Source organism: Amia ocellicauda, chromosome 6 (genome assembly GCF_036373705.1).
Source record: "Amia ocellicauda isolate fAmiCal2 chromosome 6, fAmiCal2.hap1, whole genome shotgun sequence".
Classification (NCBI taxonomy): Eukaryota; Metazoa; Chordata; class Actinopteri; order Amiiformes; family Amiidae; genus Amia; species Amia ocellicauda.
Genome location: NC_089855.1, coordinates 11,813,301 through 12,101,658, shown reverse-complemented (window position 1 = coordinate 12,101,658; position 288,358 = coordinate 11,813,301). Strand labels below are relative to the sequence as shown.

Genomic DNA, 288,358 nt, shown 5'->3' with positions numbered 1-288,358 from the left:
CTCAGTCCAGCCTCTCTCAGCCTATTACGGACAGTCTGAGCACTGATGGAGGGATTGTGCGTTCCTGGAGTAACTCGGGCAGTTGTTGTTGCCATCCTGTACCTGTCCCGCAGGTGTGATATTCGGATGTACCGATCCTGTGCAGGTGTTGTTACACGTGGTCTGCCACTGCGAGGATGACCAGCTGTCCTTCCCGTCTCCCTGTAGCGCTGTCTTAGGTGTCTCACAGTACAGACATTGCCCTGGCCACATCTGCAGTCCTCATGCCTCCTTGCAGCATGCCTAAGGCACGTTCACGCAGATGAGCAGGGACCCAGGGCATCTTTCTTTTGGTGTTTTTCAGAGTCAGTAGAAAGGTCTCTTTAGTGTCCTAACTTTTTATAACTATGACCTTAATTACCTACTGTCTGTAAGCTGTTAGTGTCTTAACGACCGTTCCACAGGTGCATGTTCATTAATTGTTTATGGTTGATTGAACAAGCATGGAAAACTTTGTTTAAACCCTTTACAATAAAGATCTGTAAAGTTATTTGGATTTTTACAAATGTATCTTTAAAATACAGTGTCCTGAAAAAGGGACGTTTCATTTTTTGCTGTGTATATTTATTTTGCTAACTCCACATTTAACATTTCTATTTATATGTAACATTTATATTTATATTTAGAATTTATATTCATATTTAGCGTTTATATTTAGGCTAATATTGACTGCCAAATTATTTACATTTCTACCATCCCCCTGCTAGAAGCTGTGAACTTACCTTGCAAGCCCTCAACAAACATGGTGTGATGAGGAAGTTGCATCTTTTGGGGGAAAGCTCTGGTTAAATCAGGCGTGTATGTATTGCAATGAGCCGGTACTTAGAAATACTGATCGCTGATTGGTGTGTGGTTTATTGTGTGGCTTACGTCAGCACATAAAAGTGGACATGTTTCCTATACATCAACCAGTTCATAATCCATCTACTTACATTACCCTGAATGCCTACAGCTTCCAATTTGGGGATCGGTCTTTGGTGTGGAACCTTGTCAAAAGCTTTTTGAAAATCAAAGTATATCATATCATATGTTTTCACATGATCTACAGCTGTAGTTGCGTGTTAAAAAAACTCCAATAAATTAGTAAGACATGATCTGCCTCGTCTAAACCCATGTTGACTATCTCCAAGAATATGGTTTTCATTAAGATGCTCCTCTATTTTCTGTCTAATATTTTTTTCCAACATTTTACAGGTGATGCAGGTGAGACTGATTGGTCTGTAATTTCCTGGCTCATATTTGTCCCCTTTCTTGTGGATTGGTGTGACATTTGCTGTCTTCCAGTCAGTTGGCGCATCCCCTGTTCTAAGTGTCATTTGGAATATTTGAGTTAGCGGCCTATATATAATTTCCCTCATTTCTTTAACTTGAGTTCTGTTGGCCCAGGTGATTAGTTTGTTTTTAATTCTTCTAGTCCCTTTAGTACCTCCTCCTGATATTTTCTGATCTCTCTTAGGGTTGCCTGGACTGGCTGTTAACCTGTGGCATGTTATCCATTTTTTGTTTGTAAAAACCTCTGTGAAATACTCATTTAGAACATTTGCCACATCTTGTCCGTTTTCCAAGATACTTCCATTTTTGCCCTTTATCTGTTTCACTTCCTCCTTTATTGACCTCTTAGTGTTGTAGTATTGAGAAAAGCTCTTTGGATTAGTTTTAGCTCCTAGAGCTATGTTTCTTTCTATTTCCCTCTTTGCTTTCCTGATCTCTTTCTTAAGATCTCTTTGCAGCTCAACGTATTCTTTGTATTTTATTTCGTCTCTATCCCTTTTGTATGCGCTATACACCATTTTCTTTCTCTTGATGTTTTTTGCATACCTGTATTAAACCATTTTGGCCAATGTTTTTTGGTCCTCAATTAGCTAAGTTTTGGTACAAATTTCTCCTAAGTCTCAAGTAGTATATTCTTAAAATATAACGATCCATTTTCAACTGAATCTGTATCCAGTGTGCTCCAGTCTAACTCTTCTCCACCTCATACCTTCAAGGTTTGCTTTTCTAAAATTGTAGTTCATTGTTTTAGACTTGGTCCTTGATTTTTGAAAGAATGCTTCAAAGATAACCATATTGTGATCACAGTTTGCATTGGTTCTCTAACTAGTGTCCCTCTGACTCTATCTTGCCATTTGAAAATATCAAGTCAATGCATGAACTTTCCCTGGTTGTTCCCTTACAAATTGAGTTAGAAAGCAGTCATTTACCATGTCAACCATTTCTATTTCTGCTTCTGTAGTTCCAACCGGGCTTTCCCAGTCTATGTTTGGGAAATTGAAATCTCCTATGATAAAAGCCACATCCTTGCTACAGGCAGTCCTGATTACATTGTACAATGCAACATCTTTCTGAATATCTGAGTTGGGTGGTGTGTAACACACTCCTACCACTAATCCTCTAGATCTTTTATTCATAAGTTTAACCCACAAAGATTCTGTTTCGTTACTTGGATCTAATTAATCTCAATGTAATTTCTGACATATAATGCTACCCCACCACCTCTTTGATTTTGCATGTCCCTCCTAAACTGTGTGTATCCTTTCAACTTGTATTCATCCCCATAATTTTCTGTAAGCCATGTTTTTGTCACTCCTACAACACCATATGTCCAACATCTTGTTCCTTATACTTCTGGTTTCTCAATTACTCTGCACATATGCTCTCCCAATGCATTAGCCCCCCTTCTGTTTAGATGTAGACCATCTGGTTTGTTTAGGTCCCATCTATTCCAGAAGAAAGACCAATGCTACATTAATCTAAAACCGTCTTCAACCACGTGTTCCTTGGCCAGGGACGTGGTACCGGTAGTATTTCAGAGGAAACTACCGTGGAGGTTCTGTTGTTTAATTTCTTTAGTAACTCTTTAAATTTGTCTTGCAGAACCTCTGTCCTACCTTTTCCTATGTCATTGGTTCCAATGTGGACCATGACTAGTGGATTCCCCCCGGCTTTGACCAGTAGACCGTCTACTAGTTTAGGGAGATCTGCAACCTGAGCACCAGGCAGGCAAGATACCATGTGGGTCTCCTTATCACTAGAACACACTGTGTGATCTACACCTCTAAGAATTGAGTCTCCTACTATAACTACCTCCCTCTTCTGGGGGGGTAGAGTGAGCACCATGGTGCTCTGGTACTCAACTGCCCACCCATCACCCTCTGAGTTGTCACTGTCCAACTCGGAGTCCAGCAGTTGGAACCAGTTGTGCATTTCTAGCTCTTGGGATGTCTCTAAAGGTTGTGTGAAAGAGGAACACATCTTTTTTAGTCCTTCTGGAAAGAGTCGGACATCGGCCTTGTGCCGAAAACAAAGTGCTTGAAAATAAGCATTGACAAAGAAAATGGCAAGTTAACGGTCAAATGTAAAATGACTGTTATATTACTCAAAACAAAATTGTTAATATCTGCAAAGCTGAAATTATGTAATTCAGAACCTTGAAACCTGTTTAGTGCCTCTTTCCACTGGTGAAGCAATCCGTATTGGTGAACTTATTTCTTAGGAGTGTAGTGATGACTGACCACTAGAGGGTACACCAGTGTAACTAGAGATCAATGTTTTCAATGGCGGAACCCACAAACATTTACTTTCACCAGTGAATTACTAATTCTGCTCCTTCTACCAGACACTACAACTTACCACAAGGCCATTTAGATGTAATATATAATAGAAACAAATCAATTTGTTGGTCTTTTGTTGTGTCCTTTTTGTCTTTTTGGGTACCTTACAGTGTATGTTTTTGTTTCTGTTTGGAAAAACAATAAGCAAAATTGTTCGACCAGCAATAATTATGATCATTATGGTTTTTTTTTAGGTGGTGCAATCCATTGCAGGCTGGAGTGCTGGAACTGCATTTATTTTTAAACTACCTGTTATACAAAAGCCAGGTCAATATTTACCTTGCAAAGGACATTTGATTCGCAAAATCACACACTGTAAAATACATTACTGCATTAACCTATTTATAGATACCAGCGTGGTCAAGTGGCATGATTCTAGTGATGCAAATGTGATGCGATCAGAGTTGGCTGGTTTTGTCTTCTAAGTCTTTGCCGCAGTCGTGGACTCAGCAACACTGTCTATCAAGGAGTAAGAATATGGAGTGAGAAACACTAACACTCAGACTTGATTACAATGACTGGAGTGGTCACTGGAAGAGTGGTATATATCACAGTTTTAACCATTGTTATCATTTAATAATACAAGTAATAATTTATATAATAATAATAGCAACTTAAAAACATAGTCATAACAGAGATTAGTGCCGTCCCCACTGGTGCTGTAACTGGTGAATCCAAAAAACTACAATCAATTTTGCAAATGCTTGCTTTTAGTAAATGTAATACAATAATCAGTTAGGAAATAGAGGAATCCATGTAAACATTTAGATAGACTCATAATAAGCTTCCTCAGATGGTGCCTCGGAAAACCGTCCAGACTGACTTCTCTGGATTGAGGAATTTCTCTGAAAAGAAAGAACATATGAATGAACACATGAATTGAGAGAAAGAAAGAAAGTTTTAATATTTGCCGAATGCAATCAGAGTACTTAGGCCTAGAACCAAAAGTCATATCTTTGACCTACTCAAGAAATAGAAATTATAAACTTGTCCCTATTGTGTTTTTATTTATGAATAGTAGCCTCTGACAGAAAACGAAACTGTGACTGGGAAGAAGTCTGTCATTAGCAATTAGGTGGGAAGTCAAAGTTTTAATTTGAACTCTTAGTCAGAGAAAAGGGGGTGTTTATGCTTCATATTATACACCCTCCAAATGTATTCATATGCTAAATAAACTAAATATTGACTTAGCAACTCAGAGCAGATTCAGTATACTCAGTATTCCATACTAATCATCATAAAGTAATTAATTTTAGGACTTTCCAAAAATAAGTGGATGTTTTATCGAAAACGCCTCCTGTTGGTTTAATCAAGGATATCCAAACAAGGCCACTGTGCTCTATAATTTACAGACATGGGTGATTGCAGGGAATGTACGCCTGTGATTTTCTCCTGTGTTTATGTGATCAAAATATTCTGGCTCCCTGATTGGTTGACAGGTGCAGTGAAGCGTCAGGATGCGTGGTAAGTGGAAATTACCATTCAGGAAATTTGGACACCAGCGCTATTTCCTGAGAAATTCATGATATTATTTTCAAAAACAGAAAGATTACAGTACCCTTTTCTGTCCATTATTGATGTCTTGCGATATTCTTTTTTCTAAAAGGAAAGGGGGAACATATAACACCTGTTATAAATGTATTTCTGGTTTGCTTGATTTATTACCAAGCAATTGGTGTATTCATGCTTAACAATAGCGCTATACTGAAGAATGGAGCAGGCTGGGTAAAGATTTTGTTTCTCAACACTTGTATTATGCTGAGAAAAAAATCCTTCCCCAAACCAGTCTCTTTCTTCAATGTATTGCCTGATTGTGTATCTTTATTATATTCCTTGTTTATATGTAGTTTACATTTCTTAATTGTCTGTTAGTAATATTTTCAATAAGATTGACTGTCAGTGTATGCAGAATGTTCATATTTGAGTACATATACATATAAGAATATATACACACAGATCCCAACTACAGGAAGATAAGCATTAACAAAGTAATGTAGAAGTATGCAGGGTTCACAGATTACATTTGAAATTAATATGACTTCTTACCTTTAGATTTTAGTATGCAGTCTGCGAATGAAACGCCCACAAAGACCACCAATAATACTGCAAGGAGACCATAGCGACCAATGGACCATATGAAGAAAATTATTTCTGGGGTTAAAACAAGAAGCAGGAAACTTAATTATATATTTGCCCCCTCTGTAGTGGAGATATTTGTCATCTCCAGGGCTGAAATGTAATTTGTTATGTTTAACTAAATATATTCTGATTTTGAAAACTTAGCAAAATACAATATGAGTTATCTGTTCTCTTCCCAGTAATCCTCACATTAGATATTTCAATTGGAAATTTTGAATTGTATTTAATTTTAATAATGCTGAATCCTGATGGGACCAGGGTCTAATTTGTTTATTAATATTTATTAATTAATGGGTGTACTTTATAATGTGCTAAATTAGCACATTTATTGCCAGAAACCCAGCATCTGGTGATGTCTATGGGTCCCAGACTTCAGGCAGTCATTGACTGCAAAGGATTTGCAACCAATTATTGAAACTCACAATTTAATTCATGATTATGTTAGTTTGTCCAAATACTTTTGAGCCCCTAAAATTGGGGAACACATATAAAAATGGGTGTAATTCCTACACTGTTCACCCAATTTGGATGTAACTAATTAAAGATGAAAGTCTACCCTTAAAGCACATATTGACCGTTTCCTTTCAAATCCATTGTGGTGGCGTACAGAGCCAAAATGATGACAGTTGTGTCACTGTCCAAATATTTATGGACCTAACTGTATATGGTAACACCAGGTGCTCGGAGACAATTGAGAAGTCTGAACTTCAACTAACCACAGTGATTGTGTGAACTCGCTGAATGCACACATTTACAGAAACAAGCACAACCCTGCCTCCCACTTTGTTTTCTCAATATTTTACCTTTTGTATGTTCAGATGAACCTCTGTTTGTTACAGTTTCATTTGTGTATTGACTTACAGTTCCTGCAATGAATTTAGAAATAAGAGTTAGTAACTTCGTTTTCTTGTAGAATATGCAGCATAATATTTTTCTTATATTTATGAATGTCACCCTTCTCTATCAACATTCTCAGAATCATCAAAATTATTTGTGTCACTTAATTTTCAATTAATGTATTTAACATTTAATTACTTAAGGCAGAACCAATGTAGTATAAGATATGTCAAGATATGTATAGAGAGAAAAAAATATATTTTATAGCTGCACATTCAGTTATTTGGTTTTTAGACCAAATAAAAATAAATAGTATAATTAAAAAAAATAGTTTTATTGAATCACATCACAACGCATTTTGACAAGGTATATATTGACAGAACAATATTCTGGATAATCTTTCTCACAAGTGTATTGTATTGTACTGAAATAGGTAATTTATATATATATATATATATATAGACCTTAATCTCTTAATTTTTTTCCAGAGTTGTATATATATATATAAAATTACCTGTTTCAGTACAATACAATACACTTGTGAGAGATTATCCAGAATATTGTTCTGTCAATATATACCTTCATTCCTTCACTTTCGTAGATTTAAATGTCTATAAAAATGTCATTAATTAAAAATGAATGTAATGATTGTTTAGATCAAGATATACATTGATATAATAAATAAAAAAAGTGATTCCCTTACCTTTTATGCTAGTCACACAATGCAGGAATGTCAGGCAATAAACAACTTGTTGCTTTGACATCTTTGGTAAGATGTTTAGTATTTTGTTTTATTTAGTTGTGTTTGTCGCTGTTTAGAAAATGCAAGTGATGCTTGTATGATTTCCCTTTGATTTGTTTGGAATGAGTTACTTCTGCTTTGTGCTGAGTTTTGGTCAATACAAAGGTTTATTATTGGTCTCTAAAGGAGAACAAATTCAAAAACAATTTTACAAAAAAAATAATCTCTTGTGGTCCACTTGTATGTGTTTTTTTTTTTAAATAAATAAATATATGATTAGAACAATGACTATTAAAACAGACATATGATATAGATTATTTTAGATGAATACTTCCTGTACAGATTAATCAATTTCATTGGTAAACCAACACCAGCAGTACAAGCTAATAAATGTTTGTTTCGGTCTCATTATGAGTATGAAAAGTAGAATTACATTAAAATGTAAGATATAACAGGTAAATATTCCTAATGAATTTAAGTAATTTAGGTAATGTCGGCATTATATATGTGTATATATGTGATGAATACAATGTGTAATTTTAAATGTAATGAGTTACATGTAGTCAATGTACACCATGTGGATTAGTATATTGAATATTGAATATATTTAAGCCATCCTTCTAAAATGTGTACACTTATAATATGTACAGTATTAATATTTATATATTGATTATGTTCCAGTCGCTTTGGGCACCTGAAAGCACTGCCACGTCACTTAACTCACCAAAAACTCTTCCTGGCATATTTCACTTTATTTCATCTTTAGTCGGCATACAATCATGTGAAAATATTACGTGTTTTCCTTCCTCATCTATAAGGGTAATTCCACCCATTTAAAGAGGAAATGAAGATCCTAGTGCAGCTGGTAACATATTTGTGTTGCAAATATAACAATTTACAATAGTGGACATACATTTATAATTTGTATTAATGAACTGATGTTTGAATATCATAGGAATAACACATGAATACCGTATGCAGTTCATCTGAGTTCTGCCTATTAATCACATTATCACAATGTTTGATTCGGTGTTAGGGATAGGGTTATCAATGTGAGTGGAAGTGCATGAGGCATTCATGTGTTATTCCTTTGGGTTTCACACTAAGAATTGGTGCTCATTATTGTAAAATGTGACCCACATATAAAAGAGAAAGATTTCAGTGATTGGATGACAAAAAAAGATTGACTGACATCGACTATTTCCATTTTATGTTAAGGCACATTTTATATAACAACATTTTAATTTTATATATAAATAAATAGTATAGGCTAGGAACAAATTAATTGTTGTGGCGCTGCAGTTGTAGTATGCTGACAATGACTGTGTGAAGCTGAATCAGCAATGCTCTCTTTTATGCACTTCTGTGATAAATGCTAATTAACCATGGGACCTTAATTTATAAGTGTTTTTCAGTGCATTTATAGATATGAACCTGATTGAAGGCAGAATAAGCTTGAGTATAATAGTGTAAATCATGTGCTTGATTGAATTTCTCACTGTACTATTGTCTCTACAGATGGAATATCGATTTCTGATGCAGTAAACATATCCTAGATGAGGAACTGCTTAATTTCACTTTCATTCCTTAATTATATACTATGGTTCCTTCAATGTGTGTCAGTCCTATGTAATGAAGTCTTGAAAATACCAAACTAGACGTGTGTAAGATTGTGTAGGAGTTGCAGCTGATTTTAAAATAACAAAAAAGATTGAGGTTAAATGTACAACTTTTTAATAAAGGTATAACAAATATAAAGGAAATGTAAGGTTTTGTGCTGAAGAGTTCTTGTAGAGTTCGTAGTCATAATTAACAGAGGTTTAGCACTTTAGCGCCTGGATCACTCCTTGATTCCTACTGTAATAATTAACTTGCGCACTTTTGAAATGCAGTGTCTAAGGTTTGAAACGGGCTCCTTTCTATTGACAGTCAATCTCAAACCAAGCTGTAAGTCCTTCTTCACTGACCATGAAAGATCCTCTGATAAGTTACTATTGACATTAATCTGATACAGCAATAATGGAAATCAATTTCAATGAGACAACAAAAAAGTGGAGTATCGCCTTAATGGAACAAGACAGCTGATAAGAAGTCTCCATTTGTGAAAACCTGCAAGACAATAGCAAGCATAATCAAAACGATTGTTCCACAAAGATGAGAGTCATGAAAATGTGAAATCAATGAGAGAATCCCTTTGACTTGGACCTCACTGCACTGGTAATGGAAAATGAAACCAGCAACAAACATGCAGTGGGAGATGATTAAAATGTTGGGCTGCAAATGCAACCTTGGTTATCTAAAATGAGGAAACAGTTCCCAAGCGATTATCGGACCCCACCTTCACTAGGAAGCTCTTGAACAGCTTTATAGCAAAGCTGCTGATAGGCCCCTGCATGTTGTGAGTCACTTGGCCCCCCAATCCTGTTTTGAAATTAAAGGATTCAATTATGGCGAAGTGTTTCCTGAATGGTTAATAAGCCCAGTCCTGGATCTGCAGATCACCGAGGAACCAATGAGAAATTCCTTTTGTTATTTACATCCTTCCCCTGCTTTCCATGTTCTCTCTTGTTCAAAAGTCCCATCACCTTAGTTACAGGTAGGTCATTCGTAGGTTGCCAAATCATTTTATGATCCTTACATGTTAATCTCAGGCCTAGACCAAATCAAAATTTTGACCAACCCACAATATTCAAATTACAAACTTGTACCCTATCATGTTTTATTAGCAGTAAGAAGCGGCAATAAATTTACTGCAATAGGGTACAGGTCTATGTTCAATCTGTGGGAAGGTCAAAGTTTTGATTTAGCACTTTATTTGAAGAATTGATATGCAGTTTAATGTCAGAAGTTTGGGAAATAAAATAAAACTGTACATAATCAAGTTGGAGATGTATATTTTTAGGCTTACCTGTATGGGTGCTTAATTGATTAGAACATCTAAAATAAATATGGAACAAAACATTAAATGAATAATGTCTGTTTTAATCATTCCACAGCTGCTTGGAGATTTGATCTTAGTATTGAGATCATCTTCTGCTTTAAATTAAAAAAAAAGTTAAATTAGTAAATATTCTGTATGCATTCAGGGGACACAGAATCCAAAAATAACATAACAGACATCTTATTCTCCTACTCTCATTTTGTATGCTCCACTTGCAAACTGTCCCTGCTCTGTACCTATTTGAAAACACATTTTCTTGTTTTTCATTCTCTTCCCTGTCTCCTCTTTGCTTTCTCTGTTCTCTCATCTGTCCCTAAATTACTTTAATTCTCTTAGTTACTCTTCTACCACAATGGTCATGCTTTATATATACTCTTAAAGTATGCGACCAGCTATACTTAACAACCTAATTTCTCAAGAAGTTTGTAATATTTATCTTACTACTACTACTACTAATAATAATAATAATAATAATTTTCCATTGTATTGCTTACCATGTATTATAACCCCAGACACATATCAAGTCCCAGATCAAATCAGTGAGTGGTGACTGCAGCTCAGTTATTTGAAACCTGTCTGGATACCTTGTACTTTGTCAACAAGTTTAAAGTGCACATTGTCAGAAATGTCTTTACCAATAGTAGTTTGGATATTTAAACTTTTAATAATGTCTGAGAAGACTTACCCATCACAGTCAAATTTATAAAATGTCCCCTGGCATTGATGTCAGAACATTTTGCAGTACATTGATATAGCCCACTGTCATTCAGATAAAGATTCTGTATTTCAGTAGTTATCAGTCTAGATTTGCCAACTTCCATATCCTGTTCAGATAACTGTGTGAGGAATTTACTGGGATTGGTAAGTTTGATGCATGTGTTGGAAGCAGATATTCTACACCACATGGCATCAGGGATATCACAGTCACTTTTATTGTACTGTATAGTGCATTTGAGAACCACAGAGTCCTGTTCTTCTTTAAGGACTGTCAACCTTGGATATTTAACTTGCAATGCTGTAAAAGATAGGAAAACAGAGTTTGTTTGTTTGTTTTGTTTGTTTCTTGTCTGTTTGTTTTTGGTGGATAATCTTCCTGGGTAAGGACAGACACCTTTTGAAGTTCAAAACATTGACTCGTGTGAGAAAAAACAAGAAAAGAAAAAGGAATTTCGCTGCAATGGTAGTCCTAACAATTTATCTGGTGTGCTCACCTCCATCCCCAACTACCTGAACTTACACACTCGTATTAATTTGTGAAATATTTAATACGTAAGCTGATACCACTAACTGGTATGTAATGGCAGCTTTCAGTATAAAGGAAATTGTTGACTATATAGTGAAAGTAAAATCCAAACATGATTTAAGTGAAGTTCAAAAATCTTTTTTCAACTTTTTAAATTACTGATAACTTAAAAGGCACTTGATAGGAAGTGGTTATAGACATGGTTATAGATAATCAACAATAATTGTTTTTTAACTGTAAAATGGAATTCAGTTATTCAAAATTGCAGTGAAAGTTCATTTAAACATTGAAATAAAAATGTTCTTAGCCCAAACTATTGGACTTAGAAGTGTACTCTTGCTTATTAAACAGAAATAGTTTTCATATAGCAACCATCATTAAGCATTTTGCTTTCCAACTATAACTATATAGGAAAATATAATAATACAAATAAATTGTATAACTTACCTTTCAGCTGTGCCATGCAAAACATGAATATCACTGATGCGAAGACTAGTTTAATGCTAGCCATAGTAGTCATACTGACATCGTGTTCAGGAAATAAAGAGCTAAAAAAAGTTAAATATATATATATATATATATATATATATATATACAAAAATCTAAATAGTGTGTGAAACTTCCTTCTCACTGTTGGGTCTTTTCAAAGACATACTTTTATGTAAAGGCACACTAACAAGCTAACTGTGAGGCATCTTTAGATCTGAATGCATCTGAAGATGAAACCTAAATGATAAAAACACCAAGACTGCATCAGAGAAAAGGAGGTCATTGACAGACAAAGGAAAGGAAACCTCGTTTCTGCAATCTGAAGAACTATTAATAGCATACACACACAATTCATATATATTATTCACTTGTCCATCTATTTTACAAAATAAAACAAAAAAATGCATATATATATATATATATATATATATATTTTTTTTTTTTTTAAGTCTAATGGCAGAATTTGTTTCTTGCTTTCTCAGTGGCCTAACAGGCACATGACATATGACAGGAAAGAGACCGCTTGCGACACTCACTTATCTTGTAGAAGTGTGAAAACAGCCTCAGATAATTTGTCACAAACAGTGCAACACTTCCTTTAGAGGGGTGGGTGGTTTCAATCAGAAATGGTTTGTATGTTTGAAGGAAATGATGCGATGTGGTGTGGTGTGGCTTTAAAATACCAATTAGTTTACAGTGTGGGGCCCAGTTCTGGTCCTGCAGGGCTGCAGTCCAGCCTGGTTTATACATCTCTTTAAATTACCAACACTCTAAAACTAGGCACATGGGATAATGTGACTCAAATTCGCACATAATTAGTTCAATTATGCAATTGAGAGCTTAGATGGAATGAAAACTAAAAGGACTTTAATCTAAGGGTACCGTAGTGAAATATTGACCCTTTCAAAATACTCCAAAGTAGGTCGTTGGTACAAGCTGCTGCTTAATTGAATAGATAATAAGCTGATTGCACCAAAGGCAACTTCATGGATTTACAATTTGATTAGCTATGCAGTAACTGTTCTAGCGCCACCACAGCAGAAATCTATTTAGCCAAATATATTACTAATCACCCCAGCTTGTGACAATAGCTGGGGAATTGTATAAAGTATAAATCTGAGTGAAAATGCAGCACTTTTTAAAAGTCTAACAGAGAAACACTGATATTTAGTTAATTTATAAACTATGACACTTCGTATATTATCTGCTAGTAACCTGCGCATCAAGGTTTTTAAGTGTTAACAAGCAAAGCCTAGGCCTGGCTATTGTTGAGTGCTTGATGAAAAATACCAAACCATTAGCAGTGTTTTTTTTTTTTTTTTCTCTCTTCCTTTGTTAGATTCACTTCACAAAACAGAAGGCTCTGGTGAATGAAACTGCAGATATTAATACAAAATCCATATGTCATGGTAAAGCTGCAAGGGTAAGCATTTCAGAAATAAAGTTAAATGTGGAATCATCGTGTAAATAGTAAATAGGCGTTATCAAATATGAACATGGAGAAAGGCAAATGACTGAGCATAGCAACTCTGATTACACCTTTTGCGATATCATCCATCATACCAGAATGCAAATGATGAATCTCTCACAACTGACTGAATAAATTGGTGTGTGTATTTGTGTATTCATTCAAGGTGAAAATCATATTTATCTGGAATTATGTTTTGTTTGTGTTTGTTTGTTTTAATTTAGGGTGCTACAGTTCACATCCATTTCACTGGATTGTTTACTGTGTTTAAATGCCCCCTAAAACATACCTATCTCACCTTCCTTTTGGGATACAGAGAATGTATCTTATGACATCCAACCATTAATTGCATTTGTTTACATTAAGTCAATTTTAGTGAAGGATACAGCATTTGTTATCACTGATTTACTATCACACTTTTAGTTAACTTTATCAAGTTAATATGTTTCCTAAAAGGGAGAGTATAGTCACTGAAAGTTAGGCAAGATTCATAACTCAAGACTCAGTTAAATAACTAAGCCTTTAATTCAACCTTTGTTCTCTCAAAGTTCAGCAATCCACATAACATCTGAAGGAGGGCAGGTGAGCACTTTCTTTGGACTATACCTCCAGGGTGACGGTGAGTAAATCTCCTTTAAATGTCTTGAAAGTTACATTTAGAGATCATGTACTCTTGCAAGAAAAATTGATCTATCAATCAATATAATATTTTACCATTAACATTTTGAAATAAGTATCACAATGTAGAACATTATATACAGAAAAACAATTGTATAGTACTGGGGTTTGCTTAGATAAAGATAAGATAGGAGGCACAGTGCTGGATTTATTATATAATGATGATGTCAAGCAAACCAAATAAAGCATTATTGAAGAAATGTGTAAATGTTAAATGAAGAACTATACAGGACTTTTATAGACAGACTTGGGGGGGTTGTGTGGGGTTTTTCTAATTTTGTTTAGAAAAAAACAGAATACAATACAAACTACAATAGTTCAGAAAATCTAATTTACACTTCTTGTTATAGATGTCCTATCTATTATAGATACTGTATATACTTATCATTGCTGCTAAATTTGAAATGTAAATATTAGTAATAAAAATACTTATATTTAATCCAGTCAAGTACATCTGAAAACCGTAAATCCAGAAATGGACCATTCGCTTTTTTTAACACAGCTATGGAGAGCAAACCATTAACCTTTGACTGATGAATATATTTCAACACTGACATGCATATCATTTATAATGTATTTATTGTGCATTTATTCTATGATACTGATCACAATCAGGGTTATATCACTGGTGTTTAGATTGGACTATCTGCCCTTTGAGTCCACAATAAACAATCACACTGCTCCTTTACACTGTAACTTTAACACTCCTAAGTTAATGATGTACTGGGCAAGACATTCAGTGTCTGTGAATCATGCAATTGTGATCCATCAGCACTTTTTTTTTTTTACTCTGTTCTGAAATATATGTTTTCACAGAGCAGTAAACTATCAGTTTTTACTTCACCATAATTGTGCCTGTATGTGTCCTATAAATGTACTTGGATAACTCGCCCTGGCAAAAGGCATTTGCTCATAAATAATTGGCACAGAAAGATAGCTACCATGTATTACCCCTTTAATTCCTCTTTCAATCAGTCGTCACAGTGGTTTCTCTATAGACACAAAATGTTATGACCATCCAGGTATGGCAGAATGGAAAATTATTGCTACAGTATTTTTGTGTCTGCTGGTTACTGAGCCAAATATAGTCTATGAAGCGATAAATACAAATAAACTGAAACATACCAGCATGATATAAATTGCACATTACACTCAACTTGTGCTCTTAAGAACAAGAGATGCATTATATATTATTCATATAACTGATGATATGTGTTTTTCACAGGATATAATACTAGATTATGACTGAGAAGTATTTATTGTCAGAATGTGCAAGATTTGTACTTTTTCAAATGTGAAAAATAATTGAGAAAAAGGGGGAAATAATGCATGCTTAATATTGAATGTACAGGAATGGCTTAAAGCAGTGGTTCTCAATCCTGTCCTGGAGGACCTGCTGGATTTTATTCCAACTAAGTGTTCAATTAAGTAATTGAGAGATCAATTGAACTAATAAATTCCAATATTAGAGCCTTTTAATTATTTTTAACATTAGGGGTTTTAAGATAAGTATAGCAGTCAAATGTAATCTAATTTCTTCAATTAAGGGTTCAATTAAGCAATTGAGAGCTCAGTTGGATCCAAAACCAGCAGGGTAGGGGCTCCTCCAGGACCAGGATTGAGAATCACTGGCTAAAGCAATTAAAGCACATTCACCACAATGATTTTTGTGCCATGCATTGATAAAATAGTCATTGTTCCCTTTACATATGTTTTACATAATTTAGACAAATTAGCAATTACTGAGCCAAAAATGCAGGAATTAATTTAAAATAAAACAACAAGCAAGAGCTCCATTTCCCTGACCCTAATTCTCACTGTTGGCAGAGATGGCCTCTTTCCAGCCCACAGTCATCAAGCTGAGCAAGCAGGAGGGCCAGAGCTATGGCTTCTTCCTGCGTGTGGAGATGGGGACGGAAGGGCACCTCATCCGCTGCATCGAAAAAGGCGGATTGGCTGAGCTGGCAGGCCTGAAGGATGGTGACCGAGTCCTGAGAGTCAATGGGGTCTTTGTGGACGATCAGGAACACGCACGGGTATGCCCATCCGGGGGACTGAGAGTTCAAAGAGCAGGCTGGTAAAATGGACTAAAACTGGAAGATGTATTAATTGCTTTCCTATCCAAAACCGTGAGCCCCATGGAAGGTCTTGGAGATGTATTCAGAAGTCATTTTTATAATTAATTTTAATCTTTCTGTGGTTGTCATAGAACACATTGCTATGAGAGAGGGCTTCATAGTTACCAATAAAATGTTTGAGGGCAGTTTCACATCTGCAAATGCAATAAATCTCATCCTCACTGTCTTATTGAAATTATAGTTCTTTTAAATGTTTCCTCCATATTTTCTTTCTTCCCATCTCCGGATGATTGCTACTGCCCTTCAATTATTTCTAGGACAATGAAAACTTGACACAAGAATGCAGTATTGTCACTTTTCAATTTGAAACCTATCAGTGCGAATGAATGAGGTGATTATTCCTGCTAGGTGGTTCAGCTGGTTAAAGAGAGTGGACAATCAGTTACCTTTCACATGCTGGATGAGGCCACCTATGAAAAAGCAAAGAAAAGTGGCATCAACCTGTCTGGAGTGGATGAGTCCAGGCCAGCCCAGCCGCCATTGATGAATGGGGTGGCAGGGTCAGCTCTGAAACCAAAACTGTGCTATCTGGTCAATGTGAAGGAGGGGTTTGGATTTTCACTTAAATCAACAAAAGGTGAGGAGAAGCTGGAATAATTACTTTTTTATAGTCTACTATTATTCAAAAAGTAATCTTCTATTAATATGCTACTTGATTGTGCTTCATTTTATTTATAAATGGTTTAAAATCGTCTTTACCAGTGTTGAGAAGGGGATGATATAATTTTTAATGTTTTGGAAAATCAGTTACTTAAAAAATAAATAAAGGGGAGGCTCTGAATTACTTTTTCTTGTCATTTAAGTATTTTTAATTCACTCTGTTCATTTGTTTATCTAAAGGGTACCAAGGGATGTTCTTTACTGATGTGAAACCCTCTGGAGCTGCTGCAAAAGCTGGAGTTCGAAACAATGATCGGCTCATTGAGATTAATGGTGAAAATGTAGAGAAGTCCACTCATGATCAGATTGTAGCTAAGGTAAATAGACTGCCTTATGAATACACTAGCCCTGTTAATTTACACCATGGTGGAAGAAACCTCCAGAATATGTACATCTGATAGGATTTAATATTGTCCTCACATCAGCCAATTTTCTTCTGCATGAAACAGGTTTAACTTTCTTCACACAGGGCACATATTGCCCAAGGTTAGAATTCTAGGATCCTGTAACAGTTAGATTTGTAGCATGAAGATCCATGGAATAATATCCTGATTTCAACAGTCTGCTTTGAATGCGACTTTTATCAGGTGAAGGCCTCTGGCAAGAGTGTCACTTTCCTAGTTGTGGATGAAGAAACAAACACACATTTCAGAAACAAAAATCTGAAACTGGGGGCAAGCCTTGCCACTGTGAAGCATCTTCCACATAAACCACGCATTGCTGAGATGACCCGGGGACCAGAAGGATACGGTTATTACCTGAGGGCTGAGAAAAAACGACCAGGTAGGTAAATTGGTAGTATTTATCTTCTCACACTGATTTAATTTGAAAATAAAGTCCCTCTAGTTGAGAGAATGTTAACACACATTTTAAGAGTCTTTTCAATGACTGCCTTCATTATTCCCTAGGTCACTTTATTAAAGATATCGATGCAGGAAGCCCAGCAGAGAAAGCTGGTTTGAAGGACATGGACCGACTGGTGGCCGTGAATGGAGAGGCAGTAGATTCTCTTGTACATGATAAAGTTGTAGAGAAGATAAGAGAGTGTGGCAACAAGTGTACCCTGTTGATTGTGGACGAGGAAACGGACAACATTTATAGAATGGTAGTTGATGATTATTTCTACCCATTCCATTTGAATAAGAAGCAGCTGGGTTGTTTCTTACTCCAAGAAAATTATTCAAGCATTTATTTATGTTTTACTTAAAGATGCAGGCATAAATACTCTGCATATGGACATTTTTATTCAGGCCTAGTATAACATTAAGCACTGGCCTTGTATTACACCGTGCAACAGTGATATTTTGCAATGTAAATACAGTATAATCGTAAATCTCGAAAAACTACTCACTTCTAAATCTTTTATAGTCATTTTGAATTACTTTAGTATAAATACATGTTAATTTGGATTCATATGTTGTTTTTTTCTGGCTTTATGTGAACGAGAAGACACAAAGTCAGCTGTTTTCTCATTGGAAATAGTTACATTCCAAAATATCACTGTCCTGGTCACAAAAGCAAAGTTTATGGGGAATAATAGACCTTTTCTATATTTATGAGGCATAAGCAATTAGGAAATAACGCTTACTACCCAGGAACACAAATTGTGTTACATGGTGTTATTTAAGTTCCTAAATACTGCTAAAAGCTTTATGAAATGTACGCAGATCCAGTTTCTTAATGTAAGTAGTAAATTGGATGAAGTTCTGAAGGTTACTATTATGAAACAATAGTTTTCTATAGTAAAGGTGCTCTATTAACAGTTATCTCTCAAAAAATACTTTCAATAGGCAGGTGCTTCTCCTCTTCTATTCTGGGAGGAAATGAAGGATTGCTTCGATTCTGCACCCGAGAAAGTCCGCCCCACCCATCAACAGGAAGCCCAGCAGAGTTCAGCCGTTCCTGTCCAGCTTCCCTCACCAACACCTCCCCCTCCCAGCGAAGAGCAGAAAGACTACAAACCCAAACTCTGCAAGCTGAGGAAGACCACCGGGGGCTTTGGTTTCCACCTCAATGCAATTCAAGGCATACAGGGACAGTTTGTCAAGGAGGTAAAATGTTTTTGTTTATTCTGTGGAGTTTAAAGTACATGTGAGATGGAAACTACTCACTTCTACTATCACTCACACAAGTACTTGTTTAGAGTGGGTCCATAGAATGATGGATTTTGACTTTCTCTTCCTCCTCCTGTTTGAAATCATTCTATTGCATTTTAATGTATTGTCTCCGCATGCAACCATTTGAAGTTATTTTGTTTCATAGCAGTAACAACTCTGCTGTGGTCGAAATTATTTTGTTTTGTAAATCTCTCTGCTCCACAAGATATCATCGATCTTGGTCATGGGGGTACATTGTCCCATTTAACTTGATTCAACTTGACCGTGTTTAGGTGTTGAAGGGAGGCCCGGCTGATGAAGCGGGCCTGAAGGACAACGATATCCTGATCGAGGTGAATGGGGTCAACATCGAAAACTGCAGCCACGATGATGTGGTGGGGATGATCAAGAGCAGCGGGAACAGCCTGGTGATGTTGGTGGTGGAGAAGGAGGCCTATGACTACTTCAAGGCCAAGCAGATTCCCATCACCACTCTCCTGTTAGGGATGTCTTTGAGGGAAGTGACCCCTACTCCCCCCAAGCCAGCTGAGCCCCAGAAGGAAGAGAAGGAAGAAGAGGAGAAACAAGAAGAGGAAAAAGAGGAGAAACAAGAGGAGGAAGAAGAGGAGAAAGAAAAGGAAGAGGAAGAGGAAGAAGACGAACCTGCACGACCAGCTACCCCCCCAGAGACCAGGGATAGAGTGAGTGCTTCTACTGTGGTGATAGCAAACACAACTAAGCTGACAATGTTTACACAAAAATCAATATAAGCATTTGTAATTATATTTCTTAGTAGACAACAGTGAAGTGAACAGTCAAGGGCATACACTGTACGGCCACGTAATTTGAAGGGAAATTTCTGTATGCCCACGTAACGTTGGAAGATTTTTGGTAAACCCTCCTATAATTCCTATAACAAATTCTGTCATTCGTCCGCCATTCCCTAGTCGAGGAATCGTCAGCTAGGCCTTCCACTCAGGAATTCAGAGCTCTAACCACTGCTGCCCGTATTATAATACCTAGGATGATGTTATGACTTTTTACTACTTACTCCATATCATTATTATTATTACTTACTCCATAGTAACAAAATGGCAGGAAAGACCATTATATTACAATATGGACATTTTTTGATGTTAATTTTTATTTGTAATATATTATGTATTTGGAAAGGAAAGTGTTGTAAGCATGTTGACATGGTGTTCAAATTCAGCTTAAGGTCCAGAAAATCTTATTTTTAAGTAAGAAGTTTCTCTTATCTTATTTTTAAGATGTATGGTTTTAAGCCCAAGGGGAACAGGGGAGTTGTCTTCAAGTAGACTTCATCCTTTATGATCAATTACGGACACTTAAAATAACAAACAGTGTAATCATACTATGTATAGGACTTACATCGTATGGTTATGTTTTGGACCTTGCTAGTTATTTATTACAAACTTTCTGACTGATATTTCAACCCTTATTTTTAAAAACTGGTAAAATATATGAAAGCATCTAAAGGGGACTCACTACAAAACATTGTTACTGGCTGTCAATGGAAGCATAATGTAGGCTTGGTATTTTGTATCATTTTATGTTGAGATTAATTTCAACATTGCATATTCAATATATCAGGTATATCTCCTGGGAATATAAAGGCTCAGTATTACTGATTGATGTAATTTAGGTGAACAGTATATCAATATACTAGGGAGTATGATTTATGTTGTCTGTAGTTTAGTTTGTGTTTTCAAATTTGCCTGATAATTCATTTTATTTTTTACAGTCGGACTCATCCTCCTCATCCTCCACGGATGAGGATGAAAGGTTCTGAAGAGGAACACCTTCAAAACTATCTCAGATTAGTATGCCGACTTTGTCTTAATGTTAGCTGAAGTTTATCTGGTCTCTCTAAGCTGTGAACAAATCAAAGCAGAGACTTAAACAATTTCTTATATGGCTCAGTGCAGAGTTGTGGAATATTTAAATTAACCTTTACACTTTGGTACACCTGTAAAAACACTGTGGATGTATTTTTAAAAAGCCATTGTGTGATAAGATAATGCATATATACATATACACTCTGCTTCACAGTCCACTAAAGCACCTATTGCGTGTTTATGTATATGAGTACGTGTATATGTAAATACCCCAATTCAATCGCACTGTATGTACATTGCATTGTAAACTGCTTCACAGGATTAAGTATCTGGAGTTTCTGTATTTAAACCATAAACTTGTAATGCTTCATGACATTTCAAACTATCAGCTATAATGTCATGATCTTTACAAACCCTCTGTGGGCAGATTATCTATACCAGGACATGAGGCTGATTTTGTCATTTAGATTTTACCTTAACTTCAAGAGATGTTTAATTGCCTAAATAGTATTAAAATAAGCCAATTCAGAAATGGTGCAATTAAACCTCCATTTTGAATACTCCAGCTAGTCTGGACAAATTCTTGGCTTTCCAATGTTAACAAACTCTCTCCTATACAAGAATCACCTGCAGGTGTATCCAGTTGTATTCATGTTGAGTTGAGCTGCATTTACCATATTAAATGTTACTCTACAAACATTTATATTGTTATGTATTGACATCTTGTATTGACAAATACAAAGCATATTAGGGCCACGTAGGGAGTGTTTTTTTTTTCCTCTCTCAAAAATGGGGTGCACAGGAGGAGGATATATTCTGAGATAAAAGTCCCTACATGGCCCTAATACACTTTGGTAGAAATTAACCTTTGTGATGTGCACAATAGCTTAGGTTATTCAGAATTCACATTTCAGCTGTATCAGTACATCTGCAACAGCAGGGGTCAAAGAGCAAAGTACTACATTCTCAGATAATGCATTCTCTGAATTGTTGCTGTAGCATTTATTGTTTAAATTGCTCAACAGCATATTGCAACAGCCAGTCAGTGTCAAGTCAGCTGCAATACATCCGCTCACAGAACAGATGGAGAAAAAAGTACAACCCTTATATCTGAGAAGGTCATATGTTTGTATTATAGCAAACCTGCTTTAATATTTTTTTGTAAATTCTTGAATGTGCTGGATTGGGCATTTTGTCTCTTCTGTACTGACAATTTACAAACGCATAACCCCCCCACCAATACATTGTCGTAGCCTTGTTATCCATTTACAGGATCATGGATAACACAGAAAAGGAAACCTAACTGCTTTTATATATGCGCATGCAGACTTGTAGTCGAGTCACGATGATCTGAGTCCTTGATTTGAGACTCAAGTCTAAAGTTGAATTTAATTTATGAACAACACTTCAGAGAAAGCCCAGACTACAAAGATTAGTTGGCCTGTTTCTCCTTGATTTAAATTTAACATTATCAACATGAAGGAAAACAGAAATCTAAAGAGACCATTTCCACTGTCAAGTTTCCTAATGATGTAAATAACACTAGTTAATGAAAGTAATCAAAATTACATTGTTCTATACAAATGCAAAATTCTTGTAGTTGCCCTGCACAATGTTGTATATTATACAATCATAGCTCTCATTGGGTGAGTCTTACACATTGAGCCTCCATCTCACGCCTTGTTAAAATCTAATTCATTTTCAAATAAATAAGCTTTGTGCACACCCCTCCACCAACATATTACATTGCATTTTAGTGCTTGAAAACCCAGTAAGCCTTAGACAATGACTTCAGCCAAATAATAAATAATAATAACCGTGCATTTCTTTCATTAACTCCTGTTGCCGGACTCGAGTACAACAAGTCTGATATGCACACAAAGTTTTTCATCAATTACAAATTTAAAGATTAAAAAGTTAGTTAAAAATCACATTTCCCGATATTATATAAAAGTCTCACCTCCTTTGAACAAGATTTCTCATTGCAAGAACCGTAGAAGGTGAAGAAATAGTGCAAAAGTCTTCTACACATTCAGGAGTTACGTGCATGAATCTTATGAGTATGACCAATACACTCCATCGTTACTACACTTGTGTTGTTTACTACTGTGAAAACTGACTGTTATTAAGATGAAAATGGTTAAATAGCTCACATCATTATAGAACTCCCAGGAGGCTCTGGTGGCATCAGCCTTTCATGAACAGTACAAAGGTTATCTGGATCACGCTGAAGAAAGTCTGTGAAATGATGAACAATTGCAACTTCTAAAGAGTCGAGCTAGAAGACAACAGTTAAGTATAGAGGAGGTCTGAAGGTGTTGGAAAATTGCTGAAATGTGATGGTTTAGTGACTGCAGCAAGGTACATAGACATGGATAGTTTAATCCATGGTATTAATTTATTTCAATAAGGCTCTATTTATTCTGGTGTTTTTGCATTTAACACAAAGTTTTAGTTTTCTTACTCATCACAACAGAAAACTGCCTAACACTTTTGTACAGCAGTGCATATCATACTACCTGTTTTCTGTGGCTTCTGGAAAGGTTATGAATAGCAAAAGGCCATAAGGCCTGCTGCTTGAAAACAAAGAAAGGTATTTGTGTGGCATAAGATACATTATGATCTTTAATTTTGAGCATGTTAGTTCTCATGCTCGTGTAACTTCTCAGTTTGCTAAAACACCTATTGTGAGATTACAAGACATTTCTCTCCTCCATTACAGATAACAAATGTTTGAACAATTGATGAAATACATATTACAGCCAGACAATAATGCAAAAATGCAGTTGTGTTATCTGAATCGAAAACAAAACCCCTATTCCAGTTTAATATAGTTGTTGTTCCTTGGTCGGAATTACCCCAACAGACGCCACAAAGAACAGAAAGATCAAATGCATGAAATCACTTCATTTATTTAGTTCCCCCCAATGATATATAAAAAAGAGCTCCAAGCCCACATGGGATTTAAAAGTTGCATTTAAGAAAGGGTGCATTTAGGTACCATATTTTTCTGGTTCCCAGTCCTTTAAAGACCTCAAAAAAAAATAAAAAAATGCACTAATGCATTCTGTACTGGACAGTTGAATTTTTTTTTTTTAATCATAAAACTTAATTGTCAGCTACCAAATCAAGTTACTACACTGATTTCCTAACTTGTGATATACCAGATATGTATGGATCTCATTAAACACATAGCATACAAAAATACATTTAAGATAGTTAATAAACTGTAGGGTTTGAAATATTTTAATGTTAGATTGTGTTCCTATATATTTATTGTATTTTTCTTCCACTTCTGAACTATTCAGATAAATATATTAAACATATAATTACATACATGTTACAGATAGGATCACCTCTTCACATTGGGATGACATACACACACTAAATCAAATAAGCTAAACTCTCTACCCGGCCACTTTACGATGCACTGCACTATCAACTGCAATTTAAATGCTAGGTATGTGAATTTTAACAGGCTTTGTCATCACGTTGTAAACATGCTTATAACTTACATCAATTGTCTTGCTTAAGATATGTAATTTAAGAAAACAATACTGGATAACAAAGGTTTCAAATACATTAAGTGCATACATTTAATTGCCATTACACACAGGCTGAAAGGGCAGTATATTATAATGGAGAGCATTATTTATTCCAACAGGGCAAATACAGTTAATTAAGAAACAAACAACAATATAAAAATGAAATCCCTTATAATAAATGTATATCTCCCTCGTCTTACACAACATGAAAAAAACAATAACTGATTGCAAAAGGCTATTCCTGATTCAGGAACAGCTCATGGTGTGTTTGTGTGTATATTATAATATATACACACCTGAGTTCTTCTCTCAGTTGCTCTACTGTTGAGATACTCACAGTATCACAACGCCATGTGCTTTTCTGGCGCTTGCTTGTGTGCGAGATATAAGAACAAGATACTGGACAGAGCACTGACCAGGAAGATGACATCAAACCAGCGATGATAGAAACTGAACTGCAGCTCCCCCAGCACCTCAGTCACGATGGTCCGATACTCCAAGGGCATGCTCATGCGCATCAGCAGCACCGACGACACAAAATACATCCCCTGCACGTGAGAGCGGGGCGCAAACACCACAGAATCAGGTTAATGTCTAACAGGGACTTCATTTGCACACTCATTAAACAACACTGGAATGGATTTTACTGCAAATAAACTGCTTCGTATTTTTCTAAACTCAAAACAACATAAATACACAACTCAATCACTATTATATAATATAACTGTATGCTTTTCCAGTTACAATTACTGAAGTCGTTAATAAATAAATAAAGACTGTTTACATGGAATTTTGTAAACTCACCATTATTTGTGCAAGAACCAGTACTATGACATTGGAAGATTTACTGCTTGAAATGGCATAGAAGAACTGAGGAGAAAACAAACACATAGAACATTGTTGTGTTTACTTTCCTTGGCATGGATTCAATTCAGTATCCTGGTTATGAATTTTCAAGTGAAAATACTAATTGCCTACCTTGGTAAGTGTTATCAATAAGCCTCTGATAGAAGTCACAATAATAATTCCAACTAGGATGAAGGATATATGTTGCGACCAAAATTTCACCTGTGGAAGAAATACAACTTTTTAGAGGGGGCAACACATGAAACAAATATGAAGCTGCTGAATTCTGTGTAACGACTCAGATTTGTGTAATATGTTTCACAACTTCACTTGACTCAGTATTCCTGTCTTCCATTCCACTTACATCAAACTGTATGCCCAGGTAGTTGACCGTGATCTCAATTCCTCTGGTCACTGGGTCTGTTTTACCAACACGATCAAAAACAATGTTGATTGTGGCCTAGAATCAAATCAGGATAACATACTGGTCATAATGTAGCCTCTTTCAAGAAACATTTTCCTCTTCCTTTAAAAAAAGACAAGTGTACACTACTGATGGATAAACTGTTCCAGATGTATAATTTATAGAAAGGAAACAAAAGGCATCATAATGTAATCGCCCTTATTCAGTTGTCTTAAATAAATATTGCAACAATTACATTAACTAATATCTACAACCTAAACATGCAAGTAAGAGAGAGAAGTAATGAAGAGATCCTTACCATAAAGATTTTCCAGACACAGTATATGGAGAAGAAGTAACCTAAGAAGTTGAAGTACTTCCCCTGAAATGTTTTGGAGTACTCAATCCTCTCCTAAAGGCAAGAAAAGAGTTTCATGGTTCTACAATATGAAATAATAATTGAAGGTTTAGTGAGGTCTGCCAACTGTTAACTGTATTTACTTTTAAACTTAGTGCATTGGTCCTCATTACATACATTTATTTCATGAATCCAGCTAGGAGACAAAGGGACACATTTATAAAAGTTGTCATGTTAAAATATGAAAAACAAACATCCGATAGTACCAAATAAAAATAAACATTTCATTTGCTTTTCCTTTACTGACACTTCTCCATTTCTTATAGGTTTTCTCCTCATAAGGAAAACAGGCATTACCGTAGCACAACAGTAAAAGTTAAATTGGGTATGCAAAAACACAACCAAACGGAAACAAAAAGTTGGCGTTCACCTGCCAGGTTCAATACGCATTTATATAGAAATAGATTAAATAAATAGACTTTGGAATTTTTTTACAAGGAGTCACTGCAGTACAAAGGCTAACTTGATGTGCCTGCTTACAAGTACAGTGGGGGAAAAAAGTATTTCATCCCCTGCTGATTTTGTATGTTTGCCCACTGACAAAGAAATGATCAGTCTATAATTTTAATGGTAGGTGTATTTTAACAGTGAGAGACAGAATAACAACAAAAAAATCCAGAAAAACGCATTTCAAAAAAGTTATACATTGATTTGCATGTTAATGAGGGAAATAAGTATTTGACCCCTTCGACTTAGTACTTGGTGGCAAAACCCTTGTTGGCAATCACAGAGGTCAGACGTTTCTTGTAGTTGGCCACCAGGTTTGCACACATCTCAGGAGGGATTTTGTCCCACTCCTCTTTGCAGATCCTCTCCAAGTCATTAAGGTTTCGAGGCTGACGTTTGGCAACTCAAACCTTCAGCTCCCTCCACAGATTTTCTATGGGATTAAGGTCTGGAGACTGGCTAGGCCACTCCAGGACCTTAATGTGCTTCTTCTTGAGCCACTCCTTTGTTGCCTTGGCTGTGTGTTTTGGGTCATTGTCATGCTGGAATACCCATCCACGACCCATTTTCAATGCCCTGGCTGAGGGAAGGTGGTTCTCACCCAAGATTTGACGATACATGGCCCCGTCCATCGTCCCTTTGATGCGGTGCAGTTGTCCTGTCCCCTTAGCAGAAAAACAACCCCAAAGCATAATGTTTCCACCTCCATGTTTGACGGTGGGGATGTTGTTCTTGGGGTCATTCCTCCTCCTCCAAACACAGTGAGTTGAGTTGATGCCAAAGAGCTCGAGTTTGGTCTCATCTGACACAACACTTTCACCCAGTTCTCCTCTGAATCATTCAGATGTTCATTGTCAAACTTCAGACGGGCCTGTACATGTGCTTTCTTGAGCAGGGGGACCTTGCGGGCGCTGCAGGATTTCAGTCCTTCACGGCGTAGTGTGTTACCAATTGTTTTCTTGGTGACTATGGTCCCAGATGCCTTGAGATCATTAACAAGATCCTCCCGTGTAGTTCTGGGCTGATTCCTCACCATTCTCATGATCATTGAAACTCCACGAGGTGAGAACTTGCATGGAGCCCCAGACCGAGGGAGACTGACAGTTATTTTGTGTTTCTTCCATTTGCGAATAATCGCACAAACTGTTGTCACCTTCTCACCAAGCTGCTTGGCGATGGTCTTGTAGCCCATTCCAGCCTTGTGTAGGTCTACAATCTTGTCCCTGACATCCTTGGACAGCTCTTTGGTCTTGGCCATGGTGGAGAGTTTGGAATCTGATTGATTGATTGCTTCTGTGGACAGGTGTCTTTTATACAGGTAACGAGCTGAGATTAGGAGCATTCCCTTTAAGAGAGTGCTCCTAATCTCAGCTCCTTACCTGTATAAAAGACACCTGGGAGCCAGAAATCTTGCTGATTGATAGGGGATCAAATACTTATTTCCCTCATTAACATGCAAATCAATTTATAACTTTTTTGAAATGTGTTTTTCTGGATTGTTTTGTTGTTATTCTGTCTCTCACTGTTAAAATACACCTACCATTAAAATTATAGACTGATCATTTCTTTGTCAGTGGGAAAACGTACAAAATCAGCAGGGGATCAAATACTTTTTTCCCTCACTGTATATCATTCACCCAGAGCAAAGTTGCACTTGCTTCTAATTGTGTATTTTAGACAATGCTAAATAAAGCCTGGCCACTTCCACCCTAATTCCTGACTCATAGCTTCCTTAAAAATAACAATAATAATAGAACACTCTGGTCTCATCCAGACAGACCACCTTCAAAGTGGCAAAATGAGAAATTGGCCGGGACAGTAAAAAGTAGCTCACTGACTTTCAAGAACCCTTCACAGGACAACACAATCAATCACTTCACTCTCAATTTGGATACATCGCTTTCCCACTGAAGGTACTACTCAGACTGAGCCCACTTGTTTGTTTGGCTTGACTATGACTGTGTGTTCAACACCCACAGCAATAGAAACGAGCGCACCTTGGTAGCCTGTAGATCAACAGTTTCCAAAAAGAGCTGTCGACTGAGCTCCTCCAAGGCATCGACCTCCTGCTGAATCAGAGTCAGATCTGACCACCCAGTCAAGGCTTCGTAACAACATGCAACACACACAGCCGAAATAGAGCATGCCTTCACACACTCTGCCTAAAGCTCTGTGCTGGAAAATACTCACAGGAAATTAAGTCAACTTCTTTTTTTTCCCCTCTCTCTGTTCATAGCTAAACATTTAACATATTTAGGGAAATTTATGTTCTGGGAGGTGGCTCTTTGGGGGAAATATTTTAAATGGCAGAAAGTCAGATGGTTGAGAAGTATAGCACCATATGGCTGTAGTGTTTGTATGTCATAATGTTGAGTCAAAAAAATGTTTAACATGGGATGCAAAACTTTGAAAATTTACATTTTTCTATGACCAATTAATTAATCAGACCAAAGAGCTTAAAAGTATGACTCAAATGCATCCCTGTTACTTAAAAACTCTGAGTCACGTTCAAATAAAATGTAGAATTGGTTTCTGAGAGATTGTGTCCTGCACTTCCCAAAGTGCACACTGCCCCAGATAATTGTGTTCAAAAGCTTCAGAAACTTTCAAGAATTGAGAGGATTGAAAGGATACTTTCACTGCCTGGAGGTGAGGATGTGACACTCTTTATCCTTGCCCAGAAGCCTGTCTGTTTGTTCTGGTCTTCTCCCCTCTGGTACATCATCCTTCGTGTCACAGCGATTCTATGTTGTAGATAAACATGCAATGGATATTAGCAAGACCAGGGAAAGGACCACAATACTTTTCAGAACACGGCACATTTCTCAATATCCCACATGTGTAGATATATATTCTTTGTATCATACAACACTACTGGTCAAAAGTTTTAGAACACTTGCATTTGTCCAGTTTTTATTGAAATGTAAGCAGTTCAAGTCCAGTCAATAACCTGAAATGGTACAAAGGTAAGCGGTAAACTGCCAGAGGTTAAAAAACAAAGTTTAGGTTACCAAAAACTGAAAAATAATACAGACATTGAGACATTAAACTGCGTAAATAAAATAAAAAAAACTGGAAAAATTGAGGTTCTAAAACTTTTCACCTGTAGTGTATGTTCTGGGTTTTTGTAAGTACTGTGGTAAAAGTGGAATACATAATTCAAACATAATAGTGCATTATAATATATGTAACTATACATTGTTACAGATCAACCTGCTAGCTGCCCCCATATCCTTTTCAACACATAAATAGCCATATCCTGTTTCAAGAGCAGTCTGCCATATCTGCTCTTTTTTTTTTTTTTTTTACAGAAATAGATCATAATACACACAGGGTTTCAGAATGCTGAATGTTTTTTTTTTGTATGTGGATTATTCGTGTACTGACTCTTTTTCTGCTTCATTCCAATGTACAGTACAAAGGCATGCAGTCCATTTCATTAAATTTAAGGGAAGACCATGTTTTTTGTTCATTTTATTTATTGCTATTTAACAACATTACAAACGTGTTTGTATTTGCAAGATGTGTTTCCCCTTCATCAAACACTTAACTTTCCTTAACTATTCATTAAATTGATTCATTATTAGGTAAACTGTGGATTTGTTATGACAATGTACATTTCTCATTTCAGTTGTTTCTTAATAAGTGAAGAAAGTGGCTAAAATATATTTACATACATATATACATATATATATATATATATATATATATATATATATATATATATATATATATATATATAAAGCAGTCCTAAAGGACATATTAAATAGATTAATTACCTTTTCTTTTTGCTTACTATCATGTCCATTGTCTGGAGCAGCCTTCTCTCCAAGGCCAGTATGTCACTGTCTGTCACGTTCCTTTGAAAGTGTGAGATTTAATTAGGTTTTACTTCACTTCAGATACAGAGATTTCAATCAAAACATACAGAAGGACATTTAAATACATAGCAACCTAAACTGAAATAGAGCTGACACAAAACTATTTGCTGAAAAGCTGGAAGCAGAGGCAGAGGCTACATGCCACAGAAACACACAGATTCTTACCATTAAGACATGCTTTTTAGTCCAAGCCAGTCATGTTCACAATGGATTTAACTGCAGAGTAATAAAAGCCTACCTCAAGAAATATGACATGTAAGTGTAAGGGCAGTTAACAGCACCAAAGCCAGAGAGTAGAGCCATGAGAGTCACTCCTATGACACCAACACGACTGATGAGTTGTTCTATAGACAGGATCCCTAAAAAAAGAGACATGGTACATCAACATAAAATCTGCAGCTTCAGAAAATGGTCCAAAACTGAGGGAAAAAATATCAAAATGATCAATGTTTACTCAAAGAATCCAAACTTCTCTAATACTTAAGATCCTTGTTTGGAAGAGATTGGTCAACAATGTAACATTACTTGTCTGGCTAAATAAAATAAGATTTTTAATTATACATTAAGGTATGAAATAGCATGGCAAAACATTGGAATAATTATATATTTCAGTATGCAGGTCTTTATATAGAAGATTCTCCTTAATCCAAGCTTAATTTATGGTCTTCTATCCTTGTTGATTAATTTCGCAGTTAAAAAAACATTACCAAAACACATAAACCCACAGCTGCCATCTACTGCCTGCAGCTAGAATTGCAGCCAACTTTCTATCAGCCCCCAATCAAAAGATAAGGAAAGATATTATAATTTTATAATTAACCAATGTTGCATGCTATATAGGAATTTCACATGAAAATATAGACAGATAGATAGACAGATTCTATTTTGATTGTAAGATGTGCATCGTCAAGTTCGACACTCACCATGCTTTGGACTAAGAATGGGAAATGGGTCACCGAGCTTCCAGAAGAAATACATGAAGGTAAACCACACCACACAGGCAAACAGAAGCTTCTGTCTCTGCACTGAATTGAAGAAAAATAAAGATCAACTGAAGTGAACCATCAATGGCTCCTGTTCAAACCAAACAACAAAGTCTTTGATACTTGTTCCAAACTAGGGTCTTACCTAAACGTCCAAAATGACAAACAACAAAAAAATAAATAAACGTAATATCATATTATGTTGCTCCAAAAATTTGTGTGAACAAATACTTATTGAATCCACTGTAAAAAAGATGTAAATAATAAAATGGAAAACATAGTGTAACTTAGTAGAAAGTACTTACATAATCTAATGTTGCTGACCACAAAGTATCCAATGTAGAAAGGTACCACAAATATAAGGACCAACAAAATGACATACAGATTCAATTTCCAGTGAAAATACCTAGAACTAAGAAAAGATTAAGAAATCACAAGAGTATCTTATGAATCAGGGGTGTCCTGCCAAGAAGAAGTGGGTGATGCATTTTAACATTTAAAAAGAACAACATGTATAATGGTTTCTCTAGGATAACGACATCAGACAAACAGTGAAATGCACAGGCCCTCCAACATGAAATCCAACATGAAATCACAAATATGGTTTTCATGTGCACACACTACTGCCTGAGGACTTTTAACAATAAATTATATGCAAGATGTTTAAACTAGTGGCTGAAACTGGTGATGTTTAACTATATTGTAACAGGCTATTTGCAATTTAAGATAAATGTTGTGTAGGCCTAAATAAAATTAAAAAATTTAAAAAAAAAACTTAAAACTGATTGTGAGATGATGCATTTAAAAGTACAACACAACAACTATAGTGATTCCAGTATTTGGGAACTGTAGGTCATTTCAAGTCACAAACAATGGTGATATTGTGATACTTACGTGCTACTTAAAACACCCAGTATCTCAAAGATAATGAGTTCAAACATAGTGCAAGAAAATGCAAAGGTCACAGAGAACACTACTTGCACAATATACTGGCGAACCTATAAGGGTGAAAAGGGGCGAGAGAGAAAGAGAGAAAATGATGCAACTTCTGATAAAAGATGCAAACTCTTTTCAAATGGGATGATCTCATTATTTTAATGTATTCAGTAGTATATATTTGTTGTTTTGTGTTTTTAGAATGACATTAGAGAGGTAGACAATGGCCATTCCGGATAAAATAAGGGGAAAGTATTTTTTTATGATCTTTGTGCTTGACCATAAGTAGTTTAAGTAGTAACATAAAAGGACTGTAAATGGTTACATCCTCATTCTCAGCAACATTGCAAAAATCCTTTACACTGTTACACTTTCCAAACCGACCCAATGCTACACTGGCTCTATATGCACTTTCAAACCTGACAATATGAATCACACATCCTTCAGGATACCTAAAACTATATCGTTAAATGAAAAGATGTTACCTCATAGTCCTTGAATAACTGCCTCATAAAGAAGAGCCACCCAAAGCCAAAGAATAGCACCTGTAAACAAGCATAATCATTGATCGATTGAGTGGTTTGTATTACTTCTATTTCCTTTATATTCGTATTGATAAATTGCAAATGAGTGACAAATGCAATAACAAAATAAAAATGAAAAACAGATTAATAAAAATGAAAAAGCCTCACAAAGTTGTCGGCTGAGGACATTTAGCCTAAGTTTCCTCGATAAATGACAGTAACCCCATTGTTAGCTATAAGCTTCATGTGTGCTCCCTTTAATCTGGTTTACACGTATGTACATTATTTCGATGTCTGATATGAGATTGAGTGTATCTACCTGGGAAGTGATCATTATTATGGAGTCAACGAGAAAAGACATCTTGACCAGTGCAGTACAAAATCCACGTCGAGACTGAGGGGTGATCTTTTAAAAAATGAGATAGCCGTGTGTTTATAGAAGTGAATTACTGAAAAATAAAAACACTTCTAACTCCGGCTTCTCCCATTGTAAATACACGCAAGTTGAAGGTGCGCGCATATGTCATTAGTTGAAGCCTAACATCTATCGTCGCAGAATATGACGTACAGCTCATGTTTACATTGGTCCCGTACTTGTAACGTAGATTTCCGCAGTTCTGCGCAGATCTCATTGGTGGAGAAACGCAGATCTGCGCAGAACTGCCGAAATCGGCGCAGTTGCGCACATCAGACCACTTCTTCATGGATATTCTGTGCAGAGATGTTCTGTGAAAGTCGATGAGATGGGAAAGGTCCAGAATAGGCAGTTTCAAGATTACATTTCGTTTTAGCTCGTGAAATCTTGAATATCTCACTTAATAATGCTGCAGTTTTTTTTGTTGATCCTTTTTTGCCATTGTTTTGTATTAATTTCGGACATTATATATATATATATATATATATATATATATATATATATATATATATATATATATATATATATATATATATATATATATATACTATTAGGCTCAGGAGCAGAAAAGAAACCTTAAAGTTTGTTGATAGTATAAGGTTAGGAAAAAATAACAACTACAGTTTACAGAACCATGGATTTGAAAAGACTGCTACTGAAACTGAGCAAGTCCTCTTTAAAAGGGCACAGGAAACTTGACTTCCATATAAATGTCTCCAGATGCATGCTTGAGATCTAAAAGTTGCCTTGGGCAATGGCTGTGTGTTCTGCTGTTAAGGGCTTTAGAAATGTATCCTTGCTAACCAATGTGTAGAGGTCAAATATACTTTTGTGTATGTCAATTTCTGTACATATATCCATACACTTATTCACAATATTGTGTTCTAATGTGCTGTTAGAAAGGACTTATGAATATGCAGATGTAGCTGTCTCAACAATAATCTTTCAGAACTCGACAACAGAGCAGGGTTGATCCTAAGGTCTGAGGGGAAACTCTTCCAGTTATTATCACAATGAAATATGGGCTGTTAATCAGGTGATGTTGTTCTTTTCACTTTGTAATAAAAATAGCATTTCTTAGATTAATTAATTTCAGGATGTACTGATTTGTAGAGCTAAGTGGATGTATTTTCTGGAATTTTAATGAGACTCCTCTCTGGCAAAATCTTGTTTCATAGAACTTTAATTGAAGAAGATAGAAATACTTAAATCATAAACATATTTTTCTGTAAATTTGTACTGGTTTGATTTATGTCTACACGTGTAACTATATAAAACCCTTTGACCCTTTAAATATAGATACAAAATTACCTTACAAAATGTTGAGGCTGAACAAAGACATATTTTATTCATAGTATATCGTGTTTAATAACATTCCTTAGATAGTCAATGTATATCGTATTGTATTTATGTAGTTTGACAAATAAAAACAAATGAATATAGATCTGATTTCATATATTCTCCTGAAGAGGGCAATAAAGTGTAGTAATTGTAGGGTACTTTACTCCTAACTTCTTAATTTTTTGCTTCATCCCTAAAAAGGATAATACTTAGATCAAAATCGCTGTGTTAAGTGGGGAGGTGGCAAAGAGCAGGTAAGACAGATTCGAAGCAAAATGATTCTTGCAAAATGCATTAAACAAAATTAGCTTAATAGCCAGAACAAACAGGACAGCTCTTTTGTAAAAATGTACAAGTTGAGCCCATGTCTTAGCTCTCCCCTATTTATTTATTAATTTATTTATTAATTTGAGTATATAAATTCAATTAATACAAATAACACTAGCAAGAACAAGCACCTTGCATGGCCAAGCATGGCCTAATCACAACAGTAATCATTGTTATGAACAGAATCTGTAATTAGGATTGACAGCCCAAGATTGGATCTTGTCTGAACATTTTGACTGGCCTACGTTTCAGACATTCAAAGTCTGAGTTCCAACTACGGCAACTGAAGGGAACACAGACAAGAGAAAGTCACTCGTGGCAGCTGTGTTACATATACATTGAATGGGCTGTCTTCCAACATTATTATTAAATGGTTTTAAAGTAGTAATTATATAAGACACATAAGCGCTCAGTATTTGTCAAGAAAGTTTAAAAATATCTAACTCTAGATATATCTCCTTGGCTAGTGTCTCTACTGTACAGGATCTACCATGGAGATCAAAATGTTGAACAAGAAAATGATTAAGGCTTAATGGTAATGGTATAGTTTAAGAGGTTTCTTGAGTTAAAATAAAGCATCTCTCAAGTGAGCTGTTTCATTGGGAAAACACACCAGTCTCGCAACACTGTTTAAAATCTTAGCCTGGATATTTCATTGTGTCAGTTTCAAATTTAATGTGGCATGCAGTTATTTATAGCGCTTTCGAAAAATGATTTCAGATTGTTTAGCTCAAGGTAAGGTATGAGTTTTTATAGCATTTGTATTCCCTATTGATTCCCCAATCAATAGATAATACAATTCCCCAATGAGGCATACTTTCAAAAAACAAGGACCAAGTCTAAAACAATGATCTACAATTTTAGAAACGCAAACCTTGAAGGTATGAGGCGGCACTTAGAAGAGTTAGACTGGAGCACACTGGATACAGAGTCAGTTGAAAATGGATCGTTATATTTTAAGAATATACTACCTGAGGCTCAGGAGAAATTTGTACCAAAACTTAGTAAATTGATGATCAAAAAACATTTCCCAAAATGGTTTAACAGAAGTATGCAAAAAAATATCAAGAGAAATAAAATGTTGTATAGCGCATACAAAAGGGATAGATTAAACAAAATACAAAGAATATGTTGAGCTGCAAAGAGATCTTAAGAAGGGGATCAGGAAAGCAAAGAGGGAAATAGAAAGAAACAGCTCTAGGAGCTAAAACTAACACAGAGCTTTTTTTCAATAATACAACAGCAAGAGGTCAATAAAGGAGGAAGTGAAATGGGTAAAGGCTAAAAACTGAAGTATCTTAGAAACCGAACAAGATGTGGCAAATGCTCTAAATGAGTATTTCACAGAGGTTTTTACAAAAGACAAAATGGATAACATGCCACAGGGTAACAACCAGTCCAGTCAAACCCTAAGAGAGATCAGGATAAATGAGGAGGAGGTACTAAAGGGACTAGAAGAATTAAAAACAAACAAATCACCTGGGCCAGATGGTATCTCTCCAACAGTACTTAAAGAAATGAGGGAAATGATTTATAGGCCGCTAACTCAAATATTCCAAATGACACTTAGAACAGGGGATGCGCCAACTGACTGGAAGACAGCAAATGTCAAACCAATCCACAAGAAAGGGGACAAATATGAGCCAGGAAATTACAGACCAATCAGTCTCACCTGCATCACCTGTAAAATGTTGGAAAAAAATATTAGACAGAAAATAGAGGAGCATCTTAATGAAAACCATATTCTTGGAGATAGTCAGCATGGGTTTAGACGAGGCAGATCATGTCTTACTAACTTATTAGAATTTTTTGAACATATACAGTGAGGGAAAAAAGTATTTGATCCCCTGCTGATTTTGTACATTTGCCCACTGACAAAGAAATGATCAGTCTATAATTTTAATGGTAGGAGTATTTTAACAGTGAGAGACAGAATAACAACAAAAAAATCCAGAGAAACACATTTCAAAAAAGTTATAAATTGATTTGCATGTTAATGAGGGAAATAAGTATTTGACCCCTTCGACTTAGTACTTGGTGGCAAAACCCTTGTTGGCAATCACAGAGGTCAGACGTTTCTTGTAGTTGGCCACCAGGTTTGCACACATCTCAGGAGGGATTTTGTCCCACTCCTCTTTTCAAGTCATTAAGGTTTCGAGGCTGACGTTTGGCAACTCGAACCTTCAGCTCCCTCCACAGATTTTCTATGGGATTAAGGTCTGGAGACTGGCTAGGCCACTCCAGGACATTAATGTGCTTCTTCTTGAGCCACTCCTTTGTTGCCTTGGCTGTGTGTTTTGGGTCATTGTCATGCTGGAATACCCATCCACAACCCATTTTCAATGCCCTGGCTGAGGGAAGGAGGTTCTCACCCAAGATTTGGCGGTACATGGCCCCGTCCATCGTCCTTTTGATGCGGTGCAGTTGTCCTGTCCCCTTAGCAGAAAAACAACCCCAAAGCATAATGTTTCCACCTCCATGTTGGACGGTGGGGATGGTGTTCTTGGGGTCATTCCTCCTCCTCCAAACACGGCGAGTTGAGTTGATGCCAAAGAGCTTGATTTTGGTCTCATCTGACACAACACTTTCACCCAGTTCTCCTCTGAATCATTCAGATGTTCATTGTCAAACTTCAGACGGGCCTGTACATGTGCTTTCTTGAGCAGGGGGACCTTGCAGGCGCTGCAGGATTTCAGTCCTTCACGGCGTAGTGTGTTACCAATTGTTTTCTTGGTGACTATGGTCCCAGATGCCTTGAGATCATTAACAAGATCCTCCCGTGTAGTTCTGGGCTGATTCCTCACCGTTCTCATGATCATTGAAACTCCACGAGGTGAGATCTTGCATGGAGCCCCAGACCGAGGGAGACTGACAGTTATTTTGTGTTTCTTTCATTTGCGAATAATCGCACCAACTGTTGTCACCTTCTCACCAAGCTGCTTGGCGATGGTCTTGTAGCCCATTCCAGCCTTGTGTAGGTCTACAGTCTTGTCCCTGACATCCTTGGACAGCTCTTTGGTCTTGGCCATGGTGGAGAGTTTGGAATCTGATTGATTGATTGCTTCTGTGGACAGGTGTCTTTTATACAGGTAACAAGCTGAGATTAGGAGCACTCCCTTTAAGAGGGAGCCAGAAATCTTGCTGATTGATAGGGGATCAAATACTTATTTCCCTCATTAACATGCAAATCAATTTATAACTTTTTTGAAATGTGTTTTTCTGGATTGTTTTGTTGTTATTCTGTCTCTCACTGTTAAAATACACCTACCATTAAAATTATAGACTGATCATTTCTTTGTCAGTGGGCAAACGTACAAAATCAGCAGGGGATCAAATACTTTTTTCCCTCACTGTAACTTCAGCTGTGGATCATGTGAAAGCATATGATATGATATACTTAGATTTTCAAAAAGCTTTTGATAAGGTTTCACACCAAAGACTGATCCCAAAATTGGAAGCTGTAGGCATTCAGGTTAATGTAAGTAGATGGATTATGAACTGGTTGATGTATAGGAAACAGAGGGTATCGAATAGAGGAGTCGCTTCTAACTGGAGTGAGGTTCTTAGTGGAGTTCCACAGGGATCAGTATTAGGGCCTTTGTTTTTTCTAATCTATATTAATGATCTGGACCCTGGGATAGTTAGCAAACTTGTAAAATTTGCAGATGATATTAAAATAGGTGGCTCAGCAGATACAATCTTGACAGCACAGGTTATTCAAAGGGACTTAGATAATATTCAGTTCAGTGGGCCAACACCTGGCAGATGAAATTCAATGTGGACAAGTGCAAGATATTACATGCAGGTAAAAAAATGTCCACATTAATTACACTATGGGAGGAATAGAACTAGATGAAGTAACGTATGAGAAAGACCTGTGGACTTCTCACTTTCCCCATCCAAACAATGTGGGGAAGCAATAAAAAAGGCAAACAGAATGTGAGGGTATATTGTCAAAAGTGTAGAATTTAAGGTAAGTAATGTTAAGACTGAACAATGCACTAATTAGAGCTCATCTGAATACTGTGTGCAGTTCTGGGCTCCACACTTCAAGAAAGATATCGCTGCTCTAGAGGCAGTTCAGAGGAGAGCAACCAGACTTATTCCAGGTCTGAAGGGAATGTCCTTCTGAGAGACTGAGGAACTGAACCTTTTCACCCTGGAACAGAGGAGACTACGTGGGGACTTGATTCAAGTCTTCAAAATCATGAAAGGCATCGACCACATCAAACCAGAGGAGCTTTTCCTGATCAGCAGGGACACATGGACCCGGGGACACAAATGGAAATTGGGCTTCAAGACATTCAAGACAGAAAACAGGAGACACTTCTTCACACAGAGACTCATCACAATCTGGAACAAACTCCCCAGCGATGTGGTTGAAGCTGAAAATTTGGGAACATTTAAAAATAGACTGGATAGGATCCTTGGATCACTCAGTTATTAATGGACACCAAACAAGCATGATGGGTCAAATGGCCTCCTCTTGTTTGTACACTTTCTTAAGTTCTTATTAGGGCTGTCGTCGTTAACGCGTTAACGCATGCGATTAATTCAAAATCCTTAACGCATTAAAATAATTTAACGCAAATAAGGCAAATAAATTACTGAAGCACGCGAAATTGCGTCATTAACATAATTACGTCACACAGTTAGATGATCTTGGGAGTGGGAGTTAATAACACTGAGCATCTGCAATGGCGCAAGCACCTGTAACCCTGGTAGGCGGAAATTTCAATTTTAAAAGAAAATCAGATGGCACTCTGGATAAAAGTAAAGTTGTGTCCTTACACTGCAATGATGAACTGGCCTACCATCGAAGTTCATCGAGTTTGAAATACCATTTAAGTGCAAAACACACCACAGTTTCTACTAGCAAACCGACGAGAAGTATGCAACAACCCACACTGGATCAGTGTATATGGCTACGGGGTGTGAGTAGTCAAACTTCAGCTAGGCTTACTACTGCCGTAGCAAAGTGGATTGCCAAGGACTGTTGTCCAATCAACATCGTTGCAGACCAGGGCCTGAAAGAAGTGATCAGGATTGCCACTTCCGACCCTTCGTTCGAGTTACCGTCAAGATCAACAATCATGTCCAGGATCCACGAACTGTACATTAACGAAAAGAAATGCAAAGCGAAGCTGCTATCACAAACAGTGAGTGTTGCATTGACTGGGGACCACTGGACATTGGTAAGCGTTCATAATTCCTAGGTACAACTGCACATCTCATCGACAGAGACATTGCATTCATTTGCATTAACTGTGCTGAAAACCGAAGAAAGGCATTTTGCTGATGCCTGCGCTGAACAGTTCATGAAAGTGGCGAAGGAGTGGGAGATAGAGAGCAGGATCACTACTCTTAGTACGGACAGCGCGAGAAACATGATTGCTGCATCTAGGTTGCTTCCTTTCGAGCACATGCCTTGTATAGCACACAGTATACACAGGGTGATCGTCACGGCTCTTCGTGAAGGCGGCTTTGATGGCGTTTTAGTGAAATGTCGTAAATTAGTCGGACATTGCAAGCATAGCCCCTCTAATGTGACAGAGCTGAAAGCACAGCAAGTTGCTCATGGCCTGGGCGACGAGTCGCTAGTGCAAGATGTTCCCACAAGGTGGCATTCCACCCTCGAGATGGTTAGCCGGCTATTACGCAACAAAGACCCCCTGATGGCAACATTGGCGCAGCAAAACCACAAGCTATCCATTCCAACATCTGCAGAGTTTGATAAACTTGCCAGGCTGGAGAAACTACTGGAACCCTGCAGGTTGGTACTTCAGTTTATTTGGTGATATTGAGCATTGTTCATAATGTAGTTAACTAATGTTAACAGATGGAACATTGTGTAAAGTGTTACTGTAGAGAAAATGTGTTTTCTGGCTTGTGTGTACTGTAGGGACTTGATTAAGTAAAGCAAATGCAATCTATTAATTGGATGTGTGTGTGTGTGTTTATTATGCAGATATGTCATGGAACTTCTTGGGGGTGAAAAATATGTTTCCTGTTCTGTTGTGCTACCTGCACTTTGCCACTTGTCCCAGAAGATGGCTGTTTCAGAAGATGACCCTGCTTACGTTGTGCGCTTTAAAGGATGCATTCAAAGGGGATTTGACAAAGCGCATGGAAAATACAAACATTGCTTGGCTCAAAAAAGCAACAGCTCTTGATCCCAGATTCAAAAACTTGAAATGCATTCCTAAAGCAGAAAGAGCTGAAGTTTGGGAAACATTAGACAAGATTCTAAAAGAGGCTCCACATCAATCAGATGCTGAATCAGAGCCACCAAAAAAGAAAATCGGTCTCCTCTTGTTGGGCTCTGATACAGAGTCAGATGATGAAACATCACTGGAATCCAGCCCTCTTGCTAGATACAGAGCAGTGCCCAGCATAAGCCTTGAACAATGCCCTCTACAATGGTGGTCTGCACACAGCAGAGGTCATGACAAGCTGGCGACTCTTGCACAGAAATATCTAGCAACTCCTGCTTCAACTGTGCCATTTGAGAGACTATTTTCACTCACAGGACACATAGTGAACAAGAAGAGGGATGTTCTGACACCTGAAAATGTTAACAAACTTGTATGCCTTAGCAGCAGGTTAAATGTTGACTAGAAAAATAAGCTGATCTTACATGTCAGAATAAGCTGTGCTGTGTCTTAGTTTTGGAAATCAAAGGAAATGAGTGAAATTGTTCAATCTGATGGTTTACTTTGCTTGGTATAGCAAATGATGACAAAATAAACATGTTAAACAAGATAAATTGTGTATTTGTTAATTTCACGTTAAGTGTGCGATTAATCGCAATTAATTTTTTTAATCTATTGACAGCCCTAGCTCTTATTTATTATATAATATAAATAGCAGTATCGGGGATACATATGAAATAATGTATTTAGAGTCTGGTGAATAAATACAAATACACCAATATACACATTTAAAAATGTAGTGCAGGACAGTGTCAGATAAAATAGAACTTTTGAGACCTTATTGAGTTTTACTGTGATTTTGCAATAATTTTAAAAAAAGGAAAATATTAAGTCTTAGTCATAAACTACTTTACTCATTAACTTGATTGTGGAAATAAAGAAGGATACATTTGCATTTACCCAAAAAGTTTTAATGAGAAATGTCAGATTTCTCATTCCCATTATTTGAAAGGAGTCACGAATGTTAAATTATTTATGGGTAAAGAAAAAAAAGTTATATATTATCCATGAATTATTCAACCTGATTTCACCTCACTTCCTAATTGGTTTTATAGATTGAGAAAAATCATAAATATTTTACTTATAACATGTGAAATTGATTTGATATGTTTTAGCCTGAGAATAAGAAGTATGACCTTCACAGCATGTGGGCAAATAAAAGAGTGCTAAGTCTCAGCTAATTAGTTGGCTTTGAAAGACTTCCATCAAACCTTTACAGTCTAGGGAGGCATAATCTTATTAAACTAAAAAGGTGTAAATGGCTGAGAAAAGAATAGACAGTTTTGCTATCCAAGCAATTCAGTAATTGCAAAATTATCTATCTATCTATCTATCTATCTATCTATCTATCTATCTATCGACTATCGACTGTTGCTGTCTGCCGCTGTGATTGTTGGGAGTGAGTGTGGAGGTGCAGGTGTGCATGTTTGCTGCTGCCAGGTTTGTTTGTGGTTTTTCTCCTTTACTTTTTCCTTTCTTTCTTTCTTTCTTTCTGAATGTGTTTTTGACAGTTTTGTAAAAGGTTTTTCTGAAGAGTTTCCCCATGCTGAGCTGACTCCTGCAGTCAACGAAGCGATCGGGATGTCTGGGGCTGGGTCGGGGAGGGGGGGGGATCTGAGTTTTTCATTCGAGACTTTAACACGAAGGCATGGCGTTAAAGTGACTCTGATGAGTTTTTGCCGCTGGAGGAGTGTGTTCTGGCGATCGGGCAAGTTGTCGGTTGTGAAAATATAAAGTCGGCAGCTCGTATGAGCGGGTCTGTTGTGCTGTTTCTGAGCAGCATTGAGTTAGTCTCGCATATCGTTGAGACCGGTATAGTGATCGGTGGTGTTTTGATCAATGTTACCCCCCTAGCAGCTCCGGCCAGGAGAGTTACTTTGTCTAATGTTCCTCCTTTTCTGTCAAACGACCTATTAGAGAGGGAACTGGCGAGAGATGGGCAGATAACGTCGGGCTTGAAACGTATACCGCTTGGGTGTAAGTCACAGCAGTTGAAACATGTTGTTTCGTTCAGAAGGCAGGTATTTATGATTTTGAATGACATAAATGGGGATCTGAACATTGTGCTTAAGTTCAAGGTTGATGGCAATGATTATGTTGTCTTTGTCACATCTGATTCTATGAAGTGCTTCAACTGCGGTAATGAAGGCCACACTGTTAGGCATTGCCCTGAGAAGGATCAGGATGAGGGTGCTGGTCCCAGTCCCAGAGGTCAGCCCAAGCAGGCCAGGTCGGGGAGTGGTGAGCAGCCCGACCGCCCTACTAGCGGAACAGCCGAGGAGGCAGAGGAGGCGAGAAGAGGGGCTGCGGGGGAGGCTGTTGAAGAGAGTGAGGGTCTGGAGGTCCAGGTACAGGAGAGTGTGGGCGGTGAGAGTACTTCTGACCGCGGTGGTACCAAGTGGAGGTCCCAGGTATTAGCGGTGTGTCAGCTAATGTTTGTGGAGCATCAGACAGTACGGATGACAGCCGTTTAACTGGACTGGATGGCAGTATACAGCAGCAGGACGGGGCATCAGGTAGTGGAGTGGGGGTGAGCAGCGAGAGGGCTGGTGACCAGACTGAAAAGATGGAGACTGTGAAGACAACACTGAGCAGTGTGTGGGACATGGGAATGGAAGTGGGGACGGATCCTGGTCAGGACAGCAGGGTTTTTAAATTCCCTGGAAGAAACGCACTCGCAAATCTGTGGACGGTGCTTCTGCTAAAAAATGGAGTCAAGCTCCTGAGCCGGATGAGGCAGTGTGTTCCCAGCCGGGCTCAGATCCCCGTACGCCGTGGAGTGTGCAGGCTGTGGCGGCAGTGGGTGACGGCTCGGAGTCTGACAGTGAGGGGGAGGGCAGTCTCACCGACTCCTCCATCGCCTCGGAAGCCTCTGACGTACAGAGAGTCCGAGGCGGTTACAGCGCGCAGCTTATTAAGGAATTTCTTGATGAAACAAAGGGTAGGAGACGGATTAGTGTTGAAGGCTATTTCCCTGATGTATGTCTGTTTCTGAGCTCGGTGCGGTCTCTGAAAAGCACTGCTGTTGGGCAAGAGCTGTTCTGTACGCAAGAGTTTGTTCGTTTAAAGAATATCTCCAGCAAACTCCGTAAAAAGTTGAAAACGAAAAAAGACTGCAATGTATAGTAACACTGGTGTTTGCTTTCTTATTGTGGTCACCTGTTTTTTTGCGTCTCTGTTTTTGTTTTCTTCTTCCTCTTTCTTATCAATGTATAATAATTTACATATTGGGAGCTTAAATATTAATGGTGGTAGGAATGCTGTAAAGAGAGCCACGGTTCTCTCTTATATCATTCAGAAAGGCCTGGGTGTTACTTTCTTACAGGAGACCCACATAGACAGTGTGAATCAAGTAGATTGGGAGAAGGAGTGGGCAGTAATCTTTAGTAATGGGACTAATGTCAGTGCAGGGGTGGCGGTTTTGTTTAGTAGAGGGTTTTTGCCCTCTACTGTCATTCTGAACGAGGTGGTCAAAGGACGTTTGATGAGCGTTCGGGCAGTGGTGGAAAAACACGCTTTTCATTTTATAAACGTTTAGGCACCCAGTGAGGGAAGAGAGAGAGTGTGTTTCCTCCAAGTGTTGGAAACACTGCTTTTGGAGTGCACACCTGAGGAGACGGTGGTTATAGGGGGGGATTTTAATTGTACAGTTGATCCTCTGAAGGATAGGAATCATTTAGAACCTCATCCTCAGTCCAGCAAAGAGCTTTTAAGGATTATTAAACGTTTTCAATTGGCTGATGTTTGGAAAGTTTTTAACAACACCAGACAGTATACTTGGACGAAGATCACAGAGAAGGATGTCTCTCTGGCTAGATTGGATTGCTTTTATACCTTTCAGCACAATGTAAATATTTTAAAAGCTGGTTTTATCACCCCTAGTGGTTTTTCAGATCACAGTTTGGTTACAGCAACTGTGATGTTTCCATCAGTAAAGCCACGTAGCTCCCATTGGCATTTCAATGCAGTTCTGGGTGCTGACATGCACTTTAGGAGAGTATTTACCTTCTTTTGGGAGAGGTGGAGGGCGCAGAAATCCGGTTTCTCTTCTGTACGGCAATGGTGGGATGTGGGGAAAGTACAGATTCGGGCTTTTTGTCAGCAGTACACCATGAATGTCACCAGAGGCTTAACTGAAGCCATGAAAGTTTTAGAGGTGGAGATTCTGGAGCTCCAGAGAGCCGTAGACTCCTGCCCAACAGCTGGACTGATTGAGAGTCTGCAGAAGAAAAGGAGGGGATTGTCAGATCTGTTGGGAATGAAAGTACAGGGAGCCCTGGTGAGGGCACGTTTTCAGAGTTGTGTGGAGATGGATGCTCCCACTCATTATTTTTTCGGGCTAGAGAAAAAGAGGGCACAGAGTAAGCTAATACACTGCTTGACGACCTCAGCAGGACAGGAGCTGCGTGAGCCTGGGGACATTCGCAGGCTGGCTGTGGAGTTCTACAGGGACTTGTTCATGGCGGAGGCCATGGAGGAGACGTCGGATTCCCAGCGCTTCCTTGAGGACTTCCCGCAGGTTTCAGAGGAGGGAGCCAGGCGACTTGAGCAGCATCTGAGTGAGGAGGAGCTCACTGACGCTTTGCAGGCCTGAACACTGGCAAGGCTCCTGGGATTGATGGCTTGTCAGTGGAGTTCTACAAACTGTTCTGGTCCTTGTTGAAGGCAGATCTGTGTGAGGTGTTGGAGGAGAGTCTGCAAAGGAAAGAACTGCCTCTGAGTTGCCGAAGGGCTGTGATCTCGCTGCTCCCCAAGAAAGGGGACCTCTGCGAAAAGCAATGCAGTGCTAGTGGGTGACTGGAATGGCTGTGCTACGCCATACCTGCCAGCAGGACTGCGGTGGGACAGGGGGGGTTTCCAGTACTTCGGAGTGTTTTTGGGTGATGACACCACCACTCAGAAGAATTGGGAAGGGCTGGTGGAGAAATTTAAAGCCAGGTTGCAGCGATGGTGGTGGTTACTTCCTCAACTGTCTTATAGGGGCAGGGCACTTGTAGTTAATAACCTGGTTGCCTCAAGTGTATGGCACAGGTTTATTGTTTTAGAACCTCCTGAGGTTTTGATTAAGCAGCTTCAGTCCATTTTGTTGGATTTTTTTGGGGGCGGGCTGCACTGGATCAGACAATGTGTGCTGTATCTGCCTTTGGCAGAGGGGGGGCAGGGTCTGATCGACATTGCCAGTAGGACTGCGGCCTTTCGTCTGAAGGCACTTCAGAGGCTGCTGTACTCTTCAGAGGACCTGCCCTGGGCACAGCTTGCTCTGGGTTTCCTGTGACAGGTGGGGGAGTTTTGGAAAGAGTATTTTTCTCATAGAAATGCATTGCCTTAAGGTGACCCAGTTGCCCCTGTACTACTGCAGTCTCCTGAAGGCCTGGAGCTTGTTCAGAATTGTTGGCAGGGATACTGAGAGGTTCAGTTTCTATGGTGTACTGGAGGAGCCCCTGATTCTGAATCCCTTTTTCCAAACACAGCTAGTGGAGAGGTCACATTTCACTAGTGTGTTAGTCAGGGCTGGAGTGGTGAAAGTCGGGCACTTGTTGGACTTGAGTCATTTTAGGTGGAAGGAGCCTGAGCTTTTGGCTGCAGAGCTGGGCGTTAACTCTGTGCGTGTAGTGGAGCGGTTTCTAAATCAGGTCCGTAATGCTCTGCCAACAGAGGGGCTGGTTTTGGTGGAGAGAATGCTTAGGCAAAGGAGGGCCCCACAGCCTGACTCTGAGTTCCCCTTGTTAACAGTGTCCCCAGCATTCACAGCACACTGAGGTGCCGGGTCATTTACTGAAGGTGGAGAATGTTACTGAGCTTTCTCTATTTACTGTGGATGGGAAGCAGGTGTACAAGGCCTGCGTGAAGGTTCGTCACCAGCAGCAGCTCCAGCAGTTACCTGATACGCACTGGCGGGAGCAGTTAGGGGTGGGGGAGGAGTTTGAACCGGCTTGGCGTACTTTGTACAAACCTCCACTGCAAAAAAGGTCTGGGGATCTGCAGTGGAGGATCCTGCATTCCATCATTGCCATTAACTCTTTTCTGACCATCATTAAGCCTGGGGTTACAGACAATTGTCCTTTCTGTTCTCAGAGGGAGACTGTTTTTCACTGCTTTTTTTTCTGTGCCAGACTGAGGCCACTGTTTATGCTAATGAAGACGCTGATTGAGGGTCTGGGTTTGCCGTTTACTGAAGCAAGTTTTATTTTTGGTTTTAAATACCAAAAGTGTAGACGAAGCATTTTTCAGCTGAGCAATTTTATTTTTGGACAGGCCAGGTTTGCCATTTTAAAAAGCAGGAAGAACAAAGTCAATGGTTTTATCGCTCAGGATCCTGTGCATATTTTCAAACATCTAGTGGTGTCTAAAATCAGGGTAGATTTTCAGTTCTACAGCGCTATGCAGGATTTGGACAGCTTTGAGCTACTGTGGTGTGTAAACAAAGTGTTGTGTGAAGTGGAGGGGGGTGTTTTAGTGTTGTTTATATGATGATTTCATGGTTGGTTTGCTGTTTTATGTGCTTTTAATGTTTAAGACTGCTGTTTTTATATGTTTGCTTGTAGTAGTTGGTGGAATGTGGGTGGGGTGGGATGGGAGGGGATGGGAGGGTTTGGGGTTGTTGCAGTGTTAATGATTTAGTGGATAGGTCTACAATTTTATTGTTATGCTGAAATTATGAATGAAGTTCTTATTTAACCAAAACCTATATCTCTATCAACCTGAGCAGTGAAGGCTGGCCCGTGTGGTCCGATCCAACAGACAAGCTACTGTAGCTCAAATTGATGAAAAAGTGAATGCTGGTTCTGATAGAAAGGTATCAGAACACACAGTGCATCGCAGTTTGTTGCGTATGGGGCTGCGTAGCTGCAGACCAGTCAGGGTGCCCATGCTGACCCCTGTCCACAGCGCCTACAATGGGAATGTGAGCATCAGAACTGGACCATTGGAGCAATGGAAGAAGGTGGCCTGGTCTGATGAATCATGAGTTCAGGGTGTTGACTTGGCCTCCAAATTCCCCAGATCTCAATCAAATCGAGCATCTGTGGGATGTGCTGGACAAACAAGTCCGATCCATGGAGGCCCCACCTCGCAACTTACAGGACTTAAAGGATCTGCTGCTAACATCTTGGTGCCAGATACCACAGCGCACCTTCAGAGGTCTAGTGGAGTTTATGCCTCGATGGGTCAGGGCTGTTTTAGCGGCGAAAGGGGGACCCACACAATATTAGGCAGGTGGTCATAATGTTATGGCTGATCGGTGTATATATATATATATATATATATATATATATATATATATATATATATATATATATATACCGATCATTTTTTTTTTTTTTTTCCTGAATCAGAATGGCAATGTCATTATTAGTTATTCTTTGAGCAGACATCAGCATTTCCCAGCACAGTATGGGTCTGTAGAGAAAATATTATTCCACAGCCGAATGCAGCGAAGACGTTGCTGGTTGTACAATGAATGGTGCAATGAATCCTTGTGATGTATGAGCATGTCTGGATATTCTGCAGACCTAAAGGAGAGTGTAATGACTAGGCAATTACAAGGTAAAGACCAAGATTATAAGACAGAGAGATGTGGACACCATCTGTCTTCACTCAGCTAAACAAGATGCTGCTGTTTTATTTCATGGGCTGTGTTACTATAAAAAGTTAGCATTGAAGGTGGCTTCTCTTTGTGAAGGATAATGTGGCAGCTGTCACTGCGAACATTTTCCCAACGGCAATGCCGATGGAAGCTGCAAGTTTAAATCGTTGTCTTAAATGATCCTTTTAAAAAAAAAAAGTGTGGCACAGAATGTATAATATCCAATATCCAATACCTTGTTGGGGTTCAGTGATGCAGAACAAATCCTGATAGAAACATTCCTTTTTTTTTTTGTGAAAAAAGTTTTTCAAGATTAATATTATAATTAAATAACTTTTATACATGTACTGTATATCCAACAAGATCATTTTACCCACATTACATTTGCTTTTTTTCCTCAACTTTTATTTTAATTACTAAAACATTTTCTTTATTTGCAGCTCCTATCAGTCAATTAGGCAAGCTCTCCCTCGGGTGAATAGCCACGTCCTCATCCTCTCGGAGGTGTACAGTGGTGTAACAATCTGCTCAGGGGCACTAGAACTGCACAGTGTATAACAGTGTCTAATCACCTCCTGACACCTCCTTAAGAAACATCTGTTTGAATTATAGCTGTAAACAATTCTAATCTTATCTTTACCTTAATTTTATTCACTGTAATGTGTAAATGATGTTTTGTAGTGATGTTGTTATCATTGCTTTAATGCAGAACATTGTACATAAGTGTTTGTTAAGCCATGTGCCTCATGTTGGATAAAGACACTTGATAATAATACGATTATTTTAAAAAATAGACTACTAGTTGAATGCCACCTATATTTTGAAAATAAGGAAGATGGGGACAAATATGTATCTTTGGGGTAGATCAGGATCTTCTGTAGTGTATTTTATCATAGAAGGTATTCATAATCCTATAAAAAGAGAATGTGATTTACGAAGCCATAACCTTAATGTACTTGTACATGTTTTGACAAGAATTTGGATATCAAAGATTTACACACAGACACATTAGTAAAACTCTGCCTCAGCAGGAAGTATTGTTCATTATGGCCTGGATTAGGGGAGGGGACTTGACAAAGTGGATTTATTTCATTTGTGCAAAGGTTGTGCAGAAACCTTCACTAGTTAACTAGAGTGACAGCAGAAATATGTGCATGTGTGATGAGCCATAACGTTAGAGCCCAGAGCAATTAAACATAGCCTAAAGACTGTCAGTGGTTAATTTTGTATTGAGGTGCTAAGTCCTAGAAGCAAATGGGAATGCTTTGTGGAAAAAAAATCTGCATTAGTAACCATCTTGTTTAATTTTCTTTCTCAGCTTGTGCTTGTGGTCTTATTCAACATTTTACTGTGATAACCCCCTCTGTGCTCTCTCTTTTAAATGGAAACTACCTTCAAGGAATAATTTTGGTGGCATTTAATTTAAACAGCATCTGTGATTTAAAACCTATCCACTTAATTATATTCTCCCCATACAGCTCACTAGGGTAGAAATTAGTATATTCTACATGAAGAAAATCACTATGTTATACATGCTAAACAGTGCCTTGTGGTCTCCAACAGAACTGTTGAGTCTGAAATAGAAAATAGCAAGGCTTAGAGAACACTAGCAGACAGGACCACAGTGCTCATTTAAAGCTTCGCACTCAGGATAATTTAAAACTATTCATGAGGTATGTGACCAGCCAGAGATGGAGGATTCCTTACCAGGGGTTCAGACAGATGATTTAGATGAGGCAGAAGATACTTCAACCCATCCTCTCAGCCAGGGGCGGAGCCGGGCACAGGGGCACTGACCCCTGCTGAAATCTGATTGGCCCCCTGAGACCCCCACCCCCATCCCGTCACTCCAAAATGTACATATAAATCACAGTCAGTTTCCCATGTCCATATTCCATGTTCATATTCCCACGTACATTCGTTTCTTGTCCTTTTTCTGTGTATCCAGGCGAGAGAGATGAGCTTAACTCCATGTTGCTGCTGTTGTGCTCTGTTCTCCGCATGCACACAGCCAATGACACACCTCAGGTTAGTTAACTATAGTTTATGGAAATTCGATCGTTTAAATGCTCTTGCTGTGCTGAATTTTATATCTGTTATTACACTGACCATTGTATTAATGGTGCTAGCTACTACACTAGTTTAGGGTTACCATATATCCAGTTTTTACAAGACATGTGGTCTGTTACGATCCTTTACTCTCCGTCTGAATAATTGAACTAATAATTTCCAAAATCAAAGCTTTTACATTATTTTTAACAGCAGGGGTTTTAAGTATAAAATTGTATAAGGAACATATTATCTTATTAAGGAACACAACTTTTATCAGGTACACAATTTGAAGAGTCAAATGTAATCAAATTACTTAAATTAAGGGTTCGATAAAGTAATTGAGAGCTCGGTTGGAACAAAAACCAGCAGGGTAGGTGGACCTCCAGGACAGGTTTCAGAACCACTGTTCTAGCTGATATGATCGTCTGAAAAAAATATCACTGCACAGCAAATTATGGATAAGGGGAAAGATGTAAACCGGCTCAGAATAAAGTTGCATAGACGTTAAAAGGTGTCTGCTTGAGTTTGTTATTTTCAGTAGTCTACCTGTGTGTGAGACTGGTATATACACTCACCTAAAGGATTATTAGGAACACCTGTTCAATTTCTCATTAATGCAATTATCTAACCAACCAATCACATGGCAGTTGCTTCAATGCATTTAGGGGTGTGGTCCTGGTCAAGACAATCTCCTGAACTCCAAACTGAATGTCTGAATGGGAAAGAAAGGTGATTTAAGCAATTTTGAGAGTGGCATGGTTGTTGGTGCCAGATGGGCCGGTCTGAGTATTTCACAATCTGCTCAGTTACTGGGATTTTCACGCACAACCATTTCTAGGGTTTACAAAGAATGGTGTGAAAAGGGAAAAACATCCAGTATGCGGCAGTCCTGTGGGCGAAAATGCCTTGTTGATGCTAGAGGTCAGAGGAGAATGGGCCGACTGATTCAAGCTGATAGAAGAGCAACTTTGACTGAAATAACCACTCGTTACAACCGAGGTATGCAGCAAAGCATTTGTTAAGCCACAACACGTACAACCTTGAGGCGGATGGGCTACAACAGCAGAAGACCCCACCGGGTACCACTCATCTCCACTACAAATAGGAAAAAGAGGCTACAATTTGCACAAGCTCACCAAAATTGGACAGTTGAAGACTGGAAAAATGTTTCCTGGTCTGATGAGTCTCGATTTCTGTTGAGACATTCAGATGGTGGAGTCAGAATTTGGCATAAACAGAATGAGAACATGGATCCATCATGCCTTGTTACCACTGTGCAGGCTGGTGGTGGTGGTGTAATGGTGTGGGGGATGTTTTCTTGGCACACTTTAGGCCCCTTAGTGCCAACTGGGCATCGTTTAAATGCCACGGCCTACCTGAGCATTGTTTCTGACCATGTCCATCCCTTTATGACCACCATGTACCCATCCTCTGATGGCTATTTCCAGCAGGATAATGCACCATGTCACAAAGGTCGAATCATTTCAAATTGGTTTCTTGAACATGACAATAAGTTCACTGTACTAAACTGGCCCCCACAGTCACCAGATCTCAACCCAATAGAGCCTCTTTGGGATGTGGTGGAACGGGAGCTTCGTGCCCTGGATGTGCATCCCACAAATCTCCATCAACTGCAAGATGCTATCCTATCAATATGGGCCAAGATTTCTAAAGAATGCTTTCAGCACCTTGTTGAATCAATGCCACGTAGAATTAAGGCAGTTCTGAAGGCGAAAGGGGGTCAAACACAGTATTAGTATGGTGTTCCTAATAATCCTTTAGGTGAGTGTATACTTGCATGCTTTTGCATATAGTGATTATCAAATACAGAAGATTAATCTGAAGTGCAGCCCAACCATATAATTGGATTGAAACTCATATGTCAAACAGTATGCCATATACACTTTCCAATCAAATTCAAGAAGTGAAAAACTGCATGTTCTTTCATGTTGGTCTGTGTAAACAAGGTCACGGTCTCACTGTTTTACTGTGCTACAGTATTGTGCTATAGTTCAACCCTGATACCCAGAAGAACAGGATCTGATAAGAACCAGTTTTCACCAGCAATTTGGCCTTCATACATCATACAAACCCCCCTTACATGAAACATTACGTATGCCTTCATTTTACACTGATTTGACCATATATGGGAATTCCTGAACAGTTGTTGGGCAGAAACTGAGCTTCCACTCATCACGGAATAGAAATGCTGGTTCTTATCTTTCTCTGGTCTGGTCTGCTTAAAAGTGCCTGTACTTCACAACTTTTATAAGACTGTACTTGAGATTGCTTCTTGGATCATATTAACTTCCTGTTGACTGACCATGCATATCTCTCTCTCTCTCTCTCTCTCTCTCTCTCAATTATTAGGACTCTTTAGAACACCTAAGTTTTACAGATTCGCATACAGAAGATCCTACTTAATAAGGGTTGTTGTTTCTTTAAAGAAAAGAAAAAAAAATGTGAACCTATAGTTCCGTAAAAGTACAGTAAATATTGATAAAACAACCAAGAAATTATGCAAATAGCACACTTAGGTGAAAATATTATACTGTATGTATATATATATAGGAAATACTGTACTCATTTGATGCATTTAGGAATTTATCAATATCTAAAGGATAACTCAAGTCTAGTTAAAAAAACTAAAACAATAAAGTTTCTATCCTGCTTCTGTGATTATATTAATGATTATATAATAATACCATTTACAAAATGATAATGATTGAATATAGTATACTGCTATTAGTGCTGTCAGTAGTTGCTGTCCATTTAGCTTTTCTCTGACCAACACAATGAACAATCAATGCAATGCAGTTTCACCCTTATTAAATCACACAATTGTTAAACAGTTCTCTTGTTTATATAGTTTCCTAACTGCTTTGTTATTCGTTCCATTATAAATATGTATACGTATGTGGAACGTACTTCACTTACAAAATAAATACATAAAAAAGTGCTTCCTGTGGTTCCCATACACAACTATACACAGACTAAACAAAACAGACACAGATGCATGTCATATGAGTATTCATTTATTATTGAAAACAAATCTAAACATCACAACATGTTTATTAGGCTAGAGATATTAGTTTCACTACCATCAATGGAACTGTTTTTTGGATCACGATGGATTTTTCTCATTCAAATATAATGTCATTAGTTATGGTTTCACTATCTGCTGTCACTTCCACAGCACATGACCTTCCAGAACAAGATAGATTGCCAATACGGACAATATTATGGGTACACACACCAGTGGGAGGGTGTCTGTAAATGTCAGGACCTGAGGTCAGTCTGTGCTCTCAGGCAAGCTATTTGTTTAGACAGACTGTACTGGCCAGATCAGCTTGGTATGTTGCCATTATGCCATTGTGCAGGTGTTTTGAACTTGGTATTTTTGCATTAATCATTACAATCATAGCAGCAAGGCAGAAATGTTTGTTTTATTTATTATGTAGTCTTGAGTTATCCTTCAAGGCCAAAACTTATTGGGATAAAAGAAAAAAGCTTGGCTGTGATTCAGTATCCCATGACATTGAACAGCCATAAAATGTTTGTAGCATTTGTGCCTTTAGGAGAAACTAACAGTAATATCAGGCCAAACATCAGTACATCTGAATAAGTAATCGAATAATAATAAGACCTTCTCTGTACAATAATTGTTTGTTCAATAAAGATTAAAAAAAACAAAAGGATTAAGAGATTGTCAGGGAAACATCTTACCAAATATGATCGTATCTCCAGGGAGTTTATCCTGTATATAGGGGATCAACTGTAATACTTTCAGAACACAACTTCATATTTTAAAGCTATGGAACACTGGCTTTTTATTGCTTTACATACATTTCCCCCCTTTTTAAAATTAAATCATCACTGTTCAGATTTTATAAAGCGTGTTTCATTTAAATGTGCTCTTTACTTATTTTTTCACAACATAATTGAAAGTGCCTTCCGGGAAGATTACAATTTCAATGGATAAAACCAAGGTAGAGTTATTGACTGCTTGTCATATAACACACAATCATGTTTTCTGTTGCCTAGGTACCGCCACATTTAAATTGTTCAGAAATCATTGTGGTTTAATCAGCAGATGCAATATGCAGACAAGTGCTAGAGGACAAAATGGCTACCATGAACAAAAAGGTTGCTAAATTTGCTTTCAAGTGTAAATAATCCATGGAGTCAGTAACTAGAATTACTGTAGTCCTTGTGCAGTAAATGTAAGCTAGTTTATATTAAAAATGATCGAGTAAGTATATACACTCACCTAAAGGATTATTAGGAACACCATACTAATACTGTGTTTGACCCCCTTTCGCCTTCAGAACTGCCTTAATTCTACGTGGCATTGATTCAACAAGGTGCTGAAAGCATTCTTTAGAAATGTTGGCCCATATTGATAGGATAGCATCTTGCAGTTGATGGAGATTTGTGGGATGCACATCCAGGGCACGAAGCTCCCGTTCCACCACATCCCAAAGAGGCTCTATTGGGTTGAGATCTGGTGACTGTGAGGGCCAGTTTAGTACAGTGAACTCATTGTCATGTTCAAGAAACCAATTTGAAATGATTCGACCTTTGTGACATGGTGCATTATCCTGCTGGAAGTAGCCATCAGAGGATGGGTACATGGTGGTCATAAAGGGATGGACATGGTCAGAAACAATGCTCAGGTAGGCCGTGGCATTTAAACGATGCCCAGTTGGCACTAAGGGGCCTAAAGTGTGCCAAGAAAACATCCCCCACACCATTACACCACCACCACCAGCCTGCACAGTGGTAACAAGGCATGATGGATCCATGTTCTCATTCTGTTTACACCAAATTCTGACTCCACCATCTGAATGTCTCAACAGAAATCGAGACTCATCAGACCAGGCAACATTTTTCCAGTCTTCAACTGTCCAATTTTGGTGAGCTTGTGCAAATTGTAGCCTCTTTTTCCCATTTGTAGTGGAGATGAGTGGTACCCGGTGGGGTCTTCTGCTGTTGTAGCCCATCCGCCTCAAGGTTGTACGTGTTGTGGCTTCACAAATGCTTTGCTGCATACCTCGGTTGTAACGAGTGGTTATTTCAGTCAAAGTTGCTCTTCTATCAGCTTGAATCAGTCGGCCCATTCTCCTCTGACCTCTAGCATCAACAAGGCATTTTCGCCCACAGGACTGCCGCATACTGGATGTTTTTCCCTTTTCACACCATTCTTTGTAAACCCTAGAAATGGTTGTGCGTGAAAATCCCAGTAACTGAGCAGATTGTGAAATACTCAGACCGGCCCGTCTGGCACCAACAACCATGCCACGCTCAAAATTGCTTAAATCACCTTTCTTTCCCATTCAGACATTCAGTTTGGAGTTCAGGAGATTGTCTTGACCAGGACCACACCCCTAAATGCATTGAAGCAACTGCCATGTGATTGGTTGGTTAGATAATTGCATTAATGAGAAATTGAACAGGTGTTCCTAATAATCTTTTAGGTGAGTGTATATAGCAACAATACAGTGGTTCATTTATTATAAGTAAAAAATGTTAATTTGAAAAAAATAAAACCTATTTCACTGAAAACACAATTCAAATACTTGTAGCACAGTATATGCTCAGAGAGAGTCCTTGCCTCTCTGGATCGCTGCTCTAGAGGCAGTTCAGAGGAGAGCAACCAGACTTATTCCAGGTTTGAAGGGAATGTCCTACTGAGAGACTGAGGGAACTGAACCTTTGGATTTGATTCAATTCTTCAAAATCATGAAAGGCATCGACCTCATCAAACCAGAGGAGCTGTTCCAGATCAGCAGGGACACACGGACCCGGGGACACAAATGTAACTTGGGCTTCAAGGCATTCAAGGCAGAAAACAGGAGACACTTCTTCACACAGAGAGTTGTCACAATTTGGAACAAACTACCCAGCAATGTGGTTGAAGCAGAAAATTTGGGAAAATTTAAAAATAGACTGGATAGGATCCTTGGATCACTTAGTTATCGTTCAAGTTGGAAGCACTGCCCAAGGGGTAGGGGTTTCTGTGCACTTTCGAAGAAACCCAATCGAAACATCACTGTATCAAAGCTGCCATTGGCCCCTGCGTTCGACATTCAGAACAGGTCCCTTCCCACATCCTGTTCCATAAAATGTGACATCATCGCAGGTTCATCCTCTTTTGCCATTTCACCTGTACTCGAGAACGTGAGCTCTCTGTGTCTTGTCTGAGCATTAGACCATTCATTGTTATTTAACAATTATTATTCGATTGGTTGGCTTCACAGCTGTGTTGTTCACCACCGTTTACTGTCTGTGTCTCTATTTGTATTTGTGTTGTATGACCCGACTGCCCTGCCTGAGCCTCGGTGTGTTGTAAGAGATCTTGCCCGCGTGAGGGGCTCCTCCGCTGGCTTGCAGGGCACACTTTGGTACCCCAATCTGGGCCTCTTCCAGCTCTGAGCCTGGCCCCCTAAGCGGGAGCGATTGATTGCCTGGGGTCTGTCAGACGCAGTAGTAACTACTATTCAGTCAGCGAGAGCTCCCTCTACGAGGTTGCAGTATTCCTACCACTGGCATATGGCGGTCAAGACCCAATTAATTGCCCCATTGGGGTCATATTACAAGAGCTGTTGGACCAGGGTAAGTCCCCGTCCACGCTCAAAGTGTATCTGGTGGCCATCTCCGCATGTCATGTCAGGATAGATGGCGAGCCCCCAGGGTCTCATTTCTTGGCTGTGCAGTTTCTAAATGGAGCTCAATGGCTGCAGCCTCCACGCACCCCTTCACTGCCCACATGGCGCCTTGATGTAGTGCTGGACGCCCCATTTGATGCATGTCATATGAGTATTCATTTATTATTGAAAACAAATCTAAACATCACAACATGTTTATTAGGCTAGAGATATTAGTTTCACTACCATCAATGGAACTGTTTTTTGGATCACGATGGATTTTTCTCATTCAAATATAATGTCATTAGTTATGGTTTCACTATCTGCTGTCACTTCCACAGCACATGACCTTCCAGAACAAGATAGATTGCCAATACGGACAATATTATGGGTACACACACCAGTGGGAGGGTGTCTGTAAATGTCAGGACCTGAGGTCAGTCTGTGCTCTCAGGCAAGCTATTTGTTTAGACAGACTGTACTGGCCAGATCAGCTTGGTATGTTGCCATTATGCCATTGTGCAGGTGTTTTGAACTTGGTATTTTTGCATTAATCATTACAATCATAGCAGCAAGGCAGAAATGTTTGTTTTATTTATTATGTAGTCTTGAGTTATCCTTCAAGGCCAAAACTGATTGGGATAAAAGAAAAAAGCTTGGCTGTGATTCAGTATCCCATGACATTGAACAGCCATAAAATGTTTGTAGCATTTGTGCCTTTAGGAGAAACTAACAGTAATATCAGGCCAAACATCAGTACATCTGAATAAGTAATCGAATAATAATAAGACCTTCTCTGTACAATAATTGTTTGTTCAATAAAGATTAAAAAAACAAAAGGATTAAGAGATTGTCAGGGAAACATCTTACCAAATATGATCGTATCTCCAGGGAGTTTATCCTGTATATAGGGGATCAACTGTAATACTTTCAGAACACAACTTCATATTTTAAAGCTATGGAACACTGGCTTTTTATTGCTTTACATACATTTCCCCCCTTTTTAAAATTAAATCATCACTGTTCAGATTTTATAAAGCGTGTTTCATTTAAATGTGCTCTTTACTTATTTTTTCACATCATAATTGAAAGTGCTTTCCGGGAAGATTACAATTTCAATGGATAAAACCAAGGTAGAGTTATTGACTGCTTGTCATATAACACACAATCATGTTTTCTGTTGCCTAGGTACCGCCACATTTAAATTGTTCAGAAGTCATTGTGGTTTAATCAGCAGATGCAATATGCAGACAAGTGCTAGAGGACAAAATGGCTACCATGAACAAAAAGGTTGCTAAATTTGCTTTCAAGTGTAAATAATGCATGGAGTCAGTAACTAGAATTACTGTAGTCCTTGTGCAGTAAATGTAAGCTAGTTTATATTAAAAATGATCGAGTAAGTATATACACTCACCTAAAGGATTATTAGGAACACCATACTAATACTGTGTTTGACCCCCTTTCGCCTTCAGAACTGCCTTAATTCTACGTGGCATTGATTCAACAAGGTGCTGAAAGCATTCTTTAGAAATGTTGGCCCATATTGATAGGATAGCATCTTGCAGTTGATGGAGATTTGTGGGATGCACATCCAGGGCACGAAGCTCCCGTTCCACCACATCCCAAAGAGGCTCTATTGGGTTGAGATCTGGTGACTGTGAGGGCCAGTTTAGTACAGTGAACTCATTGTCATGTTCAAGAAACCAATTTGAAATGATTCGACCTTTGTGACATGGTGCATTATCCTGCTGGAAGTAGCCATCAGAGGATGGGTACATGGTGGTCATAAAGGGATGGACATGGTCAGAAACAATGCTCAGGTAGGCCGTGGCATTTAAACGATGCCCAGTTGGCACTAAGGGGCCTAAAGTGTGCCAAGAAAACATCCCCCACACCATTACACCACCACCACCAGCCTGCACAGTGGTAACAAGGCATGATGGATCCATGTTCTCATTCTGTTTACGCCAAATTCTGACTCTACCATCTGAATGTCTCAACAGAAATCGAGACTCATCAGACCAGGCAACATTTTTCCAGTCTTCAACTGTCCAATTTTGGTGAGCTTGTGCAAATTGTAGCCTCTTTTTCCTATTTGTAGTGGAGATGAGTGGTACCCGGTGGGGTCTTCTGCTGTTGTAGCCCATCCGCCTCAAGGTTGTACGTGTTGTGGCTTAACAAATGCTTTGCTGCATACCTCGGTTGTAACGAGTGGTTATTTCAGTCAAAGTTGCTCTTCTATCAGCTTGAATCAGTCGGCCCATTCTCCTCTGACCTCTAGCATCAACAAGGCATTTTCGCCCACAGGACTGCCGCATACTGGATGTTTTTCCCTTTTCACACCATTCTTTGTAAACCCTAGAAATGGTTGTGTGTGAAAATCCCAGTAACTGAGCAGATTGTGAAATACTCAGACCGGCCCGTCTGGCACCAACAACCATGCCACGCTCAAAATTGCTTAAATCACCTTTCTTTCCCATTCAGACATTCAGTTTGGAGTTCAGGAGATTGTCTTGACCAGGACCACACCCCTAAATGCATTGAAGCAACTGCCATGTGATTGGTTGGTTAGATAATTGCATTAATGAGAAATTGAACAGGTGTTCCTAATAATCCTTTAGGTGAGTGTATATAGCAACAATACAGTGGTTCATTTATTATAAGTAAAAAATGTTAATTTGAAAAAAATAAAATCTATTTCACTGAAAACACAATTCAAATACTTGTAGCACAGTATATGCTCAGAGAGAGTCCTTGCCTCTCTGGATCGCTGCTCTAGAGGCAGTTCAGAGGAGAGCAACCAGACTTATTCCAGGTTTGAAGGGAATGTCCTACTGAGAGACTGAGGGAACTGAACCTTTGGATTTGATTCAATTCTTCAAAATCATGAAAGGCATCGACCTCATCAAACCAGAGGAGCTGTTCCAGATCAGCAGGGACACACGGACCCGGGGACACAAATGTAACTTGGGCTTCAAGGCATTCAAGGCAGAAAACAGGAGACACTTCTTCACACAGAGAGGTGTCACAATTTGGAACAAACTACCCAGCAATGTGGTTGAAGCAGAAAATTTGGGAAAATTTAAAAATAGACTGGATAGGATCCTTGGATCACTTAGTTATCGTTCAAGTTGGAAGCACTGCCCAAGGGGTAGGGGTTTCTGTGCACTTTCGAAGAAACCCAATCGAAACATCACTGTATCAAAGCTGCCATTGGCCCCTGCGTTCGACATTCAGAACAGGTCCCTTCCCACATCCTGTTCCATAAAATGTGACATCATCGCAGGTTCATCCTCTTTTGCCATTTCACCTGTACTCGAGAACGTGAGCTCTCTGTGTCTTGTCTGAGCATTAGACCATTCATTGTTATTTAACAATTATTATTCGATTGGTTGGCTTCACAGCTGTGTTGTTCACCACCGTTTACTGTCTGTGTCTCTATTTGTATTTGTGTTGTATGACCCGACTGCCCTGCCTGAGCCTCGGTGTGTTGTAAGAGATCTTGCCCGCGTGAGGGGCTCCTCCGCTGGCTTGCAGGGCACACTTTGGTACCCCAATCTGGGCCTCTTCCAGCTCTGAGCCTGGCCCCCTAAGCGGGAGCGATTGATTGCCTGGGGTCTGTCAGACGCAGTAGTAACTACTATTCAGTCAGCGAGAGCTCCCTCTACGAGGTTGCAGTATTCCTACCACTGGCATATGGCGGTCAAGACCCAATTAATTGCCCCATTGGGGTCATATTACAAGAGCTGTTGGACCAGGGTAAGTCCCCGTCCACGCTCAAAGTGTATCTGGTGGCCATCTCCGCATGTCATGTCAGGATAGATGGCGAGCCCCCAGGGTCTCATTTCTTGGCTGTGCAGTTTCTAAATGGAGCTCAATGGCTGCAGCCTCCATGCACCCCTTCACTGCCCACATGGCGCCTTGATGTAGTGCTGGACGCCCCATTTGAGTCACTGAACTCCGCTGAGCTGAAGCTGGTGTCACTTAAGACTGTGTTTTTGCTGGTTATCACCTCTGCAAAATGCATGAGCAAGTTACATCGCCTGTCCGTACACCCATCATGTGTCTGTTTTGCGGGAGATGGCTCCAGGGTCATGCTACGGCCTAACCCTGCATTCCTCCCAAAAGTACTGTCTTCTCTTCAGAGAAGAAGAGTCAGCTTCACCTGCTGTGCCCTGTGCGGGCCCTCAGGTGCCATTTGGAATGCACTAAGGACATTTGGCGCTCAGACCAATTGCTTGTGTCTTATGGAGAACAGACACAGGGCCAGGTGCTTTCAAAGCAGCACCTCTCGCATTGGATTGTGGACATCATAACCATGGTCTATGAGTCCACTGGGACCCCGGTGCCTGAACACCTGGTGGCTCACTCATCTCAAGGCGTTGCCACATCATGGGCCCTTTCTCAAGGCGCCCCCTTGGCAGACATTTGTGCGGCTGGAGCTTGGGCCTCGCCGCTTACATTTGCCCAGTTTTACAGGATGGACTTGACGAGACCAGTCCCTTCCATTGGGAATCCAGTGTTGGCTGCAGTCAAGCCCCAGTAGCCTATGGGGCTCTGGCTCCTGACTTCCTCTCCCAGTCTGCCCCTGTTAAGTGCATCCTGATGGAGCTATTTGAACCGTGTCTTCCTTTCCCGGACTATGCCTTCCAGTCGAGCACCCATGCGAGCTGCTCCTGGATTAGCGGACAGCCTGTTGATGTGTCCAGGGTCTGTCATGCGGTCTCCAGGTACGTTGCCTTACGAGGCCGCCCTGTATAAGTTTGTTCATTATGCATTGTGTAGCGGTGGTGCATGTGTCTGGCCTGTACCCCGCTCTGTATCTATCTAATATGTGTTAAACAGCAAGACTGTTCCCAGCTGATGACACTCGAGTTTCGCTGCCTCACTGTGTACATAGTTCCTTGGTCAGCAGGTCTGTGGCCTGCTCTGGCTGTGTGCCGTAGAGCAAAAGACCGCTGCCGCTATCCTCAGCGGTAAGCATGTGAGCAGGCTCTCGTGTTCTGCTGTGTATATAGTTCATTTGTCAGCACAGGAGACCTATTGTTGCCCTGCGTTAGCTGGTCTAACTAGCAGGCGTCAACTGCTCCTGTGTTCCATGGGAGGTGCATGAGTTCGTTCCTGCGCCCCGTAGTGTATATAGTATGTTTGTATGAAATCTAAGTTGTCAGCACAGTGGAGCTCTTCCACTCTGTACTACTCAGTTGAGTAGGATGCTCCTATGCTGCGTGCTGATAGCATGAAGGTCTTGCTGTCATGCAGTATGTATGTATTGTATATTATTAGTCAGCTTGGTTACTCAGTTGACTAGCGGATATGTATTATGTTGTGTTTTTCAGTGGGTCTGTGGCCCTTCTCCTATTGGATCAGGGGTCCACTGCCATGATAATGCGTGGAGGCTGCACAAGTTGCTTGATTGCCCGCACCAGATGTTGTGCAAGTTGATTACAGCCTCGCTCCTAGATGTAGTAGAGCAGCCAGCCTTTCTATTGTAAGCGGAGGGCGTAAGAGTTGACCTCTATAGCCCTGCTTTGTATATGCTGATTCTTGACAGCTCCCGGTAAGAGCGTGACTATGGTCCTCACTCCTGGGCGCCTCAGGTGCGGCCCTATGGGGCCCCTGAGGTTACTGTCTGGAGTTGTGTTGCCGAGGCCCCCTAGCGGTCACCTCGGGGCAGGCTCCCTTATCAGCTCGCTGCCTCCTCCCTTGCAACGGCTTGGTTATACAGTTACCCCTCCACCTTGGGCGGTGCTTCTGACAAAAAATAACGACAGGTTTGCGAATGCAAACACGGTTATCTGAAGAGGGAAGCACTGCCCAAAGGTTGCAAGGTCGCGAGGGAGTCCTGGCTCCCGGCAAAAGAGGATGAACCTGCGCTGACGTCATGTTTTATAGAACAGGAAGTGGGAAGGGACCTGTTCTGAGTGACGAGCGCAGTGGTCAATGGCAGCTTTGATAGAGTGACCTTTTGATCATGATTCCTACAGAAGTGCGCATAAACCCCCTCCCCCTTGGGCAGTGCTTCCTTTTTCAGATAACCGGGGTTGCATTCGCAACGTATCGTTATTAATGGACACCAAACAAGCACGATGGGTCAAATGGCCTCCTCTCGTTTGTAAACTTTCTTATGTTTCTTATGTTTCTTAAGTAATGTATTATTTCATTAATATTGTAATGACCCCTCATTACAGACTGATTTGCATACGCGTGCTAATGTGTAGAAGCAGATTGGAGCATCAAGCAGGCTAGGGCACGGGAGTGCCTGAGCTTGATCATCCTCGACGGCCGTGCTCAGACTGACCTGACTCCGTATTGCTGTCCCTTGGCTGGAGCCAGACCGCGAAGACCGGATTAAAGGGAAGTAGAGTTCTCTTGCCAAGCCTGCTCTTCACTCCCCTCTGCTGTTGACTCTGTGAACTTACCTATACACGCATACACACATACATCCACACACTCGCATACACGTATATAGTCATTGTAATGTAACTTTGCCCAAAGATGTAATTTCTACTGTTGATTCAATTGTATTGCCTTGTATGGCTTAACTGTATCTTAAAGCTTCTATTTTAGGTGATTGTATTTTAGATCACTATTTATTATAGAAATAATAGGGTTGTTTAGTAATTGCCTATTTGTACTATTTATTATTAGGCATTAGCTTAGGTGTGTAAAAAGGGTGCTTCATTTACATCTCGGGGGGTTGGTTGATATAGTGTAGGTCAGTAGTGTTTATTTATATTGCTTTATTGGGTGGTTCTTTTATATTGCTTGGTGTATTTATTGGTTGCATTATGAGTTTTTTGGTTTATTTAGATTAATGTTCTCTTCTGAAGTGTGAGATGGTTTTCTTATGATTTGGTGTGTATTGTAACTTATATTGAGTGAGGGTTAGAGACTGCCTCTGACCTTGCTTGTTTTCCCCATAACCCAAGTATCCCTTTCTATTTTTATATGGTGTACAAATACTATTAGTACTATTTTTATCAATTGTTCTATGGCATTCTGTACATTTTACCTGAATTTATATATTAAAATTGGTCTCCTTCTGTCTTGGTTTAATACTGTATTCCGGACCGATATAAAAAGGTGGTGGCAGTGAACCCAATAGTTAACACACCCACTGGGGGGGGCATTACAATCTTCATATGTTTAAGGTATGCCATGTACTCATGTCATGGGTTAATATTACACCTTAACCCCCTGACAGAGGCAATGCCATTCCAAGTTACTCAACACACACATGCACCAAATCTTCCTATAATTCCAAATAGTCAACAAATATTTCACTTGAAAGGCTGCCATTCCAGCATGAATCACCTTCCTGGTTTCCAATGCTGTATAAAACAAAATGCCTCTCTTCTTGTTTCCATGTTATGTGTGGCTGCTTTCCTCCAATTCCAAGCTGCATGCTTTTTAAGATTGCTGGCTGATTACGAGGGAGCAGAATGCAAGAGTGCAAGTTGGAAATAAAACTCATGGAAGTTGGAGCCCATCCATTTTTTCTGCTTACTTGGAAAACTGTACCAAACAAAGAACTTGCATGCAAAACATTGGTGCCAAACATTGAAAAGCCTGATAACAACATACCCTACTGGTCAAAGGTTTTAGAACACCCTAATTTTTCCAGGTATTATTGAAATTTAAGCGGTAAGCGGTAACCTGCCAGAAGTTAAAAAAAAAAAGTTTCGGTTACCAAAAACTGAAAAATAATGTGCATTTCAGAGTTATATACTGTGTCACTGCACCCTCTTAAGCATTATTTGTCAATGTGCTCCTGTGCATAGAAGTGACACTGTATTCTTCAATGCACACATCATTTGAAAGCTTATTCTCTTGGCTACCAGCGTGTTTTATTCTCAAACACATCCGATTTACAGTTTCTGTGTTGCCTGCCGTCATTCAGAGCCCGGATTTCTTCGCAAATAGGCTTGTTTTGTTCAGAACAACCTAACGATTAATCCAGTATATACTATTTGATGTTCTATCAAACACAGAGAACTTTAGATCCAATTATGTAAAATCATTGTGTATTAGTACATTGTTAACTGAGTTTTCCATCTTGACATTTTGAGCTCTCTACGGGTGTGTGTTACTTCTACCAAAAATTGGATGGTCTTATGTTGATCAGTAGACTGTCTGGTTCCAGACTGTCATAATTGTCAATATTTTCTGAGATTTTGTGTTTCTACTCAGACCAATTATCCCCCATCCCCACATTTCAAAATGCGAAAGGAGGGGGACGGGGGACGTAAATGTGGGGGGGATATAAATACCAATTTTTCACATCAGAGGATGCTTCACATCATTAGAAAGCTTTCATGGGATACCAGAGACTTGGCAAACAACACAACGGTGTAGAGTACACATGGGAGTAAAAAGAAGCATACAGATTTCGTGCCCTTTTAATGGTACCAGAGGGGCTTGTTAGTTTAAGGGGTTACAAAATGATTCCTTGATTTATTTTTTATCTCCAATTGTAGGAGGTAGTGTAGAAAACAATAAACAAATAAATAAATGTATTTATATATACAGCCAAATATACTCTGGAAGAGACATATATATATATATATATATATATATATATATATATATATATATATATAAATATAATTTGGAAGAGACATTATACAAGTTCAGCTGCAGAAAGCTCAACATTGATGACTGCATAAAAAATGTGACTGCTTTGTTAGCATGAATATTATCAACACTGAGTAGCAAACTTTCCCCTCGAGCATGTACTAATGTGATTATCATCTACAGGATAACTATGGGGAAAATTTGAATGTCAGATCGAAGCTGGAGGCAGAGGTGGAGCTTACTGAGATTTGGACAGTGATTAAGCAGAAATAATTACGCACGCTACCCATACAAAGTGTCATTTACATTTCACAATGTCTGATAATGATAGATGTTGACAGACCTGATAAATATCTCTCAGAGGCTACTTTACACAAATTACAGGGCTGCTGGAGATTCAGGGAATAAATCCAACCCCTACAGACTGTATCCTCTTGATCTTTTCTGTAAATATATTAAATGTCTTGACAATATACACATTGCTTGACCCTCTACTGAGTGCTGTTAGGTTTATATGAGGTGTCAGCTCAATAAATATTCTCCTTCATCCCCTTTTTAAGTTGTGAGACTCATCGCATATTGATGGCGCGACTCAGTTGGGGCTGTCTGTGCGTATACTGTCCTCTCTGTTAACTGTATGTGTCCTTACTTCAGTGGCAACCCAACTATGGACTGTCACTAAAGCATAGAGCACGTTGCCTTGTTTTTAGAATGCTATACTGAATCCTGTCTCATAAAGCATAGCTCAGTCATCTAGAAACAAATTAACCACATCACGAAACTGCAGTCCTCCACCGCGGAGCTCAGCATGGAGCTGTCAAGCCTGCCTCAAAGCTGTTTTCGAAGCTATGACTTTGAAAATGTCAGGCAAAGCATCCACGATACAACCACATCAAACAATCATAAATAAAAGATTTCCTATGCGGAGGCTGCACATTGTTAATTCTCTTCAATTCCATTACTAAATATGTTCTAAAATCTAAATGTTTCCAGAAAATGTTATTTGGTAATGTGTCCAATCAAAAAGGCACATTTCTGTGTAATGAACATATTCAAGGCATTTTGCCATAGGAGTTTGTTTTCATTTTTAATCATTGAAAAAACATTTCAGACGGCAACATTTCCCCACTAGATAATTTTTTTACCAATGGGTCTCAGGCAGCTCTGCCCCCAGGCGCTCCGCTGGCCACACCCCTGTGCCTCTCAGCGCCCGCAGCTTCATTTACACATCTACACATTCTACTGCTAGCAGTTACACCTGAAAATAAGTAAAGTACCCAAAGTTTGTTATTACTGGAATTTCATTATTTGTAGTTTATTTTCATCAAATTATGTAAAAAGGGTAATGTTGAATTAATGCTGTAGTTTTATCAAAAACTTTCCAATAAATTCATTCTTCATAACTCCCTATTTTTTTCCAATTTTCTAAATTTCCCAGAATTTTAATTTATCTATTTTAACTGTTGCAATTTTACATTGAGTGCTATATATTAAATACAATATATTGATTTTATTGATAAAGAAAAATAATCATACTAATTATTGTTATCGGTATTGGTTTTGAAAATCCACGAACTCTAGCTTGAACCCACCATACTTAGTTTTCACGTTCAGATTAATAAAGTGAGGCAGCAAGCCCAAAATCTATCAACTTATCCATCAGTAGTTTATAACAATTTTAAAATGGTTTAACTGGTCGATCTAATATCTATATATCTAGGTATCACTATTTTGTCTTCTATGTAAGACATCTATGGGAAAAAGGCATTTTATATTTTGACATAATGTAAAATAAAGAACAGAAATATTAATGGTATTATTTTCACATTACAGTTGATTGAAAGTAACCACACATCTCGTTTACTGTACCAATCTGCTGCATTGATTAAAACGGAGATTGATTAAAGATATGTCATGAAAAGCACAAGATGGTCCACTTTTTCACCAGTGGTGCTCTTTAATTGGAGTCGTATGGTTTTACAATGATGACCTTTATGGCAATCCAAACCCTTTGTGAGTTTTCTAGTGCTGGCTGTATTCGTATCTGTTTCGAAAAGGGATGGTTCTGTGTCACTCAATACAGTGAAAAGCAGTGAAAGCCCTACAGCTCAGCCAAGAGTAGCCTCCAACAGGGATTTCAGCTGGAGACTGCAAATCAATTGAATGCCTTTGAATCCCATTTATAATCCCTGTGGCATCCAATATATTGCTTTCATTTTCTGAAGACAGATATCATCAGTCTTCTTTCTATCACAATGAAACAGAGCAAAGTCATGATAGTCAAAGCCAAGTTTTAATGTGTTATGAGGAGTCCTCAGTGGGGCTAAGTGATATCAATCTTTTTTTTTCCATCATTAATCTGTGGCAAATTAAAAACATAAATTAACTAAAAAGAAGGGGAAAAAAGCTACAAGGTGTGAAGACTAAAGATACGTGATATACGAGTTAAATCTATGTAATCCATCGCATTGTGTTTTGACAAGTATGGGGTATACCATGTTTTTCATTGATCTCTTCATATGTATAGGCCATAACACATGATAGGTCTTTATGACTGATTCATTCACTTTCATAACATGTGATTACAGCCTGTATATTTATTTAATATCTGCTTCCTTTATGGAAAATAGGAAACAGAACAGAGATGTAAAGTGCCTGAAGCTATTCAAGGCAACAAAAAGTGCCTTCCCCAGGTTATCAAAACAAAATAATAATAATAATAATAATAATAATAATAATAATAATAATAATAATAATAACATATTTAACATATTTATTTACATCCGTTTGAAATCTGTGTATTAAGAAATACACACAATTATTTTTGATATTAATAAATACAAGAATAAAAATTTCCCTGAGGATGATTTTATTATGAGACTTTGGCCCTTTTGTCTTAAGTTTAATGTGACTCACTTTTTATATCCTGCTGAAAGATGATTAAAAACTTCAGTGTAATATGTATGATGGACAATGTTAGAAGAGTGCATAGGATTTCCTGATAAAAAAATGTTTGCCTTAATATCCGATAAAAACTGATAATATGAATATAATACGTATTTTCTAGGTGCTAAAAGTATACAAGACAAAAAGGCTGACATAGCACTTTACCTTGTTCATAGAGGTTCCTGCCATATTTTATTATTTTTCTCAGAGTTTTAAAATCCCATCAGACCTGCTGCTCTTGGGTAGAGTCATTTTTATGCCTGATTTATTGTTATTACTGTTTTTTCAGCATGGCAAGAACAACCTAAAGTTATTTTTACAGGGATATGCAATAGTACATGATATTTAAAAATAATAATATTTTAACTGGAAAAAGTTCCCTGTTCCAGACCCTTTTGCTGTATAATATGACAGTTTCATTTTCTTTACAAGGTTAATGCTGCTGACATAGGCTACTGTGTTCTAGTGATGTGTTCCTTTTTACATATATATATATATATATATATATATATATATATATATATATATATATATAATTGGCAGAACATAAATCTTCATATGGCTTATTTTTTCAGCTATATATACAAGTTCCTGACAAATGAATGATGTAGATTAAAACCCAGAAAGAGTCGAAAAAACACACAAAATGGCACCTTTTAAAATAAATTCCAAAGTAATGTAGTAAGAGAAAGATGTACACGTAAGGGGCTTAGGGGGCTGTTCTTTCCTATTTTTTATACTCTACAGAACTTTAGAACATGGTTCACTACATTGCTAACATTTTTCTCTTCAATTAATATGGCAAAATGAGGTCAGCATGTCCTCTAAACACAAATTATCAATTTGAAGGCTGCAACAGCTAAATGTTTGTCAAAATGGAATTTGTTTGTCAGGTGATGTCAGATGAAATGAACCCACCCTTTCACTTGGGTTTAACTTGGTACTGACCTTTAATTGTCTGCAGAATGTCAAGAAATAGATGCTGAAGATATACTCTTTTAGAAAACTGTTGGTTAATTTGTTTAATTGAAGTAATAAATATATTACATAATTTAGAAATTGAGATTTTAAAGGTGCATTATGTTTTCACAGCCTAATATGTCTAATTGTAAAGTAAGTACAAAATATTTGATAAAATCATGTTCAGCAATACTTTTGCTTATTTTGTTAGGGTATTCATATCTGCAACCTTTGCCACTCAACATACAGTTGTAAATTCTGAATATTGGTGTGATTTTATCACAATTTAAACTTCACAGGTGAGCAATGGATAATTCCTCCACATTTTTGGGATGGAATCCAAACATAAAATGTATTAAAATGAATGAGAGCATTTTGAATATGAACTTTTCATGTCTCTCTAAATTATTATTATTAATATTATTATTTTGTCTAATACCATTCTGCTATAACAAACCTCTGAAATGTACATGCTCTCTTGCACTGTATAAATGTTTAATACATCATTATGTGAATCTTCTGAGCAGAAAGTTAAGGTAATTTCAGCTTCATTCATCAGCCACTCAGTTGTGTAAATGTTATTCTGAGCACTTTAAACCTTTTAGGCATCTCTCTAGCATCGTACATTAGGGAAATCAATAAAGCAAGGTCAGAATTTTTCACTTATCCCATAGGCCAATGAACAGACACAAAGGCCAAACATATTTTCCTATCTTCATAGCCTTCTGGACTGAGGCTATGATGAAGGCTATTTATGTTTATGATTAAGTGATATCTTTCTGATATGAGCGATTGTAAGATAACAACAGCAGATATGAAGAAGGGGATGAACAATATTCTTTTAAGTAAAAAAGGCAATTCATTACTTTTTCACTTAAAGAAAACTAATTTTAACTAAAATGCATTAACCATGCATTTACATTTTGTCTGTTTATTGGTTCTATAGAGTGGATGTTAATTTGTACAGGATCTCGACATGTTAATGATAATGAATCTTAATGATTAAGATGGTCCCAGGGCAACAGAGTTGTTCTTTTCACTGTATGTAAAAGGCTGTGAATGTGAAACTTTAATGAGGGCTTTAAGTAGTCATTTATTCATATTTCCCATTTTCAATAATGCCCTTGTTCAAAATACAGTTGTGAAAGTTATATTTAAACTATATTTATAGAGCAGCCTAGGCATTGTGTAAATACTTTAAATCCTGTTATCTTTCTAGGCCGCCCATGAGGCCAATATCTTCACTTTCAAGGTATTGATTCACCCAAAGTACCCAATGTGCTGCTGTGTTATCATGCATTTAAATTACTCAAGGCCAACAGCACCTCTGAAAAGACAAACATCCCATTGGAGAATCTCACCACTATATCACACAACAGTCAAGGACCCACCTTCAACAACGATGAGGGCTATGTGGCCATTAATCACGATGCCTGCCCAGATCAGGACACCTCTATTATGGTCATGCTCCATGGGGTTTGAGGGATCTGTTGAGAATCGGGCTCCAGGCAGAGTCATCCATGATGAGAACATTGTCCCAATTTTCTTGATCCCATTTCAGGAGTTAAAATTAGGACTACTTTAAATGATTTAAACATTGAGATACACATCTTTACTCTATTCAGATTTTCTGCACAATATTGGATATTGCATGCTGGGAAAGGAATCCCATTAGGATTTAACTAAGAGCAAATGCACTACAAAATTCAGTTAATAATGGAATATGCATGCTGCTATAACCCTGTCAAAGGACAGTCATTTCTGTTGATGTACTTGGAAATAAAGTGTCAGAGAAATACTTAAAATTATAAAGTAAAGCTGTTTATTACAATGGAGAAAGGAGACCAAGATTGCAAATACCTTTATGTCAAATTAAATCATACAAGTGTAGACTTTACGAATCTTCATAAAAGAAGAAATATGTTTTTATTGTCAATCCCATGTGCTACATACTTTTTATGACCTTCAGTTCAAACCACTGAAATTGCCATGGCACACCTTCTGCCTAAAACCCTATCATTCGAAAACACAACGGTTTTATTTAATGAAAAAAACTACATCAGGTACATCATATTTCTTTTCAAGCTGGTTGTGAAAAAAGTCAGACCACCATAATAAAAGTTTTACCTATAATAATGTACTCATTTTACCTACTTTAATCCCGAGAGAGCAAGAATTGTGCATCCACAATCTAATTGGGCTGTAACAGGAGTTTGTAACCAGGGGTGCGAGATTTTAGAACAGGGTTTCTTAAATCTGTCTGGGGATGCGGGAAGGGAGTTGGGGGGGTGCAGGTCTGACAATTCAACCTTTTGGCAAAAATATTGAAAGAAAAAGACATTCCAAACCACCCAAAGTGAAATTCATATACATTTGGCAAATCACAATTGCTATGGCCTATAATTGACAGCACTCCCCTACCCCCACTGCAGTCGACACGTTGACCTACGGGGTGTCCGTGGATAGTTACAGGGGGTGCGAGCCTTTAAAAAAGGATAAGAACCACTGGGCTATAATATTAGATTAAGTGCCTTGAAGTCACTAATAGCTCAGTTGAATCTAAGCTCCCTTAATTAGATAACTTGATTCACCTGGAGGAGGCGAGAGGTTAGTTAAGGCACAGACGCTGGGCATGGGAGGACGGGGAACAGTTGTTGCATCACTGTGTTCTGGAAGTTTGTGGAGAATTTGGGATGTAGAACATTCGTCTGATTATTTTTATTTGGTTTTGTAACAAAACCAGTGAGTAAACAAATACCATTAATTCAGTTTTAACCTGGTAGTAAGGTTGCAGACATGAGCATAAACTCATGTAAACTGTTCACTAGCTTCTGTATTCAATTTTTTACTGGATCAACATTACCCTTGCTTTTCTGATTGCATGGTTCACCAACTGGATAGAGTTACAAAGAACACCTGAACTTGTATTGCACCACCGATTGTGTTATGTGTTTTTGTTTCCTTGAAATTCCTGTCTTACTCTTAATCATATTTCTGATAAATTACATTTTTATGGGAAGTACTTTTAACAAGCCAATTGTTAATATGTTGGTTTATGCATGTTTGTGATTCTTTAGATTTTGTTTTTTTAAGGCATGTTAATATTTCACATTTAAGTTTATTTAGGGGTGACCTTTGGTACTTTTGGTAAACCTGTTCAGCCTGATCTGAATTCTATGTTAGCGTGGATATTTATAAGACTCATTTATAGTGCTTTTGATGGAAGGAAGCATAGGAATTTTATTTCATTGTTTTATTCTTTACATGTATTCTCATTCTAAACCAAAGGCAAATAAGCCATTGAGGTAATGCCCATTAAGCTAAAAAGCAGCTTAGGTGGTATTAAGATTTTAGTCACTTTGATTCTGCATTTATGGGAACAACAAGACCGATTAGTTTATAAGTCTGAGAAGGGACAACATGCAGACATTATTGCATCAGTTACATTAATATATGAAAGAAACAAACAAGATAAAGGGGCACAATTAAGATAGTTATGCTGGTTTGTAAGAATTGGGTATTAGTAGTATTGTATGTTAGTGTAAATAGTACCTTTCTTATTCCAGGACAATCTGCACAAAGTCATTTGTTTTGTTTGTTGCAATAACAAGGGTTGATAAAATAAAAGCTATTCCAACACTAAAAAAATAAATAACATACATAACAACACATAAATTAAAAAAATGGTATGACCATAATCATGATTATTTGCTTGTAGATATTGTTTATAACATTTTGTGCACACTCACTTTTGACCATATTTAATGTGCTGCTGTAGGTTTTAGATGCACTGGTCACAGCTTTTAAGTAGGCCTAATTAGGAAAAGCAAGAATACTTGTTACAGTTGACAATGTGAGTATCCAACTGATACCACAAAATACTCAAGATTTAAAGTTGTTTTTATTTTTATTTTCACCTTTCCTTAGATTTTCAATTAGATTTTTGTTTTTTCTTTCTGCTTTTTCTGAAGAGGAAAGAGCAGATGACACACCCCTTAAGTAAGTATTTGAACACTAGAAAAGAAATCAGCACAGATGTTCAATAGCATGTCAATCACTGTAAGAAGTTACACCAGAGGTGTAATCCTTTACCCATTGCTTACATTTACAGTGGTTATTAAACCAGTTACTAATACAGAAAACTAATTAGCTTTAGTCTTACTAAGAACTTTCAATTGGATTACACCTAGCCATTTGAATTCACAGAGGATATGCAGTGTCATTTGTGGGTATCTATTTTAAGAAGACATTTTGGCTTGACTGAACAGTAGTACATCCAGTCAAGATTCACACTGTAATGTCACATTGCCCCTTGCCACTTTACTAGAAAATTGGATGTACGATTTTCTGGTAAATGAGCAAAAGCACATTGAACTGGTCCCAAGTAGCAACACTATTTTAAAATGTCTAAGCATAAACCAGAGACTTATATATGATTGGAATCTAGTTAAAAAATAATATAACTTAGTTCAGCTCTGAGGGCATTATCACTTTGTGTGTTAATACTTTATTGCGTGTTAAAATGGTAATTCAATTTTCACTGAATCGGTATTTAAGATGTCTGATAGTGTTAGATACATTTCCTTCTACCACACAATATACTGCTAAATTAAACAAAGACAAAATGTGTAATTTGACGATGTATAAATATTCTCTTGCATTTTTGTGCAAATGCATAGACATTGAATGTATCTGTAGAAAAAGAACCTACAACAAGTCTCAAACGCATTAGCTGTGTTGTTAAACATTTTATCTCATCCTCAAAATGTGTTCAGCGTTCTTCAGACAGAAAGGCATTTTTAAATCACCAATCTTAACTCTAACGGTACGTTTCTTATCATTCTTATCAGTTTGTTTTCATAGTGGTAGTGGAATAAATATCTAGAGTATGGTAATCTAATGCAGTTATGTTGCGGCTGGAAGGTTGTGGCTACAACCAGTTCCCAACATCAAGAGTTAAAAGAGAAAAGAAAACATCAAATCCCAGAGAAAATTACCTGCCACTGATTATAACTCATTCCATATATTCAGCCCATTTCACTATCACTCCATTTGGTGAGATGTTATAAAAGCTCCCCATCTGAAAGATCTAGTTATTGCCTCTTTGTTGCAAGCCATTGAGCGAAAATGTGCATGGTAGTTTTTGAGTAGGCAAGAAACAGTTGATGAAAATCAATGTGAAACCCATGTTTTACCAAACAAACACACTTTTCACTTTGTACAACATAGCCACCCCCATAAATTGATTATATGGGGAATCCCCTACCCAAGCTTTGTTTTTTTTTTTATGAATTTGGTTTTACATAAATTTCATATGATTTCTGTCAGCTTACATTTAATAGTGATTTGTATTTCCATAAATCAGTCATATGTTTGTTCTATTTCCTAAAAGTATAGAATTATAAGCAACTGAGCCAATTAATTAGAGATCAGCCCAGACCAATTACCAAGCTTGTTTACTGTGGCTAGGCAGCTAGGCCTAGTATAATGATCCCTCCCTCAGAACCAAATTTCAACCATATATATATATATATATATATATATTATGGTTAATGGGATAACTTAATATGGGTATAATGTAAAAACAAAAATCAGACATTTAATATAGCACAAAGAGTAATAAAATATGTCAGTCTCATATTTCTGTTCTTTACAAATGACCTATTCTCATACATTTAATGCTTTAAGTTAACTATACTGAGTAGAAGTCGAAAGATAAAAAAGCTGATTTCCGATAAATTATTTTTCTTTATCAATAAAATCAATATATTGTATAAAATACATAGCACTCGATGTAGAATTGCAACAGTTCAAATAGAACAATTCAAATTCTGGGAAATTTAGAAAATTGGAAAATAATTAGGGAGTTATGTAGAATGCTGTAGGTATGTAAATGAAGCTGCGGGCGCTGAGAGGCGCAGGGGTGTGGCCAGCAGTGCGCCTGGGGGCAGAGCTGCCTGTGACCCTCACTAAATCAAATAATCAAATAAACTGTATAATCCCCTTCGAAACACAGTATTTCATTGGTAGAAATAACCTAGTAGGGAAGTGTTGCCGTCTGAAAGCTCTGAAATGTCCGTGAGTGAGGGTTTTCAGGGATATAAGTGCTATGTAGCAATTTATAATACTGTCAGAGACATAAACAATTTACCTTCCATTTTATTTTGTTTGTTTTCAATGTTTGATTGAGTATGTCAGGACAACTTTTATTGACAACTAGTTTACGTACCTCTTCTCTCAAGTTGTTAAGCGAGCATCAAGTTTCAAAAAGCTGTTATCGGCCCCGATAAATCGTCCGACCTCTAATACTGAGTTCCACAATTTCGACACCATTCTGTTTTTCCAGTGGACTCTTGCCATATTGCCTTGTTCCCACAGCAACATTCAACATACATGTGCCAATGGATATACTTCTTCCTTCTTTCATCTCATATTTATGAGGGTTTTTGTTAGTTGTGCCATAGATTTAACATAAAATGTGAAGTTAAAAACAAACAAACTAAAAAAATAAAATAAAAATAAGATGACTTACTTATGCACTCCAACCAGTTATGACCTGAAGACATCTAAATTATTAAAAAGCCTAGGCCATTTCCAATTTGGTCTGTAAGAAAGAAAAGGGTTTTCTGAATCTATAAACTAAAATATGTTCTATACAATCTCCTTAGACTGGCTTTAATGTTATCCAATGTCAAGTTTTATAAGGTCTTATTTCACATTCAAAAGGCAGAAAATTATTTTCATAATAAAAATAATGATATGCACAATGCTGAATAATGTTTCTTTCAGACAAGACAGCGCAATTTTCATGATGAAATTGCTTGAAGCAATCAAATGTTCTACAGCAGCTATTACAACTTGTTTTATATTATTACAGTAATGTTCCTGCTTTTCTTCTGTCTCTTTGCATCAACCTTTTTAACATTGACATCTGGTAGGTATTAAATTTGAAATCTCTGAACAAAAGGTTTACAGTAAAGGGAAAAGAGTTTTTATTTTATTTTATTCTTTAGTTTTCTCTAATATAAGCGGTTATCAAGGTTCTCAATTTTCTGTCAGGGTAAATTCATTTTTTTATTCATGGTTTTATTCCTACCTTTCAGATCTCATTGTGCATGATTTGTCTGCTTTTAAAATACACTTTTTTGGAAGAAATGTCTTTCAAATGAGATTCATAATGTATGAAATGCACAACCAGTGACTTCAATCTTTTTCCCACCAAAATGATATCATGGCAAGGAATTCCAAAAAAAGATCAGTAGAATAAATTTGAATACATTCATACTTCATGTGATTTAAACAATTGACATGTATGCACATAAAGGCATTTTGCTATCAGATAAAAATATGAAGTATTAAGGTAAACACCTAACCTTGTACCCTTATGAGAGCTGCTAATTACGATAAGCTCATTTAGATTCCAGTCAATGCAGACATCACATTGGGCCACTGCACATACACAGACATGTCTATCATTTGTGCTGTTGCTATAGAAACAACCTAGTTACAGCTGGAGCTAGACTGGTTCTCTGGTACTTTCATGTTTGAAAGTGAACAAAAAGCTAGCACAGTGCCAGGGATTATAACACATTAAATGCTCTTTCACTGCCATGAATTAAAGCAGCAGCTACTGAGAGCAAGAAACGAGGTAAATGTATGTCTCCCTGTGCACTTCAATATGGTTACTCATAGTTTAATCATATTTTCTGTTTATTTTTATTATTATTTTTACTTTCTCTGCCAACTTTCTTCAGTTAAGTCATATTATGGTGAACATAATTACTTTTTAAGTGCATATCCTTTAAACAGAGAGCTTACTCTTCATATAAATACTGTCTAGTAACACATTTCAGCTTTTTGTATCATTTCATCCAGTACCCCTGTGCCTTTATTCTATTGTGAACAAAATTAAACATTAGTCATAAAGCAGATGGACTCTACACTGCTTGATTTGCTAATATCTTCTGAGAGAGAGTGAGAGTGAGAGAATTTGAAGAACTCATCTAGAGTGGGCCATTGTAGGCTTTATTGAAATAAGAATATACAGAGAAGAGGTAATCACATTTTGAAGAGCATATATTTTATTTTATCCGGGAACATACAATGATTAGATAAGTGTTCTTGAAGTCATATGACACTGACCGAAGACTAGCATGACTCAACTAATAAAGAGATACTAATTTTAAATTGTCCAATTTTATTGAACCAACATTAAACCACTCAGAAGAAGAAATAGAAGACTTCTGGGGATCGGGGAATTTGTGGGCACATTTAAAAGTCATCATGTCATCATGGGAGACTTCAATGCAAATCATGGAAAATAACCGCATGGTGTGACATCAGCAGCTAAACATGGATATGGAGACCAACATGAAAAAGGAGATTGGTTGGTTATGTTTACAGAGAACTTTTTTTTTTTTTAATATCATGAACTCCCTCCATGAAAAAGCCAGAAGAAAGGTGACACAGAGAAGTCCATATGAGGACTAAGCTAAGTTGACTACATCTTGATAACCTGTGGAAAGAAGATAGTTATTCAAGAAACCAACCATGTCCATCGACATCACAAACCTCAGAAAACATCTAGAAGTGACATATCTAGAAGATCTCGAATGATTAAAAACATATGAAAAAACCACAAGTAACCGCATAGAGATTGCAAGAGAAATTGGAGGAACCAATAGTTTGAAAGAAACATACGATTGCTATAAACGAGAACTCATGAAGACAAGATAAATAAAGCACAATCCAGATCTCAAATCAAAACAGTAAGGAAAGTTACATACAAGATAAAAGAAAGTTATATAACAATTTAATGAAGCCATTGAAAATCATAAACACATCCATCCATTTTTTAATTACCACTTCAATCAGGTGGCCACAGGCCAATTTAGAGTAGCCAATCAACCTAAGCAGCAGGACTTTGGGAGGAAACTGGAGCACTTGTCGAAAAATCTCTCTACACAGGCAGACAACCAAGGCCCAAAAGAACATCACAAACACAACATGATGGAACAAAAATCAAAACCTGAGATATGCTTAATAGGAGAACGGAAGAATTCTACACAAATCTACATATTAGTAATAACAACAGTGAACACAATGATTCTATAACAAACATATGAAATATCAGACATAATTCCAGAAGAAGCTGCTTATGCCATCAAGAAACACCTGGAGATGACGGAAACAAAGTGGAAACTGGAGAAGAAATTGAAAAGATTCTTACACAACTTTTCACACTGTCTCAAAAAATTGAACTGCATAATTGAACAATGCCATTTTTAAGAATGCATCAAAGCTGATAATTAAAGTATTTGTCTTTTCTTTTTCATTTGTTTGTGTAGTAGCTTTGGTGGCTTGGGAAGTCAGTTTTTATTTGAATGTAAAAAAATGTTTAGCCATCTTTTATCACACAAAGCCACCCTAATCCAAGTTACAATGCATGGTGCTGCTGCAGAAAGCAGCTTAATCAATCACACAAGACTAGTTGAAGCTTTACAATCAAATAGGTATTGGACACTATAATAAGTGTGTTTGTATTGCATGCAATAGGACAAATGTAATGCAGCTAAATCAAACATTCACTCCCAATATCTCTGTGGTTTGCTAAAGACTTAATGTCACATTATTCTTAATTAAATATGTACTAACCTGGGGCATTGACCTGATACAAGAACAGCTGTTAAATGGTTAATGGGATGTAAGTAGGTGCAATGAGACCTACTTTTGTTGTTTTCACTTTTTTATCCTTTCCAAATTTAAACATTATATTCTGAATTCTATAGTATGGGGAAATTGTTTTTGTTTGTGCAATATATAGTTAGCTTATTTAGCTTTAACATTGAGTTATGTATGCCTCCTATGCCTACTTCAGAGATTTGTAACAGGAAACATAATTGCAAAAAACATTAGGGACTTTCTTGTTTGTGTTAATGACTTGAAGTTAGCATGTGGGTGTTGGGGTATATTGTACAATTAAAGTGCAGTACTTCAAGATAACAAAGTTATGAGGGGGAATCAGAAAAGTATGTTGATGATTTTTCTCCTTGTGTGAAACTCTTACAAAGCAACAAAGCGGATGAAAACACAGATTATTCAGACATTTTACACAGGTTAAACTATATTATGAATGTAAATTGTTAGTATATAATGGAAACTTCTATCTAAGAAATATGGAGATGTAATATTGTATTTGACGTAAATAACATGAACGTAAGGAAGAGAAGAGGTATATACAACTTCACCATATACATATTAAAGTTGATTCATGAAAGAAAGATGCACGTGGAATAGTTTTTACTGCAAATAAACATTTTAAAATAAATGTTCAACGATCCATTTTCATTAAGGCAGCTGTTTGTTAATGTAAGAATCACCAATCAGTACCCAGTCTAAATATGGCTTAGAAATTAAACTTTGTTTCATTAACAAACTCTTAAGAAATCCACCAAGCATTTGCCTGACTTTCTTCTCTCTCTGCATTAGAGTACAGGTGTTTAACTATTTTTTATGATTCATGTTTTTAGGGGTCATTTCTAAGGAGGATTAAGTAATTAACTTATGTAATAAGTTTCTTGACAATACTGCCAGATATTTTCCCACAAATTATATATAGTACAAATTTACACCGAATGTAATGATATGCAATGTCTACTAGGAATGATATAGAAATAAAATACATGTCAATAATTAATATTTATTTATCTATAACACGTGTATTGGTTTCTTTATTTTTGCTATTATACTTCAGTACTATATCACAAAAGTAATAAAGCAAACAGTGAATGAGTAAACATTTAAAAGGACTTCAGAACACATAGTGCTGAGCAACTATAGGTACCTATAGATAAACATCTTAGTTCAAATAGTGTCAATAGCATGTGAAATTGTTCCAGGCCAGTCATGTTTTAAACTGTATACAATATAGGGTACAGTGATATAGCAAGTCTAGAAATGTAAAACTAATAAAAAAAAAACGAATCTGCTCATGATTTTACCTCTTTTGGATAGTGTGCAGGGTCAAATAGTGCCGTCCTCATAATTAAGGCCTTTGAGTACTTTGAGAATAGCTATTAAAACAATCTGTAGAATTGTGGATTTGCACAATTTGTAAACAATGAGTTAGGAAATGAACTGGATGTGTTTGCTGTCAGTCTATAATTACCCCTTTGTCGGGTCTTTTACTAAACAATGTCTAGTTTTAAGTGGTTTGATGTAGTGTGTGCTTGTTAGTTTGCATGCAAGTTCATGTTTGCAACATGATTAAAAAAAAAGTTAATATACTTGACATAGAATTGGCATTTTTATCTGTAATATTATAATTTAAAACACAATTAAGATAATATAGGTAAATTATCGTCTACATCTCTATTTAATATGATTAACTGAAATGTAAATAACCTTTGGGAAAACATTAAGAATGACAGAACAAAACGCCCTTGTTGCATTTAATCATACTATTTGTCTATGGATTTCATTATTTAATATTTGATGTGTGTGTGTGTGTGTGTGTGTGTGTGTGTGTTTCCATGCAAGCGAAAAACTTTAATTCGTGCAAAATGGTTGGTCTCGCTGCAATGAGAACAGCTAACAGCTTTTCAGAGATACATTATTTTTTGAATGATTTGCTACTACTAACCAGAAGGAAACGTGACATCGCACTACACGGTGTATAAGGAGTATAGAGGAAGGAAACGAAACCGGCAGCAGTCCTGGATTAATTTCCATTTGCCCGTCGGATTTCCTAAAATTGCAGCCTGAACAACTGTCCCACAAGAATGAACTAGGTAGCAGTCGTTTCCCAGCGTTCGTGTCAACGCAGATTTGCGCAGCTCTGCACGGGTCTGTGCGGCTCCACCAATGGGAGCGTTGGAACCTGCAGATCTGCGCACAACTGCGGAAATCTGCGCTACAAGAAGGTGACCATCGTTTCCTTGCTGCATTTGTCCCCGCCCACAGTTTCCAACACAGATTGGAAATGGGATGGAGCAGAGAAAACGCACAATGACGGGGGCATTGTGCTGCATCTGCTGGCAGTCGTGCATTTTTGGGAGAAGTGAGGACATGCCTGGTGGGCGCAATCCGTAAGATTTCCCACAATAATACAATGTATCCGTTTTCTGACCGACCATAGAGGATGGTGTTTTCAGCAGGTAAGCCTTTGTTTGCGATCTGCCCGCTAAGGAGGCTTGGATTCAAAAGCATTTTTTTCCGTTTTTACTTTTTTGATTTCGGATAGCGCAGCATAGGGCAGGCATGTTTCTAATGTGTTTTGCAGATAACCGGGAATTATTTCGAAATATTTGACCATTTGGCGCACAAAGTAGGATCATTCATTTGTGTTTACCTAAAGCAAATGATTTAAGCACTGTGTTGCAGAGCGAGGGCATTTACACTGGTGAGTAAACTACCAAAATATGTGACTATAATTAAGTAAATCCACGCCATTTACTTTCAATATGTAAGATAACATGTAGCCTATCGCATTGTTTAGAGCATTCATCCCAGCTGGTTATATTTCTGAACCTCCATGATAAGGTATAGGGTATAGTAGACTATCTGAAAAATAGTTTTGCAACACACAAATGGCTTGGATGTCATAAGATCGATAATATTAATATTTGTGAGTTCAATTTGACATGAAGGTGGTAAATTAGCGCCCTTTTCACGGCAGTGTGTGGACGTTTTGCACCCAACAGGGTAGTTGTTTTCCATGGCAGCTCATGTTTGTCGTTGAGGGGCAGATTTTAATCTTTCAAATAAAGCAAATCATGGAAATGATATCATTGTGAAAGCCTGTATGTCCCTTTGACTGGCAGTGGTATGTGGTAACATAATTTTGATATGAATTTCTTTACAGTGCATTTACATAATAAACAGTAGGTATGTTAGCATTACGTGGATATAATGTATCTTTCAGATAACGAGGTTCAATTACATTTTGTGGCACAATTGTAATTGTAATTAAAATGATGCGGTGTTCATATAATGGATCAATTCCAGTTCAACAAAGCCTTTTTTTTTCTTCCCCATTTGGACAACACTGATCCACTATAGCATAAATAAATAATGTTATTGAATTACAATTTATAGCTTCAATTGTTAGCATCATGTCGGAGCAGCTTCAGAAAATCAGATGTGATCGCATTGAGCAAACAACAAAGACTCACCACACAATTGATGTTTAATAACCAATAAAATGCAGTAATGCCAATTTGATGTATACCAATTAACCGTCCAATTAACAGTCCAATCGTGTTTTAAACTTGATTTAAACGTGAAGTTTCATGTATTTTCAACCACATTTGAGAGCCTATACCTAGGCCAATCCACTATCCAAAAGGATGCAGGCTTGTCAGTGTGCAAAATAGGGATTCTTGCCCAGGTTGCCCAACTAGCTACTGAACATTTGCAGACACAGGCCTTATCTGCTCCAATTGCCTGTTTTCATTTGTCTGAAAGATCTTCAGGTCTGGGAAATGTTCAGTCCACGTCTAGTTTGGATGGGGTCTTGTTCCTCAGAAGCAGTGGGTTTTGAAGATTTCACTGGGCTTGTTGATCTGTTGTGGTGATTTGAATATGCTTAGTTTCTATATTCTCTGGTGAAGAGATTTAAAATTGGGTCTCTACATTCACATTCAGCTTGCTGTGGTATTGATGTATATCAGTCACAGAGTACTTTTTCTCTGCTGTACACTTTTGTTGTTGTAGATTCTGCCAAATCCTTTACCTGGGCCATTAGCAATGGAATAATTCAGTTCCCTACTTTTACAGACCTTTTCCTTGGTTTCCCAGATGATCCCAATGATCTTTCTATACTTCGATGTATCAGTGTTAATTGATCTAATATCTATATAGTTCATATGATGACAATGAATGAATCTTCATTCCACTAATGTAAATTAGTTCATGTAATTTGTAACATCATGGACTCCATATTTGCATTGTCTTTGCAAACGCTGAGAAAACGTTAGAATTGTGTCAAAAAAACCTCTGATAGGCAAAATACCAATTACCTTTTCCTTCATGTGTATTAAAATCATAGTGACAAGACTGCAGTTTTGGTCATATTTCACATAAGAACATAAAATTTACAATTTGCTATTTATATTACTGTATTTGAAAATAAATAAGAACCTAAGAAAGTGTACAAACGAGAGGAGGACATTCGACCCATCCTGCTCATTTGGTGTCCATTAATAACTAAGTGATCCAAGGATCCTATACAGTATTTTTAAATGTTCACAAATTTTCAGGTTCAACCACTTAGCTGGGGAGTTTGTTCCAGATTGTGACGACTCTCTGTGTGAAGAAGTGTCTCCTGTTTTCCATCTTGAATGCCTTGAAGCCCAGTTTCCATTTGTGTCCCTGGGTGCGTTTGTCCCTGCTAATCTGGAAAAGCAGGGTTTGATGGTTAATGATGTAAAGCAACAGTAAAAATAAATAAAATATAAAAATGAAAAACACAGATACAAGATGTGTCATTAGCATATAACAATGTTAAGGGGAGCATTTGGCCTAAATCTTGCTAGTCAATCTAACGTAAGGTTTCTGTAAGTAGGTCATAGTTTTAACAGTGGCTTTTATGTGATCCTCTTTCAACATGTTCCTGCTTGTAAACTAAAAGCACGTTTGAGCATTCAGAGATTATATTTTATTTTTTCTTAATTTTTCATTACAGAAATACATTCCATATCGAAGGTCCAGGAAAAAAGGAACACGGATAGGTTATTTAAAAAATCAAAGGCACCAAGTCTATTCTTTACTACAGACATTCAGTTGTGTAGTGTTTTTAAAGATATGTTATTAAAACACAAAATCTCCAAGGTAGAGGTCGACCAATAGTGGATTTAACCGATAACAATAATTAGGGTGGGGGGGAAAGCCGATTTCCAATTAATCGGACGATTATTTTTTCTTAGTAGAACTCCTTTCTTATTTCTCAAAAAATGCATGTAGATGTAAACATAAAATAAACGTGACAGCACCACGCATTGTTTTACTTTTATTTATAGATTTTCGTGTTGCATTTGCAAGTAATAAAGGCGGCTACAGTTTTACAACTGGATTATCAAGGACACATTAGAACATTCTGCAATCATATAAGGGTGTCACCATAAACATAAACACTTAATGTTTGTAATCCACGCACTTGTTTTACGCAAATAAATACGATTCAAAATTAGAGGTCGATTGATTAATCGGGGCAGATAACAGCTTTTTGAAACTATAGGCAATCAGCAGAAATGAATGCCGATAAATGGCCGATTAGTTTTTTGGGGTTGTATGAATTAATATCCTTGGCTACAGGGGACAAACAAGGCCTCTAGTGGTGAAATGAAAACCATCACTGACTCCTCATGGAGTTCATGGACACGTGTGACGTGGCTCAGTGTGCAGGCGCTGCATGGCTGGAACTTCAAATCGATGCTCGCTTAACAACTTCGGCTGAGAGAAGAGGTACGTAAACAAGTTGTAGTGACATAGTCAATCAAACATTGAAAACAAACAAAATAAAATGGAAGGTACTTTTTTTACGACTCTGACAGTATTATAAATAGCTACATAGCACTTATATCCCTGAAAATCCGCACCCACGGACACGCTGCTTTGCGTGTACAATAACTTCATATCAAATATAAACACAGCAATTGTTATTCTTCACTACTAAACTACTTAAAGGACAAATAATATTTATTGTACTTCCCAATCAAATAAATTGTATAATCCCCTTTGAAACACAGTATTTCATTGGTAGAAACAATAATCTGAGCCACGTCACACGTGTCCATGAACTCCATGAGGAGTCAGTGATGTTTTTCATTTCACCACTAGAGGCTGTGTTTGTCCCCTATTAACAAGGATATTGTTGCGTACAACCTCAAAAAACGATTGGCCATTTATTTCTGACAGTTGCCGATAGTTTAAAAAAGTTATCGCCCCCAAGGTAATCTTTTCTACTGGGTATCCAAGGCCAAATCTGAATTCAGTGTGCGTATCAAGAAAATGGATTCAAAACGTTTTTACAAAGCTATGATATTTGAATCTAGCGCATAATGATTAGAAGACTATTAAATATAGTGGACTTGAGATACTGATTTCACTCTGCATTTAAAAGAACACAAATTGAATGGCTTTTTTTTTTAATAATTGTGTTTGATAGACGAGTTTATTCTTGTATTCATGTTGACTTGATGACATATCAGTTTTAAGGGTTAATCTTAATCTTAATTTTAAAGCAGCAGCTTCCGCACATCTGGTGGTGATTTCTAAGAGAACAATCCTTTAACTAGAAGATTTCTCTTTCTAGTCTCTACCCTTTCTAACGCATCAGACAAAAGTAGTTCATTGACCTCTCTTTACTCTCCTGACATTTTAGCTTCTGGTTTGTTTTAAAATGTTAGAAATCCTTTTAGGGATGTAATTGAATATTTATTTTTCTTTGGTTCAGAGCAATCAAAAAATTGTTTCAGTGATGTGGAATAAAGTCCTATCATCAAATGACCAAATCTGAAGGTTAGTGAATTGTATTGGGTGTCATGCACTGATTACATGTATCATTAGCCCCAAGATATTGAGGTCTATACATGCTCTGACATACTCATTTAAACTTCTAGACGTGCTATTTGATTGCAGAGCTGTTTTAGTGGAAAGTTCAGTTGTTAATGGTGGACCAAATGATGTTTAAATGGCACAAAAAGTAATTGAAGTACGTGCTGTTGCTACATTTCCATTCTGTGTTATGCAAAACATGACTCCAATATGGGCTGTGACTGTGTTCTCCTTGGAAATATTATTTTCCGTGATGCACACCAGTTATATATTGACTAAACAGCTAGGCTATACCACCTTTGGTGCTATTAATGGAATAGTTGGCACATGAAAGATTTATATAATGGATTCCACACATTGTTGTTAGTACTAAAAGGGAAAAGGTGTGAACCATTGGTATCCATGATATCCACTTGTGTGCCATACAATCCATGATTTAGATGGGATGGTAATGCCCCACACCCTTCATTTAAGTTGCTGGTCGGTTGCTGGTTATACAATTGCCAGTTTGCTTTCACAGTCCCCCATAAACATCAGTCCATGTCCTGTAGAATTGGTTGTCTGCTACAGTATCTCTTCCTTGATGCTTCTCTTTTCAGTCCTGTCTTGCACACCTTCCATCATCTTTAAAATGGTTACTCCTACTTTGGTGTGCACCAGGAATAAAGGCCACCTGGCAAACTTTATCAGTTTGGATGTATATTGTGCGAGAATTGTAAACATTGTACAAATCAGAAAATACGCACAATTGATAACTATAGAGACGGATCTCTTCACCTGCCATACATCAATGCTATAATCATTTTAGTTAATGTTAAGATGTATGGCTAGTATATGACCTATTACAGGCACAGAGAAAATGCTTTCTGGAATGAAGGTCATTTTGGTATGTATGGTATTATCTAGGTGAGGTTTTAATTTTTTTTTTTTATAATTTATTTATTTTATTTATCTATGCTCATGGAGCAAATATTGGTTATACAAACAAAAAGGCATTCAATCCACAGAGAAGGAAGTTCAGAATATATTAAATATTTTTAATGCTGCAGGACTGTTCAAAAGATACACTGAAAAGCCGACTTGCTTTGTTCATTAGTTACAAAGTTTTAGTTGGGTCAGATCTGAACATTTTAAAAGATTGGCAGACATTTCTTTGGTGGTGGAAACCTCAGGAATGGTCAACATTTTTGAACTTGACCAATAATGCACAAACACTGGGTGTCAAATGTAAGTGCAGCTCGTGTTATAAAAGTAGAAGCTTGCCTCTAGCATCGGAAACGGTTAACCTTACCCCCGTCTTTGCTACTCCCACTTTCCTGATGTAGAATTAGTTTTACTTGCAGCTGGCAGTAGTACACTCACAAAATGGTAATTATTGTTCCTTTCCTGGTCTCTTTCTGCTTGTACAAGTCTGCTGGCTGTATTGTAATGTAGCAGAATAAGCATGACTTGAGACTTAAGACTTAATGGGCATAATGGGAAACTGCTGACGACTACCCAGGCGTAATAGTTTCAGTTGGTGGTTTCTGTTCACTCCAGCGAACAACTTGGAGCAGCACGTATTTCTGGATTTGGAATTCTGTACTGTAGTGGGCATGTGTTACAAATAAAGGTCTATACTTGTTTCATCTATTCTGTTTTTTTTTTTGTGACCATCTTTGCTACACTTGTGTTAAATGTTGACTGACAAAATAAACCTAAAAATGGGAAAACTACAATAAAAAACTTGCCTACATTAGTTGTAGTTTTACCACAAACATGCTCTTGCAATGTGAGCTCCTCAAAAGTACCAACCAAATTAACTAACTACAAATAGGCAACAGTAAATTGGTTTGGACATATAAGTATCTGTCACGACTGCCTTACAGCACTATATGAACTGCATTAAACAAATTAAATGTTTTTGACCATAGGAGGATAGTTGAAGCATGAAAATGACAAGTGATGCCATTTTTGTAAACACTAGCTACAAGTCTTCTCATTCAGACTCAAAATAAGGCAATAAACATGAAAAGGCCAACACCTGGTGTTGGCTTACAAACCAAACTGCAGCTCATAAGACATTTAAATGTCTGTGTTGTTGAATTAAATCTTATTGTTAACACTGGGTCTGTGTGTAGCTTTAACCGAATCTTTGGGAATTCTGGTGTAAAGAAAACCTAAATAGCTTATTTTGTGTATGTGTTTTACAATATTTTAGGGTGAGTAACAGGATTAATTAATTAATGTACCCCCAGTATATTTTCTTAATCCCACCTTTATCACAATTCTTAGAATAACTACAGGTAAATTAATTGCTGAGGATAAAATCCCAGTTTTTTTTTTTTTGTAATCCTCCTAGAAAAGGTTGTGACATAACCATTTAAAATATATATTAATATATGTGGATTAATAGAGAATAAGAAAAGCCTCAATCGGCAATTTCAGCCACCACTTTACAAAATCATAGATGAGCTGAATGGAAGGGGTTTCCATGAGATCAAAAGATTATAATCTAGCTCTGGTCATCATATTTTTCTAGGGCATCTATGGTTTATATAATTTAACTCTGGATGTTTGTCTTTTTTTTCCCTGCTGCTTTGTGACTTAAAAAATAAACTGCTTTTGATAAAACGACATGCTGCGTCATTGGAGTCTTAAGCAGTATTATTATATGCACGTCACATGCACACACCATTTAGATCTGTGCATGAGTGTAGTCGGTCACTCGGCCAAACCAAATGTTGGAAAAAGCCCAGACCAATTCCATCCCATGTAGTCCATCAGAAATTGGTTTATTCAAAAAATATTTTCTACCACTATTTAAAGGGAAAAGAAATATCAGCTCTCTCCTTTTACCACACACTGCATTAAATTAACACAAAGGGAAAACTATATGGGTTCCTAAATTTCTCTACATTGATCTTCTATATTGCTGTTTAAAATTTTAACTTAAACATTTGAATGTGACTTTAGTCCACCAAATGAAAATACTAATATTTTAAATATGACAGTGTTGATGATTTAAATGTTCTTTATTTAATATCACCTATCTTGGACTGTTTATTTATTTTTTTGGATGGAAACTTCACTGTAAAAATTTTAAAGTATACTCCATTTTATTTCAAGCCTCTGGGTGCAGGGAAATTACAAATCCCTAGTAAACCAATACAGGGCACTATTTTCTCCATGGCCAATTTTCAGCCAATAGTTATGATCAAGCAACAGACATCATGCTAAATTGAAAGTATATATTAGTGGGTTTTTTTAATAGTAATTGTATTCATAAATGGGGAGGGGGAACACAATGGATATCTGAAAGGTCTCAGCTGGCATTTAACAACCCACCACTTCACAGTTTACAGACAGTAATTTCTTCTAGAGCATCTCCCATATTCTGCATTGTCATTTAGCTTTGACATGCTTCACCGGCCCCTGCCGTTCTCTTGACAGGACTGAGATGAGTGTGTTACCGCACAGCTGGGCTTCAGTCAGGCATGAAGGAATGGCTGGCAGTAAAACAGACACCAGCCGTGTGAGATGCATATCAGACGACACTCCCCAGTCTTAAAAGGGGGTTAACTATTGTGTATGATCTTTGTTTTTGTTCAGGTCGAGTTTGAGGTATTTCTGTAGTTTGTCATTTCCACCAGTTCAGTTTTTTTCGAATGGAGGTTTGTTATTTCTTGGATTATTTTTCTTTTCACTGATGACTGATTTAATAATTAAACCATAAAATCTCATTTTAAGCAGGTGGGAGTTCTGATGGTTAATTTTTAAACTCTGTGGGATATCCATTTCTGGTTTATAACATGAAACCCACAAATGTATGGTTGGTGCAGATATTTCTATAATGAAATGCAGAGATGTCTTCTGAAACTGAATGATTGACACATTTTTTTACTTGGCAAGAGTCTGTAGAAGCTCTTGTTTTCATTTTAGTTGAATGTATTTGTTTTATTGATTTAGAAGACTTTAACATTTGTCTCTAAGCTGAATCAGTGTTGGACCAACCCAGAGAAGATCTAAGTAATACATTACATTTAATTACCAATACTTATTAAACTGTGGGTTTTTGTTTTTCTCTTCCCTTTTTAAATCTCTAGAAAAGGAGTATTCATTTCATGGCTTGTTTTGTATAAAGGCATTGATTTGTAAAATAACGATTTTTCGAATGACGAATTCCAAAGTTAACATTCTCCTGACTGCCACCTCCTGATGTGTGCGCTGAAGAGATTGCAGGCTGATGACTGACCTCTGAATTGATATTATCAGTGGTTTAAGCCCTGTGGCATTTCGCTCAGCCTGGGAAATGAGCAGCTGGTTTCTTAAGGGGCCTGTGTTCTCGGGAGCGACGGGGGGGTTGAAAGAGAATCGGCAGGACCATTCTTACTTCGTAAATGCCAACTTTTTTTTTTTTTTTTCTTCATCTCGAGTAAATGGTCACCTTGCTGACGTTGGAACGTGTCCCATTTAATGCTGGTATATATCCAACTGGTGGCATTGAGTTTCTCATTGTATCCTCAATAGGTTAATTCATCCTTAATTTTGAGTTTTTACTTCTTAAAGTAAACCGCGGTAGTTTGTGTTGATTAATCCGTGAAGTAGGAAGAAATAGGGTTACATTGATTCACTTAGAGAAAGTCAGATAAACCATGGAAATGTGGTCATGTGAAGAATTGATTTCCTTCATCACCAGGGGAAACCATTTCACTCATTTCTTCCCATAATGATTATACACCCTGTTGTAGCTGTTCTTCAATTGTAAGTGTCGATCACTTCAATCAATGTTTTATATCCCTCCCAGGAAACGCCATATGGCCGTTTCCATATGCGTCATACGAGAAACCCAGAAGTGTTTTCCTTTGCCTCAAACAGAATCCCTATCCACTTTCATGTTGAAGATTTTCTAACACCTTGCTTTACTCATTTTGGCAAGTGGTCAGGAACTGGTTGTCTTATAAATTAAAATGTAAGAAAATCAGGCCATGTTGTATGGGTCAGTCAAGGGACACAGCCTTTTTTGTTTTAATTTGCATAAATTCCAGTCAAAATCTCTAATCTGTTGTGTGTTCCATCTACAGCTTAACTAAACAAACTTTTAGATGTACATGCGTTATATGGGACATACACGTTAATTCACATTAATTGCTTTTTCACAAACGGTACGTGCAGCTTGACATTTTAAATTAACTCAAAATTTAGAATTATGATATGATGATTTACCAGACACCAATACTTTCTCAAAACAACAATGGGTAATTAGGCTACTAACATTTTGTATGGTTTGGAAATTATCCACATAATGCTTTTTTTTTTTTTTTTTTTTAAATTAAGTAAACCTATGACTTCATTTCAGAGTGTCTGTAGTGTCTTTATGCAATCCGTGTATTGCAAGCACATATCAGCCATTTTAACTCCCTCTTAGTGATAGAAAATTAGACCATTCTGCTTCTCTTCTCTTGTCTTTTCACAGTTTTTTCGTATCATTAAAGACTTTGCCAGTAATCTCAGCTGTGGATTGTTTTTGCCACCTGGGATCAGCTTCCTGTCTTTCAGTCCATTACCCACAAGGGAGCGAGACAAATTTGGGCTGTCATCGCATTGCCTCTCACTATTCAGAGTTCAGCGTATGTAAAGTGATCCAGTATTTAGATTGCAGCTACTTTGAATTTCGGTGTGCTATACATCAGACAGGCATGTGTTTTGCAAATATGGGACCACCTACTTTGCCTTTTATTTTTTAAAGGGGGCAAGAGGACTGCTTATGTCATATAATGGTCTGTGTCTAATGTCTTGACCATACTAACACACTTTCCCCAGCCTGGAAACAACTTTGAATATTGGAATGTAGTTTCCATCAATGACATGAGATTCTTGTTTGTTTACCTTTGTGACACAGTCCATTGTTATTGAAGCAATAATGACTGAGGAGGACCTTCATGCTTCAACTATCCTCCTATGGTCAAAACATTTAATTTGTTTAATGCAGTTCATATAGTGCTGTAAGGCAGTCATGACAGATACTTATATGTCCAAACTCACCCACCTGCTAAGGCTCATTAAGTTATAAGAACTCCACTTCTTGGTAATATTCAATTTAAAGCTTAAATACATATCTTTTAATTTTACATGTTGTGGTTTCTACTTGGAGAAATTAGGACAGTCCACTGTGCCACCTTATATTGTTTCCTTTCATTTAAAAAAACATTAACTTTGGGGCAGAACCCTGTTAACATTTGATAGTTAGTTGATTCCTCTGGATACCGTATACAAACTGCAAACTACATCTGCAACACATCTTGCCATCGGTTAATTGTAGCCACAAGCATGGATCTTTATTGTTCCCCTGTGGTGTCAGTAAATGAGTTCTTAGACTCCTCTGTCCTTTTTTTTGCAGCCTAGGCTTAAACCGTAGATTAACTATATGCGTGTGTGTGTGTGTGTGTGTGTCTCTCTCCATTTGTGCATAAATACTTGTTGGGTTCTAACAGAATATGGCAAACTTAAAACAAGTCTTTCAAAGTAATATATTTAAACTGTGGAGCCTTGTGTATGTTTTCAAACCTGTTTATCAAAAAGCATTACAATCCCTGGAATTTTGTATTTATTTTCTTTCCCAGAATTCCAGGTGTTCTTTTCATCGTTGCCATATGCTTTGTCACTGCAGTGCCTCACATCGCTGACTTGAGTGTTTCTCTTGATTACTCTAACCAAAACGCTGAAGTACTCAAGTGTGTGGGAGGTCTGCAGGCAGTAGTTTCTTGTACAAAATTAGCCGAAGTGATTCCATACTGTCTTCTGAAGATTTCAGATCTCTCGGTCAACATTTATAAATGTATGGGTTAATAACCAGGAACATTTTCCCTTCTGTCATTAGCCACCCACAAAAGTATAGCTTTCAACTTGATTTTAAATTAGTAGGCTGTATAAGCACCCCATAAATGAAGGAAGTTAAAACCTGCTAACATGCACCACCCATAAAACCTATTTTTCTTTCTTCCTTTTTTTGATGTGCTGTTGTCATGTACTTCCTGTATCATTGGCCCTATTGGTTTTTTGCTTCTAGTTGAACCTTTAAAGGCTGGAGATACACTAGAATGGTTTATGCAGCCTGCATGCAAAGATAGAGATTGTTCTGGTTGCATAGTTTATTGCATCATTTTACTTATGTGTCACTTGTTTTTTAGGTTCATGCAGCATGCTGGGAACAAAATGGCGTTAGCAAAATAAGGGGTACCGATCTAGGTAAGTATTGCTGTAATTAGTGTTTCAAATAAATCTGCAATTCTTTTTCATATGCTCTTACCTGATTTTGCTTTGTCATTACTTAATTAACCTCTCAAAACTCATATGTCCCCTAGTGCCTGTGAGTGCTATTGTGACATTGTATCTATTTTTGCCAGATTGTTTTAAATAGTTTTATTGTAATTTAACATTGGGATTGGGTAGATCATGGTTGCTGTGTTATCTTTTGGTGTGGAGCTGTTTGAGGGATGATTTTGGCATAGGTGGCCAATTATTTGGCAGCAATCTGTTAGTTGTAAATATAGCTACAATTCTTTCACATTGTACTTTTACACTCCAACTTCTGTGGATCAGTAAGATACAAGTTGTACTATTTATTGGATCATATTCTTGTCCGTTTGGGTTTTATTATAATTTGTGTACTAAACACGGAGTCTGGATGTTCCCCCTATGTATTCTTTCTCTAGCTCGTACCCTGCAAACAAAACTGATATTTGTAATAACTATTAAACATTAACAGATTTCCCAATATACCCATGATGTACAACCACGTGTTATACCTAGGGAAAGCATTATGTATTATCACTGTGAAATAAATAGCCAATTGCTCAAAATTATCACTATCACTAAAATGAGACGGCCCCAACATACAATTTTTCCATCCTCACTATAATATTAACGATATTGTTTCTGTAGGGACATTATAGTGTTGCAACTAGGAATTTTGAATTTTGATTCCACCAACACTTTAGGCAGTTCAAAGTGCTGTATTTTGTAATCTCAATAGTTCAGTGTAGGAGAGACTTTGACTTGCATGGTTATATCTGGGTAAAGTAAAGCATTTTGCAATTTCATCTTTGTCCTTTTAACAGGGAGAAAAAATACTTTCAGATATCAAGTACATTTTTAAATAAAACTTTCATATTTTTAAAGGCCATTAGTGATAAGCTCTAAAATGCTTTAGGAACTTGTCATCATGAGAAGCTGTACAGAGAACCTATAATGTGCGTGAATATTATCTAATAAAAGCAAACCCAGTAAACCGTCATGTCAATTGGCAGAATGTTTTCTGCCCTAACTAAATGACCCTGTTTTTAATTTTTTTAGGCCCCTTTTGAACTTGCTGCTCAAACGCCTGGAAAAACTGTGAATTGCCATTACCATGAAATCCAATATCAAACAATGGAAGCAGATGGTACTCATTGGTATGCTGGCATGGGTTCTTCTGTTCTTGGCACTATTTACCTATTTCATGGACTACCGCGTGGACGATCCAAATGCCACAGGCTCGATGTCCTACACAGAGACGCGGAGGCTGACCTCTATCCAGGGCAACAACCGGGTCATCATGGTCTCTCAACAAGAGGCTGCCGCCTCGGACCCCAACAGCCATAGCGACCTTTTCAATTACCACTATGTTAGTGAACAGGCTGCTGTTAACCTACAGTCCAAGCCTATACAAACACGGTACAGTCTCGAGACCAATGGGAAGAACACCAGGTCAAGAGATCGAAGAACGACACGGAGCAGCTCTGGTGGGATTTGGTTCGCTGCTGGTCAGCAACAAATGAGTCGGGACGACCGACACACCATGGAGAAACTGTACCCTGATGAGGATGATCCTGAAGAAATCAAGCAGGAGCCAATAACAAGAAGGAAATCTAGGTTGGGGAACTCGAGCCGCAGGAGGGAGAAGCTGCTGGATACTGTGGATGACTTGGAAGAATACTACTTTCTGAAATCCAAGTCGGTCATTTACAAACTGTGGAAAGGCAACGTGTCTTCAAAGATGCTCACGCCGCGGCTGCAGAAGGCCATGAAAGATTACCTTAATGCTAATAAGCACCACGTTAACTACAAAGGTAAAAGGAGGACTAGACTCAGTGGAGAAGAGGTTCTGTGTGAGCTGAAGAGCCAGATAAGGGTGCGCTCTCTGGATGGGACGGAGGCCCCCTTTTCCAGTCTGGGCTGGGACAAACTTGTTCCCAAGGTTTCCATCAACGAGCTCTATCCTTTAGGATTCAGAAGTTGTGCTGTGGTGACGTCGGCAGGGGCCATACTGAACTCTTCCTTGGGCAAAGAGATTGGTAAGTTAAGAGAAGGAAGGTAAATGTCCATAAGAGACAGAAAATCTTGTGGTTTAAAAGCTTTGTGAATTCAGTACACCAATTTTAATAACTATGCTGAATTTTTAATATTTTTGGTTCTTCTTGAAGTGTTTTAAAGCCTGAAAGTTGATACCTGATACCTACTAAATTGTGGGATTACTTGTCTTAGCCAACGTTATGAAAGAGCACAGAAGGACAAACTAAGGAACATGATGAATGCTCTAATATTGTTCTGCAGATACTTAAGGGAGTCTGCCTCCTTATTATTAATTATATTTCCTAGCAGATGCCCTTATCCAGGGTGACTTACACATTACTTTACAATCACCCATTTATACAGCTGGGTTTGTACTGGAGCAATCTAGATAAAAAAAAACCTTGCTCAAGGGTACAGTAGCAGTGTCCCCCACCTGGGATTAAACCCATGACCGTACAGATTCATCTGTTAATCTCCTGCTTTTGTTTTGGAGTAATAGTTAACACCCTAATAATAATAAAAAAATCAGAATATAAAAGGAATATATTAATTACCTAAAGTAAGTCTGAACCCCCCATTTTGCTGTCAGTGCCTCAGATTTTCATGCATTTAAATGAGGATTTCTTTCCACTAATCTACACACCATACTTCACACCGTTAAGGGGAAAAAACGAATTATTTTGAACCAAAATTATATATTAAAAATATAAAACTTTAATATCATAATGTGATATGATTTCAAACCCCATTGGTTTAATACTTGGATGCACCTTTGGCAGCAATTAAAGCTGAGTCAGTTGGGATAGGTCTCCACCAACTTTGCACACTTAGATTTGGCAACATTTGATCATTCTTCTTTACAAAATTGTTCAAGTTTCTTGGAGTGTTGATAAATAACAATCTTCAAGTCCTGCCACACATTTTTGATGAGATTTAGGTCAGATCTCTGATTGGACCACTCAGGGACATTTACCTTTTGTTTCTTAGCCACTCCAATATAGCTTTGACTGTGTGCTTTGGGTCATTTTCTTGCTGAAAAGGTGAACTTCCGTTCCAGTTTCAGCTTTCTTGCAGAGGGCAGCAGGTTTTCCTCAAGGATTCCGTTTTACTTTGGTCCATTAATTTCCCCTACTATGCAAACAAGTATCCCAGTCCCTGCTGATGAGGAGCATCCCCATTACATGATGCTGCCACCACCATACTTCACATGCAATAAGGCAACAAAAGGTGAAACATTTTAAAGTGGGTATAGACTTTCTATAGGCACTGTGTATATATAATGTGTATGTGTAGACTCATCTTGTTTGAGCAGGCTGGTGGCATACTGTTTTAAAGCAGTTATGTAGTGAATTAGTTAATTCTTCATGCTTTTGTTTTATAATCTTCTTGGATTCCCCATTTAGTACCATAGTTAATGTATTGAACAGCTGTGGGAGAATAGTCTCTTGCAGCTTTCACCAATACTTTGGGAGTCCAAAATGTCCGAACTGGGATCAAGCCTTGTTAACAAATCCATATGGCGTGTTTTAATTTAATCTTTTGTTAAAAGAATTTGCTCTTTTATAAGTATTGCACCAGATAAAAACAAAACAAAAATAATCTTCCCGGCTGCATTAACCGAACTGGAGCCTGTGTAATTGGCCATCATTTTGAAATGTGGTTCCATATGTCATTCTTATTGCAGAGGGGGGGAAAAAACATGTCTTTAAGCTAAGATTTGTAATGACACCTGTTCATTGCCTGAATGCCAGGAAATCTGCATGCTCAAACCCTGAGGTTTTTTTTTTTTTTTTTTGCATAGCTTTAAAGATTTCTTCTGACAAAAGCTCCTTTTATCTTGGGTGACTAATCAAAGGACATGTTTTAACATGACTAGTAAACCTGACAAATCAGAAATGTTAACCAGTTTCGGAGGCATTCTGGAAATTCAGGAAAAACAACTCTTATCGCTTATCGGAAATACCATGTTCTTATCTATTCATTGTTGGAATTTGGAGGCGTAGTAAAACATCTTTGGAATATAGAGTTAATGTTAGCCATATTTTGAGAAACTGAGGATGTAAATGTATCCAAAAGTTAAAGTACCACCAGTACCGTACTGAAGAAAGTTATTGTTCAACACCTACTTTGCTTAACCCCAGAGCTTTGTGCCTTGGGCTTATACACTCACCTAAAGGATTATTAGGAACACCATACTAATACTGTGTTTGACCCCCTTTCGCCTTCAGAACTGCCTTAATTCTACGTGGCATTGATTCAACAAGGTGCTGAAAGCATTCTTTAGAAATGTTGGCCCATATTGATAGGATAGCATCTTGCAGTTGATGGAGATTTGTGGGATGCACATCCAGGGCACGAAGCTCCTGTTCCACCACATCCCAAAGATGCTCTATTGGGTTGAGATCTGGTGACTGTGGGGGCCAGTTTAGTACAGTGAACTCATTGTCATGTTCAAGAAACCAATTTGAAATGATTCGACCTTTGTGACATGGTGCATTATCCTGCTGGAAGTAGCCATCAGAGGATGGGTACATGGTGGTCATAAAGGGATGGACATTTTGGTGAGCTTGTGCAAATTGTAGCCTCTTTTTCCTATTTGTAGTGGAGATGAGTGGTACCCGGTGGGGTCTTCTGCTGTTGTAGCCCATCCGCCTCAAGGTTGTACGTGTTGTGGCTTCACAAATGCTTTGCTGCATACCTCGGTTGTAACGAGTGGTTATTTCAGTCAAAGTTGCTCTTCTATCAGCTTGAATCAGTCGGCCCATTCTCCTCTGACCTCTAGCATCAACAAGGCATTTTCGCCCACAGGACTGCCGCATACTGGATGTTTTTCCCTTTTCACACCATTCTTTGTAAACCCTAGAAATGGTTGTGCGTGAAAATCCCAGTAACTGAGCAGATTGTGAAATACTCAGACCGGCCCGTCTGGCACCAACAACCATGCCACGCTCAAAATTGCTTAAATCACCTTTCTTTCCCATTCAGACATTCAGTTTGGAGTTCAGGAGATTGTCTTGACCAGGACCACACCCCTAAATGCATTGAAGCAACTGCCATGTGATTGGTTGGTTAGATAATTGCATTAATGAGAAATTGAACAGGTGTTCCTAATAATCCTTTAGGTGAGTGTATATTCCTTGGCATTATTTTGAGAAAACTCCCACCTTTATTTTTGGCAGGAGATTGAACACAGTAAGTTCAGCTTCTCAAAACCTCTTTTCAGTCTTCCATCCTGCCTGCAAAATGCTGTCTGTATAATATGGCTGCTAAAGTCTTGAGGTTGCCATTTGTTTTCTTTTCAAAGTATGGAAGATGGTGTGCACATGATCTTTTCTCATTCCTACCGAGTTATTTGCACAAGTCTTCAATTTGTAGAGTCATATTTGTTTATTATTATGATGTTAAATTATTTGTTTGTTCCCTATAACCAAGGATATTCAAAAAGCTGTTATCGGCCCCGATTAATCGGTCAACCTCTAATTTTGAATTGTATTTATTTGTGTAAAACAAGTGCGTGGATTACAAAAATTAAGTGTGTATGTTCATGGTGACGCCCTTATGATTCCAGAATGTTCTAATTTGATAATCCGATTGTAAAATAATTGCAGTCGCCTTTATTACTTGCAAATGCAACACGAAAATCTATAAATAAAATCTTACCCCATAGCCCACAGTTCTGACTTGTCCCATGAACTCACCTGTCACTCCAGATTATTTTCTGGTCATCACCAGTAACTCAGTAGCTCAGTATGTTCTGAGCTACAGAGTTATCTCCTCACAATGTCGACATATCGGAATAAGATTGTGCCAAAAAGCAGGAGTTTCTGTTGCATTGCAGTTACTAATACTAAATGGTATAAGACATTAGTGTGTGTAAAGATTTGTTTAATCGCATTCTTCCTGTTCAAAATAATGTTACATATAGCCTTTGACAACACTGAAGTGTGCAGTACTATGGCCTTTCACTGCCACCTACTGCAGAAAAGTGCATTGTTAAGAAAACCAAAAAATCATTGCTCCATGTAAGCCATATCAGTGGTACCATAAAAAGAGCTGGGAATTATGTAATTTGACCCTTGGTTGTACCATGTTTTACTTAAAATAATTTGATGTAGCTATTGGAATCTGACTGCATCTAATAACTTGATTTCCTTCAAAGAACTTGCTTAACATCCCCAATACATCTTGGATATTTGGTGTAATTCAGTAACTCCGCTGTGTTACAGAATCCATAGACCTCAAGAATCCAAGTTCCTTCCCTTGCATCAACATTTCTGTTTTTTAGACATTATTTTATTCTGATGTTTTCAGTTATTATAAATGATGTACAGAAATTAGTTATTGTAAACTATTCCTTTTGTTTGTTTTTGCAGTTTCCCTCTGATGTACTGACTTGCACTTGAACTGTATCTGTATCTGTATCTGTCACTTGAATTCGTAAAGCCTCTTCCCTACCTTTTAATGCAGTCTATAGGGGGATGATTGGCTTGGTTTTCCTGATAATCATATTGATAATACCTATAAATATAATAACACTGGCTTTACCCATTTAAAACCCTGATATTACACTTAAAATTATAATCTTGACCTCCTGTGTTGTGCGTGTTTGTTTACTGCACACACGCACATGCGAGCCAGCATGGTGAGCTATAGCCCATGTGTTCACTGCTGAATGCTGGTGAAGGTGTCCTGGGGAAATCTTCAACCAGCAGAGGATCAGTCAGTGCTGAATATGATGATATCTTCAGTATTTTGTGTAGTACTGGACTTTTATAATAAGTAAAGATTTATGCTGTTTGTTTTAGAACTTTAATTGCCCTGTATTATGCAGAGATTTCTGCCTTTCAAACTACAGGGGGTCCTCAAAAATTATCTGGGATGCGTTTGCAAATTGCAAGATGACCGATTTAAGGGGAATTAATATCCATAAGAAATAATGGGAATAGCCCTAGATGCTTTCCAACATCCCTAAATCAAAATAAAAGTACCCATCCAAATGTCTATTAAACACCATAAACCACTCATTACCACGATAACTTTACTTAAAAATAAATGTGTAACCATTACTATATGACCCCAGTCAATGAACCCAACATAGTATTGTACCGTTTCTAAACGCCAACACTTTTTATTGAACCTATCTCCAAAGCATTACATCACATTATGTAAAATCAAGACATTTAAAATAATTTGTACTGTTAGTAAAATTTGAGAGAAATTATTTTTCATAAAATTGGGTGTGAATTTGAGAATGCATATAAAAAAAAGTTCACTAACCACTTGAGTCTAGAAACCATTACGATATTAAGATTTAGTGTAAAAATATAATTTTGTACTTTCACAGTGTCTGTAGTTGGAGAAAAGAATGGGAAGATAAAGTAGGAGGAGTGCAAAGATGGAGAAGTAGTGAGGACCCGCTCGTTCTCGACTGCTCTGGTTTTTCTTTTATTATTTTCATACTGTAATCACACCAGTTTATAATATGTGTTGGCCACCATCGTGAGCCAATACTTAGATCACAGACTTTGTAGCGCCGATGTCAAATGCTGACAACGACGCTCTGAGGACAGGTGATAAACGAAAAACCATCCTGTATTCATTAGTGATGACTGTGAAACAACGAGTCGATGAATTGCGAGGACCCCCTGCATTATTAAACATTTGAAAAATGCAGTGAATGGATTTTTTTTTTTTTGGCCTCTCCAAAGTTGCAGTTAACATACAAAATATAACTAAAACTTTACTGTATATAGACTATGAAAAGTAACCTTGAAAGGGTACACAAGCAATCTTTTTGTTGCTTGTTTTTTCATGATGTATTATTGTTTCAGATGAAGTATTTGTAATGATCATATGAATATAATTCCATTCACACGCATGAACTGTAAACCAAGAATGGTAATCTTTAAATTATGCAAATTACTATCAAATGTTTGAAATTGTTTTCGGAAATGTCAGGAATGTCAACGGTCAGTATGTTCCTTTCTTTGCCACCCTGCTGTGTTTTTACCCCAGCAGTGATTCTTTAATTGGGGACTTCACCATGAACTCAGTGATGCTCCCATACTATTGATAATTGCACTTTGTGTAGGTGTCTGGAGGAAATCTCAAAGCTTAAATTACAAATCTGAAGTGTGAAGATTTCTCTCTCCATTTCTTAATTCACTGCACATTTTATTCTAACCTTTTTCACAGAAAAACAAGCAGGATTTCTTCATGCTAGCCATTAAGAAATCCTGCTTGTTTTTCTGTGAAAGAGGTTAGAATAAAATGTGCAGTGAATCTTTTCCCTGAATATTCAGGGACTGGAACTATAAAGGGAAATTGTAACCAAATAATATTGATCTATGTGATATTTTAGCATTTCTAAATATAACACTCAGTGCTCTTTTGTGGTTTGTTTTGCAGATTTATTAAATCTGTTAAAAAGGTATTGATTTTTAGATGTTTCAAAAAGTTGCTAAAAGCAAAGCCTTTCTTTTATATGTAAGAATCCTCTTCATGTGAGAAAATCAATAGGTGAAAAATACTCTTCACAGGGGGTATGATGGAGAGTTAGAAGGTGTTCTACTTCAACAAACCAATTCAATTCATACTTTGCAAGATTGTGTTAATAAAATCATTATTAAATAAGAACCAGTACTCATTTTGACATTCTTACCTCATCTTTTTAATAAAATGTATTTGATACTATATCCCTTATCCCTCATTTAACAAACTTGACAAATATCTATTATCCCAATTTACCAGTCCTCTGTGTATGACATGCAAGCTATGTCAGATTGGATTCCAATAAATCATAAACCAGAACTGTAATAATGTGAATAATTTATTGCTCTTTATGCAAGCTGACATTTTGGGTTCTTTTTGTTTTGGTTTAAATGTGGATCAATGAATCAATTAAGCACTGAAATCTGAGTGAACTGGTCCCAATTGGTCCCTAACTGGTCCCCTGGCTTTCTGCATTCTGTGAGCACCCCCTGGTGTTAACGTCGCTTTCCTCTTTACTGCTCATATGTACTCTACCTGTAGCATGAACAATTTGCTTTAATGATGAATTGTAATCTATAAAAAGTGGTTGCCTTTTTTCCATGTAATAGTTGTTAAAAGTTGTTTTCAGGGAGATTTTACAAGATACATTTTTATGTCATGGTCATTTCAGACTTTTTAATGAATAGTTTTAAAAACATTTATTTAATTACAAATATGTGATAAAAGTTATATTCCTTTACTCAGATGTCCTTTCACCAAAATAACTTGCATTATATAAATCGGATTTTGCATTTTGCACTGACCGATGTAATGTATTTAGTGGTCAATTTGAGAAGGAATGCAGATATATTTGTGTCATATTGTAGTAGCTAGGCATGCAAGAGGCTAATTAGTACCTGATTCACATTTGGAACCATATCTTTGGATATCTTGGAAGTCTGGAGCAGCGCAAAACATGAACACTTTATAGTTAGAAAAAAAAATGACATTACAAGCTATGTACTCGATAACCACTTCCTATATCTAAACACTAGGTGGAGCAAGAACTGTGTAAGTGCTAACAAAGCCTGACAACATGGAGACGAGATGGTCCATTAAAAATGCTATATGGCAGCATTCATTTGGAGGATATGTGCTCGGTTGCATTTTAATGTTTCAGCTGTCCTGTAGTTTTTAGTTTTTTAGTTTCTCATGAATGCTTAACTAGGAATACATTTCTCAATCATGTAAAATGTTGTAATGTCAAAGGTAAATAGACACATTAAATCCAAATATAAATTGTTGTCCATCCAACTTTATATCGATTTTATATTTTGATGTGGGGTTTTACTGCATTTTGCATAACATTAAATGAAGCTGGCCCATTCACATACTTCTTTGTCAAGTCAAGTAGCTAGAGTTGATAGTCATTGATAGAGCTCTTGTTTGGCTCCTCAGATTCTCACCAAGCAGTCCTGAGGTTCAACACTGCTCCAACAGAGGGGTATGAGATGGATGTAGGGAATAAGACCACAATACGCATTATTAATTCCCAGGTGAGGAGGTTTTATATCGATTTTATTTTCAGGGTGTAAACCTGTGTAAACCTCTGATGTGAACTATCCCTTAGACGTCGGCAGAATCTTTTGAACCTGCCAGTCATGTCAGAAAATTAAACTAATCAAATAATGATAATTACAAACAGTTAATTTTATTTTGATAAATGATTGCAGAACATATTGATGTAACTTTCTGACTTTGATAAGAAATGTAGTTTTGACTAATAAGTATTTTACTAACAAACTTTTTTTTTTTATCCTTGTTTCTCATCTGAAAAATGCATAGATTCTTGCTAATCCAAATCATCGATTTAATATCAGCACACTGTATAAAGATGTTACTTTGGTTGCCTGGGATCCTGCACCATATACTGTAAACCTTCACAAGGTAGGTATTTTATTTATTTATATTTCATTTTAATTCTGGAAATCAGAAGTAAAACAGTCATTCTAGATATCCTTAATATCTTTTAAAAGATTACCAAGATGATGCAGTCAGTGAAGTTGTGTGCCCAGGACTTTTCTCACAATGACCATCCATCCCCGCCCTCTTACATTGTTCAGGTTTGAGTGGAGGAAACGTTTCGATGTTATTGTAATTCTGCTCAGGGTGATCAATAACTGTTTAGTTTATTCTCATTTTGTAAATCTAGTGTAGAACACAGTATTAGGTTAAGATGAAAATTAGAACATTTCAAGAGAGACATTGGAAGTATAGTAGGCTGAGAGGGTGGGAATTGCACATCGTTTTTAGCTATTTTTCATTTAATAAATCGGACACAATGGAAGAGACTGATATATAAAGGGAAAAAATGAACATCTGTAATATATTCATAGTCTTCTTTTTCAAAGACATGGAACAGCTCACTGTGTTCCTGAAGTAATCCAGGTAATTCATCACAACGTAAAGTGTCAACTTTAAGCATGAAAATACACTTACTCATTATTAAATTGCTCCACTATACGTCTTAGACCATTACAAAATATTAGGAGTAGTTTATTTTTACTTTTGGACGTTGTTGTTGAACCCTGCCCACCTTTCTGTCAATTGAAGACCACAATTACCTCAAGGATTTCTTATAAGAACTTGGCTTTTATGTCACCACTAGATTGTTTTGTTCTGTATAACCACACTTCTTTCCCATCTACAATGAAAAGTAATTTTCAGAAAACACATAATTTGCCAACATAATTTAGTTTCTAAGGATCTTCTATACACTAATCCATATTGGAATCGTGCTTTTACTTTTGACACCCATTATCAAGAATAAGGACTTGTCTATTAACATTAATGGATTACCCTCTTATCTGATAATAAATGCATTTGTGTTTTTGGGAGAGAATAAAATATATATATATGTTTGTGTAGGTGTTGAATTGATTTCCTTTTAAGGTGTGCATTTTCTTTCACAATAATATTTTCTTCTCCCACCTATATGGAAAAAAAAAATGCTTTGGAACAGTTTTTAATTTCTTGCAAGATTTTAGACCTGACATTTTACTGGAAACATCCACATTCAAATATGTTTGGCCTGGTCTGCATTTAAACTATTAATCATAGTTAATATCATTAATCAGATAAATTCCTGTAACAACCTTTTACTTTGCAGAACTGAAGCTGCATTTCATTTCTATTAATAGAAGTCTTGTTTTATTCAAGTCTAGAAGAATAACATGGAAACTGGTCTATGATGTTTTCTGTTATTAAGGACTAACCAAAGCAGAGACTTAACAGTAGAAAAGGAGAACATAGCAGTGATGAAACATTGGGAGAAAACTCTCTTCCACTCTTTTGTACTTTAGTAAAATATATACTAAACAAAGCTTGTTTTTTCACAGTGGTACAAGAACCCTGATTACAACCTCTTCACACCATATGTGGAATATAGAAAGAAGTACCCTCACCAGCCTTTTTATATTCTCCATCCCAAATTCATTTGGCAGCTCTGGGATGTAATTCAGGGAAATACTCATGAGAATATTCAGCCCAACCCTCCTTCTTCAGGGTTTATCGGTGAGTAGCATTACATTTCTTAAAAGCTTGTTATTCTGGGGGTTATTTATATAAAATATACATATACAGTAAGTGTCTGTGTACTGTAAACATCCTAGGTGTTCAATTAAGTGTCCATGGCCACAGAGCTTACTGAGGTCTTAATTCTGTTTGTATTAACTTGCTTAACAAGGAAATAACTTTCAGTAAAAGATACTGTCAGCACTGTCACACACATTCTTAATATAAGCTCTGTCTTTGCAAAGTTGTGCTGGTTGCAAATATGTTAACTCGGCTTGTATGTCAGTCCCGTTCAGTGCTGTAATTGCTCGGCTGCGTGAACAGGGCTGTACGATCAGTTTGTTACTCATTTAGCCTCTGTAGGTCAGGACTACAAGAGCGAATGAGTGGCAGAGAGCGATCTGCCAAAATTATACTCCATTTGCACCCCCAGCCTCCAATTGTACATGCCCCTCCCACACCTTCCTGGAGTCATTCCCAATAATTATAATTATAGAAGCAGCAGTCGTAGTCGGTGACACACACGCGTGCATGCGCACACTAGAATTTGAGATGACTCCTGAAGCAGTAGCCAACTAAGAGTTAATGTGACTGAATTTCATGTAATTCCTTGATCTAAACTCTTCTCCGAGTGGAAGTTATTACTGGTGTCAAGTGCATCAAAGGCTTTCTGTTTGAGTCCTTCTGTTGCTCGCCCCATGGTCTGCATACTGATAAGATCATAACCCAGGTAGTGCGTAGCATACTAAAGACTACAGGATGGACTTGGAAACGGGAACCTCCATTGTTCAAATACCTCACCTCAAATAATCACCTTAGGAAAAGCTAATGTAATCTAGTATATCATTTTTAATTTTTAATGCATTTCCAATTGAATGTAAGATCTTTACAAAGTAAACAATACAAACAAAGGAGATTGGCAGTGGCAGATGTTGTGCATTGCAAAATATATTGCTTCAATGCATAACTTACTGCATTATATAATAGATCATTTTATTATAATTATCTTAATTAAACCTTCACAATGTGTATAATTCACACCATGGAAATGTTTCAGATAGTCTGTCACCGAATAGGCTTCCTGCTTATTAAGGTCTTCGACAGCTTGCTGCTTGCGTAAACATTTTGTCATTAACGTTTGAAATGTTCTTCAGTTAATTATCAAGAACCTATAGTTGGTATATTAAAACACTAAAACACAAAAAATACACAGCAGATTATTTATCCAGGTAGTCACAGGTAAGTAGTAATTCTGGGTAAAAGAAAACATCTATGTATATTAATGCTTATCACAATACCAAGCTATCTTTGATAAGTAGATATTACGTTTAGGCCAACATACCTTACACATAATACATACATTTGACAATTAAGAACTGTAATATAGAATAACCAGTCACAACACATAATTGTAAAGCTGCATCCATGAAAGTACTATTTCACACTTCTGTCCTTTTGTACATGCATTACTTTTAAAATACTTTAAACTTATGGCACTTTATTAGAAATGTGTTCTCAACAAAGATGAACAACATAAAATGTAGTTAATCAGTCTTAACACATCTCTAGGATGTATGGAAACAATGACATTATAAACTCAATGGAATACACAGATGCTAGAAACAAAACACTTTTCATTTTTAAGGTTTACAAAATAGTATGATCTAGTAAGTCAACACAATGAATGTATATCTCGCTCTACAACCAGACCTGTCAAATACTGGTTGTAATATTTTGGCAGCTCTCTAGGCCTGGTACTGTTAAAACTTCCCCAGTTTCATTTAGGAAATCAGAATGTCATCTCTGGGGGTGTTTTTTCCTTCATTGCCGTGGCATGTCCATGGTCTTCAGCATCTCTAGGGACCTGAGGAGTACATGCTACTGTGTTACTGTACACCCTCTGGTTAAGCTGGATAACGGTAGTCTTTGACTGTACTGTGGACGGTCCATTGTGAGCAGGTCGTTGCTGGCAGTGAAAAAGTATTAGGAAACACCTGTAAAACTGAAAAAGAATGCAGCTATTAAATAGTGTTTATGGGAAGAATACTATCTAATGATTGGTCTAGAACTACCCACAATGTTCCGAATGTGGGTATTTGGTATTATGTTCCTTAATCTAGACAAGGTTATCAATAAAACATCCTCAAGTCCAATTCACAGCTGGGGTTCACCAATTGTTATTCACTGCTAGTCAACCATTATTGATTTTGAATTTCCACCTTCTAACTGGATTTCCAACCAACAATTCTCAAATCACCAGACTGTATGTGACCTAAGCGCACTCGTTTATGATTTGACATACTCCTGACTTTGAACTTTAAGCTCACAGCTTGATATCTCTTAAGAAACACCCTTCTGTGATTTTAGTGTGTGGATGTGCCCATAATGTGGTGCTGCTCAGCAGATAGTGAATGTGTTAAAAATGGAATGGAGGGTGGGAAGGATCTCCTCAAGTAAGAGATCACAGCTTACTTCAGTTCAAAGCACAGTTCCTGTCCTATAGCAGTGCATTGTCCTGAGGGCCAGCATGTGTTTAGAGGTATATCATGTGGCATCTAGAGTATTCCTGCATTGGATTAATTTAGTCTTAAATTGACTTGGATAATGTACGGTCTCCTCTGTGTCTTTCAGGGATTCTCATCATGATGTCTCTGTGTGATGAGGTTCACGTCTATGAGTACATCCCCTCCATCCGGCAGACGGACCTGTGCCACTATCACGAACGCTACTTTGATGCGGCCTGCACTCTCGGGGCCTACCACCCCCTGCTCTACGAGAAGATGCTGATACAGCGAATGAACACGGGGACAGACAAAGATCTCAAAAAGAAAGGCAAAGTGACCTTGCCTGGATTCAGTGCCATAACCTGTAAAACATAAAATTGTATTCAAAGGTGAGTGTTCGGAACTAGTGCAATAATATTTCACTTGCTAATTAATAATAAATACTTGAAACAACTGCGATTGGTCAGATTAGGTTTGATAGTTAATTGGTGGATGTCCCAAGCATTCCACTCCACTTTTTTTTTTTTTTTTTTAAACATGGAATGATACTGAACCTCTGTAGAAAAATGCTTCATGTAAATTTGTCTTTGCATTCACTGAGCCTAAAAAAAAAAACACATGCTGGTTATATATTATGGAAGGCTTATACATACATGGATGTATTTTACACTTGTACAAATCATTAGGGGGTGTCTTTAAATGTGTATACATATTGTATGATGTTACAAAGACCTTTCTATATACTTGATAGGACACTGGGCACTCGAAATTACCAAATACATTAGCCCATAATTGATTTAATTTATGATTTATAATTACATGTGATAATGATCGAAATATTAACGATTCAATCAATGTCCCAAGTGATAAATTTTTTCCCAGGCCAAAACATTCAACGGTTACTTTATTTCAATATAGGTTATACTATTCTTATTATTTTTAATACTCCGTGGTTAAAAGAATGACAAACTTTCAATGCCATAGGAGTAACTATAATTTGGAAACCTAGTTATTTTTTTTCAATTACTTGTTTGTTTTTTAAATTGAGCTCTCCTGTTACTTAAATGCAGCGTTTAACTTATTTTTCATGCTTGTATATTTCAATTTTAAAAATCGAATACTCCAATTCTCTCAGAGCTGAAAATATTTGTAGAAACAAATGTATCTCTGAGTAACTGTTGCAGTAAAGTAACCAAGTACATAGACTATTGGTTCCTATAAGTGCTGAATTATAAATCTTCAGCCTAAGGTTGGCAGAAAGTCCCAAATAGTTGTTTTTGGGAAATATTTTGATTGTGAGCTTATTATAAATCCATCATCAACACATGTAAATTACACTGACAGTCAACTTTATGGGGAAACCTGAATATCTTTCAGAAATAATTGGTATAAACTGATTTATGTGAAAATGCATTAACCTTTTCAAAATAAAATGTTTTGCCTCCTCACTAGCAATCATTTTCACATGCTGTAGTATTTTTCACACAAGTTTAGCAGAGTATTTGCATGTTTTGCTATAATTACAAGATATTTTGGAGAGCATATTTATGGTGGTTGCAATTTTTCTTTTTGTTCTTCTGTCAAACGCATCTTGTAACATTTTTAGGGGTTAAGATAAATCATTTCAACACTTTTATTCTTTTAACTGATACAGTAATGTCAGGCTAGTCTGTCTGTTTAGGGGGATTATCACGTTGGGGGGAGGTCATTCTTCTCTCACCGTTCCCCTTGATGGTACTTTGAAAATGTTGAATAGTGGATAAATACAGTTCCTTTTACGTGTTACTGTTTCTCCAGTTTGTGTGCCTACAAACACCCCCATACCTTCATGTTACCATCTACCATGTTCAGCAGCTAAATAACATTTTCAGTCTCGGTTTTCTTTGTACATACTGTTGGTCTTGGAGCTGCCAAATTCACATGGTTTATTACTTTATTCTGTCCTCAATACTATTCTTAAGTGTACAGTGTCTATTCTGGACAGTTTCCTTGTCTTAAAGTTAGTTTTCAAGAGTCACTTTTCCCCATCATACTAGATTTAAAAATGGATGGATGGTCTCTATGGAGTACTTTGATATGGTGACATTTAAGAAGTCAAGTTCCATGTTTAAAACAGTCAGGCAATCAGCTGCTGTATTGTTCCAGATTTCCGTGCCTGTTGTGCCTCAATTAGTAATTTCTGAAAGCTTCAGCCTTCTAACCAAGAGGGGAATATGTTCAAATTTTCATTTGAGCAGCGGAGATTAAATACCAGTAAAATCTGTTTAGAAAATGTCGGTCCGTATATATCAATGTATTGTTTGTTTTTGATGGTAAATCTTTTATACACACGCACACTTAATTTTTTTTATTATAATATTCCAAATTTAATTATCTTTGTCATCTAATGAAGAGTGGAAGTGTATAAATAAAAAGTAATTCAATTTTGCATGATACTATACATATCATGGCTGTATAAGGCAGCCTTCATAAGTTGATTATTTATGTAATTTTAATATGGGAATAGCAAGCAGATTTTTAATATTCTTTTTATGTATATCAGAGAGTGAGGAAGAAATTGACTTTTTTTTTTTCCAAAACAAATAATAATTTACCATCTCAGATTGTCTGCATGAAACAGTGAAAAGTGTTACATGACTCAACGTTCAGTAACGATGTCTATATTTACATTTTTTTTTAATAACTAGAAATTGGTAAACCAACGTCTTTATCATTTGCTTAATGCTTTGTCTCACAAGTCAGTGTTACGTTAGCATTGCATAATAGTAACTTTACAGCTTGTGCCACACAATACGTTTAAAAAGTATTTTCCACTTAATATACTGTGAATTGGAATATATGATTTACAGTCAAATTTGTAAGTGGTTACATTTTTAATTCTGTATAAAATACTCCATGGTTAATATAAAGGATCAAGTCTCCCTTAAGATTACTTAATATATATTTATATTTGTTTCGGAAAACATGTAATTTTGCTTGGGCACATACTGAACCCTTGTATTTTCACTTTATACTTGGTGGACAGCTGGAACTTACACATTAATTCATCTACTATTATATACATACCAGTTTTAAGAGTTTATCGTTCACTTACTCTTAGGTAGCACTATAAGAAAAACAGTATAAAATCGGTAGTAGTAGTAATCCAAAAACAAGGTGCTGTAGCAAAGATGCAAAATGATTCCATTACCAACTGAACTGAACTTGTCAAGTAAATGTCTTTCTGTCATTGTTAAATGATAAAATAAATACATGCATTGAGCCTTAGAAAGTCAACTACCATTTGATTTTAAAAACTGTAAACTGAAATGTATGAAAAACTCTTCATTACTCTATTTAGAAATTATTTGTATACATTGTATGAAGGTTCAACAAGCTTTTTTTTTATCTTCTATCTTGTTGGTGTGACAGATGTGATTGGAATTTGAGTTAATGTTGGGAATGATGATTGTTCAATCAGCTGTACTACTTCATTCGTATCTAGGTCTTTACCACACTTTCATCATTGAGTAGGTGAAATGGCTTGAGTGGCAAGGTTTTCTGTTTCGGTACTTATGTTTATTATCTTCATTATTGTAAACTACATCAAAGTAAAGCACTGTAGTGACAGCTTTTGAATTGTTCTGTTCATGCATTGTAACATCTCCGAAAAAGGATAAATGAACAGCCTTAAATATCCACGGTAACAATAAATCAATAATTTTCCAAAAGCCAATTCACTTTTTTTAATGTTAACATTTTTTAGTGATTTGATCATCATTTTTGTACTGGATTAACTTGATTTTATACTAAACATACTTTGTAGAAACTGATAGTTTGTATACAGTTTGAAAATTTTCTTGTTTACTTTTTTTTTTTCTGTAAATAAATATTGTAAATTACACTGCTTTGAGATCATTCATTATGCCGACATCTTGGAAAATGGGAAGACATACCTGACACACTGCAGTTGCTGTCTAATAATATACCTACATATTCCTTTTATTACTGTTACTTGTAAAACACTGCTGTATAAATCTTTCTGAAAACTGGCGTGTGCTGGAGCCAGTAAGTGCTAAATCCCAACATCATTGCCACCATAGCAAACCTAAAGGTTGCGTCACTTACTTGTTTGTTCATGAGAATGTAGATTAAAGGGTTGAAGACGGTGCTGCTCTTGGCTAAGATGGAGGGAACAACACTGGCAATTGGGCTTATAATGCCCGGTCTACCAAATGTTGCCAGTAAAGCCACCACACCATATGGTAACCAGCAGAGCATGTAGCATGTCACTGTTGTAATCACCATGAAGAGGATGTGGTACTCTCTTCTGCGGGCCGCTGTCTTTCTGATTCTCCCCACCTGGAAGAGATTGAACACATCTCATTTTGGTGTTTCCCTTTGAAATATCAAATGCAGTTTTAAAGGTTGGTCTACATGTGTAAAACAGGAGACGCTTCTTCACACAGAGAGTTGTCACAATCTGGAAAAACTCCCCAGTGAAGTAGTTGACACTGATAATTTGGGAACATTCAAAAATAGACTGGATAGGATCCTTGGATCACTTAGTTATTAATGGACACCAAACAAGCTGATGGGTGGAATGGCCTCCTCTTGTTAGTCCACTTTGTTCTTATGTGTAAAAATGCTCATCCACCTTTTAGTTATGTATTTGTATTCATCTGGTGGTTTTGTGACACTCCCTAGGTAGGCCATTTTCCACATTTTGGTATAAAACTCTCTCTGAAGATTCCAGATCAAAGGAAATGACCAGAGCATGTTTAATAATGTTTATATTTGATGAAATTGACATTCATGACCTTGAATTCTAGGATGAAAGGGGCCTGCTAATGATGATTCCAAAACAACAACAAGTGGAAAAACTGGTGTAGGTTTATATTCATTGCTTATAAAAAGTGTTAATGCATACAATTTCATATATGTAGAGGACAGCTTTTATAAACTGAGGCCCTATTTGTTGATAACCTAATTTACATGTTTTGTTTTTTCTTCCTGCCTCGGTCTGAAATCTCCCACACTTGCCGCTAACATTTTCCACAGGTAAAAAGGAGAGTATTATTCATGTGTGCCACTCTGACCTTGCGCTTAATCAGTAAGTTGTGCATGGTTTCTAAATTCATCGTCAAGGATATCTTGAGTGAGCAGACGGATAGTATGGTGGGATACTGAGATAAAGGCAAAATCCATGACCGTGTATTTAAATACATTCACATATTGAGCCCTTTAGCTATATTCCTAAAACCAGTCTGCTTAAAGATAGACCATTTATGTTGTATTCAGAAAATATATATCTGGTGACTCTGAGCTACATATACAATATACATTGCATTCTGCTGTCAAAGATTATTTAAAACTTGATATTGTTGGGGGCACATACTAATGTTATGAGATATGGGGAATCTAATGAAAAGTATTTGCAGTTTCGTGTTTTGGTCAAATACACCAAGAACTTATCAAATGCATAATGCACCATGGGATTCGAAAGCTTTTAGCTCAAATAAATTGCAGTTTCACACACAACATTCCCATACAAAGTAACATGGAAGTAAGTGTGATTTTGCTCCAATGTTATACTGAAAGTTTATTCAGGGTCTTCCCTTGGGGAGGGGATACTTTTCATTGTCCCTTTTAGTGCCAGAGGTTGATGAATATTAAAGATATTACATTTCACAGATGTTCCCTGTTGCCATCTCACCTGTTTCACAGCATATAGGAGACGTCCATAGTAATAGACCATGACAAGAACTGGAATAGCTAAGCAAAAGATGAAGAGGCAGATGATGTAGGAAACCGACTGTGGGGATTTGGATGTCCAAGTCACAGAACAGCTAGTTCCAGCCCCTTCGAGTCCATAGCTGCTCCAGCCCAAGAGGGGAGGCACTGTCCAAATCAAGGAATACAACCACGAGCCCCCCACGGCCAGGAGGGGCTTCCTGTAGTCGGGAACTTGCTTGTTGCAGACAGTTAAGGTGCTGTAGCGGTCGTAGGATAACACGGCCAAGGAGATTAAGGACACTATCCCTGAGAAAAGACAGACAGGATGACACCGACTATCATTGACTTTTAGAGTATCTTATTGACACACTGTATGTTCAATCATGAAAATTTGACTCACAGGTCAGGTTTCCAAATTAATATAACAGTATCACACATGGGGGAAAAACAGAAATCATAAATGCAAAAATCACTCCTGTTGGAAAATCGATTTTTCTTTAGATGTGAGATATGAGGTGAAAGTGCAGAATGTATGTTAATTATGTAAGGGATACAAATTAACATTCAGCATTGATTTTATGATTTAAATCCAGCGCCCCCCCACCGATCCTGGACAGCATTTCGTAGCCCCCCAAAACCCTGAAGCCTACAACTGCCCCTGGCAGACACCTTCACTCATTTGCTTGATGGCACCCTTGCACCCCTGGAAATAGTTTATTGATGCGTACCTCAAATCCAGAGTTTGCATCCAAAATATTGGTAGAATAATGTGTTCTAACGGAAGACTACAGGGAATATAAGAAACAAGTCAAGTCTTAAGTACACCAGAATCAATGCAGAATGCCGGAGTGATTATCGCAGTGGGGGTCACGATATTTTAGTTTTTAAGCTGTTTCCTTTCACTAAAGTGTCTCTTTGATAATGACTCACTCTACCACTAGCAGACTCTGCAGAAACGTATATCTGTAAATGTTCTTGATTTGAAAAATAGCATTTTGCCCACACAAACTGAAAGTAATACTATAATACAAGTACATAGCCAGAGAAATATTTAAAAGTAATCACGTAATGTGAAAATATAGCAGAACTGTTATTGAAGATGTTTGAAGATGATCCAGCAATAATAACAACAACAATAATAATATTTGATTTGATGAATGAATTGCACATTACTGCATATTTATAAAACTATCATCTAGCAAACACTGACTGTGATTTATTATAGTCACTAACTGGATTTCATGCAGCATTAAACAATGAAGCTGGGAGCATGTTTTCAGTAAGCAAGGGCTAACTTGATGACTCCTGCTGATAATCCACAATGTTTTAGATCTTATTGTTATGTTTATAGATGTAATGCTTATATATATTGTGACCAAGCTTGAGCTACTTGTCTGAAATCCCTTTTTTTGATTGACTAAAATGATATACTCTTTAAATATATATAAGAATGTATTGATCCTACAGTCCTAAAAGGGCACTAGCTGGAGCACAAGATCCATGATTCATCTCCGTTCATCACCTTGTGGGAGATACTCTCCTTTAAATTAGCTTTTGTTTTTTGTACAAAATCTATATATTTGTTACATCTTTGTTATATAAAGTAGCATTCAATACGTAGTTGACAAAAGCTAATGAAACAATTACACAGGATTAAAAAGTCATTTGAATGCCAGTCTAGTTATTTTAATTTCCATTTGTATTTCTCCGAGCCTTGAATGAAAACTGAGCTTCAGAATGTTAAGCTAACAAGAAAACTGAAGCAAATGTCATGATTGATCATTTTCAATAGGTGACCATCATGACATAATGCTACATTTTGTGCAGAGAAATGTTACTTTATAGCTTTGTGTTTGCTTTGTTTCCTATCAATGAAAAGCAATATGCACAATCTCTTGCATTTTTGGGGTGGTCACCTTGATGGCTATCTATAGCTATGTGATGATTATATAGCTATATAATGCTGAAACAATATACTATACCAAATAAACAATATTAGATGCATTTACTGATAAAGGAAGATTCTATACAAACAATAAAGATGTGATGGATGATGTACCACAACATTGGTCCTTATTGCTATTGCAGAGAAATAATAATGGAGATCATTGAACCACGGGGTCTTTTTCAACTCTCTTTCCTTGCTGTGAGGATTGCTATAACCAAACTTCTCAATTTTACCAGGAACACCTAACGACATCTCAGTATTATAGCTTGTTTGTAAACTGCAAAAGAAGTGCAACAGTGGTTAGTTTCAATGCTTTGTTTTTCCTCTTTTGCTCAAGGTACAGAAAGATTAATTGGTTGATTTTCTGTTTCCATGGTACTGTTTTGATGCAAATTAATGGATTGTTGTAGGTTCATATTCAAATGAGTCACACATAGGGCTAAATACAATTTAAATTGGCCTAAATTGTTTAAAGAAAAGAGAACCATTTACAATAAAGCTGTGTCCAAGAAGCATTACCCATTGCCAGCAGATCTGGACCTATTGGCTAAATGTCAGCATGCATGGTTAGCGTATGGGAGAGCAGGTTTCCATTCCTCATGCTGACTGCAGCTCCTCCAGCATTGTAATATCATGCTCTATGATACTATCCCCTGGGATCTGGCAATTCATGCAGAGCTTGCCTGCAAACAATAAAGCACACCATGTGCCCTATTCTCTTGGACTCATCAACTCAAATACACCTTCAATTGAGGTATAGTGTACAGAATTGTTACCAAGCTAGTCAAAAAGCCCTAATTATCTATCCATCATCAGTGCTTGGCTCTTGCATGTGAGTTATTACCATGAGCCTCTACAGCAGCCTTAATCACAGACACATCCCAGACCATAGTGGAGAGACAAACTGCAAACTGTACTGTGCAGAGTATTCATCTTGTGTAAGAGTCCTGTGGTAGATGATCATGATTTTAAAATATTACAGAACACTTCCCTGGACTAAATATATTTCCTGTTTTGAAGTAACCATCTTCGTTATGTTGTTTCTCTGGAAAAAAATCTACATATATATATATATATATATAATCAGTATAAATATAATGTTCATAATTAATTAATTCTTATATTATTTCTTCTTTAACTTCATAGAGATTTAGACCGTTATGATACAGAGAATGAAATATGAGATGTCAAGTTCCTTCCATTTTCTTTAACTCACCAATGTAATATTTACATTATGACATACAATATACAACACTAACAATATCCTGAAATGCATGTCACATACACTTAATACTGAAATTCACACGCTGTATGATTCACAGAATGTTTGACACATTCACATCAAGCAAATAAACAATTTAAAATACCTTTAAGACCAAAATAATTGAATTTGCCTTGCAGCTATTTGAATGTTACTGTTACTGCTGAAATCATTTTGTTAAACATTCTACAGTCATTTAATCTTTCCTCACTTAAAATGCCTAAATACATCACATAAAGGAAATGTAAATGTTTTCCATTTGTGAAAGAAATTCCTCTCCTGAAATATTTAAATCCTATTGCCATGCCTTTCTCATGTTTCAATCCATCTGAACGTATTTTAAATGCAATGCAATTTCAAACAGTGGCACAGTGCTCAACAGTACAACTATATTCAAAATCCACTGAATGACATGACATGTAAAAAGGCCAAATAATCTCACTTATCTGAATTACATAATTTCTCATTTTCATTTAAATGTATATCATTACAATCGTACTTTTAAATGTATGTCATTACCGTTGCGATATGTAAGAAGAAAATATCAGTTGTCAGGACAGAATCTTTCCAAAAATTAATATGCAAAATCAAGTGATTTCTTACCGACAGTTTCACAGTATTTTCACTGAATATTCTGGGGTGAATGGTAAAGGTGCTAAAAGTAGGACAATCTAATTGGAACTGTAACCAGCAATCAGATTACAGTAATTAAAGAAGCACATTTTGATTATTAAAATAGGGCCCTGTCAGTCAGTTTTGGTACAAGGTGTAACAGATGTCAAATGTTTAATATAGTTATGGATATAATAGGCATATCATTGGTACGTTTTTATCACGCTTGTTTCCTAATAAAAACAAGTTTTTAAAGTGTCTTGGTTACTATCCGAAACTCATAACTTAACAATAATATATAAAAATGCATACCCATCATGTCAAATACAGAAAATGCATATAGATTTTAAAGTGCTGATATAAAACCCAAAGGAAAATACCAAATGAAGACCTCCGCTGGTTTAAGTACCCAATAACCCTGTTTTTAATTTGAAAAATGCATTCTGTTGTTCAAAAAAATAAGAAAAAAAAAAGAAAAAGAAAAAAAAATGCTACTAAATTGTTATATTGAAGCAGGGTCACGGGGATTTTTTAAATATTATTGTTTATTGATTATGGATGTATAAATTGTATTATTTAGAAACCAAGTTATTCATACGTAATACATATTTTAAATAACTAGTGAAATATTATGTTCATATCTATGATTGCATTTATAACATAACGTGAATAGCCTGATAGTTAGGTACAATCTGTGGGGTTTATATTAATCCTAATACTGACATGTACACATTGGTATGCAGTCTTTTGCAAACGGTATACCAGTGTCACCAACTCTTGTCTGGGAGAGCTGCAGTCATGTGTATTATTCAGACTCAACATGATCTTTAGACATTGATTGAAAATGCAAGGAGATTCCCGCTGTGCTCACAAGCATAGAATACTAAACTGAAACCCAGAAAAAGACGATTCAGATGGATTGAGAACTGTTCAAGAATGAAATGGCAAACAATTAAACTTGGCTAAAGTGTAGAATTTAAATCAAAGGAAGCTGTACAAGTCAGACAAACCCCATTTAAAATATTGTGTACAATCTTGCAGCATCTATTTTTAAAATATGATATACACTGTCCCCTACATAAAGACACAAATTTAACATAAATACATATTGTAACATCCAGGGGGTACCAGCACCACAGTACTATGGGGGGCCAAACAGGCCATAATACAACGGTTTGTGTGTGTATTGGGCATACTATATTGGTTTGCGTGCGTACTATATCGCTTTGCGTGCATATTATATCGCTTTGCGTGCGTACTATATCGGTTTGCGTGCATATTATATTGGTTTGTGTGCGTACTATATCGGTTTGCGTGCATATTATATTGGTTTGCGTGCGTACTATATCGGTTTATGTGCATACTGTATCGCTTTGCGTGCGTACTATATCGGTTTGCGTGCATATTATATTGGTTTGCGTGCGTACTATATCGGTTTGCGTGCGTACTATATCGGTTTGCGTGCGTACTGTATCGGTTTGCGTGCATATTATATTGGTTTGCGTGCGTACTATATCGGTTTATGTGCATACTGTATCGCTTTGCGTGCGTACTATATCGGTTTGCGTGCATATTATATCGCTTTGCGTGCGTACTATATCGGTTTATGTGCGTACTGTATCGCTTTGCGTGCGTACTATATCGGTTTGCGTGCCTACTATATCGTTTTGCGTGCGTACTGTATCGGTTTGCGTGCATATTATATCAGTTTGCGTGCGTACTATATCGGTTTGCGTGCATATTATATTGGTTTGTGTGCGTATTTTTTTTTTTTTTTAGTAGTAGTAGTAGGACTCCTTCAGGAATTGTACAGCTTTTCTGCAGGCAATCCTAAAAGATGTCCAGACCATTTTCCTGCAAGACACCTGTACAATTCGTGCAGGAATCCTGTAGGATTTTGTCATAAGGGGGGGGGGGGGGGGTTGTAGCAGTAGCAGCAGCAGTAGCAGCAGCAGTAGCAGCAGCAGTAGCAGTCCATCCGTGTTTCCTTCAGATACATTGTTCATCTCATTTGCACACAGCACGTCTATGAATCCACCATTCAGGTCTTACATAAAGCACTCCAGCCCTCACTCACCGAAGCAGGAGTTGATGAAGCCGTACCACAGGCAGCCGTGCCGGCCCAGCAGCCAGCGGCCCCGCACACTGGAGGCGAAGCTCAGCGAGGTGCCGAGGACGCAGGCCAGCAGGTCGCTCACACTGATGTTCAGCAGCAGCATGTTGACCGGCGTCCACAGCGCCCTGAACCGGCAGAACAGCAGCAGCACCACCAGGTTGTTGAAGAAGCCCAGGATCAGAATCGACCCCAGGAACACCGACACCACCGTATGTCCCGTCCTGGATAGTCGCCAGCCCGACGTTGCATCCCAGTCTTGGTGGAGTAAAGAGGATGGATCTTCTCCAGTGATATTGGAGCTGTAGTTGAGGTACGTCATAGTAACTAACATAGTGATATCGGCGCCAGTGCCGGAGTGTCACAACGTCCCCACAACCTTGCAGCAACGTGATGATTTTAGCTGGGAAACAGCAAACTAATGTGGGACGCTTCTGCTAGATACATATAATATATAATACGTTGGCTCTGTCCTCAACGACAGTCGATGGCACCGCTCTTATCCATCATTAGTCAAAGCTATTTCCAAAAAGGTATAACACCAAGCAAGCAATAAACGACACTATACACGTGTAACAGAGTCTTCATTGTGTGGACATATCTAAATCTCTGAAAACTAACAGCCCTTGGAAAAATAAACCATTCATGGATTTGCCATTTTTTTAACAAATGAAGAAAAGCAATATAACTTTTTTCCCCTTCAGTCTGTACTCATAAAATAAAATGACTGTGATACAGCTGAAATAACACGGTTTCCAGCTGCTGATGTGGTGTAGTCGTCTCTATAAGAAAGAAAAGCTACATAAATATCACCTTATGTGTATGACTGAAGTCCACCTGCCTGCGCATCTTTCCTCACACTCATATTCCCACACCTGTTCATAATATGCTATTGTTTCAAGTCTTGGCGATTTTTCCAGCACAAAATAGAATACAAACTATTTGATAAGTGCGATTTTCTTGTAATTTGTTTGTCCCATATGCACTCCTTCATATTTTACATATATATTGGATATATCCTCTATTCAGACTGTGGACGCGAAATGGGCGGTTATTGTCAAGTAATACACATCCGGAAAATAGTTTCTGTTATTGCAGTTTAAAACATGCCCTTTTTGCGAAGATACTTTAGTCAGTAGTTTGGTTTGCAATAGGTTTGATCATTTCTAACAGCAATACAACCCCATTAAAAAAAGTTGATCCGTCTTGGAGTCATTCCAAAAGTCTTATGCTGCAATGTGCACAGTTGCAGGTCACGTTGCATCTTTATCTAGCATACAGACAGAAGAAACCGACACGCACTGCACTGATGTCCCTGGTTTAGGTCATGTCCATGCAGCTTTCTGCGCTTTCCTGCTCCATCCCTCCTCCATCCCTCCTCCATCCCTCCGTGCTGTGAGTCCATTGCGCTCCCGCAGAGCAGAGCGCCCTCGCCGCCTCCACACACACAGGAGCCGGGCTGCAGCTCCTGCCATTGGAGGATGGCAGGATGACGTCGCACTTATACCTAACCATTTCAATGGGTGGCATTAGAGACGTCACGATTATACCCCACAGGAGTTATCAATATAGCCCAGAAAAGAAAATACCACTAAATTGTATTTATTAACAATCATTTTTGTGTCTGTTGTGGTTATTGTTTTGTTATTATTATTATTAGTAGTAGAAGTAGTAAAAGTGGTGGTAGTAGTAGTAGCAATTGTAGCACACCTGATGTCTGTTAAATTGTATATTCTGCTGCTGGTCTTTACATACTCCATAGTATATTGTTCAGACATTTCAAGAATCTGGTAGCAGAGCCTGTTTGTCATTGACAAGGTGGTGGAAAATAATCTACAGCAGTGATAACATACAATTCCCCTTTTAAAATATTTAAGGCAAAACCTGGGTCTGCTTCGGTGAAGTTCAGGTCAATGATTCAGTGATGGCAGTGCATCTTACAGCCTTCGTGGTGCCATCTGCATTCATCATTTTTATTTGCATGCATAACATGATTTTCACTAATGGAAAAGGGTTAGCGGCATACATAGTCATTGAAAATGCTTATAATATCAAGAAATCCACCAAATTGCATTGAAAGTGATTGTCAGTTAAGAGAGTATTTCTAAATATAGTGTGATCAAAATGTGGAAAAGAGAAATGTATAGAATATGCATACATAGCAGTGAACATTACATTATTTTGTCCCTCAATCCATGTTTCTATGACATCCATGCTGTTTGAGGCAAGATAAGACAAAGATCCCCACCTGCAGTATGTGCATTGTGTTGTGAAAGCTATCCTCTGTTTTTCACACTGCAAGCTCAGATAGCCCACTGTCCAACTAACACAGCAGTAAGACACCCAACAGCATGAAACCTGCAATGCACCCAAGCAGCTACGGGAGTTGGTGAAATATTCCACACTGGCTTTTATAGCTGTTTCTTTGTAAACGTGTTAGTATACATAGTATACATATGGGTATATCTCTCTGGGTATAGCATAAAGTGTACACTTTATGTATATAAATATTAATTTAAAAACAGAAATAGTAAAAGTATACCTTGAATTAATGCAATAACTACTCAATATGTATCACATTATCAGAATTACTACAACTTTAAAAGAGTTTTGGATTTGGATATAGATAAGCAACTGATTCTAATAGATACATATGTCTAGCAATCAAGGTGAATAAGAAATTATATTCCTTACAAATCCTAGGGAGAATCAGCCTCATGTTTCTGCAAGCTGATGAAGTAGGGAAAAAAAAGCTTTACTGACACTATAAGTCAGTTTGAAAGACAAGAAAGAAGGGGAAAAGAACTGCAGTAATAATATTGAATTGCTTCTGCAGAGACCTTTATCAAACAGAACAGTATTCCAACTGCTGTCTATCAAAAGGGAGTGATGCAGTCATTAAAGCAACACATGGAACTGCATCCTATTACACACATTGTGCACAGCTTTATTTTGGAATCTGTCCATTGTCACAGGCAAAATATAACAATATCGTGCCTATAAGTTACTGCAGTCTCAAACAACAACACGTTTGTCCTAATTTGGAACACATGCGTAGATGTCCAATTAATTAATGTCAGAGATCACTCCAGTTAGGATTGAAATGGAGAAGGTTCTAATTATGTTTTCTGTCATTATCTTGGAATAGTCAGTGTCTAATTTCACAAGTAAATAATCATGATCCCTTAATAAGTTGAATACGGAAACCTGCATAAATCACATAACATATGTCAATAGTGCAAATAATATAAAAGCTGTACAGTCAATTCTGTGTTAACAAAGCTACTGTAGAAAATCAATCACGCAATCCCTAAGATGGTTCTTGTACGATCTATTATACATCCCAAGAGGATAATCTAACTGGACTGGCAAACAGCCAAACACAAGAGAGGAGTTCCAGCTCCCATTCATGAACGCACACTTTTTTCACAGTAAAAGTAATTGGCTTTTAGAGAAGACAGTTTTACAATCATCTTATACTTTTCAACTGAGTTAGCTATCAGTAATTTATCATGTTCCACCTTTGTTCTATAGTTTGCAGACTTTCTAAACTGTTGACAAAGGGATGTTCAATTCAAAGCCCATACATTAAAAGTAAAAATTCAATAATGTTTCAATTCACCCCTGACTTATTTGTTTGAATAGTTTTTTTGTTTTTTTTTTCCATTCCAAAGTAATGGCCAATAGTGTTTGGTTACTTGTTTATTTTATATCTGCAGGCACGTTTGATAAGATGAAACCATTTATCTTTCAGGTTTAACTGTTAATGTAATGAACTGTTTTCTCGGTGACAGAATGGAAGAAGGGGATCTGTTTTCAACCCCTGAATGGTTAAACCCTGAAAACACAGCGGTGAATAATGCATGCGCACTTGGCATTGATTTCAACGCAGAGGAAATGTGACATCAGTAACTATAAACTGTATCTTGTAGCTAAAGTCAGGTTGCTGCTATTTTAATCAGTTTTACAGTTATAGCATAATACACCTAGGTTCTGATTTTCATGCAGATCAGTGGAAAACTTGCTTCAAACGCAAAATAATCTGCCAATGTTGATTGTAATCTACATAACCTGTTAAAACATGTTTTTACTTATTATAAATTATCCTTTTCTTCTGTATTAGAGCAGATTTAAGATTTCAATACAAGAGCTTCTTTACAGTATGGCAGTATATCAGTTTGTACGGTGTAATTTTATATTTGATGATTGTGCCATAGAAACAGATTCATACACATGACCCATAATGCACTGCATATGGTGTGGCTGTATATACTGTGTCATGGGCTGTATACCACTAATCATTTGTAGGGTATGACTGTTTTGAAACTGTATTTTTGTTTATATGGTCAAGCCTGTTATTTTTAGGGGAATTTGATTGGTTAAATGTCTTAGAAAAAGGTGATTTATTCATGAAAGTTATTATTTTTGTAACCCTTTTCTCTTTATATTCATGTATTTGTATTTGCTTCCTGCTCAGGGACAAGTCATGCAAATTAGCATATAGCTAAATCGCAATACACTGAATTGTATGACCTGTTATAAATGTTGAAAACTGTACACTGTCCATGCAGTATTAGTAGACAGATAGATAGATAGGTAGATAGAAAAACCCAAGAAAACAGGCATTTGGCTAGGTTACCTTGAAATTCCTGGAGGCTACTAAGAAGGTCATGAAAATACAATGCAAATGCTTGCTGTCTTCAAAAGGCCAATGCTATCAGGCATATGTCTTTACTCCATCCATGTATTAGTCTTTGCGATGAGGTAATGGATCATGGGGAAAAAAACAATGTGGCCTCCAAATATTTAGTTCTAAGTCTTTTTTAGTTTACTTATTTTTATTTTATTGTAATTCACGTGGGCATAATCTTTATTGTTGCAGCATCTCACAAGGGAGCAGAGGAGGCGATTCAAAAGGGAGCTCATATATATATATATATATATATATATATATATATATATATATATATATAGACCGATAAGCCATGAGATAATGACCACCTGCCTAATATTGTGTAGGTCCCCCTTTTCCCGCCAAAACAGCCCTGACCCGTCGAGGCATGAACTCCACTAGACCTCTGAAGGTGTGCTGTGGTATCTGGCACCAAGACGTTAGCAGCAGATCCTTTAAGTCCTGAAAGTTGCGAGGTGGGGCCTCCATGGATCGAACTTGTTTGTCCAGCACATCCCGCAGATGCTCGATTGGATTGAGATCTGAGGAATTTGGAGGCCAAGTCAATACCCTGAACTCGTGATTCATCAGACCAGGCCACCTTCTTCCTTTGCTCCGTGGTCCAGTTCTGATGCTCACGTGCCCATTGTAGGTGCTTTCGGCAGTGGACAGGGGTCAGCATGGGCACCCTGACTGGTCTGCGGCTACGCAGCCCCATACGCAACAAACTGCGATGCACTGTGTGTTCTGACACCTTTCTATCAGAACCAGCATTAACTTTTTCAGCAATCTGAGCTACAGTAGCTCGTCTGTTGGATCGGACCACACGGGCCAGCCTTCGCTCCCCACGTGCATCAATGAGCCTTGGCCGCCCATGACCCTGTCGCCGGTTCACCGCTTTTCCTTCCTTGGACCACTTTTGATAGGTACTGACCACTGCAGACCGGGAACACCCCACAAGAGCTGCAGTTTTGGACATGCTCTGACCCAGTCGTCTAGCCATCACAATTTGGCCCTTGCAGTCGCTCAGTCCTTACGCTTGCTTATTTTTCCTGCTTCTAACACATCAACTTTGAGGACAAAATGTTCACTTGCTGCCTAATATATCCCACCCACTGACATGGGGCCATGATAACGACATTATCAGTGTTATTCACTTCACCTGTCAGTGCTCATAATGTTATGGCTGATCGGTGTGTGTATATATATATACATATATATATATATATATATATATATACACTCACCTAAAGGATTATTAGGAACACCTGTTCAATTTCTAATTAATGCAATTATCTAACCAACCAATCACATGGCAGTTGCTTCAATGCATTTAGGGGTGTGGTCCTGGTCAAGACAATCTCCTGAACTCCAAACTGAATGTCTGAATGGGAAAGAAAGGTGATTTAAGCAATTTTGAGCGTGGCATGGTTGTTGGTGCCAGACGGGCCGGTCTGAGTATTTCACAATCTGCTCAGTTACTGGGATTTTCACGCACAACCATTTCTAGGGTTTACAAAGAATGGTGTGAAAAGGGAAAAACATCCAGTATGCGGCAGTCCTGTGGGCGAAAATGCCTTGTTGATGCTAGAGGTCAGAGGAGAATGGGCCGACTGATTCAAGCTGATAGAAGAGCAACTTTGACTAAAATAACCACTCGTTACAACCGAGGTATGCAGCAAAGCATTTGTGAAGCCACAACATGTACAACCTTGAGGCGGATGGGCTACAACAGCAGAAGACCCCACCGGGTACCACTCATCTCCACTACAAATAGGAAAAAGAGGCTACAATTTGCACAAGCTCACCAAAATTGGACAGTTGAAGACTGGAAAAATGTTGCCTGGTCTGATGAGTCTCGATTTCTGTTGAGACATTCAGATGGTAGAGTCAGAATTTGGCGTAAACAGAATGAGAACATGGATCCATCATGCCTTGTTACCACTGTGCAGGCTGGTGGTGGTGGTGTAATGGTGTGGGGGATGTTTTCTTGGCACACTTTAGGCCCCTCAGTGCCAATTGGGCATCGTTTAAATGCCACGGCCTACCTGAGCATTGTTTCTGACCATGTCCATCCCTTTATGACCACCATGTACCCATCCTCTGATGGCTACTTCCAGCAGGATAATGCACCATGTCACAAAGGTCGAATCATTTCAAATTGGTTTCTTGAACATGACAATGAGTTCACTGTACTAAACTGGCCCCCACAGTCACCAGATCTCAACCCAATAGAGCATCTTTGGGATGTGGTGGAATGGGAGCTTCGTGCCCTGGATGTGCATCCCACAAATCTCCATCAACTGCAAGATGCTATCCTATCAATATGGGCCAACATTTCTAAAGAATGCTTTCAGCACCTTGTTGAATCAATGCCATGTAGAATTAAGGCAGTTCTGAAGGCGAAAGGGGGTCAAACACAGTATTAGTATGGTGTTCCTAATAATCCTTTAGGTGAGTGTATATGTATATGTAACTGTAATTTGATTAGCAGGGCAGAGCCCTGATATATTAAGATAATAATAATAATAAGAAGAAGAAGAAGAAGAAGAAGAAGAAGAAGAAGAAGAAGAAGAATGTTCTTTTAAATTGCTTGTTATCTGGATTATGTGGTTTGCTGTGTATAATGAATGCATCGCTGAATCTTAATAGAACAATTATCTTTTTGCCATAGCTCTTTGAAAAGCAAATTCTTTCTCACAGTAAGCACTGAGCTTCAACGGGATATGACAGGAATGGAACTACATGCAAAACCCACTGAATGTATGTATGGCAGAAATCTTTCTACAAAGAAGCTACTTTACCCATGTCGTAATATTTGAGAATCTGATCCACTCAATGAATGCACAGCCATCTTGTTTTGCTTGAAGGTGAAAGGGTTTAGGAGATGATAATCTACTGAATCACAAAGTTAATAAAAATATCAGTATTGTGTGTATAGGCTTTATCGTGTGTGTGCTGTCTGTGACAATGCAATAAAATAAAATAAAAAAAGATAGGCACGACATTGCATTTCCTATATTGATTGTGTTTTCTGAAAGGAGCAGCAGTCTCTTGGACTGTTCCAGCTATTGGTAAAAAGTAAAATAAATAAATGGCAAGAATAAAATCTGAGGATTACACTCACTACTTTACTTTGAAGAATATATTTAACTTGAACTGGAGAATGCACTTAATCAATGTAGGGTTAGAGCTATTAATTTTGTATGACAATGTTCTGTATAAATGCATGTTGAAATGTATATTAATATTCTATCAATGTCAACTGAATTTTTTATGAACAATCGCTTTATCCTTTTTAATAATTTCATATGGCCTTTGACCTGATTGTGAAATTCAAAGGCCATTTGGTTTTCAGTTTCAATCTGCATTGTAAGGACTTTTACAACCTTAATTATTATTTTTTACTAATACATTTTTAATTTAGTATTAGTATTATTAGTATTATTACTAATAATTACTAATTACTAATAGTATTATTATTATTATTATTAATAATAATAATAATAATAATAATAATAATTACTCCTAAATTGAACAATTAAGTGGCTTTTGTCAAAACAATGCTTTAATAAATCCCCACAATGAAAAAAACAAGACTTTTTACATCATGTACTTCAAAAGAGGAAATATTATGTAAAAATAAACAAATACATACATAAATAGGCATTACTCTAGTGATTGCTGATGGAGAACAGTGATGCATTTTGAAGGAAGGTAAATCCACAGTAGGTCTTCTGCTTTTCCTTTTTGAAAATGGAGAGGATAACCAAGAGAAAATCAAACTAACTGATAGGATTTTGAGTTAATATAGTTTTAAAACGGCATCTTCATTTCCTGCTGGGATGAGTTCATCTGTGCCTGGTGTAAATGTATTGTTTAGAGAAATAATGACTGCACACTCCAGGCACTTCTTCTAATACAGACGAAGATTGAATAAGCTCTTCCCAGCACACTAGAAATCCAATGTACAACTGTCTTGTGCTAATTCATTTTCCTCAAGTCAAACTATTGGGATCTTATCTGATGGAAACTCGTCACATTTGAAAAGATAAACAGGCACATCAGGTCTAGCTGGAGGCCTGATTGTGTTCAATGTTGATAGAAAGCAGTGATGTAGTTAACTTGGCTATTATGGTGGATAATATTATTAAGGCTGTATTCACAAAACGTTTACCATTAACATTTTTTTTTTCCTTATTGGGAAAAACATTGTGAAGTGTCAAATAAAACTTGCTCCTTTTATAAATGAAATAATTTATTATTAGTAGTAGTATTTTTTGAATCAGTAGCTTTGGACATTTGTTTTTCCTCTTTAAAAAAGTAGCGATAACCTGGCATAAAAGTTTCATGAATATGGCCCATATTCTCTGGTTTGGTTCTTCCATAAAATAATATGCCCTTTATTGTACATCTATAAATAGTTTTGTAATCAAGTGTCCATTGTGACTTAGGCTGGGATTAAATCAAAACTTTGACCCACCCGCTAATAGAAAACTACAAACCTGTACATCACAGGGGTTACATTTCTGATTAGAAGAAAGTGCCATCTTACTAAAAATGCAGTCGCAACTGAGTACAGTTCTGTAGTTTTCTGTTAGCGGGTGGGTCAAAGTTTTGATTTAATCCGGCCCTTAGATTCTTTCATCAGACAGCACTCATGTTTTATTTGAAGAGTAATTGAAGTACTAGGTATGATCTCAATTACACATCATGCCTAAATTACATTTCATACTTAGTATTCATATTTTTGTCAGTTCTATTTTTGTAATTGTACATTTTGTATCACTTATTTTCCACAATTTGTCATTCAAATTGCATGTCATATCACGTATTTGGTTGATTTGAATTAATAGCCAGCCTCCTAACTCAATTTTCTACAATTCTGAGGAAATGCCAGAGGAATTAAATATTGTAGTGATCCTGGCAGGTGTCTCCAGGGCGAGTATGTGTGTGTGTGTGTGTGTGTCTGTCTATGCCAGTAGGGCAGTCAAAGGGATGGGGGGGTGTAAAAGTGTGTATCGTGGGTGGGCAGGTTAGTTCGGGGACCCTGTTTGTCTGTGGGTGTGCATGAGTGTTCATGTGTGTTACATGTGGGGTGTTATTGTGTTGGGCTAGGGAGGGATGTTTGTGGGTTAATTGTGTTTGTGTGGCTCCCCCCGCCACCGGGTGGTACAGCTGGAGAGCGGTGATTAGGCAAGTGGGAGTCACCTGATAGGGGGATATATAAGGGCGCAGTGATGCACCGCTCGGGGAGTCGAGTAGGAGTTAGCTAAAGGATACTAGGTCTGTATGAAGTTTATTATACCTCAAGGAAAAAGGGGAAAGTGGATGTACCTCTTAGACAAGATTAATAAACGACAGTTTTGCTTTGGAAAACTCTGCTTTGAGTGCTTTCATTTCCACAGCGACCAGAAAAAGGCAAGGTCGCTACAATATATAAGTTCAATGTACAGATACAAAAAAAATAAATAAGCATCCAAGGAGATTCACACAAGTCAACACAAATTAGATACATTTTACAATCAGAGTTAGTTTTAATTAAAGTTGAAAAAATAATGAGTTAATTGTAATTAAGTGCATATACAGCACAGGGACATTGGCATCCTGGTGTAGCCATTTGTGGGAAAGCAATGAAGCATTGCTAAGTACACTTGGTCCAATACTCAGATATTCCCAGGATCAAAATATGTTTATTGAACATTGCTAATACAATTATTGTACCAACTGCAGCCTGAACAGTAGACATGATACATGAAGGAGCCACAGACATCTGTGGTTGGTGTCACACTTTTACTCTGCTGTTTGTACAAAACAGAAAAAACCCTGATTCATTAGACCACATAACCCTTTCCCGCTGTTCCATAATTCCACTGTGGTGGTATTCTCGACTTGAAAGAATGCAAATTCAAACCCCGGTTATCTGAGAAAGAGAATACTACCCAAAGGTTGTGCATGAGCATGTTGGCTCTGGCAGCTTTGTTAGAAAAAGCATTCATGAATTCCCCATCATAACTAGCAATGTCCCAACCTCCTTTGTGTTATATTCTCTTTCTCAGATAACCAGGGTTGCATTCACAACCTGTCGTTTTCCCCAACCAGCTGCCAACTAATACTTATGTGAAATGCCAGCTGTATTTAACAAAGGTTTTCTAATGTGATATTATCATTCCACTTGTTTTACATACTCAGAATTTGTGAAAGTCCCATCTGATGACAGTGTAAAGGTTCTGGCTATTGAGTTGAACTAAACTTACGATAAAGATATGTTTCTACAACATTATCATAAGGTACACCATTTTAATTAAAAACAAACAAACAAACAATGTGGCAAGTGACAGGTGAAAATGTGTTGTTTAAGTTCACCATATCATGTATGGTTAAAATAGTTCAATCATTTTAAAAGTATTCTGTTCCATTAGAGTAATTGAACTTAATACTTTAAGTCTCTGTTTTATCTGTGTAAAATAAAAATAAATGAAAAGTGACAGTTTTATCAGATAACACCTGTTTGTTCATTATGTTCTGCTTTAGTGCCTTTGTGAAGCAGGACTCATGTGAGGTGTGTTCTAGTGAATTCTATATTTCAGGTCAAAGCTTGGAAGGCCTTTTCTTGTAATAGCGACAGCATTAGATATTATTTTGAGATTGCCCTGTCTTCTTTAAAGTCTTTAATTAATACATGGAACCATATCCCTGGGGGAAAAACGTACAATGTGATGTACTATTGGAGTATTCTTCTACAAGATTATCATGTAATACAGGAGACAGAGACATCCTGTAGGCATTCTGACTTAGGGCAAGTTCTGATGACAGACAGGCAAGTTTCCACATTAGGTGCATTTAACTCATACAGTTTACATTTTAAGCAGGGCTGAAATGCTAGTCGAAGTGAAGTCACATGTGTCAATGTGTCAACAGCACATCCCAGTGTATGTAGTTGCTCACAGGCAGTGATAGCCCGAAGCCCAGTGTACCCTGAGCTGTCGTCCACATGAAAACAAAATGTGAATAATGAAAAGACAATGGCTCTATTTGGTCTTAATTTCAGGTTAGTCCTGTTCAGATGATTAAAACATATTTATGGTATTCAAGAATATGAGGACAATGGTTGGGGAAATTAAGTTAGATTCAATTGAAATAACATAGGCATAAACACGGGACTATTCTATTTATTTAACATTAGCAGCTGTTTCTCTCCTTTTGGCTTGATATAAATCACTCTTTTCCCTGGAATTGTTCCATAAAACATTATGTCCCCTGGGGCCTGCAGATAATTCCCCCACTGTCAATATGTACAATCTGTGTTATAATTGGGAAGGGATTACAGCTTTTCATTAACTGGTATGACAAATGGTAATACTTTAGTATTACCTGTCCTAAAGAGAAGATTTGTTGCTTCTCAGTTGAAATGTGAAACACAGAGATCATGTTTTCCTGAAGGAGTCTGGTCGCTGCATCTTTTCATGCTAGTTCCTTTTCTAAATGAAATGAGAAAGCCACAATGATTCACATTAAAGTTAGAGGACTGTCTTCCTGTCTTGACTATAATAAATGCAAATCTTTGAAAGTAATACATGTGATAAATATTTTGTAATTCTGAGGCTTTAACTTTGAATTAGTTTCATGGTTAATGAATGAACACTAGCAATCAAATATTTTATCATGGCTGTTAATGGGAATCATCTTAGACCTGCCTACATGACGTTCTGGGATCAATTATTTATACAAAAACCAGAGGAGTCTTACTGGCCCCTCATGCCTTTTATGTTTACCTTTTGCTTTTATTTTCCATGTGAAAAGCTGCCAGAGATTGTTTTTGCTGTCTGTCAATCACACTGAGTTATATTTCATGATATCTTTGTACTTAAGGGAATTAATTTTTCAAAAACCGAATCCCCACAGATTTTAAGAAGTTATGGATACATTAAAAATGATCCCTATGGCTGCATTTACTCCTGTTGTATACCAAAACAACATTGCATAAGAAATATATATTCTGAACTTGTGTCAAGTTCATCTTTATATGTGCATATATGTATATATTTGCTGAGGTCAGTGACATTCTCAGCTTTACTGATTATTTATTATCTTATAATTTAACAATGGAGCATATGTCCTACACGTTAAGAGTCACTGTAGCTTTGAAGTAGTTCAATATAGAATATAGACTTTTACCACTAAAGCTCCAGCACAATTCATTATAAATGAAACCATGCCTATAGTCATACTCGGTTTCAGAATAAAATGTTTGAATTATTTACATGAACTTTGTGTTTTAATTTCCCTGGTGTTCCTTTTTTCCTCTACTCTGTGTTGTTCCCATGCTCACCTTTAAAAGAACAATATATTGGCTGCAAACAACTATGTCCGGGTACAGAATCCAGCAGGAGTATACTTTAAGATGTAGCTTATTGACAGAAATACCTTCTCAGTCAATGCAAGGTATGTGTCTTAGAAGCTAATCCAGCTAAGCCTCAATGCCGAGGAAAAAAGGGACAAAAGTAATTGAGTTACACAACCCAAATCATGTATGATTCTGACAGCATCTTATCCACAATACAACATAGATACATCTGACATGTTTTTTGAAAGTATGCTGTAAAATAGCAGAAACTAGAAAATATTATTTTTCCATTCACACTCAAACTTTAAGAGCTTCATATTCCTAACCTAACCTGTATTTTTTAAGAAAGCTGTGTGCATTAAAAGTGGTCATAAGAACACAAATAAATAATAAAACAAACTTCACTTAATTTCCATCTTTCATTTTACAATAAAAGGAAAGGCAGACACAAAGAAATCAAGGATTATAGATGTAGTTAACATGCAGACATGCAGACATTTCTCTAGCTTGATCAAAACATGTTTTTTTAAGGTTATGTGTTTGATGTGCACATCTGTTCATTAATTTCTACAATATGCAATAGAAATGTATTTTTATGTCGATCAATTAAGTATCAAGTAGTAGTATCCAGAAGCAAGACAACTCATGAACACATTACTCTATACATTATATATCACAATCATAAAGATACGTTTTTGGGTTAGATTTTAGTATATCTGATGTTAAAAGGGAGCACCCCAGTCAACTAAATAAAATTATATTCAACAATAAGAGAAATTGATAAAATACAGAGAATTAAATTGTTTATTTACGTTAGATTAATACACTAGAGGCCTATATATGCATGCAAAATAAAATGTATTTCTTGATATGCACTGTTATTCTAGAGATCGACCTAAGACCTGTGTATACAATGTAACTGTGCAATATTCCAAAACTATTACATTACACAGTGTGATCATGTTAATATAATAATAATAATAATAATAATAATAATTATTATTATTATTATTATTATTATTATTATTATTATTATTATTTATTTATTAGCAGGCGCCCTTATCTCTTATCCAGGGCGACTTACAAAATATAAGCGTAGTACAAAGTGAAATATGTTTCTGCAACATCAAAATCAAATTACAACCAAAGTACAACAGACCAAGTACAAGTAGAATAGAATGTGTTAGCTGAAACAACAGTGAAAACTACAAATGTTGCTGATTAAAGGATTAAAAAGAAAAACACTTAACAGATCAAATTCCACTGATCTCAGTGAATTACAACTATAGATACTTAATTCCTAGTTTCTGAAGACAGATGGTTCATGGTATTTTGAAATCCTTATGTTTTAGCATGAAATAATGTGAAGTGATTTTTGTTTTTAATGAAAGTCTTATGAGTTCATATTATTGTTACATTATAATTTTAGCATGTGGGTAACTTGAAACTGACTATGTTTTGCAACAGATTTTTGGTTCTGTGAGCTCTCAAGAAGAAAGCAGGCTTTACGAAACAATACAATCACATTATGTGGAACATTTTAATTCCAATCTCATGCACTTTCGTATAATTTTATTTCTTTACAATCTAAACCTCTAGCACTCTCTAAACGTAAAATCACATGTAATGCCCACACAAACATATTTATGGAAAAACAAGAAATATCCATGTAATCCCCTCCCCAGCGAAGACATCAGTGCAATGTTTTCATATATTTTAGGTGCTGCAAGTACAGCTGAAGGATGTATGTGGTCTTCTAATATATGTCTGGGGCATCAAGTTAATAATTCCTTTAATACAATGATGTATTATAAGCACCTGGCTGAAATTTGTCTAAATATAACCTGGTTTTGTTTTTCTGAATTTAATGTAAATAATAGTTGTGTTTGGAGTAAAACATATCTCTCTTTTCTCTTTCTGTCTTGTTTGTTTGTTTATTTCTCTTTTCGTATCATCAATCATCATCATCATCAGCCTTTCACTATATATTTTACAGTTATGTTTAAATTAAGCAGGAACCTACCAATCTTAAAATGCATCCAGTAGCAAACTAAAGGCAAAAACTGTTATTGTTCTAGACTTGTAGAAAATATGTTTGCCCTGGCTCTTCATTTCATGAATTCAGGTGTTGTGACTAATTTAATTGAACAATTTCCCTTAAAAGGGACATTTTAATTATACTTCATATTACGATATTGCACTACTCTGAGACCATGGTCATGCCTTCTTTACATCTTGTTTCATCTACAGATCACAGTATTGACATATTTTGTTGCTTGCACCTGAAGTTAATTGTGTATTTAAATTAAGGTTAACACAAAAAATCTAAAGAAACACTGTGGCTAAGATAAGAGCAGCTGCAAGGTACAAAAAGTTAAAACACTGTAGTAGATAGATGTCAGAAGAAGTGTAAGTATTTCTATTTTTCAAGTAACGTTTGTATCAAAGTCATATATTTTTCTGCTGATTAAGTGTGCCATGCACTGCTGTTGCTTATATCACTTTGCCACAGGCCTCTGCAGCAAAACGTTTCCCTGTGCTATCAGATAATGAGTAGTGATGCTCCGATCAGGCTTTTTACAGCCGATACCAATCACCAATTTTCTGTCACTAGAACTGGCCGATACCAATGCCGATACCGAGTCTTTACACTAAGCTCCTTTGTAACCAGTTATGTGCTATGCATAATGTTAGTGCTACCTTAGTTATTTTGAACTGTAGACCACAGGTGTAATTTTATTTTTTTATTGACAAAATTAAATGCAGTGGGTTTATGGCTTTTGCCATAAACAAGTAATCATTTAAAATTCAGATTTTTTCTAATACAACAAAGGTCCACATAAGGCTACATTTCATGGCATATAAGGCATCTTCAATACATATTAAACCAACAGTTTTAATAAAATTAAAGGTAGCCTATAACAGAAATATTACATTCAAATAAAAATAGCAAAGATATCAGCCCACAAACAACATGTAGGCTAATCATTGAAGATTTATCAAACGTGTAAGCCTACACTTTTTTCTTTTTTTTCCATTTATCCACTGCCCCTTTAGACTTAGTATGGAAATAGGGGACACACTGGAGCTCCAAATATCACTGGTAAAACTGATTGCTGCAACGTCTTTATGGATCAGGGTGTTGATTTGTGCATATACATTTGGATATAATTCTGGTAGAGCCACATCTGTGAAATATTTGCGCCCTGGCAGATAATAATAATTATTACTATTATTTTGCTTGTAATGTCTTTTGCTCTCTTACTGTCCATACTGTAAGGCTCGATTTTTTTCATTGCTGCCGTTATTGTTGGTTGGGGCGAGAGCCGGTTTGCTAGTCGCAGCAGCCTTAGCACTTGCCAGTTTGTCGTACTCTGCATACCATTGTGGCATATACAGTTAGGTCCATAAATATTTGGACTGTGACACAATTGTCATCATTTTGGCTCTGTACGCCACCACAATGGATTTAAAAGGAAACAATCAAGATATTAAGTGTAGACTTTCATCTTTATTTGAGGGTAGTTACATCCAAATAGAGTGAACGGTATAGGCATTACACCCATTTGTATGTGTGGTCCCCCTAATTTAGGGGCTCAAAAGTATTTGGATGAACTAACATAATCATGAATTAAATGGTGAGTTTCACTACTTGGTTGCAAATCCTTTGCAGTCAATGACTGTCTGAAGTCTGCAACCCATAGACATCACCAGATGCTGGGTTTCTTCCCTGGTGATGCTCTTCCATGCCTGCACTGCAGCTGTCTTTAGTTCCTGCTTGTTCTTGGGGCGTTTTGCCTTCAGCAAGTGAAATGCTGCTCAATTGGATTCAGGTCAGGTGATTGACTTGGCCATTGCAGAAGAATACACTTCTTCACCTTAAGAAACTATTCGGTTGCTTTCGCAGTATGCTTCAGGTCATTGTCCATCTGCACTGTGAGGTCTGAAGCATTTGGCTGAATCTGAGCAGACACCGAGTGGGAGAGCGTGAGAGCAGGAGCTAATGCGATCGATAATCGATTCATTCAGCCTGCTGCACACAGCGGGTTAAAGTTCATTTCAGTTTTGTAATTCAGTTATTGTAAAAAAACAACACGTATTACTGCTAAAAAACGCATTCGATAAGATGTGTATTTTTGTTGTTGCGTTAAATGTGCAACATATGTATTTATTTGTAATTAAACCTTATGCTGAACTACTGCAATCGCGGCAGGGCACTCAATGGATTACAGAAAGATTCGCTCTGGAAAACTGCGGCCCTGAAAGGAAACTAAAGATGGAATTCATTTTATCACATAGCTTGTTATATTTTGAATAGAAACAGAAGCCGTTCAAGTATATACATAATATAAAAATAAGTACGTCCACGGAGGAAGGAAATAATAATAACACTACATAAATAAACCGGAATAATAGTTACCACTGCTTGTACGATACATGATTAGCTAGCTGAAGTATTTGCCTGTATCCATTAATATACTTAAAAAATAAGAACATTTCAAACAGTATTATATTTTGAAAGTATATACGCGTGGCTGTCGGGCTGGTCAGGACATATTCATTATTTATTTGTGAACCAGCTAAGTTATTTAGTGTTTTCTTTGTTGGAGTGTTTGTTTTGTGATATATATTTATTTATTTGTAACAGTGAATCAATATCAATAACAAGAATTAAAAAGCAGTGTTCGCTTGTGATGCAATGAAGCATCTACATCATTAGTAGCTGATAAAATCGTGAATCCAGGGAATAGAAATGCTTTAAATGAAAGCAGCTCGCATGCTTCCGGCTTTGGTCCTGTTGTTCGGCGGACGATGAAGCGGATGATCTGGCTGTTAAGTGGGATAAACAGACGCATGATGAAGCTGCTGATTGCCCTCGCTTTGATCGCCTATGTTGCCTGTAAGTACCACACAAATCAAAAAAAGCAGAACAACATGTCTGTGATTGCATGGCTTTGTGTAGCTTTGCTGTGTGCTATCCACTAGGTTTGTGATCATGCATACCTTTTCTTAATACGCACGCTTGGATAAGACTTTAAATATACATACATTACAGTATTGCATTGCTTTAACGTGTACAGGTGACAGATCAAGGGGAAAGCGTGTTTTCATTCACATTATTGCAGTCCTTGTTAAGTCACACGATAACTAATTATGATTATTAATAATAGTAATGGGCAGTTTTACATTTATATGTAAATGGGATTGGCCATTCATTTAGTACTATTTATTGTTTGCTCTACCATAAGACAAATGTTCACAAAACTAGAAAGAATAATCAGAAAAAAACACTGTGAATTGAAAGACTGAGTTTGTGGAAATCATAGCAGTATCAGAGGATAAACATACACGAATACATTCCCTCACTGACTGGCTTCTGAATACCAAATTTCCAATGTAAGTCCCTGGACAAAGCTCTACTATAATGTGAGACCACAGTTAATCATAGTGCCAACTGCCTCACCATGAATCATACTCCCCAGAAGATGTGTGCATATTTACATTTCCCTACTTCTCTCTGTAATGAAGCTGCCAATTGACAGACAATTGACTCAGGTTATCCCACAGGTGCTCAGTGCGGTTCAGTTTTGGGCTCTTTGTGACTTTTGTGAAAAACTGTCTACAGTTTGGATGTGGTTATAGTATCTTGTAAATGGAGATTTTCACACCGGCACTTCATAAAGCTCTACTGTGGCTGCATAATTATTTTTAATCGTCCTTATAAAATATTTTTTGTATTGTGTGAAAAGTTAAGATGCTGCACAGATGGTTGATAAATATCTACTTCCAGCAATTACGTTTTCATTCTGTTAAAATAAACACCTAATACATCTCTCTGAATATGTAGGCCTAACTGTCAGACTTGGAATTTGTATTAGTCTATTTGCTAAATTTAACTATGATTATACCTCAGGACAGATTAACTTTGTTTTATGAAAGAAGATCCTTTGAGAGTAAAGGGAACTTGTTGAGCTTGTTTTGTCATCTTCAAATAGCATGTTAAAAAATATTAATGCCAGTGTAGTTATTTACCGTACCTTTTTATTTTTCCAGGTCAGACTCGTATAAGTTCTATTAACAAGGGGAGTATTCCTTATAACTGCTAAAACAATTATTGTAGCTGGAAGTTCAGAAAGCTTTGAAGAACTTAATATCTTTTCTTGTTGTTGGTAACAAACTGTGTCTCATGCACAATGCCACACTGGATTTGTAACACATTGGCAATAATGGTCTATAACTGAATGCCTCTCATCTCTGCCTCTTTCCCACATAGACAGAAAGTCTTGCATTAGTGCATTTACAAATAATACATGCTTGGTTCTGAATACCTAACCCTTTATTTCAGTGCCAGAAGCATTCATGTAGCCCACTACGCAGAAAGGCTTTTTAGTATGTATGAACATGGGTGTATGGTGTTTTAACCGACTATAAAGACCTACGCTAATCTATTCCAGTAGGATTTGCAGAATTAGCTTATATGACTTACATCCTTGCATGTTATTAATGGGTCCTTTACAACTGTTAAGTAGCAACATTACAATCTGAAGTAAACAGGTACAAAAACACCCAATATAAGCTTCTTACTCTGTGCTAGTTACTTTCACTTTGAAGAGAGTAAAATATTAAAGACTTTCACACCATCCGGAAGGGGTCAAAGAATACTTCAGAAGAAGGTGCCAGATCCACCTAGACTGAAAACAGTGTGAGATACTTTAAATATAGAATGAGATATTTATGTATGTAGCCTAGGTATTCATTAATTTTTAAAAAGCAAGGACACTTGCACGTAAAAAAAAGAATCGTGTTTTAAAAGAAAATCAAAGAGCTGTTATTTTGACATAAACATGGTGTTCAGTGCATATCAATTGACTATACTGTAAACTTCACTAGTATAAATTATTCTAGGGGAGAAGAATAATATGGTTAAAAAGTTATATTTTACCCAAAGTCCCTGTGCTGCTGGAGATATGGTATGAACAACTTTTTCATTATAATTTTCACATTTGCTATAAAATATGACAGGACATTACTTAATATAGCACAGCCTAAATCATTGTTGTCGGCGCTGTATTATTAAAGTGTGAAATGATACACAAAGCTATCATAAAACATTAAACTTAAACTATCATCAGCTAAATCAGGTTTATACTCTGTGTTAAACATGCTGCTGTTGTCCCTGTGGTTGACAGCTTGTCAAGCCCTGTAATGATATCTGTCTTCATTAGCAGGACTGCAGATATGTCTCCTTTTTACAATGTAGGAAAATAATTGAAACTGATGTTAGTGAGGTTATTTTTGGTGCATGTGTGACAGCTGAGAAAATGAAATCTTTCAAAAGAGCCATAATTACATTAGACATTGTTGTAACCAGGTTTTTGATCATTAGGTTTTTGACCTACACCTATCCCATAATACCTCTGCAACAGGAGCTCTGCGTGGAACAGACCTGCATGACTTCAGACCTTGCAATGGTCTGCAAAATGTGTGGGCTGCAAGGAACTCTGCTGCATGTTTTGACACCCTTTAGTCCTGTCTGAAAGGGATTCGTGAGAAGCCCTGATATATTTCATCATGGATGCACATCTTATAAACCTTACACCATCCTAGCATTCCCTGCCCTTTCCTTGCATATTGAAGAGTATGTCACTATATGCTGTGCATGCTTCAAATCATTTACAGAGTGGCAGATGTCATTCCCTGTGCACATTGTAAAGTTGATTGTGTTGTGTGGACAGTGTCCTGCCTGTAAGAATCTTCACTGTGTATTTGCAGTCACAGTAACCAAGATTGAAAGCTGTTTTCGGCTCTGTAAATCGAGATGGCCATAGAAGGTTTTTGATTCTCAATATGCTTATTTCCAATACTGTTGCCTTTATTCAATATAAAATCATGGTAATGTCCTAATATGATAGTTCTACTTGGCACATTGAGGTGGCTTTTTCATATGTGTATGTTTATTCTTTTTAAAACATAGATCAAAGGGTGTCTGCATTACAGAAGGTAATGGCTTTCTTTTAAATAGGATAGTTTTCTTTCTGGAACTTGGGAAAGAAGCCCATTTAGAAGCAATTTTGCTGAGGCTGGGAAATCCACCACCATTCATGATCTGTAGCAAATGTGCAGAGTATGAAGCTTAATTATAAAAGGGCATGAGAGTCTTAAACTGGTTGATGAGCACCCAAAGTATTGAAGCTTACTGCTGTAAATGAGAACCTTAAGAATATAAGAAAGTTTACAAAGGAGTGGAGGCCATTCAAGTGTGGCATCTCCTTGCGGACTTCTCCTCACAGGAGTCCTACAACTTCCCTTTGGAGGGAGGGATGCTGAAGGCTGAAGAGTGTACACCTAAACTGCGTTGAATGATGCTGGGTTGGAGAGAGCCCCTTTCAACTACAGTGATTGGCCAATTGCAAACAAAAGTTAAATTCCCTGTAATGTCAGTAATGCTAACGCAAATAGTCTTTTTTGAACGCAATTCCACTGTACAGGAGCTCAAGACAAAACAGCCGTATGTAAATAGACTGTTTCTGTTTACAAAAGGTGGTACAGTTCCTGTGTGTCACAAACTAAAAGCTATTACTACAGCCTAAATGCATACATAAATGCATTACAGGTAATCAAGCCACGTCTGGATACAGAAAAGGTGGTAGTTCCTTCTAGCAGTGTAAGTTAAAGTAAAACAGTAAACACCGTGCTAAATTAAAGAACACAGATGCAGTTGTTAAATATACTGGGTATTTATAATTGGATTAAAGTTACATTTCTACATCCAATTTCTTGTGCTGCTGTTTATTTGTAATGTGTTTTATTAAGTTGGAAGAAAACTACCAAAACTGTTGATGTAATTAAATCCCTGAGTCATTTTAAACTTTGAAGACTTAGCTGAAGATATAGCACAGTTGTGATGATAAATGGATGTTCATTGCAGGTGTTTTTTAAGTGAACTTGACTGAACACCATGATATCCTTTTTAATGATATTTTTTATCTAAACAGTAATACACCAGAATAACCTGTTTCCAAAGTTTTTTTCTACTCAGTAAACCTACTGTTTCTAGTTCCTGACTTGTTTAGGTGCTGCTTGAGACTAACATTATTCTTTGCATTGATATACACCCTCTAATTTTCTTTTATTACTTAAAAAAGGTAAAAACAAATGTCATCAAAGTGTTCTCATTTTCCTAGGCATGCAATTTTGGGGGTAGTGAAATACCCAAAAAAATTCTGTCTTGCTGACAGTGATGCATGTAGCATAGGATTGTCTGGAATATAGAAGTATAATGCAAGAAAGAAAAGGTTTGCAGAGGTTATGTACATCAGTTTTGGTCAAAGGCACCAGTTACATGAAATTATGTGGGGAGTATTTGTATAACAGAGAAATGAAGGACCAGCTTCCATCTGTTAACCTTCGGGATTAATTCCTGTGATACATAGGAATGTGATTTTGTAAATAGCACTCAATAACTGTAATTAAATAATTAAATAATGTTTATTTCCTGCTTTCATGCTGTTAATATTGAATATAAATAATGGTTAGATAAAGAAGATAAGCACGTGTAAGACCATAATTATTAACTCTACTTCTGTGCATTTAAATATAATTCATGTGCTACACAAGACATACCCTGCTGATTTCTTTGCACCTCCGTCTCTTTATCCTTCACAAAAGCATATGCTTGGCACAGCATGAAAACATTTCAGAAACGCCAGTAATTTACATGTCTAGCTAAACATTGTGATTGTGTGGAGGAGGATTAATGTTTGAAAGCCAATTTTACAATAATTCACAAATAGACTAATTTGACCAATTAATAATACAAAATCTCAAAATACAAAAGTATGCAGATGCATACAGAAGAAACAGACGCGATACAAAAGACATTAGCGTGTGACAGCACCTTGGCCCTCGGCATACAATTCCATCTAAGCTGGCAATACACCATTCTCCAAAGTATCCCAGTACATTACATGTCTATAATAGTGGTCATGTTGCCCTCTGCAATCACTATGTAGGACATCTGATAAAATCCATTACTCACAGCAGGGGTCTGTTCCATTATTTATGGTAAACGATGTTGAAAAGATATCCCTTGGTTCTTTGAGTTTTGTGAAAATTATAATTTATTTTAATTATTTGTTATTGTCTTAGTAAGAGGTTTCTTCCAGATGTTTTTGACTGAAACTGAATCAGCTGAAAGGGATATGCACATACACTGCTGACTGTTAGGTTTGGTTTAAATACTCTGAATAGTTCCCTATGATCGGCCTGTTTGATGTGACAGTTGAACTATTGGCTGTTTGCATGCACAGCACATTGGATTCTTTATGGTTTTTATTTGTTTTTACATTTCCTCTCTTTTACTGTAATCCATTATTCCAGAAGAGAATACTTCAATAATTGTATTCAGTGGTCAACAGTGATGCCGCTAGACCAGGGGTGGGGAACATCTGGCCTCCGGGCCGTACACGGTCCCTGAGGCTGTTTGCTCTGGCCCTAGAGTCCATTTGAAAAAAATAATTTCTGTGACATACACTTAACACTGGAAGCACTGAGCTTATGTAATAAGCATCTCTACTGCGTTTTAACTGCGTAAACACAAAAATAAATAAGGTATAAACACATTTACCTAGAATAGCCAAAATCAGGTTATTTTCACTGTTCATTAAAATACATAATAACTCAAATATAACCCATAATCCTGCCTGCCCTTTACAATTGAGTCAGTCTGGTGCTCAAGTGGTGATCTCTACCTGTCTACAGTCTTTCATGTGCTTGAGAAACACACACATTGTACAGCATTACAGGTGTCTTACAACAGATTGAGTGGATACAGTGATTACCCGCAAATAAACATGGATTCGAAACGGAAATTGAAGAGAGCGCGTTTTGGAAATGCCGTGTATATGAACATGACTGATTCAGGGGCATCAGTGATACTGGCAATGACAGATCATTCGTGGGTTTGTGCCAGTGCTGTGAAAACACTGCGAGTGAAATGCCAGGTCCAAATGGCACCGAGTGCTTTTACTCCACTGATCAATCCGCGATTGCTACTGCACAGTACAGAGAGCAATAGTGCAGCACAGCCACCAAAATAATGATTCATGGACATTATCAGCGGAGGAGCGTTTATTGCGATGCTATATATTCGTGGAGTAAAAGTGTTCACCTGAAGAGGGCTGTCAAAATGCAGTGTGAGGGACGAGCTCATGCAGGGAAAGTGCAGAAACGTGTCCTCTGTGGACAAATTATGTTTTGATAAATGCAATATAAATGCAGTTATTTTTTAACTATAAAATATTGCTTTTGAGCATTATTCCAATATTTACGTTTACACTTGTTTCATTATCTTATTGTATGCCGTTTTGGTTGATTTTTGCTTATTGTAGGCTATATAGTTATTTATGTTTTGACTGCAGTGTGTGCGTTTAGAAAAAAGTGATTTGTTCTTGCATTAGAATGTAAGTTTCATCTGTATTAATGTTTTAATGTAGGTGTATTAATTAAGGTTAATACATTTGTGAACACTCGAATTGCCCTTGGTAGGAAAAAGGTTCCCCACCCCTGTGCTAGACCCTACTTAGTGGAGAATGTGTCCTTTAGGATCATATGGATACCCCCCCCAACTCCACAAACCTTCAGCACAGAGGGTGAAACATGAGAGTCAGCAGAGGGGTTTTCAGGTATGGTGCTTTCTTGGATGAATAGTAATCATTGAGCTTATTTTATAAACTAAGTCAATATAATTTACAAGCTTATGTATTGGACAGTAATTTTCCTCTCTAGTCAATTTTTTGCAAAAACGAAGGAAGAATGCAGCCACAAGCTTAGGCATTACTTTTTAGATTTAGTAGATTAACAAATACTTGTAGATGCTGTCTTTCTGGGGTTCGCTAGGATCATGTGAATCTCCATCAGTGACACTGATGGAAAATTTAAAATATTGACAGGGATTCAAAATGTGAAGACCACATCCAAGATTCTGGTGCTTTAAGGTGAGGTGTTAGTATACTCTGAAAGTTATTTATGTATTTATTTAATACCTTTAACTATACTGGAAATGTTTAATATGTGTATTATGTTTAAAATATAAGTGGTAAAACATATGGCACAAAATAATTATAATTTGTATTGTCTGCGCTGCATTTAAAATTGGAACTAAAATTGGAAATTAACACTGCTAACCACGTTATTCATTCAGTACTACAGTGAAAGGGACATGGCTGTCATAAAGATTGTCAACTGTGATAAGACATGGACAATGCGCTTTACTCAGTAGTGTACAAAATGTTATGTAAGCTCTGAAACGTGTTCCAGCAGATGCAGGGCTTTACTCTGACTCTCACTGAAGCACAGTAATTGCTTTCTGTGACAAATATGCTTTTTAATTATAATATTAAATAAAAATAACAGGTAATTTTTATTATCTACAGGAAAAAATGGTTAGGTTAAAATAATATAGGAGTTTAAGCTGCAGGTGATGGACATCTTGCTGGATTCCACGAGATGTCTTATCTAAATCCTTTGAATCCCAGTTGTCTGTCTGTTCTGTGTAATACTGTGGTTTACCGATAAATCTATACACCACAAGGAAGAAAACCAGTTTAGTACAGTGTTTGAGCATACATAGCCTATGCATTAATCATTCAGAACCCCTTATATATGAATTTGTTGTCCCAGGTGTGAAATGCTATTAGTGCTATTTTAGAAGTACAATTGCTTTGAAAGGTAAATATTTTGTAAACCTAAAATGTTTTTGAAGCTGTGTTTGCAATGAAACTGATAAACCACCCATTATTCCAGCAGCAGAAGCTGAATAAATATGCTGGCCTTATAGTGGAAAAAAGAAAGCAGATTCCAAATTGTTTTACGAGACACGCAGCTGGCATTTTGAATTATCGATTGGCATCTTGACAGAATACCTTGAGACAATAACTATTCTTTTTGAGTCTTTTCATAATTAGTTGGTTACATATCAGAATCAGTGTTGACAGCTTGTCTCTTTGAGTAACACTTTTTATATTTACGTGTTTGTAGGAATTGCTCTGAGGTATACCTTTTGAAAGCACATTTTTCAAGGTGGTTTAGACAGAAGGAAGATAATTAAAAATAAGACTCTTTAGGTTGATGCTGTATTCATTGTATGATCGTGTCTTGCTATGAATAACATGTAGATATTAAGGACCTTTATGGATCAGCAACACTGGTAGACAACAGATTCACTTACTGTTTTGGAAGAGATGTACATACTTAATGAACTATAACAAATAATTAGCATTGAGTATTGTGAAAATGATGGTTTTGTTAAACCATGTAAGTTACTAGGGATAAGGGCATACAATAAATAAGTAATAATATTAACAATCATATAAATTATTTGAGTATCAGTCAATTACACACACCTTGTTCTCACATAGTTTACTAGTTTTCTCAATGTGAGGGGAGGTTTGGTCCTTTCAAATGTCATCATAGAAAATAAATCTGAGTTCCTCACACAAGTTCATAACCCCTCAGCTCTAAGCTGTTACAGCTGGATGCACACCCTATCATTTTAGATTCTATGTTCAACCCCAGAAAACACAAAATTGATCAGAACTGGTTGGTTAGGGCTATGTGGTACTTTAGCCTCAACAAAGTGGCCATAAATACTGCTGGAATGCATGACTAATTTAACTTGGAAAATCTGCCCAAAAATAGCCACATTAACCAAATGGTTTAATTTTGATTCTTGTTGATATCATAAACATCTGTCAAAAAAAATATTCAGGTGTTTTTTTCAGCCCCCACGTGACTTATTTTGGTTTGAAAAAATAGAGGGGGTGGGTGGACCAAAAGAAAACAAAACATGTTGTACAAAAATTGGAGAACTGTACTCTGTTTACAGTTACTAATCATTTAATACCTGCATCCCTTATGGATTTTTTTCTTTTTGTCTAAGCCCTGTTCATTATGACCTGAATGAGTTGCTACACATACTGGTGGTGTCCAGTCTGAGCCCAGAGTGATTTTACTTTGAGTTGACCATTGCTGTGTCACAGCCAGATGGGAATTTACATTTATACATAAACAGATAAATAGAAAAATGGCACTTGATCCTGTTGATTTGGTATGGACTGACAATATATGATTGATACATAACTATAATTTAATCACCAATATTTGCTAAACTTAATAAAGGGTGTGTACAGTTTCAACAGTACCTGCATGTTTTTTCAGGACCGGCAAAAAACCGTTGCTTACAAGTGAAAGCTTGCTGCTCTTTTTGAGTAATTTAGGAGTTGTAAATACATACATTAAATTGGTCTAAATTAAGCTACATAATGTCTTACTTTGTTATTAAAATAAAAAAATTGAAATCTTAATGTCTTTGTCATCTATATTTAACTTAGTTTTGTTTTTCTTTGCAGCTGTTTGGGGGACCTACACAAACATGAGGTACAGTAATTCCTTTTTTGTTTATTTCATAATTGTAAACAGACTTAATTGTTAAATAAATGGTAATAATGTAAATAGAAGAGTAATTATGTAAATTATGATCTGATGAAGGGCAGTTACTAATTGTCCTCTAATACAAGTAGTTATTCCATGTTACCATAGGGAGAATGTTTTCCTCTTTCAAAAACAAGCATTTTTATTTGCAAACAGTGCAAATTGTGAACTTTTTTTTACTTTTTGCTTAGCGTCTGTCACAGGGGTCTCATGTTATTTTAATTGAAATTATCATGTAGGTTTGCCTTAACTGGGAAATATTTTTTGTTAAATTATAAATGTTATTAACTGAACATTGTCACTTCTAAAAATAAATGCTATACTTAAACATTACAATTTGAATGAATGCATACAAGTAGTCTCAATTTTATTTCTATTTTGATTGTTAATGTTAATTCTAAAAATAATGAAGTTCAATGAAAATAACTGTAGAAAACAGCAAAGCTTTTAAAGCAACTTTGATAATAAAAGTACCCAGACAGGCCATTGGAAAAAATCAGTTGATAAAGTACACCTTCTAAAAGACTAATCATTTTGTTATTATTATTATTATTATTATTATTATTATTATTATTATTATTATTATTACAATGATACGTTGTAATGTTAACGAAAGCATGTCTGAACATTCATTTGCACTTTTACTTAAATTCTCCAGATGTCTAAAACATAAAATATCAGATTATTGGTAAAATCAATTCTAGTTAAAGGTCAATTTTTCAATGGCAAATAATAAGAATGGAAAAGAAAATAACTGATATGTTGGATCATTGTTTTATATTCCTTTTTAACATTTAGTTTTATATATTTATTATCTCTAGACTATCTTCTTTCAATGCTGCAAAATAACAATTTTGAATGAAAGAATGTTCATGGAGAACTCAATTTGGGGGGGGAAATAGTCAATAACTATCTAAAGGTTTTATTTAGTTGTCAATTCATGTTATGATAGCAGTCTAAATTCTGTTTATAATAAATACGTAAGGCAGACAATAATTCCAAGTCATGTTAAGTAAAAAATATACTCGTGTTTGTGATGACTACAAAACATGTGACAAAATGGAGTCTAAAAATCAGCAACGTTTTGTGATAATATTATTACACAAAAATGGTAAGGATTTCACTATTGAAATGGTCATATTTATTTCTTCAATTTGTATGTATTCTAACAATGTATGTTAAGATTTGTATTCGTTTTTTTTTTTGTTTTTTTTTTTACTATTGCCAAGTTGGTGATCACCCCCAGTGGTACATGTTTTTGGGAAACTGACCCATATATATGATAAAACACGGCTATCAGTGATGTATCATAATTGTCAAAATCAATTCCATAAATATCTCCAAAAATATTTTTCCAATTTATTAATTCCAATATAATTTATTTGTGTGAGAGTGGTCATCTTTTCTGTTTTTCTAAAATATGTATTCCTAAACTGCAGGTACATACAGGAGAATGGAGAGCTGAAAATTGACCAGAAGATTGAGGAGGTTGGTGAAGAAACATGGAGCTCTTTTGGATTTATTTTCCTTTCCTTTCTAATCCAGAGTAGAATCACAGTCTGAATGCTTGTGAAGCTTTTAATATATTTTGCTTTGTCTGTGAACATGTGCTAGACACAGATTTAATAGGTCTGGGACTACATGCATGAACGGTTAAAATGCTCTTAACACCATACATGGGCTATGGAAATGCTGGCTGTTGGTTAAAAGCTTTTAAACATTTTTTGAAGATGCTCTTAATCTCCTTTACAGTTATACAAGACTCAGTTGAATCTTTCTGAAGTCCACTTTGTTGTTAACTAATATGATTCTGTTCTTTTGACCTGCCCGTTACATACCTTTAAATCCTGAGATTAGTCTGTTTTCCTAGATCTGGACTGTTTTTAGTGCTCCTCAGTATGTGCTTTGTATTGAATAGTTAATCATTTGCAAACTTATTTTGTAGTTGATTTATAATAGCTAATCAGTGTATAATGTCTTCACATGTCAGAGAGGACAGTGGAGCAGAAAAGGTTAAGGTTATGTACTCAACATGCTGCTCTGAACTTTTTTTTTTTCTTCTTCTTTCTGAACCTTCTTCAAACGCTTAATTTTACAATACATTGAAAAGCTGCAGAATACCTGATAGTCAGTCCCACCTGTGGACAAATGCATCATTAGATTCCGCTTATGCTGGTCAGCAAAAGTCAAGAGTGACAAGTGTTATGTGATCAGCTGCTTCAGCCTTGTGAAACTGCATCTCATTATCCTTTGCTTTGAGTTGAAGTAATATTGTTTGAACTGTGTCATCTAGGGCAGTAGCGTGATATGCATCCCAACATATATATGCAATGTCTTGTAATACTACTTGCCTTGTGTTACTAGTACTCGTATTGTTATTTTGTTTTCCCCTATGCTCCTTTTCCCTTGGCCCTTGACTGTGACCTAACATCTTGTCTGCATTTGGCTTTTACAATCCAGGATGCAAGACCTCATATATTGTATACACTTGTATAAATTGGAATTTGTCATGTAATATGTAAATTGTAATTTGTAATGTTTTATGCCTTGAACTGCACTGTATTTTGTATTGCGCTTATATTTTGTAAGTCGCCCTGGATAAGGGCATCTGCCAATAGATAAATAATAATAACAACATGAAACCAGATTATTTTGACCATGCTGCTCAAGGAAATAGCCTTCTATTTCAGCATATGCAGTGCATACGTATCGTAAGAAGACAGGATAATGAGCTAGCTTCTAAGAAAGTGGAGGCTGTTCCTGGAAGCCACAGTCCTGCAAGTTTTAAAGGTTTTAAAAGGTTTTTTCTAAGCCATCAATGACTGAATACCTTGAGCACATGTTCAATTTAGAATATTGAAGAAAGATAGATCATTCAATTGGATAAATTGTTAATGGTTGGAAGTAGTATAACACCAACAAGAAGACACTGCGGCTCTCCAAGAACAAGACTGATCAGTCCTACTCTAGAATAACTTTAATATCATTTTATTTTTATTTTATTGCTGTATGTACTCACACAAAATTGATTTTTTTTTTCTTCTAGGCTTGCAAACTCTTGGCAAACATAAATACATGGGGAGTTTGCTGGCAGTGCAAAATTGGTCCCAGTGTGTTTAATGGTGCTCATCATTATATAAAGAGAGAGGGCTCTTGTGAAATGTAACAGGTTATTAAACTAAAGTAATTTTCGTCTTCTGTTTCAGGTTGTTGCCCCTCTCCGGGAAAAAATTCGAGATTTGGAAGTCAGGTATTTTTTTTCTTTGCTAATACAAAATAGAAGACTAGCCTATATTATAAAAACACCATCACTGCATACATTTCTGAGATACAGTTTGAATCGCTTAATTTAGCTTTTAAATGTCCTGCTGGAATCCAATATGAGAAATAATACCTTTTTTCTCATCATGGTAAAACAACACTTTGAGCAGTAATCGCATCCTAATTTCTAAATCATAAAATTTTGAGCTCCAGATTATGGAGTGGGGAAAAAAGTCCATATTTACATATGACTAAATTGGGGATAGAGGATAGTTCTCTGCTGGTTACTTTAATCAAAATCTGCCTTAATTGGTCTTCTATATTTTTGCTTTTGAGGAAGAAGTATTTGATCATATTAATTTAGTAGATGTTTAAGACTCTGCGAGGACTGCCTCTGACCTTTAAAGGTTACTACCCCTGTAAGGTCTGACCTGGTCTACAAGCACCGCCCTCTGGGAGATACGATAGAGTTGGGAAACAAGAAAGTGGGCCTTCAGATCTCTTAGGAGGAAAAAGGAGGTTTTGTAACTTTTTACACTTGAAATAGGCTGTGGGCTAAGAAATGGCTCTTAGATGCCATGCCAATTGTATCAAGGGGGTAAAGGCTCAGGGATATGTCTTATGATGTCTGTTGTGTGCTGTCACAGAATTCTTCCACTGCAAATATGAATTGAGAGCAGATCTTGTTAGATGAGTAGTTTTAAAAACAACTCAAATAATGACAATGGCTTTCAGGAACGTTTTCAATCAAGGAATTATGTGATGGCACACTAACAGGTATGTTTCTGAAAACAGATGTGGATTAAAAATGGTAATTAAAGCTTTAATGCAGGCAGGTACAGCCAAAACTCTTTGAATGTAGCTAGTTTGCTTATCAGCATTCACAAGCAATGTAAAAACTTTATTTATTTTGTTGTTAGGACAGGGCGGTGTATGTTGTAAACATATTTAGTGAACAAGCTTCAGAGACGAACAACAAGAGCAAACAACTCAAGCAGCAAAGAAACAACGATTTAAATCTCAAATTAATTAATTCATATTATATTTACATTTAATCCAAATAACTTAATAAAATGTTCTTCAATATGTTTTTCAGTTTCACACAGAAGTATCCTCCAGTAAAGTTCCTATCAGAAAAGGATCGCAAAAGGATTCTGGTAAGTGTTCATTTTTTGACTTTGACAGAGCTAACTGACAGAGCTAATCCTGAAATATAACATTACACACAAATATGTCATGTCTCAACTGTTTACAGTAAACAGTATATAAATACAATTTATTTGTTCATTTGCAGATCACAGGAGGCGCTGGCTTTGTGGGGTCACATCTGACTGATAAATTAATGATGGCTGGCCATGAAGTGACAGTGGTAGACAATTTCTTCACAGGGAGGAAAAGGAACGTGGAACACTGGATCGGCCATGAGAACTTTGAGCTCATCAATCATGACGTAGTAGAACCCCTGTATATTGAAGGTGAGCACAATCCACTTAAGATCATTTGAAACAAAAAGAATGAATAATTTACTCATAGTGAATCTCATCTATGTGAAGAAATGTAACCAATTTTGCAGAGTTGTGTGAATGGCATTAGCTCCTGTCAACATGGGTATTGAATTCAAGGCACTGATTTCATTAAAGACATCATGCCACACTTTAGTAGTTCAAGGTGAAGACATTCAAGGTTAAAGTCTTGGATATTGCTTTCGAAACCTCAAAGTGCGTCCTCTGTAGCAACGCAGTGCTGTCTGTACTTGATTTTTATATGCGAAAATCACCAGTCCTGTCATCTTTCACAGTTTTGCCACATATCCTCATAGTGTGCAATATATATATATATATATATATATATATATATATATATATATATATATATATATACAGTACTGTGCAAAAGTTTTAGGCAGGTGTGAAAAAATGCTGTAAAGTAAGAATGCTTTCAAAAATGGACATGTGAATAGATTATATTTATCAATTAACAAAATGCAAAGTGAGTGAACAGAAGAAAAACATTTGCACAGTACTGTATATGTACAGGGTCAAACTGTTTTGCATGTGGACAATGATGAATTATGAAGGTAAGTGATTGTAACTTATATTAAAGTATAAATATATTCATGAGACAAAGGACGATATATACTATGTAAAAAAAAACCTGATGGGAGGATTTCTGTACTTTAATTTGTTTTGATTTATTGCCATTTCATTGCAACATAAAAAAATAAAGTATAGGTGATTGTTACCCTTGAATCATAATCCTTCTCTGTTAAACTTGCAATCAAGTTCTTTTGTTTTTTGAGAATAGCGAATATAATGTGGCAGAGTGGATTGTGTCCTTGGCCATCTCCCTGCGTGACAAGTGGAAGCCTTTGCTGATTTATCATTCATAAATGCAATTTTATAGACGTACAATCTAAATATATATTGTTTTTGTAACAATTAAGCAGCATTAATAATATTTTTAGTCTGAATGTGAGACAATGAAAATCAGCTGGCAAGACATTTTGCAAGAGATTAATTTAGTCAAAGATTTGTCAGACCATGGAACAGATGAAAGATGGGCAATAATAAAATATAAAGCAAATTTCTCTTTTTCGTTACATACTAAAATATAGAATTGTAAACCACATTTATCTATCATAAGTCCTAATTCAAATTGCATATGCCTTCATACAGTGTCCTATTATTTAAAATCTATTTTCCTATTACTACTTATAATGCATGTAATTTCTTTCCCTTGACAACTTCCCTTGACAAGCACAATGCTTTTGTAATGACTGGACAGCAATTTAAATTGTCTAGTTCATAAATTAGATCATGACTAATTATTTCATTTAATGTTGGTGTAATGTAAGAATGTTAATTAGCAGTAGCCACTGTCTCCTTTTTAGAAACGTCAGGTTATGAAATAATTAAGTGTCCTTACCAGTTTTCAGAACAAAAGCAAATTGTTTCAGGCTGATCTCCCAACAATCATATTTAGATAAAATGACTTCTAGTATTCTTATATTGTACTTTTTGTATTTTACCAAATGAAATGCATTAATAATTTAATCAACCTTTTCAATTAAAAAATATATATATGCTGGATTATATAATAATCATTATGATAATGGAGCCATTTGGGCAGACTGAATTAAATACAACTAAGAGTGTATGATTAAGTAACAATTCATTTATATAAATGTTTCTCAAGAACATATCAAGGTCATACCTTTGGCATTTTTATGAAATCATTTTGATCATACTGATCATTTTGTCGGGTGACAGATCACAATATGCAAACCCAACACACTGATGTCACTAAAAACGTTTGTATTTGAAAATATAGATTATACTTGGTTAAGGTAAGAATGGTTTGATTGTTGAAACAGCTTGTGCAAGACCTATTCTCGCAAGTAATGGTATAAATGGTTTAATACATACAAATAATGCTTGTTGCATTTCACTTAATAGAAAGGCTGAAACAAATTCGAAAGTTTAAGCTGTATGCACTATAACATTAGAGCATGTTATTACTCTGATGAAACCAAATAATAGGCAAGATGCTACCAGTTGTGCAAAATGGTGACTCTTAACAATGTGTTCATTGAGAGAGAGAGAGACTGTCTCCTCTTGGCTTGTGGATCAGAGGTACATTAACTGTGTTTATAATTCATTAGTAAGTGCAAGCCTTTGAATTCCATTAGGATGTTTGGAAATTCCAGTGCGATATGAATCTAGAACTTTCTTTTTCTGTATACCTGCTTACAGGATGGAAGAGGGAGAGACGAGCATGGAATTCCCTATAAACATAGACCACAAGGAACCTAATGCACATACTTCCTAACAACAGACCGCATATCAGACATTAATGAAAGATTTGAAAGTAAAGTAATGATCAAGAAAAAAAACAGAACAAAATGTTAATATTATTATTATTATATAGTACTACTAATTATAATGTGTAATATTTTTTAAACTAATCTTGATTTTGATTGGACATGTTCCTTTGTTGTTGTTTTCTTTTTGACTCAGTGGATCAGATATATCATCTGGCTTCTCCTGCATCTCCACCCAACTATATGTATAACCCAATAAAGACACTGAAGACCAACACCATTGGAACGTTAAACATGCTGGGTAAGTTCATTTTTTCAGTGCAGTGTTAAAAAAAAAAGTTATATTTCTGTTTTAGTAAGACTAATGAGAAAAGTGAACTAAACAAACCTTTCTTAGGTCTGCTCGGGTTAAAATGAAATCCTGCGTGGTTATCAGCATTGTTTTCACATTTTCACAGTGAATCTAAATGTAAAAGACTGAAAAATAACAGTTGTTGAGTTATGCCAACAGCATACATCAGTTTCTTTGTCCTTTTGCTAAATAAACATTTTATAATTTATTGTTATATTTTGACCATCAAATGTATATCAACTATATCTATAACTATAAACATACAATTTTGAAGCATAAAACAATATTGAAAAAGGTTTTTTTAATCATTTAATAAATCTTCATGTACTTCTGTGTACTTGAAATGTTTTCCCTTAAAAGTGACATGCCAACAATAATAGTATTCTCTAATTGCAGAAAATGGTACACATGGTGTTGTTTATAATGGGCCCAAATAAAAATCCTAAAATAGTGACCTGTATATTCTGCTCTCTTCATTAATGATTTTAAGGTAATTTTTTACTAATCTTTTACAGGTTTAGCTAAAAGGGTTGGAGCTCGTCTTCTACTGGCATCAACGTCCGAGGTCTATGGTGGTAAGAAATACGATTCCTCTTTTTATCATCCTCTGTATGTTTGGTCTAGGCTGTGTTTGATTCTAAACACTTATCTGATATGTCATAGTGCCAATCTATATGAAGGCTGTTCACCACTAATCGTATGGTATATGTAATGGTGTGTGAAATAAGTCAATTGATCATTCAGCACCTTCATTATTTGAATTATATTGAACTCAGGAAACTATGCTAGGGAACAAGGGGGAGGAATTTTAGATTCATACCTCATTATTTCAAGCAGAGATTACAGGTCCTTTTTATGTCATCTTGAAGTGTTGTTAGGCTATCTATAGATGTTGATTCCATCATCATCCTTTCATTCTGTTCCAACTTCAAAGCAAGTGATTATCAATACATTCTTGTAAATACATTATCTTAATTAACCTGCATACAGAAATTCACGTTTGGAGCAACATTGAGTGTCTTGATTACACAGTACATATTAAATCACCATAGCTACACAATGACAACATATTCTGTTGAAAAACATTTTTGCCAGTAACGATAAAATGTACCAGCTATTATCAAACAATCCAGAAAGTGAGTTTAAACAACATGGATTAATAGTTGTGCACCTGTTTTTTTTTTTTTTTTTTTAATGTGACCTCCAGTCTTCATTTCATTGTTCATTAAAGATGCCCTTTATATTTTTTTTCTTTTTTGATACCGTTCAGGAGTTCAAATCCCTTCCCAATCTCCTCAGTTCCACTCATGTATGTTCCATTCATATAGCCTGTCTGTGTATCCTAGTGATCAATACTGGAAATATGATAAATGTCTGCTCAAAGAAGCCAGATAAAGGTCTTCATTGCACGTTATTTTCCGAGGGACCACTGTACCCATAGGTTTTTACCATGTATTAAAAGACATATAGGCCTGCTGTGGTCACGGTTCTATAATGGGTCTCTCACCTGTGGTCATCCTTATCTTGTTTTAGTTGTTTGACAAGCCTTGATCAATATAAGCATCAATCTGAGTGTATTGACAAATGGAGATGAAAAACTATTGAATGTTACTACCAATTCAATTCCAGCTCCTGTACTCCCAATTAGACTAATCTTTAGCCATGTGCCATTTAGCATGTTGTAAATATTGGAGACAGGTGGGTTGCTGAATAACTCCTTTTAGGAGCCAATGCACCTCTTTTACCCCCTAATATGTGGGCACAGAGTGATTAATTAGAATCCACACAGGAATCACTTGGCATGTGTAAATGTGCCTAAGATAGCAGTTCTGTGGCAATATATGTGAGACTTCTAAATTAAAAGAAAACTACATTGTTGTTTCTTCACAGATCCAGAAGTGCATCCTCAGAGCGAGGATTACTGGGGCCACGTCAATCCCATTGGCCCTCGGGCTTGCTATGACGAGGGGAAACGCGTGGCAGAAACCATGTGCTATGCCTACATGAAACAGGTGGGAGCTTACGTTTCAAATGTTGATTGATGAAAATGCAGAAAAGGGTTAATTACAATCAAGCTCATAGAGGTCTGGGAAAGATAAGGACATATCACAGGATCTTCTTACCAGTTGAGTGAATCAGGTGCCTACTCGGTAAAGATGCAATATTTTCACAATCACTGTTGATTTTTTTTTTTTTTTTTTAATCAGCAAATTGTAGGTCTGCCTCTTATTGGTCTCCAGTTCCTTTGGTCTCTGAAAACTTTAAACTGTAGACTGAAACTGTGAAACTTTGTGCCATCATATGTTCACTTGGTCTTCAATGGCGAAAAATAACCGTAGACACTTCAAAATGAATGGGGGGACAAAATGCATTTTAATGCAGAGCGTGGTCAAAATGATTGCCCCGTTTAACATTTTGATTATATTTCTATTATCGTTTTCTCTTGAATAATCTTAATGGAATGAAAATAAATGTCCATAGTGATTTCAGTGATATTTATATGAAAATTACATTTTCTTTAGTACATTGTGACAAAACAAACAAAAACACTTTTTCAGAACATCAAGATGCTGTAATATTTTTGCCATTATCAAAATGACTAATCTAGCTCAAAATAATAAATGGCTTTTATTTGCATAAGCTGTGAAACTGAGTTCAATTTAGAAAAATGTTTTTTAAGAGTCAGCCCTTTCGATGAATGAGACAACTCGATGCTTTATTATGCTTTATTTGTTTTTAATCTGTTTTTCCAAATTCAACCGACAGTGAAAATGCACTCCCTACATAAAATGAGACATTACATTAACGTATTGTCAAAATAAAATAACGAGCTTTCACATTTCTCACTTAAAAAAATTAACTCTTCCAATTAACAAAATTAAGTACATCCTCAAACTCAAGTGGTGTTGACCATACTTCAAAACAAAGTGTTATTTGCATTGTCATCCCGTTGTCATTTTCACGTATGTGTTAAAAGGTTCCTTATCTCAATTTGGAACTAGTAAGTCTTTCATCATATGTCAGATTATAATAATAATAATAATAAAACAAATGGTCTGTAAGCCTTTGACCAAAAAAATATGGCTTTGAATTGGATCTATGATAATGTTTGAACCTTTCTTGTATACATTTTATTAAGGTTATATTTGGGTTAAATTATTTTGATTAATGTAGCTACATTTTGAACTGAAGTGAACTTTAGTGATTAAATTACTCTTAGTGTCGGGGGCCCAGTACACGTACGTTTCCGTTCCTGTTTTGGTTGCGTTTCTGCTGAGTTAACTCAATTGGAATACAATACTGTCAGGTTTTTCAGTTTGGCTCTGAAATGTAATTACACAATTCAGAATAAAGTCTGTGGATATTATTTAGGTGTTAGGCAAATTATACTAGTTACACCTTGTTTTTGCAAAAGCCAAATTTGAAGGTTTGGGGGTTGTTTGCTAGTGCATTAACATTGAAACTTTGAGAAAATGTAAGTTTTCGGTAACATACGAATATTAGGAAATTAGCTTAATAAGAGTGAAAAAACAAAAACTTTAGGGTGAAGTGGTCATTTAGCAAGGAGAAGTTGGTGGATATTGCCTCAAAGAAAAGATTACTGTAGTGTGTTTTATGTTATTTTATTAAGTATTAAGAGTCAAAGGAGCAAAGCACACATTCAGAACAATTTAGTTATCAAAAACAATATATGGGTCAATGACATGACGTGCATTTTTTTTGTGTCCGAAGCCATTATTTTCCTCAACATTTTTTTAAGAAATACATGTAATGTATAACATTTTTCTATGATATCTACTTTATATGGAATCAATTTCTTTTTATTTAAATATGATACATTTTTTGAGTTTTGGTGTTACAAAGCCCCAAAACATCAGGTGGTGCAACTGTCTGAACATACACTCACCTAAAGGATTATTAGGAACACCTGTTCAATTTCTCATTAATGCAATTATCTAACCAACCAATCACATGGCAGTTGCTTCAATGCATTTAGGGGTGTGGTCCTGGTCAAGACAATCTCCTGAACTCCAAACTGAATGTCTGAATGGGAAAGAAAGGTGATTTAAGCAATTTTGAGCGTGGCATGGTTGTTGGTGTCAGACGGGCCGGTCTGAGTATTTCACAATCTGCTCAGTTACTGGGATTTTCACGCACAACCATTTCTAGGGTTTACAAAGAATGGTGTGAAAAGGGAAAAACATCCAGTATGCGGCAGTCCTGTGGGCGAAAATGCCTTGTTGATGCTAGAGGTCAGAGGAGAATGGGCCGACTGATTCAAGCTGATAGAAGAGCAACTTTGACTGAAATAACCACTCGTTACAACCGAGATATGCAGCAAAGCATTTGTGAAGCCACAACACGTACAACCTTGAGGCGGATGGGCTACAACAGCAGAAGACCCCACCGGGTACCACTCATCTCCACTACAGATAGGAAAAAGAGGCTACAATTTGCACAAGCTCACCAAAATTGGACAGTTGAAGACTGGAAAAATGTTGCCTGGTCTGATGAGTCTCGATTTCTGTTGAGACATTCAGATGGTAGAGTCAGAATTTGGCGTAAACAGAATGAGAACATGGATCCATCATGCCTTGTTACCACTGTGCAGGCTGGTGGTGGTGGTGTAATGGTGTGGGGGATGTTTTCTTGGCACACTTTAGGCCCCTTAGTGCCAATTGGGCATCGTTTAAATGCCACGGCCTACCTGAGCATTGTTTCTGACCATGTCCATCCCTTTATGACCACCATGTACCCATCCTCTGATGGCTACTTCCAGCAGGATAATGCACCATGTCACAAAGGTCGAATCATTTCAAATTGGTTTCTTGAACATGACAATGAGTTCACTGTACTAAACTGGCCCCCACAGTCACCAGATCTCAACCCAATAGAGCATCTTTGGGATGTGGTGGAACGGGAGCTTCGTGCCCTGGATGTGCATCCCACAAATCTCCATCAACTGCAAGATGCTATCCTATCAATATGGGCCAACATTTCTAAAGAATGCTTTCAGCACCTTGTTGAATCAATGCCACGTAGAATTAAGGCAGTTCTGAAGGCGAAAGGGGGTCAAACACAGTATTAGTATGGTGTTCCTAATAATCCTTTAGGTGAGTGTATATGCTGATAACAAATTTGTAGTAAAAAGGTTATTTTACTCAGTAAATTTCTTAATCAAATAGTTTGGCATAATTGTATGTTAAATTGCTTTTAAATTATTAAAAGTTGTGAAACAGTGTTATGTTAAATGTACTCTATTTAAAAAAAAAAAAACTTTTGTCCGGAAAATGCATTTCTCAAAATGTCAAATGGCGCAAACCATACAAAAAAGCATTTTTATGTAATATCACTTTAAGAAAACTATGAACAGGAATATTAGCAATTCTCTCACAAATTTGAGTACTGGTAAAATGCATCTTATTACAGTTAGTGATGTCAGGTAGTGAAATGTCCTGCGAGTTCTTGATGGTTTTTACATTAGGCAGGATTCTTTCTGATTTACCCACTAATTACATTAAAATAAACTATTTCAACATTATTTATTTCCAAAAATTAACTGAGAATTTGTAATTTTTATATCAAACGCTAAGTATCTTCCTCAAACATCGAAATTGACTGGGAAGACATCAACATAATTACATGTAGATATTATTAGATATTAAACTAAATATTTTAATTATGCAATGTAATTAATTCAATCTAACAGGAATACTTACACCCCATAGCATCAAGGTTTTATGTCTGCTTTGACAGCTACACATTCTGTATGCAGTCACTTTTAACGTGCTACATCTGTGTAATTAGTATGAAGTATTTCTTCAATGTGCTTCAGTAATTTTTGTAAAAAAAAAATCCCTATCAATCCTGTCAAGTCTGCAGGGTTTTCAAATACATCCCTAATTATGGTTTCTATAATTTCTTTCATGTACATTTCTTGCCTATCAAATCATACCCTCCTATCCACATGTCTATTTGTAACTGGCAAAAAGAGTGGACCACTATCACAGCATGGTGTCAGTCAGTCCAGTTATCGCAGTCTCATTTCTGTAGATCAGTGCGTTGCATTTCACAACATGTTATCATACTTTCCTTGAAGGCTTCAGTCTGTTCTGGTGCAGATCGACAGTAGAGCAAGTTTGATTGTCTTGATTTTACAGTATTATTTTCGACGCAGATTGACAAATACCAACATGTATTGATTGAGCTTTAAACATGTTAAATGGGTGGTGGTGGGTTGACAACACTACACTATCATATATTGTATGATTGTAATTTAAAACAGGCACCTTATAAAAGTCAAAGAATATTCACACTAAGCTATGGACGTCTGTGGTTAAAACTATAGCCCACCAGTTTGGACTTGAAGGAGTTCTCTTTACAATGTCCAGGGCCTGGATGCTAAAGTGCAGTGTCAGTTAAGATCTCTGTGGTGCTAATTAAGGAGTGCCTTAAAAATAAAAACATCAAGATCAATAGGTGTTGCTGGCACTGGTCTTCCAAATGATTTAATCATCCTTCAATCTTCAAAATGCTTAACATCTTATGCATTCATTCCAATGGACATCATCTCAACATTATTGGTCATCCATCTGATGAGTAATCACAGGATCTATGATCTGCATTGCACTGTTGCATTTCCCTCTCCAGGGCTTCCTTGTTTTCTGCATTCTTCATGTTTGGAATATGACCCACACATGGAAAAGGCTGATTAGGATTTGGTGCCAATGAAAAGCTTAATTTATTCTTATTTTGCTGTTTGAAATATTTGAATGTGCTTCCTTTAATTTCATTAAAACCGTATAAATGGAAAATTACAAACATACAAACAGCCAAAGAAGCAATTGTTAGAAGCATCTCAACTCTTGACTATTTCCAAGCCAAAGGCAACTGTGTTATACTCTCCCAGTGGAGACAACTGTACGGTTTCATTTAATTAATTACACATTTTCATATATGTATGAAAAAATATATATGTCTGTGTGTATGTAGACTACATATATTTGTACATATTTAGTGTCTTAATTCTTCTAATGAAGCTTTCTAAACTTTTGTGGGATAGAGAGCTATAAGCCTCCTGCATCATTATTGTCATTAGATTGCATTGCTCAGCAATTCAAAGGGTTTTAAAAAGGAAATGTTCAGTCTCATTTTCGTGTTCATATCCCAGTCAGATTATTGCCTTTAAGAGCGAAACACATTTTAAAATGCAAATGATAAAATAATTATACTACAGTACAAATTAGTTCCAGTTGAAAGAGGATTAGGACCATTACATCGAATTTAATAGGATTAGCAGTAAAGCTCTGTCATGTTTCACTGCAGCTGTTGTTTAGGGGTGAGGTTGATTTAGAATTTAGGGTTTGTGCTTGGCTGAAGAGGATAGGGATCATTTAAAATCTTTCTCTTGCAGGTATCAACACTGTATGATTTTCTAAATTATTTATTTTAAAATCACCATTTTCATGAACATACATGAGATGGGTCAGAGCTTTCTGATCCTTATGTAGAAGAAAATAAAGACCTGTTGCTGTTTCTGCTATTTGTAGCACATATTGAATGTAGTAGTATTATTTATTTATTAGCAGACATACTTATCCAGGGCGACTTGTAAGTCTAGTTATTCTAGTGTCTTTCATGTGTGTTAGGGAGAATGAAACCAATATTTCAAAAGTTTGGTGTAACACAGAAGTATTTAAGGGAAACTAATGTAAAGCCAGCTTATTTAAAAATATTCAGTTCTAAAAATATTATTTAGCCCATTTAATTTGATCCATACAATTTTATGATTTCATATTTAAGGTGCTTGTTAAATAAAAAAACAAAAGCTGTGGCCTTAAAAAGGCTTATTCTTCAATATTACAAACTGGAAGATAACTCCCTAAGTTAGGAGCTCTAGGCATTTCCTTAGACATGCTTTTCATTTAAACTACAAAATGAGCTGAACAGTTGAATACTATGATTTTATTCAGTCAGGTAACCTTACATAACTTGGGGCTATTCAAAAATTGTGATACATTAATAGAAGAATTTAAAATCCTTCAATTACTGAGAATGCCAGTGCACTAATGCCAAAAGCAAGAATCATGCGCATAATGGGTCTACTCCTCTTGAGTTATTCATACACATGTTCATTCTGTACATAATTATCATGATCTAAAAGTTAATACTTGAACTCCAGTGCAGAAAACCTTTCACAGAACGGTGGTTAGTTTTCTAAAAGTCTAAAACTGCAGAGGGGGTCAAGGATAAGCTTTATTTTAATAAATTGGATTCCTGTGAGTATTTGAGTTGTTCTTACTAAAAGTAATAATAGGAAGCATTTGTATATATAAAGGCCCAGATGACCTTGGCAAAAGCTTGACCAAATGATGGTGTATTTCTGAATTATACAAGCCCTTTTACTGGAGCATTAACAAGAGGAATGTAAAGGTTTTCTATGAATACACAGGTCTGTATGCTGGATACATCTGACAAATGAAATGCTATCTGACTTCTGCCCCAATAGGAAGGAGTGGAGGTCAGGGTGGCCAGGATATTTAACACATTTGGTTCTCGGATGCACATGAACGATGGCCGTGTGGTGAGCAACTTCATTCTGCAAGCACTCCAAGGGGAACCTCTCACAGTAGGTATCATCCTAGTGAACTGTAAAAAGCTCATTGGTTTCCAATACTTTGTGTTTCGAGGCACTGACATACATTATGTATAGGGATGTAGAAGGAGATATTTGCTTGTTTAATCTCTTAAGAAACCCAAGATGTTTTTCTGGAGATTAATCGATGGACAGAATAGGAAAGGGTTTACCAGGCAGTCCTGATTTTGGCTGCTGTTTTTGCATTTAAACCTCCCTGGAGCATATTCTGTTAGTGCTCTTGACATGTGGAATGGTGTTGAAATATTTGAAAAATGATGTCCAAAGAGATTATTCACTTTTATTAGCCGTTTTCAGTGCATGACAAGCAAACACTTTTAATGACTGTGGCTGTTCATTATCCAAACTGTGAAATTTGTCTGTTAAATTGTAATATATATATATATATATATATATATATATATATATATATATAATTGTTAGTTTAGTTATTTATTTATGAGGAATATCCCTAAATGTTTTATGCCACTGTTTGGATGAAATTCATTTTCTGAAAATGAAAAAAACACTTTTTCTACATATATGCAATGGGTTTCCCTGAGGGATTAAAGCTACTTCAGAATCAAGGCTAAGAGTAGGCCTGTACCAAGGAATGTGAAAGAATGCTTCTGACTACCAGCCATTAAATGCCGTCCAGTTGATTTTTAAGAAGTAAATGAAATCAATCATCAAGGAAGACGTTCATTTAAAAAAAAAAAAAATGTAAAGTTACTAATGGTTGTCATATCATTTTAAGTATTATGTTTCAATTTGTTTTAACAAAGTGAAAGAAATTCTGTACTGTTTAGATTTTTATGTTTTTGATGTATTCTTATTTTAGGTGTATGGGCCAGGAACTCAGACCAGAGCATTCCAGTATGTCAGGTAAGAGACAGTTTGGTTTGAGATTTTATGTGAACATTCATATTTTAAAATATGTCTTTATTAATGTGCACTGTGACTATACAGCAGAGGCAAGGTAACTGGGACAGAAGTCATTTAATGAATTGCCAGTTCACTGGACACAAATGTATATTTCTGGAGATGTCCTCAATATCTAGGGAAAGAGAGAGACTGTGTTTGTTCGATAGTGGGAAGTGCTTGATCACGATCACATCACTGTACCCTGAAGTGTGTCCACTACACATATGGGATTGCAAGCCCAAGGATTTTATGGCAGCAATCCATTCATCATACATGTGGAAGGATAGACATGGTCCCAGCAGACTTGACACCATCAAAAGGGAGGCAAAGAACAGGACATTAGAACATTTTGTGGTGTGATGAGTCCCCAATGCTCTTCAATGCAACAGCCTTAAGTGTGGTAACAGCATTGATAACACTTCCATCCATAGCACATTGCCCTGATCGTTCACTGCAGAGATTGCAGTTCGACTGTGGGGGATTTTCTCAAGGGCCATAGTTTATTTTATGAAGGACAGTCTGTAGATGCTGTGACATTTTGGTTAAAAGTATACTGCCAATATTGATGGTATTTTGTGGCAAGGGCCTGTGCATCTCACTGCAAGAGTCACTCAGGCCAAGGGGGGGTCTGCGTCCTACAGTCTATAAAGCTATTATCCCTGTACACAATGCCTTCAAATATAGATTTATTTTAATAAATGTGTCAAGGAAAGTGGTTAGTAAATACTAAACCTTTTACACTTCACACTCTGTGACACACAAGCGTTCCCCCTAATCGCTTATGAGCACATTTTATTCCATTGACAGCAGTATGACATAGCTGGCCCCAACTGGAGGCACTCAGGGAATATGTGTTTTAAAGTGTGAGATTAATTAATGCAAGAAAGTCTAATGCTCTTAAAAATGCTATTTTAATGCTGTGTGTGATGTCGGTGATTTAATGCACTCTAGAGAAATAACTCTAGTAGTTAAACTCTTTGGGGTCTATTAATACTACTGGCCTGTAGCCAAAATGGTGGCAGTGGCTGAAGCTCTTCTAAATTATCATGTTTTTTGGGGGCTGTTTTGTTTGTTTTTTCACCCCTCTGTCTATATAATTTGCATACAACTTTGTTTTTTCCCAGAATATAGGAACAACATGTAATCATTTTCAAAACAGCAGTTTACCACTTTGTAATTTTATGTTCCATATAAAAATCCCACATTGTTACTTTGAGTTCAGTTCCCTTTTAATCAAAGAGATCTAATCAAAGATCTAATGTAATCCTCTGGTTATTTAATCATGCTGCTAATACTTGAACAACCTGAAGTATGTGGTTCCTAAAGACAGTCTTTATGAACTGTATGGAAGGAATTACTTTTCATATTGACATTCTTAAATAAGACTGGAAAATATATACATTGCCTTGATGTCTTTGCTGTTAGTTTGCATTTATAACCAAATCAGCAGGAAGATATTCAATAAAAAAATAAACCTTTGTGCATTTAGTTCAAGTGTTATATATTATTTTTAAAATTTAATCAACATTGATCAGAATCGTGCTATGCTTAAAGTATGTCAGTGACAGTGCATTGTTTTCCAGAGGGAATTACTTGTGTGTGTTTAAAAAAAAAAAAAGCTAATGCAGAAGCAGAATGTGATTGCTATCGTAAGTGATGATTCGTGATTTTCTCTGGGTTTTGCCTATGGGGAAAATCAGAGTTATCCAACAAATAAATGCAGCATACCTAGGGTGCAGGGTTTGAGGGGAAAAAAAACATGTAATAAAGAACAAAGTGTCAGAGGAAAACCTTGGAGGTTTCATTCGTCTCCGCAGTGTTATATACCTTGCAGCCGGAGGGCAACACAGAGCTGAAGATCAAGGGAAAGTTTTTAACCTGTCAGATTTGACTTGGAACATTCCTGCTTTCATCTCCTTTAAACTGGATCTATTTAAAATAGCCTAAGGAAATCTGATTAAAAAGCCACAACCTATCTGTTAGAAATACTGAGTAACATGCTCCGTCAAATTTTTTGAATTTCTTAAAACAGTTTATTAATTAATATAGTGTTGAAGCTTTCTTCTCTTGACTGAAAATCAAGCTATTTGGATCTTACAGAAGGGTTATTTTCCTACGGTTTCTGTGTATCCAAAGACAGACCTGCCAACCTGTACTTTTTTTGCATAGCATGCACGTATTTTGACATCAAAGTATGCTGGTCCGATGCAGAGCTGTGTACTGGGATGCAAGTCAAGCACTAACTGTCTTGGCTGAATGTATGTTCCTTACACGTGAAATAAAACATTTCTCAATGTTTTTCTTCACGTGTGACACATATCTCATCAAAAAAACATCTAATCACATTTTAATGCACATGATAATTAAAAAAACAATATAATGAAAAATCATTTAAAAATAGATTAAATACCTAATGTTCATGCTCCATAATTTCTTGAGATCCTTGTAGACTCTGTCACAGCAGGCTGGCAAGGATTTAAACCTTGAATCAAGGGCTGTAGCTCTGTGAAGGTAGTCTAGAAGATCCAGGTCTGTGTATCGTCTCTCCAAGTCCTGAGTGATGGCTGCCTTGGCCTCCCTGGTGGTTACACTGTCCTCAGAACCTGGTGCCACTGATTTGAGAATCATTGTCTTTAGAGGGAGAATCATTGATGAGGTGGGACGTGTTTCACTGCTCATGAGAGTTGTCATTGTTTTCAGGGGGTTGAGTAGCTGAATGAGTTCTTCTGCCAGCTTCAGTTCACTATCATTCAGCATGGCTATGTCTTTGACTGACTACTTCACAGCCTTGTCCAATACAGCAGAGTAGATGGCCTGTTGCTGTTCCACATAACGTTCCAGCATGTCATGTGTGGTATTCCAACGGGTTGTGACATCATGGATTAATTTGTCCTTTAGTATATTTAGCATCTCTTGCTTGACTGTCAAAACTTGGTGAGCGGTGGTGCTATTGTGAAAAAGTCACCACTATTCTGACCTTCCCTAGGAGGCAGGACACTGCCTTGAGAGAGACTGCCCTCTTGGCTGCGAGGTTCAGGATGCATGCAAAACATCCAATGTGGGGCCCAATCTCATCAGCGTCACAGATGGCATTCACTCAGTCACAGCATTCATTAATTCTAGGGCTATGTATGCACTTGTATGACTCTCATACAGGGGACGAGTTTGCAACACGTAGCTCTTCAGCTCCCAATCCAATACATAGTGAACCGTCACAGTGAGTTAGCTTTGAGTTGCTCTGGAGGTCCAACTATCAGTGGAGAGAGCAAGATAGGGTGCCTGTGTCAATTCATTTTCAGTTTTTCTCTGTGATGTTTAATGGAGTTTGGGAATTGCGTTGCTGCTGAAATGTGTGCGGGAGGGGATTTTGCAACGCAGTTCAATTTTTTTCATCAGGTGACAAAATCCCGAATAAGTAACCACCGAATAGGGCTGCAAATCTTTGGCTATGAATACTCCCACTGCTTTCGGAATTGCTTTGTTTTTCTGAATTTGTTGCAAATTGTTTTTGGAAGGCAGAAGTGAGAGATTGTTGTGTTTTTGCTAACGAGTGGACTCTCCTTGCTCCAACTACACCTGCAAGGGATACGGCCAGGTGATGGTGACGTAAATGACACATATTAGAAATGTTTCCACTCGAGTAGCTGACAGTGACAAAGCAATGCTTGCAGACTGTACTATGTTTGTTTATAGTCTTCTTACCCTCATCATTGTATTGAATGCTGAATCCAAAATGTTCCCACACAGTGGATTTGAAAGATGGAGGAGCCTCTTCAAATTTGCTTCTCTCTGTCTCGCTAGCGCTCGCCATGGTCATGATCCAACTGAGATGTCATTGCAAATCGTCCATAGGTTGTTTAAAGGAGAGGGGGTTGTGGTCACTGCGGTTGCCACATTTTGAGACATTGCTGTGGATTGCTGTGAAGTTTGTCAGTCCTCAGGAGCCCCCTAACGGACTGGATCCCCAAGAAGTTGCCTGCCTGTTCACAAGCTGCGCATCCGGTTCTGTGGATCTGAATGTACAACGTGCGTGTATCATGCAGTGCAATAAGTACGTTTTGGAAATTATAGGAAAATTACAGGCGTATAATAATTCCGCAGTTCACGTGTGCGTATTGAACTGTAGGGGGCAAACCGAACTGTTCAGCAACATACTGTATACCATTACATCCCTAGTGTATGTGTGGACTGGTCCATGAGTAGCACCATAGGGACAGTTACAGCAATGCAGAGAGTGAATTTCATGCACATTCATCCTCCGAAATTATTCCAAGACTGGCGACATAAGTCGATACCGTGTAAGTCGAGATGTTGATGCAGAGGCGTCTCTACTTGAAACCATCGTGACAATTCGAGTAAACTGCAAACACTTATATTATCTGTAAATAAGTTATTAGAGAGCTAAGAGATGATTTCATTACAATCACCTGTTAAATCACAATTTGTCTCTACATATTACACGTTCTCAGCATGGTAACCGCTTTGTCTCTCCCTCAAAACAACCACAGTGCGCAAGATCCTAGGAAACCGAATATACCGTAATTACACGTATACATGGAGTAGTAGAATACTGAACATAGAACATACTCCTTTTTACACAAGTAATTACGGTATCACAAATACTGAATATAAAAACACCAACCGCAGAATGAAGCTCTGGGGCTGATTATTGATTTAGGTTCCCTGCTTATTTTATATAATTCTAGTGCCAGATACACTCATGAAATTGGCAACCAGGGCTTCCCCCGTGGACCCCAAAGGTCCATGGCAGCCCCTATACCCCTGGCCTAGGTTTTAGCGCCTTTGGTGCTCCTCTTCAGACTTTCACATTTTTTCATCTTCATCCACTCTCATGTCTGAGTGTTGGAAACAAAACTAATGTGTGTGTGATGCCTTCTTGCAGCCATGCACGTCATAGCAAGGTTAGCTAGAACTAAAAGTGCACTATTATTTTAGGTATTATTAATTGACTGTGCTGCTGTTCACCTTATTTATTCATTAAATATTGTCTTTTATCTGAAGTATATGCATAATATATTGTTTTCTGGTTGACTACTCAAAAAAAAAAAAAGTCCAGGGTTGGCAGGTCTGCGTAGACATCATGTCATGGTCCATTCCACTTATTGCTTTACATTACTCCTACAGATGGACACCAGTTCAAATCTAAAGGACAAGCATTATAGGGTATAAATCTTAATCTGTTTAATGTAAATCGTATCATGTACGCTTCTTAAATGTTCGTGAAAGCGTAAGGTATCAGACTTTGTACTTCACTTTAAATAACTTGGAAGATAAAAGTTTTAAGTTCATTCATCATCTCATTCAATTACATTTTTGTTTTAGTTGTTTATACACTCACCTAAAGGATTATTAGGAACACCTGTTCAATTTCTCATTAATGCAATTATCTAACCAACCAATCACATGGCAGTTGCTTCAATGCATTTAGGGGTGTGGTCCTGGTCAAGATAATCTCCTGAACTCCAAACTGAATGTCTGAATGGGAAAGAAAGGTGATTTAAGCAATTCTGAGCATGGCATGGTTGTTGGTGCCAGACGGGCCGGTCGGAGTATTTCACAATCTGCTCGGTTACTGGGATTTTCACGCACAACCATTTCTAGGGTTTACAAAGAATGGTGTGAAAAGGGAAAAACATCCAGTATGCGGCAGTCCTGTGGGCGAAAATGCCTTGTTGATGCTAGAGGTCAGAGGAGAATGGGCCGACTGATTCAAGCTGATAGAAGAGCAACTTTGACTGAAATAACCACTCGTTACAACCGAGATATGCAGCAAAGCATTTGTGAAGCCACAGCACGTACAACCTTGAGGCGGATGGGCTACAACAGCAGAAGACCCCACCGGGTACCACTCATCTCCACTACAAATAGGAAAAAGAGGCTACAATTTGCACAAGCTCACCAAAATTGGACAGTTGAAGCCTGGAAAAATGTTGCCTGGTCTGATGAGTCTCGATTTCTGTTGAGACATTCAGATGGTAGAGTCAGAATTTGGCATAAACGGAATGAGAACATGGATCCATCATGACTTGTTACCACTGTGCAGGCTGGTGGTGGTGGTGTAATGGTGTGGGGGATGTTTTCTTGGCACACTTTAGGCCCCTTAGTGCCAATTGGGCATCGTTTAAATGCCACGGCCTACCTGAGCATTGTTTCTGACCATGTCCATCCCTTTATGACCACCATGTACCCATCCTCTGATGGCTACTTCTAGCAGGATAATGCACCATGTCACAAAGGTCGAATCATTTCAAATTGGTTTCTTGAACATGACAATGAGTTCACTGTACTAAACTGTCCCCCACAGTCACCAGATCTCAACCCAATAGAGCATCTTTGGGATGTGGTGGAACGGGAGCTTCGTGCCCTGGATGTGCATCCCACAAATCTCCATCAACTGCAAGATGCTATCCTATCAATATGGGCCAAGATTTCTAAAGAATGCTTTCAGCACCTTGTTGAATCAATGCCACGTAGAATTAAGGCAGTTCTGAAGGCGAAAGGGGGTCAAACACAGTATTAGTATGGTGTTCCTAATAATCCTTTAGGTGAGTGTATATATCTTTGTATATACCTTCATATTTATACAGAGTAACCTGAGGTAGCACTAATTAGGATCTGAATCAAAAAGCTAGTGTTGGTGTTGCTTGCAGTTGAGTAAGTAAATCAGCATTCCTGGCTTCGCCTTTAATGGGATTATTTACACATTTCAGTAATTGAGTTCAAGGTATTTCAAAGCATGAAATCTCCATTTTAATTTTAAAAAACAGTGGCATGTGTCTGTGTATTGATTGATAATTCCGCTCTGGAGAACAGATTATGGCTCTTTGTTTAATGATGGTACATTTCAAATCCTGGAGAGAGAAAAAAAAATAGATGTACTGTTTGGGGTCACATTCATGCAATCTATATCTGGCATATTAATGTGTGTTTGTAGCAGAAGATAAGACTTTAATTGAATCTGTCATATTTCATTCCCAAGCTGCAACAGATTTCAGATGGAAATATATTGAATAGTTTACTTTCATAGTTGGAGGTCAAAACTGTGCAGAATATTTGAAGGTCATGTTAAATACATAACAATACAAAGTTTGTTCAACATTTGTACATTTTTTTATTGACTAATTAAGGTGAACTGATCAGTACATTAATGTGACGTATGCAAGGAAACTCTGGTTGCTCTGGGAAGTTGTGCTGTTGGGCCAGCAGGTGGACCTCTTCCCAATGCTTTTCTGTTGTTCTCAGATTAACTCCTAAATTGTCCCAAATTGATTCCTAAATTGTCCCATGTACATTCATTGGGTAAGTAATATATCACTCCTCTATCCTTGTCTGCAGTGTAGTGAGTAGCTGGCACATTAGAGGCTGCTGGAAATTGCTGTGGTTAATTATCATTTATAATTACAATTATTATGATTATTGAATGCTAAGAGGTCCATTCACAGAAGGCATTCTTGCCATCATTTCCTGAGGTAACTTAATTTTCGTATTTCATCCAGCCTGCTGCAGATCCGAGAGCATTCTGCATTTTGTTTTTTTTTGGGTGTGATTCAAACAGGGTAAAGTCAGGAGTGCCCAAGAGCAGCTCTGCAGCTCTGAGGCTGTATTCAAAGGACAAATATTGTTCAAGTTGGACGACACGCTGGAAAAAAAAGTATTTCTAGTGAAGTCAAAAGCAACATTTGCCATATACAATCCTGTATATTATTATTATTATTATTATTATTATTATTATTATTATTATTAGTATTATTATTAGTATTATTATTATTCATAGTAGTAGTTAATGAGCCCAAAATTGAACTTTTCTGTTTCATGTTTGAACTGAATTGCACAGGGTTATCCAATGTCTATATAATGTTACATTATCTGCATAAACTGTAAACACTTTGTGATGTGCATGAGAATTAATGCAAATTAAGTGTAAAAAGTATAGGTGCCTACTTATTTGTACACGTAGTTTGTATTCATTAATTGGGAATTACTGCAACGAAGATGGTCTGAGAGATAATTTCCATGAAAAATAAGGTATTTTCAAGTATATGCTATATCATGATCCTTGCAGCAATATGGATGCATTGTTAAGGGTCAATAGATGTAATGTCTAAAGCTTCGTTAAGTTTCAGAATGAAGGCTTCTTTTAAGCGAGAGACTCTTCCCTCCAGGCTAAAAGAAGAAGAAAAGAAAATTGCTGTGTAAAATTCAAGTTCATAACTGCAAACTGCAGGATATATGACAGACATTTCTTTTTATCCATAGTGGAGCATATTACATGCAATGTAAAACTGAAAAAATGCCCCAACTCATTTTATATATAAGTCATTTCCTGGCCCCATTTTTCACCCTCTGCTGACAGGTTTTTACCAGAAGCCCAGCACAGCTTTGTCTCCTCTTTCCTGATTGTTTTAATTTAATCCCTTAAAATAAAAAATCACAATAGTCCAGGCTAAATATGGCAATTTGAGAGTGAACATGGACATTTTCTTTGTCTACTGCATTAGACTGTTTGATCTAGGATCTAGCGGTCTAATGCAGAAGACAGACAAAGAACAATGATTCTGTATGCAATAACATTCATACATGCACTAGAATACCTTACTTGGAAGGCTATGCATTTAAAACCATTTATCTCATAGTCCTAGGTGGTGTACAAATATGATATAAATGGTGCTTTAGGAAGCACTACATCAAAGCATATTAGTAATATAAGGGCTCAGGAATAAATACATTTAATGATTAATGAAAATCAACTAACGTAAACCAATTACATCCTTTTCATGGTAGGTCATTCACTGCACATTTGTGTACAATTTGCAATTACAATTTCACAATGCAGCTGGTTTAAATGTTGATGGAAGTCACTGGAACTTGCAGAAGGCTGGTGCAGATAAAATGTGTGAGGAAAGAGACGCATGCCCTTCTATTCCTTCTCGACAATCACCATTCTTCAACAATTCAATCTGGACCTCTGTATGGTTTAATATTGCTTAGAAATCAGCCACCATGGAATCTTTACCCCTAGTAGCATTAGGACACTGGTTCAAAGGGATCTCACGATTTGATTAAAACCATTCTTGGCATCATGTTGAAGGTATGGCTCATTGGTGATGATTGAATTAAGAAATGCCCTTGAAATGAACCTTGCAGTATTTGTTCTTTCTTTTTGATGGACAAGGCTCCACAAACTAATCATTTCATTGGCTTAAAAGGTGTGTAAACTGCAGTTTTGCGGGCAAAACAAAATAAGGTTGTTTAAAACAAATGTACATGTCTTCTCAAAAATGATACATTTTTAATTGAAAATCATACCCGTGATAATCAGGCAAGGGAATAAAAGGAAAATTCATGCTCCTCTTCAGAATGAAAATCTGAAAGTCAGTGAAATTTGGAGCAGATACTGTGTTGTGAGTAATTCTCTGATGGTCTTTGTTCTTAACCGCTAATGAGAGGTGATGTGCAACAGTGCCCTGTCTGAATGCCAAATATATTATATTCGCACCATTGTTGCAGCAAGATTGTGTAACTCATGTATGAATTTAAGGTTTGTGTATTGCTTCAGAGAGGACAGGTGCAGTAGTCTGTGTAGCTGATTTTTAGAAAAAAAAAATCATCCAAGGCCATAGAGAGAACAGAAGACACAGGAGATGTCTGTGATCAAGTTTAGGGTACCTCATTGACGTCATCTAGTTGCCCAGCAGCCAAAGGGAGTCATCTTGTATATGATAGTATGTTCTTTAGAAAAACTTTAGATGCGTCTTCCCCACTGGCCATCTCCAGAGCGCTTGGTTGTAGCTGAATAAACTATTTTGGTATTATTTCAGTTAAATCAGGTCCTGAGTATTCCTTGTCCGCCTATCTGTTGAGGGAGTAAAATTTCTCCCTATCAAGAGGCTTTCATAAAATTGTCAGTCTAATAAGCAGCAAATGAAAACTCAATCACAGAATCTACTCCATCCACTGATGGATGACAAGTGCATGTTCTTGTTCAATGAAAAAAATCAACCATAAAATAGTTGTAAGATGTGAATACAGATATTATTGCCTAATATAATTGTTAAATCCTGGCCTCCCCTTAGAACAACCTCACAAATTAGGCTTTTGAAAACTTTGAATGGTGCCTGATTTCAAGAAGTTTTCTACTTGACAGTTATCTCCGCCATTTGATATTCAAATCTGTTCCCCTGATGTCCTATATTATCAATTCTTAAATTGATATACTACTTACATTAGCAGTCTTATCTTCTGCTACAAACACATATTAATATGCCAGAAGATATGAATGGCAACCCTACTAAGGAGGGAGGAAAAGCGATGGTGATTTGTCTTGTGCCATGACAAATTGGAAAGAGCAGGTATCTACCGAGACCAAGCAGAGCAGTGCCAGGAAGAAAACTTTGTCCTCCTAGATTCATTTGAATGCCATCTAAAGTATATATAAATTCACATATTTATGGTTGTTATTTGAACTTGTACCAGTAGCAATGACTAGTGTGGCAGCTTACTCTATTAACATGAATGCCATGTGACATATTTTATATAGGACAACTGTATTAAGTACCTCTGTCTCTAATCTACAAAGTGAATGCTATTGTTTCAACCGAATTCCTATGGCATGCCATTGTGACATTTAATCCTTAACCAGATGTTAATTAGTATGCATTGTTGATATCAAGAATACAGTTGGTGATATCAATAATTAACTGCCAATTGTTGATCTCAACAAATGTATTTTGATATTAGAAATTGTATTTGTGATATCAGAAATTGTATTTGTGATATCAGAAATGCATTCTAATTAACATCCGGTTCTATTTTTGATACTAAAAAGGCATACTAATTAACATCTGTTGACGTGTAAATTAACCCTTTATACTCCGCCCCATTATTTTCAGGTCATTATAAAAAAAAATGTATCAAATAAGTTTATCAAAATATAAATAATAAAATATAGAAACCAGAGACCAGTAACTTTCAAACGATGTCTGACTCGCGTATGTAGGGTCTTCCTGGCCTGAGCTATAGGCTTGTGAAATCGGCCATTTCTCAGTGTACAGGACTGATTTGCATATGCTCAAGTTTTTGTTTGTACTCTTGTTTTGATTACCCCTTATAATGCGAAAGGCCACAACTTGTTCTTTCATTTGATATAACATAAATGCACATGGTACGAACTATCAAGGAGAAACATAAATAAAGAGGAAAAATGCCAGTAGAGAATGGAAATACCGCTGAGGTTGTTCAGCAGTGAACAGGGCAGTGTCAGACATTAACAATGAGATGATGCCAGTCGGAGAGCAGAGTTATTCACATCTACTGGGGGAGTAACTATAACACGGAAAGCAGACGAAATCAGATGTTAATTAGTATGCATTTTTGATATCAAAAATAGGAACAGGATGTTAATTAGTATGCATCTTTGATATCAAAAATAGAACCAGATGCTATTGATTTATGCATTTTTCATATCAAGAATTCAATTTCTGATATACAAAATACAATTGCTGATATCAAAAATACAATTGTTGATATCAAAAATACCAGATCATTTTTGATATCAGCAATTGTGGATTAAATGTCACAACGGCTTGCCATAAATTCCTTACTTTGAATTAATTATTTATTAGATCGTAATAACATAAAAGAGGAGGATACACAGCAGCAGTAAGAACTACTTGCCTCTTCAGCCCTATCAAACAAAGGGTTAATGCACAGGTGTGAGAGAACATTGAACACAGTTGTATTAGTAGTGGCACATCCAGTAAAGCCAAGAGCCATCGATTGGTCAATCCCTGTCCAACACTGGATACAATGGATACAATGAGTCAATACAATACAATATGTAGCATATTGATCGAAGAATCTCATTAAGCTGTTTCTGTGAATCTGCTTCCTGAGCACGGTTAGTTGATTTGTTTCCAGCATTTTCACTTTGTATAAAGATTTGCCTAGTATTTTCTGTTCTACATACACTGCCTCTTGATTGCAATTTGTGCCCTGAACTAGTTTTTGTTGAAATGTGGTTTTGACAGATGTATGTGAAACTCATTTAAATGCAGGTCATTGGTCATGTGAAAAGTGTCTCTTATTGTGTAAGAGAGAGAATCTCATGCAGTTGGGGAGAGAAAACCACACACACAAAAACAACTTTCACACAATCTGTTAACTTATTATAAATCCCATACACAAGGATTATACATACACATATCTTTACACTGAAACATTTAAAAAATGAACCCTTTCTTTCCATCTTCAAATGTTTTAACAAAATCCATTCTAATTGACCTACAGTAGCCAATCTGTGTTTTGTTTTCTTGCTGGTTAAACATAATGAAACTATGAAAAACAAAATGTACATCCATTGAAACTCACCACTCGAATTAAGTGACATGAAACATCGCTGGTAATTGAAGAATTTAAAAAATCCTGTTAATTCTATGAAGAGGATGACATGTACAGTGAGGGAAAAAAGTATTTGATCCCCTGCTGATTTTGTATGTTTGCCCACTGACAAAGAAATGATCAGTCTATAATTTTAACAGTGAGAGACAGAATAACAACAAAAAAATCCAGAAAAACGCATTTCAAAAAAGTTATACATTGATTTGCATGTTAATGAGGGAAATAAGTATTTGACCTCTTCGACTTAGTACTTGGTGGCAAAACCCTCGTTGGCAATCACAGAGGTCAGACGTTTCTTGTAGTTGGCCACCAGGTTTGCACACGTCTCAGGAGGGATTTTGTCCCACTCCTCTTTGCAGATCCTCTCCAAGTCATTAAGGTTTGGCAACTCGAACCTTCAGCTCCCTCCACAGATTTTCTATGGGATTAAGGTCTGGAGACTGGCTAGGCCACTCCAGGACCTTAATGTGCTTCTTCTTGAGCCACTCCTTTGTTGCCTTGGCTGTGTGTTTTGGGTCATTGTCATGCTGGAATACCCATCCACGACCCATTTTCAATGCCCTGGCTGAGGGAAGGAGGTTCTCAGCCAAGATTTGACGGTACATGGCCCCGTCCATCGTCCCTTTGATGCGGTGCAGTTGTCCTGTCCCCTTAGCAGAAAAACACCCCCAAAGCATAATGTTTCCACCTCCATGTTTGACGGTGGGGATGGTGTTCTTGGGGTCATTCCTCCTCCTCCAAACACGGCGAGTTGAGTTGATGCCAAAGAGCTTGATTTTGGTCTCATCTGACCACAACACTTTCACCCAGTTCTCCTCTGAATCATTCAGATGTTCATTGGCAAACTTCAGACGGGCCTGTACATGTGCTTTCTTGAGCAGGGGGACCTTGCGGGCGCTGTAGGATTTCAGTCCTTCACGGCGTAGTGTGTTACCAATTGTTTTCTTGGTGACTATGGTCCCAGCTGCCTTGAGATCATTAACAAGATCCTCCCGTGTAGTTCTGGGCTGATTCCTCACCGTTCTCGTGATCATTGAAACTCCACGAGGTGAGATCTTGCATGGAGCCCCAGACCGAGGGAGACTGACAGTTATTTTGTGTTTCTTCCATTTGCGAATAATCGCACCAACTGTTGTCACCTTCTCACCAAGCTGCTTGGCGATGGTCTTGTAGCCCATTCCAGCCTTGTGTAGGTCTACAATCTTGTCCCTGACATCCTTGGACAGCTCTTTGGTCTTGGCCATGGTGGAGAGTTTGGAATCTGATTGATTGATTGCTTCTGTGGACAGGTGTCTTATATACAGGTAACCAGCTGAGATTAGGAGCACTCCCTTTAAGAGAGTGCTCCTAATCTCAGCTCGTTACCTGTATAAAAGACACCTGGGAGCCAGAAATCTAGCTGATTGATAGGGGATCAAATACTTATTTCCCTCATTAACATGCAAATCAATTTATAACTTTTTTGAAATGCGTTTTTCTGGATTTCTTTGTTGTTATTCTGTCTCTCACTGTTAAAATACACCTACCATTAAAATTATAGACTGATCATTTCTTTGTCAGTGGGCAAACGTACAAAATCAGCAGGGGATCAAATACTTTTTTCCCTCACTGTATACACAAGATAAGGGGTATAGGAATGTTTGGAAATGCTGCTCATATGTGATTTATAATATGAGATTATATTCATATAAGGTCTTTAATGTATATGGGTATTTTTCATTACATTTCCCAAGCAAAACTGTAAATTAAATGTTCTGTAAAGAAACTGAATCAAGTTAATCAGTTTTAATTAATTGTAGTCCAAAGTATCAACAGTCTTATTTTGAAACCCATTATTTAGCAATTCATTTAGTTCAATAAACATTAATGAAACAATACACAATTACATATTTTCAGATACTCGTGAGAATGCTGGAAGAACAGACTCTACGAAGTATTTGGCATGAGGCATGAAGTATGTAAACCATGAGAGTACATTGATGAGGCGGCAAACTAGTGACCCATATTATTGTTGAGCATCTGCTATAAAGTCCCATAATGGTTGATTCTACAACTATTAAAAAAAAAATAAAACTAACTGTGGAAAAAGTGCTCTGATATGCATTATCTAATTTCATATCCTTTTGTTTTAACTGCGTGGCCTTGGATACAATGAGCTGTAAACGTTGTCTTTATGTTCAGGGAGTCCAGTGGGGCGTGCATTATTCCTGCAACATCTGTGCTCCTAATCTTTAGTTTAATTTGCCGTATTCTTTTGACTTAGCATTGCAGCTGCCCGGCATCAAAATCAGCTATTCTGCCTCATAATCTTACCTCCTATGCCTGGTAATTAAAGTAATTGAGCTGGAATGGCAGCTTACATTTTTCTTCTGTAGCCTCTTGACAGTAATCCTGTCATCCGTTTTTTTTTAAGACTTTTTATTTTAGGCTTTTGTCTTGAATAGCAGGTATGAACAGCTGCAAGGCCGAGAAGAAGGCCTGCCCAGTGTGGGTTTCCTGTGCCTGCTGGAAATGCACGTATCATCAAAGATAACACATCAGTCTAAAGTTACAGAACCAAAATACAGTCTTGTTTGTTACGTGTAGTGAAAATGGGCTTTCAATTAAGACTTTTTTCATGATTATAATACTTTTCTCGAGCGTCATGTTTCATATTTGTTCTGTTGCCCAATATGGTTCCTTCAGTGGACTAATCTTCTGTTGTAAATGTTCTTTGACATTTCAGAAGCCCTTTATTCACATGCCATCAAAACTTTTTTATTTTATTTTTCTTGTTTAAGAGCTGTATAATTTTTCTAAACCATATGACCAAGAAACAGGATGTCTAGGATGTGTGCATATGTTCCCAATTTTAATGGACAGATTCAGAGGTAATAATAATTAGAGACCCAGATATAGTTTGGTAGATTTTAAGTTTAGTTTAAAATATTATGGAAATACATATAAAACAATTTGTTCTTATCATCATTATGGATATTGTATTAATAAAATATGTGCAGTTATGCTCATTTTAAATGTATACATTTTAATATTGTAATATAAGTAATATGGAACATTTATTTTTAGTTATAGAGAGAGGAAACATGATATTGTTTATCAGATTGTTTATTTTTTAATCTCAGTTCTCTATGGGATCTTCTCAAGGAATCTTGTAGTCCAGACAGAATGTGCTAAACAAATGTCTTATGTCCTCTGTGAAAGTATGAGTAATAAATAATATATCAATAGTAGTAGTTCTTTGTGTAAATTGTACTGGCAGCCTATATGTAGATAACACAAAAGTGAATTGTATAAATGAGTACATCTTCATCAATCGGTTGATTGCTAGGGTAAGATTATAGGTACATACATTGATTATACACATAATATGCAGTAATTAGGTGCAAGTAATTCATTGTTTATGGATGAATCACTACACTTTACAACATTATGCAACAGACCATTTGTGTACCACATACAGTGGGGGAAAAAAAGTATTTGATCCCCTGCTGATTTTGTATGTTTGCCCACTGACAAAGAAATTATCAGTCTATAATTTTAATGGTGGGTGTATTTTAACAGTGAGAGACAGAATAACAACAAAAAAATCCAGAAAAACGCATTTCAAAAAAGTTATACATTGATTTGCATGTTAATGAGGGAAATAAGTATTTGACCCCTTCGACTTAGTACTTGGTGGCAAAACCCTTGTTGGCAATCACAGAGGTCAGACGTTTCTTGTAGTTGGCCACCAGGTTTGCACACATCTCAGGAGGGATTTTGTCCCACTCCTCTTTGCAGATCCTCACCAAGTCATTAAGGTTTCGAGGCTGACGTTTGGCAACTCGAACCTTCAGCTCCCTCCACAGAGTTTCTATGGGATTAAGGTCTGGAGACTGGCTAGGCCACTCCAGGACCTTAATGTGCTTCTTCTTGAGCCACTCCTTTGTTGCCTTGGCTGTGTGTTTTGGGTCATTGTCATGCTGGAATACCCATCCACGACCCATTTTCAATGCCCTGGCTGAGGGAAGGAGGTTCTCAGCCAAGATTTGACGGTACATGGCCCCGTCCATCGTCCCTTTGATGCGGTGCAGTTGTCCTGTCCCCTTAGCAGAAAAACACCCCCAAAGCATAATGTTTCCACCTCCATGTTTGACGGTGGGGATGGTGTTCTTGGGGTCATTCCTCCTCCTCCAAACACGGCGAGTTGAGTTGATGCCAAAGAGCTTGATTTTGATCTCATCTGACCACAACACTTTCACCCAGTTCTCCTCTGAATCATTCAGATGTTCATTGGCAAACTTCAGATGGGCCTGTACCTGTGCTTTCTTGAGTAGGGGGACCTAGCGGGTGCTGCAGGATTTCAGTCCTTCACGGCGTAGTGTGTTACCAATTGTTTTCTTGGTGACTATGGTCCCAGCTGCCTTGAGATCATTAACAAGATCCTCCCGTGTAGTTCTGGGCTGATTCCTCACCGTTCTCATGATCATTGAAACTCCACAAGGTGAGATCTTGCATGGAGCCCCAGACCGAGGGAGACTGACAGTTATTTTGTGTTTCTTCCATTTGCGAATAATCGCACCAACTGTTGTCACCTTCTCACCAAGCTGCTTGGCGATGGTCTTGTAGCCCATTCCAGCCTTGTGTAGGTCTACAATCTTGTCCCTGACATCCTTGGACAGCTCTTTGGTCTTGGCCATGGTGGAGAGTTTGGAGATTGATTGATTGCTTCTGTGGACAGGTGTCTTTTATACAGGTAACGAGCTGAGATCAAATACTTATTTCCCTCATTAACATGCAAATCAATTTATAACTTTTTTGAAATGCGTTTTTCTGGATTTTTTTTGTTGTTATTCTGTCTCTCACTGTTAAAATACACCTACCATTAAAATTATAGACTGATAATTTCTTTGTCACTGGGCAAACGTACAAAATCAGCAGGAGATCAAATACTTTTTTCCCCCACTGTATCATGAAACAACCTTGATATGAGTATAAATATGTACTATTTTTATACTTGAATAAAGTCATTGAAAAGGGTCTTTGTTGCTACTACTTAATGACATATTACCTAACGCTAACCCATACACTACCAGAGCGAGTGCATCACTATCACAGCCATGGTCTTCACAACCGCAAACCTGATTCTAAAACCGATAACCTACATTACAGTCCTGATTAGCGTTTAATTATAAGTCATCTGAACCTTGAAATATGTTTACATCCTTAGTAGTATATTTCATAAAAGTATTTTCCACTCATAATTAGATGTAATGGTGGTGACATATTATTTCTGAAGCTGACAGATTAAACGATTATAAAGTTAGGAAAATTATTCGAACAGTGCATACCATGTTAATATAAACTTTGCAATTCATTCCAATAACACATACTCTCTTTCAAAAGGAAAATCTAATTTACAAATTCAGTATATTGTAACAGATGACTCCATTAACATTGAAGAGTGCTTAAAGAGAAAGAAACTATCCAAGACCATCCACCGGTGCTCAAATGCCATTTCATTGTCTGATTCTCACATAATCCCTTTCATCTCATTGTAATTGCTGTATAGAAATGACACTGTGCAACAAAAGAAAATGAGACTGCTTCTTTTTTACAGCAGTGCAACCTTCAGTTCATAACTGTACTCCTCTGATAAGCTGAATTAATTGCTGTGAAATCGCCAAATATCAAAGCTTACATAAATGTTCATGTTATACGAGAGCTTTTGCTTGTCAGTATTTGAATGCTCATTTGTGTAGCTGTAGCCTCAATGTTTTATTGTATATAATGAAAAAATAAAAATTCAGCAACCTATCCTCCTCTTTTCAGCGACCTGGTGAACGGACTGGTGGCCTTGATGAACAGTAATATCAGCAGCCCAGTCAATCTGGTACGTGTTGTCCCTGAAACACACACAAGTACTGATGTGCAATTAATTCATTATGTAACACAATAGACAAATAGATAGTTATGTAGTGTGTTTGGGTAAGTATAGTAATTTGATGTAAGATTATATATATATATATATATTCAGAGAGTGAGAGAGAGAAAGAGAGACTTTGAGATATACATTGCTTACACCTTAATTATAATGTCAAAATAATATATAGTACTTAGCATATTAAAGTAAAATCTGATTACAAAATTAAACTGATCTTGTATTTAAGAGCAGTGTGTATACAATATTTTCTGGCAATGTTGTGCACACATTTGTCCATATTGTCAATATTCTTGTCTATATACCTGTGCCTATATCTATATATAGATAGAGGTTCAACATTACAGGCTTTCTAACAACATCCCCGCAAGACAATACTGGATAAACTTAAATGATTAAATAGCTGTTATTGCTTTTGATCGAGATTTAAGTCGGGGATTTCAAAGTAATAACAAGCTGTCTGAAATTCATCATCCTTCTGATCGGTTATTTTTCACCATATTGAATCCTATTTCTTCAGGGTCTACAGAGTCTCCAGTCTCGCATTACAAAGCACAGATTAAAGTGTGTTCATGCAATCGTATCATTTGAAGCAGCGAGTCCTGTTCACATTGAACAAGAGCGTGTTCCGCGGGTTCTTATTTGTGTTGAACGCTCTGAAGCACGGTGGCAAGAGAAACATGCTTACATACAATCTGTCTGTAATTGAGAGATCTGTACGCCTCCTTTTCAAATGTTGTCAGGCAGTGTTGATATCTTGGGCTGGATTAAATGGGGGTGAGAAAATGTTTGCGCTCAGAATAAAGGAGATGGCGGGAGAATTTTGCAGATCTGAATTTAGTAGTTTCTCTTCTCGCTGTAATTGAAATACATCAGCATGGTAGAGATGATTTTCTTCAGCATCCATGTGAATGCATATGATGGCCCAGCCATCGCTTTAGTAGGGACCAGTTTGTGCCAAAGTCTAATACAAAATTACAATTGATAATAAACATGAACCTCATTATGATTCATAATAATAATAGATATAGATTATAGATTGAAATATGAGACCTTAGTTAGCACAAACATCAGCCACCCAGGTTATTATACCATGACTTTGTGCCATTGTTCAACCCATTAGTAAAATAATTGTGTGTCAAACCTGAAAAAACTACTGACTGATAATGCCTTGTTCCGTTTGAACTGAAACTAAGCTATTTCTGTTCAAGAAGACTTTGATTTAGTAGTGCTAATGCTTCTGTGAACACTATGCAGCACACTCATTTTTATTATTTTTTAATCCAGCCCTGTATGCCTGTCTTTGTTTATACCATTATGAAGTGCTCATTTCTTCATGATTGTTGATTATAAATGTATTGTTTCAAAATAAAAACTGCCACAGAGACATATACAGTCATAAATATGTGATCATTTCCTGTTCACTAATTATTAAGTGTAAGTGTTGGCAGCTATATTTGAGAGGTTTGCATGCAATAACAAAGAAGCTATCATGCCTTGACCTTTGCTATTTGAACTTGGACCCAAGTATTTGTAAACATCTATGACTTAAGGTTGTTAACTAACAAGTCTCATGTTTAATTAATCTCAATTAATCTAGTGTATTGATCTGTGGCTTCAGTATGAATCAACTCAGTTATCGATCATAAGGAAACAAGACAAATAGGTCTAATATTGAGAGAACTTGCACATTGTTTTCAATATATTGCTAATGGTCTGATTTCCCTGTTGTTATTTATGTTGCAGGGGAATCCAGAAGAACACACAATCTTAGAGTTTGCACGACTAATCAAGAGTCTGGTTGGTAAGTCAAGAGAGACCGTCACTTGGGGGAGAGTTATGATTAACCTTACTAGAGCACTTTCAAATTAAAACGGGAGAGATTCGATAATAATAATACATTGAGAATAACTCGTACAAGGTTACCAACTGTGACTGTAAGCATTTGAAAAAGATTCACATTTGTGAACATCTGTTGCCGTTTAAAAAAGAAAGCATAGTTCCACTCTATATAATGGAAAAACCTGGTGTAAAAACTATACACTGACACCTGACCCACACATGGCTTAGAAGTGACATCTGAAGGTTGAGTGCTTTAGTTCCCCAGAGGCTAATAATTGAACGTTTATAACAATCTGTTACTCATTGTGAGGATAGTGGCATCCAACAAATGGAAAACGACTGCAGTGTAGCTTGGGGATTCTTCTTTCTTTAGAGGAATGTTTTATAAGTGGCCATGTCCTTCAAACCACACATCAGTCTGGAGCGCTCGCCAAACCATAGTTTGTACCTTAACTATTAACTTTCTTTGAGTATTCCTGCTTTTTTGGTTTGTTTTCTGAAGGGAGATGTGCTCAAACATGACCGTTCTCCAATCTAGCAGCGACCCGCCCCTGCCCTTGAAGTAGGTAAGGGGTCGGAGGTCATCTTATTAATCTATCGTTAACAATCATGTGCTGCAGGGGATGTATGCCTCCTGTAGGAATGCCAGCCAGTGTATTCTAGGAATAGATTTTGTTGCTGAATGTTGATTCTGAGTCAAAGTAATTCATTCAACAACCACAATCATGCTAAATATATATTTTTGTGAATACAGAAAGCAAAGTCAACAGTTAAGGTACTTTGTTGGTTTGTTTTTAACACTCAGTTCTATTCATGCCACAAACAAGCAACCTACCAATGACATCAGCACTCACTCTAAATGCCAAGTGTTGATCTGATTACAATGGAGGAATCCTTTAGGGTGGAAACAAATTGCTTCCATGTGAATATTGTTAAGCATTGCAAAGGCAAAATAACGGATATAAATATATGGGTGTTTGTCTATGTATGAATTGTATTTTCTCCCTTAGATAGCAAGAGTCAGATCCAGTTTCTCCCAGAAGCACAGGATGATCCACAAAGGAGGAGGCCTGACATCAGGAAAGCGAAGACTATGTTGGGATGGGAGCCTGTGGTGAGTAGAGATGACTGAAGCCCAGCATTACCCAGACTGATATTTCTGCACCAACAAATATGGTTAGATAAAGAGGTTGCAGTTTATTTACCAACCAGTGAAGGAAAGGCAACGCTCATTCAAATTCAGCAGCCCAGGTAAAGCAGTTTGGAAGGGGAGAACCAACTGGCTGAACTATGAAGCGCGAGGTCGCTCTCATCCCCACAATTCATCAGTTCCAGTCGTGTGTCTGTGGTTACACTGATTCTGTCGTGTCACCATTGTGTATCGTGTTAAGAATGTATGTTTAGATCTAAGCTGAGATTGAATGTGACATTTAATGTAATGTACAGTGGGGGAAAAAAGTATTTGATCCCCTGCTGATTTTGTATGTTTGCCCACTGACAAAGAAATGATCAGTCTATAATTTTAATGGTAGGTGTATTTTAACAGTGAGAGACAGAATAACAACAAAAAAATGCAGAAAAATGCATTTAAAAAAAGTTATACATTGATTTGCATGTTAATGAGGGAAATAAGTATTTGACCCCTTCGACTTAGTACTTGGTGGCAAAACCCTTGTTGGCAATCACAGAGGTCAGACGTTTCTTGTAGTTGGCCACCAGGTTTGCACACATCTCAGGAGGGATTTTGTCCCACTCCTCTTTGCAGATCCTCTCCAAGTCATTAAGGTTTCGAGGCTGACGTTTGGCAACTCGAACCTTCAGCTCCCTCCACAGATTTTCTATGGGATTAAGGTCTGGAGACTGGCTAGGCCACTCCAGGACCTTAATGTGCTTCTTCTTGAGCCACTCCTTTGTTGCCTTGGCTGTGGGTTTTGGGTCATTGTCATGCTGGAATACCCATCCACGACCCATTTTCAATGCCCTGGCTGAGGGAAGGAGGTTCTCAGCCAAGATTTGACGGTACATGGCCCCGTCCATCGTCCCTTTGATGCGGTGCAGTTGTCCTGTCCCCTTAGCAGAAAAACACCCCCAAAGCATAATGTTTCCACCTCCATGTTTGACGGTGGGGATGGTGTTCTTGGGGTCATTCCTCCTCCTCCAAACACGGTGAGTTGAGTTGATGGCAAAGAGCTCGATTTTGGTCTCATCTGACCACAACACTTTCACCCAGTTCTCCTCTGAATCATTCAGATGTTCATTGGCAAACTTCAGACGGGCCTATACATGTGCTTTCTTGAGCAGGGGGGCCTTGCGGGCGCTGAAGGATTTCAGTCCTTCACGGCGTAGTGTGTTACCAATTGTTTTCTTGGTGACTATGGTCCCAGCTGTCTTGAGATCATTAACAAGATCCTCCTGTGTAGTTCTGGGCTGATTCCTCACCGTCCTCATGATCATTGAAACTCCACGAGGTGAGATCTTGCATGGAGCCCCAGACCGAGGGAGACTGACAGTTATTTTGTGTTTCTTCCATTTGCAAATAATCGCACCAACTGTTGTCACCTTCTCACCAAGCTGCTTGGCGATGGTCTTGTAGCCCATTCCAGCCTTGTGTAGGTCTACAATCTTGTCCCTGACATCCTTGGACAGCTCTTTGGTCTTGGCCATGATGGAGAGTTTGGAATCTGATTGATTGATTGCTTCTGTGGACAGGTGTCTTTTATACAGGTAATGAGCTGAGATTAGGAACACTCCCTTTAAGAGAGTGCTCCTAATCTCAGCTCGTTACCTGTATAAAAGACACCTGGGAGCCAGAAATCTTGCTGATTGATAGGGGATCAAATACTTATTTCCCTCATTAACATGCAAATCAATGTATAACTTTTTTGAAATGCGTTTTTCTGGATTCTTTTGTTGTTATTCTGTCTCTCACTGTTAAAATACACCTACCATTAAAATTATAGACTGATCATTTCTTTGTCAGTGGGCAAACGTACAAAATCAGCAGGGGATCAAATACTTTTTTCCCTCACTGTAATTGAAATGTAGGTCTTTAATTCCAATCGAGATCTAGTAGAACATTCGCTAAATTGTGATTTGCTCAAACCCTATTTATGCATTTTATGTATTGATGTGAAAAATGAAATAGTTTTAAGTTATTGTATAGAAACAGTCACTGTAGTTCAGTATTTTAAAGGCTGAATGCTACTTCTATATCTAGATTTTTGTTGATGTCTGGTTTGTATTCTATTAAAGTACTACTGTCCTGTATCAAAGTGCATTTCCCCCTTTTGAGTTTATCTGAGAATAATTGGATTGAACTGTTTTGCTCTTTGGATTTGTATGGTTCGTGTTGCTGTTAATACCATGAATTATCTATGTTAATAGGTGCCCCTGGAGGAAGGCTTAAATAAAACAATTCACTACTTCAGCAAAGAACTGGAATACCAAGCAAACAACCAGTACATCCCCAAACCCAAACCTGCAAAAATCAAGAAAGGCAGACCAAGACACAATTAAAGAGCACATCTAAAAAGGGAATGGTAGACCTGCTGAAACCGTTTGCAAGAGTATAGTGGATGTTCGAAATGTGAAATCACAATCAAGAACATCGAGAGAGACATTAATTCTTTGCTGTGTTGTGAAAAGCAAACTGGACGTTTCTCCTCAATCAAGCTTGCTTTACAAAGATGGATGTGCCTACAACAATGCGAACCTTGCCTTGCACTTTTGTCACCTGTCCCTTTTTTATTTAAGAATAGAGTGAGAACTGATGTCAAGTGTTTTATGTTCATGTTGTGTTTCATTTGATGTGATTTTGTTTTTTGTTTCTTTTTTTGGAAAGATTTTACTTTCTGTCATTCTTATTGAAATGAAAAGAGTTTATTTAAAATGTCTACAGAGTGCTATAAACGACGTGGCTTTCCTATGCATATAGAGGCTTTAAACGAGCTCACAGTTCAGTCATGGGTGTGAAACATTAATGATGAACTTCTGAAACAATTGCCCACTTTGAATACCTTTCACAAATGTTTTTATAGGTACGTTTAAAAAGTCAAACTGAATGATGGTTTCTTTGTAACCATGACTAAAGTGGTTCTGAATAACTATTATGTTACTCTGTGAGCTTCAGATGAAAATTACTGTATTACAGACGGGATTGAATATGCTATTTTAATAAAATATTGACAAAGACCCTTATTTCTTGTGAATTTGGTGTTCGTTTTGATATTTCATAAAACTATAGCGAGAGGCTTATAATTTGTAGCATTATCCCATGTAAAATGTGTCTCAGAGATTGGTGTATTGTGTCTTAAATGTATAGTGTCATAATTGCAAACCTAGAAATGCACTAAATGAAGCAAAAGTCAATAATTTGAAAATCAATTTTATTCATAGCAAATTCAAGGTTATACACAACAAGCAGGATATTGTTAGACATACAGTGCTATACACACATTCTATAATAGAGTTCACAGACAGAAGTAACTATGAGATGCATTCCTAATACTTTCATTCAGGGACAAAATTACTGTGGAATGCTCTAATCAAAGAATATTAGAAAACAAAAATGGCAATTTTGTGCTTGCTCATGCGGTGTTGCACTTTCAGTCACAGACTTCTGAGTACAGATCTGGTATTTGAGAACGAGAGGCTGTTTAATAGTCATCGTAGTTGACGTTGGCTCCGTGCCTGAAGGAACCCGGGTCACGAGGGCCAATGGGCGCATTCTCGTCATAATGGTGTTGATGCCCATAGTAGTCATTTTGCCTTGATCGATCCATCCAGTAGGTCAGATCAGCTTCAAATCTCTACCACATGAAAGAAAATTGACTATATTTACATGGGTTTCAGAACTGCGCTCAGTTTTATGTTCCTTTCCAGACAGATGAAGAATCTTTAACAGCATGTTGCCGCCTCCTTACATTGAAATGAATAGTATATTTAACAGAGATGTGTTTTATGATTCAAATTTGAGAATTGTATACAGTCACAGACAAATTATTGGCATCTTGAATTAATAATGTAATTTCTGGATTAATCAGTCGACTAACGTATTTGTTATTAAAACTTCTCAATCGTCTATTTAACACTTATTAATCTTTACTACGTGTAGTAAATACAATTCCAGGTCAATTATTTGAGTTAAGACAGGGGTGCATCAGACTTTCAGAAAATCAGGCATCCACACTGTGTGACCTGAGCCCCTTTGAGTATTAATTTAAGGAGGTCCTACCATCCAAAGATTGCTAATGCAATGTTGTGGGTCAATGCTGCATCTCTCTCCTTTTTAAATACATCTCCAATTGTTCTGTTGTGCGTATGTAGCAGAATGCCAGCAGCTTTCAAAATAGTCCCTCATTTCCGGCTCAAGCAGTAAACAGACATTTCAAATTAAACAAAATGAGTCGTTTCATCATTCAGGGTACACATGCCCACCTGGGAATGCTTGTGTAAAATCAATACTGTGGTTGTTAAAGTTGTGAGCTTTGAAAACTCTTCAATTAAGATCCCGAAAGGCCAACTGCCTTGTCCAGTGCATGCATATTGGGTCAGTACTCACAGTTTCATCAAAGCCCATGTACATGAACTGCTGAAGCCACTGCTGGACATCTGGACGGCTGCGGTCCCACAGGTTTCTTTTGTGTCGTTTTAGAGACGTCAGAAATGTTTTCGCCTCGGACGGTGATATGGCAGGGGCTCGTCGCTCGGCTTTGGTCACTGCAATAATGGAGAGGTGAAAGCATGATAAAGGCTTAGCACACCAATCTTATGTAGTGTGGTAGTAAATAAACTGCAGTAATACTGCCTACAGGAGGCAACAAAAGTATTTTTAACCATTAAAGTTACATTTGCAGGTAAATCCAGACATGAATTAATTACCAATCTGTAACTATTCAGCAGGTATTATCTTAAGCATGGAGAAATAATATATAGAACTATTATATAAATATAATACACATATATAAATATAATACACACACACACATATATATATATATACCTTCTCTCTTTTTAAGAATCTTCTGCAGTTTGCTTTCACTCAAAACATCTGAAAGGATAAATAAGGAGATCATGATATTAAGTTAGGTCTTAGAAATACTGTCTAAGTGATCATGTATTGATAAAGAAATAGAAAATGCTCACCAAACAATAATGAGTTTTCATGCTATAGCATACAAGAAAAGATGTATAGATCCACTAATCTGTAATATGTTCTCTTATTTCACTTTCAAAAACCAAAATTAGTTGTTCTGCGATTCCAGCAGGTTATATATGGCAGCAGATACCAATACAAATGTTGGAAATATCGATTACCACTTTCTTAATTGCTATGCGAGTATTTTTTTTAACAGTGGTCACATTAGGTGGCTGTAATTGCTTTGACTTGTACTATACAAGATTTTCTCATATTAGTTTAATGGGGTCAATGTCCAGGGTTTGAGGCACAAGTACAAACACAAGACTTTGGAGGAACAAGTTGATTTCCCTGTTGTCAGATTCAAAGCAGTTATTTTCAGCTATTTACACATTTTCATTTTTCTAACACTGTTCCTTATGGTGCAATAGAAATGTACTGTTTCCAATACCATACAACTCTGAACGTACTGGCAAAAAAGTGGATTAATTTATATCCAATAACTCTTAATTGAAAAGCAAAAAAAGTAATCTTATATGCACATGAAGATCATTTATCTTCAAATTGATATTCTATTCTATATTGGAGGAACTTTGTTTACCTCTGCTTTAAAGACTATGCAATGTCTTACGGCTTGATACAAAAATACATTTTACGTCAACAAACACATTTCAATTTGAAGGTGTTTGATATCTGTGTTGATTTGTTTTGCATAACTGACTGCTGTGCCTCAACAATACTAAAAAAAAATTCTGCTTTCACAAAAATAAGACACTAATGATTAAGTCTGTGCTGAAATTACATTGTTACAGGAATTAATGAAGCTTGATTGGAGAACCCTCATGCTTTTTGCTAAAGTTTGTCAGTTCTTGTATATTATTATTATTATTATATTATTATTGATAGCAGATGTGTTGACTTCAGATGTGTTCCTATACATTACTTTAAAAGTATCAAAGAAAGTGATTTACCTGAGAATGCGAGTACAGCAAGAAGCCCAGCTAAAATCACTAGCTGCAGATGGAGATTTTTGAAAGCCATCGTCTTTCAGTGTGGGCCCCTCTGCGTGCCTTCGGACCAAAGAGAAAAAAGCTTTAAGTGAGACCAAGCAAACATTCCTGCAGGAAATGTTGTTTCCTGAGGAATGTGGTAAATGCAAAGCCATGCAGCAGAAATGCAGAAATGGTTGAATGTTTTTCTATCACGTAAATTAAAGAAGCAATGTATTATCACCTGTGTATCATGTGATTTGATTTCTTCCTTGTTATTTGCCATGATAAGCAAGTATTTCCGATGGTAGTTAGTTCATATCTTTAATTCATATCTTTAAGCCAGGGGAAATGAATTACTACCTCACAAGCGAAGGACATGAGGGGAGTGCTATACTAGTTTTAAATTACTAAATTACTACTTTAAATGATTAAGGTTAATCATTTTCTCCAGGTGACTTTTCAGCTTTTTGCCACCATAATGAGTGCCCCCCCTCCCCACATCCTTGCTGGGAATCAGCTGTAAGAAGCCTGGACTGTTAGTGAGGTAAAACTGGGAGGAGGTTGGACACAGAGCTGATTAAGTTACACGGGCTGATATAAAAGATCCTCATTGCCAGGCCAGTTTAATTGAGGGTTTACTTCAATCTGTACATTTTCCCCATCTCTATTTCTGCATGAAGAGGAGAGACCCTTCACAGAACTATTCTATTTTCCTGGCATCATGTTTTTCTTTCAATTTTTCTTTTTTCTTTCAGTGTTTAATGAAGATGTTTATATACTGCACCGCATTTAATTGGTACACAGGATGTTGTCACAGTGGAAGGCAGTGTGGCAAGATTGCCCCCTCGGGGGCTCTATGAATGGAGGTACAGTCTTGTGAATAAGGAGTTCCTTCAAAATGAAAGCCTGTGGCCTTGAAAGTGCCAGCTGCTGTCATGAAGCCTATTTTTAATCAAACAGCAATACTTGGCTTTATATGGAGGTACAATAAAACATGAATTACTATAATTTCTACTTCCAGTAAAACTCTTTAGTTATGCTTGGAATCATAAATTAATTATTTGAAACAATGCCATTATGCTCGATCCCATCATGCTTTGCACCGTCCACTTTAGGACTCAACTTGTAATGCAATTTTCATTGGCCTCTGGTTTCAAGCAAAGTAACAATTACACTTTGTTTCAGTTTTCAGGTAACAGTCTTTACGTTTACAGTGAAGGTTTCTAGTTAAGAGCTAATATTACAGCATTAAGAGCAACACTTATATAAATATGTAACTTTTTTTGGGTCTGTCTTATGACTTAAATACAGATGGGTGGTGCAGGTTTCACATTCAAATTACAATACAGGGTCTTTTCATTTAAGAAAAAAGTAAATTATGTTGGAAACTAACAGACTTGTAAAATATCAAATTATTACTCTGTGTACCTTAGTAACTTGCCTTAATATTGCTCATGGGCTGACACAATACGTTTATGCTTGGTGGAAAAAATGGTTTCTTCCAGTAGAATTGCCAGCTGTGAAGCTGTTATTAATCTCCATGCTAGATATTGAGTGATGGATGTCACTGCATTTCTCAGTTGACAGGAAACCCCATGAAGAAAAAGTCAATGTTTTTGTGTTTATACTGATTGCAGTATTGAAGCAATTATGGGCTCAATATCTATGAAATCTGTTTTCAGTAGTTTCCACAGCAGCACAATGTTTTGCCAGATTGTGGTAATATGGATCTGGGTTTTCTGCCTTTCTTGCAAAAGTATCCAATTTCACTGCTAAGCTACATGCAGGACTGTACAGGCAAACCCTTCAGTGAATGTGTCCATTCAGCTGTTTTAAATGGAAGATTCCTGTGCAAACTTAAAAAAAAACATTTGTGAAGATATAATTGTGTCTATAGTTCTTTGTGTTCAGTGGTTTGTGAAACTGATTCATGGTTTTAATTCAGAAAACTATTTAAAATAATACATAATAAAGTAAAAACAGAGCAGTGGAAAACTGGAGTGCACATATGATAAAGATATAAAAATACAAAAGAAAACCTTACTGCCCTGCTGTGCTGCTAATTGTGAAAACATGTGCTCCCAGGGCATTCCTGAAGTCAATGATTTCAGAATATTTATGAACATATATTCCAAATGACATGGTCAGGAACAATTATTCAACCACCTAGTTAAATCAAACAAAATAGGAAAAGTATGTTATGCTCCCAGAATACTTGAATATACCCAGAATGCAGTAATAGAACAAGACTTATTTCTGATGTGCTTAAGTTGAGTATTACGGAAAGCGTATCTTTCCATGCATGAGGAACAAATAACTTGGGGCAAACAATTATTCAAAATAACTTAAAATTGAAAAGAAAAAAAAAATCCAGCAATAGCCTAGTACCTAGAAGCCTTTCTGAAATCCCTTGAGAGGTATAAATATAAGTATTTCTTATCTCGGCAAGAACGTGGTTAAATCTGAGCTAATACCTTTAGCATTCTGCACTTTGCTGTGACATTCTTCCAGAGATAAAACTGTGTTTGTACTCCCTTGGGATAAACCGCAGACTGCAAACAGAGAAGACCCTTTTCTTGTAGGTTTTTATATATATATATATATATATAAACAAACACTGTGAAGCAATGCATCAGTTTTGATCTGCACATTTCAGCAACACAGAGCAAAACAGTAAAAGCAGTAACAGAATTTTCTATTTTGGGCCTGGAATTTTAAAAATATGCTAGTTTACCTTAAAGTGAAAGTTTTCCTGTGTCCCCTGTAAGTGACCAAAAAAAAAAAAAAAGCAGTGTTGATCTCTGCAGGATTAAACTCTCCCTCTGTGAAGCCACAGCTCTGTTCGTGAAAGTAGGTCAGCGAGAGTCGAACAGGCAGGTTGTCTGAATCCTGAGCCAGTCTGCCTAGGCAAAGTAATATACAGGAAACCTTTATGAGTTTTCTGTGACTCAAGCATAAAGAATTTGATAAGTACTGCACCATGGAAAAAGCCTCATTCATATGGGAGATATCATTAGGAGCGGGAGGAGCAGGAGGCTTTTTATTGTAATTTAATTACACATTAATTCTTTACTTTGTAACTTTTCAACTGATGGAAAATTAGACTGCTACTATTAATATAGCTACAACTACTTTATTTGTTATCATATCTGGGAGTACTAATATAATTATAACAAATATAGAGTTACCAATCATCTCACATTACTTTAAAGAGAAGTATTCCTAGGGCATGTTAAATATTATACCTTCGAGTTTTAGGTTAATCAGATATCAAATATCTATTTTGCGATTTTGTTTGTCTGCCTGAAAACATTTTATAATATTTGTTTTTACAAACATAATGCAGAGTAATTACTGACACCAGACTTCAGAGATCTTTAAACACTCCTTGTGATTTAGAGTACTGTCTCAGAGTCGAACACGTTAACAGCATTTTGACAAGTCCTGATATTGCAGCCATGATCTCTTTGGACAATGTCATTTTAGTTTAACTTGAGGTTAACAGTATCTTACTGCTTGTTGGTACTCATCTGATTTTGTGTGTGTGCGTGTGCATGTACGTGTGCGTGTGTGTGAGAGAGAGAGAGAGGGTGAGAGAAAAGGAAGCATTCATCTTCTACAGGGGATGTACTGGTGACAAAAGGAGTATTACCAGGAAAGTAACAGGACCTAGAATGTATGCAAGACGTTGGATAGATATTTAGCAATGGGGATCAATTTCTTGGACAAAGTTGGTAACATTTGAACATTTGCTGATACATCATTTTTTGCATATAGGAGTATTATATTTCATATACATACACCGATCAGCCATAAGATTATGACCTGCCTAATATTGTGTAGGTCCTCCTTTTGTCGCCAAAACAGCCCTGACCCGTCGAGCCATGGACTCCATTAGACCTCTGAAGGTGTGCTGTGGTATCTGGCACCAAGACGTTAGCAGCAGATCCTTTAAGTCCTGTAAGTTGCGAGGTGGGGCCTCCATGGATCGGACTTGTTTGTCCAGCACATCCCACAGATGCTCGATTGGATTGAGATCTGGGGAATTTGGAGGCCAAGTCAACACCTTGAACTCGTGATTTATCAGACCAGGCCACCTTCTTCCATTGCTCCATGGTCCAGTTCCGATGCTCACATGCCCATTGTAGGCGCTTTCGGCAGTGGACAGGGGTCAGCATGGGCACCCTGACTGGTCTGCAGCTACGCAGCCCCATATGCAACAAACTGCGATGCACTGTGTGTTCTGACACCTTTCTATCAGAACCAGCATTAACTTTTTCAGCAATTTGAGCTACAGTAGCTCGTCTGTTGGATCGGACCACACGGGCCAGCCTTTGCTCCCCACGTGCATCAATGAGCCTTGGCCGCCCATGACCCTGTCGCCGGTTCACTGCTTTTCCTTCCTTGGACCTTTGATAGGTACTGACCATTGCAGACCGGGAACACCCCACAAGAGCTGCAATTTTGGAGATGCTCTGACCCAGTCATCTAGCCATCACAATATGGCCCTTGTCAAAGTCTCTCAGATCCTTACGCTGCCCATTTTTCCAGCTTCTAACACATCAACTCTGAGGACAAAATGTTCACTTACTGCCTAATATATCCCACCCACTGACAGGTGCCATGATAACGAGATTATCAGTGTTATTCACTTCACCTGTCAGTGGTCATAATGTTATGGCTGATCGCAGTGTCTATAGAAAGTCTACATTCCCTTTTTTTCACATTTTGCATTTAAATTAGGATTTGTTTCCACTCAACTACACAACATACTCCACACTGTTAAGGTTTTAATTGTGAAAAACTAATATATATATATTACTAATACAAAACTGAAATATTGCCATTACATTTATTCAGCCATGCTATTTCAGTTTTTATTTTAAATTATCTTCTACAAATATTAGAATATTTTCATTTGGAAGTTGTAGGGTAGGATGTGTAGATAAATGGAAAATCTATATTTCAATGCATTTTAATCCCAGGCTATAAGGCAACAAAATGTGAGCATTTTGAAAGGGGGTGTAGACTTTCTATAGCCACTGTAGTTAACATGACATAGCTTGGCTTTCAGATGCTCTCTTATTACTTCAGAGCGATCCACTCTTAGTAACACCTACAAAGTTGTGTGGCTTGTAAGGCACTGTCTGGCATGGTCAATAGTCTCTGTCGGTTATTATACCCTTTCTAAATGATATGTCTGTAGCACCTTCAATCACACCTTGAGATTTCTGGAGACGAAGTGAAGTCGGTGCAGGCGGGAAACCTCTGTGCCCCAGGCTGAGTGGTGACCTTCTCAGCAGACGAGAAAGATTTTATGGCAGATTACTTGAAAACACTAAAACCTTGTGAATGTCTATTATCAAGGTCAGTGTAAAGTGCTCTCAGCTGCAAAGGAACAATAAAAGGGGTTACATACAGTGTGCAAGATATGTTCCTAAATATGATCTGTACAGATGCTGTATTAATAATATTTAAAAAGTGGGAAAACTGTACCCTATATTTCATTTAAAAAGGGCAATTAAATGCCTTAAAAACTGATTAAAAATAAAACGAGCGGAGTTACCTTTTATTCTTCTCAGAACAATCTCTCGTTTCTTCAGCTATTATTTTATTATAGGAACAGGAGATGGTAAGAATCATTTATATACCATTAATGTATTTTTAAGTTGGCGTAGAAAAGTTGCTTACCGTTTTCATGGTTTTAATTCACTATCCACACGGCCCAGAGTTTAACATCACCTTCAAAAACAAAAACATAATAAGAAAATATAAGAAACTGGCTAAGAAGCAGTAACATAGTTAGCAAATAACAAGTCCTTATTTAATATGGATGTTATGGAATTCTGGGTCCTATATAGCAAGGATGATCAATCCTGTTTCTGAAAAGCCACAATCCTGCAGGTTTTACAGATCTCTCTAAATCATAAATCACTGGATACCTTGAATATATGGGAGGTTTGACTGATTAAGCCCGATAATTGACTCAATTCATTTCAATTTGGATAAAAAAAAAAAAAACAGAAGGCACTCAACATTACAGATTGTTATAAGTTAAATAGCCGTGTACCTCACATGTGCTGCATATGCCAACTATAATGTGCATAAAATACAGACTTAAATAACAGTGGATACACAATTCATAAGGATACATCATTTACATACTACAAATAATCAAAAAATGTAAAGCTATGCAAAAAAGGAAAAGAAGACTGAAAGAGTCACAGAAAGCTTTCTTAGAATCAGTTAATTTGACGGTAATGTTCTGCATAAATCTGTTCATAGCAAAGGAAACACTCAAGAGATGGCTTGTTGAGATGAAGAGAATATAGAAAAATGCTTAGGATGGTTTGTGAACCATGAAGATTGATTAAAACTATTGGATTGAAGTGTTATGGACACATCCAATTTGTGGACATTTTTCAGCTCCCAGAGAAAAGAGAATGCGAGATTAAAAACTGGCCCAGGTTGGTAACAATATTGCATACAGGGAGCAACTGAAGTGGTGATGTGGCGGTTTGGCATTATTTTGTTGGTGCACAAATAGGAAATGTGATGAAGGCACTTATCTATCCCTCATCCTCATGCAATGTGCCCAGTTAGGAGACAGGTAGGTGAACAGCTGTTCTTTTGTATTTTCCCCCAAAATGAAATCAATGCACTGGCCTTCTCTGTCACTCACAGAAATGTTATGGTATTTCAACAAGAAATGTATACAGTATAAAACCATGTGCTGCGTTGGATCTTGATCAAATGAACACGTTTTTGTTCAAATCAGTAATGCATTCAGATTTTCTTAGTTGTCTTTCAATATGAGTGATAGATTCTGCACTCTCCCAGATAAATACCCCCACACGTGCATATTGTGCTTTAGGAGAGGGGATGTATGAGTTCATTTCAAAATTGATCCTGTGACTCTTTGCTTTTTTAATTGATTAACATGATTAAACAACATCAATGTGGGCTGACATTTGCATGCTGGGTCTAGTGTATTCAGTAATCCCTACCTTCCTTATACTATTACAAATCCCAGTTTTAAATACAACCAACCATAAAGCCAATTTTAGAACATAATTAAAACAGTGAAGACTTACTATTATTTTCCATTTCAAGTATTCCAAAGTTTCAGCAATGACATTTAAGAAAAACATGCTATGACAGTCTGATCTACTAGCACACCATGTTGCAGTGGAATTAACAGTGTACTGTACTGTATACGAGACACTTTTCATAGGCATAATAGCAATGTATAAATATACCATAAACAAAATACCATGTATAAATTATGAAGTAACTTAATAATTTACCCACTTGCTTATATAGACCAAGTTCACTTGACAGTAATGGAAATCTATATGCAGATATTGATTCTGAAATGATGTTTATAGAACATTTATTTGATCATATTGAAATTCCTGGTTTTGTGTGCATCAATTTTTATGATTGAATAGCTCAGACTTCAGACTAACAAACCCATTGCACATGGTTCATTCATACCTCATACTTGAAGGACTTCAAAAGGACTTCAAAAGCACAAAACACCAAATTAAGTACATTTTATTGAGCATCAAAAACTGCTGTGAATATCCCAAAGACAAATAATGTGGGAAACTGTTTTAGCATGTAATTCACAAACATTGAGTATTTAGTCTTTTCTACTAAATCAGTCGCAGTACACGAGAATCGTCGGTTTGAGAATCCTTGGTATCTGAGGAAGAGCCTGTAAGGGAACTGGGGGTGTGCAGGGTTAAATCTTCGAGTTGTTTTCCACACGTGGTCACAGATGTTTTTGCACTTAATTCACTCCTCAGGTTCAGGGGTGTCATAGCCTAGCCTGGAGGCTGAGGGGAAATGAGCCCAGAAGGTTCTGGCGAGCTCATCAATCCTCTCATAGCCGCCATGGGCACGCAGGTTCTCCACCCAGCCAAAGAAATCAGAGGCACTGTAACCCCAGTTTGGCATGCTGCGCTTTTCCCGGGCTTCTGTTAGGACAAAAACAGAATAAATCACATTTACCTTATTTATTCAAGAGCCACAGAGAACTGCCTAAGTTACGATCAAATGAATGTCTGGTCAGTCAGAGTTTTCTATTTTTTGCAGTCAATGCTATTTGAAAGCTACATTGTCACATAAATCACTGCCAATATAATTCTTATAAAAACACTCACCTTTGTCTTCTGTCTTTGCTTCTGCTTCTAAATTTAGAAAAGGGGGAAATTAAAACATCAGTTTTTACAGCATATGGTTATGAAGTAACGATTTTAATTTAATTTTAAATCTAAAGATGCAAAGATTTTATTTTGAGGTACTGATCTACTAGTAGGGCAACCTGCTGAGAAAAGCTATGATTTCCCCGGGGGGGTGGATTGTTTTCCTGCATATTGCTGCAATTGAATCACAGTCTAAAGACTCCGATTTAGATTCAGGTGGCCAGAGTCTTATTTATTCATTTACTTTTTATAAATCTGTCATATAGAAATAACATGAATGAATACCATCTTTTCAAAATAATAATTTGGATCATATGATAAATGTTAAAATAGTATTGGTGAATAGGCAGATACTATATCAAGGAGAATGTGACACCCTTCTGATACATTTCTGTGCAATTTTTTGGTCCAGTACTATCTGATTCTCAAATGGCCAACTAAACTGAGATATTTGACAACATTTTTAATTAAATGTGTAAATAAAGACACGATACGTATATTGGGCTTAGTTTTTTTTTAGTTTAAAACACAGTCATGTAATGTACCACAGTTGGAAATTTGGAAAAAGTCCTAGTGTTTTTAAATCCTAGACCACATTGGGCATGATCATTTTGTCAGTCAAACATAATTAATTTGATTAAAAAAGATGTGAATGCAAAATAGAGTGAAGACTGCTAAAACATTTGTAGATTTACAAAATAAAAAACTAGATCCATGACACAGTAGTTTGACTGAGGTGAAAACGAACTGATTTAGTCCAGTTTGAGCTGACATTGCTCTTTGTAGTGTCACAACAGCCTCTCATCAGTCAGGCTTGTTCAAACATAAAGACTCAATCTGCTAAACACATTTCTAATAAAAACAATGGTTATGTCAGTAAGACATGAAGATCCAGCAGTGTCCACCCATCTCAATACCAGTTCAGATGTTTTTACACCTGATAACCCTAATTAAGGCACATGGTTTATCTACTGAAGCCATGTTTGTGGAGCTCCTCTCTAAACATATAAAGTGCATAGTCTTAACATTAGGTCACATTAGGTGTCCCTAGTATGTTTTATGTGGTGAATGTCCAACAGTTCTTATCTAATCTCACAAACTCCACCAAATATATTTTATGACAATTTAAACAGGTACACAGCAACTGCTAGGACTCAAATCTAATATTTGGGAGTATATTGTTTGCCCCTCCTGCCATTCTTAAAAGAAGAAGTCGGACTAATGATGCCTTCAGGTTTTCAAACTGCTTTTTAAGTATTTGAGCGAGATCAGTTTAAAGCAATGAAATTAACAAGAATGAGAGTGAGAGTCTTTGTGTGTGTGTGTGTGTGTGTGTGTGTGTGTGTGTGTGTGTGTGTGTGTGTGTGTGTGTGAAGTAAGTGTTGACATAGTGGCACTTCTGATAATCAGCCCGCCGTGGCGTTTTATTTTTATTCGGTTTTTTTAAAGCAGCAGCTTGTCTCACGCCACGACTCAATCATGTTTTGTTGGAGGACATTCATGTAGCAGCTGCAGCATCCCGCCACATGCCTGCAGACACACTGTCATCCCAAAAAAGATACATGCTTCTATCTCATAACCTTAGGATTTCCGACAGCAGCCTACTGTAACCAAGACAAGGACATTTAAACTTCAGTGAAAAACAATGAAGAGACGATTTGGAACCCAGATTGTAGTTTTGACTAGTTAGTTTGCGTATTATTCAATTTGATTTTAAAATAAGGAACTATACTATGCCGAAGCAAGAGACAGTTCAGATTTCACAATTGCAGTAAGTCTACCCATGGTTGTAGAGAAAGCTACTGTCCCACACTGAACACGATTCCAAGGATTTATTTCCACATTGGTAAAGCAGGTCTGTTCCTTTTTCTCTTATATTTAATTCAAAGAACTTATCTGATGAATGGATTTGCTCCTATTATCTCTAGGAAAGTAATTACAGACAACATCAGTATCATGCAAGGTGTGATTACTAAACGCATCCCTCAAGGATATCAGGGAGACACAGGTAGACGGCAAACTAGCAATTTTATCTCCCCTTTAATGTCTCTTTCCCCCAGCTGAGGATTATCTTCTTCAACCTAATTAGTGTGCAAGTAAATAGTTCACATACCTATTAGAGATAAGAGGCCGAGGAGGACAGTGCAGACCAGCAGGAAGACACGCAGGCGACTCATGATTTCCCAAAGGCTTGTGCCGAAGTAACAATCCTAACTGAAATTAATTTGGTTTCCTCAAAGGATCTTCGAAAAAGGAAACAAAAAGGAAAGCGAGATGACATGAGGTTTAAGACTGAAACTTGATGGTATGCATGTAATATTGTTTTTTGTTTTAATGGTCTACTATACCTGTTGGAGGCTCCTTCTTCGTCCAAGAGGTTGGAAACTCTAATCCCTCCAGTGAGAAGCTAACAGCAGTATCATATCTATTTACTTTTCTCAGGCTTACTCCATATGTAATAATTTGCTGCCCCTTTTCCTAGCGCATCTTGAGTTCTAGCACCGGAGTGGGCAAAACAAATATTCAAAAAACAGAATCAAAGGCAAAGGCAATGTAACAAATGGCTATTTTCATCATTTCAGCTAAACTCACTTTAGGATTTAGCTGTAGAGGATCACTGGGAGTTAAACCTTGAATAATATGAGCCTCCCAGTTACATCTGGAAGCATTAATGCAGAGTTTCACACTGATTTATGCCAAGTAAGTGGCATTTAAATATATATAACAGCAATTTTACATTAGTCAGATTTCTTTAACTCTTCTAGCACTGAAATAATAAAATAAACCTACAGCAATATGATTCTAAATTGAAAATGTAAATGTCTTATACCTGAAGACTTTGCAGAGTAATATCCATATCCAAATGGTTAGTGTTGACTATAAATAAGAGTCATTAACGCGGTAGCTTTTTTTAACAGTAAGATTCATTATTATTACATATTGGCAAGCAATTCCGATATAAAGTAGCATCAAACAGTAAAGTAAATCCAAAGTAATTAAGATGATTTAATTAATGGTGAAAACACAAATACAGGGACACTTATAGGAAATCCTGCACTGTGACATCCTATAAATCCTAGTTTTACGATTTACATTATACACCTTTAAAAACGTCATATTCTTTAACTTCAGTATGCAAGCTTTTAACCTGTTTGAGACCACAGGATGCACCATTTATGCAATTGTCTGTTAAAGACAGAGCAACTTGAATTAACAGAAGGATCACCTAGAAAATTAACTGAAATCCTCCAGAGAACTGGAATCTATTCGTAAGCAATTGGCTTATTATCCAATGCAAAAGGAAATTAAATCAGGATACCGCTTAGTGGCTCTTTACTTCAGTTATTCCCTTGGAACTGTTAACCCACGATGAACACAAACAGAAAAGCTGGTAGCTATGCAAACAAAGGTGACAAAGGCAAAATGATGAATACATTATTAATCTTTTTGTAATGATCACTAAACTTGGAAGAAAGTAAAAGCAGTAAATGCCCTGCTCTAATTTAAACTCATTTTAAACTAACTAATTGTGCCTAATTTAAACCCCATTGCAATGTTATCTTACAATATTTTGAGAAGAAAGGTTTGCAGGAAATTGCAAGCATAAGAAAACCACTGCTCCATTATCGTTCAATGTTTTTATGCATTAATGCTTCATACTTTTATGCTATACAATCTCATCCACATTAACTTACCATGACGTTTCCTTTCTTACTTGCATTTCAAATACATTTAGCATGTTGACCTCCAGTATAGGTAAACTGATAAATCACACAAAAATTACACATAGGGAGAGTGTGATAGATTGAAAGGTCAACATCAGATGAAGAACTAGATCGATGGGTATGCACAGTGCAATATTTCCTATGATAATACAAACATGATACATTTCAGAAGTGCAGTGAAAGAATAAGTGATCCTGAAATTCTTTACAGTACCGAGATTGGTCTGAGAATAAATGTTTTAGGTAGCCATGGTGAGAAACAGAGTTTTAAGCCTCAGAGAAACCACATTCTTCGAAGTGTTTATGGCTTTAAAACATATGACCAGTTTTCAGGCAATGAATGGGATTTTGAGCCTTTCACCTATCTGTCTGCTGACACAGTTTTTCACATGCCTTTACCAGCTGACATCCTCAGAGGCCCAGATTCCCACACACGGCTGGGTTATCTCAAATGCCACAGACCTCAACTGATTTCGGAAAAGGATTTTGGCCTATGGCTCTTTAATAATACTTTAGTTCACAACTGAGGCTTTGCCATTTTGCTGTGTATGTATATATAGGTGGTTGCCAAATGCCACCAGAATAGTCATCATATTACATGCGTCTAAGTACAATTGCTTTTGCTTATTTGAATTCTACAGACAAAAAAAATGGTATTGATATGCTGGTATTTACTATATATGTGTGTGTGTTTGTGTTTGCATGCAGATGGCTTGTTTTCAATTTGCTTGCAGTATGAGCGCCATCTACTGAGAGAAAGGGAGATAACATGCTTAAAGGGCAAATTGTTCTCTTTTCTAATTACACACATACATTTATAAATCTCAGCCTCAAGCAAACATATTTCTATTCCCATATTTGTCCTAATTTATTAACAGTAAAAGTACATTATTACCTTATTACATCTGGAAAGATTTGCATATATATTTGCAAAGATGATCCCGAAACTACAAACTACAAAAAGAAGCTTGGGAAGCTGAATGCTGGGAATACCAAGAAGAGAACAAAAAAGTATTTGACATCGTTATAGGAGTTAAATTGTTAAAATGGCAAAATGGTTGCAATGGCTGGACACACTTCAAGAAGAATAGACTAAAGGTGGTATTTTGCAAAACTTTTAATCGAACAAAAGTATTTCAATTTTCAACACACTGTCATAAGTACAGTACATTGTTCTTGATCTAAACGATTTATATATGCACCTTTTTTAAATATACATACAGTGGAAATAATTAAATAACGATGCTCAATAACATTCAGACATATTATACCTTTTTTCTTTTTTTTGTTAAACAGCTGAAAAATCTTATGATCAATAGACTTTCATTGGTAAACAAACAGACATTTCCAAGGTAAATAATAACAAAAATGATACGTTTTTATGAATCGTATGAATTAGTGTTCACAATCAGCTACAGGTACATGTTACTCTGAGAATTAAATACATAATATTGTCTTTAATTGAAACGAGCAGTAGGGCAAAAGAGACGAGCAGTATGTGGTGGCACATTTGGTTTGTACATCAACAAACATTCAACTCCCAACTCGGCTTGAGTTGTTTTCTTTCCTAAATGTCTACGAGAGATCCCTCTCTCTCTTACAAATCACTTTTCTTCTCAACTGATCAATAAGTAAATTCTCCCTACAATCTTTCTGTGTATGAAAGCAGTTCTATCATAACTTTGGACTGTAATACATGTGTACTGGTCACTGGTATCAGAGTGCTTCGAGACCCTAGGAGATATTTGCAACTGCCTGTGAAGCAAAAGCTACAGAATTCACAGCAACAACTGCTACGCCTATAGATTTTCTTTTTGATTCGTTGCAGTGCAGTCAGTGCCACACGATGGATTCTAAGGAGATCTGCTTGCGTGAGAGCAAATTGAAATTGATTAACACTGTCTTATTGTAATTGGAAAGGACTCCTCCCTGTTTTCGTAGTACTTCCAAACCAAGTAAAACATCTACAGTGAGGGAGCTTTCAGCCAAGGCATAAAGCGAGTGCTTAAAATGGTCACTTAGTGAAGACTTCATTTTTTCTTCCAACCTTAGGAAAGGTTAAATGAGTTCAAAAGAACTAAAAGACAACAGGCATACAAACAATAAAAAAAGGACAAAAACAGCCACCAACAGAGCTAAATAAATCCATACGAGCCCCACAGTTCATTTATTTTTTTCATGTTTGTACATTTTTTTTCTGACTGGTTGTTTATTGGTTTAAATAATAATAATAATAATAATAATAATAATAATAATAATAAAAAAAAACTGAATTAAAGTGTTTAGAAATGGCTCTGCTCTGTAAAAGTGAAAGTCCAAAACTAAGGCTTCTAGTTGTGATAGGTCTGCCGTAGGCCACTCCAGAGCCGGGGTCACTGCAGAGGTTTGATCAGGTATAGTTTTTCTCCGTGCTCGCTGGTGAAGATGGGAGCTTTTTTGTAGTGTTCAACCAGCTCGTCCATGGTGCTAAAGCGCCGCTGGCCAATGCAGTAAACTCCTTCTGCCAGCTGCACCTTGAAATGCTTGTTCTTTCCTGACGCTTTCAGCGACACAGAGAAATCGCTAGGCTGCGGAGGTGAAAACACAAATTACAAAGAGATGTAAGATATGAACCTGAAAGTTAAAACCTTAAAATCACAGGTCCCTGCAAATTATGCCCTCTAGTGGTGCAAACAATTGTTTGTTAGACGTGTTATAAACACCTTGTCAACACAGAATGAAGACGTGATACAAAGTGAAATGTATGTGCGCCATCTAGTGCAAAAACCTTAGACAAATAATTTTGACAGAACAACACAGCTGAAGCTGGAAGATGCTATTATTCGACTACTAGTACCAAGTACTGGAGCAAAAAGAATAGCCTGACAGTGAGATGCTGAATTCATAGTTCATAACTGGTATTTAAAATTTGCAAATTTCATAGATCACCACCCAGTCTTTACAGTTTTGTTCAGGCTGAATCACGGTTCGACAGACTTCAATTGTATAAATCTATCTAGTCCATTATTGCCATTAACCCTTTTGTGTCCATCATTAAGCCTGGGGTTACAGACAACTCTCTGTTTTGTTCCCTGCGAGAAAAAGTGTGTCATTGCTTTCTGTCCTGTGTGAGACTGACTCCGATTGAGGGTCTGGGTTGATTTATTTTGGGTTTTCAATATAGAAGGACGAAGCAAACTACTATTCAGCTGGTCAAGTTTACTTTTGCAATTTGAAAAAACAGATTTATTTATTTTTTTATCCTATTCTATGTGCATATTTTCAGAATGATAGTGCTATCAAAAAATCAGAATAGAGTTTCAATTCTCAAGAGAAATGCAGGATTTTGACAGGTTTGAGCTGATGTGGTGTGTACAGAGTGTTGTGTGAAGTAGTGATGCATCTATGGCAGAGTTTACTTGTGTTTTGACCTTCCTTGAGACAATAAGCTCGAAATTACCCTCTCACTCTCGGGGTTTACATGGTTTTAGTTTATTGCACTCGAGAAGAGCTGCTGTTTACCCTGCGTCATGCAAATTAAGGGCAAAGAAGTGAATTAATATGTAAATTACCTCTACATACAGTGCTGTTCTTGCAGGGAAAAATGGTTTACACGCACAAGAACACGAGACACTGTGGTCTGTGCATTGTATCGTTTAATAGTTTGTTTGACTGATCTTACCCGAGGGTCACATCACTGATGGAGTTAGCAAGCCGTGAATAGAAGTATTTTAGAAAGTTAGGATTACAACACGATGTTCACTGCTCAATACTGTACAACAGAACACAACAATATAGAGAGCATATGATAACAGGAAACAATAAAAAATAAAAACTGCTTTCTGCCATTAACCTGACATACACCATTGCTAACCATGAAACCATCAGCACCTACATTTACCTTAAAACCCCCAATAAATTGACCAGTTATCAATTTGGTCATTTAAGGATAAATACGATTTTCTCAATAGCACTTACAAGTGAAATGTGGGTTTACGTGTGGAAATGGGCATGTTTTTCCTGCGTTTTCCTCATTTTTACATCATTTACTCGAGCATTTGGGATTGACCCTGTCCTCTAGAGCCGTTTTTCGGGAGTTAAAAACAATGAACGTAAACTCCCCCTATGATATAATTTCCTTTATTCTTTGCTTTGCTTGTATACAGTCAGCAGTATGTGGCAGGCGGGGGATAGGAGGGCTTTGAAAGGTTTAATTGTTAGTGTGTCTCATTGAATTTGAGTGTAGCGGGTGGGGGGGAGCTTTTTAAGTTTTTATTTATCTATATGGTACATTTTCAATCTATTTGTCTGTGTGTCTAACATCAGAAAGATAACAAAGATAATCTTAGTTAATCCAACTAATCATTTTGTTGGAAATGACAGCACTAACATTTATTTTTTGCAGAGTTGCATTTATAGCAGCAATTCCCTCTCTAGCCTGCAGAGGGCGACATCTTGTCACAAGTAAGTGGTCCACGTTTTGCTGGAAACATTTTGTTCTATTCCACTGCCTGCTAAAGGGGAAAGGGTTTTCAACTAGCAATTTCCAACACTGTCCTAGTTTTTAAATCTCATTTGAAAGCTTATCTCTCCAAACAGGACCAGTGAAATAACCTCTGCTGGCTGGCTAGCATTAAATTGGCCTGCTGTACCCGGCTCCTGTGCGCACAGTAGGTCAAATCAGGGTCATTTTCTACTGGCATCTCAATTTATGAGACATCTCAATCTAGTGTTGTGTGAATCGATTATGTGTTTTGTTGAGTGCTGGATGCGTTGTCAGTTTTGCCTTTTGATTATTTGAACCTTTAAGAACAACAATATCAGAGCAAGGTCCCCTGAAGGATAATTGGTATGTTTTCTACCGATTTGCCCTCCTGGTTTAGGTGCATGTGTGTCTGAACGGAAGAATATAATAGCATGTAGAAAGAATCTAGACTGAGGTTATTTTTATGTCATTGGGAGAGAAATTAGATTTGGTCAGATTTGTTTTTATTTCTTGGCTGCTTGGTTGGATTCTGGATTCTAGAGCAACAGACACTGAGCAAACATCAATTCTACTGTAGGGCATATTAGTTCTCATCCACCATTTAAAAACATGTTTAATTCATGTTAGTTACACTTCCTGCTGAAATCTATTAGCAAGTTTACATGGGGCTTGGACCTGCTCTATTGCCATGCACACAATACTGAAAGGGCCAGTTAAATATAATGCACTAATGAATTATGAACCAGGAAAATTCAGCACGTGTGAGTGTGTGTGTGTGTGTGAGAGTGTATGCGTGCATGCATGCGTGTGTGCGTGCGTGTGTGCGTTGGGGGGCAGAGTGGAGTGCTATAACATTTATCATAAATTCAGGTCTGGCAACTGCTGGTTGCCATGCAGTTCTCTTTCTCGGTTTGCCGTGTAAATGTTTTGCATGCTCACAATATGGTCAATCTTGTGATCCCAGTTAAGTGGCCTCAAGCATAACCTTCAACAGATGTGAATTAAAACCATTTCATTCATGTGACCTGCATAACTATTCTGGGACTGGCTTGAGCATGAACAACAGAAAATGATATATAGGAAGGAATCATGGCATTTTAATTATGACATGGTCATGTAACTCAAACTGCATGTATGTGAAACAATCTAAGAGGCCTATTTATTAAGTTTGTACTGCATTCAGAAAAGTTGCTTAATCGTGTGACTTGTGACATGTTGATTTTTGTGCCATGCTTAAGGAGAATTATATATTATTCTCTACAAGCAGAGAATTGACACTTTACCCCTGACTTCACTGCAGTATGCTCTCCATTCGCCTTTCCACCTAAGGCAATGGTACTCAGACCTTGGTGGTTCAGGAGACAAATTAGAGATCACCATTACCCAAAAGAGCTACAGTAGTGCATGGTTTCATTAATTACAGTAATGTATATTAATATTTATATAGTATAATAGGATTTTTTATTATGTATATTAGCAGGCCTGTTGGAAGTACATGTGGGGAAATTTACATTTCAAACTTTACATTGCTTTACAGGGCTGCTAATTGAATTTCACATTCAGGGTTATTAATAATGAGCTGCCACAGACATGTTAAAAAGACTCCTGGAACTCGGGAGCCTCAGTCTGAGCATCACTGCCCTGTGGGCTCAGGAGCAGCACTTACCGATGATTCGCTGTCTCTGACCAGAAAGTCTCCCTCCACGCCTCGTTCGTTGAGGGCACACTCGGCCTGGTGCCGCGTGATGTTGCCGTAGTACCAATCCTTCCCCGCGAACTTGCCCGTGGGGGAGGGTCCGGTGTAGCTTATCTGAGGGGAGTGGGAACTGCTGGAGGCCAAGCCATCGCTGAAGATGACCACATAGTTTTTGGGCACCAGGCCCACCTGTCCCCTGGAGTTTTTACATTTCCACCACTCCGGGTCGTTCTCAGGCTTCTCCACCACCTCCATGGTCTCTCCCTTCTCAAAGTTCAGCTCCTCCTCGGTGACTGAGCTGAAGGGGTACAGTGTCTGGACAATGTGGAGGACCTTGGTGCTCTGGCCGTTGCTGACAGAGGCTCCTTGTCGGGAGGAGTGGAAACTAGGCGAGTCAGCGGAGGCCTCCTCCCCCTCCTCCACAACGTAGTTTGAGGGGAACCAGCCCACCTGCCCCGAGTAGCCGCCCCTCCACCACCCGTCGCTGCACTTCTCCATCACTGTCACGCGGGTGCCCTTCACCAGCGTCAGCTCGTCTTCGCGCTCTGCCACGTAGGCAAACTTGACGTAGGCGGGGATGCTGAGGTCGTAAATTCGGTCGGCGCTGCTGCCGTTGGACGGATACTCAGCGTCTGTGCTGGGGGTGGGCGAGGCATCGCGGGTGCTTGTCTTCCTCTTCGTCTTGCCCAGGCCTGTCCAAGGACACAGAAGGACAACCCAAGAGCATTAAAACCAGGGTCTTTCCAAGAACTCTGGAACAACATCAACTTAATTCCTATAACAGTAACGGAAATAATAAAAAAAAATACATATATTGTTTATATCTGGGGTTGCTTTAGTTGTTTGTCTACAGATGCTTCGGTAATGAAGTAGACCTGAAACATGTTCATCAGGTTTTATACAGGACTTTATGAGAAAGTGCAAAATGTGATCAAATGCTTCATGTATAAACAGAAAATTACAATGGTGTTAAAGAGTTAAAGCATAGTATTTCATTCATCTACTTTGTAAAATATCCAATATCATCTTTAAGTAGACTTTTCAGCAGCCATTGTTGTACGACCATTTTGCTAGCATGGCAAATACACTCAAACCAAACAATAACTGAGCATCTCACAGAACTCACATAACAGACTTTATTTGCCCCACTGACTTTGAATGCACAGATTTGGCTACTTGATCATTTATAACTGCTGCCTGCAAGAAGAGAGGCAACTGTCACTTCCCATCAGTGTATCTGTTCAACGTTCTTTCCAACACTGGAAACATCTTCTATTTCGCAGCAGGCGAGGAAGAGGAATGCTTAAAGGTCACCAAAAATGAACAAGAAGAGATCAAGTATTGCCTGCAGTGAAAACAGCACATAATAAGACCTACTCCTTACCTTACCTGTCCTTTAAGGATGACTAAGTGCCTTCAGCAGTCTGACACGGAATACATGGGCAAACCATTATTTAGACATATTTTGCATACTGTAAGACCTTCATGGGGACATGATCGTACCAATAAACAATAATGAATGCAACTCTAAGAAATAATTCAAATGGTATTTTTCAGCCATAGTCTAACCATGCAAGCTACAACAATGAGGTCCTGAAGGAATGAGTGAATTGGCTACATCGTAGGCAGGGGATGAAGGTGCTGACCTCATTTTCTTTCTTTGACTAGAAGGATGCTGATTTTGGGATCTAAACTGCCTACATCTCCCCTTAACCAAAACAAATTAAACTGCAGGTGTCTGTAGTAAGCAAAACACAGAAAACAATTATGTTATCCCTGATTCACTTATTGAATTGAAGCTGTAAGTTTGTTCTTAAAAACAAACACCCTGGCGCAGTCAAGTGCCTTTCTTTTGACACAGAAAAACACCCAAGAATTTACCTCATTATTATTCGATAAGAGGGGATTATAGGTCAATTTTTTTTTTCAGACATTTAAAGTTCTTTATTTAAGAAGGTTGTGAAAAAATATAGAACAGTATTGAATGCTGCGACCCTGAGAATGAGGCAGGAGATTTATTTATTTTTTCTAGGGAGAAAAAAGTTTTTTGTTTGGTCTGTCAACATCTTCAAAGTTCAAGCCCACATACAGAAAAAGATGGTGCTATATATAGTTTCCTTTAGATTCTAATAAAATATGGCTTGCAGAAAGTCAGAATGACAGCTAGAATGGGATTTTTTTGCATTTTATGATACCCATACAAGACCAAAGTGAAGTTGTTTGCAGGCATGGCAATTTAATAGCATATTGTAGAAGCACTCACCTTATGCAGAGAACAGTCTGACAGTAGATTTATATTCCACAGAGATAATGAAGATAAATGTCTTTCATATGTATTCATCAGCCACGAGCAACAAGGCAGATTCTTGCAATATCTTAAAAGCAATCATCTCAGCGCATTCTCTGGGTACCCAAAAACACATTCAACTGTAAGATAACAACTCCTTTGTTGAGCAACCTTCACAGCTGTCAGGTTTGGCACATCTTTTCTCCTTATCACGAACAATGAGGTAAGAAAGCTGCTTCGGTGACAAGAACCGTCACAGGCTTGACATGTACAGAGCTTTGCCTACATTTTTGCAGTTCACTTTCAGGGTGAGTTCAGGTGCAATAACTTTTTTGGGGTGTTGTGAAATTCATTCACTGTATTAGTACTACACAGAGGCAGAAACTATTAGGCAGCATCATGATTTTCCAGAGTATGGCCATAAGATGTCCACATATATAGTAAAAAAGTATCTGATTGTCTGCATTTTCTGCACCCTTTTCACATTGAATTTAATCCGATCTTTTTGTGGGTTGTAGTAGTATATAGAGGGGGTCTGAGACAAAAAAATACACCAAAGATTGCTTGTTTCATTTTATTAGAGTGCAAGGTAATCAAACACACAATCTTCAGGTGTGAGAAAGATATTGTTCCCCCTAGTTGACTCAACCCAATAATAAGGGTCACCTGTTTGTGTACTCTGGTTAACAATCAGGCCTGATGAAATACGTATCAATATTTTGCTTTTTTTGTTCACTCAGGGTACCTTTATCTAATATTAGGTTTTGGTTAAAGATGTAGGAAAAGTTAAGTAAAACACCACGAACACACACAAAACATTCATTTTGGGCTCTTCGCCGCACCCCAAAAATACACCAACACAAAAACACTAAATTGATGGGAGTTTTATCTTTACAGCTTCTCTAGGCTGAATCACTATTCAACAATCTCAAACTATATACTTGGTAAATAAATACCTTAATGAACAATATTTATTACACTTGAAGAATCAGGAAATAACTCCCTTTGACTACAACTTTACACTTCAAGAAATGCTATACCCAGGAAAAACTAAAATGACACTGCATTTGCAGAGTATCCTTTTGGTACAAAATATAATCACTCTAGTGCCAAATCTGTCCCTATAACAGCAATGTACATTTTTCTCCAGGGTGTTAAGACTTGGTTATCTATGTCCCTGTTAATTAGAGTGCATACCAGGCTTTGTTTAAGCAGCTTGTCTGATGGAAAATAGAGAACTCAATGAACCATAGCAGCATGTCCTCAAATTATCGAACAAAGAGGCAATTATCCTTTGCACTTGTTTCACTTAGAAAAATCCTACAAGAATAAGAAAGCATCTTTGCAGAGGATATAATGTTTAGCAAGGGAAATCTCAAGCAGCATATAAAAAATAATGCAGAAGAAACATTAATCAATGTCTACAGCTGACCACAACACTTTACTTGTTAAGAGGATTGAAAAGCCAATAAAGAAGAAACCTATAATTTAAAACATGATGTATTATTTTTAATGATGTGTATATGAATCACAAACTCAGCATAACAATTGTAGTGTATTAGGATTTTATGATGAGATAGAAGTTGCATTCCATCACTTAATGATAATGGGATGTTCATACTGCAAACTTAAAACACATTATGTGTTTTATCCCCTTTCTGTATCTTATTCTTTTATTTTGTAAATGCTTTATTAAGAATGCATTACAGTAAACATGTGCAATGCAGTATAATTTAAATAGTTAATGGTTGAATTGTAGTCTGCCATGTCTGGGTTTCAGGATATCGGACAATTGGTTTTTTTGTTTGTTTGTTTAGTATTTTAACCAAGTTTTTGCAATAATGTAAGTCTTCAGATTGTTTTAAGGTGGTTTCCTCAATACAGCAACACTATGATACTGTGCAAAATGTAGTTAGCTTATGTTACAGTTGAGAGAACCTTATATAGTTCATGGAATATTGAAATTGAAAGTGGCACCCTCTTGTTCACATTTTGCACTGAATGTGAAATTCAAATAACATGACCCTTAGTTTTTTATGATAGTTTTTACTTTAGACTACAAACCCTAAAATTGTCTTCATTTATAGTTCTCATTAGCTTTTTCTTTTTTTTTGTAAAACCATCATTTCAGTGGCAATGACTAGAAAAAGAATCCATAACGCTTACTTATTTTTATTAAGTGAATGCCATTTAGATTCACAAATAACACAGGGGACTATGATTGACAGACTTCAACACATTGGCACATTGTATATAAGATACATTGTAAGTAAGATTAGACAGATCTAGGGAATGTAGGGTCCTCAATTTAAAATGTGTTTCTAGAAACTGGAAATGCTGCAAAGTGAGAGTGAGGAAAAAATATTAATTTATTTTATTTTTATTTATTGTTCTTTTTACAAACCTGCATTGGTACAAATATAGCCTGTTGTCAATTTGTAGAGATTTAGAAAGTCTGAAAACCGAACCATTCGAGTCAAAATACTGAGCCCATGCAGGGGATTCTGGGACTGTCTGAGTTAATAGGCTTTGTTGGGTCATATTAGTAAAACTTTGCTGTGGCTGCACGGCACCGTTATCTTTAGTGGTGATGTAAAACATGAGCCACAAAAAACAAAACACTTTGTTTGGTGCTCAGTAAGAAGCAAGATTGAAGAGATTTGCTTTCTTGTTTTTACTCTACAAGTGAAACTAAATTAGTTTTTTGACCACATCTATGAAAATAAGTTTGTCTCATGAAGGTAACAGATTTTATCACTTCTTCTAAAAGAGCAGGGCCCAGCCAACACAGCAAATTAACTAATCAATAGGAAATTAAATCGGGCCCAACTTATCTTAAAAGGCTTAATTTAAATACCTCTGTGCATTTCCACCCTCTGTAAAATTATTATTCGTACTCACTAGTGACTCCTTAAGCCCCTGAGACAACAGCTAAGCAGCCAAGACAGAAATTCAATGAAACATCAATTTCATGATCGAGAGAACATGAGACAGATTACATTCAAACATAGATGTATTTTTAACTCCTTTTGAGGTGAAACCAAGTTTATCAAGGTTGTTTAGATAATATATTAATATACACCCTGGATAAATGTATTATTTTTTTAAATTTTCTATGTGTATTGCTATTATATTGCTATTTAGCAGTTGCCTTCATCCATTTATTAATAATCACTAACATACAATGTTTAACACAAGACTACAAAGGTAATATCACTATACAATTTAATCTAAACATTACAGTGAATAAAATAAAAGTATCCAATTAAAATGGTGAATTTACACAGATGCATACTAAGGAGGCCTTGAAAGGTTATAAGAGACTGCAGTTCTAATGCTCAAGGAATATAATTTAATAATATAAAACTTTCTAACTTTCGCAAAGATGTAATTTTCAGAACTTAGATTTAACTTCTCCTAAGCATAACAGGCATAATTAAATAATTAATAATTAAATTGATATAACAACAATTAAAAAAAATGTACCTTGGGTAAAACCCAGAATTTGTTTAACCATATACTTTTTTATTATAAAAATGGCTCCAAAACTCAGGATCACATGAACTAAGGTAACAAAATAAATGCCTGAAGTTGATTATTAAGCCACTAGGAAGTCTAAATGCTTGTTCTCGATATCAAAATCATCAATGTATGGTAAATAATTCCATTAAGGACATCCGGTGAAGGTCGGTTATGAAGGCGTGTTGAATTGGCATACTGCATACAAATCAATATTTGAATCTCTTCACAGAAGAATAATTCCATATGTATTTAATATCAAATTTCAAGTGAAGTGTAAGAACATATTTGTTCAGTAGTCCAGAGTGCAGCTCTTCCAGTTGTCATGTTTATTCCTCAGGACAATTACAGTGTAAATAAGGTACTGAAGCTAAGAAATGAAAAATAGGGGCCAGTGGGAGCAAGTTTCCAAGCTTTTACGGCAGAAGAAAGACAAATGGCCAAAAGGAGAGAAATAAAAATACTGAGAGCAAACTGAAAATGCCCAACTTACATGCAGGTCATAGATCTGAGATAAAATCCCCTACTGTTTACACTTTCATCTACCACACTTACAGGTCCTTACCCTTTCAAAAGAAATAAACAAGGTGATTTTTGTAGCTGAGCATAAACTAAGAAAATGTGTCCTTTGATGTAGTAAAGTGACATTTATTCTGCAGGAAACATGGGCTGCCACATTGTTTTTTTCCCCTCTTCAGGCTGTGCATTTATCTTGGAGCTGCCTACAGTATAACGAACGTGTGGTCAAAGAATAACTACCATGCAGTCAGCTGAGGGCAGCATCTGCTTTGATAGAAAGACATTTTGACTTGCAGCAGTTTGTCCCCTGCTGACAAGCTGCAAGGTTTGAGAGGAGCTCTGGGTAATGACACTGGAGCCATTTCTGAAGTAAAAGGAGGCTTTGGTATGCCAATTTAAACATATAATCTGTAGTTTTTCAAATTTCCACAGTAACCAGTGTACAAAAGAAAGGGGACATACTCGGTTTGTTCTTTATTTAATTTTTTTAATGGATTTACATTTCAAGGGCTGTCATTTGAAAGAACGGTGCTGGCAAACATACAGTCGACTTCTAAGTGACTGTTGGCCTCATACAGGGGATGTTTTCAGCATGAGTCCCTGCCAAGTATGCTACCACCTACAGTCTTCAACAGTCAGTCAATTCAGGCGCGAAGAAGGCAACTTATTTATATCCCAGTAGATGGCAACAAGGAAGAGAAACTGGCTGAAAATGTACACATATGAAAATACACACTTATTTTATTTAAGGAGAGATGAGAAAGATAGTTTTAGTCTGTTTCAGATCAAAACCAAAGTTCTGCTCACATAATGAGTATCTAAAACCAGAGGTTTCTTATTATGTAATTCTTTGGATTTTTTGTGGTGTATTTGTATAATACTTGTTTGTAGTTGAACTGAAGCGGGTCTCACATCTAATTTTAATTCATTCGTTTTATGCTTATGTGACAGGAAGGAGTACAAGGTGAATTATTCAGGAACAGTTCTGTTTTTATAAGTCACTTATAGAAACTAGTAAAATCAGTGTGAACAAAGCAGGAAATTTAAAAACGGTTTGCAGGTTTATTTATTTTTTTCGTATGTCTTGAATTAAAAAAACAATTTGGGAATGGGGAGAAAGAAGAAATGTGAAATGAATAGGAACCGTTGGACAGGAATTAATTATGAATTGTGTATTAAGCATTAAAGTCCTTACTTTACTTACTGTGCCTGTAAATGATTTTATTCTGTACAAAAACAACAGCTCAGTGTTTGCATCATGTGTTAACCACTTAAGCTGCATTTGGTGGAGCAGATGAAAAGTCTGATGGCTGTTGTCCAACAGCATTCTGGGAAGAAGGGAGACTGAAACAGAGGATGATGCAAAATGTAACGACATAATGAAAGGACACGCTGAATCAAGTGTATTTGAAAATTAGGAATAAGATGACAGTAAAGCACTTCAAATTGTATTCAATCATTGCATCTGTATATGTGAATGCATGTATGTAAAAATTAATTAATATGTAAACATGATAAACTGTTACACAAATCAATCGTCTACATGATGTATAAATCAGGTATCCAGCTCTGATTTACACACTGCAAATGATAAACTATAAAAGTGAAAAGACCTCGTATAATTTAGAACACAGTAAAAAGGGTGCATCAAAGCTACCACGACTTCGAGAATTTTATTAAACGTACATTAACCCGACTGCCCCAGTAACTGTTCCCTTGACAACAGGAGGCTGAAACTAAAGAGCACCAAAATAAAAGCAATGAACGAAATTGGAAAATTATCCCCCAATATATCTCTGCTTGAACTACTACAGAAGTTAATGTTGAAATACTTTACAGCTTAAATTGGTTTAAAAAGCTGAGGAAATTAAAAAAAACTGGCACCAAATCAAAATACTGTTACTGCAGGAAAATAATCCCATGGCACACATGTGTACAAGCAACATCAAGCCACTGCATTAATATCTATTAGTAGGCTCCTGAGAGACTTTGTTTTGTTTTTTAACTGTGGAAGGAAATGGAACATCTTAAATTGTCTATTAACATACCTGATTTATGAATGTAGCCAATCAATGAAAAAACTCATTAGAAGAAAACCTCTGCTTAAATTATATTTATTTATAGAGAAATGCACACAATGTGAAATAAATGCTTCCCAGGTGGCCAACAGGATTTATTTAGGGCAGTTCAATTAATTGTGTTGCCAAGTTCATTACAATTATGTGCTTATGAAAAGCATGTTTTTTTAGTGTACAGCTGTATGATTTTATTTTAACTTCTTCTGAATCGTTTGGCTTAGACCCATTTTATTATAGCCTAAGAATGGGGGGAGGATATTATCTATAAACATCCACCTGCTTATGCAATTAGTGTACTGGGTTTCTCCTGGAAAATAAAGCTGATATTCTTTTTTAATCACATTTTCCCTCCCAGTGTATTCTTACATTTCAGCTTATCTCAAGAAATGTAAAGAAGGATGCGAAACAGGGTAAAAGGCAGACAGATGCACTATTACGCCATGGGCCGGCAAAGGATTCAGCATGAAGCCCATGTACAAATAAAGCTGATAAAAACACTAACTATTTCTTGAATTATCTGAAATTAACTGGTTTGGATTTTTGTATCTACCAGTACATTTCTGTGTGCATTTGATACTATGGATTTTACAAGAACAACTATGTAATTTTGTATTTTAATTGATTTTTTGTTTTCTTTACAGAAGAATATTCAATCACTGGTTCCCTTACTTCATTGGTAATCAATTAGGATGCTGGACTGCAGTGTTATGCTGTCTTTGTGTTCACATTTAAGATTCTTAATTAGTAGGAAGGAAGAGCAGAAATAGTAGATTGTAATTTGGTGTTAGACGGAGAGTTTGAAAAGCTGCCCAGTGTTTTATTGAACATCGCAGACATGGCCAAAAGACATGGCTCTTGGGGCATCACAGGATAGCAGACAGACAGATCGGCAATGCAACAACAAACGATTCACTGACTCCATCATGACACCACATGGAGGAAACCGGTCATTCATGCTCTTTTTGGTCTTATTTGATTTGGAGTTTGAGGCAGGAATAATATAAAAATATCTGAAAAAGCAACAATGTATGACAGGAACTTATAAATATATGTCTGTTTTAAAGCAATTCCCTAAAACGATGTTTACCATTGAATAATGCAGAATATCTACTTGATCTACTGGATCATTTTTAGTTTGTGACTGAAATTAAAGTACATTGGTCCAATATATATATTACACACACACACACACACACACACACACACACACACACACTTCTGGTACAATGCCATGTGAAGCGTTTTTATTTTGTTTTCTCCAGATCGCTATTTGACTGCTAGCTTGGGTCCAGATCAATACTTTGTTCAATAGGGAACAACGCGTTACTGTTACATGTTGTGCTCAAGGCCAGTAAGGATTCAGGATTATATACAGCAGCCATATTGAATTGGTAACAGAATTTCAATCCGGAAATTAAAAGGTGTTTATATTGGTATGAAGATTTATTTTCAGTCTTGTGGTAAATTGTTTGATAGCACAAAATAAATCAATAACTAAAAATAAATAAAATCCCTACCATCTAAATCATATATACCATTAAAAATAAAACAAGACATAATTTGCTACATTAATGGTTCAATAAAACATGGTAAAAAGGTCCTAGCTCTCTCATCGGTTCTCTAGAGGTCCCAGCTGAACACACTTCAATAAAAATAATAATCTGAAATCTATCATTAGTTGACAAAGTTCCAGCTAAAATAGTGGTTTACTTTTTGGTCAGGCTATACAGTTTCATAACTATTCATCTGGGAATTAGCTGATCTTAATGGAAGAACACAAAATGCAAAAAGAGCAAACCTTCAAACATCAATAAGGTTAATTTAATGGAAGGTCTAACGACAGCCTTCTGCAACTGTAGGTAGCAGCACAGCTGAAATAGCAGGGAAACTGGAAAGGATAAAATCATGTCCGATTTGGCAGGCTTGGCAGGGAAGCCCAGGGGAGGGCAGACATGCCAGGAGTGATTCGTCTCCTACTGACCAGGTGTCCAATGAAGCTAGGTGGAAAAGCTTGGAACTGGCTTTCTTTATTCTAACATGAAATGTCAATGACAGAGGGATGCTGGCTGAGAAAAGGGCAAGATCAAAATATTCACTTCAGCCTTTCAATGTGTTTTCTGGATGCTGTGGTTAATGTGTCGACTGAATTGGACACCGCAAACTATGGAGTGAATACAAATACGTGATTGATAAAAACATTAATAAATTGCAAATATTTGAAAGTAACCATTCATAAATGTGTTTCTGATGTACAACAGAAATTTCAATCTACATTTTCTACCTTTTACAGCTTCTATGAATACTTAAGAGTACTGCAGATAAGAGTCTGACAGTCAAGTTTAAAAGGCAGAGTTATTAAGCAAGTTATTTATTATTCCTGCCAGGGGAAATATTGTATACACTGTTTTTTATGGATTTAAATCTAATCTCTAGGTTAAAGTCACTATGAGGAATGTGTTAGGGATTCAATGAAAACTGTCCTAGTGATATTTTTCTTAGAAAGTAATCATTTACCTGTCTAGATATCAGGTCGGCATCTTGTGCTGATATAAGAGACCTGCAAAATCAAGTTCACTTGAGCTTCGCCAAGACTTAAGTACATAAAGCTAGTTGCTATAGCAATAGACTTTGAGACATGTTATCCAGTTGAATTACACCCTGGTGGACCATTGTATTCTACTTAATTTAATAAATTATACTATATACATTTCTTAAACGGACGTGAGTACACAAAAACAATAATAAAACACAGACAAATGCATGATGGAATAACTAGTACAACCTGAAATACAAACAGTGTACGATAAAAAGTACAATATGAATGAAACGTTAAATACCACAGTTAGTGTACAAACAAAGCTTATTGATTATACTTAGGTGCGGTCGTTCCTGCTGCTCTGATGATCGTGTTGATCTATTATGACACAAACACAGATTATGAAACTGAAAATGATGCAGAATGTGCCAGCATTCCTCTTCCCTACACAAGTGTTTGTAAAGGTTTGCACAATGAGGTAAATAGCCAAAAACAGAAACGAACCCCTAAGCTTTGTATGATCAGGGTTGGATCATCCTCACAAAGTACAAAATGAACAGAAATATATAGCTTATTATTTGCATTTTTTGTTTTACAATGACCTCAACTAAAGTCAACGCTGTTTGAATGACAGCTGTAAGGCTTTATATCCAAACACATTAGATGAATTATCTCTGTAGAGGTATATTTAACAAATTGAAAGAGCAACTGATCTTGCAAACTCCTTCAGCTCCTCTGTGCGCCTCTTTTGTGAAGATAGCCAATATCCGTGCAGTCAAATAGTACGTTTCAGGGTTTGGCTTATGAGTTGTTACACCACTAGCTAAGGCAATGATAATCATTTGTTTTTTAAAGGATCCCCAAAATGATTTGTAGCCTATATCACTTCCATGTAAGTTCCATGCAGTTTATTAATGTTTTTGGTTTGATCGTCATAAAGCAGGGTTTAGTTGCCTCCACAATTATCGCTCATTTCATTATAGATGTATTGTTGGTGTGTATTTGACTTTCAGATTCTTATTGTGCTTGTTCACAGTGCTGCCAGCTACTGTGTTTTCATTTTTAAAGGGATGACACCAGGAATTATTTTCTTCAGATTGGTAGTGTTCTTGTTTGTACACAAGAATAATATAAGTGAGTTTGTACCATTTGGAATGTCTTATTATTTCTTTCTTTATTTTGATTGTAAACATTTATTCAGATCCCATTCATTTATATGGGATGAGCTCAGCAAGATGTTAAGCATTTTATGAATATTCACATGATTTAACAATGATGGGATTTTCCCTTTGTCGGACTTGTAAAGCCTACTTTGTTTTAAAGGGAAATCATGCTCTGGAAATCTCCATTCAGGATTAAGCAATAATGCAGGCAATTAATCTCTGTGAAGATTAGGCTGGAATACAAATATGTACTCAATGCACTTTTGTGTGGCATTTAATTGCTTGCCTTGTTTCAGTCTTTTAAAACTTTGCACTCACCGCAGGTTTCTGTTTTCCTAGGTCACTGCATAATTCAGCTTTGTCTTGTCTTTCAAAGCAATTACTGTCAGCAGATCTTTTTCTAAATATACACTACCAAATAAGATGCTGTGTCTTGTACCCCTATACCTCTCAGTGTGTTTACACTAATAGTTTGAAATGTGTAATAGGACCGGTATAAGAGGCAATCAATAGGACAGCTGGCAATTGACATCTCTTATTGAGGTACCCATGAAAATGCTAAACAATTGTGCCTAGTAAGTTTCTCTTAGCTATAATTCAGGGTCATGATGATTAATCTGACCATAACACACCTCTTCACTGCTTGGTAGTTCATAACCTGTGCTCTTTGTGCCACTGGACTCTCACTTAAAGTGAATGCACAGATATCACGATCCTGGAGTATTTATCTCCGCCCACTGTTGCCCTTTGCCGATTATGTCATTCCCAAGGAGTTCCATGCTAACACCTTAGACACCGTTGCTCATGAAACATCAGTTGAGCTATCTTGGTCATTGAAGCTCCTGCCAAATGTACCCCAACAAACACCCCTCTTTTAAAGTCACTGAGAGCTCCTCTTTTAGCCATTTCAGACAATTTGAGGCAAGAGGAATTTTGTACAGAATTTTAATACATGACCCCTAAGCATGCTGGATTGTTATTTGCTTAATTAACACATGAAACACCCCTGTGTGGAAGCCTTTGCGTTCAGTATACTTGGTGACCCTCATTTACCTAGGTGTTTAACATTTTTTTGTCCACTACCTGTAGGTTTATAATAAGGGAACACCTTTTTCAATTACAAAAACCTGAAACCTCAGCCTGAACAGACCAAATGGTTAATTCGACATTATTCACTGATATTAATATTTTCAATTATGTCAGATGCATGCCGGTTCTTTTTGTAAAATATGTGCTGGATCTGTCAATGAATCTGTACAGTATATAATTCTCTCAGCCATCTGAGTTAAAGTGAATAATAGACGGCACAAACATTTCTATTATAGTGACCTTAATGCTCTTTTCAGGTCAACAAAGCTCTAAATGGGAAACTTGTTGAGTGGAACACTGATATTTCATTACAAGGTCAAACTACCAGGCAGAAATGGCAGAGCAGCCTATTAATTCTAATACAGCACAATTCTCTTGCCACTTGCCCTGCTGAAGTACAGTTGACAAAAATCAAGATTACAGGTCATTATTCCCATCGCAGGTATGGAAATGCTTTATCAACCACTGCAGTTCAGATCGATGTGGTCTTTTGCGCATGCATTTCTCATGATTAATGACCCAAAAGGATAATTAAACACAAAAGCTCAAGCAAATTTTAATTAATAATTAATAACTTTACACAGACTTCAGGCCTTTCCATTAATTAAAGTCAGAACTGTGACAAACTACACTTAATATCAATCAATCTCTGTGGGGTCCACATTTTGTGCAAACAAAAGCACACATTTATACTGCGGTTTGAATGGTAAAAGATCTCTGGTTAATAGGCAAGACTTTTTTGGTAGTACTTGTGTCAGTGTTTTTCAGCATTTCCACTGAACAACTAGCTTGAAGGGTTGTTCCTTCAAAGTGTAGCTTTATTGTTTTGTAGCTCAAAACTAATTGATATTGATAACTTGATGACAAGGAATATAAATCATTAATACAAAATAGAGTTGTTACACACATAAAATCGTTCATTCTTGTTTATTTTACAGATGGAAATGTCACTCAATGACAAAAATCAAAGTGCATAACCTGCAGCAGTGTTTTTGAAGAACAAAGCTTACATTTGCTATTTAGCTTTTGATTCTAGCCACACAGAAGAAAAAACTGAAACTGCTTTAGGTTGTTTTTCTTGAAGAACACTGCCACAATATATTTCAAGTTTCTCTGTTAAGTTGTGGTTGTATGTACTGTTCAGAGAAGCATTTACAACCAGGTTATCTATAGTGTGGTGTCATCAACTATTTTTACTACAAAGAAACATATAAAACAGGGAAAGGTGTGGAACAGAGATGGGGAACTTATATATTTCTATCCATATTTCTCATCCAGTTGTTCTGTTAATCATCTTTGAAATCATGTGCTATATAGGAAAAAAGTTCTCAAATGCATCTCCATTTTCAAAAGAGAAATAATACAGGTACCCTATATCTGGATGGAACAACTAATCATGCCCATTCACAAGGATACTATTGATAAAAGTAGTGCTCACCTTCAATTTTTTGTAATGTATTAAACTAACAGGCATTTTTAGTATGCACCATCAGATTTTATTTGTACACTGGCAATGGGGTAATATTATAACTTTTGCATCCGCGAAGAGAATGGGATTGCGCACTTGTGGTTTAATGCAAACTTTGGGAAGTGCTGGTTCAACATCAGCAGTCTGATGATGTGTGACAAGGGGGAAAAAGTGCATTACAGACATTGCGGCATTTGTCATATCAGACATCTTTCTAATACTCCTCTTTCACTTGAATGACTAGTTTTAACACACTGCTATCAGTGTAATATCCTCTTCAGACTAGCCCCCAGGGCAGCTTCCCTACCACGCCACGCTTGACAGATGCAGCAGAAACAGAAAAATCTTGTGTATGTCTGTGTGTGTGTGTGTGTGTGTGTTTGGCAAAAATAAAAGTCACAGAGAAAGACAAATACTAAAAGACGGGCAATTGGCTTCTTGTCGTTTCCAAACATATCCTTATCAGACAATTAAAAAAAAAAAACACCTTATTCTAGACCAGGCAAACAGCGGGTATTGTACTGTCATTTTTCATAAACCAGAATGGATGATGGTTTAAAATGTGTATTAACGCTATCGAAATAAACAAATAAATACATCTAAACTTCAAAAGCATTTGACTCAGCATGCTATGTTCCAGATGCACACACGTATTATACTGATTTATTGTGACTGAATGATCCAGATATGACAGTGCAGAGTACTGGGGAAGTGAAAACGCTTACCTAGTGTGTCTTTAAGGTTTTTTACAAGGGATCCTTTCTTCAGGCTGTTCTTGCGTTCCACATAGTTAGACGGAACGTAGCCCGTCTTATTGGATGCATTTCTTACCCTCCACCACGTTTTGGAGTCATCCAGGAGCCACAGACGTTCATTTTTCTTGATGTCAAGTTCTTGGTCCTGTTGCGCCGTGTAGTCCCACTTGGCTATAACAATAACCTCTTCTGTCATCTTTCATGGAGTCCTTCTGAAAAGGCAAAAGACAAAAACAAATCAAAATAAATCCTATAGAGTCCTATAGAGAGACGGCTTCCTGGCTTACACCGATCTACAGAGAATATTATTTATATACCCATACTTCTTCTCTGACACAAATGCATACTAAGGGGCTTGGATCTGCTATAGTAGATAATGGGCAGATTGTTGATGGGGCCTTTCCGGATACTGGCATTAAGTTACAGGATAAATACATAAATGTATCATTTTTAAAAAGTGGATTTTTGACTCCTTTGACTGCTTAGGCATTCTGCATTTCATTTGAGATGTTCAATGCCACCAACTTCTTCTCTAAACATGAATTCATATAAAAGACTGAGTATGTTTTTAGCTGTGGTTTGACTGGCATGCAAGGTTCACTTTCAGACGTAGCTGTTGACATGAAGAATAATTTTAAATGTAAGCAAAAATAGAGTAAAGAGAAGGATGTTGTAAGAGTGATACTTCAGATCCTCACTGCACTTGCACTTTACTACATCTTGAAATACTTTGTAGTCCCAGTATCAGCCACGTCCATATGGTCAAGCAATCCTAATAATAAATAAATAAAATAGTGCCAGGGAAATATGCTGTACAGCTTTTCAGTGGGCAGACACCAGAAGGTTTAGTAATGTATTCTAGAGAGCCATGTTCGCAAAGGAGGGAGAGAAAGCGAGGGAGAAAGAGCAAGACAATGCCCTTCAAAAGTGCTTACTTGGACCTGTGTGTTGTGGGCTTCCATGTCACTAGTGAATACTGCTGTGACAGGAAGTTTTCAGTTCCAGGGCCAGTCAGTGGACTGCTCCCCAATTGTTCTGACACCACCGGAGACAGAGTGCTAAGTAATCCGCTCCAGGCAATGAGGTAGCATATGAAATATGGAAAAGGGGCTTAATCATATTAATGCCACTGAGGTGTAGGTACCAGTCGGGATAAATCAAGCTGTCTGTTTTGGGTAAAGCAGAATGTGTGCCACTGTTCCTTTTCACTTTTTCTTGACTTGATCAGGGGGGATGGCAGAAAATACCTAAAACCTGCTTATCAGAGTACCTTCTGTTTTCATCAGATAATACTAATTATGCATAAAGAAAGAACACACCTCATTCTGATTTTGTGATCTTGGTCGGTTTGCTCTCACAGTTCCAAAGAAGCACAAGAAAGATGCAACAATGCTGAACTCTAAATAAAAGCCACTTTTGTTAGAAGTTTAATGGTTTTTATGTAGTATTCATATTAGGGAATGTAGAAAGTATTACAGGTAAATAAGTATCAATGTGCATCAATTGTTTGAAGGTGACAGTCCATCATGACAGGTACATTTGAATTACCAACATGACAGGAAAATCGCAATATGTCAATCAAGCCACTCCTATAAAACTAGGTACACTGAAATTGCAAAGATATTCAAATTTCACAAGCCCTTGCTATTTTATGAAGCATGTAAACAGGAGATGCGTACCAGTACATCTGCCTGATTACAATGCACTGCTAGGGACTGACAACTGCAGTGTTACAGGATTTCACATATGCACGTTTGGAATAAATAGATGCAAAACAGCTGCAAAGCACAGATGCCAAATAACTACTTTGGAGAAATGCATGTAGCTCTAGGTTATTTTTTTTTTAAAAGGGAGAGAGCGAGGGTGAGAGGGAGATATCAGCAGAGAAAGCAAGAGTCCAGTAAAAACTTACTCCATTCAGGGATTTGTTCAATGTTCAGTCTACCTTCAATTTATTTAGAAAATGATTGCATAGTTTCATAAAATTGACTTCTCCACCCTTTCTTCTTTGTGGAAACCATTTTGCAGCACATTAAACCTGCCATCAGGGAACGTGGTGGCCCAAAATTAAATACAACCGGTGTTTTTCATTTATTTATTTTTCAAAATTGGGTGTTAATACATGAATCAAATGTTAAATATTCAATATTTGGCAAAACGATCTCATCTCATGAGCATAGTTAAAAATGGAAATTTGCAGAGGAATAGTAAAGAGAAGGATGAATGTTGTGTTGGAACAGTTTTGTTATAAATATAAATTCACATGCAGTTACACACCTCCACATCGATAATAAGTAATACAATGCAAAGGCTATTCGGTACAAATATAATTAAATATTTACATTGGTAGACATCAACCAACATTAATAATGAAACTCTTTGATTGAAATAAAAGACACAAACAAAACTAAAGGGGATGGTTTCAAGGACACAATACTGTCATACCCCTAGTTCGATTCCTGGGGATTTAGTACCACCCTCTAGGAAGTCAAGCTGCATACTGTTTCTCAGATTAATGTAATTGCATAAATGTGTCTGAGCTCAGTTTATAGCTGCTGATAAAGCTTAATCAGACAAAACATACCCAGCTACAAATCTTACTGAGTACTGTAATCCCATCTGGAGAGCTGCTCAGCTGTCTGAAAAAAAAGCACCATTTGAAGACAGTTCTTCCAATCCCAAACCCAAAGCCAATTGGATAGCAAATCACATTCAAATCCCTGTTTTTATAGAGCAAAGTAGCTCCAAATGTTTCACCATGCTGGATTGTATGGGGATGTAGTAAAGAAACTGCTCATTTAATCCACTGTTCATGACTCTGGAGGAAAACCGACAGAAAGGGATTTAATTTTTTTATATGTAAGATACTCTGTCCTAAAGCTATATTCCTTCAGTACTATTACCCAGGGGGAATAAATAATTTAGACTTTAATGTTTTGCAAGAGTGTGCAGAAGCTAGCCTTAAGACCAACAACATGTAGTAAAAAGGTTGTGAGGAATTTCCACACAGTACCATTTCAAGATCTCTAAAATAATACCACTCACCATGTCAGACATGTAAGTCATTAAAAATGAGCCAATATCAGTTTTATACAAAATTCTGTCGTAGTGAAAGTCAAAGTGCTTTGGTGAGACACGGTCTGTGATAAAGTGGAAGTAGAGTTGAGCTTGTGGAACTGCGGTTAAATAAATCTTTTATGAATAAACATATGGACAACACCACCTGTGGAGATGTATTGTATTTTTTCTCCCTCAAACAGTGCATGAACTATTCTTAGAAGCACAGCAAGCAAAAGCATCTGTAAACACTGAAAAAGGGAGTCAAACACGATTTTTCAATCAGAAGAAAATATGAAGCCTTATTTGTTTTATATTTCTGTGGAACTTCAAAAACAGGTAAAGTTGGCAGAATTTATAAGCCAAGTGAATACCTCCAGATGCTGCTCTAATACGATTGTGAAAAGGTTACACATTCACCCGTCATCTCATCCCACACAACTGCATTCAAAGTAGAGAATTAAGTGGGACTTTTAGAAGGAGACATAACAACATAGCCCTAAAGATATGACACCTGACACTTTCACCAATGCCATGGCCAGTGAGTTAAGCACAGTAAAACATCCAGTCAAACCTTCTTTCATTCTGTAATGAGTCAGATTCATTTCCAGATAAAAGCATTTTCAAATGAAGTAGCAATTCCAACAGTCCAGAGTCTAATGTCTAGCTTAAATGGCTAGCAAGTCATTACTTAAATTTCCTCCTTCGTTATGTATGCTACAACCAGCACTGTAACGCTCTGAAATGTTTCATGGCAGAGCAAATAACTTTGCAGGAGTATTTAATTTGTTATTATTTTTCTGTCAAGTAAACGTTTTTCAAATGTAAATATTTAATACCTAATGGAACGCCATTGAGCTAACCCCCTGATATTGCGATGGTTTGAGATGAACCTTATCAAGGTAATGAAAAGAAAACAGGAAGGGAAGTAGGAGTGTGTGGATTACTTGAGCCATGTTAACTCCATTCATAAGAATGTAAAATTGTACCATTATAACTGAAACACTACACAGAATCTGAAACCAACATCACAGTTAAAATTTTAACACTCTGACAACTATCCTCAAAACGCAATATCTAAGATTCATCTCAGCATGGATTTACTAGAGTATAATAAACAGAGCTGGGTTATACTGTCATCTAGTCACAATACACAATCGTCTACGTGCCGAGATCTTCATTTTAAACAAACCTGACTGCCTGCCACGCTCTCAGTCAGCCGACTGGGAGATGAAAGCTCATGCCGTGTCTTTATTTGCATGTAAAAAGGCAGGGTGTGTGTGCGCTGATGTGTTCAGGTACTTGTGAATTTTATAGCCTGACAAGTTTGCCAAGAGAAACCCTCAACGGAGGTTGCCACAGAATTTAACAGAGCTACAGCAACTGTACGCAGTCTCGGAGGTGATCTGTAAGGATTGCTTGATTACTACTGATTTCAAAACAGCCTGTACTCTACTCAGCCCAATTGCACATCCACTTTTATAGAGCTACAGCTTTCGGTCTGTAAGCTATACTGCGTACACACATCTACATGGGGTACAACAGACAAAACAACTAGGCAGGTGTTCATGTTTTGAACAGGGTGTTGGCCCACCTACATTCCTAGAAGTGAAACTTTCCACCAGCTTTTGATTGGCTGAAGGAATGGTGCGACACTCCTCTGACAGCACAGTTTTCAGTGTAGCGAAAGAGTATCGCTGTTTCAGTTCATCCCAGAGGTGTTCCACAGGATTAGGGTCAGGACTCTAGGCACACCATGAAATGGGCTTTCCGCTTTGAACCACAGCATTTAATTCTGAATGTAGAGGCCCTAACCATTAAAGAAATGCATCAATGCTGGTAGAGCACTGCTGTTCAAAATTACAATACAAGACAATCTCCAGACACCACCTGACCTCCGGTCCAATACGCAACTTGTTAAAGACTTACCTTTCTATATATGAAAACTGTATGTGTGGGCGTTTAATTTAAATGTGTTGACGTAAATAAGGTTAACGGTTTTGGTTGTTTTTGCGAGGAGAGAGTGAAGCAAATGCACTTTTTTTTAGCTAGATGTAACATCTATGCGCAACCTCAATAACAGGAAAAAAGATAAAAGAAACTGATGGAAGAGAATAATTTCTCATCTACCAATAGTAAAAGACAAAAAAAAGGGGGGAGGGGAGTTCATAGACAGTATGATCTGATGTCACATCATTTTTTTAATCCATTTTTTCATCAGACAAATCACTGCATTCATAGATTATACACCCCACTGTTCCTTTTTGGTTGTTTTTACCCATCGAAACACATTTAAACTTTACAAAAACAATTAAGACAAGAAATCTGAACAGCACAGGTAATATACTTACAGCTAAACTAGAATTTGGTCTCTGTTATTTGGTCTGTAGGAGTTTCAAATTGCATAAAATGTGGGTGTTACAAAATTAAGGCAATCACTTTAACTTGAATCATGTGGCACAGATATACTTGGCAGAAAATGCCACAATTCAATTTCTGCAAGCAAGCTGTGTTGTGCTGCAAAACATGAAGCAGGCATTTCCTTTTGGTTCCTTTTTGAGGAAGTCAGTGACGAGGCCGAACCAGGTTTGGTAACCTGACTGATGCTGTTGGCTAACACTCACTTCAGAAAGCATTTGATGTAGTATTTCAAAAAATAAGGTTCAGAAAGACAACTACATTTAGACTTAAGTCTACAAAATACAGTAGCCAAATACAACCTATTCAGTACAACATAAATCGATGAATACATATTTTTTCAAATTCTTGAAGTGTTACTGAAATTTTTTTTGCAAAAGATGAAAAATAACTGACTTATGGGGCAATTTTGAAAAATGTATTCATTTCCTTTCAGCAATTCTTTGTGTTTTTGTCGTCATTATGAAAACAGGTTTTTGATTAGCACAATGGTAGAAGTTTATGAAAATGACTCTCACGGAGTAATGTTTAAAAGCACAAATACATACATGTACAGATTTCCTTGTAACTGCCGTAAGGGTGTTAAGGGCCCTGGAAAAAAGACCCAGAATAACCAATCTACACTGAACTGCAATGAGCCACTAAGTCACTCAGTGCCAGTACAACCTGTATCATGCCACTTCAATACACAAAAAGGGACCAACGGAGCAGGAGAGAGGATTATTACTTAAGTATTATAATGACAGCAGGAATTCAGAAAAGACTAATCTGCACTTTAGTGGACTGTCTCTAGGGTTAACATCTCAGATTTTATGAAAGTTTGCCAGATAATGTTTGATGTCCACGGTCAGTCCTTCTGATTCACAGTACATCTCATCTGGAAATAGAGGAACCAAAAATAAACAAGCTGAAAATCCAGAAAATCCATTACATCAGCTTTAGAATGTGACCAGTTCATGTCTATAGTTTCCTGGGAAAAAGACCAGCCTGTACTTACATTTATCATAAACTAAGCATACTGTTTAATCTATGGAATTAGGATTGCCAGAGGATTTAATGGAAAATAAATTGCATTTCACTTGGAAAGCCAAGAATATTAAGAGGACAAACTATAAATAAGAAGGAAAAAAAAGGAAATACAAAATATTATATTTAGTATTGATATGAGTGAGCTGCTCGATTGTGTTCATAATAACACTTGAACAGACCAGATCAAGTGGGGTCATTAACAGTCATAGTGTCTTGTGTTCCTTTCGAAAGCTGTAGGTTACATTCTCATTTTTCTTTATCTGTATAACCGTAAGAACATTATACAGCAAAAACTCAAGCAAAACTGTGATGAATACACATATTTCTGCTCAAATAAAGCAACTTTGTAGGAAATATAGAGAAAATGATTAAAATCCTGCAAGAGACTTTGATCGATAAGCCCAAAATGGGGGAAAAAACTAGGACCTCAGGACATATGGAAACGTATAGTCTAGTGTTCATCACTATTCATCACTTCCTTTAAAAGCCTTTTCTATATTTCAGAAAGTTGGCTATTATTTTAGCAGTAGAATTGCAGCTCAACAATCTGACCTTAAGATATAACCAAGCCTGATGCGATGAAATTGTCAGATGGATGAGCAGCTGCTAAAAATCCCATAGCTGGGAAGGGTGCCCACACTGTGGAAAAACCTTGAACTCCCCACCATGAAAATGACAGATTCCAAATGAGGATTTAGAAAACTCTACAGTGAAATCCACTTTGCAGTTTGGTGTGGATCTCAAAAGAACAGATGACATAAAAGAAGCATGATGCTGAAAAGCTAATTTAAGTTTTGGGGTTAAAAAATGTATTACTATTATGTAATTCGTTTCATTTGCTGGACAGGCAGCAGTGGAAACAATCTTTTCACACGTTTCTACTTTTGTATGACTGACATACAATTATTGTGAGTTAAACTTAGACTGTGTGTTTGCCGTAAACCTTCTAGATTGCTCTGTCTGCCCCTGAATGGTACATTAATTAAGGTTCAACTAAAATATTATAATTATAAAGCAAACAAGTCAAAATGCCATAAAACTGTACCTCAAATAAATTTCAAAGGGTTCAATTACATTAAGAGGGTCCACTATAATTAAAAATGAGAAAAAACGGAAAGCTGTAAAATCACATGATGAAAATATTCTTGAAATTCTGGTGCAAGAGCTGGCAAAGACTAAAAACTAATTTCTGAACAGCATGAAAAATTCAAAGTGTTTTTCCCTTCAAACCCAAGTGTTTTTTGCTTTTTTATTCTTACACTGACAAACCTGAATATATAGGCCTATTACACACATTATGCAATAAAGTTCCCTAGTTGGTTTAGCATATGGCAAAGGAGATGCAATACTATGAAGCTGAAATTAATATCAGGAATGCAATACAATGCAAGTCAAGGGCCCATAGGCTATATGTCAAACAGCAAAGTCTCAACATATGTGTCAAAAATGCAAAAGCTAGTGTTTGTAGCTTCTGTCTATTTATTGGGGATTATTATTATTATTATTCTATTATTTGTCTGCTGAAACATTCCCAGTTTAAGACATTTACAAAAGTTCTGCTCCTGCACCCGTAAATAAAGACCGCAAGAGACATCTGGTCCCACGAGTTCCAAGATCCTGAATGTCAGTTCTCAATGTACTCAGTCTGGATGATGCTTCTGACACCTGACACTTGTGACCCAACCTGTGAGAAGGACCTGACCCAACACACAAAGAATCACATGTAAGGGCAGAGAGATGGCTAAGGCGGCATGTTGCTGTGACCCTCACACACAGTAGGTCTGAGATCTGCTCTGGACTCGTCTAGACTGTAGCAATGTTAAGGGCCTTCACTGCAGAACAGTCACATGCACAGCGCAACCCGCACTGACACAAACACAGTGACTAACCGGCACCTCTTGCCTTCGGGGGCCTATGAACAATATTCTCTGACAACAGAAGACCGTGGAGCCATTAAAACCGCCTGAACAATCAAGTTCGTTTTGAGAATGTCGCCAAACGCATCACACTGATTAAATATTTACATTTACAGAACAGCACCAAGAAGCAAATGAGTGTGCTGAAGCAGAATCCCACATGACTAACAGACTCCAGGTCAAAAGAAAATGCATTTCAGTAAAAGGCTTTAAAGTGACATGCAGGCCTTTGTATTGTATTTAATAATGTATCAACTTCATACATATCACAAATGCATTTACAAGTGTTCAAATAAGAGTTGTAATGCGGATGTGTGACTGCTGTATTACCGAAATAACACCTACTCCTCACACCTCTACAAAGCATTAAATTCAATCCAATTAACATATGCATTATCTTCTAAATCTCTGAGGTACACATGAACATAATTTTTCAAAATAAAGCATTTAATTTCATCTTGTACTATTATGATATAAAATAGATGGTTAGTTCCTCTGAGTAAATATAGCTGTTAAGAAAATGTAATTAAAAAAGTAGGCAAAACTGCCTATATTATAGAAGCCTAGACAGTACAGTCTAATACATGACATAGAATAGACATTAGTCATACGTCTAATAAAGTTGTGAAGTACTTGTAATTCTGTGATCCCAGATACGGCACTGGATCATTTATAAGTAAATAAAGTAAGTAAATAAAGACTAGATGTTTTATTCCTACATACCTAGAAAATATTACATAACTACACTATAATTATCCATACAGAGTTCATATTGCTAATGTATCTCAAAAGGTGACTTGGATAAAGAGGCCTAATTAAAAATATCTGACTAATATTAATGTTGATCAATGTGTTGTATCAAAGAGTATTTAAAGAATATTTAGTCATGTAGCTGTATTTTTCTATGATATGCATTATTTTATGCATACATTTATTTATTAAAATCAGCCAAATCAGTTGAAGACTTACATTGATTGCATTATGAATATCATGGCATGTTTCTCTGAGAATAAAGTAGGGTTACACACAAGCACGAAGAATTAATGAAACCTGCAAAAATTGTTACACTGCCTCTGAACCGATGCTGGAAAGTATGCGCTCACATTAAAGTAGAGCATTGACAGATTTAAAACATTTCAAGAGGCTGTAACATATTATGTAATATGGTAATAAATATGCTAGACTGGACAGAAGAGATTTGCAATTGTAAGCCATGTTTGTATTGTGTAGACTGTCAGAAGGATGATCTAAATGCAGGACTGCTAATTATTCAGTGTGCAAAAAAAACAGCTTCCATGTTATGGTTTTGTGTAATTACATCAAAACACTTTTGTGGAATGAGGCAGTAAAATGAGATTGCTTAGTCGACCATTTTCACAAACTGCCTTTTGATTCCAGTGCACAGTTTTATTGTGACTTCAAACACAAGTAACCATGCAGAGAAGCAAGGTCTATTACAAATGTTGTATTGGGGAAGGCTTAACTGTACCCTGTACGGGAATGTATTTATGTTTCTTAACCACTGTAAAGTTACCCGTGCATGACTATGAGAGACCTGCTTTCAAGTGGGACACATTAAGAACCTGTCGTGGTTTCCACTGGCAAATGTGAAACTTAAGGAAGTACAGTTTGTCTGCTGCCAAGAGGAAATTAAGCACTTGCATATTTCCCCACACAAGAGAGCCAAACTGAAAGTAAGTTCCCTTCAAAGTTGAAAACTTGTATCTCTCTGTCCTGGTATACACTCGCCTAAAGGATTATTAGGAACACCATACTAATACTGTGTTTGACCCCCTTTCGCCTTCAGAACTGCCTTAATTCTACGTGGCATTGATTCAACAAGGTGCTGAAAGCATTCTTTAGAAATGTTGGCCCATATTGATAGGATAGCATCTTGTAGTTGATGGAGATTTGTGGGATGCACATCCAGGGCACGAAGCTCCCGTTCCACCACATCCCAAAGATGCTCTATTGGGTTGAGATCTGGTGACTGTGGGGGCCAGTTTAGTACAGTGAACTCATTGTCATGTTCAAGAAACCAATTTGAAATGATTCGACCTTTGTGACATGGTGCATTATCCTGCTGGAAGTAGCCATCAGAGGATGGGTACATGGTGGTCGTAAAGTGATGGACATGGTCAGAAACAATGCTCAGGTAGGCCGTGGCATTTAAACGATGCCCAATTGGCACTAAGGGGCCTAAAGTGTGCCAAGAAAACATCCCCCACACCATTACACCACCACCACCAGCCTGCACAGTGGTAACAAGGCATGATGGATCCATGTTCTCATTCTGTTTACGTCAAATTCTGACTCTACCATCTGAATGTCTCAACAGAAATCGAGACTCATCAGACCAGGCAACATTTTTCCAGTTTTCAACTGTCCAATTTTGGTGAGCTTGTGCAAATTGTAGCCTCTTTTTCCTATTTGTAGTGGAGATGAGTGGTACCCGGTGGGGTCTTCTGCTGTTGTAGCCCATCCGCCTCAAGGTTGTACGTGTTGTGGCTTCACAAATGCTTTGCTGCATACCTCGGTTGTAACGAGTGGTTATTTCAGTCAAAGTTGCTCTTCTATCAGCTTGAATCAGTCGGCCCATTCTCCTCTGACCTCTAGCATCAACAAGGCATTTTCGCCCACAGGACTGCCGCATACTGGATGTTTTTCCCTTTTCACACCATTCTTTGTAAACCCTAGAAATGGTTGTGCGTGAAAATCCCAGTAACTGAGCAGATTGTGAAATACTCAGACCGGCCCGTCTGGCACCAACAACCATGCCACGCTCAAAATTGCTTAAATCACCTTTCTTTCCCATTCAGACATTCAGTTTGGAGTTCAGGAGATTGTCTTGACCAGGACCACACCCCTAAATGCATTGAAGCAACTGCCATGTGATTGGTTGGTTAGATAATTGCATTAATGAGAAATTGAACAGGTGTTCCTAATAATACTTTAGGTGAGTGTATATCACAGAGACAAAAAAGTATTTAAATGTTATTTCAAGAAAAAAAAAAAAAGTATTTTCATTAACAAAATTATCAAAAACGTTTTAAACTATCCACATTTATTTTAAATCACCAGGGAATCCAATCACCATCAACCTGGTGGATGTTCTTTTTCCATTTAACTAGCATTTGTAGTGCAGACAGGAATATTCTCATGTCAACAGCATTGGTGTCAAATGCCTTAGTCACAAAGACAACCCAGCCATCCACTCCAGTAACTGTATTTTAAACTTAACTTGAAGATTTTTCAATAAGACACGAGTTACGCTTCACAGAAACATACATTGCATTCATCATCTGCCCATGCAACAGTGAAACTGTCAAGACATAGTAATGATGTTTTTTTTATATAACTCTGATGCAATTCCTCAGAGATGTGTGCCTTTTGGAGAAGGACTTCAAGCTCCACCACAAAATGAAGAATATGCTTGAGGGAAGCAGTCCCTCCAGCTGCAGACACTACTGAGGCATGTATAGAATTTCTCAGACTGACGCGGATGGGGATACAAATACATGATATTAATTAGGGAATGATCTTCAGTCAGATCAATAGCTAGTTGTGATTTCTCTTGCGGTCTCTGGATGTTCTGTAACCGAGACTGATTTCTTGATAAATAATTTTTTAGACCCATGACTGATCATTATAAAAACACACATGAGGCCTATAAACTGACAGATATATAGTTTTGATTTCCCTGCCTGCCTCTGGATGCTCTGTAACTGACTTTTCTAGATAAATACTTTTAATTAATAACATTTAATTTTTTATTTGATTGATTCATGTTTTACATACTGGTTAGCTGCCACAACACGTTTCCAATTATCCAAATGGGTTTATTTCTATATACTATTCAGATTTACAAACACTAGTTATTTGAGGAAGTTCGACAGCATGCTCTTAGGGATTACAATACTCTTTGGCAAGAGCTACAAGGTTGCTACATTAAACATGAAAAATGAGCAGGCAGCTAGACAGTCACATACATCTAACCATGAAAAATATCGTACGCATGCCAAAATGTGGTGTTTAGGTGGTCAAACAGTGAATTTCTAAACTGAAGGTGTGCATATGAATTATTCAAAATAAGGATTTTCTCAAAAGAAAAAAAAACATGTAAGGACCAGCAATTAAATCCTGAGTAAACCCACCATGGAGAAATCTATAAGTGTGAGAACCTCAGATAACTGTCTCTTTCGTTATTAAAACGCACACACATTACATATTATATAATAAAGGCGGATACTTAACACAACAGGTCTCAGGACAGAGCTGGGTCTGCACAGGTAAGTCACTCAGCAGGATAATGTCAAACACTTGTTGCTGATTGTGTGAGGTTCCTATATTAGAAAGTGATGGGCTTTAGTTTGGTGAGGGAGTTTAGGAGTTACAAGTAATCCTGTGCTTTGTTTTGTATGCATTATTGCTGGTTTAGATTGACTTATGCTTGTCATGACAAACCATCTAGTATTGCTGTTTCAACAAAATAAAAGTGGACAGAACAAGGCCAATTTCCTACAAAATATATAATATATAATATATGTGTGAGTGAGTGAGAGAATAAGATGTTTACATCTAAAATTTCTGTAATAATCCACTACATATCTTATCATATCTTATCTGAATATGCAAAGTCTTACTGGTACTGATCATATTTGAATAAGCTGTTAACATGATTGATAAAATTTACAGTACTGAGTATTCAGCTAAAAACTGATTGCATGTAAACAGTCACAGTAAACAGTAGGTTATATCATGGTTTTAAATAGTTTTTACACATGTTCTAAAACAAATATATAAATAAAAATCCAAATCTGAAATCCACCACTTAAAACTGTAAACCTAAAAGCTGGTTGACCACTATTTAATGCATCAGACAATGTTAATCCTCCTCAAATTCTTACAAAGTAATTCTGATCCCAAGGGAAGAACGGAGAGTGGAAGAGTTATGGCTTCAAACAGGGGAGGCCTGCAGAAAATGACTGCGAGGACCAGAGGGCTTATTATGGTAACTGACAGATACCTAACAAACATCCTTAATACCATTTACATACAGAAACTACTAGGCCTTGCTCCAAATTCACATCATATCTGCTCGGAAGTCTAATGTCCCAGCCAGAGTTAAAACTGGAAATAATTGTGGCTGCCAGTTTGGCTATGTAAGCATTTTTGAATTGTAACCATGAAGTTTGGTTTTGAAAAGGAAACAAATAGATGCATATGGTTAAAAAAGGGATTTTAAAAATCCACTTTACAAATGTATTTTTTCTGGATTGCTTGACGTGTCTGTGTATGTATGTATGTATGTATGTATGTATGTATGTATGTATGTATGTATGTATGTATGTATGTATGCAGAATAAAGTTAAGTTTGTTGCGTATGGGGCTACGTAGCCGCAGACCAGTCAGGGTGCCCATGCTGACCCCTGTCCACTGCCGAAAGTGGCTACAATGGGCACGTGAGCATCAGAACTGGATCACGGAGCAATGGAAGAAGGTGGCCTGGTCTGATGAATCACGTTTTCTTTTACATCACGTGGATGGCTGGGTGCATGTGCGTCGCTGGAGAACACATGGCACCAGGATGCACTATGGGAAGAAGGCAAGCTGGCGGAGGCAGTGTGATGCTTTGGGCAATGTTCTGCTGGGAAACCTTGGGTCCTGCCATTCATGTGGATGTTACTTTGACACGTACCACCTACCTAAGCATTGTTGCAGAGGTCTAGTGGAGTCCATGCCTCGATGGGTCAGGGCTGTTTTGGGGGCAAAAGGGGGACCTACACAATATTAGGCAGGTGGTCATAATGTTATGGCTGATCGGTGTATATATTTTAATAAGTTGTGATTATAAATACATTGCATACACCTGTAAGCAGACTTAATGTCATGCGTCACTGGTTTGTTGAGCAGATGTGTTTAATTCCCGCCATGCATTTCGTTTAGGACTCCTTTTCACCCGCCTATGTGAACGCACTTAGGCCTCCTAAAACCACAAATGTGAACGGGGTGTCAAAAAAAAAGGGCCGGCCTAATAAATGTGAACGGGGTCTAATTGATCAACAGTAGAATTCGAATTCAAAAGGTAGTACAGTACTAATCGAATTTCTAAGGTAAAGAGAAGGGCAGAACAGCCCAGCCTTAATTAAATCGATAAAACTAAGCTTCGCAATCAAGGTGTAATAGACATAGTTAATGCTCACTCACTCATTTCAGACAAAAGTGTAAACGTCTTATATTCATCATAAACAGTACCTTGAAATGTTAATTACCAATAAACAAAGAAAACTCAAAGGAATTCTCCTGTTCACATCCATCTCTGCAGTGTTTGGATATAAGATTACAACAATGCCTTTGCTTCTTTAACAACACTGAAGTGAACTTTATTCCTCCTACTTGCAACTCTTTGCATACCATACCAGGAAACATTCAACAGTACAAGTCTATTGGTCAGATATGACTTCTACGGGCAGGGCCCTAACCCTTTAAAGATATTTTTTGACAGATTTCCTTTCTCAAGTAGGAGTAAATTAACAATACAGCACCAACAACACATCTTCAGTCTTTTTTCTGAAGTACAAAACACTGGCCCAATCTCAACCACAAATAATACAGCACAGTTACAGAGTCTAAAGAGGTATAGTACCAGCTTGATCTCCTATGATTGCGTCTTCAGAAATATAGTAGATTTTAAGGCTAGGGATTAGGGAGGCAGCATTTGGGGCTTTTCTCATTTAATTGGTTTAGTGACTGATCTGCAGTAAGAGAGAAATAGCAAAATCACAATATTTTGCAGTTGGTTTTGGAAAAGGAGTTACTTAACAGATTCAGGGTAAGCGCTAGGATTTGGGCAGAATCAGTTATGCTTATTTAATCAGTGATATCTACAAAGAAAACCGTAAAGATTCCAGTGGACCGAGTTCAGACAGAAGGATTGTGTATACTTCTGACTGTCAATCCACTGATTTCTGTGATGCCACCACTCTGCCACAATTGAGCATGTGTGAACTATTTACAACCAATCCCAGCAAAATGGAATCCCAGTAAAATCATTATCTGGGAACCTCTCATATACTTTATTTGCCAGTAACGGGCAGCAATCCCTAAGACCAGGAATGCTGATACAGTACTGCACTAGTGTGCACCAGAATATATCATCTATATCATGGGTTAAATTGGGATTTGTTATGTGGGAGGGCTCTGTGGTTTCAGGCTTTCGAGGGGTGCACATGTGTATGCAAAGCCTACAAAATCATATCAATTGACAAACTGTAAAATATAACAAGTTGAGAGAGCCCTCTGCTATGAACACTAAAATTCTGATCAAAATCATTCTAGATGCTGGCAGCGTGCAAAGCGGGGGGTGCTGGCGGCATTTTCGCCGGTAAGAGCGGGGGGGTGTTTCACGACCCACAGGCCAAAACAATTGGATGGCGGCCTGTTGCCGAATGCTGCCATACGATATGAAACGGGACTCCAGAACAGCAGGCGTGTAGGTGCTAGAACATGCTAGTAAGCTGGCGTACCTGAGAACAAATTAAGTGTTCAAAAGACCTAGGAGTCCAGTTCCAAATTTCGTGATTTATTTTCACGAATAAAAACGTTTCGAAAGCATAGGCTTTTGCTTCACAAATCTCACCCTGTGGCAACAAACAGGTAGCCAGCCTACTGTACATGTTAAGTACTGACTCAGTGGTGACTAACGCAGACCTAGCCTACCTTTTGAAGTAGTCTGTAAGCTTCCTCCTTTTTGCCTCACTAATATCTTCTACCTCTGAAACTTTGAAATCGGATCATCGGTAGGAAACGAACTTGCGACTTACAGTCTTGTATAATACCAGTGCAATTTTTTTTTTTTTAATGAAACCTTAAGTACACTTCACGCCAAAGTGGCAGGAGCATAAACCATCATTCCGATTGCCCTGTGAATGATGCTATCAAAGATTTGATCTGATCTGTATCATGAATAATGTTAGTATAAACAGGGTGTCCTTCCAAAGAATGTAAATGATTTCCCATTGAGTGGTATTCTTTCCATTCAGTGCATTTCCACCCCACGTTATTTGATTAAAACCCTCCACCGCAGAGCATTCCCCCCCACCCCCCAAAACACTATGAAAGTTTCTGGAATGATAATCATATAGCCACATTGACTAGTTCAAGTGATGGTTATGCTATTCAAATCCTCCAGATGCCAGAATTCAGAATTTCATCAACAAAGCAAAACAAAAACTGAGACACATTTCTCCCTCCTGGGAAAACACAAGTGCTTTTTCAAATTCAAATTCAAAAACTATCTTTATCGGCACGGCAAGGCTACGAGCAGAACATAAGATGTAGATATAAAACCCACAGAACAGCAGAAAGCCATGAACTGTACGCTAACTTTAAAACTCTGTGAAGTGAAGCAGAATTCACCAGTCATGTTCTGATGCAATGTTTCGAAGCACGGTAGACCTTCCTTCTTCCTCACACTGAAAACTATTTTCAGACCAAGAGCTGCAACCGACCACAAAAGGATTTTTAAAACAAATCCCACAGTTCTCCGATTTTCTCTTTGGGGAAAAAGAGTCGGAGAGACCACTCTGGCTATGGTAGGCATGTGCGTAAAGCTAAAATAAAGCTAAACAGAGTCCAGTGGTGGTGCTTTTCTATTATTTTTAAATCAATTGGCGGGTGTTGGTGTCAGACAACAGGGAATAAGAGCTGAAATTTGGACAGTTATGATCATAGATTCCTGTGATTCTATGTGGTCCATTAACTGAGTTTTGACTTATGCCATGCTCTTTTAGTCATTGGAATTTTAGCTTCATCTTCCTTAAATGCGACACTCATTTTTGTTAACTTTGAAAAATGGAAACAGGGGAGGGATTATAGAGATGGACAGAAAGAGATGAAGAGCGGGGTCAAACCGGTCAAAACTGCATAATCTATCACATGGTGTGTAAGTGGTTTGTACTCTTTAGATTAAAAATGAATAGAACAAAAACAGTGTCTATAAACCTTAATACATCTTGACAAAATATGTACCAAAAAAAAAGGTGGTTGAAAAAATACTTTCAAGACTTAACAGAGCTGGAGGCACAAAAAAAGGATGATAAAGTAGTCCCAACATACCTATAAAGCCAAAAGGATCAACACATCAGGTCATGTGAAACTTTTTTTCAGAAGACTTTCCAGTGTTTTAAACCCAGAGTTACTATCTTTGATGTAAAGTTTTGTGGCACATCAATTACATTTAGATTCAAAAAGTGAAACTGAAAATTAAAAAAATATCTTTATATGAACTCTCTCAAGTGGAAATCAGGTGGGGGGGGGGGGAAGTGATGTAATTTACAGAAGTCCTTGAGTGGGACAACCTTTTACGTTTTTTTACTCTCTCTTATTCCACCAAGGAATTCGTATAATCTGTATAGTCCACCAAGGTATACTAAGTATATATATATACACACATATACAGAACAATTTCAGATTGCTATTATGCTGGGTGACAGAAGACTTTATATTAAAAACTCAGCCTTTTAATGATGGGGAACCTTATACTGCCTACTGTAGTGTGGACATTATTTGTCAATTTGGAAGATAACTTCTGCCCACTTATGTATTGTTAACACGCCTTTTGTTTTACTGCAAATTATCCTATGCCTATCCCTCCCTTTATCACAGGATGTAACTATGATATCTGCACTTGTTACCTCATTGTACTAGGATGTATGCTTATTGTGCTTTGTACCGATTGTACTACTGTACTTTGTAATGTTTTGAAATCGCCCTCTGTATCAAGGGTGTCTGCTATTGAATACATAAATAATAAACAAAATACTGATTTTGTAATTTCTCTGAACTGAAAACAGTATTGATAAATTGATAAATTGATGTCAATCAAACTCTAACTGATGTTTCTGTTCAGGGGGAATGCAAATCCTATCAATCCAGACAAGGTTTCAAGTCTACGTCAACTGCTGCTTCAGGTTCTGCATCTTTTTATACACGAACAAGTAGTGGAAGTAGAAGCAGTAGTTTTATCATGTTCTGCCACACTTAATAACATCCTGATCTAGCCACACTGTATTGTACCATCATTAGAAAAGTCCTCAGGCCTGCCTGTATCATCCGAAAGCTTAAGTGGATGCTTCTGTAAAAGCAATTATTTTATTAAATGTTATCAAAAGACTAAGCGCGGTAAGTAGGCAGTAAATCGGCTGCAGGCAGAGGAGCTCCAATTATTCAAATCTTCCAACTGGTCTGGGTATATCCTGACAACACATTTTCCCTGCTTTTTACAAATTGAGACATTTGTCAGCCTCCATTGCCTTCGAAAACCTTAGCAGCTATTTAAATACAAGTCTCGTCTCTGAATACCATCATTATTTTGCTGAAAAGACTGGTTGGGGTTTCAGATAATTCCGTTTCCAGGGTAAGTGTTTCTCAGCATTCCTGTGTCACTTTTCCTTTTCCGTTATTCCTACTAAAGGCTCAGAGTATCCTGAAGAGCACTATAGCTACAAGGCGAAGCAGCAGATGGTCACTTGCATATGAAATGATAGAAAGTTTGCACTCTCCCCCTTTAAACAGTGTTCTTCAAATTAATTGGAGCAGTACAGTTGCAGCTTTTCTGTGTCCATTTAAAAAGTGTTGTCACAGTTACAATGCAGGCTGATCCACTGCCTTCAAAATGAACACCTACTTTAATCCTTTTCTCTTGAAGAAAATAAACTACATGTTGTGTCATATTAAGCAGTGAAACAAGGAGCTCAAGCTGAGTTATTTCCACTTGGTCTCAAAATGCACAGCTCAGAGGACTATGATGTGCTTAGGGCTGTGCTGTTTCCTGGGTGAAAAGCATTGTATTTTTAGGGCTTCTCATTAAACCCTACTCAATTCATTTTTTCGGCTTTGTTGTCTTTGTATTTGAGGTTTCAACTACAAGAATGATGTTTGTGGAAAAAAAATAACTCTTCCACTGCAGGAAAAAAGCTAATTTATATTCTAAAGCTGAAGTGGCAAATAGGCCTAAATATAAAATATAAAAAGTCACAAGTATCCATCGATGAAACCAATATTTTGATGGAACAAATTTATAAGAGACCACTGCAGTCATTTACTGTCATTTTGCTCCATTATATAAATGTTAAGAAGCTCAGAAAAATAGGCCAATTCTCAGGGCTGGGAATTGATCAGATTCTTTATCTAGGGTTCAAAGAAGGTGAGGTACCAAGACAATATTACAGCTCTGGAAGTGCATGTTCCTCTCCCTCGTGCTCCACACCATTCAGGCCTGGAACCCTGCTGAGACCAGCTGTCAAGCGATGTCAAACTGCATGCAATCCTGTGGATATCTTCAATTTTTTTCTTCTTCTTTAATATAAAATACTGCAATGTCCATAGGGAGTTAAACTGAGCTGGATTTGAACTCAGGCCTCCAGAGATAGAAGGCCACAGAATTATCCACTGCTGCACAATATCCAGTCCTATCCCTTTACAGCTGAAGCACACAGAACAGAAACAAATGCCTTGCGGTTGACAGAGAAGATTACAAATCATACAATCCTGGCCCTGTATCTTTGGAAATTACAGATTAGACAAGAGTAAAAAACACACGTCTATAATGAACTACAGAAGGTTATAACTGATATACATTTCACGATTCTCAATGTAGTGTAATTCTAGGTTGAAGAGCACTAATGGAAATGGTAAGTAACATAGTAAAATAATTGTTCCTGCGCAACTCTAACACTGTATTTATAGCTTTAAATATGGAAAACCCTAGACGACCCAGAGTGCACTGCTCTCGCCCCTAATTGCTTCAATTAGAAATGATCTATGAAGTAGGAGGAGGTACATCAAACATATAAACTATAACTACAGGAACTTATGTACAGCTCTATAATGATGCTCAAAGATCTCCCTTAATTATCATTTCATAACTACCAGTGACTCCCATTAGGTTTCTCACATATTACTATACATCAATTAATGATCACTCTCTAGTGCAAAAAGTGATCATTAAAAAGCATGTTGTGTTTCAGACTAACAGATAAGAGTTATACTTCGAGAGTTCCTCACCCTTGGTTAAAATTATATATTATTTGCATTGAACCACTAACTATATGAATCTGCCAGCATTAAACACATGGAAAAACAGTAAGTCTTTATAGTGCCTGAGAATTTGATTTCATGTTCTTCAATGTTCTTCTAATTATCAGTGAAACCCTTAAATTAATAAGGCTGAGGCACTGAGACTCATTATTAGATTATTTAACTGTGCATTAATTATTGATTAGAGGTAAAAGTACGAGTTTCCCCCTAGTCAAGTCAGAGAGATTAAACCCATTTACTGAATGCTGTATGTATTAAACCAGTTTAATATTTTTAGGAAGTGCTCTTATTAATATTTGCTACATTTGTCCAGCCTTGAAAAATAAGGAGACGAGGCCTACCAAAAATAACAGACAGCACTTAAAAAACAGTAATCCCTTCAAGGTGAAAAATTGCCCTTCTGAGGCAGAGTTTTCGAACAAATTACCTTATTCTAGACTTGCATTCTTGTAGACCTTTAAAGCTCAACTGAAACGTTTTCTCCAATTAAAGGAGGAACCTCAAAGTACCTTCAGTTCAAGCTGATAAAAGATCACTAACAACCACCAGATATGTAGTGGTAGTATAAAAAACAAAACAAAACAAAAAACACTTGACATCACTGTATTGCCCTGAAAGTGAAGCCACCCCGTCTTATTCATGTATAGCCATACTATATGCTTTCCGTTGTTATGATGGTACACACTGCATAATGCAAATTTACTTTTCCATTATCTTGTTCCAGAAAATATTATCTCAGTTTCTTCATTAACATTTATGCAGCACAGCATGACAAAGACAGATTAGGGAAATAAAATTACATTATTGCATGAAAGCAGCTGGAAAACTAGCTCTGTAACATTAATCCAAACACTAAACCCTGCAGGTTGTGAAGAAATCCCTCTGAGCTTGTCCTAAAACAAATGAAGGCTTAAGTTATTAATTTAATGTACCTTAGAATAGATTGATAACCACCAATTCAACAAAATTAAAATTAAAACCTGATGCGCATGGATTACATATCAGGATGGCAGTTTAGGGTCGACCTCTTCGACAATGTTTGGTAATAGTGCTTTTTCTGGTTGATGGTTAAAACATCTAAACTATATTCATATCATTGTGTTTTTACAGTTTTCTGATGTCTCAGCTCATGTTTCAGGTTTCTATGATCTGCCACTGGGTGTGAGGTAGGGTTTGTACATGTCCACATTGTCTTTCATTTGGTGATTTAAACAATAAAGTGATTTATTTGAAAACTATATAGTCAAGTTTGGGAAAGTTGTCCCATCTCAATTATATGTGAAGATAGAGAATAATTCACTGATATTTTGTTAAGTTTTGGTCTGCATTTTAATTCAAAAGCACAATGTAACATGAAAAGACGTGAAAGCAAATGTGCTCTACTGTATGAAGCAGTCTTAAACGCCTTCAAATGTTCAAAACCACCAATATCCCCGGGTCAAGTGCTATCCTGAGTGAATGAAACCCCACACATGGAGGTTACAACATCCTTTCCTCAGACTGGAGATTAACAAACATATAGGCTACAGCACAATCAGTGGGAAAGCTTTCTGCCACTTCAGAAGTACTGCAAAGATTTAAATTGATAGCCCTGAGCATCCATAAAGCAAAATCAAAAACTGCAAGTGAACTGCTGTATTATTTACATGTTCTTTAGATCTGCTACAGTCAGTTATTAATAAATAGTGTCTCCCACACAAACATACCACATTTTATTAAACAGACTTAGCCCTTTCACCATTTTAGCATTATCCTTGGTTTTGAACCTCTGATGTTGTTCGTTAAAATACAAGTAGTAGGCCTAATTAATTATGATGATATTTTCCCATATATTCAAATTAGATTGTTAAATTACCCATTGTATCATAACATGTAGCATAATTCATAACCTAAACTACTCTGTTCATAAGGCGAAATATAGAAGAAATCACTAAAACTGCTTAAAAACAGGTAACTCATGATTTCCATTTGCATGTGCACATTTTTTCAATCTAGACATGTTATGTTTTAATAAATGGAAGAATTTAAACCTTTATTGAGAACTATCCAGTATTCATGCAGAGTGACTCCAATATAGACTGAACAAGAAGTGGAAACTGTTACTTTATTGAATGGTTAAAGTGTGGTTAGTAATAAAACTAAGGTTTATAGGAGGTATAATTCACTGATCCCCTCAAAACCTTTGGAACCACATCAACTTGGCCTTCATTATAATAGGTCAACCTTCACCCAAGTAAATACGTCTGAATTGTGCTTAGCTGGTGGTGCTAGATAAGGCAATCACTTGTCCTCTAGGTATTTTAGCTGACTGCTGGTTTCAATTATACTAGACAAATTACCTTACTACAGTAGCTACAAACCACTTGTCAAAATAAATAGGAAAGGCAATTGCTTCTTAAATTAGCCATTTATTCTACATTCCTTCTCTCTTTCCAAGCAATAAAGTCTCATACTTCAGGAAGCATGTGCGTAAATGAAATGACCTTGATCGATGGTGGATGCAGTTGTAAGCTTTCTGTTCTGAAATTGTCATTCCCAAAGACCACCTTTGACATTGAAAAATTAAATTATGAATTTATTACTTATCACAGTTTAGAATAAAGAATCTATATCACGTAGGTGTATAGGTAATTCATTGTTTTTCACTCTACTGACTGAAGAATTGGTCTAACAGTTACATTTAGGTGGTTTGTATTTCTTTGAATTATACAACTTATAAGTCCACCAACAGTAAGTTAATTGATCAAATTAGAGTTACATTGGAATAGGGTAAGAGTGCCCATTAAACAGATACTTAAAATAAGATTAGGATTGCATTTCTTCCAATTAAGCTCATATGGGAGTATGTTTGAATGGGCCTAGCTTCAAATTGTGGTGTTGGCCAGCTTAGGTTCAAATTGTTGCTTTGGCTTAAAAACAAACAAATCTGAACTGTTTGTAATTACTTTCAATATTTCTAATATGCATTTGAATACACAGCATTAACTAGAAACTATTTCAGTTATTTAAATGTGCAATGTACTATATACAAATATAAATTATGAGTTTATTTAATTGGGTTTTGCCAATACTTTGTTCATTGCTTTACTTCTTTTTAGTTTAAGGTTTGGTAATATATTTATGTGAATCAGCTGCTTTCAATAGTCAGGTACATCTAAAACATTGATCTTTGGTACATTTTTACAGGTACTCCCAATACTCCGTGTATTTTTCCATACTCATTAGTATATAGCAGACAGGCAGGATTGCACAGTAAAATGGTCTTTTGAAAAACACTTTCCAAAAAGCAATCTATTAATGACTTAATCACATATTGCTATTTGTACCAGTTCAGGTCAATAGCCATAGCCAAGCTCTAGTCCAGTACTAATATATCATTAATAAATTGGAACCCATACCACATAATGCAAGACAGAACCCTCAAAAAAGGAATACGTATAAACCCGTTAAACACAGTGACATTAAGTAAAACGTCCAGTAAAGACTGAAATGCACTGGCTTTTACCCATCCCCCTCTATCCTTTTATGTTATAAGTGCAAGGGGAAAAGCACAATCATTATTCAAACTGCATTATGGAACTCGAACAAATTAAAAATATTACATACATTGGAGATGTGTGTTCACCTGAAAGTGTAAGCCGATATTAAATCTCCCCATGGAGTCACTGTAAACTGCATGCGGCCCCTGTGCTCCCTGTCATGTTCCTCTGAAAACAGCACTCACCGTGCATGATCACTGATATTTGTGTCTGACAGGAATATTTTGCTGTAAGAATGGAACCCGGACAAACCTGCCCGCTCAGTTTTCCAGTCCTAGATAATCACACATACTTTACCAACTGCCAGTGAGCTCATTTGTACATGCGTTCTCAACTAACTTAATAGATAAATCCATTCTCAATTGCATTCGTAAAGTACGTTTTTCATTGGTGCTTATTTTTTTAAGTTTAAAAGTATTAGTTTCTTACCATTTAAAACACAAGCATTTTCATTCAAAGTATAAAATGTTTAAAAAAAAATGATTTGGTATTATCTGAAAGTGGCCACACCAGTTTCTTTTTGCATTTCTATCGCACAAAGACTGAAAAGACTACATAGATGATAAAGATTAACATCCAGGCTATATTCAAATGCATTATGTCACCAGCCTCATTCATAAGGAGGGGGATTCTCCAAAGAAACCAAAAGGATTTGGTAATTTGCAAGGCATTCCTTTGCAATGAGTGCTGGAATGTGAAGAAGGCTTTTTCTCTTTCCACAAACAACAGCATGGTGACTGTTTAAATTCAAATCAAGTACAAAGTGACAGATGGTTTGTTTTTTAAAAGCAGGGTATGGACTGAAATCACCAATGATCTCTACTGTCCTCCTCATTTTCTGTATTGTATAAATTAAATAAAAAATAAATCTAAAATAAATCTTCTTGCTAAAAGCTTTCCAGGACATGATGCCAAAATAAGATGGGAAATAAAATGTTTTATTTTAGGAACTCTGCAAGTAATCAACATGAACAAAGTGATCACATAGTCCTAGATTGCCCAGAGTCTTGGCATCCTGATTGGCCATTTTAATGAGAAGTCGAGCTGCAGCCCTTGCAGCATGAGGGGCAGAGAACCTGTAGGTAATGGGATAAAAGAGCCATGGATTCTGTGCCCTCGTTACTCAATGAAATGCTCCTGGGATGGCCCTACTGCAGCTCATCAACTCACAGGAATATAAAAATAAAAAAGGCTTTCAATGCTTGCACAAAGATGTATTTATTTTTCTGGCTTGCTGTTAAATGGACAAGGTTGATCTCTCCGTGGTCAAGCTGAATGAACCCAATTGTACGAAGTACTTGGAAGGAGAAACAAAAATAAATGCAATTACTGACACAAAAAGGTCGCTGTACATTGATGGGCTAGATTTGTATGGTCACAGAGCAGTTTACAAAGCCTCTCTAACATGCATGAGCATGATTTTCTGTTACTTAGACAGTGAAAAACATATAGGCCTACATTACTTTTTGGGGGATAATATTGTAAAACACTCTAGGAGCATTAGCTTACTATGGCACAATTAATCTATGGGCCACATGTAAAATGATTTAAAATCAAACTGGAATCATATAGAAGCACTTTTCAATGTTTAATTTCTTAATGTAATGGTAATGCTTTTGGCAGATCAGCTTGCTTGGTTGCTCTTGGTCTCCGAAATGCAGCCGTCCTGTAAGAAAGCCCTGCCCTAAGGCCAGCTGCAGTCTGACGAATGGTGATCATTTCTGTAATGCCCAATGAGAACGTCTCCGTGTCTCTCCATGTCTCTCCGAAGAGAGATCAGAGCATGGCTTGCTGTCAATAATAACTGTTCACCCAACCCATCCAGTCAGTGCAGCTCAGGTATCATGTCTGACCTCCATGACCCCTCTGTGAAAAGCACAGCCTGTAAATCAAGGCAAGTCAATGCGGCAGTTAAGCAGAGAGAGGGATTTCAATTACTCCACGTTATCACTATAACCCTCACCCTTCACAGCTTGAGAACGACTCCAACCAGGTTAACAGTTTGTCCATTCAAAGCCGATTGTCCAAACTTATATACCATAGACCATATATATCTACGAATACTTACAACTGGTTAAATGTGTAGCAGCTAGACTACCAGTCACACTGAGAAATTGCAAAAGGGAGAAGAAAAAAAAAACATCTCTATCTTGCCCAGTGGTGGAAATATTGATCAGATGCAAGCTGCTGAAGCCGATAATTAATAATATATAAAGGCTGGTACTATAGATGGGACTGTCAACCCAAACGCATTTCGTCAGCAGTCGGGAAGCAAATTAGTTAAAATTAGAGCAAGTACTGTGCTTCACATTTTGTTACATGGTGAAAAATACATATCATAATACATATGACTGGCATAGCAAACTATAGCTACCAATTTGTTTAGTAGTTGAGTCACTTAAATTGTCATTTGTGTGCTGCTTATCACTGCCAAAGTCAGACATACCATGTGACATATAGCATGGGCATAAAAAAACCCTGAGGTTGATGTATTAGTCTCGATACAAAAATAGCAGCAAAACGTCAGTGCTACAAACACAGAGAATAAATGCTCTAGTGTGATCTGCACTTAACCATGTTGATGACTTCTTTCCAACTTAATATTTAATGGCGTTTAATTCACAAAAAGCAGTCAAACACTTTGGAGCTCCTGTACTTTCATTGCTGGCAAAAAAATACTGCCAATGCCACAGCACTGAGAAACAACTGGGTAATTGTTGCTGCTGCACATATCCAATGAATCTGAGAACAGTCGAGACCAGAATCCAATAGCCATAAAACTAAAAAAGAAAAAGATTCTTTAGAATACATCTTAATTTCCAGTGTACAGTACTGCCTTTCATGCTGTGCTTCCACAATAATCCTGTACAGTGTGGTACAGGATGCATTGGCACTGTAGATTACACAGATTTCATCATTCAAACCAGCTGGGACCATGAACCACTCGGATTTACTAATTATTTACATAAGCGGATTTTCATAGTCCATAGTTGGTATAAATGTATAAACATAGCTTGAATGTACACATTTAGAAGATTTTAACATAAAAATGACTCCTTAAAAAACATTTTCTGGGGGAGGTGTGAAAATATGGAATCCAGTTTAAGTCTTATTAAGTTTTTAAATTTGTAATGCATCCTGAGCTACATTATTATAATCTGAAGAGTCGGGTCGGTCAGAAAGAGCCATCAGACCTCCAGAGCTTTTCAGTTGGACATAAAGGAAAAAGCATGAACTGGGAAAATGGCAAAATAAGAAATTCACTTTGTATCTGTGTTGCACTAAACATGTATGATTTCTAGCAATAAACACATTCACTTGAAAAAAAAAAGTAGATTATATTCAAATACTAAGATAAGGCTGAACTTCATAAGTGTACATAATCTGTATATTTTCTTAAGTATCTATTCAAAACCCTGTTTTAACAATTATTTTGGGAGTGAAACCACACTGGATTTGGAACAATCTTGGTTTACAGCATGCATTAAGTATGACCCACTTTAGGCTTTTCTACATAAAACCATATCTATAAAAAGAAAAAGACAATGAGCATAATCTGCATAAGTGACTAAAAAGGTGCTTTTATCTTTGCAGGGGCATCAAGCACAGTAGGTATGCCCAGATACAACTTTCCACTTCACTTAATTTCACACATTTAGCACAACCAACCTGTTAATGGATTAAGGGATATTTCAGTCATAGAAATGGTTTAAAGGTCTAGTGATATTGAAAAGATTGTGAGCTTCATAATTTATAAACAATAGTTGTTTTTAGCAACTTTGCAAATTACATTTTATGACAAGAGTATAATTTTAGTAAAGTTTAGGTTTTCATATAATATATATTTTCCAAACATGGAAGGTGCTTTTGCTGAACACCTTATATCCAAGCCAACTCTGGAATCTTATGATATCATACTTAAGTTAATCTCCTTTATTTGTATAATATATTATTTGTTTGTTTGTTTGTTAAACAGCTTGATTTCCAAAAATCAACAAGTCTGAACCAGAATGCTGAATACAGGTACAGTGAGGGAAAAAAGTATTTGATCCCCTGCTGATTTTGTACGTTTGCCCACTGACAAATAAATGATCAGTCTATAATTTTAATGGTAGGTGTATTTTAACAGTGAGAGACAGAATAACAACCAAAAAATCCAGAAAAACGCATTTCAAAAAAGTTATACATTGATTTGCATGTTAATGAGGGAAATAAGTATTTGATCCCCTATCAATCAGCTAGATTTCTGGCTCCCAGCTGTCTTTTATAAAGGTAACGAGCTGAGATTAGGAGCACTCTCTTAAAGGGACTGCTCCTAATCTCAGCTTGTTACCTGTATAAAAGACACCTGTCCACAGAAGCAATCAATCAATCAGATTCCAAACTCTCCACCATGGCCAAGACCAAAGAGCTGTCCAAGGATGTCAGGGACAAGATTGTAGACCTACACAAGGCTGGAATGGGCTACAAGACCATCGCCAAGCAGCTTGGTGAGAAGGTGACAACAGTTGGTGCGATTATTCGCAAATGGAAGAAACACAAAATAACTGTCAGTCTCCCTCGGTCTGGGGCTCCATGCAAGATCTCACCTTGTGGAGTTTCAATGATCATGAGAACGGTGAGGAATCAGCCCAGAACAACACGGGAGGATCTTGTTAATGATCTCAAGGCAGCTGGGACCATAGTCACCAAGAACAATTGGTAACACACTACGCCGTGAAGGACTGAAATCCTGCAGCGCCCGCAAGGTGCCCCTGCTCAAGAAAGCACATGTACAGGACCGTCTGAAGTTTGCCAATGAACATCTGAATGATTCAGAGGAGAACTGGGTGAAAGTGTTGTGGGCAGATGAGACCAAAATCGAGCTCTTTGGCATCAACTCAACTCGCCGTGTTTGGAGGAGGAGGAATGACCCCAAGAACACCATCCCCACAGTCAAACATGGAGGTGGAAACATTATGCTTTGGGGGTGTTTTTCTGCTAAGGGGACAGGACAACTGCACCCCATCAAAGGGATGATGGATGGGGCCATGTACCGTCAAATCTTGGGTGAGAACCACCTTCCCTCAGCCAGGGCATTGAAAATGGGTCGTGGATGGGTATTCCAGCATGACAATGACCCAAAACACACAGCCAAGGCAACAAAGGAGTGGCTCAAGAAGAAGCACATTAAGGTCCTGGAGTGGCCTAGCCAGTCTCCAGACCTTAATCCCATAGAAAATCTGTGGAGGGAGCTGAAGGTTCGAGTTGCCAAACGTCAGCCTCGAAACCTTAATGACTTGGAGAGGATCTGCAAAGAGGAGTGGGACAAAATCCCTCCTGAGATGTGTGCAAACCTGGTGGCCAACTACAAGAAACGTCTGACCTCTGTGATTGCCAACAAGGGTTTTGCCACCAAGTACTATGTCGAAGGGGTCAAATACTTATTTCCCTCATTAACATGCAAATCAATGTATAACTTTTTTGAAATGCGTTTTTCTGGATTTTGTTGTTGTTATTCTGTCTCTCACGGTTAAAATACACCTACCATTAAAATTATAGACTGATCATTTCTTTGTCAGTGGGCAAACGTACAAAATCAGCAGGGGATCAAATACTTTTTTCCCTCACTGTATCTTATGTGCCAGTTATAAGATGATTACAGTCGAGTATTTCTTTAATGTTGTAATTTTATGATTTATACTGATCCTTAAATGAGGCATGATGGTTTATACCCTGTATTTTGAAATAATTCCACTAGGAGTTCTGAGGAATACAAAGCTAGAAATAGGAATTTGAAATTTCTAGATCAGGGAACTAAAATAAATCAATATGTGTGTGTGTATCCTGTATAATTATGTTTGGCTGGAAGATCTTATTTAGGAAACATAAAATCTGAAGATGCACTGGAAGATGGATCTAGTGTAACCTATGTTATACACGCAAACGTAATGTCTCGTATTCTTCTGTATCTTTTATTTCTTGTGTATTTTAGATATAATCACATTCTGTATGTCAATGCAGATAAAATCAACTCAATATCCTGCTGCCATTTGATGCAGTATTTTCCACAGGATGAACACATTTTAGCATTTCGATCCTATCATACGACTACGGGTAATGGTATTCAATAACAGTGCTAGCCTTCCCATCTGTGCTATTATGTGTAATCATCACTGAATTTGTGAATCATGTTCACTTCTTGTTAATAAGGAAGCGTGGGAGAAACTTGTTGATGCTTAATTTAAGCCAAAGGATTAATGAAAGCAATGAAGTATCTGAATGAAAGCTCAAACCAATTATTCAAGAGTTCTTTGGAGTACAAGTATTGAATTAAAAATAAGGCAATCTTCATAATTCTTAAGCAGAACTGCATATAACATTACACACTGTATGGTATAACCTTTTCAAACCATGTATCAATGTGGCCATGATGACATATAATGAAAAAAATACAGTTCTCATAGCAATTGATTTGAATGTTGACATTCTACAGAATGAGAAAATAGCTGAAAATTTCCAAATGTGTCCTTAAAATTGGCAGTTTTTTGTTGTTTGTTTTTTCATAGCGAATTATAATTTGGATCGGCTGCTGTATCCAATTGTGCACCTTCCAGTTCTCCCTCGAGATGCTCTGACGAAATGGTATGGGCTGAGATGAGATAAAGGGAGGTCTGCAGATGATGGGGAAAATCAAAAGCTGTTCACACTCCATGACTAAGTGGTCCCACTTTATCATTACTGCAGACATGATTACTGCAGAGACATTTCATGACATGCCCATCAGCAGTGGCTAAAGGTTATTACTCGCCACAGCAGGCAACGAACAGACAGTTGATTTCCAAATCTTTGCATCTTCCCCCGGTAGTCAGTTAAGGTCAAATCCACTTTCAAAACACGTTGCCTTTCTAGGAAAATCTTTCAAGACGTCCTTTCTGTTACTAACTGTTCTGCCGAAGCAGGTTATTTTTAAACATGGTCAATAAACCACAGCCTACCCCAGAAAGGCATACATATATCCGAGCCAACAACCTGAATGCTTTTGCATATGGCTTTCTTAGCAGATTTTGGTTTGTTTTACATACGGATTTATGCCTGGATTTTGTTAAATTATACTTTAGTATCTGTAGTGCACCATAGTCAGGTGTTCTGCACTCACCTTAAACACCTAAACTCACCTTTTTTTAATTATGAATACATTTATTGAAGTAAAGTGTTTATGCATTCAGATCATGAATACTTAAAAAATACTTATTTATATGCAGCTAAGCCAAACAGAGCATGGTTCAGTGCCATAATGGAGACTGACACAAAATGTTTTCATCAGATGCAAGAGGAGAGAATTATTTATTCAAAAAACACAGAGGAAGTCAATTGTAAAACATCTGGTCAGTCTTGGTACAGGTGCACTGGACATAATCAGCAATAATAATCAATAGAAAATTGAATACATCTTACTTCTTACACTATTTCTTGCACTACAGATTACTGAGTATATTGGTGCGCTGCCATGTTAATAATCTATCCAGTATTTTCAATTTATGCAGGAATCAAGAACAAGTGGGACACTCCCACACACTGTATTAATCTCATTTTATTTAAAAAGTATTCAGTATTAAACCTAGATGATGGCTCTAGATATGTAGCCAAGGTATTTATCTTTTTTTTTTTTTTTTTTTTTAATATCTAACTCAGGGTTCATAAACCTTGGAGTCTGTTCTTTGTCATATATTGAAAAACCTTCAAATGAGCATAGCAACATTCACACATGGGTTCAACACAATAACTGTTGAACACAATAACTATAAAGCTTGGATAAGTAGCGTTTACTGCTCTTGTTCAAATGGTTTCTAAAACTTAATTGGTGGGGTGACACGTTATTAGCAGTGAACGTATTTCAGTTAATTTAAAATTATATTAATTAATTTAAAGTTATAAAAATTGACCCAGGGTTATGCAACGGAACTGTGCAGGATTTGCAGATTAAGCAATGTGTAAAAAACAGCAGTTTTAAGATTGTAGAGTGAGCTACGTTCCATATATGGCATCATGGCTGTATTGATCTGATATAGGATTTTAACTTGTTTCACAACACAAAGCCTCTACACATGAAATTTCCAGTTTATATCAAAGTGCTTCATATTTTCATTAGGTTTTCCATGTTTTACATCATTGTCAAATCTAAATGTACCTTATCCTGCTTATTGCAGGCACAAACCACATTTTCTCAAGCATTTCAGCCAAAGCTTAACACTCAATACCATTTCCCGTGTAAACAACCACACATGGAAACTCGACCACTGCCAAAGGCCACTCGAAAACTGCTTGGCACTGGGGATTGTGACCGGCCAAACATTGCTGACAATGTCAAGGAAAATGTGTGCAAAATTCAGCTAAAAACTGAAAAGCACTGCGTTTGCTGGTAAAAGAACAGCACTCGCTAATAACATGAATAAAATATGAATTTATTTATTTTTTCCCCACAGACATGTTTTTGTTCTCCTTTTCCCCTTCAAGCAGCTATATGTTGTTACAAATCTGGGTTTCTATAGGTTAAACAATAAAAGGCTTCCAAATTCATTTTACACTGGAAACAAGTATTTGTTCGAACAAAAACCACAACAACAAAGAGCTTTCCTGAAATGTTCATGGGTAATAAGGAAAGAGTAGAAGTAGATCCAGTCATACAAAAATGTCCTCAAAATGTATACACTCCTGTAGTCCGCTGAATTATTCCCTTTGATGTGCATTAATGCCCTGCTGCACAGACCAGTGTCAAGACAGTCTTCATGACACCGCACTCACCGTCGGCTTTCTTCTCCTGACCAAACTTTGCTCTTACCCGCAGGGCTGTTCTCATCCTCTGCGTTGTCAGCATATTCTGGTAATTAATAGGGGCTCTAATTAGAATGTGTGCCAAAAATTTATACATTAAGGGCAGGAACAGAAAATTTACATTTTGGAAAAAAAAAAAAAAAAATCACAGCATATGGTGAGATCCCAAAGACTACTTAATCGCTGTGTTGCAAATACACTTCCTTCTTTATGCGATTTTAAAGGGTGAAATAAACACACACATCAAGGCTATTTTTACAGATAAAACTAATCTTATCTCCCAAAAATTTGACTTGGTTATTATTATTCTTAAATTAAATTAAGGGAGAAATTGTGTGAACATTGAAGAAGGAAGATTTTGACAAGTTATGTCTTTTCAAAGAAAATATTACTTCAGAGGGCACAAACTCAGGAATAATGGTTTAATCTGAATTTTGTCACTGTGGCACTGATCCATAAAAACACTTAAATATTCCTATCTGCATCTTAAAAAAATAAATAAAAGGCCTGAAGACATGTTTTGGATCCAAATATACATGGCTAATTAGCTGTAATGATGGGTGAGGGGGGGGCTTGAAAATGGTCTGACAGGGAAGTCGGAATGATTGTTCAATTAGCTACTGACAACTTAATAACCTAGGGAATTTTTTCATTATGGCTTATTATTAGTGAGAAATAAAAAGTACTTAGTTGCACTACTAAAATTCAGCTGCATATCACCATTCACAACGTGCGGTTCATCTACACAAAAGTAAGAAACTGAGAGGGTATTGGCAAGCTCCTTCAACATTATTAATGTTTGCTTCTTTTCTGAATTATTCATTGGCTGAACCAAAAACACCAATAAATCACCAGCCTTAAAAATATAAGTGAACTTGATCATTTAGCCTAAACCTGTTACAAATAATATGACCGGTAATTGTACAGGAAATGTACAGTAGGGTGTTACAGAACCAGAGAAACCCTTAGGTCAACTGAAGCACATATGTTAAATCAGCCATTCAACTTTAATTGGTAAACCCGAGCTTTCTGAGCAGTAACAATTCCACCTGTGGCTACAGTGTCAAATTACTCGTTACAAATAATGGAATGGATGTGCACATTTGTAGTTCAAAATAACAGCATTTTATTAAATGTGTAACAGAGCATGATTTATATAACATCCTGTTACGAGGTGATGAATTCCCCAGTCAAAAGACACCAGCTTTATCATGACTACTTAGCTGCAGAGGGCTGGTGTGCAGGCAGGTCCGGGGTGCTAGAACGAAGCCAGTTCATCTCCAGGCTACAAAAACTGTTAGTCATGCAGTCACGACATTACTCAAATGTTACAGGCCGTGTGACATTTGAAGCTGCAGTGGAAATTAAAGGAGGAGTGTGGAATTGATGAATGTTGCATTAGTGATGATGATTCGTCCGTCGGTGACGTGAGTCGCCCTGACACAAAGCACAAGCATGCGGATGGACTATACAGTAATGCATAATCAAACTTAGGCCACGTTTCAAAATATATATGCTCTTAAGGAAATACACTGGATTGAGAAAGGTCATGCATACACATTTTATTGTGACTTCAAAACTGATTTTTGAACACTTAAGACTTTTTTTTTTTTAAATATGCTTGCAGAATTTAAGTTAAAAGACTGTCTGAATATAGAGTATATGACTATAAAAGACAGAGCCTTGGCTTCAAGGAAGGACATTGCAGAAACTAAAGTTGAGAGCAAGTCAATAAACTCGGAGCAGCCCTGGTGATGTCAGCCAGATGAAAGAGCCTTCTCTGTAACTCTGTTTGACATATTGCAGACTAGGGAATGTTTTTAGCCCACTGGTACAGCCCTTCAACTTTATGTTTTTTGCCTACAAGGAGGTCCACACTAGCAGGATACAAGTGAAATTCTCTGCTACCACAAATTTTAAAAAACGAAAAAAATGATAATTTGAACTAAAACATAGCTGAATTGAATCACCATCCGATGTAGCAGAGAATTTACTATAGAACAAAAACATTATCAATAGTGTTTTAATAATAAAATACATTAATCAATAAATGAGTCTTGAAGGCTTGGCACTAAATGGCAGATTAAACCATCACAAACTGGTGAAGTTTAATGCGCAACGCTGAAATAATTGTTCCAAAGCAAATTCTAATCAAACTCTGAGACAGAATGTTTTTTATTGCCTTGTCAGTCAGTAATGTGCAATAAGTGCTTTCCACTTCATTTGCAGTTATGGCTAATTTATCCTGCTAACATGCATATCCCTATGAACCTCTGAGAATTTTTTTTTCCTGAAGGACCAAGATATGTTCTGTACAAAAGCTAAAACAGCACAACTTTTATCCCTTGAGTTAAGTCTATTTTTTATATTTATTGAAGACATTTTATTTGGAAGACCTCCAATGATAATAACAACAATAATAATAAAAGCAGCTGTTAGTCACTAGTAACTCATGTGGATACAAAATGTTACAGGTCTCTTGTTTACTATATTAGAGAGGCAAACAATAATACTTCATTCCATCTTTACAAATAATTCAGCAGAAATACTTCTTTCCCAAAAAAGATTAGAAAAAGCCCATCTTAACATAAGAAAAACATTGGAAAAACTGTAAAGCAATGGCCACTTTTCTAATTAACTCAATATTACTAACTTATTCATTATCTTTAAGGATTTAAGCACCAACTCATAAGCACAGTGTTGGATAATTAATAAATATGCTCCTGTACAAAGGCATAAAACTTGTTTAATCGTGATATAAGTCCGATTACATCACTGACTAGGATTACGTCTGACTTTTGAAGGTAACTGGCATTACTGATACAACTCTTCCTTCAATATGTTTTATCATTCAAGTTTATATTCAACTGAAGGAATCCACATTACATTCAAATGAAGGGGACCAGTACATTTATCTGCAGAGTATGTAGCCTAAGTCTCTACATATTCACTACATAAAATAGAGAATATAAACGATAGCTAGAGTTGATCTGTGTCAGTGTGTAGACTTATTTTTCCCTTCACTCCCTCTGCAAGTGTGGATTAACATTCGCTGCTGTCAGGTTTACCCATATTTGATCATGATGTTTAACTAGTGAATTAAAAAAAAAAGTTAAAAGTTTCACTCATTTACATTGTATAAAAAACACATCTCTGCAGCAGGTTTCAGAGACAGAAAACAACAACACTATTTTCTCTCATCTGTTTTTCCAGGAAGTCTGTGTACAAACACATTCTGCACTTGGCTGCAAAATTAATTCTCAATGCTCGTCCACGTTGATCATGGGTTTACTGTTGCAGAGGAATCATTTTCAATGGTTTCTCATCCGGCTGGAGCTCAGTTTCTGAGACGAGAGATATTACTACATTTATTTTTAGGCCAACTCTAAAATTAAATACTCTTCATGGCTGTGGGGGACAATCTTGGGGGATCATAATACAATAAATTAAATGTATTATGAGTTCTTAGAAACCATTTTACACAAAACCACATTGTAGGATGTTAAAACAGCCTAGATGAAATATTATAAGCTAGATCCTGCAATGCTGCATTAAGAAATATGGTAAAAACTACCTACAAAATCCCTTTTTTATAACAAACCTGTGTAAGGCAAATGGACTGCACTAACTTTAATCTCCAAGCTAGATCCCCATCTCGACAGAGGAGCTTTCCTTGTCCTTTCTCTATCAAGTGCCAGATCACAGAGCGAGGAGTGGACTTTTTCAGGTACAGCACTAATCAATCCAAAGATTTACCAGGAGATAAGGACATTCAAAAACCCACTCAGAAGCCGATGTGGATAAAAGAAAGGGGGGGGACGGAAAAAAGAAAAGGAGAAAAAGCTCTTAATACTGGCTCAAAATCTCAGAATAAACCACTCAACTACAAAGAAAGACAGCAGAAGCAGAATGAGAGAAAACCTCACCTTGCACTAAGACAATGGTGAGAATTAGTAAGCGAATGTTACATCACTCAATCAATAGACACACTAGCACAAATACAGACTAACAGGGCTTTAGGAACAACTGCAAAACCTTCTACTTACATTCCATGGGCAACTCTTCTTAAATTACACAAATGCTGTACATTGTAACTTACCTACATGGCAATAATACATAAAGAAATCAAAATACTACAGTAGCTTACCACACCATTTTGGAGGAAATTGTAATTACTATAATAAAGACACCACTATAAATTTTAAAGTAGACATTCAGATCACTGTTGTTATCATTATGTTCTACCATAGTTGCTAGTTTTATTATGACACTATGTATTGGACTAAAAAGAATGATGAGTTAACCTTTTTGTGGCCAAAAGTAGTTTGATATATTAATTTTGGTCCTCAGAATAAATGTAAAACCCCAAACTGTTACAGCCCTTGTCCATGGGGGAATGACATAAGAAAATGATAGACTAAAACAAAAAATAATAAAATCCAGACAACTACTCAATCTGTCTTAAAACATAAGTTTACTAGACCAGTAAATAAACAGACTATTCTGAACAGGAACAGATCCTAAAACACATAAAATAATATGTTTCAACACTCACAAACTAAAAATCTTCTGTACGTTTTCTAACAAAGGTTGACAGGTGCTGCTTTTAAGTGCTGATACTGGAAGTTATCTTTGTATCTGTAAGTGTTTGTAGTGAATGGCACATTTTCTACCACCTATGGAACACAAATATCAGAGCAACAGGCTTCTGAGGGAACTTGGATCACTTTGTGGGATTAGTCTAGAAACATCCATTGAGCAAACTGAAGAACCTGGAAACTAAATAGTCCTACATCAGAAGAGGGAGATTTATGTACATGTTAATTACTTGCAACCTGCCTATTCAACATGAAGTAATGAACATTTCCCCCCCCACCGCAATAAATAATAAACATGCAGAATGTCTAAAGGCATTGGTTACACATGCAAAATCTACACTAATTTTAATTACTCCTAGACTGACTTCTTAACTAGATTTCTTCACCTTCAAAATAAGGCAAATCATAGTTTGATGCAGTCTCCCTTCCTCAAAACAAAGCCAATTCTAAACAAAAAAAAATGGTATATTATGCAGATGTCTTAGTTATGTCAAAATCACATCACAATTTCTGTATTTATGTATTTTCTTTCATACATTTTGATTTATTCATTTAGCATATTTTAAAATACTTTTCTCCTATTCGACCTCTAAGAGCTAACCATTCAGCATGTATTTCCCATTTGAAGGCATCTTCTGTGTTTCAAGACTATGTCACTTTGATGGACAGGGAGTACATTTTTTCATAAAGGTGTTATTTATTTGGCACATTCAGGTTGCATTCCTGCTGGGAGATACTATTCCTGTTTCACATTATATACATGCTTCCTCATTCTGATTTCAGTAAAAGACAACATGTCAAAATATTTATAACTAAAGTTTCATTTGACCTTCTACAGGTGACATGTCAACAGCTGTTTGTTTTTTCATTACAGAAGCCCATATCAACTGATGTGGAGAGCAAAATGCAGAAGCCATCAACAATCCCCACAGTGAATGCTTATTATTATGCCAATTTATTCATAATCCTTTTTTCTCTGTCCTTTTACTGGCTTTAGCTGACAACAGAATCAAACAACAAACGGAACTGATTATTGACAGTAACAAATTATTAATTTCTTAGCAGACGCCCTTGTCCATGGCAACTTACAAAATGTATGTAATGTGACCCCTTCACCATATGTTTACAATATTTAGAAGTCAAATATGCCATTTTAAACTTTTTTTATTTACTCCATGTCTGAGTCATAAGTTAAACACAGAAATCTGATTTAGAATTGTACATTAATTGATCATTACTTTCAATTAAAATGACATTCTTTAAACTACAACCAGTGGACACTGTTCATGTCACATTGTCAGTGTGTTCATGTTTTGCCTAATTCTTCAAGTGAAAAGACTGGTCGGGAGCCCATTGTTTTTGTAGTTTTTAAAAACATCTCAACTAATAGGATTTGATCTCAACCAATCCTCTTCACATTGAAAATGACATGACAGCATGCTGGCTAGTTAATACCTCTAACAGGTGCATTGCTTTGTATCACTAATTGCAGCTTATACAGGGTCCTTTAAATTTGGAGTAATTATAAATAAATGCAGGTTTTATAATCAGATCTCTGATTGAACTAAAAAGTAGGCAGCCCTATCTCTCGGTTTGGAATTTTCACCACAAATCAATAGAAAAACTTACAAACAATTTTGTAGTCCATAGAAAAAAGGGGTATTGCTCTGGAAGACCATTACAAAGTAACAGAGTAAGCCTCATTTTGTGGTGGAGGGTCACATATTTAAATATAATATTTCACATTTATTAACTTGTTCTTTCCTGTCCTTTATTGATTTATTTCCTCCCACGAGCGATTTCCAGCTGTTGTTTTTATAGCAGTCCTAATGTTGCAGAATACGTGGGAACACAGGCAGCAAGTCACTGCCCGAACAGAAGACTCCATAAATCACTCTTTACATAATCTGCTCCAACACGTGTCACAGAAAGTTTACTGGGGAAGACGAGCATAATTAAGCCAATCGTCCAAACTAAGTGATCTGTCATGCCTCCGTATTGCACATCTAGGACACAAACACATCCACTGCTAGGCATTCCCCCATTACTCCCCCCACATTAGCCTATATGATGGTATTTTAGCAATAGCTGGCTGGCAAACCACAGACTACTGGCACAGTTTATGTACCCAATTTCTAAATTAAGCATAGCCAAACAACACATATCCAGGGCTGGCCCTCATATGACTCTCTGCCAGTTTACACAGATAAGCTGGATAGCAAAGAACATTTTATTTAGTTGCTTACAACATTTGAATTTCATGGTTCATAATATTGGGGTAAAGAAGGGAAATAGTTAAGATCAAATTATGTGTCAAGAGGCATCTAAGGAGCCTTCTATCATAATTTATTCATCACCGTCCACCCTGATTCCAAGTACACAGTCTGTCAAATGTGGACACTCCCCCAGGGTTATTTGATGTCTGTTTAGAATTGAGCTAAGATAATAAACCTAAAAAAGGAAAGGTCTGTTTTTATAAGCTCGGCACAGTGTACAGTTCATCCACTAATCCGGCACTGTGCAGTGGGAAAAAGAAGCCCCTCTTAATATAGCCCACAACATTTTCAAAACCAGGCTTCAGTAAGCCAAGCTATAGCCTAGTCTGTTACAGCATTAAAAATCCTGTTCTTAAGTAAATGTTTCAGTTACTATTTTGCACTGTTATCTGCATTTCATTTGAGAGAATAGGAAAACATCTTTTAATATGAACCCACAGTTCATAAGGTGCTACAGGTGAAATTAAACAATGGTTTATTCGGCATTGACTGATGTTTAATAACAGAGAGAACTGATTTTGTCTAATGGCAGCTCTGCTGTGTGATGAACCGTGATTTCAGATAAATGTATGGTGTTGGAGTGCATGCGATTCATAACTTAGTCTCGAAAGACGTTGCTTTTTTTCCCCCAGCACTTGTAGAGGAGGTCATGAGACTAGAAGACTACTCTGATGATCTTTAAACTTGTTGTTTTACAGAGGTTTCTAAATAACTTCTTGAGAAGTAGGATGTTAACTTGAACCCAAGCTCTGCCCTATAATCACACATTCAAGAACAGTTTAGCCCACAGTGCTCATTTTCAGTTATGCAAGGTACTATTGCATCATTTAACCAGCTACAAACAAAAAAAATCCAGTTTTCAACAGAAGGCATGCTCTCGACACTGACAAATCACACAACAAAAATGTCCCTGGATGTACAACTCCACATCACTACTAAATTAAGAAAAATGCACAACAGATTCTAAAGCACTAGAACACTTAGAAGATGCAGTTACCTACATTCAATAACATTAAAGAGCCATAGAGTTCTCTGAAGAATGTTTTAAATTAGCCCTTAACAGTATGAAATGTTTGCAATGCATCTGTTCACCATGTATGATCTCTGAAACCCCCTGCACCCCACAGGTCCTAATTCTAGGGGCTCTGTAAAATATGAGAAAAACAATAACCAGAAGGAAAAACTATAGCAGCTTCCTGTGAACAGTTTCAAAACAGGACACGTGCTGCTCTGGTCATGCTCTCAAATAAAATACCACACTGACCTGAAGTCCTAATTGTAAAACCCCAGTGGAAGCAAAATTATGCATGAGGCCACCAAAGAATGCAGCACTTCTGTAATCTTTTAAGACCACTTAACAGTTAGTGGCCACTGTGCAGTCCAGAGCATAATAAATATAATGCAAGAGAGGAGGAAAGAAAATAAAAAGCTTTTAATGCCAGTTCGAAAGCGATTCCAAAACACATTTAACCAAGAAAACCAAGACACTGGCAAACAAAATGGGGTCCTTTCATTAGACAGAAAATTCAAATATCACTTATTCCATAGAGCCACGTCATGAAAACACAACCAGAGGAAAAAAAGCAGTCCACAGCAAGTGTGCCGTACCGCTCGAGGAATACACATACTCCCATGAAAGCTTTTATTTTCTTCCTATCTAAAGGGCCGTTTTAATTTTGGTTCTTCATAAGAGAACTCTTACCTGGGACGAGTTTAGCATGCAGTCTGAGCTTCTGAGCAGTACGATATTCCAATAATTATATACAATTTTAAAATACTATTTCACTTCAACGGTAATGTGGTGCTGAAATGGTGTGGAACACTGAACAAAGAACTGAAAATTCAAGAGAAATGTTGGAAGAGAAAAAAAAGGACTATGTTGTAAACATGTGAATGTAAAAATACATATAAACATATCTAGAATAGGATTTGCATGATTGATTCATTCTCCTTGAAAGCAGTTAGGGAGGTAATGTGTGGCAAATGTGCTACTTATAACCCAGAAACACAACAATCAGCCCAGTCAACCTTAGAGCAACATGTCTATTGGGCATCCCTCCAAAACTCACCCTCTAAGGTATCTTTTATTACACTATTCAGAGACAGTTAATATTCAATTAACGTTCATTCCACGGCTCCTGCTGACCATAACAGCCAAGCAGCAATAATAACACGCATCAAGCATGCTTCTTAATTCTACTGCACAATTACTGAGAAGGACTGAGGTTTATTGTTACCTAGCAGAATTGTTTTTTTGAGAAGATTTGCATTGAATCCTTCAGTCATTGTTTGCTGCTGTTCTACTTTTCACTGTATGCTCACCATAACATTCTGCTGATGCGGTAGAACACAAATTAGGAGCCTTGAATAAACTTCCTGTCACAAGGATCAACTTGAAAGAAACAGCTACCTGCAGTCACGATGCATAAATACCTTCAGATATTTTTTTTTTTTAATTTAACCATGGGAAACCACTTTATGCAGCCTAAGATGTTGGCCTAAATAAGATATTGACAAATTTGGCAAATGCAGCTGCAGGCAAGTTTCCGCCTGCATTCTAATCAAGAAAATAATTTCCACATTTAAGTTGTGACAATACAAACAATATTACCAGGGGATGTTATATGCCTACATGTTAAATTGTAATTGCCTACAACAATTTCACTAAACCTATAAGTTTAAATTGGATTTTGGGAGATCTAATATGTACGATTTTTTGCCATTGCTTTCAAACAAAGATGAAAAATGCATGATATTTTCAATACCACCAGTTCATGTTCAAACTTCATACCTGTTATTTAATTTCCTGAAATACATCTAGAAGGCTCCCATAATAACACATTTTAGCACACCATATCAATGTAATTCTGTCAAATTGTGTCATATTCTTCCCAAGACTTTTCTGTAGTATAACAAAGTTTTCAATTTTCCAGAATGTGCACCAACAACACTGCTCTCAACTGTACCACTGCCTTTCTTCCACTCTTCAAAAGCCAGGTAATTGTATTAAGAACTCACAGAGCAAGTGATTGTATTACTTTTAGAATAATAGATTCTAAAGCAAATAGAAGAGGAGGAAAGACAACATTGTTTGAGTGACTATATCTACAGATTGCATTTTAAGTTTTGCATCACGGCAAATTAAACTGGTTTTACCTTGTGCATGTTTTATTAGAGCACGTTAATGACATGGACAGTCATTTTAGTGTATGCATAACAGTGCAAAAGCATACATAATGATCATTTTGGGGACTGACAGACTGATAACTATGATTCGACTACAATAGCTGCAGTAAATATACTGAACAAAAATAGAATCGCAATATGGAAAGTGTTGGTCCCGTGTTTCATGAGCTGAAATTAAAGATCCCAAACATTTTCCATACATACACAATGCTTATTTCTCAGAAATTTTGTTCACAGATTTGTTTGCATCCCTGTTAGTGAACAATTGTCCTTTGCCAAGATAATCCATCCACCTGATAGGTGTGGCATATCAAGAAGCTGATTAAACAGCATGATCATTACACAGGTGCACCTTGTACTGGGGACAACAAAGGCCACTCTAAAATGTGCACATGACACAATGCCACAGATGTCTCCACTTTTGAGGGAGTGTGCAATTGGCATGCTGACTACAGGAATGTCCACTGGAGCTGTTGGCAGAGAATTTAATGTTCAATTCTCTACCATAATCCGGCTCCAACGACATTTTAGAGAAATTGGTTTTACGTCCACCGGCCTCACAACCACAGACCACGTGTAACCAGGCCGGCCCAGGACATCCACATCCCGCTTCTTCACTTGCGGGATCGTCGGAGACCAGCCACCCGGACAGCTGATGAAACTGAGGGTTTGCGCAACCAAAGAATTTCTGCACAAACCGTCAGGGAAGCTCATCTGCGTCCTCAATAGGGTCTTGAACTGAGTGCAGTTGGGTATTATAACCGACTTCAGTGGGACCAACAGAAGCATATCTGTAGTCCCAGTCATCTGAAATCCATAAATTAGGGCATAATAAATTCATTTAAATTTACGGATTTCCTTATACAAACTGTAACTCAATAAAATCTTTGAAATTGTTGCATGTTAAATTTATAGTTTTGCTCAGCGTAAGATACCACCAATTCATTGTGAACCTTTGTCCCCCATAGTTACAACTACTGGCAAGCTTTCAGGGAAAAGAAAAGCCCTTTGCTAACCCTGCAGCCATTGCAACCTACAGAAATTATTTAAGACAATGGAAACTGGAAATGCTTGTCATTTAAAGGAATTCTGCTTCAGCTTTTACTGGAAAAAAAAAGCTGATCCTGTCATATTACAATTGTATTTTATTTGAGTACTATCAGGTAATGTCCTTCCCAAGAAACATTTTCAGATGTACCAACAGAAAGTCATGGAAAAGCAACCTTGTTTGGATTCTTTTCTATTCTCCTGTGAAGCTGATGGCATGATAATCTGGGGTATGAATGGTTCCTAGAGGCTTTAGACAATTGGACTTTATTGATGGCATCATAAAGAATGACAGTCTTTGTAACCTATAAGAAAAGACACCAGATAGCAAGCAGCTTGTTATCCAAATAACCATATCCCATGTTTAATAATTCTGAAAAAAAAAAGAACAGACAGTTTTTCCAGAATTCACTGAATCCAGATAAATAAATCTATTAATAATTTGTAACCACAACAAAACAAAAACTTCTAAATTAAGCTTCCAGGACAAAAGTATACATATCTGGCTATATACATCCCCTAAGTAATAAGGTCAGAAGTTAATTGCATGTCATAAAAATACAATAAATTTTGCATTGAAAAGAAGACAAATGTTTGGTCTATAAACTTCCTGAATTAAATTTCTTCCTCTCTATATGTAACCGATACTGAAAATACATAAATAGGACAAAGGGGATATTATGGTTCTTCAGAGCTGATTTTTCTCCCTACTGAACATTAGTCATTAGTCAATTAAGGTTTCTTTACTTGCCTGGCAGTTTTAAAACATAAAATCAACTGGCAGGTCTCTCCGTGGATTTCCTCAATGTGCAGCAGCACACTTAGAGCCGTGCTGCGGGCTGCGACGTGAGGAAAATGTGTCATGATGACCAGCAGAAGAAATAGTTCAGCTAATTACAGCAGTTAATTACTTTTATACTTGGTGAGCAATAAGAGAGAGCTGGCAGCTCACACAGCCTTAAGCTGTAGCCCACATAAGTTACATTTCAGAGACTAATACCGTGCGGTTATCATTAGAAATACATTCCGTTTTTTTCTGCTTAATAATACTTGTCTGGGTCAGATTTATATCTTGAGGAAACTATTAAATGACTGCCACAGTCAGATAAAACAGTTTTGTTTGTTCAAGCTTTTTTGTTTTACTATCAAAACATTAAGTCTAACGTCATGATTTTGCAAAGCATTATGGAGACATCCAAACTGACATGCAAATCAATGTAGAGAAAGGCCTTTGCATACATCTGCTCTTCTGATACTGAATGCCTGTGCTAAAAAAGCACATTTCTATTCAAATCTTGATGCATGGTTAACAGCTTTAGCTTCTTGTGTAATCGTGAAAAGGTATAGTAGAATACAACTGGTTCATAATCAAGTGGACTTTCGTTCTCTCTTTTTAAGTTAGACTGTTTCTTTCCAAGTGGAGTGAACAGCCTTCAGTGTTTGCCTGAAGCTCAAAACCTTGAAGAATTGCTTTCCAGACCCCTTTGGTGATGCACTAGCAGTTTCCTGTCTATCTCCATGAGTTCACAATGGCTCATTTCTACTCATTCTGATCTGCTACACCAACATAGAAACAGCCATCTGAGATGGAGGTAAAAATGGCCACTGCATCTTTTCTGAACTTACTCATCTGAGTGAGTACCACTGCAGATGATTCACACTGGCACTCCCTTGTATTGGCAGAGCACAGCATGCAGCTGGCAAAAAAACATAATGGCTCAAAATGCAATGCAGTGGTTGTCTTATTAACTCTCACTCCCTGAGATAGTGTAAACCACAGAAGCCATAATGGTAAGCGTTTTACAGCCATCTCTCAGTAAAGTGGCTGGGTGTGGTTCACTGGACATTTACATACATCACAAATTACATCACAAACAGAACATCTGAAGTCAAAGTAAACATTGTGACAACCCGTTTCAAGAATGACATGTAAATAAATGTGGTTTATATTGATATATAGATATAGATGTATGAACATTTTAATTATTATAGTGGTATGTTTGCATAGAAGTTATAATAAAGTGTAGCATTTTATTTCTTCTATAGTTGTGGGATTATGGACAACCTATAATGTTGGTCATCTGGGATCTCAATCAGCAATATTTGTCAATAAACTAATTAATAAACAACACATCTAGGGACAAATTTCAATGCTTTATTAATGGTCCCATTATTTGCATCAATAAGCACTGAGGTTTCCATGTTCCCAAAAACACGATCATTGTGTTTGTCACCAAACACCACCAGTGGAAAATGTAAAACCTTTCAGGACTGAATAGAAACTGTTGTACAGGGCAAGTCCAGGCACACAGCAACCCATAAATGTGATAGTTTAAACACATTTTAATATTTTATAAATATTACATTATTCTGACACTATTTGAGAGTATCAAATATGCTCACTTAAAAACCTCAAAAGAGCATCACAGATACAAGTATAGCACCTCCCCTGCAGTAACTAGAATTAAAACTGCCTGAAGATAATTGTTTATGCATGTGACTGTATTGTATGATGTAATTAGTGTGCATTAGTAATATTATGTATCATCCAGTAGGTTAGTAGCTGTAGTATAACAGCAGGTGCCAGGTATGATATAGTATGCAACTTACCATAGTATAGGAAGGATTATTATTAATCATACAATGGATATACCGCCCAGAGTAATTAAGCTGTCATTACATATTAACCCCTTTATGCAAATACAAGACTAATAAGGACATTTTACTAAGTGTTAGCAGTAGGTTAGGAGTAGTAATGCATGCATCATTGACAGGGTGTGATTATGCGTCTGACAGTATAGTAGCATGTAGGTTAGTGTCCATGCTAGCACTGTAGAAGTAGGCTATAGTGGTCAAAAGTGGTGATATTATAGTACGTAGTTTAGTAATAGTAGTGTACGTAAGTTACAATCTGCTAGTGTGTCAGGCATTCAGTCATTAAAGTGTTATAAACATTTTATAATCGAGTAAGATACTTTTTGCTCTCCTGTGACATTTTATGCTACCAATGAAATTTTTTGGACATATCGCATTACTACATACAAACCCAAAACCATAATTTCTCTGTTATACATCAATCATTTTGGTGAGTTAGTGTTTATCGGAACAGAAGAACAATAATATTGAAGGTAATGCAAGAGAACTAGACTGCATGTACTCACATGCAGACTAATTATTCATTACTGTTGGTCCAATGCAGGCTTCTCCAATAATCTGCATTTTCCCATTTTTAAAAATGTTGACGTACACATTTTAAAATGGCTTATGGCTTGTTTCACACTTAATTATCACATCGTGTTGAATAATCAATTACTAAGACTGGCCAAACACCCACATCTGACTATACAACAAATCAGGAAAAGACATCACATACAAGTATTAGTTTTCTTTTAGTCAGACTTTTAAACTTTTACATACAAAATTATTGGCTTCAAGGTTATATAAAAAAAAGACAAAATGTAACATTGTTGATGGAGTTTCTTTGATGCAGTTACAGATACCTTACCACAGAAATGTTTAAAGTAAGATTAGCAGCAGAACTGAGACCTACTTGGACTTTGATCAAAAGAGGGTTGACCACCACGGCCTATATCTAACTCTAGAACAAAGATAAACTATAAAAAATATCATGGAGGAAAAGATATTGCAGATTCCTGTCTGGGAGAATAGTTCATATGTTGATATGAGACTGTGCAGTTATATAGTATGCAAAAAATGGAAAGGCAAGTACAGTTTCAAAATAAGTAGAGGTTTAATTTATACAGTGTTTTTTTTTTTTTTAATGATTTGATTGCTGCACTACCATAAATCAGTAATGCATGAGAAATCAGTTTCTTATGTTGAGTATCAACAAAATACCTAATTTATGATACTTGTTGTGCAAGATGATAAAAATACATTTGGTCTATATATTCTATAAGAAATTTAAACTGAACAACTCCTTATACTGCTAATAAGAAAACAGTTAACCATAGAGGCTGTTTCCTGTTTATATAACTGCCTTACGGGATTTACATTCAGCCTCTGCACTTATCTTTTCAGTTTCTTCATAGGTCTGGTCGTCAAGTCAGTCTCTCAGTCTCAACAGATCAGTAGAAGTGCAAATGCAGCCTGTATATAAGCAGACCACACACAGGTCTGACCAACTGATGGTGTGAAGAGGGAAGGACGGCAGGAAACAGGTTATAACACTAATTAATGTATCACTTTGCACCCTGTAAAAATAGAAATTAAAATGGAAAGGTCCTCTAAAAAAAGACACTCATAAACCAATCCACAGGCCATTGAACATGTAATAACAACATAAAAGCAACCACTTTCCATTCATACCGCATTAATATTTTAGTTTAGTTAAGGGGTAGTAACTTTTCTCAGCCCCTCTGTTTCATTTCTATGAAGGAGGATTCAAAAATGTTATTGAAAAATGTTTAAAGGCAGATGAAAAAGTATCATTCATCTTTGTTTTTCCACATTCAGAGTCTTAGTGGGAGGACACACTGTGGAAATTAATCTTCAGCTCCAAACCACACTTTTATTTTCTCTCTCACTCTCTCTACTTCCGGTACTATGTTTTGCTTGGGCTTCGGTGACAGCAAAAAGGTTATTTTTTTCACAATAGTCTAGATGGTGGCAGATTAGGTCTCTATAACTGTGAGCATCTATAAAATGGGGGAAATATATACAAGATGAAATTCATCACATGTAACTTGGTGATTTGGGGAATGGTCCTTTTTAGCTTTTCAGAGGATTTCTCACTTTCAAATTTAACCTTTAACTTAAAGTATGACTTAAATTAAAGTTTTAGCATCACCTTCACAAATCACACGTTAGTCTAACCTCTTTACCAATAAGCAGTATACTATGCCCAGCCTTGCCCTGAACAAACAAATGCAGAGCTTATCTTACACCTTTGACAGAGCATGTGTTTTTGTAATACTATGCTGCTGCTCATTTCTCAGTCCCTTTTACAGTTTGCAATAAGAGCTCCTATGATTATTAATGGTGGAAAAGCTTCTTTGTGGTAATAAATTGTGCACTGTGGCATTAGTACTCTTGGCATTCATAATTTGTTTTGCTATTCTTAGTTTAGGATTCCTTTCATAAAACTGTAGGCTATGCTGTACAAACTGCAATATACAATACAATGTATTTTCATAAAAAATGCCTCACTAGATATAAATAACACAAAATAAACAATTAAATGCATTAACTTTTCACCCTACCAGCAATAAATTCGATTAGTCTTTTGAAAGGGGAAGAAAAAAAAAAAAACTCAAGGGGATAAGGACTTGTATTCTATTAAATCCTTAAAACTACAAAGTGCCCGGGTGCAGAGAAAGAATTTATTTGGCATGCATGTTTTATATGCTGCTGTGTTCAAGGGACTCAACCTGCTGGTTAAAGGTGCAGACAGAAAATATAGGGCAAAAAGCCTTCCTAATTACAGTGTTTGTTAGAATGGCGACAGGTTAACACAACAGGTTTCCTCTAATCAGTTTAAGCAACTGAAATGTCAATGAAAACTATTTTTAGATGGCTATTGATAGATAAAGTAAACTGTCCAGAGGTCTTATTGGAAAGAGAAAAGGCGGGCATGCATGTACCATTATTTATCTGTAAAACTAACAGCACTAAAATGTTAATGATTTTACCCCAAACATCCCATATTTATGCAGAAATGACTGACACTAATCCACTACAAGATTATTGATCTTCAAACTTCCCCAACCCCTTGTGCTGACTGAAAAATCTGTATAATTCATACGTGAAAATACCTATGTCCCCAAAAAAAGCAAAAGTGAAGTCATCTACGTTCTTTCCGGAGACATATTCTTGTTTAGATTGCTCTCTATTTCTGAGGAAAGGCAAACATTTCAAGTTATGAATTATGAAAACTGCTTTATTCAAAATCTCCTAACTGTTGTTGCAATAAAATAAACTGCATGTAGTTTTGTTAAAAAATAAGTCAATTCTGGAAAATGTTAAAGGCTCCATAAAATGGATAAATATTAATGTATGGGTGCTATGCAAATGACATTATAAAAAAAAATGCTTTTGACTCCATTCCAGCGGATCAACTGCTGAAGGTATTAAATAAATTCAGTCAGTAAATGAATCATGAGCTACCTTCATTTACACAATGCAAGAGGCATCAAGGAAGGAAATGTGTTTCTTTAGTAAATGCTTAAAACATGATGAGGAAAATGTGAAATGTATAAAATACTCAGGTAGTCAAAGACAGAGGGGGCTGTCATACAGTATAAAACCTACCCACAGATAAAAAGTGTACCTCTTCTTCCACATATTTACAAGCACAAATAAAAGTGAACAAAATCATGACAGAAACCCTGCTTCACACAGAGTGCATTAAAAGAGCATGGCTTTGTATACTAGCCAACAGCATCATCAAACATTATAATTCTGAGAGACAGGAGCTACAGAATACAGTAACGTATGAAAAATGATACACCTCAGTCAATCGGATGCTTAGGAAGTAGGCTGGTTCGATTTGAATTACAGATCTCTCTATTCCACCCTACTTAAATGTCTCACATTTGAAAAAGAGTCCAGTCTGACTTCCAACAATACCAAGCCACAGCAGGACAATAATTGCATCACAAGGGCTGCAGCAGAAAACTCAGGATGTGTTCACCATATTGTGTTACTGCAACCTCTTCAAAATGTAAAGATGCTACACATATCCCGGTGTGCCTACCACATAACCTACAGACTAAGCAAATGTCTTCTCCCTAAGGTATGTTTCTGCTGGCTAATGTCTTAGAAAAGCAGTCCACTCCCAGTGGAGGCCCAACATGCCTCTGCTCTGTAAGCCTTTGGAAATTATATAACAACTTCAAACAGTGGTAAATGGTTATTATAATCTAAGAATCTTATTTCTTCACCGCTTGCTTTTCCATTTTGTTCCAAGATACTAAACATAGAATGGATGCACTTTTGTTTTTCCTGCTGGTTGGGGGCATTGCCCCAAAAGCAAAGTCATCGTCTGGTGGGGCATGATGCAAATGTATTGGCCAGAGCCCTTCAAATCAACTCTTAACGTGTGGCCCAAATTAAATTAGGTCTTGTTCCCTGCATTTAACTGTCAATTTGGTTTTGATGCCTTTTGTCAAGTGGTCTAGGCAACACAATCTAATCAATCAATCAATCCACAATTTTTCCAAAATGTTCAAAGTTACATAGAAGCAAAAACATAAATGACTATGGCTATATGGCTATAAATGACATTTATCATCTTTATTTTTTCAAGTACATTAACAGGATTTCAAATTAGATTTCACAAAACTATCTAAAATAACATGTATTGACTGCTAAACCAAGTAGCCTACCAATAAAGAAATGTCTACCCAAATCGGGAAAAGAATATGACTTATGTTATCCAAAAAAAAAAAATCATAATCAAATAAAAAAAAAAAGACTTTTTTGGATGAATGGCTTTAAATGTCCTCTGGAACGTGGGTAGTGTTTGTTAATTTAAATCAGAAGCTCCATTCCATGTTTCCTGTAAAGGGCTTATCTACTGACAACAGGAGTCCATAGGTTACATGGGCAAAAGAAGACATGTACAATGCAATGATGGATGTTAACTTATACAATTCCTATAAAAAAATCGGAAAAATAATAAAAAAAAAATGTTTGTAGTCAAAAATCTCCAAAATACAGAACTGGCAAACTATATATTTTTGCAAGTTTGTAACAGTACACTAGCAGCCTAAACACAATCCTTCATAGACAGCTGTTCTTATTCTATTACAAGAGTACCAAAACCAAGAATATATATAATCTAAATGTGAATGCAGGGTACAAGACATGCATTTCTGATGATTTCTTTTAAGATCAATGCACGATTAGGAGTCACTAAATGTTGACAGCATTGGATCCGTACATAGAAGGCTATAGTCTTACGGTAAAGCTTTGCACTAACAGTATAAAGCACTACAATCTGTATTGTGAATCAAATTCTCTATTCGTCCTGCATTTCAGAGCTCAGCAGCGCCTGTCTCATCACCAGCTTGACAGCAGCACATGTGGGAAAAAACCTTGTGCTTGTTTGTTAATGTGCAGATGTTCAGGAGGTGATGAGACCAGGAGTTCCTCTCTGTAAAGCAGGAGAGAAAAATGGGGGAAACAGTACCATACAGGGCTGTGAATAAAAATAAATAAAGATCTCACAATTAAAATAAATGCAAAGACTTGAATGCTCAATTTATAACCACAAAAGAAAGATAAAGAAAAAAATGACTGCACAAGCTTCAGGCAATTCAAACGTGAGTCATGAAATTAAAAAAGTCATGCATTTCCTTAAGCTAATCAAACGTTGTTGCTTTTCTTTTTTTTTTTACAAACCGTTAAAGATAGGTAATGCAGAAATTACAGTGAGTGAAAGGGACTTTTCACATAATTCCTGGCACACAGAAATACCTGGTATTGCACTTCAGACATGACCCACATCTTGTGTGCATGTGACATTAACAATGTGTGTTGCTGGTAGCTGAGGTGTGACATCTCTTCCATAAGCCTGCTAACTTACCCCTGCCCCTGCAATCCTTAGCCAATCGCAAACTAAAGGTGCTGTATTGTTTTGTCAGACAGGTAAGTGCTGAACAATAGCACCTGTGTTTTTATAGGTTTATCCAGCTTTATTCTGGATGCTTACAAACATGTATCCAAATAATAAGGCAAATAACCTCTTGTGAATTCAATTCTATTTAGTTTCCCTTTCCAGTATCCACAGATACAGTAATGTTTTAAAAATGCTAAAGGACCAATTACAGAGAAATCTAGTCTAACACAAGGCAGTGAATCTAGTTATCTTTTTTGGGGGGAGGCATAACTGATACAGCCCAAAACACTTCAACTGAAGATTGCCACATTGTCCTTTGCTGAAATCGGATCTGAGCAACGTTTCCATTCATTATTAATAGCCAGCACGACCTTAAAAAACAGATTTTAATACAGATGTGTTGCGCCTATACTCTGTTGATAGACAATGAAATCTCTCTATTGAGAATATGTACCAGAAAAACAAGTTCTCCACATCTCAAGATATCAATTTACACAATATGCCGTTTTCTGGATTAAAATGACATACAGTATGTGTATATTAGTTAACAAAGGATTGGTTTGCATCCAATGAAGAGGGAAGCTACTTAGAAAATTACACTACAGTCCCAAAATCACACCGATGTGACAGAGAATCACACTGTTTAAACTAGCACTATGTATTTATATAGAGATGCTATAAACGCTAATGAAAACTGTAGTTGATGCTTTATGCATCACTATGTGCAAATCAGCCTATACCTCCTAGTCGTAATAAATATGGAGTTAGCCCATTTCTATCAGCGTCACTGAACAAACAGAAAATAACATCAACATACAACATTTGGCAAGAAAAAACAGTTATATAAATACGTCCAACTTGCCTATACGTATCATTTGTGTCAACGTGTGCTTTTTCTGCATTCACACCAATATTGCACGTTAAACAATACGACTGTGCAGACAATGACAACGCGCACAAGATGCCAAAAGCCGCAATTTCATTTCAAATCTCACATCAACAGACCAGCACCTATATCAGTCGTGCATTATTAGGGCGATATTTCTTGGGAGCAAATGTTGTCAGGAAGGGGGAGAAAAAATAAAGACAACAGCCACGAAACGCCATCATCATATCCAAGCCCATCTATTGTACTGCCGTGCACTATAGCTACACACAACAAAGCAACTGTGCAAACCCACAGATCAGCGGCATGGGCACCTAACCACCGGGTTTCTACTTTCCCGGCAGGGTAGGCCTCTAGTCCCGGGATCATATTTGCGTTTTAAACCCCCAGCTGGAGCCCCAGCAGCTCGGGACGATGCGTGAATGAAGCGGAGCCGGCTCTGCCTCACCTCCCGGGGCCACCGCACCAACTTTGTAATGCACTCAGTTCCCCCGTAATATTCATCCCTCCTTACCTTGGTGTAACTTCGGTCGGATCGGGCGGGGAGGAGACGGCAAGGCGAATAACCGTTTTTGCAGTTCAGTGAGTTGACGTGAAATACTTGACAAAAAAAAACGATTTTATTTCATGTCCTTTCTTTGCAGGCCCCGCAACTCCACTCGCGTTTTCTCTCTCCCTACCTTCAGCTCAGCCCACTAGCTGGCTCGGTGACGTCAGCGCTGCCCAAGGACTGCGAGCTGGGCTGGGAAGCCTGAGAGAGAGAGAGAGAGAGAGAGAGAGAGAGAGATCATTGGGTTTCAGCTAAACTATCTGAGTGCATGGGCTTAAGGGAAACAAGTGCAACTTTAAACAGTGCAGAGGTGTGCAGTAGGTTGAATAAGTTGCACCTGGCGTGTTGTCTTAATAACCGTGGAAGATGTAATTTCAAAAATACACACTCCTGCCACGATGTGCTACACCTGTACCTGATAGTTAGGTTGGTGAGGCTCCAAAAAACTTTGAGATGCAAAGTTGGGGCAGTTTTCTGATGCCTTACATCGTGAGAACAGAAAAGTTGGATTTCACTGATTTCACTTTGGGAAGTTTGGATTTCTCTCCTTGTTGATTGTGACATTTGTGACGCTTTCTAGGGGGCTTCACTAGGGGGTCGCGGTACACATCCATGGGCATTCTGCATTTTTTGGTAGACAGCTATACTTCTTTAAACACTTGCAAGATAAGTTTTGTGGTTACTGGATGGTAGACTGTAGTATTGCATACACATTCAGAACTATCACCACACACACACACACCTGCTTACCAAATAATTTAGAATAAAACCATCAGATGTCATAGGCTATCTGATCAAGGCCCATTGTAACACCTGACCAAATTTAAACTTCTGCCACCCACCTTTTATAAAAGGTAAGGTTAAAACAACTGAAAGAGCTATTGCATACATTGCATTCCCCAGTGCTATACTGCAGTTACTGCAGATGAAATAAGGATACCAAGTAAAGATGCTTCTAGTAGTGCCTGTTAATTGCAATTTGACAGAAGACAATAGGCATTGTTTGTATGAAACTTTATGCCTTTACATTTACACCTCAATCTGCCAAAAGCATTCAATAGTCTGATTACCTCTGTTTGCACTTCTTCGCTCTATCTACATGTGAAATTGTGTGGATCCTTTTGTGAGACCACTGGCAGAATGCCATTGTATAGCTATTTTTAAATTTCAACAGTGTTTGAAGTGGATGTCGCTAATACCCCTCACAGTATGAATTATCTAATGGCGCATTCAAATCAATCTGTATTTACTAACATGATTTTTCCTCTAAGAACTGGGACACCTCTACTACATGGGGGATGATCAGAGAAATGCACTACTTGAAGGAATGGGATGTGATTTGAGACTCAGGATTTAATTATTTCTTATTCTCAGGAGCTTATGATAAGATGTTAATGTACCCAGACATATTTTCAATATGAAGTGCAGGAACACCACATGACACACCTGTGATGCTTTTTTCGAGGGGGGAAAAACTGCAATGGGAAGTCCTGATAGAATGGAATTGGCATATCAGCGAGGTTGTATTTGAAAGTCATCAGCTCATGCTTCACCATAAAGGAGAGTGGTGTTTTTTTGTTTTTCATTTCCTCCCCACTCAATCTCATGATTTACTAGATATGGAACCCCTGCTGGTGCCTAGGACTGATACAGGACAGATGCAGATTCCTGCAGCTGTACTGTACCTTTGTGACAAGCTGCTTCATGACAGGGTGTCATGACTGGTACTATGATGGGCGGCCTGTCCCATGCTACACCGTCCTAATGTCATCTCGGTGTGCATGGCAGCGCTGTCACAAGACTTAACAGCTGCTCTGCCAGGTTAGTTTTGTCTGTGAGGCTCTGACACAACACAGCAGCAGGGACACTAGTCCAGGACCTCGGCTGATGACTTCTCAGCAGAACTGTGATGCCATTTTGTTGCAAAGCGATTTGGTTGTTCTTTTTTGTAGCCTACAGTGCTACTTACAGCTGTTATAAATGGGACTATTATTATTATTATTTATATAAATAAGAAAATACCCACATATAGGAATTTAAAACCTCAATTATTAAATTAACAATTCATATACATAAGGAATTGTATTTTGTGAGTAACTGAAGTCGTTACATTTTCATGTTGTACAGCATTTTTTATGCTGTGAATGTTTGATTGTGTTTTTAATATAATGCATCTGATGATATTTTGAATATGCATGTTTAAGGCATTAATACAACAAATACAGTTAAAGTATTTTAAATTTAATGGAATTGGGGTTATGAATGTACAGCATCAATAGAAAGGTAAAGCTATTTCATGAGAGTCTGTTACTTTGAGTCTCCATTGTTGGCATATGGACTTCTGAAGTATCCCCTCTTCATTCTGTTATATTGGCAGCCCACAAAATACCTATAATCTTATATATCCCTCCTGAAACTTTTCTTGCTCCAGTCACAGATTATATAGTTGACTTCTAAAAGCTTATTTCCACTCATTGGAGTTCTTCATGCCGTGTCCCTCAGAGGTGTTTTTACCAATTGCTCCATTCTGCAATGAACAATCAAGCAGCTGATTGAATTTAATATATCGACTAAGCCCAGCATGTTTACTATACCCAGACAATGCCAGTTTATTCCACAGTCCCCTGCTCCCAGCAGGTCTGTAAAATTGAAAATGAATATATCTAATGTTAATAATGAATCTCCCTGCCATAGTACAGACCCGCAGCAGTGTTTAAAATACATATATTGTGGTTTAACAGAGATACAGAGACAGTCTGACTTCATGATAATGATGGTGTTTGTTTCTTTCAAAATGGCAGTTCTAGTATAATTAAGCTATGCAGCATAGTTCATAAATATAAATTATTCAATCTGCTCAATCCAGACATGGTCAATTGTTAAAGTATATTATATTTTGAAGAATGAATGCCCCTTATGGAATCGACTGTGTGTTGTGATTAAAATGTTATGTTTATTGTATAAAAATATATATAATAAAATATTTACCTGCAGTTCCTTGCTTGTGTTTTTTTTTTCATCTAAAGTCTCAAATGATATCTGTGGGTTTAATTATATATATATATATATATATATAGGAACACCCCACAAGAGCCGCAGTTTTGGAGATGCTCTGGCCCAGTCATCTAGCCATCACAATTTGGCCCTTGTCAAAGTCGCTCAGATCCTTACACTTGCCCATTTTTCCTGCTTCTAACACATCAACTTTGAGGACAAAATGTTCACTTGCTGCCTAATATATCCCACCCACTGACAGGTGCCATGATAACGAGATTATCAGTGTTATTCACTTCACCTGTCAGTGGTCATAATGTTATGGCTGATCGGTGTATATATATATATATATATATATATATATATTGGTGATAGATAAACTAACAGAGGTAGTAAGTAAAGAAGTATGAACAGTAACTAGGACTTTCATTTAATTGTACAGTCTAGGCACTGTACTGGCAGCAGATCATTTGGAAAGGGACACAGACTCGATGACAACAATTCTGCTAAGCCAGTGAACCGTTCCTCCTTCAGAACAAATGTTTTTGTGTCTGTCCTATCTGTGCTTCAGGCATCATTCCAGGTTATGAAATGGGACAATATCCTGACTTCTTCAGATTAGCCATCCCTTGCTGACCGCACACCACCTCCTAATTGATGTGATGTCCTCATATGTATCAACACATATTATATGGATACTAGTTCAGTGGGATTTCAACAGACAGGATTCAATAACCAGTGCAGAACAACCCAGTTCATCACTAAATACTGTACCTTTATGAATATATTTATGTTAGGGACTATCACATTCACTTGCTTTCCCTACTGGGGGATTTAGATGAACATTTGTGATAGTATTGTGTAGATCAACAAGGACTCTGTGCTGGTTCAAGTTTCCATAATATTTTCCATAATATTATAAAAAAATGTATAATAATTTTACATAATATTCCCCTACTACAGAAACCATATAAAATGCTTTTAATTTAGATCTAGGCACTAAAATACATAAACCAATCTGTTTTGTTTGAAAGCTTTTTTGATTGTCAAACCACTTGTAAAATGAAATGCCTTTGTACATGTGCAATACAACTATATGTGCAAAAATATGGATTTTATTAAGAAAACAGATTAAATAATGCATAATAGCTATGGGCTATTAGGATAACTTAGGTTATCCCTGCTCATCCACTATTTTATTTAATATATGCATTATTCCCCCTTTCATTTTTGTATTAATTTGTATTTTATATATTCTCAAAAATGTAACAAATGTGTTTTCAAACTACCCAAAATCCTTCAATTAAATAGCAAACCTTCATTTGGTTTTGTTTATGGACTATATTTGCTTTACTTTGATCATCTCATTTGAAAGTTTAAAGATAATTGGATGGTTTTAAATTGTAAATGCTGCTTTATAATGAAAAGAAAAACCTAGCATTTACAGTGGCATCCATTATCGACTCTCATAATGCTAACATATATTACAAACATTCAGTACATAATATGCTCTTGGGTACTTGCTCCCCACAATCCCGCAGACATATATCCATATAATGATGAAAATTGACAGCAATACATGTCAAGAACTATGACTTAGGGAGAAAATAAATAAAACCTGCTCACAAGGGGCTGACAGACTTGCAATAGGAGAAAACCTTCACAAGCTAGACCTTAGATATTGTAAAAGTTGATATAATTACAGTAGAATCCAAGAGCCCTGTCTGCAGATACAGTATATTTCAGTCGAGGTCGTTCATGGAGAACAGATAATAGAGAATCATATTGGAGTCAATGGATGAAGTAGGACCAAACTGATATCTTATTCTCTTGTAAAGCCGTAGCCTTAGGAATAAAGAAGGATGAATCGATTCAATAAACTGCTTATGATGTATAGTACACCATTTGTATTTTTTCCTTTCTTTTCTGGATGTGAAACCTGCAAGTCCTTCAAAATAAGGAGTTGAAATTATTGTCAACTGTAAAAACATTGAGTCCTTTCTGTATAAATATAATAAACCAGAGGAACTTTACCTCAAAGATGAGATAAACTCTGGTCCTCAAATAGCTTTGCATTTGTAAAGATGATCAATGTTACAATTGCACGCTAATTTAATTCCAATGACTCAGTAGTGACTCATGTTAGGTAATGCATATCGGACATGATTGCTTTGTTTCAGCCTGTCAATTTTCAAAGCATGATGGTGAGTTTAAGTCATTCACATTGCTTTTTAATGACCTCCTCAGCAAAGAAACAGATGATACATTTTCAGCTCATATCATGGACTGAGAAACAGATTTTAGGTCACCATAAATACTGTTAAATGTATGCAAATAATTCGTTGTTTTTGTATTTAAAACCTCTCAGATAATAATCAAGCAATTTAGCAGTGATACATGTTATACATTCATTAATTTAATAGTTCACAAAAAAGCTCTTCCATACATGACTGGTTAATTTAATAACAAGGTTTCAAAAAACTTATATGTTGGTATTTTGTTATAATTATTAGTAATAGTCGCAGCAATAGTAATAGTAGTAGTAGTAGTAGTAGTAGTAGTAGTAATAGATAAATGAATCAATAACTGATGAAACACAATGTATTTAGTTGTTATTTAACCCTTCTCACTGAACTATCTCAGGTTTCTCAGATTTTCAATAATTACTGATGAGCAATAGATGTCTAAAATGGATTCCGAATAATATCCAAATTATGCTACTTATCGTAGAGCAATGGATCATGTATTAAAATAACACCTAAATGATTAAACCCACAGGGGATTATATAATTGGCAAGAAATGAATAGTTGTTTTGGGTTTTGCATATTTAGTTTTAATACAAGCTGCAATATTATGGCAAAAACAAAATTACAAGGTAAAGATTAAAGGAGAGTAAGATTTGTTTCTCAGATATAATGTAATGAGGAAAGAGTAATGGGAAAAGTCTCCCTCTGCAGGTCAAGTTCTGTAGAAAATGATTTTTTAAGGACTCTGGCCAGTGCGTAATGTAATATTTTGGACCGCAGTGTACTGCCAGCAATGATAGATTATGGTGAGGCCCCATACTTCTGCCAACAGAATAACTAATGTGGGGGCGTAATGCTATGTTCAGCAAAAGTAGTGTGAGAAACATTTCATTGCAAGTTTAAAAGCTCCAGTCACTTTCTCTCTGAACACTTCTGGTGGCGAACTATAGACTGCAGAAAACAACTTTTCTTGCTAGGCTAGAATAATGCACAGCAGGATGAATGGGACAGTTTTCCTCCAAGCACCTGTCAAAAGGATTTCATCAGTTATTAATCAAGGATCGGCCTTCATCTTATTTAATATACTCAGACCTCTATTATTCACAGTAGTTTGATAATACATGTATTATGTACATGGACTTAAGGCATGGGTATCTAACTCAACTCCAGGAGTGCTGCAACATCCCTTACTTATTGAATTAGTCTGATTTACATATTACTTTAACATTTAACAGTTTTCCTAAGGCAGATTCATTTAGAGGTGGTACCACTTTGAACCAAAATCATAGCTGTAAATTATATGGAGTTTTATACTGAGGTTCAGGAGGAAGACAACCTCCATCTCAAGTCTGACATCCTAAGCATACATATCTGGCAACATATGCACTTAGTCATCACTTTGCATTCCACCTTTACCCTTTGCAGCGGCTCCTTGACTCATTCCATGTAATTGGGGGGTCCTATGACCTCATTCTTATGGCAGGTCATCATTCCCTTAGTCAAGCAAGGCTAGCCCACAATAAACTCTATTTCCCTTTTTTCTACATCTATTCTATGTCTGTTGGGGTTGTCTGAACTCCTGAATGTATAGATAGTTGCACCTTGAATCAATTTTTTTTTTTTAATCCATCAACTGGAAAAGAACTTGATACAATGTTAAATATTTGTAACTGATAGAGTAACTAGACTAATAAAGTAATTGGGCACTCCAGATGCAATGAAAAACAATGATTCAAAGAACACCAGTTTTCTTCTTGAGCAGAAAGCAATCAAATTGATATTCACTGAGTCTCAGGCATGACATTCACAGTCATTACCTGTACTAAGCTGATGGACATGCTACATAGAGAAATTGTTTGTGCAGACAGTACAGGTTTAATTGGGTGTTGTTGTGCTGCTGAACAAGGAACAAGGAATAAAATAATAATATTCAGCATACAACGTGAATGGAAGCTCTGTCTTATACAAATGTAATTGCTTTATTACACTTACTTTGGAAAACTTTATTTCCTGCTTCATGATTGATGTAAGTTAAAAGATGTGAAACAAGTGAATGTCAGGAATTAAAACTTTCTGCAATGTTGACATGAATGGAATTAGTCATGGTTCAATAGAAAGTTTAAGAAAACCAGAAATGCAATTATTCATGACTAGGCAACATGAGCCATTCATTTTATGACACAGCTTGAAATATTGCATGCTGTGTTCCTAATCCTAGCAAAAGATGATTATTGCAGATATCTTTTCGACCACGAGGATCTTAAAATAATTAAATATATATCGATGTGATTGGTCAGCTCAGCAGATCAGATGATGCAGTTGTGCAGTTTCATTGGTCGTTTCCTGTGGAGATGTAGCTTTGGCAGATCGTGTACTTAATAAATATTTAATCAATATGAATTTCAAAATGAAATGGCAGATACTTGCTTTAAGATTCCAGTGTCCAGTATCTTAATTCATACCCACGGGTGTTGAAAATATATTTAGATTATAACAAATGTAATCAGTATTTTCTCAAATTACAAATTCCATATCCCTTGTTCATTATATTCTGTGAGGAACTTATTTATTTTCCATTCATTTATGAGTTTGTTCTTATTTAAAAAAAAAAAATGATTTTTTAAAATTACTTTTGTGTTTCAAATATGCTGTGGAAATCCTGTTGATGCCTGAACGTAAACCAATAGGCCACGGTGCACTGTTTGTTAAACCCTGACCTATTCAGCCTATATGACATTACACTCACCTAAAGGATTATTAGGAACACCATACTAATACTGTGTTTGACCCCCTTTCGCCTTCAGAACTGCCTTAATTCTACGTGGCATTGATTCAACAAGGTGCTGAAAGCATTCTTTAGAAATGTTGGCCCATATTGATAGGATAGCATCTTGCAGTTGATGGAGATTTGTGGGATGCACATCCAGGGCACGAAGCTCCCGTTCCACCACATCCCAAAGATGCTCTATTGGGTTGAGATCTGGTGACTGTGGGGGCCAGTTTAGTACAGTGAACTCATTGTCATGTTCAAGAAACCAATTTGAAATGATTCGACCTTTGTGACATGGTGCATTATCCTGCTGGAAGTAGCCATCAGAGGATGGGTACATGGTGGTCATAAAGGGATGGACATGGTCAGAAACAATGCTCAGGTAGGCCGTGGCATTTAAACGATGCCCAATTGGCACTAAGGGGCCTAAAGTGTGCCAAGAAAACATCCCCCACACCATTACACCACCACCACCAGCCTGCACAGTGGTAACAAGGCATGATGGATCCATGTTCTCATTCTGTTTACGCCAAATTCTGACTCTACCATCTGAATGTCTCAACAGAAATCGAGACTCATCAGACCAGGCAACATTTTTCCAGTCTTCAACTGTCCAATTTTGGTGAGCTTGTGCAAATTGTAGCCTCTTTTTCCTATTTGTAGTGGAGATGAGTGGTACCCGGTGGGGTCTTCTGCTGTTGTAGCCCATCCGCCTCAAGGTTGTACGTGTTATGGCTTCACAAATGCTTTGCTGCATACCTCGGTTGTAACGAGTGGTTATTTCAGTCAAAGTTGCTCTTCTATCAGCTTGAATCAGTCGGCCCATTCTCCTCTGACCTCTAGCATCAACAAGGCATTTTCGCCCACAGGACTGCCGCATACTGGATGTTTTTACCTTTTCACACCATTCTTTGTAAACCCTAGAAATGGTTGTGCGTGAAAATCCCAGTAACTGAGCAGATTGTGAAATACTCAGACCGGCCCGT

General features: G+C 37.0%; 8 protein-coding genes and 1 long non-coding RNA gene across 12 annotated transcripts; 3 read left to right on the top strand and 6 right to left on the bottom strand.

Moving 5' to 3' along the window:
* Window positions 1-4,189: 4,189 nt before the first annotated feature.
* Window positions 4,190-12,572, bottom strand: LOC136750966 (uncharacterized). Of its 2 annotated transcripts, none has more exons than XR_010816977.1 (8): window positions 12,000-12,572; window positions 10,995-11,324; window positions 10,277-10,401; window positions 7,330-9,477; window positions 6,593-6,655; window positions 5,697-5,801; window positions 5,209-5,249; window positions 4,190-4,495 (listed from the first exon to the last, which is right to left on the bottom strand). It is a non-coding gene; the product is annotated as an uncharacterized LOC136750966 (long non-coding RNA). The 2 variants fall into 2 exon arrangements; XR_010816976.1 differs by having other exon boundaries at window positions 10,277-10,404; window positions 12,000-12,569.
* Window positions 12,573-13,235: 663 nt separating this feature from the next.
* pdzk1 (PDZ domain containing 1) lies at window positions 13,236-21,641 on the top strand. The gene is made up of 10 exons (XM_066706155.1): window positions 13,236-13,464; window positions 14,058-14,128; window positions 16,015-16,223; window positions 16,674-16,902; window positions 17,166-17,302; window positions 17,573-17,768; window positions 17,894-18,090; window positions 18,776-19,036; window positions 19,375-19,782; window positions 20,847-21,641. Exons 1-10 carry the CDS (start codon window positions 13,412-13,414, stop codon window positions 20,892-20,894), a joined length of 1,809 nt encoding a protein of 602 aa, XP_066562252.1. The 5' UTR covers window positions 13,236-13,411; the 3' UTR covers window positions 20,895-21,641.
* A 2,191-nt stretch (window positions 21,642-23,832) lies between these two features.
* On the bottom strand, window positions 23,833-33,478 carry LOC136750965 (Golgi pH regulator). Its single transcript, XM_066706156.1, has 14 exons — window positions 33,243-33,478; window positions 32,885-32,944; window positions 32,358-32,461; window positions 31,769-31,875; window positions 31,404-31,505; window positions 30,719-30,839; window positions 30,379-30,459; window positions 29,234-29,343; window positions 28,597-28,685; window positions 26,054-26,146; window positions 25,696-25,791; window positions 25,464-25,553; window positions 25,290-25,355; window positions 23,833-25,033 (listed from the first exon to the last, which is right to left on the bottom strand). The coding sequence occupies exons 1-14, from the start codon at window positions 33,282-33,284 to the stop codon at window positions 24,827-24,829; spliced, it is 1,368 nt and encodes a 455-aa protein (XP_066562253.1). The 5' UTR covers window positions 33,285-33,478; the 3' UTR covers window positions 23,833-24,826.
* Window positions 33,479-81,997: 48,519 nt separating this feature from the next.
* On the top strand, window positions 81,998-112,280 carry st6gal2a (ST6 beta-galactosamide alpha-2,6-sialyltranferase 2a). Its single transcript, XM_066706153.1, has 7 exons — window positions 81,998-82,140; window positions 93,709-93,766; window positions 94,874-95,853; window positions 103,781-103,878; window positions 104,168-104,269; window positions 105,721-105,895; window positions 108,527-112,280. Exons 3-7 carry the CDS (start codon window positions 94,929-94,931, stop codon window positions 108,772-108,774), a joined length of 1,548 nt encoding a protein of 515 aa, XP_066562250.1. The 5' UTR covers window positions 81,998-82,140; window positions 93,709-93,766; window positions 94,874-94,928; the 3' UTR covers window positions 108,775-112,280.
* LOC136750963 (parapinopsin) lies at window positions 106,727-121,419 on the bottom strand. Its single transcript, XM_066706154.1, has 4 exons — window positions 120,013-121,419; window positions 114,095-114,420; window positions 112,507-112,740; window positions 106,727-107,897 (listed from the first exon to the last, which is right to left on the bottom strand). Exons 1-4 carry the CDS (start codon window positions 120,380-120,382, stop codon window positions 107,685-107,687), a joined length of 1,143 nt encoding a protein of 380 aa, XP_066562251.1. The 5' UTR covers window positions 120,383-121,419; the 3' UTR covers window positions 106,727-107,684.
* Window positions 121,420-137,286: 15,867 nt separating this feature from the next.
* On the top strand, window positions 137,287-188,919 carry uxs1 (UDP-glucuronate decarboxylase 1). Its single transcript, XM_066706151.1, has 15 exons — window positions 137,287-137,967; window positions 147,476-147,503; window positions 148,997-149,045; window positions 150,764-150,807; window positions 151,915-151,975; window positions 152,113-152,293; window positions 154,835-154,939; window positions 155,506-155,565; window positions 156,881-157,002; window positions 163,500-163,619; window positions 164,467-164,510; window positions 182,778-182,838; window positions 184,633-184,690; window positions 185,739-185,842; window positions 188,113-188,919. The coding sequence occupies exons 1-15, from the start codon at window positions 137,880-137,882 to the stop codon at window positions 188,242-188,244; spliced, it is 1,257 nt and encodes a 418-aa protein (XP_066562248.1). The 5' UTR covers window positions 137,287-137,879; the 3' UTR covers window positions 188,245-188,919.
* A 177-nt stretch (window positions 188,920-189,096) lies between these two features.
* On the bottom strand, window positions 189,097-194,774 carry ecrg4a (ECRG4 augurin precursor a). Its single transcript, XM_066706150.1, has 5 exons — window positions 194,591-194,774; window positions 191,836-191,934; window positions 190,730-190,777; window positions 190,289-190,446; window positions 189,097-189,536 (listed from the first exon to the last, which is right to left on the bottom strand). The coding sequence occupies exons 2-5, from the start codon at window positions 191,903-191,905 to the stop codon at window positions 189,384-189,386; spliced, it is 429 nt and encodes a 142-aa protein (XP_066562247.1). The 5' UTR covers window positions 191,906-191,934; window positions 194,591-194,774; the 3' UTR covers window positions 189,097-189,383.
* Window positions 194,775-199,397: 4,623 nt separating this feature from the next.
* otos2 (otospiralin 2) lies at window positions 199,398-202,649 on the bottom strand. The gene is made up of 4 exons (XM_066707560.1): window positions 202,415-202,649; window positions 202,180-202,309; window positions 200,025-200,051; window positions 199,398-199,838 (listed from the first exon to the last, which is right to left on the bottom strand). The coding sequence occupies exons 2-4, from the start codon at window positions 202,241-202,243 to the stop codon at window positions 199,657-199,659; spliced, it is 273 nt and encodes a 90-aa protein (XP_066563657.1). The 5' UTR covers window positions 202,244-202,309; window positions 202,415-202,649; the 3' UTR covers window positions 199,398-199,656.
* Window positions 202,650-204,889: 2,240 nt separating this feature from the next.
* On the bottom strand, window positions 204,890-279,528 carry LOC136750957 (cytoplasmic protein NCK2). 3 transcript variants are annotated; one of them, XM_066706147.1, is made up of 4 exons: window positions 279,326-279,528; window positions 225,336-225,577; window positions 209,922-210,643; window positions 204,890-206,357 (listed from the first exon to the last, which is right to left on the bottom strand). In XM_066706147.1, exons 2-4 carry the CDS (start codon window positions 225,559-225,561, stop codon window positions 206,163-206,165), a joined length of 1,143 nt encoding a protein of 380 aa, XP_066562244.1. In that variant the 5' UTR covers window positions 225,562-225,577; window positions 279,326-279,528; the 3' UTR covers window positions 204,890-206,162. The 3 variants fall into 3 exon arrangements, with proteins under 3 accessions (XP_066562244.1, XP_066562246.1, XP_066562245.1); XM_066706149.1 differs by lacking the exon at window positions 279,326-279,528 and adding an exon at window positions 249,510-249,612; XM_066706148.1 differs by lacking the exon at window positions 279,326-279,528 and adding an exon at window positions 249,491-249,588.
* Between the last annotated feature and the right edge of the window lie 8,830 nt (window positions 279,529-288,358).

What these genes read in the sequence shown, in the direction of transcription:
- st6gal2a (XM_066706153.1), top strand. Translation starts at nt 94,929, where the DNA reads ATGAAATCCAATATCAAACAATGGAAGCAGATGGTACTCATTGGTATG. An exon ending in TTCCTTGGGCAAAGAGATTG is followed by an intron (nt 95,854 to 103,780) that starts GTAAGTTAAGAG and finishes TTGGCTCCTCAG; the next exon opens with ATTCTCACCAAGCAGTCCTG. An exon ending in TACGCATTATTAATTCCCAG is followed by an intron (nt 103,879 to 104,167) that starts GTGAGGAGGTTT and finishes AAAAATGCATAG; the next exon opens with ATTCTTGCTAATCCAAATCA.
- ecrg4a (XM_066706150.1), bottom strand. Translation starts at nt 191,905, where the DNA reads ATGGCTTTCAAAAATCTCCATCTGCAGCTAGTGATTTTAGCTGGGCTT. An exon ending in GATTCTTAAAAAGAGAGAAG is followed by an intron (nt 190,447 to 190,729) that starts GTATATATATAT and finishes CCATTATTGCAG; the next exon opens with TGACCAAAGCCGAGCGACGA. An exon ending in ACATGGGCTTTGATGAAACT is followed by an intron (nt 189,537 to 190,288) that starts GTGAGTACTGAC and finishes TTCATGTGGTAG; the next exon opens with AGATTTGAAGCTGATCTGAC.
- otos2 (XM_066707560.1), bottom strand. Translation starts at nt 202,243, where the DNA reads ATGAGTCGCCTGCGTGTCTTCCTGCTGGTCTGCACTGTCCTCCTCGGC. An exon ending in CGGCCTCTTATCTCTAATAG is followed by an intron (nt 200,052 to 202,179) that starts GTATGTGAACTA and finishes TTCTAAATTTAG; the next exon opens with AAGCAGAAGCAAAGACAGAA. An exon ending in AGCAAAGACAGAAGACAAAG is followed by an intron (nt 199,839 to 200,024) that starts GTGAGTGTTTTT and finishes TTGTCCTAACAG; the next exon opens with AAGCCCGGGAAAAGCGCAGC.
- uxs1 (XM_066706151.1), top strand. Translation starts at nt 137,880, where the DNA reads ATGAAGCGGATGATCTGGCTGTTAAGTGGGATAAACAGACGCATGATG. An exon ending in AGGATCGCAAAAGGATTCTG is followed by an intron (nt 151,976 to 152,112) that starts GTAAGTGTTCAT and finishes GTTCATTTGCAG; the next exon opens with ATCACAGGAGGCGCTGGCTT. An exon ending in GCTATGCCTACATGAAACAG is followed by an intron (nt 157,003 to 163,499) that starts GTGGGAGCTTAC and finishes CTGCCCCAATAG; the next exon opens with GAAGGAGTGGAGGTCAGGGT.
- pdzk1 (XM_066706155.1), top strand. Translation starts at nt 13,412, where the DNA reads ATGAAACTGCAGATATTAATACAAAATCCATATGTCATGGTAAAGCTG. An exon ending in GGCTGAGAAAAAACGACCAG is followed by an intron (nt 17,769 to 17,893) that starts GTAGGTAAATTG and finishes ATTATTCCCTAG; the next exon opens with GTCACTTTATTAAAGATATC. An exon ending in CGGACAACATTTATAGAATG is followed by an intron (nt 18,091 to 18,775) that starts GTAGTTGATGAT and finishes TACTTTCAATAG; the next exon opens with GCAGGTGCTTCTCCTCTTCT.
- LOC136750965 (XM_066706156.1), bottom strand. Translation starts at nt 33,284, where the DNA reads ATGTCTTTTCTCGTTGACTCCATAATAATGATCACTTCCCAG. An exon ending in CTGGGTGTTTTAAGTAGCAC is followed by an intron (nt 31,876 to 32,357) that starts GTAAGTATCACA and finishes ATCTTTTCTTAG; the next exon opens with TTCTAGGTATTTTCACTGGA. An exon ending in GGTCAGCAACATTAGATTAT is followed by an intron (nt 31,506 to 31,768) that starts GTAAGTACTTTC and finishes TCTTCAATTCAG; the next exon opens with TGCAGAGACAGAAGCTTCTG.
- LOC136750963 (XM_066706154.1), bottom strand. Translation starts at nt 120,382, where the DNA reads ATGTTAGTTACTATGACGTACCTCAACTACAGCTCCAATATCACTGGA. An exon ending in TCCTATATGCTGTGAAACAG is followed by an intron (nt 112,741 to 114,094) that starts GTGAGATGGCAA and finishes AATCTCTTCCAG; the next exon opens with GTGGGGAGAATCAGAAAGAC. An exon ending in ACATTCTCATGAACAAACAA is followed by an intron (nt 107,898 to 112,506) that starts GTAAGTGACGCA and finishes ATTCTTTTTCAG; the next exon opens with TTTTACAGGTGTTTCCTAAT.
- LOC136750957 (XM_066706147.1), bottom strand. Translation starts at nt 225,561, where the DNA reads ATGACAGAAGAGGTTATTGTTATAGCCAAGTGGGACTACACGGCGCAA. An exon ending in AAACCTTAAAGACACACTAG is followed by an intron (nt 210,644 to 225,335) that starts GTAAGCGTTTTC and finishes GTCCTTGGACAG; the next exon opens with GCCTGGGCAAGACGAAGAGG. An exon ending in TCAGAGACAGCGAATCATCG is followed by an intron (nt 206,358 to 209,921) that starts GTAAGTGCTGCT and finishes TCACCTCCGCAG; the next exon opens with CCTAGCGATTTCTCTGTGTC.